Raw genomic sequence first — 288358 nt, forward strand, 5'->3', positions numbered from 1 at the left:
ACCTTAGAAGCAGGGTTAGTGACTGTGTTTCACATACTTTGGATGTGTTGTCAGGAGGGATCAGTCCCTGGAGAAGGACATCAGGCTTGGTAAAGTACAGGGTCAGAGAAGAAGAGGAAGACCCTCAAGGAGATGGATTGACACGGTGGCTGCAACAATGGGCTCAAGCATAGCAACAATTGTGAGGATGGCGCAGGACCAGGCTGTGTTTTGTTCTCTTGTACATAGATTTGCTATGAATCAGAACCAACTTGATGACACCTAACAACAACAATTAAAAAAAATAATTAATTAACATTTTCTATCACCTAGAGTTTTTTATCACCTAAGAGGAAGATCTGGTGGCATGGGGTTAAGAGCTTGAGTGTTAACCAAAATGTTGGCAGTTCAAAGCCACCGGTCACTATGAGTAGGGATTGACTCAATGGCAAAGGGTTTTTTTTTTTTATTATTATTATCATTTTTTTTTTTTTTAAATCGCCTAAGACACATGACTGCTACAAGTTTTAACCCTGACTTTAGAAATGTAATCCATATGAATTCTGAGAAGCTAATGGGCCTACTAGTTAGCTACTAGTTGATAAATGGAAAGAGCTAGAAGTTAAATCTAAGCCAGCAATTGTTGGACAAATGGAACTCATGATTGATGTCTGTACTGTTCACGTAACGCTCCAATGTCTGCGAGTACACACTGAAGTATTGAAGTACTTAGCTGGTGTAGTAAATGAGAATAAAGGCACTAGGGTCAGATATGGACTGATGGTTGAGGTAAACTTTTCTTTAAAATATATGTTGTTGTTGCTCTCAGGTACTGTTGAGGCAGTTCCGACTCACACGAATCCTATGTACAACAGAAAGAAAACCTGCCTAGTTCTGTGCCATCCTCACAACTGTTGATACAGTGGAGTGTGTTGTTGCAGCCACTGTGTCAGCCCATCTCGTTGAGGATATTCTTTCTCATTGACCCTCTACTTTACCAAGCATGATGTCCTTCTCCAAAAACTGGCCCCCTGGATAACATGTCCAAAGTACATGAGATGAAGTCTTACCATTCTCCCTTGTAATGAACATTCTGGCTGTACTTCCAAGACAGATTTGTTTGTCCTTCCGGCAGTTCATGGCATATTCAATATCCTTCACCAACACCGTAACTCAAAGACATCAATTTCTCTTCAGCCTTCCTGATTTACCATGGAGCTTTTGCATGCATATGAGGAGACTGGAAATACCATGGCTTGGGTCAGACACACCTTAGTCCTCAAAAGTAACATTTTTGCTTTTGGACACTTTAAAGAGGTCTTTTGCAGCAGATTTGTCCAATGCAATGTGTTGTTTGATTTCTTGACTGCTGTTTCCATTGGCATTGATTGTAAATTCAAATAAAATGAAATTCTTGACAACTTCAGTATCTTCTCTGTTTACTGTGTTGTTGCTTATTGGTCCACTTGTGAACTTTTGTTTTCTTTATGTTGATGTGTAATCCTAACAAAGGCTGTGGCCTTTGTTCTTCATCAGTAGGTGCTTCAAGTCCTCTTCTTTTTCAGCAAGCATGGTTGTGTCATCTTTGTAAGGCGCGTGTTGTTAATGAGTGTTCCTCCAATCCTGATGCCGTGTGTTTCTGTTTTTCTTTATGAAGTCCAGTTTCTTGGATTAGTTGCTTGGCATATAGATTGAATAAGTATGTAAAAGGATATAACCCTGACTCACATATTTCTTGACCTTAATCTATGCAGTATCCCCTTGTCCTGTTCAAACAACTGCCTCTTGGTCTAACGGATTCCTCATAAGCACAATTAAAAAAAAAAAAAAACAATTAAGAGTTCTGTAATTCCCATTCTTTGCAATGTTATCCATAATTTCTTATGATCCAGACAGTCAAATGCCTTGGCTTAATTAGGGAAACGCAGGTAAATATCTTTCTGGTATTCTCTGCTTTTATCTATGATCCATTTCACATCAGCAATCTGTATGATTATATGATTTTTCTTCCTTAGCTGATTGACAAGATGAATTATAATAATTTATTTGGCGGTGCTCAACTTGTCTGGCATATCTGAAATAAATCCCAGTCAGTCATGATATATAATCTTTTTTATACATTGATGGATTCAAATTGTTAAAATATTTTTAAGAGTTTTACTTCTAAGTTCACAAGAAGTATTGGTCTATGGCTTTCTTTTCTGTACTAGCCTTGCCTGGTTTTGGTATGAAGGTAAAACTGTCACATTAAAATAGTTGGAAAATGACTCCTCATACCTTTTTTTCTGGAAGAGAGAGGTAAGAAATTGTATTATTGAGTTGACACCCTTACTCTTTTGTAATGTAAACACATAATACTAAATATTTCTCTCTCAGAGCTTCTTGATCTGCACTCCAGAAATTTTGATATATTTTCATTTCCATTCAGTTCTGTGTGTTTTTTAAATTTAGTTTCCTTTGAGACATCCTTTTTAAACTTTGAGTTTTTTAAAAGTGTGTTATTTAATTTTTAAGTGTTTGAAAATTTTCCTGTTGTCATTATGTTCTTGATTTTTTTGTTTGATTCTGTGTAGTCAGAGAACGTACTCTGTATTATTTAAATTATTTTAGATCTTTTTCAATTAGTTTTATTACTGAGGATATGGTCTCGCTTGGTAAATGCCGAGTATGCACAAGAACAAAAAGGTACACGCTACTATTATTTGTTGGAGGTTTCTATGTACATCAGTTAGATCCTGTTAGTTGACTGTGCTCTTTAGCATTTCATATTCTTGCTGATGTTATTTCTAGTAGTTCTAGAAGTTGTTGAGTATATGATTAGAAGACTACAACTGTAATTATTTGTTTATACCTCCTTTCAGCTCAGTCAGTTTGGATTTATATAGTTTGAAGCTGTTATTTGGTGAATATACATTTAGAATTTTATGTTTTCCTGGTAGATTAATAATTTTGTCATTATGCAATTCCCCTCTCTGTATCTAGTAATTTTCTTTTCTCTGAACTCTATATTATCTGGTATTAATATAGCCAGTCTTGTTTTTATTTAAAAACATATTGTTTACATGATATAACTTGTCTATTATTTTATTGCCAATTACATGTGTCATTGAATATGAAGTGAATTTGGTTTTTTGTATCATCGACTCATTTTTTATACATTCTGCTGATCTTTGTCTTTTAATTGACTCATTCAGATAATTTGCATTTTAGATCATTATTGATATCTTTGTGCTTAAATCTGTCATTTTATTATTTGTTTTTGTTGTTTCTTCTCTTTCCAGTTCTCTTTTTGTCTTTTCTAATGTTCTGTGGGGCACTTGAATATTTTATTTAGGATTCCATTTTGGTGCATTTATTGCATTTTTGAGTATATCTTTTTTATAGTTTTCACAGTGGTTTCTTTGACTATTACTATATCTGTATGTAAGTTATCACAACCAACTGTTATGAACACTTAACACTTTGAGTAAAGGGCTGAAAATTTTCTTCCATTTAGGCTCCTTTATCCTCACATTTTTAAACATAATGGCTTTAAGTTTCAAATGGCATGATAAGTTTTGTTGCAATCATCAAATATGAATGATAAAATTCATGAAGAGAATGATAGCCTCTTGTATGTACATGTTACTCTTTACATTTTTTTTTCATTACTTATGCTCCAAGATTTCTTCTTTTAACATTTCTGAATATCTTATTTTATCCATTCATTAAAGGTAAGTGTAGTAGCAACATATTCATTTAGTTTTTCTTCATCTGATATTTATAAAGGATAATTTTTCTAAATAAAGACTTGAGTTTGCATTTGATGGTTCTTTTTGCAATTGAAAAATGCTGTGTCACTTCCTTCTGCTTACATGTTTTCAGATTAGAAATCTTCTGTCATTTGAGTTAGTGTTCTCCTAAGGAAATACATCATTTCTCTCTGGCCATTTTCAAGATTTTTTTCTTTGTCTTTATTTTTCATGAGTGTTTTTGTTTGAACAAAGATTTATTTAGATAAATAAATTCTCTATTTGGGGTTTCCTCAGCTTCTTGAATCTGTAGGTTGATGTCTTCTGCCAGATTTGGGAAGGTTTCAAGAAAAATTTCTAGAATAGAAATAAGAATAGAAAGATTGATCATAAAGAGTCTGAGGGAAAACTTGGTAGATGTTGATAACATTCATCAACTTCTAAAATATGTTCAATAGTACAGTTTGTGTGTGTGTGTGTGTGTGTGTGTGTGTATGTAGTGGCATGAAAAGGCCAAATTCAGTTTGAGAACCGTGTGGAATATTTAGAGGAATATGTTCAGTAAGTAAATGATCTGGAAATGGAAGGAAAGGCTGCTGCTAGAGAAAAGAAAGCTGATGATTTTTCATGTGGTAGTTGAAGTTTATAGTATGAATGTGATGTCTCAGACACACTCATATAGTGAGAAAAACAGAAGGGAAGAGGACTAAGTTATATCACATACCAACAACATATACAGAATGGAAAAATGATGGGTTGCCTGTACTGAAATCTCAGGAAGGAGTAAGAAATACAGGTAGAAACAGGGAACAAAAAAAGAAAAAAAAAATATCAAGAATAAAAAAATTTTGATCAACAATACAGGAAGATGAAGAGAAGTTAGGCAAGATAATGTCTGAAGGGCTCCTTTTGCATTTAGCACGAAAAAAGGCATTGGTTACTTTATCTAAAATAGCATTGGTGGAGAAGTAAGGGCTGCTCCTAGGTTTCAAGTAGTTGAGGCATCAATGTACAGTGAGGAAGTAATGACAGTGGCTACTCTATTTTCAAAGGAGCTTGAAATACATTTTTCACTTCAAAATACAACATATGTGAAGAAAAATTTTGTGTTATTTTTCCTGTTGTCGTAAGCTGAGAGAAATTTTAAAAGATGTCATTAGAGAGAGAACAAGAGAAACAGGAGAAAGAGAGAGCAAGAAAGATTAAAGACAGAGGGAAGAAAGGAGATGTGATATTAAAGAAAATAGAAGCAGATGAAGTCATCATAGGTGGTAGTGAGGATCAAGGTGAGTCTAGTTTAAGTATTACAATGGACTTTTCATCCTATGAAAAAGGAGGGAAGGATATAAGGATACTTATGGGCATATACAATTAGATATCTATGAGCTTAGAGAATTTCCATGTCTAGGTCTTGATTTTCACTATGAAATAAGGATAAAAACAATTTATTAAACACTAGGAAGCCAACAATTATCCACTTTAGAAGAATGGTATAATTTTGAAATAGACAAATGGGAAATACACCTGACAAGTGTGATACAATAAGATTTTTGGAACAAAACAAAAACTGAATATCATAAAGTTAAAGTGGCAACAATCCACAAAGTTAGAAAATTTTCTCCATCTTTCAGAAGATGAGCATAGTGAGAAACAGAGATCATAATGTAATCCAAAATTGGGTTTTGTATAACAGGGACATCAGAAGGACAAAGGGCTTAGGAGGTGAGGGGGCATGAAAACAGTAGTTGAAGGAAAGCACCACAAATTCTGAGTGGTTTGGAAATAGAAATAAAGTTATTAGACGTAAATAAAAGCTAATAGACGTTAACAGTAAGAAGCCAAGGAATTATTGATCAGAGTAGGAATGAACGTATGGGTGGTGGGCAAGTCCTCCGAATATTTACGGGACCCAAGGCAAGAATACAAACAGAAGTTCTCATAAAATGCATCCAGCTATTTAGAAGTATAAGATTATGAAAACATGTTTTTAAATGAAATATGATTGATCAACCTACTTTGACATACTCTTATAAAATCCTGAAGTATTGGATATCTATAGAAGAATGAGTTTGAACGGATTTAGATGTGAAATTTCTGCATGAGGATATGAGGAGTGAGAGAGAGAAGCTGAAACCATTTTCTAGGCCTTTTATGAGTAGGAAATAGGAAGGTAAGCATCCATTTTTCCAGGGAGAAAAGGTAGGTTTATTGGGGAAAGAAGGTAGAAATGAGAAAGCAGAAATTGCTTCTTTCAACCTGAGAAGTCTGACTGCATCTGTCACCAAGAGGAGACACTGTGAACAAACGGGGTCTACCACATCCAAGAAAGGTTCTTCTATTTGTGCATGACATTTATTTATTTATTTACTTTAGAAAATAACATATAAAAAACATATATATATAAGCATATGTAAAAGACTAGAAGAAGTAAGATGTTTGTGGAAAGTTAGAGGTTAAACTTACAGAAAGGGAATAATTATTTTTCCCCTGAAAATATGAGAAGCAAGGAATGGAGCACACAGATGAAGAAATGGGCGTTCTGCAGCTCAAGGCAAAATGACCCTTTCTAACAAGAAAGAAGGAAGAAAGATAAAGTGAAGGTGCATATACAGTTATGAAGCTGAGGACGGAAGGCTGAATTAGGTATCTTCTTATGGTTTCTATCTTCCCCTTCTTCCCGCCTGCTGCCCCCGCCAGGAGATGGGAGATAGGCTTATCTGAGAAGAATAAGGTGGGAGAGCAAAGAATCCAAAATTTAGAGAAAATGCAGAAAGTCCGAAATAGCAATGTAGAGATTGGGAGAGACAGTCAAATAAAGGAAAAAAAAAAAAAAACAAAAACCTGTTGCCATGGAGTGGATTTCGACTTATAGTGACCATATGGGACATTGTAGAACTGCCCTATAGGGTTTCCAAGGAGCACCTGGTGGATTCGAACTGCCATCCTTTTAGTGAACTGCGTTAGCTCTTAACCACTGTGCCACTAGGGTTTCCCAAATACAGAAAGATGTCCAAAAATGGCAGGAGAGACATTCAAAATGTGTAATAAATATATTTTGAATTTTATTGCAAGATTTTTCTGCCTCTTAAATGTTAAAAATAAGTGTACTAGAACAAATGGTTTCAAATGAAGCAGCATATAAGTTTCTTATGATAACTCTGCAGAAGAGATGACATGTTCCTACAGTAATGGGGAGTGGATAATGAAGAAATATATAGGACAAAGCTTTTACTCAGGATAAGCCATAAAAACTGACAAAATATTTAACCGTTCTTACCAAAAGGAAGAAGTTAAAAACTGTTTTGAAAATGCACATCTTCTATCTATGCTTAAAATTGTTTAATTACATGGGTTGATTCTTTTATCCATTTGTACCTGTCAGGGTGAGTTGTTTTCTTGGCACATTTTTAAATGAATGGAAAACAGATATCCAAATCAAATTTGCCTTTGGAGCAGCTGATGGATCTGAACTGCCGAGCTTTTGGTTAGCAGCTGAGCTCTTAACCACTGTGCCACCAGGGTTTCCAAATTATAGTAGGTTTGATGAATTTTACAAAAAGCTAACTGAAAGCTTGCACTATCTTTGCAAAATTCTTACACTTTAACATGAAATTTAATACCACTCTCCTCATTCTCTAAGTAAGCAGTCCTATTTGAGTAATACTGGGAACATTGAAGAATTGGTTCTCCTGTTCTCACCCCTAATTTTTTCTTTTGTCTGATGTTCATGCTGAGGGAGGAACTTCAAGCCCAGCGCTCCAAATAAGAGCATTATTACAGGGCTTTTGAAATAACATTGGGCTCTTTCAGCAACCACTTCTCTTGAAGAAGCCAAACCAAACAAACAAACCAACAACAACAACTACAAAAAAAAAAAAAAAAAAATGTTGCCTTAGTTTCAATTCGAACTCATGGCAAACCATGTATGTCCCAGAGTCAAACTGTGCTCCATAGGGATTTCATGACTGTGAACTTTCAGAAACAGATCTCCAGGCCTTTCTTCCAAGGTGTCTCTGGTTGAGTTCACACTACCAACCTTTCAGTTAGTAGCCGAGTGTCAACTGTTTGTGCCACCCTGGGAATCTTTTAAGAAGTCAGTAAAATATAAGCCCTCACTCTGTCCCAGGAGAGCTTAGGAATTTGAAGCTGTTGCAATTGAATTCAACAAATATCAAGACAACTTCTCAGTACCGTTGGAATACTAAGCTGGTAAACCACAAAGGAGCTGATTATCAAGTCCTGGAGATGAGACAATATATATAACACACAGTGACTATCACACTTAGGTCTTATAAAGCGACTAAAAATATGGCCTTCAAAGTTGGATATGTCTATAAACTCTGTGACTTGGGGTAGGTTACTTAATCTTCCTAAATTTTAGGTTTTCTTTTCTATAAAATGAGCAGGATAACACCTATGTCACAAGGCAGTATGCAGGTAAATAAAATAAGTGTCTACTATGGTGCCTATAGAGCCCTGGTGGTGAAGTGGTTAAAAGCTCTGCTACTAACAAAAAGATTGCCAGTTTGAATCCATCAGCCGCTGCTTGAAAACTCTACAGGGCAGTTATACTCTGTCCTACAGGTTTGCTATGAGTCGGAATCAGCTCAACAGCAATGAGTTTGTTGCCCAATTAGGGTCCATGCCCTGGAGCAATGGAGCCAATGAAACATACCCCAAGTCAGAAAGAGGGAGAAAGTTTATTTAGGGGATGTACACCTACGGAAACCAGATAGTAACGCAGACTGTGTGTGTGGAATCCCAAAAACCAATTTTATCTTAGGCCTCATATAGAATTTTTACAAGGGTTAGCAGTGTCTTTGTAGCCCGCACATGGAATAGCTGGAGAAGTTATTCATTACAAGATAGTGACAAGAGGCTCTTTATCAGACTAAAGAGATACACGTCAGACACCTGGTCTCTAATCTCCACGCAGTAGTGGAGAAGGGGTCGTAAGTGACACGTGACTGGACAGAACAACAAAGTTATTAGCATCAAATCAAAACAAAGAACAAAGTTATTTGTATCAGATAAAAACAAAGTCATTAACAAAGGTATGTGGAAAGGAGAAGGCAGGCAGAGGAAGGAGAAAAACTTACAGGTTCATCATGACATTGTGCTAGTTCGATCAAGCTCTCGGTCGCCCATTTTGAAAAGCAGAAAACATGGTGGGGAGTACTAGGCCCACGGGTTTAGTGTTTTTTTTTTTTTTTGGATGGTATCACATATTAACCATTACAAACCAATAACTTCTGTAAATTCAGACCAAAGTTAGTGTGCACAGAAGGAAATGAAGTATTTTTCCCCAAATTCCATGCCTAGCTTAGGCTACATGCAATATCTAAGTCATCTCCAAACAAAACACTTTCAGAAAGAAAAAAAAAAAAATCAGTTTTAAAGTTGGTGTCAGCATCACCACATTGAAAAATAAATTCTTTGATGCAGGTCCTCGCTCCGAGAGAGGCTTCCCACTTTGGGAGCTACATGTATTAGATTTTGCTATCAGAAAATCCCTCATCTCCAAACATCTAAATTACATCAACTATAATCTGATTTCTTTGAATTTACTTCAGCAGCAACAAAAACCATGTTCCAGTCTTCAGCGCTTATATCACTGCCATGACAAATACCAACAGGAAAAAAAAAGACAAATAGTTTCCTGGATTTAACCTCAAACTTGTGACACATGTTTTTGGGTTCATGACCTAATATGAAACTCCTGAATATAAATTCACTCACAAATACATGGATCACCTCAGCCAAGCATCCTTTTCAAATGAGTCTGCCTTAGTTCAAAGCACAAAATAAAGAGGCATATTAAGCTGCAACTATCCCCTTTCTAAGCTCCCTGAAATATATCTCGAACAATAACATGCACTGAGTTAACACAGAAAAACTGAACAAAAATACATAATAACCCAAAGGTGTCTCATTAATATTGCCGTGGATTCTCAGTCAGATTTTAAAACCCTTTCGTTACTAATATATATATATTTTTTATTTTTTATGGCAAGCGTTTTCAACTTTAGAATGTATGCTTACTAGCTGAGTGTGTTTAAATTTTTGGTTGGTAACATGGGTTTTGAGAAGTATGACCTGGTAATACAAGCCACCAATGAGGCGAATAGCACTGTGGCATCACTGATCTGTGGTATGACAATATAGAAATAAGAGCTGTATAGATAATTTATTGAGGGTAACTTTTCATTAGATTACATGTTCTGTTGCTGTCAAGTTGATTCCAACTCATAGAGGCCCTATGGGACAGAGTAGAACTGTCCAATAGGGTTTCCAAATAGCGGCTGGTGGATTCCAACTACTGACTTTTTGGTTAGCAGCTGAGCACTTAACCACTGAGCATCCAAGGCTCCAACTATCACCCGAGAAAGCTATAAGAATGCTTGCAAGCCTTATCTCACAGAAATAAAAGAAAAAAAGGAAAGTGTTTACAAAACCGACCCATCCAGGAAGCATCACCTAGCAGAATGCCCAATTTACCCAAACATGAGGTTCCAGCTCTGATCTGCTGAGCTTCATGTATTTCAAAAGGAACCCATCTTGACATTAAATGCATTACAACTGGAATAGACCTTACCTCTGAGGTCCAGAGGCATAAAAAGTGGCTGGTATGCCACTGATCAAATAGTGACAAAACAGTTAAGGAAGTGTTGAAGGTCTGTCACTTGGTTGACGTTGCAACTACAGTACTATTACAATAGTTACTTCATATGGAAGCCTATGTGTGTGTATATATATATATATAAAACATACATATATTTAGCAAGTAGCACAAGAATGTATGGTGAAAATCTTATTCAAAATATCGTATCTTTGTAAAGACATAGGAAAGATTTGAAAGGGAGATACCAAATGTTAACTGTAATTAATATAAGCAATGAAATTTGGACTTTTCTCTAGTCATACTGTTCAGTTATATTTAACTTACTTTACTCTAGAGGTATTTAATTGAGCCCTGGTGGTGCAGTGATTGAGAGCTCGGCTGCTAACCAAAAGGTTGGCAGTTTGAATCCACCAGCTGCTTCTTGGAAATCCTGTGGGGCAGTTCTACTCTGTCCTATAGAGTCACAGTGAGTTGAAATCGACTTGACGGCATTGGTTTTTTTTTTTTTTACGGTAATTAAAAAAAATGTTTCTAGACTGTATAATATGCTAATAATTTTATTATCTCCATTTCGCAGTTGAGGAAATGAAAACACAAAAAAATTAAGTAACTTGCCCAAATGCACAAAATTTTAACCCAGTCATAAGCTTCCGTGCTTTCCACTGTCTTCATTTGCTGCAAGGAGAATGAAACAAATTCCTTCATCAAAGTTTCTTGTTGCGTTGAATTCAATGTTACCCTTTGGTTAAGTATAGGTAGTATACTATTTCTTTGAAATTCTCATACATATTTATTTAATAAAGCAACATGTAGATTTACCATTTAAAAATCAGGTATATATTATATACATTAAAATTATACATTGTAATTTTATACATTACAATTAACCCTTTTTAGCTTTACAGTTCTTTGACTATTGACAGACACAAGCTATTTCATTGTTGCTTTAATTTGCATTTCCCTGTTGTCCAATTATTTTTCCGTATGTCACTCATATATACCTCTTCTTTGGTAAAGTATTTCTTTAAATACTTTGCCCATTTTTATTGGGTTCTTTGTTTTCTCGTTATTGAGTTCGGAAAGTTCATTATGTCATTTAGAGGCCAATCTTTTTATCAGATTTGAGTTTTGCAATTACTTTCTTCAAGACTAGGACTTGTCTTGTCATTCACTTAACTAGATTCAAAAACAAAACGTACATCAATTCATACAATTTCTCCATGTATAATTCAGTGACATTGATTATATTCCTCAACTTTTAAAACCATTTGCACTCTCCTTTTTGAGGAAAGCCTGGTAGCATAATGGTTAAGAATTTGGCGATTAACCAAAAGGTAGGCAGTTTGAATCCACCATGTGCTCCTTGGAAACCATATGGGGCAGTTCTACTCTGTCCTAAAGGGTCACTATGAGTCTGACTCAACGGCAATTTTTTTTTCTCCTTTTCTAAATTGTATCACCTCCATTAACATAAACTCAATGCCGCTCAAGCAAAAAATTCTCCTTCTTCCCACTCATGGCAACCACTAAAGATTGTTGGTCACTACATATTTGCTAATACGATCTAAGTCAAATCATGCAATATTTGTCCTTTGCAACTATCTTACTTTGCTAGCATGTTTTCGAGGTTCATCCACATTGTAGCATGGATCAGGAACTCATTTCTCTTTATGGCTGAGTAGTATTCTATTGCATATATATATATATATATATGACACATTTTTTTTTATCATTTATCTGTTGAGGAGCATCTTGGTTGTTTCCACAGTTTGGCTATCATAAAAAGTGCTGGAGTAAACATTGGTGTATAGGTTTCTATTTGCATCCCTGCTTTCACTCCTGAGTATGTACTTAGTATTGGGATTGCCGGGTCATATGGTGGTTCTATGCGCCACTTTTTGAGGGACTGCCAAACTGTTTTTGCGCAGTGACTGTATGATTTTACATTCCCACTAGCAATGGATGAAGATTTGGGTTTCTCCACAACCTCATCAATGCCTATGGTTTTCCCTTTTTTTGATCATTGCCATTCTAAAAGGGGTGAGGTCGTATTTCACTGTAGTTTTGATTTTCACCTCCATGGTGAAGCAGTAGTTAGAGCACTTGGCTGCTAACTAGAAGGTGGGTGGTTTGAACCCGCCAGCCACTCCACTGGAGAAAGATGGGTCCATCTGCTCCTGTAAAGATTTTCAGCCTTGGAAACCATATAGGGCAGTTCTACTGTGTCCTACAAGGTCATTAAGAGTTAGAATCAACTTGAGGGCAATGGGTTTGGTTTTTTGGCATTTAGAATAGCTAATGACATTGAGCCTCTTTTGATAGCTTGTTGGCCATTTGAATATTTTCTTTAGCGAAATACCAGCTTAAGTCTTTTGCCCATTTCTTGATTGGGTTGTTGTCTTTTTGTTGTTGAGTTGTAGAAGTATTTTTTTTTTTTTTTTAGATATTAGATCCTTACCACATGTATGATTCCTCATAAATTTTTCCAATCTGTAGATTGTCTTTTCATTTTTTTGACAAAGTCATTAGAAGAAAAAAAATAATTCATTTTTGTGTGGTCTCATTTATCTATTTTGTGTTTTGCTGCTCATACTTTTATCATAATATCTGATAGTCCATTTTTAAAAAATAGGTCCCACAGCCTTACCTCTATATTTTATTCTAGGGATTTTATGGTTTTCGTTTTCACAGTTATATTGTTGGTCCATTTTTGTTTTGTTTTGTTTTGCTTTTTGTGCCACATGAGGCATATATCCTGATTAAAATTCAATTTTCTCAGCACCATTTGTTGAAGAAACTCTTCCTTCCCCATCGAATGACTTAGCACCCTTGTAGAAAATCAGTTGATCATAGATATCGATTTGTTTCTGGAATCTCGATTCTACTACATTGGTCTTTATGTCTTTTATTATACCAGTACCAGGTTACATACATGGCTTTATAGTATGTTTTGAAATCAGGAAGTGTTTGAGTCCTACTTTATTATTCTTCTTCCACATTGCTTTAGCTATTTGGAGTCCTTCACCCTTCCATATAAATTTGAGGATTGGCTTCTCTATTTTTGCAAAGGAGACTTTTGGAATTGTTAGGTAGTATACTTTTGATTTGCACAAACAAGCTAATTGCACAAACACTGGCTTGAAATATAATTAATGTGTGAAGTTTCTCTATTAGGATGGTTAGGGATGTATTAAATAAAAAGAGTAGAAATAGCTCCTAATGCCAAATTTCCAGGGAAGAGGGAAGTCACACTACTGAATCCAAGTTAAAATGGACATTGTGGTCCTTTTGAACATGACTTTTGATTGTTGCAGGACATGTGTTCTTTAAAAGTTGGAGTCATAGAGGACCATAGGAGAGACAGTCCTTAAAAACAATGGTAATCAACCTTTTTCAAAATGGTGGGGAAAATATGAATTATTCATTACATGGTGTTAGAAAAATTGGAAAAACAATCTGGAAAATATTCACATTGTATTTCAATTTCATAGCCAAACAACTTCATATTGAAAAAATAATTATTTTAATACATATTAAAAAAATAATTTTCCACAAAGAAAATATTCAGTAGAGTTAATGTTATAGGCACATTCTTCTGAATATTTAAGAAGGAAAAAATAAGTTCAATCTTATAAATTTTGTATGTAGGCTATCAAAAAAAAAAGGAATACTACATAGCTAGTTTTATGATACTACCATACTAGCATCCTCTTGGTACTAACACCTGATGAAAATTTTTCTAAAAAAGAAAAATCAGAGACAAATTTCACCAAAAATCTTTCACCAAAAATATTAACAAACTGAATTCAGCAGTATGCATAAAACAAATGAATCACAACTAAATTTGTTTTTTTTCATTAATACAGGAAATATTTCACTCTTGAGAATCAAATCAATTTACCAAATTAAAATAAATGAAAGAAAAATGTAATATTCAGTTTAATGGATGCAGAAAAAAATTACAGAATTGAACACCTATCCATGATGATGATAAACAGAAAAAATACAAATTTAATGAAACATCCTTGATTTAGTAAAAGATATTTTAAGAAACCTACTTAAGGTTAAAATGATAACATTTTCCTTTCAAAAACAAGTGAAATTAGAATGCCTGTTTTGATCACTTCAAAATAAAAAAATAGATAGGACAGAAAAATAAGTAATAAATATATCTTACTTAGAAAATATAGAAGAACATTTAAATAATTCTGAACACATTATTAGAATTAATAAGTTTAATAAGCAAGTATGATGATTTTGCTGGAAAAAATAATTCATGTGCAGGCTTAATTGAACTTATATGAATCAACACTCATGGTTATGAAATAAAATTAAAAAATACACGTTACAATAGATTCAGAAACATATAAATCTAACATTATTATTGAAGATTACTAAATAGAAAACTATAAATTATTATTACTGAAAAATATTGAAGAATAACTAAATAAATAAACCTAGCTTTATATAGTTAGTGCTTTACAGTTAAAAAAAAAAAAAAAGCCTTACAAATCACCTAGGAGCTAAAGATTCTCAGTAGAGTGTGGAACTTAGCACCAGCGCTATCCTCCACCCCCTATAGACAAATGCATACACATAGGACCTGAGGGTTTTTGAAAACGCACCCAAAACAATGCTTCTTAGACTCTAATTTGCATGTGAAACATCCAGGGCATTTATTAAAATAAATGTTTCCGATTTAGCAGGTCTTGGGTGGAGCCTGAGATTTGCACTTCTGGGTAGTTCTCTGATGATGAGGGTGCCTCAAGTTTGAGTGACACACACTGAGGAGCAAGATAGGAGGGTTTATATTATCATAGCTCCTGGGACACTTCTGGTATTTGGTGGACAGGTGTCAAGGGAGGTTATCTTTGTACAATGAAGGTTATCTTCACACAATGAAGACTTGTTCCATTGGAAATGCTAATAGTACACCTGTTGACACACGGCTATAGGCTGACATTCTCCACTGAGGGATGAAAAAAAAGACATCTAAAAATGTTAAATGATTTTCCAAGGTCACATGCTGATTCAATTGTATACTCTCTGAGTAGCTTCAGTGTTTTTATTATTTTAAAACCTTTGGGCTACCTACGCCTGAGGATTCGTGTAAATGAGTGTGGGGATGGACAGACCACAGAGATCACCTAGTAACCTATATCAGCTGATCTCAAACAGGGGAACATGAATCAATCAATTATACTGAGATTGCTGTGTGCCATGCAGTCAATTTGACTCACAGCAACACAATATGGCAGAGTAGAACTTCCCCATAGGGTTTCCTAGGCTGAAATCTTTACCGCAGCAAGTGGGCAGGCCTTTTCTCCCACTAAGCCTCTGGTGAATTCAAACCCCTGATCTTTCAGTCGACAGGAAAGCACTCAACTATTGTGCTACCAGGGCTCCTTGCTAAGACTGAAAACAAACAAACCTGTCACCATCCAGTCAATTCTGACTCATAGCAACCTTATAGGATAGAATTTTCCCTAGAGGGTTTCCAAGGTTGTAATCTTTACTGCCACATCTTTCCCCTAAGAGCGGTTGTTGGGTTCAAACCACCAACTTATTGGTTAGCAGCCAAGTGCTTTAACCGCTGCACCACCAGTGCTCTTTTTGCTAAGATAAAAAAAAAAAAAAAGATAAACCAATGGTTAATTGGCTTTCTGGCTCTTTCTTTCTTAAAAACTCATTGTAATTGACTTAAAAAGCGTCTTGCTTTTTTTTTTTTTTCTAACAGAAGGATCCCCTGTAAACATACAGATTGTTTGAATAAACGCTATATGCTTTAATTCTTGTTGTGCTTCAATTATTTTGACCCACCCTTCTTTCCTTCCTTCCTCCCTTCTTTCCTTCCTTCTTTTCTTCTTTCCTTCTTCCATCCTTCTTATTAGTCCCTTCTTCCTTTTGTCCCTTTTTTCTTCTTTCCTTGCTTCCTAGCTTGACTTTCAAATTCACGGACGCACACACACGCACACACAAGAGACACACACACATATTTCTTCCTTACAAAAGATAAGAAATGTCATCCATTTACTTAGAAAGAAAGGAGATTTCATTTAGTATCAGAAGAGAGGAATTGGTGTAGCAAGTGAAACTAAAGTAAGTGAACTGGAGGAAATCATTCTGAAATCTACATTACAGACCTACACTCACCTCTTTCAACCTTTTTCTTCTTCTTACAGGTTTCTCTCCTGCATTAAACTAACAAATTCAGTTACTTATTTCCCAGAATGCATAATACAACATCTGTGGTAACTTCCCTGAGATTTATTTAGCCAGATTTTCATTAAAATATCTACTGAATTGACTGCATAAAATGTTGCCTATCTTAATAAAGTTCTTTAGAGCTTTACAAATTTGCATTTAATGCTCTTTAGTGTCACTACAGCATTAATAATCTGTGCCTAAAGAGCAATTTAAAACAAAAACAAAAAAAACTTTATGCTATCTATTCAATAGAGTAGCTCCATAACCCTCAATTTTCATGCTATATGGGCTTTTAAAAGTACCTTACAGAAGCTAAAAGGAGAATATTCAGATGCACAATGTGGTCATGTCTCAGAGAAATGAACCAGAGGCTTCTCCAAAAGTATTGCCCACTCCCCATGTTACTTTAAAAAAAAAAAAAAAAAAAAAAGAACATTGGTGTCAAGTGGATTACCACTCACAATGGCTCTCTAGGACAGAGGGTTTCCAAGTAGTGCCTGGTGGATTTGAACTGCTGGCCTTTTGTTTTGCAGCCGTAGCTCTTAACCACTATGCCACCAGGTTTTCCCCCATGTTACTTAGTCCTGCAAAAAATCTGCAACCATTGGCTCAACCTATGATATCTGCCTTCAACATCTCCTTAAGAAGAAATTGCTTTTGCTGCTCTTGAAGTCTTCGTACTGCTAATAAGAATGAGACAGGAAGGGAGGAAAGAAAGGCGGAGATAGATGAGTAAGTAAATAAGAGGCTATAGAACAGATAGTGGCTGCTACTTTCAGGTAAGTCTTTCAGCTAAAACCTGAAAGCGCATGGGGAAGCTAGGCTAAGTGTTACAGACCCATGTGCCCAAGTGAATCAATAAAAGAAATAAGAAAACATGATGAATAATTTTGGGCGCTCGCTTTTCTCTCTCTTTTTTTTTTCTTTCTCCTGGTACCTATTTCCAAAATTAATTGTGCTGAAGGAATTGTGTCACTGTTGATTCAGATGTTCTGAGCAGACCAACATGAGAATTCAGATGCAGGAGGCCTTCTAGGTAATTAGTCTTTTAAAGATTTTCCATAATGTAGCTCAAAAAAAAAAAAAAAATTCAAGATTTCAAGAAGTATTTGTGACTCTTTGCCTTAATTGTGTAGTACTTCTATAACAGAAATACCACAAGTGGATGGTTTTAACAAACAGTTTATTCTCTCACAGCCTAGTAGGCTAGAAGTCCAAATTCAGGGCTCCAGCTCCAGGGGGAGGCTTTCTTTCCCTGTCGGCCCTGGAGGGGTGTCCTTGTCATCATCAATCTTCCCTTGGTCTTGGAACTTCTCCCTTCAGGGACCCCAGGTCCAAAGGATGTGTTCTGCTCTTAGTGCTGCATTCTTGCTCATATGAGGTCCTCAGCTTTCCGCTCACTTCCCTTTCCTTTTATCTCTTGTAAGATAAAAAGTAATGCAGGTCACACCCCAGAGAAACTCCCTTTATGTTGGATCAGGGATGTGACCTGAGTAAGGTGTCATATCCCACCCTAATCCTCTTTAGAAAACCCTGGTGGTGTAGTGGTTAAGTGCTACAGCTGCTAACCAAGAGGTCGGCAGTTCAAATCCACCAGGCACTCCTTGGAAAGTCTATGGGGCAGTTCTACTCTGTCCTACAGGGTTGCTATGAGTCAGAATCGACTGGATGACAGTGGGGTGGGGAATCCTCTTTCCATAACCTAATCTTACCTCATTAACCACAGGCAGAGATTAAGGTTTACAACACATAGGAAAATTACATCAATTATGAAATGAAGGGCAACCACACAATAATGGGTATCATGGCGTAACAAAGTTGAAACCTATTTTGGGAGGACACAATTCAACCCATGACAGTCTTCCTGCCTGCCAGAATACAATCTAGTGGGAAAGTTGTTTGTGTTTTGTATAGTTCAAGATCCATTCAGATGAAAACCAAGGTAAGCGTTTTTGGGGAGGATGGGGAGAGAAAGCAGAAAAGGCCGCACAGAACTTTGTGTATGTCAAGGGCTTGCATGCCGCAATGGTACTTCTTTCATGTTTTCCTGTGGCTGTACGTCAAAAGGAAACCCTGGTAGTATAGTGGTTATGTGCTACAGCTGCTAACCAAAGGATCGGCAGATCAAATCTGCCAGGCGCTCCTTGGAAACTCTATGGGGTAGCTCTACTCTGTCCTATAGAGTCGCTATGAGTCAGAATCAACTCGACGGCACTGGTCTGGTTTTGGGTTTTTTGATACATTAAAAAGCCAGCGCTTCACACCTCCTGTGAGATCAAGGCTGGCTTTTCCAATTCAAAGATGCCTAACGAAAACAGAAACACATCTTTTTGGCACATGTCTTCACACAGAATGCCATCTCTGGCCAATCAGTCAGGAGTGTCAATCAGTAGAACAGAAGAGAAATATTAAGCATGTGTGTGGTGGGGGTGGGGGGTGAGGGGTGGGGGGACAGAGTGTTCAAATAACAAAAATGAGAAGGGAAATACATCAAAAATAGCACCAGGACAGTAAAAGAATGCTTTTATATGTAAAAGAGAGTGCCAGTGGAGATGAGCACTGAAATGATAATTATGTGTGAGGCAAAAGATGAGTCTTCAAGGTAAGAAAGAATGCGGGTGAACTACACACATCTGTGGATTCACTTCCCTACAAAAGAGCAAAGGCTGAAATTGTTCCAAGCTCCCACTCAGGGGAAAGCTCCCTGACAGAAGGAAGGCAGTGTCTGGAGATCCCACAGAGGAGGGAAGAAAGGAAAGGAGTCATTTTGGCAGGGTAGAAGTAGCCAAGGTTGAAATTGAAGAAACAAGTAGCAAGGTTTTTTGTTTGTTTGTTTTTTGTGGTTTTTGAAAGCAACTTCTCTGAAAACAAAGGTATTGAAAGGACTTGAAGAAGACTTAACATTCCTGGTGGCACAGTGGATAAGAGTTCTGCTGCTGACCATTCCACCTGCTGCTCCTTGGAAACCCTGTGGGGCAGTTGTACTCTGTCCTAATACAGTTGCAATGAGTCACAATTGACTGGACAGCAGAGGGTTTGGTTTTGGTTTGTTTTTTGTTTTATTTTGTTTTGTTTTTGGTGGCATAGCGGCTAATGCACTGGGCCACTAACTGAAAGGTCAGCGATTCAAACTCACCAGCCCCTCTGTGGAAGAAAGATGTGGCAATCTGCTTCTGTAAAGATTACAGCCTTGGAAACTCTGTGGGGCAGTTCTACTCTGTCCTATAGGGTCACTTCTTGTCAGAATCAGCTTGATGGCAATGGGTTTGGTTTTGATTTAGATCAGTTTTACTTATACTGGTTAACTCAGATAGAAGTTCAGGGAAAATATGTTTCTTATTTTCTAATATTTATTTTGCACTAGAAGATGGCACAAGACTGGCAATATTTCTTTCTGTTATGCATAAGGTCTGAATGAGTCGGAGGTGACTTAATGGCAACTAACAACAACATTAATCTTTGTACTATTAAAAATGTCTTGTGTCGTAATCTCGACTTGGCAGTATTGATATATCTAGTGATAAGTTGAAGAATGGAGCCTCTAAGTATCTGCCTAGCAGGATTTCAGAAGTGTCATAGACTGTATACATTCCATATTTCCTTGTGTTTCATAGGAGTGTTTATGGTGATTACATTGTCCTTCTTACACGAGTATGTACTGGGTATATGAAGGTCCCTGGGGTGCAAAGGGAAGATGGATATGTGTAGGAAGCTGATAACTTAGTAATTTAATTTTTGAGTTCTATGGAACATAAAGAGTCATACCTGACCTACTTTGGAGACTATTCCAAGACCCAGGAGTTTCAGCTTAATGTTGTGACTAGATGGCATGTCTTTTGGCAGAGGGTGGGGAGAGGAGAGTAGTGTATTTTTCACATATGAAGGAGATTAAGTAGAACATTTGAGACTACAAAGGTAGACTCTGTTAGCCTGCATGGGTGAAATTTTGCTTTTTGAACATTACTTCTCATCTCTGAGGAATAACTCTACTTCCTCTCTTGCTGGCCTCAGGCTTAATAATATTACTTGTTCTATACGGTGAATTATGAATAAAAACGATGTGTACCATCTATATTCAGAAGTTGACTAGCCAATGTGTAACTTGTCATGCCTCTCTTTCGCTGGCTATAGGACATAGAAGCATTTATCAAGAGTAAACTTCCGGGTGGAGCCAAGATGGTGGAATACACAGACGCTTCTGGCGAGCCCTCTTTACAACAAAGATCAGAAAAAACAAGTGAAACAAATATATTTGTGACAAGCTGGGAGCCCTGAGCATCAAAGGCAAGCTCAGACAATGAACTGAGGGGCAGGGGAAGGAAGAGACCGTTCAGAAGCGGAGAGGAGTTACCAGACCTGAATCACAGGGAGCCCTCAGGCACCATTTCTGGAGCTGCGGCGGCAGCGGCGGAGGGCTGGTACTAAAGTTTGGCTGCAGTTTCCTCAGGGAAAAGCAGCCAGCCACACAGCCCACTCACACCTCCGGAACCTGAGTAGAACGGCGCTCTCAGCAAAAGCTAAGTACTTGCAGATATTTTACCTTGCTCCCCCCCCACCCCCAAGCCGGCCTCAGTGGCTGAATCCCTGGGCCTGAGATAGACCCTGGTGAGCACCTACAGCCATCCTCCCAGCCTTGGGGAAGGAAAAAATTTCCAACTCGGGGGAAAAGATAATTTGTTAGCTCCATTAATCGGGGGAGCTCCGGACAGAAGCGGCTCCTGTCCAGGCATAAACCATCCATGGACCTTGAGAACTTTCCCTTCTGCATGGACCTGTGTGGGCCTATTTCGGGAGAACAGGCCCTTGCTGGCAGACTCCAACCATTTCAGCTGTGTGGTGGAGAGGTGGGTGTTTGACATTTGACATTCCTTTGCCGATTAAACAAGGTCCTCACCTACCCACATCAGGGACCGAAGGACTGGAAGCTCCACTCAGGTCACCCAGCCACCTGGAGCAGGGGTCCAAAGATAACGAGAACCTCCTAGTCCTTACAACCAAAAATTTTCGGTGTTCATGGTCCCTCTGCAGAGCCCACCCTCCAGCATGCTCTAGGGAACAGAACGCATTTTCTTCAGAGACACTTGGGGGTCAGTTCTCAGTCTCTTGCCTTGTTCAGAGCATGACCCCCTGCTCCAATCAGATACCAGTATATACGCCAATCACCCCTGCCCCTCTAAGACTGTAGGACAGAGCCTGTACCACAAACTTGATGATCAGCTACCTGGAAACTTGAGCTGAACTCATACAAGAAAACTGAATGGACTCCTAGACTGATATACCTGATAACAGCTTTAGCCAGCTGCGGACAGGACACCAGAGCTCCAAAGGTGAAAACAATCAAGCTAGCTCCCTCAAGCAACCCATAGGGGTATACCAAAAACAGAACAAAGCAAGCAGCTATGACACAGTAAGCAAGCATAAACTAATACAATAACTTATAGATGGCTCAGAGACAACAGTTAATATCAAATCACATAAAGAAATAGGCCATGATCACCTCAACAGGCTTTCAAAACAAAGAACCCAGGGATCTTCTAGATGAAAGTGCATTCCTGGAATTACCAGATGCAGAATACAAAAGTTTAATATACAGAATCCTTCAAGACATCAGGAAGGAAATGAGGCAATATGCAGAACAAGCCAAGGAACACACAGATAAATCAACTGAAGAGATTAGAAAGACTATTCAGGAACAGATTCTTGCCAACAGATTTGAACAACATATCAAAAAAATAATTCAGCATAAGCAAGCAGGATTCATACCAGGTATGCAGGGATGGTTCAACATTAGAAAAACAATTAATGTAATCCATCACATAAATAAAACAAAAGACAAGAATCACATGATTTTATCATCAATTGATGCAGAAAAGGCATTTGACAAAGTTCAACATTCATTCATGATAAAAACTCTCAGCAAAATAGGAATAGAAGGAAAATTCCTCAACATAATAAAGGGCATTTATACAAAGCCAACAACTAACATCACCCTAAATGGACAGACCCTGAAAACATTTCCATTGCAGTCAGGAACCAGACAAGGACGCCCTTTATCACCACTCTTATTCAACATTGTACTGGAAGTCCTAGCCAGAGCAATTAGGCTAGATAAAGAACTAAAGGGCATCCAGATTGGCAAGGAAGGAGTAAAAGTATCTCTATTTGCAGATGACATGATCTTATACACAGAAAACCCTAAGGAATCCTCCAGAAAACTACTGAAACTAATAGAAGAGTTCAGCAGAGTATCGGGATACAAGATAAAGATACAAAAATCAGTTGGATTCCTCTACACCAACAAAAAGAACATCAAAGAGGAAATCACCAAATCAATGCCATTTACAGTAGCCCCCAAGAAGATAAAATACTTAGGAATAAATCTTACCAGAGATGTAAAAGACTTATACAACAAAAACTACAGTACACTTCTGCAAGAAACCAAAAGAGACTTACACAAGTGGAAGAACATACCTTGCTCATGCATAGGAAGACTTAACATTATAAAAATGTCTATTCTACCAAAAGTGATCTATACATTTAATGAAATTCCTATCCAAATCCCAAGGACATTCTTTAATGAGATGGAGAAACAAATCATCAACTTCATATGGAAGGGAAAGAGGTCCCAGATAAATAAGGCATTAATGAAAAAGAAGAACAAAGTGGGAGACCTTACTTTACCTGATTTTAGAACCTATTATACCACCACAGTAGTCAAAAGAGCCTGGTACTGGTACAACAACAAATACATGGACCAATGGAACAGAATTGAGATTCCAGACATAAATCCATCCACATATGAGCAGTTGATATTTGACGAAGGCCCCAAAACAGTTCAATGGGGAAAAGGCAGTCTTTTTAACAAATGGTGCTGCCATAATTGGACATCCATCTGCAAAAAAATGAAAGGAGACTCATACCTCACTCCATGCACAAAAACTAACTCAAAATGGATCAAAGACCTAAATATAAAATCTAAAACAATAAAGATCATGGAAGAAAAAATAAGGACAAGGTTAGGAGCACTAATACATGGCATAAACAGTATAGAAAACATTGTAAAGAATTAGAAGAAAAACTAGATAACTGGGCAGAGCTCCTAAAAATCAAACACTTATGCTCATCCAAAACTTCACCAAAAGATTAAAAAGAATACCTACAGACAGGGAAAATTTTTTAGCTATGACATTTCTGATCAGCACCTGATCTCTAAAATCTACATGATACTGCAAAAACTCAACTGCAAAGAGACAAATAACCCAATTAAAAAATGGGCAAAAGATATGAATAGACACTTCACTAAAGAAGACATTCAGGTAGCTAACACATAGATGAGGAAATGTTCACGATCATTAGCCATTAGTGAAATGCAGATCAGAACTACAATGAGCTTTCATCTCACTCCAACAAGGCTGGCATTAATCTAAAAAACACAAAATAATAAATGTTGGAGAGGCTGTGAAGATATTGGAACATTTATACACTGCTGATGGGAATGTAAAATGGTACAACCACTCTGGAAATCGATTCGGCGTTTCCTTAAAAAGCGAGAAATAGAACCGCCATACGATCCAGCAATCCCACTCCTTGGAACATATCCTAGAGAAATAAGAGCCTTTACACGAACAGATATATGCACATCCATGTTTATTGCAGCACTGTTTACAAGAGCAAAAAGATGGAGGCAACCAAGGTGCCCATCAATGGATGAGTGGATAAATAAATTATAGTATATTCACACAATGGAATACTATGCATCGATAAAGAACAGTGAGAAATCTGTGAAACATTTCATAACATGGAGGAACCTGGAAGGCATTATGCTGAGTGAAATTAGTCAGTTGCAAAAGGACAAATATTGCATAAGACCACTATTATAAGAACTTGAGAAATAGTTTAAACAGAAGAAAACATTCTTTTGTGGTTATGAGAGGGGGGAGGGAAGGTGGGTGGGAAAGGGGCATTCACTAATTAGATAGTAGATAAGAACTACTTGAGATGAAGGGAAACACAGCACACAATACAGGGGAGGTCAGCACAATTGGACTAAACCAAAAGCAAAGAATTTTCCTGAATAAACTAAATGCTTCGAAGGTCAGCATAGCAGGTGCAAGGATCTGGGGACCATGGTTTCAGGGGACATCTAAGTCAATTGGCATAATAAAATCTATTAAGAAAACATTCTGCATTCCACTTTGAAGAGTGGCGTCTGGGGTCTTAAATGCCAGCAAGTAGCCATCTAAGATGCATCAGTTGATCTCAACCCACCTGGATCAAAGGAGAATGAACACCAAGGACACAAGGCAATTACGAGCCCAAAAGACAGAAAGGGCCACATAAACCAGAGACTTACATCATCCTGAGACCAGAAGAATTAGATGGTGCCTGGCTACAACCGATGACTGCCCTGATAGGGAACACAACAGAGAACCCCTGAGGGAGTAGGAGAGCAGTGGGATCCAGACTCCAAATTCTCAGAAGACCAGATTTAATGGTCTAACTGAGTACTAGAAGGACCCCAGTGGTCATGGCCCTCGGGCCTTCTGTTGGCCCAGGACAGGAACCATTCCCAAAGTCGACTTTTCAGACATGGATTGGACTGGACAATGGGTTGGAGAGGGATGCTGGTGAGGAGTGAGCTTCCTGGATCAGGTGGACACTTGAGACTATGTTGGCATCTCCTGCCAGGAGGGGAGATGAGAGCATGGAGAGGGTTAGAAGCTGGCAAAATGGACACAAAAAGAGAGAGTGGAGGGAGACAGTGGGCTGCCTCATTAGAGGGAGAGTAATTGGGAGTGTGTAGCAAGGTGTATATGGGTTTTTTGTGTGAGAGACTGACTTGATTTGTAAGCTTTCATGTAAAGCACAATAAAAATTATTAAAAAAAGAAAAAGAGTGAACTTCCATCAGCAAAGACCTTTGAGTAACAAAAATGAGCAGAGTCCCCTTGCTGACCTTAGATAAACATGCATGCAGAAAAAAAAATAAACCTTGTCTTATAAGCAAGTGAGGTTTTTTGGTTGTTTTTGGGTATCACAGCAAAATTTCTTATATACTACATGATTCCAAAATATAATACAGATAATTTTGTATATACATGGGGCCACCTGGCATCAGAATTGACTTGATGGTAAACTGGTTTGATTTTTAGGATTACTTCAGAGGTTGGAGAAAAAAATAATCGGGGTAAAAATAAATTTAAAAATATGTATACATAGTTATATTCCTTACTCCTTCTACTCAGTCTCCCGATCCGTCCTGATAACATTGATGCTCTGAACAACTTCAATACGCACATCACCCCAGGTGCACAGCTTATCAAGATCATGCTATTGTTGTGTCAGGTCGGTTGCATCCTAGAGATCAAAAAAATAGTTGAAGCCATAGGGTACGATGAGTTTTCTCATTGAAATAGAGGGAAAGACAGTGAGCCAGAAGAAGGTAATGTAATTTAATCAATGTTATTAAAGTTTTAGTGTACAGATAGTCTAGAATAAAATGCCTGAGCTCAAACAAAACAAGGTAATGTATATGGCTTCGTTTACTTGGATCCACAATGTCCATGGAAACAGCAGTCAAGAAATCAAATGATGTATTGCACTGGATAAATTTACTGCAAAAGACCTCTTTAAAATATTAAAAAGGAAAGATGTCACTTCAAGGGCCACAGTGTGCCTGAACCAAGCCACACCTCATATGCATGTGATAGCCAAACAATGAATAAGGAAGTCCAAAAAAGAATTGACACCTTTGAATTATGCATACAAAAGCTGGACAATAAATAAGACCAAAGGAGAATTGATGCATTTGAATTATGGTATTGGTGAAGAATACTGAATGGACTGCCCAAAGAACCAACAAATCTGTCCTAGAAGAAATACAGCCAGATGCTCCTTAGAAGAATAATGGCAAGACTGTCTTGCTTACTTTGGACATGTTATCTGGAGAGATTAATCCCTGGAGTAGGACATCATCCTTGGTAAAGGAGAGTCTAAGCAAAAAAGAGGAAGATCATCAATGAGATGGATTGACACAGCAGCTGTAATGATGAACTCAAACATACGTACGAATGCGAGAATGGCACAGGACTAGGCTCTGTTTCCTTCTGTTATGAGTCAGAACTGACTAGTTGGCACTTAAGAACAACGACAACAGTGTACTCTATCAAAGGCCGTAGAGAATTCTTGCTGAAGTTTGTGCAAAAAGTCATCAGTCCTCAATCAGGAGTCTTTCAAATTGAGAAAATACCACAGTTACAATAAGGCAACACCCCAAATGTCCAGTGCAATGAGCTAAAGAAGTCTCAGTTCTACATAACTAGAAACTTTCACTGGCCTTGTCTAAGGGTGGTTCTCCTTGAGTCCTGTTTCAAAACTAAGAGAATGAAGGTAGGAAATCAGCATGAACAAGTCTAACTCTGCATGCAACATAGTGTAGTAAAAATAGCAAGTTTCGGTGTAAGAAAGACCAGGATTTGAATTCAACCTCCAAAGTTGTCAACTAATATGTTGATCTTTGGCAGAAAGATAGCTATTTAGGATCTTTGTTTGGAAATTTAAAAATATTGTGGGCCTTTTTTATAACTCCATAAACCATGCTTGTATATTATTTACTTATATTTTCTATCTCATGAAATTATTTTAAAAAATACACATTTTTGTGTAAGAGGCTTGTGTCCTTGATGGAGCAACAGATGTGGTGATGTATTTAATTTCAGATTTTCTACCAAAAAATTCCAGGATCTAACTGTCAATGTACCAGTTCTCGAGTATTTTGCTTTATTTATCCAACCTCCTAACATTAAGAAGTAGTTGCCTTTTAAGAAATGCTTCCAAGTTTGATGTGCAATTGTCTATTAAATACAGAATAATCTTAGCTTCCTAGAGAAGCAGGTAACATACAATCATTGAGATAAGTAGTTGTATAATAAATACTTAATTTGCTTCTACATGGCAATCCCATGAATATGCTTTAGCACAGGAAAAATTATTTTCTGTTGTAACAAAGTCTTTTCTCTTTTTTAGAATATGGTTTTCTGCAGAGCCAGGCATCTGCAGTTACTCAATTAGCTATAGACTGAAAATGGGACTGAAAGCAAGGCCTGTGTTCTGGCATTTTATTACAATCTCTTCACTAATTATATTTCTCTAACTGCCAAAACCTATTTCTACTCATATATTAAGAAAAGTGGATTATACCCTCCCCATGTGCTTTTCAGGAACGGGGGTGAGTATAGTAATACATATTGCATTATGAACACATATACAGCACTAAATATACACGTATTATGTATTTTTTTCCCAAAATCTATGCAAAAAGTTGAAATCTGCAAAAGAGCTTCATCTTTTTGGTTATCCTCACCTGTGATTGAGCTGAGGTAAATGTAAAATGTTCATGCAAAAATCCATCCTTAAAAATTTAGTTTTCCCAAAAGTTGCAACTTCTTCTGATTAAAGTAGTTTATCCACATATGTATTTCTCAAAGCATAGAAACATATCCACAAAGCTTATAATCTTGACAAGGAAAGCCTATGGATCCACACAGAAGCCAGGTAATTCTCAAAGAAAAAAAAAAAAAAAATAGAGCAGCAGAGAATGTTCCCAATAGGCCCAGCTGACAGTGCTCTCAATAATGAAATACAGAGGTAACTGATAACCATACAAAAAAATCTACTTAGAGCACTTTATAATAACATTTCTAGCAACCAAGAGGCTGCCTGGTTTTATTTCTATAAAAGATGTTTATTCTCTTTTCTCATCCTTTGCAGTAATATCCCTAAAAGCATAATTTCTGGGCAGCTAAACGAAGTGTAATATTTGTATTGATTTTGGTGTGGTTTATATCCAATACACGCATGATCATTTTAGAAAACTTTTCTTAAAGTTGAGTATTCAAATAAAGAAGACATTCCAGGATAGCTTGTTTAACATGTTGCACGATATAGAATATCACTTTGGTCATTAGCCATGGTGAATTGCAAAAATAGCCATAATCCTTCAGTACTTCCTGTGTTCACACCCTTTGCAGTTGCTCCTGTTAAGAGACAGAATCTGTTTTTCCTTACCCTTTCCACTAGGGCCGGCCTTGTGACTTGCCTTGACTGATAGAACACAGCAGAGATGAGAGTGTACCTGTTTCAGCCTAGGTATCAGGAGTCCTTGTGCAATTCTACTCTTTCTCTTAAAATTTGTCTACATCATAGCCTGGTGGATTATAAGAGGCTTGGAGCCCAGTCATTCTCTTTACCTTAGTCATCCACTAACAAACTGGCAGACATTTGAATTAAGCTATCATCTTATCCAATAAATGACCACAGATGTACGCGCAAGCCCAGCTAAGACCAGACAAGCCTGGCCCAGATCAGGAGAAGTGTCCAGCAGAGCTGTGGACTTGTCATCAATAATAAATTATCATTATTTAGCCACTAAATATTTTTAGTTGCTATTCATTTTTTTTTTTTTTTTTTATTCATAGCCAAGGAGGCTTGCTGGCACAGTGGTTAAGAACTAAGGCTGCTAACCAAAAGGTCATCAATTCAAATCCACCAGCCCCTCCTTGGAGGCCCCATGAGGCAGTTCTATGCTGTCCTATAGGGTTGCTATGAGTTGGAATCGACTGAACAGCAATGGGTTTATATTTAGCCAATGTTGGAGTCATTTACCCTTTTAATACAGGATTTGTCTTTTGCTCCATTCCATTTTCGGATAGATTTGTATTGTCACCTAATTAAGCCTTCTTCTTAAAGCTAATCATGGTATCTACTTATCTGAAGTTCTTTTTGTAACATTACTTAGAATATGTTACTTTATATGTGAGATAATTCCTTGCCTAGATGTAGGAGTTATACTTGGTCTCCAGATCTTTTCTATGTGGTGAATTTACTAATGTTAGCAGAAATTACACACATGCACACTCTCATGCATGCACATGTATACACATGCTCACACATCCAAGTGGAAGTAAAATGATTTATCAAAATCTGGCACAATTTAATAACAAATTAGTAAAGGATTTTAAATGGTAATGGCTTACAGTATAGATAAATATAAAATATATAAAACCAAACCAAACCCGTTGTTGTCAAATCTGCTCTGACTCATAATGACCCTATAGGAGAGAGTAGAACTGCTCCATAGGGTTTCCAAGGAACGGCGGGCGGCTACAATCTGCCGACCTTTTGGTTAGCAGCTCAGCTCTTAGCCACTTTGCCACCAGGGCACCATAAAATATATAGATATGTATAAATTATTTTATTTCACTGCCAACTTGTAACCAATAACCTCTTTAATCATGTTACCGTGCACTGTAGTTCGTATTGGTGTCCATTACACATGGTTGATGCTCAACCAGTCTTTGTTTCCTGGATAAGTTACACTGAAAGAAAATTTGAGAAGAGCTATGATTTGTCTTTTGTTTTTCATCCTCCACATAATCCTTCAGCCCTGTAAATGCAATAAGAATTCAATAATGCAGATTTATTGCATGTATAGTTACATAAAAGCTGATGACAAGGCTTATAAGAATAGTCATGCAAACAGGTAAAAACAATGGACACATTTCTAAATAACCTCACTGAAGTAGGAGATAGTTCAGGCATGCCTCTCCCACTCCAGATGTTTGGAGTTTGTATTTCTTTGCACTTATTTCATTTCTCATGTTGTAAACAACCAAGACCCCTGATTTTATTTAACATTTTGAACATGTTCAGTTTCCATCATATCATCATAGCTTGTAGCTAAAATCCTTTTGACTTGTTTTATTCCTGGCTAGTTTGGAGTATCATGGGGCATGAAGTTTAGCAATGGACCCCTAGTCAGGCACCCCAGACAGATATACAACCGCTGACCATTAGTAAGCTCTTTGGACACACAAGGCTGGTATGTATGGGTCTTGATTCTTCTTATTCATGGACTTTTTTTCTCAGTAGCTGTGGAATTGCAAGCCTGTTAAATCCTAATCCCCAACTTAACATCTATCTGTTTTCTCTGCCAAGCCTCCTCTTTTTCATGAATCCTGGAATCTTTCCCCAAATGCAACCTCCTTGGCTGGTCTTTGACACTCAGCCAAGCTCTTGAAATTTTCTTCACTAGGACAGCAAACATATTTTTTACAATGATTGTCCATTGGCTATAGCCCTAAATTCATGGTCTACATGGAACCATGACAATGAATTCTATGCTTATGTCCTAGAACTAATTCTGTGTCATGCTCACTTGACTTTCTTTCCTCATAGGACAATGTCTACAATTATCAGGATCAAATTCACTGTGCTTTTCTGAACATTGCACATTTGACATAGAATTGCCTCACTGAACATTCGCTTTAGAGTCAATCAAGTTTCCACTGGTCCTAGTGTTTTACGTCAAGGTCTTTGGTAAAAATATTCAGAGATGAATATCTGTGTGCATATGATTTACTCAGGAGTACTCTTGTGAAAAACACAGTAAGGGAGGGGTGGGAGCAGAATTTGTCAGGGGGAAAAGTTAAATTTCAGAGTAGTTGCATGAGAGGGCTTGTCAAATTCAATGGAGGGCTCTGAAGCTGGGACAATTGTATTAGTTTCCTATGTCCACTGAGATAAAACACCACAAATCAGGTAGCATATAAAAAAGAAATATCACAGTGTCACAGTTCTGGAGACTGAAGTAAAAAACAGGGTATCGACCATGTTGATTCCAACTGTGGGTTCTGAAAGAGAATCAGTCCCATGTCTCTCCTATCTTCTGGTGGCTCCTGTCAATCTTTGCTATTCCATGACTTGCGGCTGCATCTGCCTCTGTTGTCACATGGTCACTCTTCCACTGTCTCTCTGTATCTGTGTCTCTTTTCCTCTTATATAAGGACATTAGTCATATAGGATTAGGACCTATCCTACTTCAGAATGGCTTCATGTTACACTAGTTGGGAATATGTTCAAAGTCCTTAGTTCCAAACAGGGTCACGTTCACAGGTATGGGAGTTAGTGCTTCAGCATATTTTTTTGCTGGACACAATTCAATCCAAAAAAAAATTACATGCCCCAAATTGAGCACCCCCCCAGACACACACACACAAAATTGCCATCAAGTCAATCCTGACTCATAACATCCCTATACAATAGAGGAGAATGGCCCCACAGAGTTTCCGAGAAGTGGCAGGTGGATTCAAACTGCCAACCTTTTGGTTAAGCAGCTAAGCTTTTAACTACTGTACCACCAGGGCTCCTGAGGCCTCACAGGAGGGGGTCTATCCTTGGATGAGGCAATTTTCTTTTACACAAGAAAATTACTGGATGGGTCAGTTGTAAGCTATCAGCTGGGAGTACTCCAGACATCAAGATGAATAGGTGCCTTGGTTCTGATTGAGGATCTAGGTGTTCTACAGCATCCGCTGACCCAGCTTCTTCCTCTGGCCATCAGGCAAGGTCACCTCATTTACTTCAATCAGACACATTCTATCTAGCAGTGTGGACCTTGATGTCTTCATTTTTCTGTCATTGAGATTGAAACACAAAAATAAATGATACACAGAGATGAAACTGACTCAAAGGATTCTAACATGAAAAAAACATCAGTACCTCCCGTGCTAACTCTGCTCCGCCATGTTGGCACATGAGATATCTCTCTTATTTGTTTTTGTTTTATTTTTATGACTGGAATCTTGAGGTCAGGGGATTAAGAAGGCTAAAATAGAGCAAGAAGTTCTATAAGCAACATACCTAGCCTAAAAGAAATATTTCTTCACACTGGATTTGGCATACAGTCATTTTAGAATTACAGAACAGTTGCAAAAATAGTCCAGAGAGTTTCTTCACACCACTCACCTAGATTTCCCTATTGCTACTATCTTACATAAATTAGTATGGTATGTTTGTCCTGAAAAATAAAAAGTTTATCAAAATCAGTTGCCCTTGAGCTGATTCTGACTCATGACAGCCTCCTGTGTGTCAAAGTAAGACTGTGCTGCATAGGGTTTTTAATGACTAATTTTTCAGAAGTAGATTGCCAGGTCTTTCTTCAGAGGTATCTCTGGGTGTGTTCAAACTTCCAATCTTCCAGTTAATATCAGGTTGCGCTAACTCTATCACCCAGGGACTGTGATTAACTAAACTTTACACTTTAATTTGGGTTATTAGTTTTTTGCTAATGAGAACTTCTGTACAGTATCTCATTCAGAATACTACCACACACCAGGTTATCTTATCTTCTTATTCTCCTCTGGTCTGTAACTTGAACAGTTTTCATGAGTGCTTGTCAAGTATTTTGTAGAGTAGTACTCAATGTGGATTTGCCTCATGTTTTTCTCATGGTTAGATTTGGTGTTACAGGTTTTAAAGACAAATAACACGGAAGTGAAGTGTCTTTCTTACCATATAGATGAGGCGTGTATACTGTCAACATGACTTGTGACTTATAATGTTAACCTTGATTATCTGTCCAGAGTAGTGTTTGCCAAGTTTCTCCATGGTAGTTATTTTGTTCCTCTCTTTCTTACTCTACTCTTTGGAATTAAGTCACTAAGTGCTCCCTTCACCTCATTACTCAAGGAGTAAGAAGAGGGTCCAGCTGATTTTTAAAAGATTTTTTTTTCTTTTTCTCCAAAATGATTCTTTCTAGGCCATGATTAAACAGAATGAAAAGCTGGAATTTCTAGCTCTTCATTAATAAAGTATGCTCTGAAACATATAAATACAAGTGACTATTAGGGATATTGGGAAAAGAACATTTTGTACAGGGTCCAGAGTGAATATGCAGAAGTGTAGTAAATTCCTCCCCTTTTATGCCTTTTCCCTTGAATATAAGTCCTTTTATATAATTTACTAAGCAATCCATAGCTTTTTAAGTCTTAGGAGAAATCACCTCTGGGCTGAGCTGTACAAGTTGAACATCCTGAGCTGTTAACGACTTTTCTAAAAGACGGTGCTTCCCTGAAAGAATCAGAGTAATCAAGCAAGCACAGAGAGACCATGATTTAGTCTCAAATAGCAGAAAAAAAGCCTTTGTATTAATTTTCACTACACTTTAACCTACACCTAAATACACCTAAAATACGTCGATACATGATTTTCAATTAACTAAAGGCTTTTTTTTTTTTTGTCAAAGTAGAGAAGGTTTACCTTCCTTTGTATTAGTAATACAGGGTTATGGCTGAGCTTTTTTTTTTTTTCCCCCTTTGTACTTTTGTGGAAACACGATTAGGAATAAAACAAGGTATGAAAACACATGGGGGCTCAGAAAAATTACAGGAAAGTAACCTCGACACTTTAGAGGAATAGATTAATAACTGCAACTTTGGTCTTAAAATAGCTGCACATTGAGTCTCTGAACTTTTGTTTTTAAGTTCTCCTTTTAGATATTCCTGTTAGATATGTCAGAATAAAAGCCAATAGTATACAGCATTTAAGACACATAAAACAGTGAAAACTATAGCAATCTCCTCTAAATGGTAGATATGGGAATTAATCTTGCTAGTTGGTCACAAGGGTTTTATTATCTGTGTTCCCTAAAGTGCTGGTCTACTTCATTTTGCTCCAACGCAAATCTGTTTCTGAGTGGATATAATGACATGGTCTCTGCAAATATAGGAAGCACTGGTTAAAAAGATAAAATGAAGTAGAAATGAATATCCAAAGAAATTGAAGTCATACATCAAGCCTTAGTTGATCTAAATAATGGCGCATTTTGATTTGAAGATTAGCACACATGCAACATACATAAATATGTGTGGCCTTGTTGAAAACAGTAATAGCAATAGCTAAAAGTCACAGAAGAGAAAAATCTGAAATATGAGAATTGGTTTCTATTACAAATGTAAACCAAACTGTGTCAGAATCACCCAAACATTTGGGAACATAAAGCTTTATATTTAGCAGTATTAATAAATTCTTTGGATTATCAAAGGGCCAAGAATTAGAAATCCCCATATTGTTATATTAAACCAGTTTTGATGCTCCCTCCACTTAGACAAAAACTAACTAAATAAAAGAATTTAGAAACCCATCATGCTAAAGCCTTCAATCACAAGCTGTGTTTTTAAGCTCATGTTGACAAATGAGGTAATTATTGCATTATTAAATGTATTGTCCATCAACTTGTACCTGTCATGTACTCATTTCAATTGTCCTTTCAAAATCTTTAGTCAGAATTCTGCTTTCATCAGTGTATACTCATCCTTAATATTGCTTCATGGCTTTGAAAATATGAATTATCTCTGATTTATATTAATCCTAAAAAATAAATATGTGCTTAAGGAATTCCAGTTATTGAATGTAACCAAAAAAAAAAAAAAAAAAAACAGCACGGATCTACAGGATCTCAGCTCTGTCTTCATATTATACTCTCGATAGAGATCCTCAATATCTCTAGTGTCTTATGAGTGAAAAGAGGCTGGAGAAGATTCTGTCTTGTCTTGAAGGCTGTGACAGCCATAAAAATATGCTATTATCAGCTTCTATTTTAGGGAACATAACTTACCCTCAGCTCCAGGTGTTACTTCTCTGGATCCACCAACACATTGATCCCAAGACCACACTTCCTGTGGGTTGCTCATGGCTGATGATTATACATGGTGAGGACACTAACGCAGTCCTATCATTTTAAGACAGAAAATTCCTTCAGTGGAAAACTTTGGCTTGAGGAGTCTTAATTGACTTAATCAAGCCTTCCTTGGAACTCTGCTGCAGTCCAAGATACTTGCTAACAAACACTCCTGCTTTCTCCTCTCCTTCAGAGTTGCCAGACCTGCAACTCAGTCTGATTTTTTCCTCTTTCCTTCTATGCCTCCTTCACCATTTTATACTTCACAGGCGTGTCCCCTAGTAAATCTCTTGTACATCTAATTCAATTTTAGAGTCTGCTTCTAGACCCACTATACCCACTCCTCGTTTATCAACATGGTTAAGTTCTAAGGATAATGGTTGTTATGTGACAATAGGCATTATGTGAAAATGGAAGAAGACTGCATTAGATCACAAAAAGACGGATGACTACATCATTACATAATGGTCAAATTACATCATTACATAACTATAAGTTACATCATTACATAACTGCCAAATTACATCATTATATAACTTCCAAATTACATCATTACATAACTGCCAAACCAGTGAAAATCATGACCCAGCCAAGCTGACACATAACCATAGCCTTCACAGCTAGGGTTACTCTCACCTCACACCTCAGCATTCGCTGTAGCCAGATGTACATTGTTAGTGCACAAAATAGTCAGATATTAGATTTTTTACTATTGTCATAAATATGAAAAGTCAGATGAGATAGTCAATAAGAGAGGAGTAGTTCCACTCAAAAAGTCAGTGAAGATTTCTTCCGCTGGCCTGATTAATTTTAAATACGACTCCCAGAGGCCATGAACTGGTTGTTAAAACGTTTTATGCACAATTATGCATTGAGCCAACTCAGGATGGCAGAAACCTCATGTAACTGTGCAAAGAAAGAAGAACCCTAGTCAGAGGCTGAACTTCGTGTGGACTGCGGATCTGTAGTTTCTTTGCTGCGAATTAAATTTAGAATCTTGATATATAAAGTCACACTGACTGAAAACAGGCAGCAAGTGTGGCTGTAGGAATGAAACCTACTTTCCAAGTGGCCCTGATAAAATGGCTTTGGGGAAGTTCTCTATGCTTCATTTTAATCTTTAATAAATCATGAAGTTTATAGTAGATAATTATGGTCCCTTCCAGCTTTAACATTCAACAATTCTCTTTTTTTTTTTTTTTTTTTTTGCTTTATCAAAGGATAAAGAATTCAAGTGTCAGGTACATAAGATAAAATATCAATCTCAATTTACTAGATCCATTAATCATATTATTTCAATTTATTCATGAGAAAAATCTCTCTGGCTCTTTCATACACATACACACACACACACACAAAACACACATCAACTCTTAATTAAAAAACAAAACAAAATTCTCCCTCATCATGCTGGTGTCAGTATATATGTAAATGTGTTCCATTATCTTACGGTGAAAGAAAATGTAAGGCAGTGGAAAATCATCATTCATTGGAGATAGTAAAAAGAATTATGCTTTGGAAAATACGCTTGCCAGTTACAGGTTTCAACTGGAATGATCTACTATTCTTTCAATTATATTTAAATCAAAATAGAAAATGAACAGAAAGTTAACCAGAAAATATTCTAATTAATATCCTAATTCCAAAACATACCTACTCCAAGGCATTCTCGTATAGCAATTTATATACATATATATATGTCTTTGCATTTAAAATATTAATATTGATATACTTGCAATTTAAAAAGGAAATGAAAAAGAAAAGTAAATTTGTGTTCAGAAGATCAGAGATCTCAGAATTAAGAAACTGCAAGCATAAGAACAATTCCAGCCAAATCAATGAAAAGTGTTTTTTTCATTAATACTGAGGGTTCTTCTTGAGGGTTGTCACGACCAAGTTCCATTTTTCAAAGTTTAGCTAAGAATAGTTTTGAAAAACAACATTTAAAAAGCCCTGGTGTAGCACCCTAGAATAGTCGGTGAATTTTCACTACTTCTATGCAATCATGAATATATTTATTCTCAGATTTCCATGATCTTAAAAATATACATATTTTCAAAACATGGCGTGAGACTCCAAAGGAACGATTTAGTGAAAGCTAAATTCCAAATACAGTTTTGTGGATATCTGTTCTGTTTTACTGCTACCAAGTGCTCCTTAGATACTAAAAAGAAAGATTTACCTGAGTAATCATCAGTACTAGGTCCACACACAATTTCCAACCAGTGATTTTTCTTGAATAACTCTCTCCGGAAAGGCCATGATGCACAGCCACTTTGATAGATTCTGTTATGAAGATAGAGAACAGTTATTCCTTCAGGCAGAAGGTGCCAAAGGCAAATATGTAACTGTAGCAAACCCAGAGGAGGGAAAAACAAAATACAATGACTCAAGTTTGGCAGAAACGCTCAGGTCACACCTGAATAGAATATGAAATATAATTGAGTTTGATTTTATAGTCTGCTATCATACAATAAGGATACTAAAATGAGTATACTGCCATCATAAAACAAGTGTAATGAAGTAAGTCATATTCATTTAACACAAGAATACTGTAAACGTATTTTATCAGACAAATGACATACTTTTTTTCACTGCAGAAACCCAGTAAAATATCATTTGTTAGCCAAGGGATTGCTACAAGTTATGCATCATTCAGGATTAGATTTTTTAATTAATTAATCTGCCAGTTTTTTAAACCTAATAAACTCAGAATTTTCAGAAATGTACTTTCAGGTTTATGAGAAATAGGATGTCCTCAAAAAGAGTGAGTAAAGCTTTTTGATACCAGAGTTTTCTCTTAAAATTTTAAATAGTATTTTACCTACAGCACCTGGCTTAGGGCAAGGCCTAGAATGTAATTCTTCTCACCAATGTTTGTTGGTTAATCATTTGCTCGATGTCTCTAAAGAACATTTGAAAGTACTTTTATTTTTTTTCCTTTTTAAATGTTCAACCTACAAAAAGTTTATATTCCCTTCATTAAGTTCATCCATTCATAATTACTTCTCTCATAAAATCAGTTGCTACCTATAATCAATACTCCAAAATATAAATTATGCTAAAAAACAAAAAGGAAAATGCAGAAGTAAGAGACTTAGGCCAACATTATGGGTAATATATTTTTTAAAAGTAAAATACTATTAAAACAGACTATATATTGATTGAGCAGCTACTCCTCACAAGAATACATTCATACATATATATATACTTACAAGTATATGTGTCTGTGTCTGTATCTGTATCTGTATATGACCGCTAACCAAAAGGTCAGCAGTTCGAATCCACCAGCCACTCCTTGGAAACCCTATGGGGCAGTTCTACGCTGATCTATAGGGTTGCTAAGAGTCGGAATCAACTCGATGGCAATGGGTTATGGTGAGTATATGTATGTGTGTGTGTGTGCATATATATATATTTGTTTTTTTTATATACATATAAAGCATCCCCCCACGTCTGTCAGTTTGTCGTGCTGTGGGGGATGGGCGGTGTTGTGATGCTGGAAGCTATGCCATTGGTATTCAGATACCAACAGTGTCACCTATTGTTGTTGTTGTTGTTAGGTACTGTTGAGTTGGTTCTGACTCATAGCAACCCTATGCACAACAGAACGAAACACTGCCCGGTCCTGCACCATCCTTACAATCGTTGTTATGCTTGAGCTCATCGTTGCAGCCACTGTGTCAACCCACCTCATCGAGGGTCTTCCTCTTTTCCCCTGGCCCTGTACTCTGCCAAGCATGATGTCCTTCTCCAGGGACTGATCCCTCCTGACAACATGTCCAATGTATGTAAGACGCAGTCTTGCCATGCTTGCTTCTAAGGAGCATTCTGGCCACACTTCTTCCAAGACAGATTTGTTCGTTCTTCTGGCAGTCCATGTTCTTCACCAACACCACTATTCAAAGCTATCAACTCTTTTTCCGTCTTCCTTTTCATTGTCCAGCTTTCACATGCATATGATGTCATTGAAAATACCATGGCCTGGGTCAGGAGAACCTTAGTCTTCAATGTGACATCTTTGCTCTTTAACACTTTGAAGAGCTCCTTTGCAGCAGATTTGCCCAATGCAATGCGTCTTTTGATTTCTTGCCTGCTGCTTCCATGGGTGTTGATTGTGAGTCCAAGTAAAATGAAATCCTTGACAACATCAATCTTTTCTCCGTTTATCATGATGTTGCTCATTGGTCCAGTTGTGAGGATTTTTGTTTTCTTTATGTTGAGGTGTTATCCATACCGAAGGCTATGGTCTTTGATCTTCATTAGTAAGTGCTTCAAGTCTTCTTCACTTTGAGCAAGCAAGGTTGTGTCATCTGCATAATGCAGGTTGTTAATGAATCTTCCTCCAATCCTGATGCCCCATTCTTCATATAGTTCAGCTTCTTGTATTATTTACTCAGCATACAGATTAAATAGGTATGGTGAAAGAATATAACCCTGGCGCACACCTTTCCAGACTTTAAACCAATCAGTATCCCCTTGTTCTGTCCAAACAACTGTCTCTTTTTTTTTTTGATAATTTTTATTGAGCTTTAAGTAAATGTTTACAAATCAAGTCAGTCACATATAAGTTCATATACACCTTACTCCATACTCCCAATTACTCTCCCCCTAATGAGTCAGCCCTTTCAGTCTCTCCTTTCATGACAATTTTGCCAGTTTCTAACCCTCTCTACCCTCCCATCTCCCTCCAGACAGGAGATGCCAACACAGTCTCAAGCTTCCATCTGATACAAGTAGCTCACTCTTCCTCAGCATCTCTCTCCTACACATTGTCCAGTCCCTTCCATGTCTGATGAGTTGTCTTCAGGGATGGTTCTGTCCTGGGCCAACAGAAGCTTTGGCGACCATGACCGCTGGGATTCCTCTAGTCTCAGTCAGACCATTAAGTCTGGTCTTTTATGAGAATTTGGAGTCTGCATCCCACTGTTCTCCTGCTCCCTCAGGGGTTCTCCGTTGTGCTCCCTCTCAGGGCAGTCATCGGTTGTGGCCGGGCACCATCTAGTTCTTCTGGTCTCAGGATGATGTAAGTCTCTGGTTCATGTGGCCCTTTCTGTCTCTTGGGCTCATAGTTGTCATGTGACCTTGGTGTTCTTCATTCTCCTTTGATCCAGGTGGGTTGAGACCAATTGATGCATCTTAGATGGCCGCTTGTTAGCATTTAAGACCCCAGATGCCACATTTCAAAGTGGGATGCAAAATGTTTTCATAATAAAATTATTTTGCCAATTGACTTAGAAGTCCCCTTAAGCCATAGTCCCCAAACCCCTGCCCTTGCTCCGCTGACCTTTGAAGCATTCATTTTATCCCGGAAACTTCTTTGCTTTTGGTCCAGTCCAGTTGAGCTGACCTTCCATGTATTGAGTATTGTCCTTCCCTTCACCTAAGGCAGTTCTTATCTACTAACTAATCAGTAAATAACCCTCTCCCACCCTCGCTCCCTCCCCTCCTTGTAACCACAAAACTATGTGTTCTTCTCAGTTTATACTATTTCTCAAGATCTTATAATAGTGTTCTTATACAATATTTGTCCTTTTGCTCTGATTAATTTCCACAACTGCCTCTTGATCTATGTAAAGGTTCCTCATGAGCACAATTAAGTGTTCTGGAATTCCCATTCCTTGCAATGTTACCCATAATTTGTTATGATCCACACAGTCGAATGCCTTTGCATAGTCAATAAAACACAGGTAAACATCCTTCTGGTGTTCTCTGCTTTCAACCAGGATCCAGTTGACACCAGCAATGATATCTCTGGTTTCACGTCCTCTTCTGAAGCCGGCCTGAATTTCTGGCAGTTCCCTGTCGATATACTGCTGCAGCCGTTTTTGAATGATCTTCAGCAGAATTTTGCTTGTGTGTGATATTAATGATATTGTTCTATAATTTCCACATTCAGTTGGATCGCCTTACTTGGGAATAGGCATAAATATGGATCTCTTCCAGTCAGTTGGCCAGGAAGCTGTCTTCCACATTTCTTGGCATAGACTAGGGAACACCTCCAGTGCTGCATCTGTTTGTTGAAAGACCTCAGTTGATCTTCCATCAGTTCCTGGAGCCTTGTTTTTCACCAGTGTCTTCAGAGCAGCCTGGACTTCTTCCTTCAGTACCATCAGTTCCTGATCATATACCACCTCTTGAAATGGTTGAACATCGACTAATTGTTTTTGGTATAATGACTCTGTGTATTCCTTCCATCTTCTTTTGATGCTTCCTGCATCATTTAATATTTTCCCCATGGAATCCTTCACTATTACAACTCAAGGCTTGAATTTTTTCTTCAATTCTTTCAGCTTGAGAAACACCGAGCGTGTTTGTCCCTTTTGGTTTTCCATCTCCAGCTCTTTGCACATGTCATTATAATACTTTACTTTGTCTTCTTGAGAGGCCCCTTGAAATCTTCTGTTCAGTTCTTTTACTTCATGAATTCTTCCTTTTGCTTTAACTGCTCGATGCTCAAGAGCAAGTTTCAGAGTCTCCTCTGACATCCGTCTTGGTCTTTTCTTTCTTTCCTGTCTTTTCAGTGACCTCTTGTTTTCTTCATGGATGATGTCCTTGATGTCATTCCACAGCTCGTCTGGTCTGTGGTCAGTAGTGTTCAATGTGTCAAATCTTTTCCTGAGATGGTCTCTAAATTCAGGTAGGATATATTCAAGGTCATATTTTGGCTCTCGTGGACTTGCTCTGATTTTCTTCAGTTTCATCTTGAACTTGCATATGAACAATTGATGGTCTGTTCCACAGTTGGCCCCTGGCCTTGTTCTGACTGATGATATTGAGCGTTTCTATCATCTCTTTCCACAGATGTAGTTAATTTGATTTCTGTATGTTCCATCTGGCGAGGTCCATGTGTATAGTCACCGTTTATGTTGGTGAAAGAAGGTATTTGCAATGAAGAGGTTGTTGGTTTGCAAAATTCTATCATTCGATCTCCAGCATTGTTTCTATCACCAAGGCCATATTTTCCAACTGCTGATCCTCCTTCTTTGTTTCCAGCTTTTGCATTCCAATTGCCAGTAATTATCAATGCATCTTGATTGCATGTTTGGTCAATTTCAGACTGCAGCAGCCAATGAAAATCTTCTATTTCCTCATCTGTAGCCCTAGTGGTTGGTGTGTAAATTTGGATAATAGTTGTATTAGCTGATCTTCCTTATAGACATCTGGATATTATCCTATCACTGACAGCATTGTACTTCAGGATAGATCTTGAAACATTCTTTTTGACGATGAATGCAACACAACTCGTCTTCAAGTTGTCATTCCCAGCACAGTAGACTATGTGATTGTCCAATTCAAAATGGCCGATACCAGTCCATTTCAGCTCACTAATCCCTAGGATATCGATGTTTACGTGTTCCATTTCATTTTTGATGATTTCTAATTTTCCTAGATTCATACTTCATACATTCCAGGTTCTGATTATTAATGGATGTTTGCAGCTGTTTCGTCTCATTTTGAGTCATGCCACATCAGCAAATGAAGGTCCTGAAAGCTTTACTCCATCCACGTCATTAAGACCGACTCTACTTTGAGGAGGGAGCTCCTCCCCAGTCATCTTTTGAGTGCCTTCCAACCTGGTGAGCTCATCTTCCAGCACTATATCAGGCAATGTTCTGCTGCTATTCATAAGGTTTTCACTGGCTAATGCTTTTCAGCAGTAGACTGCCGGGTCCTTCTTACTAGTCTGTCTTAGTCTGGAAGCTCAGCTGATACTTGTCCTCCATTGGTGACCCTGCTGGTATCTGAATACCGGTGGCATAGCTTCCAACATCACAGCAACACACAAACCCCCACAGTACGACAAACTGACAAACACGTGGAGGGTGTTACCTATAATGGACAGTTTTCAGCTGAGATTCCAGACTAAGACGAAGAAGAAGAACCTGGTGGTCTACTTCTGAAAAAAATTAGCCAGAGAAAACTTTATGGATAGCAGCCAAACATTGTCTGATTAATGCTGGAAGATGAACCCCTCAGGTTGGAAGGCACTGAAAATGCAACTGTGGAAGAGCTGCCTCCACAAGGAGAATTAACCTTGCTGACATGGATGGAGTCAAGCTTTTGGTACATTCATTCACTGATGTGTCCTGACTCAAAATGAGAAAAAAGAACTGCAAACATCAGTTAATAATCCTAATGTGGAATGTATGAACTATGAATCTAGGAAAATTGGAAATAGTCAAAAATGAAATAGAATGCATAAACATTGATATTCTAGGCATCAGTGAGCCTAAATGACCTGGTATTGACCATTATGAATCAGATAATCATATGGTCTACTATTCCAGGAATACAAGATTGAACAAGAATGGCATGGCATTCATTGTCAAAAAAAAACTCTCAAGGTTTATCCCAGAGTACAATGCTGTCAGTGATAGGAAGGAAGAGCACTTAACATGAAAATTATTCAAATTTATGCAGCAACCTGTAAGGCCAAAGATAAAGAAATTGAAGATTTTTGCCAACTTCCTTAGTCTGAAATTGATCAAACATGCAATCAAAATGCACTGACAATTACTGATGATTGGAATGTGAAAGTTGGAAATGAAGAAGGATTGAGAGATGGAAAATAAAGCCTTGGTGACAGAAATAAGGCTAAAGATGACGTGATAGAAATTCGTAAGACCAAAGGCTTTTTCATTGCAAATACCTTTTTTTCAGCAATATAAACGGTGACTATACACCTGGACCTCACTGGATAGAATACACAGGAATTAGATAGACTACATCTGTGGAAAGAGACAATGGAACAGTTCAATGTCATCAGTTATAGCAAGGCCAGAGGCTGGCTGTGGAACAGGTCATCAATTGCTCATATACAAGTTCCAGTTGAAGCTGAAAAAAATTAGAACTAGTCCACAAGAGCCAAAGTAAGTAAGACCTTGAGTATATCGCACCTGAAGTTAGAGACCATCTCAAGTATTGATTTGAGGCATTGAACACTAATGACTGAGGACCAGACAAGATGTGGAACGACATCAAGGACTTCATACATAAAGAAAGGAAGAGGTCATTAAAAAGACAGGAAAGAAAGAAAAGACTAAAAGGACATCAGAGGAGATTCTGAAAGTTGCTCTTGAATGTTGAGTAGCTAAACTGAAAGGAAGAAATGATGAAATAAAAGAGCTGAAAAGAAGATTTCAAACTGCAGCTAAAAGAAGACAAAGTGTTATAAAGAAATGAGCAATGACCTGGGGATAGAAAACCTAAAGGGAAGAACATGCTCTGTATTTCTCAAGCTAAGTAACTGAAGAAAAAACTCAAGCCTAGAGCTGCAATACTGAAGGATTCTACAGGGAAAACACTAAAAGAAGCAGTAAGCATTAAGAGAAGACGGAAGAAATACACCGAATCACTGTACTGAAAAGAATTGGTCAAAATACAATCATTTCATGAGGTACCATACGATCAAGAGCCGATGGTACTGAAAGAACAGGTTCAAGCTACACTGAAAGCATTGGTGAAAAACAAGGCTCCAGGAATTATCAGAATGCCAACTGAGATGTTTCAAAAAATTGATAGAGAACTGGAAGTTCTCCCTTGTCTATGTGAGAAATCTGGAAGACAGCTATCTGGCCAACAGACTGAAAGAGATCCATATTTTTGCCCATTCCAAAGACAGGTGATCCAACAGAATGTGGAAATTATGGAACAATGTCATCAATATCACACGCCAGTAAAATTTTGCTGAAAATCATACAAAAGCAATTGCAGCAGTATGTTGACAGGGAGCTGCCTGAAATTCAAGCTGGACTCAGGAGAACACATGGAACAAGGGCTATCACTGCTGATGGCAGATAGATCATGGCTGAAAGCGGAGAATACCAGAAATTTGTTTATTTGTGTTTTCTTGATTATGCAAAATCATTCCACTGTGTGGATCATAGGAAATCACGGATAGCATTGCGAAGAATGGGAATTCCAGAACACTTAATTGTGCTCATGAGGAACCTGTACTTAGACAAAGAGGAAGTCATTCAAACAGAACAAGGGAATATTGCGTAGTTTAAGTCAGAAAAGGTGTGTGTCAGGGTTGTGTCCTTTCACCGTATTCAGTCAAACTGTACACTGAGCAAATAATCCAAGAATCCAGATTATATGAAGAAGAACAGGGCATTGGGACTTGGGGAAGACTCATTAACAACCTGCATTATGCAGGAGACACAAACCTTGCTTGCTGAAAGTGAAGAAGACTTGAAGCACTTACTGATGAAGATCAAATATCACAGCCTTAGTATGGATTACACCTCAACATAAGGAAAACAAAAGCCCTCACAACTGGACCAATAAGCAACATCAGGATAAGTGGAGAAAAGATTGAAGTTGTCAAGGATTTCATTTTACTTGGATCTACAATCAACTCCCATGGAAGCAGCAGTCAAGAAATCAAAAGACGTGCGGTATTGGGCAAATCTACAAAAGAAGTCTTAAAAGTGTTAAAAAGCAATGATGCCACTTTAAGGACTAAGGTACATCTGACCCAAGTCATGGTGTTTTCAATTGCCTCATATTCGTGTGAAAGCTGGACCATGAATAAGGAAGACAGAAGAAGAATCAATGCCTTTGAATCACGGTGTTGGCGAAGAATATTGACTACACTGTGGACTACCAGAAGAACGAACAAATCTGTCTTGGAAGAAGTACAACCAGAATTCTCCTTAGAAGTGAGGATGGCAAGACTTCATTTCACATACTTTGGACATGTTATCAAAAGGGACCAATTCCAAGGGAGAAGGACTTCAGGCTTGGTAAAGTAGAAGGTCAGCAATAAAGTGGAAGACCCTCAATGAAATGAATTGACACAGTGACAGTAACAATTGGGCTCAAGCATAACAACAATCGTAAGGATGGCATAGGACCTTGCAGTGTTTCCCTCTGTTGTTCTTAGGGTTGCTATGAATCAGAACTGACTAGACAGCACCTAACAAGAACTAAAACAAAGGCCAGTTATGTAACAGGGCCAAATTGTAACTTCAAAGTTATCAGCAATTTATTGCTAATTAGCCAAAAAAAGAAACCTGTTGCTGTCAAGTTAATTCTGACCCATAGGGACTCTATAGGACATAGCTGAACTGCCCCATAGGGTTTCCAAGGAGTGGCTGGTGGATTTGAACTGCTGACCTTTTGGTTAGCAGCTGAGCTCTTAACCACTGTGCCACCAAGTCTCCTTATTTCTATTATTAAAAGTAAATTCTAGACTTTACATTTTGCTGTTGTAAAATATATATATATAATATATATCTGTTTTTCTGTCTGGAAGCTGAAGTTTATCTCTGGACAAACAGATCCTCCCTTCATTAGGAACTAAACAACAACTTTGGTAAGCCAACAGAAGCAGTCAGTTATAATTCTTGGGGAACTCGTAACTGGTATCTGAGAAAGATGTGTCATGTATTGTGACTGACTAACTTGTCCCTGGGTCACATAAAATATTCGGAGTCAGCCTAGTGGTCTGCCCTGAAGGAAGTGGTGATTTCTGAAATCAGTGATTCAGGAGCAAAACCAAGAAAGCAGGCTTCCATCTATGGAGAGACTCTTCTCTCTCTGGGTTTGAGTGTTAGACCTTGCACCCCAGAGAAGGACAAAAATGTAGAAGTGAATGCATACGCTGACCCTTAAGAGATGGTGGGAGGCTAGAGGAAGGGGAGGGAGTAATGGAGCAAAGAACAGTAAGGAATACTGGTGGAGGAGAAACAGTGAAAGAGAGCAACCAGTTTTGGTTTTTGCCTTTATTTTTTTTATTAAAACTCCATTCTAATATTTCTATTTTTTTCAGTAAGATATTTTTGTTTATTTTATATTATTTATTTATTCTTCTATTACAGCCTCCCTTTGGCTTTGGGGAATGTGTGTTTGTGTGTGGAGGTGGGGAGGGTTAAGGAAGGAGGATTTAAGCTGTGACATTGCTTTTGATATAATAATATGTGCTCAAGGTCACTGCCTGGGGAGATGGTTTTGAAAGAGTGAAAAGTGATTACCAGAAAAGCTCTGAGTAGGAGTGTCAAGCCAGAGGTGAAAAGCAATTACTTAGGATGGATTTGTTGGAGATGTAAACATTCCTGGAACAAGTCAAAATTACCAAGGCCAAGACCCCATAAAAGTCAGGGACTTACAGCCATCAGAAGGGACGTGACCGAGGCCCTGTTTTACATTATCTAGTTTATAAAGGCAAGGGTGACTGACCTCTGAGGGCATGAGGAATGGGGCATTCAGTTTTGACTTGCAAGATGTTAGACAGAAGAGTAAGACACAGGCAGCCTTTTGCCCTATAGCTTTCCTACCAATTGCCAGTATTTTCCAGAAACTTAAGCAATATGGAGACCCTGAGATCAATCTGTGGGAGGAATTATGAAACCCATTGCAATATAGTTAATTCCAGCTTTGTTTATTCTATCACTAGTGTATTAATCTGAAATAGCTTTATTACTTAAATTAGGATTATAAGGGAAGGCATGGAGCTTGAAAAACTGCAATATTGTGTTTCGTTTTGCTTTGTTTTCTTTTACTGTGCGGCAGAATCAATGCTGGTGAATAAAACTTTTGACCTGGACTCACATTGAAAATGTGTCAGGTCAGCAAGCCTCATCAGCTACAGATAAGAGGTCTCCTTTGCTTTAGACAAAATTCTTCTAAGTGTGTTGCTGTCTATACGTTTTAATCTTTTTTTTTTTTTTTTTCCTAATCCCCTCCTATACTATATGTCTTAGGCAGGTAGCTTAGTTTCAAGCTCCTAAACCCATTTTCTTGTCATTCCCAGTGGGGCATGGATTCTTGTCACTGGCAAGGAACTCTGATATAAAATGAGAGAACAATAGAATCCTGGAAATAAATCTATTGATTTCAAATCAACTTCTAAGGTGATAATACCTTATATAACACCACAGTAATAAATAGGTATGATTCTGTGAATACAAGTTATTACTTCCATTTGGTCTCAAGGTATGTTGAATCATTGAAAAGAACAAATTAACTGTAATGTCTAGGGGTTGAAAAAATACACAATGTAGTCAGGGAAATTGCAGCAAGTGAAAATACTTTTTTGGGAAACTATAAATATGTCCCAAAAAAATCATTGATAAGATTGTAATAGTGCTTAAAAAACTTAAAAAAAATTTGTTAATTAAGACTACAATTATTGGGAATATGATACATATCATGTAAGAGTGTATCTTGAATATGACTTTTTACTTTGGGTCTTCTAATCATTAGAAACAAGTTATGCTGTACATGAGAAATTTTTTTTTAATTTTTTGAAGTTTTTATTTTAAAATAATTATACTCTTATAGGGAAATTAAAAGAATAATAAAGGAGGAGGAGTCAACATGGTGCTATAGACAGAAGCACCATGCCCTCCCTCCACAACAAAGACCTGAAAAACTGAGTAAAACAGAAACAAACATCAATCCTGGAGCCTTAAGTGTCAAATGAAGAGATAAAGAACTCAACCAAGCACTGAATGGAGTAAGAAAATAACAGAGACCAGAGAGCTAGGAGAAATATGGGGTGGAGGTCCCTTATCAGCTAACACAGCACGGATTTACCATCTTGGACTCCTGTTGGAGATCAGCAGCCAGGGAGTATGTGAAAGCAGCTTTGCAGAGCTCCCATCAGGAGACAGAACACCCAGTAACCAGCGATGCACACTTTCCCGCCCCCAGCCTTCCTCCCCCTGCTTGGCCTCTGCAGCTGCCCAGTGGGCCGCAGTTGCTCAGTGGGGAAATGCCGGCTCCCTGCTGCTTAGATTGCCCTGCCTGCACTGTCTGGCTGCTGTAGTCCCATTTCTTTGTTGCTGCTGTTACATTTTTCAGCTTCTTTTGGTTTCTTCCCTGTTTCTCACATCCTCCCCCTCCTTTTTCTCAAATACCTTTATTTCTTGGTTTCTCGTCTCTCTCTAATTACCTTCTTTTCCTGTCTCTTGAATACCTGGTGCTGTGAGCCATTTCCACCTCTTCTAGGTGGGTTATATCATGTGGCTTGGGAGCCATTTCTCCATTCTGTGCAGCCATGTTGGTGGGATCCCTGGGGGCATTTCTTTTTTTATATTTTTATTTTTTTAATTATTTTTCTTGTTTCCTTTTCATTTTTATTCATTTCTCAGTTTCTTGTTTCTCTCTACTTTCCTTCTTTCCCTGTCTCCTCAATACCTGGTACTGTGTACCGTTTCCACCAATTCTAGATGGGCTGTGCCCCAAGGCCTGGGAGCCACTTCCCTGGTCTCCAGTGAGATCCCTGGGGGCATTTCCTTTTCCTTTCTTTATTTTTTCTTTTCTCCTTTTTTTTCCTTCATATCTCAGCTTCTCATCAACCTGTACTTTCCTTCTTTTCCTGTCTCCTGAATACCTGGCACTGTGTGCCATTCCAGCCCTTCTAAGGGCTGTGTTCCAAGGCCTAGGAGCCACTTGCCCAGTTGCTGGTGGGATCACTGGGGGCATTTTTTAAAAAAAATTATGTATTTATTTTTTCTCTTTTCCTTTTTGTTTTTCTTCTTTTCTTGATTTCTTGTCTCTCCACTCCAACAGTAGGCTCCCTCAGTACTTTTTTTTTTTTTTTGGCTCCTGTTTCTCTCTCCTCTCTCTCTTCTTTCCCATATCCAACTTAGCTCCACACAGCACAACCTCCCCCCTCCCTCCTACCTATCCACACCATGTGCTGAACAGCACACCTCTGAGCAGCACAGGTACGGCCTACTGGAACTTGCCCTGCACTGATCTCCAGCCAACCCTCTTGGCCCCAGTACTTGCCACAAACAACTCATCCCAGCTCCTCCCTTCAGCTGGATCTGCCCTGCTACACCATAGCTGAACAATTGGCCCTGCCCATTGGACAAGGAGGTGAAAAGTATTGTGCCTACAGAAGAGCAAACAACAAAGAACTCAGCCCGCCTGCTCATACATAACCAAATAAAACAAAAAAATCAGGATAAAAAAAATCTACAATCAACAAATGAAGAAGATAACTACTGAATGTCCCAAAGACTGCAGACAATATCAAAACATATTAAAAAAAAAAAAGAACAGGATGGTTCCAGTAGGCGTCCAAAATAATACACCAGATAACTTTCCAGAAGAAGAAAAGGCACTGGAGCTACCTGATATGGAACTCAAATCTCTAATATTCAGAACTATCCAAGAGTTGAAGCATGAAGCAAACAAAAACAAGGAAAATATAGACAAATTCATTAAAAAGGCAGACAAAATCATGGAAAATACAAGCAAAACAATAGAAGAATTCAGGAAAATTATACAGGAAGGAAATGTCAAAATAAATTCACAACTAGAAATCATACAAAAACAAAAATTAGAAATCCAAGAAAAACAGCAAGATTTCAGAAATGGACAGTATTATAGAATGTCTGAGTAGCAGGGTTGAAACAATGGAAGACATGATTAGTGAAATTGAAGACAAATACTTGTATACCATTCCGTTTGAGGAAAAATCAGAAAAAAAGAATGAAGATAAATAAAGAAACCTTGAGAATTATGTGGGATACAATTGGAGTTCCAGAACAGGGGGAGAAAATGGAAAACACAGAGAGGATCATTGAAGAATTGCTGACAGAACACTTCCTTAATTTCATGAAAGATGAAAAACTGCCCATTCAAGAAGCTGAAGAACCCCGTATAGGATAGATCCTAAAAGAAAATCACAAATGTATATCATAATCACACTCACTAAAACCAAAGGCAAAGAAAGAATCCTGAGAGTAGCTCAAGGAAAATGAAAAGTCACATGTAGAGAGGAAAAAATAAGCCTAAGCTCTGATTACTCAGCAGAAACCATGCAGGCAAGAAGGCAATGGGATGACATATATAAAACCTTGAAAGAAAAAAATTGTCATTAAAAACAAATACCATTAAAATATTATTTAGGAATTACATGTTTGATCTAGAGTTGTCAAACATCTCATTATTTGTTTTTATTTTTTAGTAATTATTATTTAAAGTATTTTTTTTTTTATGTAACAAAATGACCATTTTCTTACTGAAATATACGCAGAACATATTTCTTTGCCTGGTGATATTCAAGTGCAGAGAAGAAAAATAAAACCAGTTCTAAAAAAAAAAAAATTTTTTTTCTAAAGCCACTTAAAAATACACTTTAAATATTTATTTAATTTTTTAAATCAGAGTTGTCAAATGTATTATATGTTTTATATTATATGTTTTAATATCTTATTATTGTTCTTTTCCTGGCAATAAAAAAATTAAGAGACAGAAAATGAAGTTGTTTTATACTGAAATGAAAACATCAAAGGTGTTATTGATCTGTTCGCGTCACATGAAAACAGCATTGATTGTGGACCAGACAAATATTTGGCAATCAAGAATAAGTTCAGAGTAATTTTAGAAGATGTGAGCTGGTCTAAGTCAGCAAACAGAAGGGAACAGTTTTTCTAAAGAGAACTTGCAGTTGATATTCCCTCTGAAATAGTAATTCCAGAAGCCATCAAACTTACAGATGCATCCTCACTCTAGTGTACATTTGGGGGTATCAGTTCAGAGGTTGTACCCCGGTTAGACCTCTGCTTTGTGAAGAGAGTTATGCATTCCCTTTACAGACTGATTCTGAAACTTCTCTAAGCACTCTTATGCCAGATAAAATCTTTGTTTCCTAGAAGTATTCATCCTCAACCTTCAAGTCTTTCAAACATAAACACTACCTTGCATTTATTTTTCTAAAATTAAAACTATTGTTTAATCCTGCCATGTTTTCTTAAATTTTTTGTACAGTTGTTTAATCCTGCCATGTTTTTTCTTAATTTTGTGCATAATAATTGAATATATATAAAGAGACAGAAAGGCAGAGAGAGAGAGGGAGTGAAGAGAGAAAATATTATAATCTAGAAACCCACCTCAGTCTTAAATGAATAAACCAAGCCTTTAAATATTCTCCACTTATTTTCTCTGCTGTCTCTTATTTGTGTGGCAAATAGCACGCAAGTATATACATATTTTAATAAGGCTTTACTTACCTAAACTTTTAACACATTTTTACATGTTTATACATGAATATATTTTAATCACCTAGAATTGACGTTTGTACACTGTATGACATAGATATAAATTTCTTTTATTTAAATGAATAACTATGAAAAAAATAAAATAAAATAATGAATGGTCCACTCTTGATAGCTGATTAGAAATGACCTTTTAATATTTAATTTTATACTGCATACACACTACTGATTATAAACTATTTTATTTCTTTAATTAATTTGCACCGATACCATACGTACTGAGTCATTTTTTTCTCACAGTACACTTCTTTAGTTATTAGCTTTCAGAGTGTTTTTACAACTGATCAAGTAAGTTCTCACTCTTTTCTTTTTCAAAACAGTTTTTTCTAGTGTATTTTTTCTGCCTTATGAATATCACCCCGTTTTTTTTTCTGGGTTTTTTATGAATATCAGCATCATAACAAGGTCTACAAGGTTTCTTTTAGAATTCTAAAAAACATTTAATTACACATTATATATTGTTGGAGAGAAGATTGATGTATTTACAAATTAAATTCTTTCTAGTCACTACCATGGTATATCTTATTTAATCAATGTGTTTTTTGTCTTTTACTATTTTTTTTCTGATCTTTTAATATGAATATTACACAATTTATGTTGTTTATTCCTAGAATAATTGTGGATTTTTATGTGCGTAAGATCTTTCTATGAAATACTGTAGTTAAAGACTTTTTATTGGAAGTTTTTTTTTTTTGTACATTGATTTTGTATCTGCTTGGCTAAACAAACTTATCAGTTCTAATATTGTGGCACGTTACTATTTTTTTAAATGATCGTGTTACATGAAAATAGTGAGAATTTAACCAAATGGCCAGAATAAGTAAAAAGGAATTTCAACAGGAAGCCAAATAGAACTGCAATTGGTTGTTAAGTCATTATTTGTGGAAATTTGATTAACTAGTTGAATAACCACTAATTACCATGGCATTTTGTCCCATAGTCATAATTAAAGAAGTTATACAGGAAATAAGAAGGCATGCTAAGTAAATGTTACTTAATAACACAAAGTGATACATTTATACACAGATCATTTAATCCCTCCTTTTTTTTTTTTTTTTACATCATTTACAAAAGTTTACCTCAGAGGTGCCTTAGTCTCCTCTCCGGTAAATGTTATTCTACATAAACCATTGCCAGGAAATTAAGTTTTTCTTCTGTGTGAGTGCTTATATGTCTACATACCCAGTGCCATCGAGTCGATTCTGACTCATAGCAACCCTATGGGACAGAGTAGAACTGCCTCATAGAGTTTCCAAGGAACGCCTGGTGGATTCGAACTTCCAACCCTTAGGTTAATGGCCGTAGCACTTAACCACTTCGCCACCAGGGTTTCCCCATGCACTATATATTGCAAATTTTTATTCTTATTTTGATAAAATGAAAAATAATAACTAGCAATATGAGGAAAGATGAAGAGATACAAGCCTGTGTGCAAAGTTCCTTGTGCCGTTTCCATCTTTATTAGCCAATGTCCTCAGTGAAAATGATTATCCTAAGAAGCTCTAAATGTGTTCCAATTGTGTAAAAAAGATCAAAAAATGAGACATTTATGACATCCCTGTAATTTGAAAAACATAGCCCCTCCAAATTTTGTAGCTCAGTTGAAAAAATAGATTGTTTTTCTAATAGTGTCTTGCATTTAATTTTGTGGAGAAAGCATGCTGACTTATTGGATGTTGCCCCATTTAGTACTGAAGATTATTTCCAATTTCAAGATCATTTATAGAACTAATTACAATCATTTAGAAGATTGCTGTGTTAGTTGTTATGGTAAGCTCATGTAACTAATTATTAGTCCGTATAAATTGAAAATATTTATAAGAAGGGTGATTTTCTAAGCTGCCTCTTTATAGCTGGGAGAAAGGACTACGTAATACGGAAAGATCCATTCTGCTCAGTGAGCTTTCCTCTGACCTAAAAATCATAAAATTATACAAAAAAAAAAAACCATGACAATGGATTTCCTACAAATTATCCTTTGCATAATTACCATCAAATACAGTAAGTCCCCGGGTTACAAATGTCAAAATTACAGACAACTCGTACCTACCTGCCCTTTAAAGTTATGTAAATTTTCCCTCACTGAGAAATGATTGAACCAACTCCTTCTTGTAACAAATTCTCCTTTGCCATCACTTTCACTTGTTGCACGTGCAGCTTTTAAATCACTGAAAAGACTTGGAGCCTTTTCTTGTGCTAAAGTAAGGTGAAATAAGAACTGTATGCACCTGTTCTGACGTACCTACAAGTTCAACTTAAAGGCATACTTAGAGATGGATTTCATTCATAACCCAGAGACTGCCTATAGGCACTTTCCTGGGTGTCTTAGCTCCTTAGTGGTGCTGTAACAGAAATTCCACAAGTAGGTAGCTTTAAAGAATAGAGACTTATTTTCTCACAGCTCTAGAGGCAAAAAGTCTAAGTCAGATTCTCAGCCACGTGGATTCCATCCTTGTAGGTGGTCCCAGAATCCCCTTAGCTGTTTGGCTTGCAGATGATCCTCACATGTTATCTGTCTCCCTCTCCCCGCAACCTCACTCTGCATGTGTATATCTCTGTGACTAAATTTCTCTTTTTATAACTCAGAAGTGATTCATTTTAGAACACACCATACACTGATGTGGCCTCATTAGCATTACAAAGAAAACCCTATTGCCAAACAGAATTACATTCACAGGTATAGAGGTTAGGATTCTAACATATATTTTAGAGGGGGCATAATTCAATTCATAAGACTGGAGAAGGAATATATCAAGAGTATGCTATTTAGCAGAAACCCTGTTAGTGTAATGGTTAAGAGCTACGGCTGCTAACCATAGGTTGGCAGTTCGAATCCACCCGGCGCTCCTTGGAAACTCTATGGGGCAGTTCTACTCTGTCCTATAGGGTCACTATCAGTCAGAATGGACTCGACGGCAATGGGTTTGGTTTATTTACTTTTTTCTTTTTTGGTTTAGGCTATTTACCAAAATATTTACACCTTCTCCTCACGTATGGACATGGTTAGTTTCCAAAGATAAGTTCATTATACAAAATCAGTGTTTTACAAAAATGGAGGATGACCACATGGATCACAAAATGAGGAATGACTATATCATCACATAATTGCTAAATTACATCATTACATAGGTGCCAAATTGCATCTTTATGTAACTGCTAAATCACAGAGAATCATGGCCCAGCCACGTTGGCCCAGAACCTTAACCATCACAGGCAGTGTTACTCTCATCTCACACCTCAGCATTCCTGACTGCCCAACCTCTATCATTAATGCACAAAATAACCTGATTATAGATTTCTTACTATTGTCGTAAATGTGAAATGTGAGATGATGAGATGGTCAATAAGTGAGAGAAGGTTTACTAAAATCAAGAAAACTCACATCTATTGTTTCAGCCCCCAGCAATAATAAATAGTGTTCATTTGAAGTCATCTGTTCTCCACAGGAGTACCTCTATTATTATCTAGTACCTGGCATCATCAGTATCACCTGGGAGCTTCTAGGAAATGCTGAATCTCAGACCTTCTGAATCAGAAACTCTGAAGTAGAGCCCAGCAATTTGTGCTTTGACAGTCCTTCCAGGCGATTCTGAGGAACAGTAAAGTTTGCGAACCACAGCAGTAGGTGATTATCCATTTCTTAAAGGGGTTAACATTCTAGAGGGAAAGATATAAATAAATGTAAATAAATGGGCAACTAACCTAGAATGGAGGTTAACGTATTACTTCTGAAAGAACATAATATGGAAGAAAAGAAAAATCTTCCTAGCCCATTGTGGGATGGACTTTCTTTGACAGGTTTATTACAGTGAATGTAATAATAGCTACCATTTAATCTAACCCTTTCCAATACCTAGCACCCAGAGACTGTTTTTGCTAGTTCTCAAAATAGCACAGTAGTTTTCAGTTGACTTATGTGATGAGGACGCAAAGGAGTTTAAAAATGTATTAATTGTCCAAGTCCTAACACCTATAAATACAAGTTAGTGTCCAACCCATAATTATTCCCCCACCCGCCACTCCCCAACCTACACTCTTTCTGCCAGACTCCAGTGCCTCCTATTTGGGGCAAACTTATTACAACCCACAAAGCAACTGAAGCAGACTGTTCAGATGAGACACTTGTTTATGTTTCTAGGTTTTTAAATTAGATTTCATGTTTAGTCCTTTTTTTGTTACTTTTGTTATTGTTGATGTTTTCAAGGTATATTTTCATTTTTCTTCTGACCATCATAAATCCTCAAAGTACCCATCTCAAAGATTTAAGCTGCCAGTTACAATCTTGGAAACTGGGGGTTGATCTGAAAATCAAGAGATGTGTATTTTGGCTCTTTCTCTCTTTCCATTGTGCTTTTCTATGATTCTCATCAAGACAGCCTATTAGACAACAACCCATACTCTGAGGAAGTCACATGTCTTAAGCTTTTAGGCACCCCTTCCTCCACTGATTTCAGGACTGGTCCCACTCTGTACTGGCTGGTTGCTTGCCACTCTCTTAACCTAAATCTTTTAGGAGTGTCACAGATACTTTTAAGTAAATGAAGAAAGTCCTGAGGTTCCCTCCCTCCTCAAAAATAATACATCAATACACATACATTATATATTCAATTAAGGAGCCCTGATGGCACAGTGGTTAAGCACTTGGCTGCTAACCAAAAGTTGGTGGTTTGAACCCACCAGCCACTCTGTGGGAGAAGGATGCAGCAGTCTGCTTCAGACTGTTTATAAATTGGCCTGTCTTGGGGGCACAGTGAATAAGAGCTACATAGAGCTATGGCTGCTAACTAAAATGTTGGCAGTTCCAATCCACCTGCTGCTTCTTGGAAACCCTATGGGGCAGTTCTACTCTGTTTTAACGAGGCAGCAATGGGTTTGCGTACAGCAATTCTATGAATACCTTGGGTCTCATTGTTGAGGGGTGAGTAGAGGACTTTGAACCTCTCTGCTCTTCTCTGAACATCGTTAAAATTTAGCTAGACAATGTTTCCTTGAATGATTGCCCACAGGGCCCATGAAACTTGAAAACAGGGTAGTATCCTTTCAAGTGGGATTTTTTATTGAGGGGTGAATAATACACTTATTCAGTTGGCCTGGCCTTCATATCACTCTCTAGTAATATCCCTGTTCGTAGATTTCATAATTTCTCGCATTCTTTCCCCAGACTAAATTATTAGGAAAAGGATTTTGTTGGTTTGTTATTTTTGAGTAACACAGTGACTTAACCATGCTAAATATAATAACTGTCTGTTGAGCGGCTATTTTGTAAAACAACTTTGTTCTTATTAGATAAATATAGTAAAAATATGAATCTTGTGGATTTCTATTGTTATATTGTCAGCATTCATCTCCTCTCCTAAGACTTAATGGATATGAAGCATCCCACTATTTATTATGTTCTGGTCATTTAATCACTCTTTTGACGCTTGCAACATCTATATGATTGAGGTACCTTGCCATTCCCATTCTAAAGATGGAAAGACTAAGACTAGAATGGTTTTCTAAAATGCCCAAGATCATTTGATTACGAACCAGTGGGCCAAGATTTAAACTCAGACGACTGGCTCTAGAATCTATGTAGACTTTAAGGTTCTGACAATCCAGAATCCTTCTTGTACTCTACGAAGTCAGAACTGAACACTTATGGGCTTTCTAGCTATTTACATGTTTTTTAATTTTCTGAAATTATTTACATGGTTGAGGAAGTGATTTAGAGATTGGTTATTAATTTTTCATTAATAAAACATGAATCGTTCTACTTAGTCACTTAATGTCTTTAAAAATATCAGTGTGCTCTCTCATAATCATAAATCTACCTTCCAATCTGATGTACAATAAATTTTCAAAATACTAAGCATAAAATATTATTCAAAGTGAAAAAGCTGAATCACGGCCTTAACATCCTCAGACCAAGTGATCTATATTCTATAAGCTGCATAAAAAGGACTAACAACAACAACAAAAAAGACTAACAGCTGAATCTATTCACAAAATGTCCAGCACGATGTTTCTGTTGCAGACAACTTCATAATCAATGAAAAGATGTCCATCCATCAATCAACAAGACAATTAATCAAAACACACACTGAAAAATCTATCAAAATAAGGATCTGAAAGGACTTGAAATTTGATTACTTGAATGCTAAAGGTACATGGGCTTTGAAAGCTGGGTTGCCTCTTTGTCAAATAAAAGATGGAGCTTTTTTTTTTAAAACTGGATTGCCCCAAGTAATTTATACTGGCGTTTGTATCAACCAATCAACTTTCTAAAAAGCAATTATTTCTTTGCAAAAGTTTACAAATGCTCAAGTACAAAAGGGAGTAAACAGTGTATTGTGTACCATGTTCTTTTAAAATTTCTGCAGAAACTAGTTATAAATAGAATGGTTGTTTCAAAGTCACTTCCAATTACCAAATGTCAATTATATATCAAGGTAGAAATGTACAAAATGTATAAGTAACATTGATTTCTGGCATGCTCATTTAGCACAAATTCAGGGAGTAAACTTTGTGCTTCCTTACCTGAGTTTCTAAAACAGCCTTCCAAGCTTTGTCACTGCTGACCAGTGGTAGAAACATCAACTATTTTGCCACCACATTCAAGCTAACTAAACAATAACTAAGCTTTTTTTTTTTTGTCCCCAGTTAAGAATTGCTTTATTTTCAATTAGCATTAGACCCCACATACATTTATAAACATTTCACTGAATAGCACTGAAAATTTAAATTTCATAGCTAATCAATTTAGTAAGGACAATTCACATTACCTAAAATCAATTTAATAATTTCCCTCCATTTTATGAGTGGCTAAAGTTTGAAGGTGTGTTTTATGCTTAAATTTTAAAACGTAGTATGGAAAATAAACTGGCTTCTATTGCTCAACTATTATGTCCAACATTTAAAATATATATATGAGCAGCATTATTTTCTAGATTAATTTTGTTTTCCTGTAATGTGGGGCAATATTACCTTGTTGTTAATGCTCTTAAAAACCAGCTACAAGAATGAAACAACAAAATGTAAATGAACCTCAGCTATACATTTCAGGAATAATATGAATTAAGTTACATTGCTGAGTATGGATCACTTGTTTAAGCCCAGTCTAACATCATCACAATTTCAGGGTGTTGTAACTACAGCACCTCATCGAAAAGGTATTATGACACTTTCCTTGCAGTAGAGACTTATAAAAGCACCTCTGTTATCCGGCCCAAATTTAGGTGAACAGAAATTGTTGACAAGTTCCTTTGCATGTAAGAATGGTTTATGCCTTTAGATAGGAAGGCTCTCTTCAGCCTAATATCACTTATTTTGGATTGTGTTTTGCTCCTTATATTCTGGGGATTGGGGTTTTTAGCATGACGTTTATTTTCAAAGCCTTATTCCCTGTATTATTTCTAGGGTGTTCCTGAACACGAAGATATTATCTTAGCACGGATGGCCAGTTTTTTTCAACTTTAGATGGTCAGCCAGGAATAATGGCTCTGCTAGAAATATATAAGTATGGAGGGAATTTTAGAATATTTGAAGACCTCCCACTACATCTAATCCTTTCTCCACTTATTTTGGCAGACACTTCCTCCACATATTCGCCAGTGGAGACCACTCTTCTTATCTACCCCAGGTCACGGGACAAGATACAAAAGTTGATAATAATAAAGGTGCCAGACAATTGTTCCTCTGTTACTACTCTGAAAACCAGCTAGTGAAGGGAGAGTCCTTGGCAAAGGTTTGGTAAATGCACGTTGTTGTTAGTTCCTTTCAAATTGACTCTTACTCTTGGTAACCTTATGCATAACAGAACAAAATGGTGTCCAGTCCTATGCCATCTTCATGATCGTTGATACGTTTGAGTCTATTGTTGTGGTGATTGTGTCAATCCGTCTTATCGAGGGTTACCCTCATTTTCATTGACCCTCTATTTTACCAAACATGATGACTGCATGTTGTTGTTGTAGTTAGATGCCTTCGAGTCAGTTCCGACTCATAACGTCCCTATGTACAGCAGAAAGAAACACTGCCCAGTCCTGCGCCATGCTCACAATTGTTTTTAAGCTTGAGCCCACTGTTGCAGCCACTACGTCAACCCATCTCATTGAAGGTCTTCCTCTTTTTTGCTCTTTACTTTACCAAGCATGATGACTGCATAAACATGAGTAATTCCTCAGAGTTCCCTAGTGATTCAATTTTCAGCCCAAAATGTGAGCTCTCGGAGAAGATTAGGAAGGTTTGATCATATAATTTTTAGTTTATAGATGCATTCTGTAGGGCTAAAAATTGTACAAGTTTAAGGAAACTATTTTTTCCAAGTTTCTCCAAGTCACCTGGGGAGTTGGGTACATCCACCCTTGAGGTGATTTTTTTTTTTTTATCTGTGTCTTTATCATCAGGTTTTGTTGGTGAAGTAAATTTCTGGGAGGTATTTTTGCATTCCTCAAAGGTCTAGAGACACCTGAGTCTGGAGTTAGTGCAGGCAGCTGATCAAATGTTCAGTAAAAGCTTTCTTAGTCCCAAGTAGTTCCTGATGAGCACCAGAGTCATGGCCTGGACTCAAAGCTGATGCTCTTATATTTTAATTTCTTTCCTGTTCTATAAAATGAAAAATAGAGTAGAAGAATCAATATGATATAAAAATCTAATAAAGTACACAGAATCCTCAAGGACAAACCCAGTGTCTCTGTCTAAAACCCTAGGAGATTGAAAAGGTTTTGCCAGTAACTTTGAGCTCCTGAGGGATGAAGTTGGATTTCAGCCTTGGGATGAAGTTCACTGAAGGGCTGGCTAGAAGCTTCTTGAGAGAAGTCTGAAGCAAAATAGCCTTCAGCTGCCATATACATTACCTCAAAGAGACTGTAATGGATTGGGTTGTGTGCCCCCAAAATATATATCAAGTTGGTTAGGCCATGATTTTCAGTATTGCATGGTTGTTCTCCATTTTGTGATTGTAATTTTATGTTGAGAGGATTAGGGTGGGATTGTTACAACACCATTACTCAGGTCACCTCCCTGATCCAAGGTAAAGAGAGTTTCTCTGGGGTGTGGCCTATACTACCTTTTCTCTCTCAAAGGATAAAAAGAAAGGGAAGCATGTAGAGAGTTGGGGAACTCACACAACCAAGAAAGCAGCACCAGGGGCAGAGTGCATCCTTTGGATCCTGGGTCCCTGCGCCTGAGAAGCTCCTCGACCAGGGGAATATTGAGGACAAGGACCTTCCTCCAGAGCGGACAGACAGAGAAAACCTTCCCCTGGAGCCGATGCCCTGAATTTGGACTTGTAACCTACTAGACTGTGAGAAAATAAATTTCTCTTTGTTAAAGCCATCCACTTGTGGTATTTCTGTTATGGCAGCACTAGATGACTGAGACAGAGACTAAAACCCAAACAAACAAACAAATAAACACAAACAAACTCAAGACCATTGAGTCCATTCCAACTCATAACAACTCTAACTGCCCCATAGGGTTTCTAAGGCTGTAAATCTTCACAGAAGCAGACTGCCACATCTTTTTCCCCCAGAGTGGCTGGTGGATTCAAACCACCTACCTTCTGGTTAGCAGCCAAGCGCTTTAATCCCTGCACCACCAGGAATCCTCCTCAAGGAGACTAAGAGTTTATAATCAAGCAAGGCTGGACTCAGGCTAGTGTAGACACCCAATCCACAGCCTCCTCAGGCTCTACCCTGTCACCTGCTGCCTTCACAGTAGCATCTTGTGGAGTTACACAGGTTTTATAGGACCTGCCCTGTCAGGGATAAGAACACCTCTCATTGGCTCCTCACTCTGTCACTCATAAGCTGTCTAACTTTGGTCAAGTTATCCACCCTCTCTGTGACTCAGGGCTCCTAATGGCAAAACGAGAGTAATAATAGTACTGACCTCATAGGTGATTTAATACATGTAAAGCATTTCATACAAGTCCATAGTAAGATTTCAATGAATATTAGGTGTTATTGGCTTAGTGTTTTACACTTTCTAAAGCTCCCTGCAAATATCATTAATCTGATTATCACAAAACTGTGGAAAATCTAGTCTCTCAGATATTGACCCCGCTGACTAAATTAAGTAAGTCACTATGATTTGCCTAAACAAGCAAAACTACTGAATGATGGAACCAAGATCAGAATCCAAGTTTTTTCACAAGTGATCAATTCTTTCTAGGATACCTTGTCTACTCAGTTTATTAAATATTTTTTTGTAGTTGCCCAGCAAGGGTAGTCTGTGAGATTCCCCAGTTTCACACTTTTGATCACTGGATGTCAGGGTGCCCATAAGAGAATGTGGGGGTACTCTAACACCTTGTTGTGCATTATCATTATTTTTAGTAATACTAATAACAATGGTAGTGGTAAAAAAAAAAAAAAAAAAAGCCTGCTGCCATAGAGTCGATTCCAACTCATTCTACCATTTATTGAGTCCCAGGCACTAGGCTCTTTACGTGCAGTTTCACCGTTGATGACAAAAGCAGCTCTCTTAGTTATCCAGTGCTGCTATAACAAAAATACCTCAGGTGGATGGCATTAACAAAGATAAATTTATTCTCTCACAATCTAAGAGGCTAGAAGTCCGAATTCAGGGTTCCAGCTCCAGGGGAAGGCTTTCTTTCCCTCTTTTGCTCTGGGGGAATGCCCTTGTCATCAATCTTTCCCAGTCTGGGAGCTTCTCGGTGCAGGGACCTCAGTCCTATGTTTCTCTGCTCACTTCTCTCTTTTATATCTCAAAAGAGATTGTCTTAAGATACAACCTAATCTTGTAGAATGAGTCCTGCCTCATTAATAAAACTACTTCAAAGCCTGCCTCATTAACATCATAGAAGTAGGATTTACAACATAGGGGAAAATCATATCAGATGACAACATAGTGGACAATCACACAATACTGGGAATCATGGCCTAGCCAAGTGGACACACATTTTTGGGGGACACAATTCAATCCATAACTACAGCCTTGTGAGATACACAGTACTCTTATCCATCATATAAGGGCCTAAAGTTTAGGGAGATTAAGTAAATTGCCCAAATTCAGATCTGTAAAGTGGAAGTATCTGAACACTGATGAAGTTTTGTATTTCACTGATGTAGAGATAAAAATCCCCTGAGGATGCAAAACACTATCCAAATTCAAGGATTTAGTTAACCATGACATTGTAAAATCCCTGTTTAAATCATAGAATTTAGATTTAGAAGAGACTTAGTGAATCATATTATTCTCATCTTTTTATTGGTAAAATGGAAAAGAGAGATTCAGAGAGGCAGAGCACCTTGTCCAGGTTTACCTACCGGATCAGTAGCAAAAGGTAAGTTGAAATACTTGGCCTACCTCCCTCTCTTAGGTCTTCCCTCATTATTATTATTTCTTTTCCCCTCTATGGAACACAAATTCCTATTTCTGTAGAATGCAGTCCTTTTCTCATCAGGGACCCAAAGAACATTTCTCAAGGTAGAATTAAAGTCTCCCCCAACCTGAGTAAATTTTCCACTTCTGGATTGGCTGAGTTTTTGTTTTCCCAAAGCTTCCCTCCCCTCACAAACATCCATATACAAGGAATACCCCCTCAAAGTCATTGACTAAAAACATCTTTATATGTCAGCCTTCAAAGATGAAGCCCCAATCTAAATCCAGAAACATCCTAGGATTTCCCAAGAATCCATAATTTGGGTGTGGATTGTAAGAGGGGATGCTTCCCAAAGGAATGATTGTATGAAACTTCTTTGTCTTTTGGCTTCTGTACAGCGAGATAAGGCTTGCAAGTATATTTACTATTTCCTTTGTGGTATTGGGAAGGTACAGTTACTGGAATTTGGAAAAATTCAAGTAAATTACTTATTTTTTGGGTGAAAACTGTGATGTAATTCCTGGGCCATGGGACCAATATGTACATCATGTATGATGTGCTTCATGGAGCATGGGACCTATATGGATCATCTGCATTAGTCACCTCCTTGATGACATCTTTTATAAAGTGTTATCCTATGTTTTCTAAAGTTTAACTCAGAAACAAAAGCATAACAATTATGTGTAGCAAGGGTAATGTTTATTTAGTATTTCGTGTGTATTTTTGGAAAGTTGAGCAAGATATTTTGTGGTTCAAGTGTAACCAGAAATTGTGATGCACTTCCTGGGCCATGGGATCCATATGTACCACCTTTGTGATAAACTTCATGGAACATGGGACCAATATGGCCTGCTTGCAATTGACACACCATTTTTTCTAATAATAAAAAACTACCAACAAACAATGATTTGCCTTACATTCCATTGGTGAAAAAACATGGCATTGCTGAAAAATTCCAAACAATTCACCGTTTAACTAATTAGAACTTCAGCTCTAGAGACAGTCCTGACGTTGCTGCAGCTAGCGCGTGCTTTGATTTCCTACTGCCTTTTTTTTTTTTTTTTTTTGCTATAACAAAATACTATAATGTAGGTGGCTTTAAAGAAGAGGAATTTATTTTCTCACTGTTTTGGAGGCTAGAAATCTGAATTCAGCCCATCTATCAGCCTCATGACCGTTGTTATGCTTGAGCCCAACATTACAGCTACTGTATCTATCCATCTCTTTGGGGGTCTTCCTTTTTTTTGCTGACTCTACTTTATCAAGCATGATGTCCTTCTCCAGTAACTGGCCCCCTTGATGACATGTCCACAGCACGTGAGATGAAGTCTCTTCATCCTTGCTTAAAAGGGACATTCTCACTGTACTTCTTCCAAAACAGATTTGTTCGTTTTTTTGGCAGTCCGTAGTATATTTATATCCTTCCCCAGCACTATAATCCAAAGGTATCAATTCTTCTTCAGTCTTCCTTATTCATTGTCCAGCTTTTCCATGCAAATGAACCAATTGAAAGCACCATGGCTTCAGTCAGGTTCACTTTAATCTTCAAAGTGACATCTTTGCTTTTTAACATTTTATAAAGGTCTTTTGCAGCAGATCTGCCCAATGTAATACATTGTTTGATTTCTTGACTGCTGCTTTCTGGGGCATTGATTGTGCATTTAAGCAAAATGAAATCCTTGACGACTTCAATCTTTTGTCCATTTCTCATGATGTTGCTTATTGGTCCAGTTGTGAGGATTTTTATTTTCTTTATGTTGAGGTATAATCTATACTGAAGGCTGTGGTCTTTGATCTTCATTAGTAAGTGCTTCATGTCCTCCCCACTTTCAGTAAGCAAGGTAGTACCATCTGCATATCCCAGGTTGTTAATGAATTTTCCTCTAATCCTGATGCCATGTTCTTGTTCATATAGTCCAGTTTCTCAGATTATTTGCTCAGCATACAAATTAAGTAAGTATGGCAAAAAGGTACAACCCTGGCTACTAACCAAAAAGCTGGCAGTTAGAATCCAGTAGCTGAGCAGAAGGAAGATGGTTCAATCTGCTCCAATGAAAATTTCAGCCTAGAAAATTCTATAAGGTAGTTTTACTCTGTCAGTTGAGGTCACCATGAGTTAAACATGACTCAAAGACACCTAATAATAACAAGTTATGGAATAGGTTCTTTTGTCATTTTGAAGAGGAATGAATGTGCTTCAGTTAGTCACTATGGTAGAGCATCAAAAAACTGATGCAAATGTTTGGTTCTTTTTAGGAGGTTGGATACTTCATGGTTAAGTCCAATAATTTTGACTTCATGGGCAAGTGTGTCATTAGCAGTAGCCCTGAAAGGACCTCAATGACACCAGTTTTTATTAGGTCTTGAGGATTGTAAGTCAAGTTGGGCTTCATCAGTCACTTTGAGTTTGAGTTTACCTAATTATTTGAAAATTACGACTGCCCATTAAAAAAAAAAAATGGTTACGAGCTCAGCTGCTAATCAAATGTTTGGTAGTTCGAACCCACCAGCCACTCCCCGGGAGAAAAATGTGGCAGTTGGCTTCCATAAAGACTACAACCAAGGAAACCTTATAGGGCAGTTCTACTCTATCCTGTAGGGTTGCTATGAGTTGGAATCAACTGGACAGTAAATGGTTTCGTTTGGCTTTTGGTTAACTGCTACAGGGTTTCCATTGAATAGGGATTCCAATGAGTTACAGCTAGAGAGAGAATTTCCATTAAAATAGCTACTGAATCTGGATTCTGGGAGAAGATCTTGGAAAGTTAAAAGATAGAACCTCTCATTAAAAAAATACATTTATATCTAAATAGATTGTAAATTGTTCTTCCAAACAGTGTTTGATAGTCAGCAGGAAATGGATTAGATTTCCTTTTCTTTGATGAAGTGGCTCAGAGTTTTTTATATATGCTGTGAATTACAAAACTCAGACAGTGCTTTAACTAAATCTTCCAGGAAAGAGTCTTTGTAAACAAGGAGATGTTATAATAAACAGTAGTACTGGCAATGATATTCTGCTTTTACAGATTTCTCTGTAAAATTATTTTCCTGGAAGTAGTATCTGTGTGACCTCATTTCTAGCATCCATCAATTTAAAGTAAATCCTGATTAGAATAGAAAACACAGCACAAGTTTTAGTTATTCTCAGTTGCACAATCTTGGCTGAGATTCTGTAAACGTTTTTTTTTTAATTGTGGCTGCTACTTAGAATACTTAATATACTCTTGATACATTACACTATTAAAGTTGTAATATTGGAAGATAAAAAATAAAATCCTTGAGATAAAACACTGAATTTTAGATAAAATCTCCTTTGACTGTAGCAATGTGGCATATTAAAGAATAGTAATCATAAAGCATTATTACTGAGAGAGGTTGTTCCCTGATGTTGTCATCTGCTTTGCTTTGGAAGGAAATTACGTCAATACAAACCATACAGTCCATCATTCAGATTGCTGGAAGATAACTTATTTAGATTAAGTATATGTACAACAACAATTAACAATTATCAATTTATTTAAATTAAATATATGTGCAGCAATTACCGATTAACATCATTAAAATAACAGTTAAATTTTGTAAACAGTAAAATAACTTATTAAAATTTGAATGACATATGGAAAGTTCACCTTTGAGTGTTTAGTGAAGTCAGAAAAAACGCAGAATGACATTTCAAAAATAACTTTCTCTGAGAACAAACGGGATTTCTCTTTTCTTCTTTATTCTTCTATATTCTCCAGTTCTTGTAGGACTTGTTTTTTAATATACTAATTGAATATACTTAATATGGATATATAATATTAAATTAATTAATTTAAACACAAGTTCCACAAGAGTTGGAAAATGTAGGGAAAAAAAGAATAATATTAAAGTGCTTATCTTCTGCTTTCTTTACTAGAAAGAAAAACCATAAATGTAATTTTTTAAAATGTATATCATGTATTTACAAATACAGGCTTATTCCACTTTGGTCTCACATATATTCACATATAAAACTGAAAAAATACCCAAACCCATTGCTGTTGAGTCGATTCTGACCCATCGTGGCCCTGTAGGACAGAGTAGAACTGCCCCGTAGGGTTTTCAAAGAGCAACTAGTGGATTTGAACTGCCAACCTTTTGGTTAGCAGCCAAACACTCAACCACAGTGCTACCAGGGCTCCATATTCACACACAAGTTTTAGAAATTGTGTCTACATCTTTTTAACTTAAAGGTATGATTTCTACGGGGTTGAACAAGCAGAGTGTCCTACACATTTTTTCACTTTACAGAGGTACCTTGCTCAGGGTCCCGCTGTGCAACCACAGCTCTGTCTCTACCCAGGTGACCAGGAGTGGTGAAGCAGCAGCTTTTGATAGTTTGTACAAAGGGTAGTACCTACGACAAGGGCCTTGTCAACAAAGGAGTTCTCTACATCAATATTTTTGTTTCGAGCAATTTATATAAGACCGTTTCTACATTTAAAAATCTCACTTTTACACATGAGTTTCTAATTTGCTTTGGGGGAGTTTGAAATCCACTGGATCTAAAATCAATAAGAGATAGATGGAGAAACAAAGAAGGAAGGAAGGGAGGAAGGAAGGGAGGAAGGGAGGGAGGGAGGAAGGAAGGAAGGAAGGGAGGGAGGGAGGGAGGGAGGGAGGGAGGGAGGAAGGAAGGAAGGAAGCTAAGAGGTGATTGGCAGACATGGGAAAGAAACGAGGTCACCTAAAATTTTAGTCTTAAGAGAAACAAGAGAAAAGAAGAAAGAAAAGCAAACAAACTCAAAAGGAAATATGGAATTCAATTAAGAAATCTAACATTAGAATTTTTGGAACCCCAGAGCACCCTGGCAATAATATTGGTATAGAAATGATTTTCCAAGAGATAATCACAGAGAAATTTCCTAGATCTGAGCAGAGAACCAAGTTTGCAAATACAGGAAGCTACACAACACCCAATTATAAGAGACACACAAAGGTTTAGAAATTAGTTTTCATTAACAAATGCTGTATTTAGACACATACAAGATTATACTTGGATGGTTACACTTGGTAGAAAGTTATATTTAGGTGGTTCTGCACTTAAAAGTCCCACTCTAAGGTGTTGAACGATGCCTTTGTGTTTTGGCTAGCTTGTCAGTAAATAACACATTTTTTATGACACTTTTCAGAGCTATACATTTTCCAGATAATGTCTGTAAACATTAAAAAGAAATAATCTTTTAGATATGAATTTAAGGTGTGGAAGAGGAGTTTCGGGAATAAATAAAGCTGAGTCCCCACCCCTACCCCACCCCCAGGCTTTATCTTCCCTATAAATCAATGGCTATACTTCTGAGCTCTGTTGGGGGTGTTGTTCAAATACATTTTTGAAAGATATATTTTTTAAGATGATTTTTAATGTCACATACAGAGCCTAAAGAAAAGTATTAGATCCATTATCATTTAATGGGAAAGGTTTGATGAGATTTATGCCTATAATGATAATTATATTAAAAATATATCAGTTATGTATATGTACTATTATTAAATTTCTAAATCATTTCCATATTTATTACAATCATCCTTTCTTAGTATTCAAATCAGCCTGGTTGCAATGCTGAGGAAGGTAAGCAGATGTCCACATGCTTAATTCCAATTTTTCTGGTTTATCCCATCTTTCTTTTCAGAATTTTCCAGAATTACAGGTATCACACAGAATGTAAGGTAGCTCCATACTGTATTGTACTGCTTGCTTGCTAACACACCATCTCTACAGAAGGTATAAATAAAAATTGATTAGAAAGTGTTCTACCTACCATCTGGAAGTCCAATGTCAGGCTTCAATGAATAGTCTTCAACTCATTGACCTCAATATCCTGACTCTTTATGATAATGTCTAGTTCATAGTTTTCTTTTTCCCTTTAACTGCATTAACCTATTACAGTTTTGATTTCAATTACCTTGTAATGCATATAAAAATAAATTACACAGAGAAAATATTACAGTGAGGTTTAACAAGTTAATGGTAAATTAAATGCACTCACTTCTTCATTATTCGAATTTGCAGTGCTGTGGAACGCTTAGCACTCTCTCCTGGATAGCACCCAACGTTTTATATGCAGATAAGTCAACAGCTTTAGTGAACTTTTGCCTTACCCCTGCATTAATACAGCTTTAGTGAACTTTTGCCTTACCCCTGCATTAATACAAGAAATAAGTGCTGATGTTTTTTTTCAGTTCCTTTACCAACCTATAGATAGGGACAAAGCCCATTCACTGCTTCACATACAGCATCCATGTCCAGTCATGTCACTCAGGGTGTTCCTTCTGACAAAACATCACTGTGCTCACCAGTGAGCAAAGAAATGCTCAACTGATTTAAAATTTAAAATGCATTGAGGAGGAGGCGGAGCAAGATGGCAACTAACCCACTGAACATCAAATAAAAACAAGCACAGACTAAATTGGCATGAAACGAGAGACTGAAAGGGCTGACTCAGTAGGGGGAGAGCAAGTGGGAGAAGGGAGTAAGATGTATGTAAACTTACATGTGACAGACTGATTGAAATGGTAAATGTTCACTTGAAGCTTAATAAAAATTAATTAAAAAAAAAAAAACAAGCACAGACTGAGATCTTAAGAACCCCAGGCAGCAGCTAGTGCTTTGAGGGGACCTGCAGAATTATTCAGATGGCTGCTATAGGAATTAGGAATGGTGATACTTGGGTCAACTATATTTGATGTCTAAGATGGAATAGGAAAAAATAAGATTTATTAACCTAAGATCAGGGGAAAATGAGATCTATTAATAGGGCAGGAACAGTATGTGGTGGTGGACTGAGCTTTAACGTCAAAATCAACACTAATACCAAATCCTGAATTGGTTTTGAGCAATGGTGGGTCAGAGCACAATTGGGAGCCCTGTGGGGACAGCCAACGTTGAACCATGGAGGCATATGATTCTTAGTTCCCCTCATGATTGGGAAAGGAATACTGGTTATATAAGATTTCTTTCCTCAAGTCCAGAATAGTCTGGGTGCTGAAATGAGGCTAAATGCACCATGTGAATGGGCACTTTTATTCGTAGATTTAAGTCATTTTTTTAAAGTAGAAATAAGTTAGCATTCAGGGATTAAAATTTGCATCATCTTTAAGCCAAGACCTGAGTTTATAATTCAATTTTTACTTCATGTTATCTAAGAGCTTTCTGAAGTTCTGGGGAGTCAGGATAATTCAGTGCCCTACATATCAACAACTACATGAATCAAAGACTTATTACAAAACAGTCACATAGTTTTATAAATGTGTTATTTTAATCTTCTGCCACTATGATTTCCAGATCCTACTGAAAAAATATGTAAGCCCTTATTTTATATTGGGAAAAGGGAACACTATTTTCTAAGATAAATGTGACAAGTCGTAATTGCGAGATTTATTAAGCTGTAGTGCCAGTAGGAATTCTTTTAGGATTAGCTTTTGTACATCTATAACATTACGATTTGACCTAGTTCTGCAACATTGTAACTATTGTTAGTATAACTATGATAACAATATGAAATAGCACCATGTGAAGAGAAACTCTAATCTCACTATACACAGAGGTAAATTCGTTTAGTTCCAGATGCCTGGAAACCCAACTGAAATGGGCTAGAACAAAAATAAATTGGATTGACTCACGTAACTGATGAATTCAGGGGTTTAAGATCTGGTTTTAGGTATGTCCGACTCTAAGAACAAAAATGATATAATCCGCATCCATTCCTTAGCCTTCTCCTACCTAGCTCCACTCTTCGTTGTGAGACAGATTTTTTTTTGTGGTTACGAAGGGGCTGCCCACTGATCTCCAACCAACCAACAAGCAAAAATCCTCTTTTAAAACACCCAGTGCCGTCGAGTCGATTCCGACTCTTAGCGACCCTATAGGACAGGTGGCTCCTGCATATGTCCTGTGATCCTTCCTTAGGTCATGTGCTCACCCCTGAAGCAAAAAGGCTTTTACCTGGATCTCCACTTTGGGAATGTTCTGGAGATGGGGATGAAGCTCAACACAAGCTCTTTCAACTGAGTATGGAGGATGGGGAATTGATGCCTGAATCAAATTCTTGGGCTGTTACTATAGATGTGGTGAACAATGTTTGAGTAATCAAAAGAAAATACAGCTACTTCACCGGCTTGTGATTTTTAAATAGCTCTTTTGAAGAAAAGGCAGGGGAAAATTAAAGCATTCAATTCTAATGAGAACCACTGATATTTTGGAGCCCTGGTGGCATAGCAGTTAAGAGCTTGGCAGCTAACCAAAAGGTCAGCAGTTCAAATCCACCAGCCACTCCTTGGAAACCTATGGTGCAGTTCTGCTCTGCCCTATAGGGTCGCTGTGAGTCGGAACCAACTCAACATCACCTAACAATGACAGCATCCAAATCTTTTTTATTATAATGATTCGAAGGATAAAATATGTTGCAGCTCATTTTGAAACAGGTTTGGAAACAGGTTTGAAAAGTGAGGTTGTAATTTAAGTACACAATATTTAATCATTTTAATTGTTTTATTATTTTTATATCGTATGATTAACTTATTGCATGCTTATTACAGCTGATTACAATGCTCCCTTCTTCGTAACCTGTATGACAACAGAGGTTAATGTCAGTGCTCTATGTTTAAATACGGTGAGAGAAACGAGAAAGAAAGAAACAAGTTTTCCATAGTTGTTGTTTGGCATCTAAAGCGCAACCTGGGATTGAGTTTAGGCACGCCCAAAGTACACCTGCATTTTTCCATTATAGTACAAGAGCCATTTGTGTAGGTGGAAACCGGCTGGGCCAAATGCTTCGACATGTGTACACTTAAGTGCAGCAAACCCTTTAACTGCCTGGCCCTCTTACACATGAGAAAAATGACGTCAGTTTAAGCCAGTTTTCAAGTTAGATATTCATATGTGTTTACATACTACTTTTCGTGAAAGAAACTAATGAATCCCGTGTCCTGTTTTCATTAGCCTACTTTGTTCCTATTTATACACTTGAATTAAAGAGCAGGTCGAAGGAAATTGCTGCTTGGGTGTACTCTGAAAAACAAACGGCTTGTATTTGATCTCAAGTGTTCTATTCTCTATAGAATGCAGACAGTAATGTAACCTGTTTCCTATTGAAGGAAAATAACTTGCCCCAAGGACATGAAGCGTTGAAGTGTATGATGAAACTCATGACTGGATGTGACTAAAAGTTCCTGTGTTCATTCCACTGCTTTATTTCAATGCTCTGTTATGAGCTTTGAAGTAGAAAAGAAAATGAGCTGGTTGAAAAATACCAGAAATTAAACATGAATTTGTTCCTTTTATGAAATAAACTTGATTTCTCTGTCTGTCTCTCTTTTTCCTTAATGGATCCATGAACTACATTGCAATGTGTCAAAATGGAGGCAGAGGAAGCATCAGAGGGGACTGAAAACAAACCTGGTGTCCTAGTCATCTAGTGCTGCTATAACAGAAATACCACAAGTGGATGGCTTTAACAAAGAGAAATTTGTTTTCTCACAGTCTAGTAGACTAGAAGTCCAAATTCAGGGTGCCAGCTCCAGGGGAAGGCTTATTTCTGTGTTGGCTCTGGAGGCAGGTCCTTGTCATCAGTCTTCTCTTGGCCTGGGAGCACCACAGTGCAGGAACTTCAAGCCCACAGGACGTGCTCTGCTCCCGGCACTGCTTTCTTGGTGGTATGAAGTCATGTCTCTCTGCTCACTTCTGTCTTTTATTTCGCAAAAGAGATTGGCTTAAGACATTATCCAATCTTGTAGATCTCATCAATATAACCACCACTAATCCATCTCATTAACATCGTAGTGATAGGATTTATAACACATAAGGAAACACATCAGATGACAAAAGAGTAGACAATCATACAATACTGGCAATCAGGACCTAGCCAAGTTGACAGATATTTTTGGGAGGTACATTTCAATCCATGACACCTGGTCTAAAATTATTTTCTGATGTGTACAGCAACATATGTGTGTTCAGGCTACACAGATGAACTGCACTGCTCATGTGGTTCATTGTTCTTCCTTTCTTTCTTCCTTCCTCCCTTCCTCCTTCCTTCCCTTTTTTCCTCTCTTCTTTTTAATCCAGTGAATATGCCGTCACACAAAATAAATTGCAAATTAAATGGTTCTTCATACTCACATAGACCCAGTTCTCCTTCATTATTTATTTCCTTCCCATTGAATCACTTTTTCTTTTTCTTCTTCACATAATTATATTAACTAATTATGCTTGTGTCTTATTTGAATTGTTTGTTGTTGTTATTGTTAGATGCCATCCAATTATGATCTGCTTAAAATTCTTCTCATGCCACACTAATGAAATCTACTTAGCTTCTTCCTTCTATCTCCCCTTTCTCCTTTCTGTCTTCCTTCCTTCCCTCCTCTGCTGCCTTCCTCTCTCCCTCCTTTTTTCTTTCTTTATTCTTTTTCAAATAAAGATAAAATACATGCTGAGGGCAGTAGGTCCAGCTGATGCCTGAGAAACATATATTTTGAGCCTATTATAAAATGCAAATTCATATGTGTTATTTCAATCTTCAAAGTAACTGTACTTAATTTGCCATTAACCCCTATTTCCTAAAGATAAGTAAAGTCCACCTCAGAGAGTTTGTGTAACTTGTCACACAGTTTGCGGCAGGTCCAGGATTTGATCGAACGTCATTCTAACACCATGTAAAGCACAGACCAAAAATGCTTTAGGGAGAAAAAGAAAAGATTGTTTCTACTTAAAGGATAATTTGAATTCACTATCTTCATTTCTGTATCATTCTTCCAGGAGCCAATATAAGCCTTCCCCTACACTCTAACTTCCCTTTGCTATACATTTACCTACTCTCAAATGAATAGTTCTGGTGAAGCTGCACAATATTTCTGTATGTTTAAATTGCTGTAGAAGCCTTTCTCACTAGCTACTTTCAATTTTTTTAGAAAAAGAATTAAAGGTAAATGATAAAAACCCAGTGCCGTCAAGTCGATTCTGACTCATTAAAAAAAAAAAAAAAAAGACTCATAGGAAAGGAAAAAAAAAATCAGAAGAAATAATGGTTTTCCTGGCATGTTCTTTAACAGTTTCAATGTCCCTTGGTTACAGGATACCATCAGCCTTAATTTTGACAATTATGCACTAATATAGCAAATGCCATATAGAAAAATGGTTATAACTTTTCCTTCTTCAGAGTTTCTGAGCATTATTTAAAAATTATATATATGTATGTATATGTAAACTATGCATATATATATAGAGAGAGAGAGAGAGACAGAGAGCAAGAAAGAGCACTAGTGGAGCAACTGCTAAATGGTACTTGGCTGCTAATCAAAAGGTTGATGGTTTGAACTCACTCAGTGGCTCCATGAGAGAGAGACTGGGTAATCTGCTCTCATAAATATTGAAGCCTAGAAAACCCTATGGGACAGCTCTATTCTGTTACTTGAGGTTGCTGTGAGTCCAAAGTGACTCAGTAGCACCCAACAACAATATATATATATATATATACACACACACACACAAATATACACACATGCACACACATACACCCACACATGGATATATATGTGTGTGTGTGTGTATATATATATATATGTATATATACACGCATATATATGCCTGGGTCATTAACCAGTTTATTGCCTTTAGATATAATGCTTCTATAAAGAAGATAGTGATACAAATCAATTAGGGAAATAGAATCTCCTCCTTATTAAAATGATAACATAAACTCAATAAGTTTATTTCCATATTATAATATAGAGAAATATATTATTTATCTAAAGAATGTGACAAAACATGTAATTTCAATGTAAAAATATTACATCAGTAAGTTTTTCAGTCTGGTAGGGTAAACGAAATCTTTTAAAAATAGCATTTTGGGAAAGGAGAATATTTGCAGTTTAGCACTGTCTGAAGGTAAATTATATTCCCTTCAAGCAAAAATTGCTACAAGAGAAAGTAAAGGCAATCAGTTTGTGCTCCCTTTTAGCTGTCAGCTCATTATGCTGTGTGCCAGTAATGAAATGGAGGGTTCAATACAGCAGATTTACTCCGCGTTTGACAGGGTCTCCCCTGCCAAGAGTTTTCTGAACAGAACCCTCATATGGTTAAGCTCCTTACCATTATTTTTAAATGAAATATGATATTTCACTATAACCAGCTATTACTGCAATGAGTGAGACTTGAGTACCTCAATGTCTGATAAAATTACAAATATGTCTCAGAATTTATCTCTTCACACTTTCAATTCTATTCAATAAGCTAGAGAACACCCTGTCTCACCTAAAACATGAGTGTCAAGAAACATGCCCTTTGATTTATATTTTTGAAATCACATTTTGTTCTATCTCTTAGACCAAGTACTGAGTTTCTTTCTTAACTTTACACTGCATTGAATATTTATTATATTCTCATAGAAAAAAATATAAATAGTCTTTTATGGTGACTTTTTTGTAGCAAAGTCTCACACATATTGACTATATTTAATCAATATTAAAGACATCTTCAGCAAATTAATGCAATTTCTAATTTATTTCCACCTAGATGTTATGAATCTTTTCTCTTTTCCTCATTTTTTTTGGCACCATTTGCTACACAACACTTTTAATGAGAAAAAAAAAAAAAGTTTATATTTTACCCATAAGGAAAACTAGTAGTTAGAGATGGTATGTGACATAGTCTCAAGTAATGGGATTTCATTCTGTTGAGAGGAAATGTCATAGCTGAGTGGAGGTACGGAGCACCTAATAGAATTCAGATTTATAATAAATGATAAATGTATTTGATTAATTTAACTGAAGCTAAAAAATAGCTATGGCAGTAAGTCCCACTGATAAAAAGTAGTATTTGGAATAGCAAACCTGGGGACCAATCTTTTCGTCTTTTATATGTAACTCCCCCAACCCAATTTAAAATCTCTTTGTAAAACTTACTGTGAAACATAACTACCAGTATTTTTGTTACTAGCTATTGACTCTCTGCTTCAAAATCCTTCTTTATTCAACTCAATGATACTGGTGCTGGGATTTTACCAAACACATTTCTCTTTTGCCAAAAATAACTTATATTGACATTTAAAATGCAATAATTTAGAAACGTAAAAAACATTCTTAGATTGCAGGCTGTACAGAAGGCAGTTTGCTATGCTTGTTCCATGTAGTAGGAAAAATAAATGGGATACAAATATCCTTTGTGTACAAGAGCCTAGTTAATGGTAAAACATGGACAATTTGACAGTGACAGCATTTATAATATTTTATTACACAAATATGTGTTCCTTGGGTTCAAAGGTTTTTACTTCGTTCATTTTAAAGTCTCCAGAGAACAGTAAAATTATTACTGCATAGAAAGTTTTCAATAAATACCAGGTGAGTAAATGAATGAATGAATTAATCAGTGATAAAGTTGGCACAAAGGTTAAGGGTGCAGCTGCTAAGCAAAAGGTTGGTGGTTCAAACTCACCCAGTGGCTCTGCAGGAGGAAGGCTGATGATCTGCCCCTGTAAAGATTATAGCCCAGAAAATCCTATGAGGCAGTTCTACTTTGCCACATGGGGTCGCTATGAGACAAAATCAACTCAATGGCAGAGAACAATAAAATCATTTTATCAGTGGTAAAGTAGGGCTCTCCTCTGGTTGCTTTGTGTGTAAGTTTAGCTTTTCTTTTTACAAAGGCACCACTACATCACAAATAACCCCAACTTTCTTGTAAAAACAGACAAAAAACCAAAAGAACTACTGTTCCAAAAACTTCATAAATTTGAAGTTCCACATCGTTAAAAACACAAAATAAAATGCATTTCATATGGGTGAGATTTCAACTCAGAACCTTGGGTAAAGAGTATACCTCAGTAAGATATGCATGGAAACAGGCTATATTGAATTTATAGTTAAATTTTGTTCCTTTTAGAGAATGAAGAACACCAAAGACACAAGGAAAATATGAGCCCAAGAGACAGAAAGGATCAGGTAAACCAGAGACTCCATCAGATTGAGACTTGAAGAACTAGATGGTGCCCAGCTACCATCTATGACTGCCCTGACAGAGAATACAACAGAGAATCCCTAACGGAGAAGGATAAAAGTGGGATGCAGACATCAGATTCTAGTAAAAAGACCAGAATTAATGGTCTGACTGAGACTGAAGAGACCCCAGAAGTCATGGCCAGCATACTCTCTGTTAGCCCAAAACGAAAACCATTCCTGGAGCTAACAGTTCAGACACAGTTTAGACTGGACTATAAGACATAAAATGATACTGAGGAGTGTCCTTCTTAGCTCAAGTAGACACACGAGACTATGTGGGCAGCTCCTGTCTGGAGGAGAAATGAGAAGGCAGAGAGGGACAGAAGCTGGTTGAATGGACACGGGAGATAGAGGGTGGAGAGAAGGAGTGTGCTGTCACGTTGTAGGGAGAACAGCTAGGGTCATATAACAATGTGTGTATAAGTTTTTGTATGAGAAACTGACCTGAATTGTAAATTTTCGATTAAAGCACAATAAAAAAAAATGACCCTTTTAGCTGTCTTTACTTAAATATTTTTAGTTTGTGGATATTTGTAAAACCTTTATTATAATTTGAATTTTTTTTTCCATGACAGTTTATCTCTAAATATAAAAGTCTTAAGTTCTAAAACAAAAGTCATGTAATGAAAAGAGTACTTTGAAGCAATATATTTAAAAGAAAAATATGAACAGTGTACATCATTCCACAGCAATAATGTAAATGGTAAAATATTATCATAATGCCAACCATATAACCTGCACAATTTACTTTTACTCTAGAGTTTTCCTTCCAGAAATCTTTCAAATAAAATTTTGTTTCTTGGAGCTCCTTCATTTTAAAAGCCCCTCGCACAACTATCTGCTAACCTAATCCATTGCCTCTATAATTGTATATACTCTCTTCATGAATAAAACCAAATATTATATTAATATTCTGGAAAGATTAGAATGAACTTGCCCCAGTTAGGTTTTAATTATTATACCAACTGCTCTTCATACAATTTCTGACCTTTTTATGAAAACCAAACTTCTCAGCTGTAGGCACAGAATATTCACGACTGCCGCGGAATTTAAGCCAAGAAGCTTTGCATAAGAAGGAAGGGCCCTAGAGATGAAGCTGGCAGAATGCTTCCAGTTATTTTAGAAGGCTTAAGTGCCACCAAAGGGAGGAAGTATGAATAAAAGATAATTCTTTAACAGTCCTCTAAGTCAGTTATTATAGTGCAAAGTAGGACTTCCCTTAATGCCTGGTACTGATTCTCTCTTCCACAGGGATTTTCCAAGAAAGGAGGAGGACAATTATTTTTGAGAAAAAGACTTTTCATTTTTAAAGTTTTCTATTCTTTGACAAACTCCATGAGCAAAGGAGGAAAGATAGCAGATGGAGAAGCATTTCTGTTGTGTCATTTTATCCTAAACTTTATTCGTGCACAGCTGTTTTGCTTTGCTTTGTTTTTCCCTTTTGTTTTTACTTCTCATAGGTGAAGATGTCCATTTAAACAAATAAAACAGGAGTTGGATTCTTACCAATTCTGTAAAAGGAAGGACCTCAATTCAATGACTCTTGATGTGCAAAAACAACAATAACAAGTGCTTGCTGTTGAAGAACTTGTATTCTGCAATAAACAAAAATATTTTCTTTGGAGAAAGTAAATTATGTGATGTGTTTGAAGTATGATGGTAAAATACAGAGTAGGAAAAGGCAACTGAAGATTACCACAGGAGGAGTGTGATGGGCATGGCAAGTCTTATGAAGAAGCAACATTTGGGCAAGAAAATTCAGTTTAGAATATTCCAGGAAATAATAACAATTAGTGCAAAGACCTTGAGAAAGAAACATACATGTTCTAGGCATAGCAAGGAAGCCAGTTCTAGCAAGGAAGCTAGAACTAAGGGAGCAAGGAGGAAAATAATAGCATATGGAGTCAAAGTCCAGGTTATGTATGGTTTTTGCAGATTGTCAAAAGTAATCTCATTAGTAACAATGAAAGCTAGAATACATCTTTAAAACGCTACAAGGAAATAACTACAAATTATTATGTTATGGAAGTCAGCAGCTGTGCAGTTAACTCTCAGCTGACAACCAAAATGTTGGAGGTTCAAGTTCACCCAAATGTGCCTTGGAAGAAAGACCTGATGATCTACTTCTGAAAAATCAACCTTTTAAAACTCTATGGAAGTGAAGAACACACAGGTGGTGCAGGATTTCTATTGTGTCACTATATCCTAACCTTTATCCCTGCACATCTGTTTTGTTTCCTTTTTCATTAGTCAACAAGGCAAATGATATCACCAACACATACACACACACCCCCATACACTCAAAAGGGCATTTTTGTTAAGTGCTAGAACATATATGCTAGGAAAGGACAAAGGGATACCATGTGACCTAAAGTCAAGAAAGGTGTGCCTCAGGGTTGTATCTTTCACCACACTCATTTAATGTATATATTGAGCAAATAATCTGAGAAGCCGTACTATATGAAGAAGAATGCGTCATCAGGATTGGAGGAAAACTTATTAACAACCCGCTATATGCAGATGACACAACCTTGCTTGCTGAAAGTGAAGAGGACTTGAAGCACTTACTGATGAAGATCAAAGACTACAGTCTTCAGTAGGCATTGCACCTCAACATAAAGAAAACAAAAATCCTCACAACTGGACAAACAGGCAATGTCATGATAAATGAAAAGATTGAAATTGTCAAGGACTTTACTTGAATCCACAATCAACACCCGTGGAAGAAGCAGCCAGGAAATCAAACTATGCATTGTGTTGGACAAATCTGCTGCAAGAGACCTCTTTAAAGCAAAGATATCACCTTGAAGACTAGTGTACCTGACCCAAGCCATGGTGTTTTCAATGGTCTCATATGCATGCTAAGGCTGGAAGATGAATAAGGAAGACCAAAGAAGAATTGATGCCTTTGAATTATGGTGTTGGCGAAGAATAGTGAATATACCCTAGATTGCCAAAAAATGAACAAATCTGTCTTAGATGAAGTACAGCCAGAGCTCTCCTTAGAAGCAAGGATGGGGAGAATCCATCATACGTACTTTGGACATGTTATCAGGAAGGGCCAGTCCCTGGACAAGGCCATCACGCTTGGCAAAGTAGAGGGACCAGTGAAAAAGAGGAAGACCCCGAACAATATGGATTGACACAGGTGGCCACGACAATGGGCTCAAGCATAACAAGGATTGTGAGGATGGCTTAGGACCTGGCAGTGTTTCGTTCTGTTGTGCATAGTGTCCCTGAGTCGGAACAGACTCAATGGCACCTAACAACATCAACAACAACAGGTCTTATATAATTTTCAGCAACAGCAACAACAACCAAAAATATGTGTGATTACGTATGTATGTGCCTACACATATATGTGTATAGGTATATATATATACACACACTTGGGTATATGTGCAATATATATATGTATCTATTTGTATCTTGGAGCCCGAATGGTGCAGTGGTTAAGAGTTATGGCTGCTAACCAAAATGTCAGCTGTTCGAATCCACCAACTGCTCCTTGGAAACACTATGGGGCAGATCTACTGTCTTGTAGGGTGCTATGAGTTGGAATTGACTCAACAGCAGAGTTTTGGTATATACATGTATGTATGTATCTATCTATAGATATCTAAATATATCTATCAAAAACCAAAACCTGTATATATATAATCTATGTTTTATATATATACATATAATATTCTGCAATAAAAATATTTATGTACATATATATGTGTATATATATACCAAAACCAAACTTCACAGTAGTCTAAGTCAGTTACTATGATGCAAAATAGAACTGTCTATCTCTTTCTCACATATAGAAGATAAGCAAAATAAAGCTAATGTCATTTTTTTTTTAGACATAATAGAGTCTCAGGCAAAAAATATAAATATATCAAAAGCATTATTAGAAATGAACAGAAGTATAAATTAATTGTAAAAAGAATTTACAAGAAAATTATAGCAATCATATATGTAATTAAAATAGACCATTCCTATGTATTTTGTTTTCTGCTATTTACTATCTTCTAAAACAGTATTTGGTACACAGAAGGCCTTCAGCAAATATTCATTGACTGAATAACAGAATGAATAATTGAATGAGTGACTTGGACAAAGATGTTTTTAAACAGCTAGATTTGTAAGGACACTATTTTCTTTCACACGTATTTACTGGTTAGAATTTTTGGACTTTTTACACGCCATGTTAAATTGTGATGCCAAGAAGAAAGGTAAGTACAAGTAAGAAATAGGACTTGTTGAAACTGCCAGGCTTTTACTTTAATTGTCAACTCCTGTTTGGTGCTCTTTCCTTTTTTTTTTTTTTCTGGTTTCCGCAGCTACTGCAAGGAACCAACGCTATTATTCTGATTCTCTTCCTCAATTTTCCCAGTTCCTCTGGATTCATGATTGAAGATATTCTATTCTGACTGAGAAACTGGTAGATCTATTTCTTTGGTATCTTTTCCAAAACTTGATTATGTCTTATTAGAGCGAGTTTGCATTTCTCATTTAAGATATTTTTAATTGTATTCATTCATAATTTTTAATATGTATTCATTCACTATAATAATAATAATTCCCCAAATGTGACCTCTGACCAATATAATCACAATCGAATTCCAAATATAATTTTTTAAACTTATTTGCTTTTATTTTTTCTTCATTCTCTACCTCCCAAGATTTCATAGGGAATTGAATTATTTCTGGGAATGGTAGTTTTTGTTTTTCTACCATCATTATTCTGTTTCTTGAGAAAAAAAAAAATCAGAGATAAATGCCATCTGGACATAGCATTTTTCATCAAATATTTAATTTTCTTGGTTATCTTTTCTGGCAAGATACAGTTTTTCTTCTGTGTTTATTTTTTCTGCCCTGAGGACTGTTTGATTGTTTTTGGCATTTGTTCTTCTGCCTTCTTCTGTTAACACAGAAAAAGCAAAGCTTTGGGGGTTTTGGCAGTGCCTCCATCTGCTACACAACCATTGTCTTTGCCATGTTTTATTGCTATCGTTCCTGCGAAACAGTGCAGAAAATGGCAATGGATTTGGGCATCCAGAAGGTAAGATTAATATTTTCTCATCAAACCAGAGAGCAGTGTTCTATGTCAGGGAAAAGGTACATTGTTTGACCTCTGGAGCCTGCTTTGACAGACTCCACCCTCAAAAAAAAAAGTTCAGCATTTAAAAGTTTTTTTGATGACATGTGCACATAATTTTTTCCTCAAGTACCTGAGATTTGATTGCCTAGGTTTATTCTACAGGCTCAGAGCTTATCATGCCCTAATGTTTCACTTCATTACACACCTACTTCATTTCACATATTATCCTTTCCACCACTTGCATACATGGGAAAATCCTCTTTTGTGGGCACTTATCCCAGCCAGTCTAGCATGTTTCTACCACTGCATAAAGAGTCGGCAAACATATCTTCACAATTTCTTTACTACCATTTCTTTTATCATGCTTTTCCTTTTCCCCCGTCTCTCGCCCACACATTATTTTGTTTTCTGTGTTGCTCACCAGAAGAAAGCAGGATTCTTTTTTATCACCTCCTTCTCAAAATGTGTTAGAACTGATTTGCCAGATATCTGAGAATGATTTAAAAGATGGTGCATTAATCCTGATCTACAAAGTTTCTTGATATGTGTGTGCACACATGTGCATATACACACCTGTAAATGTGCATGCATTTTATGTATATATATATATATATATATATATATATACGGTACTAATGTAATAGAATCGACTCGACGGCACTGGGTTATTGGGTTATATGTAATATATATATTATATGCAGTAATGAAGAAACCCTGGAGGCATAGTGATTAAGTGCTACAGCTGCTAACCAAAAGGTTGACAGTCAGAATCCACCAGGCGCGTCTTGGAAACTCTATGGGGCAGTTCTGCTCTGTCCTATGGGGTCACTATAAGTTGGAATTGACTTGATGGCAATGGGTTTGTTTTTTGGTTTTATGCAGTAATAAGACACCAAGGTAAAAACAAAGATCAAAGTTTTGTTTGTTTTTAGGAAAAGGATAATATGTATGAAAAATGATCTCTGAATGCAGAGCAAATGTGCATTATTACATGCACAGCGTTTTATGTCCCTCATTTCAGTAAAGTTCCCAAATACTATAGATAGGTGATGGGTGGGCAGGCGGGCGAGTGGGCAGGCGGGCAGGCAGGCAGATAGATCTAGATAGGCCTAGATATCAAGATACTGAGATATAGATATGTATATATATATATATATATCCTCAATTGTATGCTGTAGGTATATTCTAGATTTCAATACCAACTTTGCCCCTTCTTTGCTGAGCAAAGCCCACCTTTCAGCTCAATTTCTACCGTTGTTACAATACTGGTTGTTGAAGGAAAATTGTGTCTAACTCCATTGACTGCTGGCTCGCACCTCCCACCCCATTGCTTCAAACACACATGAAAATATCTTCCCAAGATTAAGCTTTTTTTTGGATTGATTTGTGAAAAGTTTTTTGTCTCCCTATATAATTCTGAATCAGACGATAAATCTTCTATATCATACTTATATTTATATAATTCCCACTTGAAAAACCTCTTTAACCCCTGCATTATATTCTTAATCAACTCTTATACTGGATCTGTACTTAATGCGATCATGTCATTATTTATTTCTGTTATAATTAAGTCTGTTTAATCAGATATTAACTTGCTGTTCAAATTGTTCCACGTCTGCATTTCATGCTCTTAAACGAGGCTGGGAAGACTCTCAAAAAACCTAGCAATGTAGATTTCATCTAAATTTGCCAGGAGTGTTACTAAGGGAATAAAGAATTGGCTAAGAAGTAATTCCAAAAGGGAAAGCAATTTTAAATCAAATACCCTAAGTATAAAAATATAGCTTCTTGGGAAGAAAAACTGAGCAAAGATAATGAAGCAGGAAAACCTTTCAAAACCGAAGGATACCTAGTTAGCAAGACTCTACATTTCCAAGTAGAGTGGTACTTTTTATCTTCCCTTGTGAAGAAAGGAAAGACAGAAATTTTAGAGCAAGAAAATTTAGAGAGGAATGGCAAGTCTCTTTTTCGTCCTCTTAATTAGTTCATGCTACCTGGAGGAGAAAAAGATGGGTAAAGAAAAGTCTTTTGTGAAGGAGAATACCTAGGGAGAGAATTTTAACATTAAGCACTAAATCTGAAAGTTAGGAAGACAGCTGAACTTAACATTTTCAACCTAAATATTGAGAAACTGAAACTAAATGACTAAGAGAGAAAATAGATTTTTAAAAAGAAAGCCCCTCAGTGTATCTGACTGAAGGTTAATTTTAAAGACATCTGTTTGGCTGAAGGCAAAATATAAACCTCAAAAGAGATTTTATATATTTAAGAAGTTATTATAGTTTATTAACTCAAGTAGAGAACCAACATCTTGAAGCCAATGGTAAAAAGGCTTTTGTTTTTTATACTGTGCAGCCATATCCAAAGAGGCACAGGGAAGAAGGAATACAGAATACCAGGAGCTGAAACTGCAGAATTTGAGCCTTACGTGGCAGTTTTGTCACTAAAACAGAGGCATGGGTAAATGATAACGAATAGTTGAAGGGAGTATAATATTATTAATTTCAATAAACTATATAAATCAATACTAATATTACTGCATTTAATTAATGATAATGAACTATTACATTATTGTCAGACACTGTGTAAGGTGTTTTTCACAGTCTGTACCTTACAGCAATATTATAGAGTACTTATTTTTATTTTGACATTTTACAGATGAAGTGATGGTGGACTGTTTGTTGTTGGTGATAGCTGCCATACCTGACTCATGGTGACCTTATGTGTAACAGAACAAAACATTACTCGGACCTGCACAATCTTCATGATCTTTGGTATGTTTGAGTCCATTGTTGCAACTATTGCGTCAATCCATCTCATGGAAGGTTTTCTTGGTTTTTGCTGACGCCCCACCAAACATGATGTCCTTTTCTAATGATTGGCCTTTCCTGATGACATATCCAAAGTCAGTCAGTCAAAGGCTCACCATCCTTGCTTCTAAGGAGCGTTATGGTTGTATCTCACCTGAGACTTATTTGTTTGTTTTTCTGGAAGTCTACTGTATATTCTATATTTTTTGCCAACACCCTAGTTCAAATGCATCAAGTCTTCTGCCTTCCTTTTTCACTATTCAGCTTTCACATGCATATGAGGCACTTGAAAAGACCATGCCTTGGGTCGGGCACACCTTAGTCATCTTTGCTTTTTAAAACTTTAAAGACAGCTTTTGCAGATTTGTCTAATGCAATATGTTGTTTGATTTCTTGACCAATGCTTCCATAAACAATGTAAGCTTAGGTAGTTCAAATAACTTGCTCAATGGCTTTCCCGTTTTCAAGACGGAATATAGGGTCCATGCACTTAACCATTATGCTATTCTATCTTTTGATTTGGAATGCGAACTTAAAGAAGGAGTAAGAATAACAACAATGTTGGCCCAGTGATCATTACATAGAAAAATTTATTTTGGGAGCAAAGGGAGCATATACAAGATGACAGTATTTTAAATTTGCACAGAAAGTATCTTTTATAGTTCACAAAGAAAATTGAAAAGAAATTCCTTGGATTCCCTCTTCACTTATGTATGTAACTGCATTTTTACCCACAAGTTCAGCTTTCCCTCCTCCTGCTGCTGAAAAAACTCTCCATACTCTGATATCAAATCACTTCCTTCATTATATATCAGATCCTATTCCTCTTCTCAAGGCTATTGCCCCAGTAATCTTCCATTCTCTCTTTTACATCATCATTATCATCATTTTATTCTCTATTTCCATCATCATAAAACATACTATTAACTTCTCCCACTATAAGGAGAAAAAAAAAATCTCAACCCAGTGTCCAGGTATTCCTCAACTTGCTCTCTCTTTTTGCAACATTATGCATTGAAAAAGTTGTCTATCATAGCTGACTCTTCTCCCTCTATTTACTTTCTCAATTACATACACAGTAACTAGACTTTTTCTTCTACCATTACCAACAAAGTTGCTCTCAAAATACCACCATGACTTCCCCAGAAATGAAAACCACAATGTGCAATTACATTGCATTGTAATTTGCAATACATAAAGACCTACTGAATCATGATGTGCAAGACAAACTAAGCTCAGAGCATTTTCCTGTGAACTCTCTCAAACCTGTATGTTCAAAGGTAAGCACAGGGTAAGTAATCTCACATAATATCCTCTATTTCAAACAGGACCTTCCACTATTTTGGCAACTTGGCTACTACACAAATTCTGAACAATCCCATAGCTTATAAATAGTTTTTTCTGCTTCTACCTGTATCGCCTTCTTCCTGCAGCCTATTTTCAATAGAAGAACCAGAACAATCTTTTGAATCCAAGTCATATCATCCCACTCCTCTGCTTAAAAGCCTGCAGTAGTTCTTCATTTTACTCAGGCATGGTCTAAACCCATAGCCCTTGAGTCAATTCTGACTCATAGTGACCCCATAGGACAGCACAGAATTGCCCCACAGGGTTTCCAAGGAGCGACTGGTGGATTTGAATTGTCAACTTTTTGGTTAGCAGCTGTAGCTCACCGTAGCTCTTAATCACCACATCACCAGGGCTCCAGGCATGGTATAGGATTAGCCAAATGCAGTAAGACATGCTAGGTTTGCTTCTACTCAGGGTTGCATCACACTGCCTCTATCTCAGCATCCTCACAGCTCCGTCCTTTCTGCATCTAAGTCTTTGTTCAGACATCACCACTGTATTTTGCACTCTATTTAAAATTGAAAATTTTCTTTCCTACTCTTCAAATTCTCCCATCCTGATTTTTCATCATATATTTTATCACATTTGATCTATAAAAAAAAATACATTATGTAATTATCATTATTAGTATACTTATTTGGCCTGTCTTCCCTGATGAGGGCAGGGATTTTTGTTTATTTTGTTCAATGATGTAGTCCCAGTGCATAGTACAGGGACTGGGACAAAGGAGGTCTACAACAAATTATTTAATATATGACTAAATGAATGAATGAATACATAAATAAATAAATGAGACAAAGAAGTTCAACCGATATTCTTTTTTTTTTTTTTAAGTTCACTAGGATATTTTTTGGGGTTAGAGAGTCTATGCCAAGCCACAAAATGATGTAAGTTATCATAACTCACTTAACCTCTGGTTATGTTCTACAGAGAGTCAATGTTGAAACAATGACTATTATTGAGGTCATAATTTGTGTTTCCTTAGGGAAGATGCCCAATAATAATTTTTATAATTTCTCTGTCTATCAGAGTTCAATGTTTGCCAAATGAATAAATTAGATTTCAATATTGCCATGAAAATGAACGTGCAAGTACACTAACTTCGGAGGTTTTTACTCCCACAACACATTTCTTTACCTGTGCAATGCCATTATATTTCAAAGCTCCAGGCATGTTGTTGTTAGGTGTTGTCAAGTCAGTTCCAACTAGTACCAGCTCTGTGTATAACAGAGCAAAGTGCTGCCTGATCCTGTGCCATTCTCACAAACGTTGCTAGGCTTGAGCCCATTGCTGCAGCCACTGTGTCAATCCATCTTGTTGAAGGTCTTCAACTTTTTTGATGACCTGCTTCTCCAGGTATTAAAACCCAAACTCTAGAATTTATCAACTGTGGAAATCTTCTCTCTAAGAGAGATGTAATACTACCCTGGGAAAATAAATCGAATCTTATCTATATGTGTAATCGAGAAGCAAAAGAGCAACTTTCCTCTTGGAGGAAAATGAAGTCTTGAGGGAATAATGCACTTAAATAGACTAAACACAGGAAGGAGCTCAAATCATACTACATGTGGATCACGTGGTAAAGAAGGATTGCTTATGGGATTTGGGCCAACTGTGATCAATTAAGTTAGGCTTCTTGGGAAGCAGATATCATAAGAAGCCCATGGGAAAGTGTAGTGGTTACACTGCCCCTGGAATTCACTGAAAAATAATGTGTTGGGTTTAACAAATAAGATAAGGCTCAAGCGTAGACCCAAGCATCAAATTGTATATTTGCAGACTAGGTATCGCGGATTTCAGTGTACCAGGCAGCATGTTGAAACACATTTTGAATGCTTAAGCATGGATGGTGGTGACCAAACTGGTTTAATACAGGAAACTAGATCTCTAGGTTCTGTGATCAACAGTGAACTCATCACCATAAGAAGTAAATTAACTTATCACCTATAAAGTACACTGTTTCTGATTTTATGTTCAATAATGAGAAAGTTGGGAATGCAAGTAAGTCAGTTGATTGACATGTTGATCTGAAAACAGTTGTTTCTGAATTTTAAAGACCTTTACCTTCTAGATGCTGTTCTGTTAGAGGGCTAAGCTTTTAACCCTTCATAAATAAAGGTGTGATTGTAATATTTTCCCTTGATTTTTTAATTTAGTTGAAATCTATCATTAAATCATGTACTTTAACCTCTTTTATCTTTTTAGCTTTTAAATGCTTATATTTTCTTTTTTACTGAAACCATGGGAGTTACGATCCACATATCCATACTCAGAAGGAGGTATGGAAAGTGAAACATACATTTAAACTTTTCATGCAAAAATGAGACAATGTAAATTAATTTTCAATAAGATTTGATTCATCATTCGTACTCTACAATGCTTATAGTAGACAGTCTAAAATGGATGAGGTTTGTTTCCCAGGTTAGATTTTTTTTTTTTTTTTCCCAAGAAAGATACTACACTATTATCAAACTACAACTTCGATTTTCAGCTTTGTCTACTGTAAGTAATAGGACTGGCTGAATTAAGTTTCATCTTTGCTCCAGGCACACAGTGAATTGAAAGTCTCTATAATTTCTCATTCTCCTCTTCAATTCAGAAATGGGCTTGAGGTATCACAAGAATTTCAAACCTAGATGAAAACTGTCTAGCCGAGTACCTGCAGTGTCTCCTTGACCTGTCAAGGATTTATCTGAAAATATCTCCCACGTAACTTTTACTGATCTGACATTTAAAATCACACTGTTTAAGAGTGTTGTTGTTAGGTGCTGTCGAGTCAGTTCTGACTCATAGTGAGCCTATGTACAACAGAATGAAACACTGCCTGGTCCTGCATCATCCTCACAATCGTTGCTATGTTTGAGCCATTGTTGCAGTCATTGTTTCCATCCATCTCTTTGAGAGTCTTCCTCTTTTTTGCTGACCCTTTCTACTTTACCAAGCATGATGCCTTTCTCCAGAGACTGGTCCCTTCTGATAACATGTCACAAGTAAGGAATAAATCTATTCTTTTCCCAGTTTCATCATAAAGAAACTGAATCTCATAAAGGTTCAGAGTCTTTTCCAGGAGACGAGAGGAGGTATGTGGAAGACCTTAGTTTCAAATCCAAGTCTGTCTGACCCTGAAGAAAGAGTTTTAATCATTATTCTCTGCTGTTGTTTAACTGCCATGGAGTCACCCTAACTCGTGGCGACCCCACGTACAAGAAACGAAGCACTGGCAGGAGTTGTGTCATCACCGTGATCAATTGTGGAGTGGTCTGTTGTGACTCATAAGATTTTTTTCATTGCCTGATTTTCACAAGTAGATCACCAGGCCTTTCTTCCTAGTCTTGCTTAGTCTGGAAGCTCCACTGAAACCTGTTCAGCATCACAGCAACATGCAAGCCTCCTCTGACAGACTGGTTGTGACTGTGCAAGAGGTGCACTGGCTGGGAATCAAACCTGGGTCTCCTATTTGGAAGGCAAGAATTCTACCAGTGAACCACCGCTGCTCTGATAGACGGTACTAAGCCTCCTTTTTCTCATTAGTTTGCCACAAACATTTCCTCGTCACTCATTGCCTTTTTATGGTGTACTCAATCCATCTTCTCATTCAATAACTGTCACATGTACAAACAAACCCAAAAAACCCATTGCCATTGAGTCTATTCTGACTTATTGTGACTCTACAGGACAGAGTTGAACTGTCCCATAAGGTTTCCAAGGAGCAAGTGGTGGATTAGAACTGCTGACCTTTTTGTTAGCAGCTGAGCTCTTAACCACTATGCCACCAGGGCTCCTCATATGTACAAAATGCCCTTAAAAAATCCTTTCCTTCCATCCTCCAAGAAACAGGCACTGTGTACCTGAATTCAATGCATAGGACTACAAACCTAATTCAAAACCAAAGTTTTTCTCTTCACCCAACTCAAGGTTGCTTCTGATTTGAAAGATTATATTACACAAGAAGTATGTGGTATGGGAATCAAGGCCACCCACTTGAGAATAAACTGAAGCTATTTATTCAGAACTTACACTGGGATCTGACACCATCACCTGCTTTCAACAGAAACTCAAAAGCTGTCAGGGGAAGCTCTATAGTAGAAAAATGATGAAGGCTACAAGTGTACTCTGATTGGAGGTTGTTGTCCTGGGGAAGATGGAGGATGGCTACTTAGCAGCAGGTTACCTTATGTGACTGATTTGGGGAGCAGATTTGGTTTTCTCTGGCTGGTCTTGAGTTGAAAGTGGGATCAAAAAAAGGGAAGCCAGCAGTCACTGACCGAGTCCTGACTGTCAGAGCAGATTGATTCAGTTTATGGTTTAGATTCCTGAACTGATTGCTGTAGAGTTTGTTGTTTGGTTTCCCGGTCTTATTGTATGAGCCAGAGTTCTATTGTTGTTTTTGGTCTGGCCGTTGTCTCTTTGTGTATTCATTTTCTCAGTGCTTTTCTCTAACCCTACCTTGTTTTTCTCCTCTTCCTTTGCTTATGGACTTGAATTTCTCATCCTTTAGGAATCTAGCACAAGATAAGGAAGGATAGTGGATAGGTAACATAGTCTTTTGCAGCTGGTGTTGGCAAGGTCTGGTGTGAGTGTCCTCTGTGTATGGTGGATGCTCAAAGCCAACTCTATCACTTTAAAGGCTTTCAACCAATAGTGTAGTCTTTAGACCAACAGCATCAGCATCACTTGGGAGTTTTCTAGAGCTTACTGAGTCAGATCCTGAATTTTAACAAGAACCTCAGTTGGTTTGTACATACAGTGACATTAGGAAGCACTGCTCTAGAATGCCTCTGTGAGCTTCACTTAGGGTTTCTCAATGGCAACCGCCAACTGCAAGTACTATGAGGCTTGTAGTGTCCCTTCCACTGACAGCTTTCTGTTTCAAGAAAGTTGCAAGCTGGATAAACATATGGAGTGTGCAGAAAACACAGATTTTCTACCTTACTTGTGCGAGTGAATCATAGACCCAGTGCACCTCTGTTACTCTCGGTCTGATTGGCTCTTTCAGACAGACTTGGCCTCATCTTCTCATGGTGGAGCATAACCAGCCCAAATCCAGATAACATAATGAAATTCTCCCAGTAGTCCCCTGAAGTCCTCTTTCTAAGATGCAGAGGAAGCTTCCTTTTCTTCTTCCCCAGGATAGGGACCTATAGGGAGGCAGTACTGGGGAGGGAGCTCAGAGCATTTCAACAACTTAGAAAAGAAAATCTATTCTTGTTCTTCGAGCCCCAGATTGTAAACACTGGAGGTCCGGAAACACCGCCGAAACTGGCAGAAACACACGTACAATCTCTTGGCGTACCTTGGGTATGAGTATATCCCTTCCTTTAGAACAAGGGCTGCTTGGCACCTATCACATTGTTCTTGCCTTTGTGGGACCGAACAACCCACCGAGGCAGAAGGACTCCCTTTTAAGGTCCCATTGGAGCAACTGTGGTCAAGGCATAATTTTAGCACAGGGTAGGAAATCAAAGTTTCAGGTCACAAATCAAGCAGAGAAGGAGTGAAATCCACCAATAAACAAGGTCCAGTGACCGTGAATGTGCAATGACAGCATTGCCTTTTTTTATTCTAAGACATTTTGCTTAATATGGTTTTCTTCTAAGTGCTTCAAGACCAAACAAATGTCATCAAAACAAGAATTGTATTTCTATAGTTTATCTGACCTAATCAGTAACACAGTCTAAAAAACAAATATTTTATTCAACAAAATCCCCCTGCAGTCCTACTCATGGAGACAAAAGGAGGTATGAAACATTTGTGAGGACTTTTCATGCCTAAAGATTTTGTTTCATACTAAAAGATTCTGATTCAGTTGAGCCAAGTGTCAATTTGCTTTCCAGACTGGAACAGTTATAGCTTGATAACTAACATTTAAAAAGGAGCTCTTTTTGAGCCAGGCATTGTTCTCATAAGTTTGAAGACGTTATCTCATTTAATCTTTAGATCAATCTTATGTATTACATATGATTATTAAGCATCAATGTTAAAAAACACTCTTGAATTTACATGTACTTTATCGGCAGTTCAAATTCTGCAGGCACCCCTTGGAAACTCTATGGGGCAGCTCTACTCTGTCCTATAGGGTCACTATGAGTCGAAATTGACTGGATGGCAGTGGGTTTTTGGTTTTATCTGGCTTAATCCTGCCATATTACATTGCCACCTTAATCATCATTTCTCTCCCTTACTTTAAAAACAAACAAAAAAAAAAACTGACAGATAAATGATATATGACACTTTATAACACCTAATTGTCCCTGACTACTATATTTTTACACAAATCATGCAAGCCTTATATGTCTGTTTGACAACAGCTCCCTCCCCCTGTGAGGTATTTTCGTGAAGTACCTGTCTTAGTTATTTAGTGCTGCCATAACAGAAATACCACAAGTGGATGGCTTTAATGAAGAGAAATTCATTTCCTCACAGTAAAAAAACTAAAAACCAGAGTAGGCAAAAGTCCAAATTCAAGACATCAGATCCAGGGGAAGTCTTCCTCACTCTGTCGTCTCCAGAAAAAGTTCCTTGTCCTCAGTCTTCACATGGTCAAGGAGCTTCTCAGGCACAGGGACCCCAGGCCCAAAGACTTTGCTCCTGGTGCTGCTTTTTTGGTGGTATGAGACCCCCAACTCTTTGCTTGCTTACCTTTCCTTTTATCTCTTGAGAGATAAAAGGTGGTGCAGGCCACACCCCAGGGAAACTCCCTTTACCTTGGATCAGGGAGGTGACCTGAGTTAAGGTGATGTTAAAATCCCACCCTAATCCTCTTAACATGAAATTAAAATAACAAAATGGAGGACAACCACACATGGCCTACCTGAGTTGATACACATTTTGGGGGGATCACAATTCAATCCATGACACACCCCAATCCTCTCAACATAAAATTACAATCACAAAATGGAGAACAACCACAGAATACTGGGAATCATGGCCCAACCAAGTTGATACACACATTTTGGGGGAGACATAATTCAGTCCCTGAGAGTACCCCATGCTAATACTTTTGCTGTTAAAAAGAAAAAAAAAAAAAAAAAGCACAGCTATATAAAGAATATACCTTAGGGAGCAGGGAGGGAGCAACTGACAAACAAACATAGAAGGCACACATTATTATTTGAGTAAAAATACAGTAGTTTCAAAAATGTGAAATCAAAAAAATACTGCATCCTGTCACAGGAACCAAAATATTTGTTTGTTCATGATCAGCTGGCTTTAGTAGGTCCCATCTTTTAGTGTTCATTGGTCAACTTAGAAAAACAGATTTTTATGTACGTCCTATAGATCAGCAATGGAATGGTACCATTATCAGCGCTAATCTCCTATAGAGGTTTTTCAGCAGATGTTGAATTATCATGTGTTAACAATATACACAAACAAGGGGCTCCCTAATTGACTGGGAAAGTAAAACAAATGACCTCTTATTTAATATCTAATCAACTTATATCTGCCTATAGAGAAATAGGAGTCCTAGCGCCACAGTGGTTAAGAACTATGGCTGCTAACCAAAGGGTCAGCAGTTCAAATCTACCAGCTGCTCCTTGGAAACCCTATGGGCAGTTCTACTCTCTCATGTGTCAGAATCAACCTGACGGCAACATGGGTGTGTAGAGAAATAGATATTTCCAATGGCCAGCTGCACCTCTTTGAGAAATGAAGGAATTAATAAACGGATAAATATATAATTATAAAAATAAATATATCATAATCCTCAAATTTTTAGCATATTATAGAACTTTTTATTTTTCCGTTAAGATTTATATTTTAAACAACTGTTGAAACAGAAGAGCTTTTATGCTTAATTTTTACCCTATCACAAAATTCCCATACACAGAACGTTCAATAGGCTTTATACTTTAATTAAGTTTACTTGATTTTACTACTTTGTATCTTTAATAACTTAGATGAAGTAATTTCAGTTCCAACTCAATCACTTTGAAATGCTAGAGATCATCAAAATCTTCAAAGAAAATATTGAAAATTTAAGAAGCAAAGAGTTACAAATAATACCTTAAACATCAAACCAAAAACCAAACCCGCTGCCATCAATTCAATTCTGACCGATAGTGACCCTATAGGACAGAGTAGAACTCCCCATAGGGTTTCCAAGGAGCAGCTGATGGATTCAAACTGCCGACCTTTTGGTTAGCAACAAAGCTTTTCACTGCTGCACCACCAGGGCTTCACATTAAACACAGTGCTTTATGATTTGCAAGGTGCCTTCACATGTACTTTTATATTTGTTGCTAAAAGCCTTCTTGCAATGTAGAATAGGAGTCTGTCAGATAAGTGTTGGGGGCAAGGCTCTTACGTATTGATAGAAAGAGCCTGGGTGGCACAAGTGGTTTTCCCTTGACTGCTAAACAAAGGGTTGGTGGTTGGAATCCACCCAGTGGCACTACAGAAGAAAAGGCTTGACAATCTCTTTCTGTAAAGATTACAGCCACAAAAACCCTACGAAGCAGTTCTGCTGTAGCACGTGGTGTCACCATGAAGCAGGGACTGACTTGACAGCAGTGAACAATAGTAGACTGTGCAGTGGATTTTTTTTTCTTATCTGTTTAATAAGCTTAAAGAATATCACATTTAAAGCCCAACTCAGCTAAGTCTTCCCTTGTGCTGCCTTCTCTAATTTCCACAAAACACATTTCGCCTACCATGCCACCTGTACGTACCTCCATCAGAGCATTCACCTCACCTCTGAGTTTCTTTTACGGTCTGTTCTTGACTGGGACGCGATTATCTAAAAATCAAGGACAAGGTACTGCTGTTCTTTTTTATATCCTCAGTGTCTATCAAAATTCTTGGCATAGATCAGGTTCTTAATAAACATTTTTTAAACAATGAAGAACTTACTTAAGAAAATTAATTGTACAGTATCATATAGCTAGGACAGGTAGTAAATGGTAGAAACAAAATGTGAACTCATATTTTCTGCAATAAATTTCTGCTTTCAGATAATCCACAGGCATTTCAGTAACACATTTTAAAAACAGAGAAACTATTACAGATACAGCTTGTTTTTTTTCAAGAGATCTTTGAAAATCAAGATAACGAGTTAGCTAAACTTACATGTAGAATTTTTTTTATTGTTCTATTTTTCCTTTGTGGTTATTTTACTCTACAAATCAAAGTCACATCCTAAATTTGCTAACACTTTTATCCCTTCCAGGCACCCCTCCGCCCCCACACACACACCTATGCACACTCTTCTTATCTAAGGCAGCATCTCTGATGTGGCTAATAGACTTCGACATAACGTAAGCGTCGATGTAACATTTGAGTCTCCTGAGTTAATTTTCTGGTTCTTGTGATCTTTGTTACTTCACTTTTATCTAGTTGTTTAGAATTTTAAACACAGGGTTTGCAGCAAACGTTTATTTGTGTGTAGTATACAGTGGTAATTATTTGATTTGTCCTGTCAAAGCTAGATTCCTGCTGAGAGTTTCCAACCATTAATGATCACCTGTAATTTACAATTCAAACTAATTGCCAGCTGTCAATTAAATGAATGTTTTTCCTTGGCTATTTGGAATTGTTCCATGACTGAAAAGCAATTGATAGAGTAGCATTACATCTGTCTGTCATCCCTCTGAATCGGCCTTATCAAGACCATTTATCAAAACTAGTGCCAAATGGCTTGAAAAACTTTTCAAAATAGTAATGACTGGTGCTCAACGTTCAATGTACAGGGATTTTACAGCAGTCTCTGTCATAAAAGATCAGCACCTTGAACACCTATTGCAAATTATTATTTGTAGAAGGCAGAACTGAGTGTTAAGTATTTGAATTCTAAAAATGCATGTTTTCTTGGGCCAAACAGTTAAGGAAAAATTTAGATTGCATTTATAGAGGTAAAAGTTCTAAAATTGTTCCTTCTTAAGACTAAGGTCAAATTGTCATCATTGCTTCTTCTTCTTCTTCACCTTAATATTATTACTATTAACAATTTTCACTAAGCAATATCTAACAATTACCTAAACTCAGAAATTTTATTATTTCCATGGCAAACAATTGATAAATACATATTAAGTAAAAAAATCATATTAAATATAATAATATTAAAAAATTACCCAATGTTCTATAATGGCAGCTTCCAGTGGAAAGCTCAGAAATTATCAATACATACTTTATTTCAAGTCAAGTCACCTGGTAAGAGCTAATTATACATGAATCAATGATTGTGGAAGTAGTAAATGTGGTGACGTTTGTAAAGGAGTAATAAAGCCTGCATGTTATCCTCCTTCCCCTTGACAAGCAACATCATTTAGGTTTTTCCCATCAATGTTTTAACCTTTTATCTAACTTCAGATTCATATTTAAGAATGGCACCTTTATTAGGAGGTCTATGCTTCCTTCCTCACTTTTCAAATGATTTTTCCATTTCTGGAGAAGGAAATCCCAGGTGTCCTATCATAATGGAAATAGAGCATTAAAGAAATGAGGCAAAATGTAAACACTGTTGAATTGATAAAGGGTATATGGCGGCATTCTTGCACATTCTTGTAAATTTTCTATATATTTTCATACATAAAAAGTTACTAAATAACATAAACACCTATTCAACTAGCATGTGGATTACAAAAAGAAAACAAAGAAAAGAAAAATTGAAATGACAAACGAGCTTAGAAATGAAAAGAAAACATTCTTTCAATCAGTGCTTTGTAGTGTTATCGAAGCCATATTTGAATATAAGTTCAGTAACAAATGCTTTTAAACCATTGTTAACAAATTTAACTTAAGAACCTAGAAGCAGAACTATATCAAATAATTAATGAAAAGTATGCTGAAATGGAGAAATACCAAGGATAAAAGTAAATTTAATAAATAGAAAACAAAATTATATGCCAACAGTGATTATTCAAAATATTTTAAGAAACTATATAAATACATGTAAACCATATAACCATGTAAGATTAAGAGAGAAAAACTAAAATATATTAGAAATGAAAAAGGAGTTAAGCCACAGGCATAGAAGATAGCCAGGAAATTTTTATAGGATCATATGCAAATTTGTCCCTTTTTCCTAAGTAGATAACTGCAAAATAAGATGATTTCAGAGTTAGAAATTAGATGGGCCTGAGATTCTTGGTGGTGTAGTGGTTAAGTGCTACAGCTGGTAACCTAAATGTTGGCAGTTCAAATCCGCCAGGCACTCCTTGGAAACTCTGTGGGGACAGTTCTACTCTGTCCTATAGGGTCACTATGAGTCGGAATCGACCCCACGGCAACGAGTTTGGTTTTGGCTTTTGAGATTCTCAGAGATTCTTCATCTCTCAGGGTAATTAAGAAAAACCAAAACTTTTCCGAAGCTTGTGAGAGGATTATGGAACCGGTAGAGGCCTGATACAATGCCTTAGCTTTTTCTTTAGTCCAGTGTGGTGGGAAGGCAGCAGCGGAATAATGTCTAAATACCCTCAAATAATGCAGGACGGGGCAGTGTTTCGTCCTCTTGTACATAGGGTTCCTATGAGTCTGAACTGGCTTAACAGAACCTAACAACGATAACAGCAACAACACAGGAAGACCTTCCTGGTAGAAAAGAAGAACACAGCAGTGACCTGCATGAACCAATGACTAAGACCTGTTTGAGTAGCAGATACCCCAAACTGTTCCAATAAGGACAGATAACAGAAGACTAGGTAGGACACCCCTTGCCAGTTCTTGCTGCTCCCCTCACTCATCACTGTTGGACATGAGATACAAAAAAAAGAAAATAACAATCTTAGGGAAAAAGTAGGAGATTTTAATTAGCTGGAATTATATTTCCACCAGCAGGGAAAATAAGTACTAGAAATAATGTGTCCAGTTAAATAAAAAATACGTTACATTATTTTTTTACAGGAAATTAATGGACTGAGATTTGTAGACACTTCAGTTAGACACAGTATGTTCACTCTCTCCTACTCACATTCAGAAATGTCCCGGGAAGCAGTTTGAAAGGAAAGTTAGAACAAGATATTTAAGTGAGACCAGAGTATATCTCAGCCATATTTAAATGTATTATCAAGATGTTGTGTTCCCTCCCTTTCTTTTACCTAGAAAAGAAAAATATGATTTAGGCATGTTTACTATGTTCTATATTCTGTTGTTTGCGTTATCTTTATTATTTTCCCATTGACTTCAAACCAACCTCAACCACATGATGAAGCAAGAACAACTGTGCCCTTTAGAGAAAACAAACATGGAGAATTTAAATAAACCTGCACCAAATTTTCTATAATCAAATATTTTATATAATAAAGAAAAAGTTCTGTTTGTTTATTACCACCATGTGGTTAACAGCGGAGAGCTAGCAAGCAGCAGCTTATTCTTTGACATGTTCTTTGACAGGTTCAAGATCAAGAGAGAAAAAAAACGGGGCGGGGGGGAGTTCCATATCTCTTCTCATTCCGTGATTGGAAAATATTAGATCCAACAGATCTCATGTTTTACACACATTGTATATTTCAATGCAAAAAAATTCTTCCAAGAAGATTAAGAGTTTCAGCTCTTTTTGCTACACTAAGAGGTAGCCGGACAGTGGCACCAAAAGTCATCCAACAGGAAATAAAGAAGTGAATTAAAGTAATGCTTTTATGTATGACCTAAATCTTGCCTCCATAATAAGTGTCATATTCAATAAGACACAATCCTTAAGGTTTATTTTCATTTAAAAAGTTACTTGTGTACTTTATGCAAAATTTGAAGGGAAAATTCCATAATATAACACTATCATTTTCTTAAGGTAGACAAGAAAAGGGCCGTTTTACCTAACAGGAAAAATAATTATATGTGATTTGAAACAGCTATTATTAGAACTCATTGCTATCACAACCCGATGGGACACTTCTACTCTGTCTTATAGGGTCACTATGAGTTGGACGATAATCAGTTTAGGTTTTTAGACTCAGTCCAATATTATCACCTATTTCTTAGCTTTTCTATGTTTCTAAATCATGACATGACAAAAACCAAAACCAAATCCAGTGCCGTTGAGTCGATTCCAACTCATAGCGACCCTATAGGACAGAGTAGAATTGCCCCACAGAGTTTCCAAGGAGCGCCTGGCAGATTCAAACTGCTGACCCTTTGGTTAGCAGCCTAGCACTTAACCACTATGCCACCAGGGTTTCCATCATGACATGAGTCTTCATTAATTCTCACTCATAATAGAAGCTAACTGAGTGGAGAACTTGAAATATTTATTAAAAAAAGCAAGGGTTCCATTTGTCTTAAGGTCATGCTTATTTTCTCAAAATTACATGACTCAATAAAATCATTTTTTGTCATTCTGCTTTAAGCGTGGTAAGTTCCCATCCTAATACTTAGGGAAATCATAGCAGTCTTGTGTTTGTGTTGTATTTTCACTTTCAATAGATACAGATACTGTACCTTCAACTCCTAGAGACACTGACTGAGACGCATTCCCGATAACAATGTGTTTAGGTAAGAGATCTCCCACATTTTTGCTTATGTACTGTCTATGGTAATTTCAAAAAACAATCTACACATATATTTTAAATTTGACATTGGATTCTTAAATTTCTTAGTTGAAATAGGTGAAAATGTTCTAATTTCTAGAGTATTATAAATGTAAAATAAAATTACAAGTTTTCGTTTATGAAAACAGAGTTCTCTTACCCACAACACTAAAGTTCATCTTGTTAAAATTTAAAAACCAATGTACTGTCTAATGACAAGAAAACAGTCTTTAATAGCTATCGCTACGATGTGAACTCTAACATTTAGAAGTAGCTTGTTTTACATAATTATATGTACGTGATCAGACTTAATGACACCAAAGAGGAGCTCGTTCCATTATTCATTAACTTTCACTTAAAACTTACTCTTTCAGAAAATAATCAAAGATTAATGAACATATCCTGTTTTCAAGACTACAGAGATCGTATAACCACGGTTCACTGATCTTGTGATTGTCTTATCGTTGTTTAGCAAGGTTTCTAATTAAACTTTGGTAATATTTGAAAACATACTCTGCTTTTAGAAGATTTAAATGTTCTAACATAATTGTCAGCCAATCAAAACTTTAGTTCAAAGTTCCTGATAAAATTGTATATAAGCACCCTGAAATTTCTAATTAATTGGAGCTTAATTTGCAAAGTGTCTATTAAACCTAGTTAGTGGTATTCTGAGTTATTTTGACATAAATATTGAAAGGCTTAAAACTATGACATTGCTCTTTTAAAAAATGTCCAATAGAACCTAAATACAATATTTTCTCCAATTACATTGAAAAAAACTGGAAATCACTTGAGTTGTAACAGGTTTGTTACTGAGTCTGCAAAGTCATTTCTCTTCCCAAAACAAAAGTAATATTTTATATCCCCCTCTGTTTAGGACCCTGGAGGTTTTTTTACTCAAGGAAATATTCCCTAGTAAGGTTAGGAATGAGTGGGAGATAAGTCCTTTTTTGTAACATGGGAAAAAGGTTACTGAGAATGGAGACCTATAAAGAAAATTTGCCGCCCACAGAGGCATTCAGAAGAGATAAGTGCTAGGAAATAGTGTGTATGGAAGTTGGGGATATGGACAATTCTTAAAATAATCCTCAAGCAAAGGAGATTATGTCACTGCTCTGATTGACACCTCCCAGTGGAGTCTCATTATATTCAGAATAAGTTACTACTTAGCCAATTGACAAAACCCTGAGCCAGTGCTTCTCCAACTCTACCAGGTGAAGGATTATTTATTTATTTTGCCCTATGCGAACGGAGAGAGTTCTCTTGCCATGGCACTAAAAGTCATCTTGTTAAATGTTAGAAACTTACATGCTGTCTACTCATATATATATATACACACACACGTATATATAATTTTTAAAGCTCACTTGTCATGTCTTACTAAACCGTAACTGACCTTTAGAAGCAGCTTGTCTAGTTTCACATACTTGTATTTAGGTGACCAGGCTCACTGAAACACTTAAAACTTGTTCTTTCAGAAAACAATTGAAGATAGTGAACATGTCCTGTTTGGAAGACTCCAGAGGTCTTCGGATCATGGCTCACTAATCTTGTGGTCATCTCAGCAAAGTTTCTGTTTTTCTGTTCTTTAGAATGTTTGAGCACATGCTGCTCTTTTAGAAGATTTACGTACCCTGACAGAATCATCAGCCAATCAAATTTTTTTGTTCAAAGTTTCTGATGAAAAGGTATATAACCCGTTGCGGCGGCGTCCATTCCTACTCATAGCGGAGTCCATTCCTATTCATAGCGACCCTTTAGGCAGAGTAGAACTGCATCGTAGGGTTTCCAAGGAGCAGCTGGTGGATTTGAGCTTTTTGGTTAGCAGCCTGAGCTCTTAACCACTGTGCCACCAGGACACTGAAATTATATATATATATATATCCAGACAAATATATATATATACATATATATGCTGTCCAGTGGATTCTGACTTGTAGTGGCCCTATGGGACAGGGTAGGACTGCCCCATAGAGTTTCCAAGGAGCTCCTAATGGATTCAAACTGCCAACCTTTTGGTTAGCAGCCGTAGCGCTTAGCCTCTGTACTACCAGGGCACTGAAATCAGTATGTAAGTACACTGAAAACCTTAATCGGAGCACTGATGTACTCAGTAATGATGTGCTGACCAAGGTTAAAGTTTTTTTGATAAACCTGCACAACAATCTATCAATGGTGTTCTTTGCTTATTTTTGATAGGTGATAAATGTGAATTATTTCTACTCTTCAGAAAACAAAACAAACAAACCAAAAAACCTAAAAAGAACAAGAGTGTCCACCTGAAAGAGACTGCAGTCCTCTAGATCCTTCAGGCCACTATTTCAATCCTTTTCCTTGCACAGCCCGGATTCTCTGCAGTTTCATTTTGTCTCGGTTTCTAAATAGATTCTAGTCCTTTTGAGCTCATTGCACATTTCTTGCTCTGCGCTCAGCACTGGGGCTTCGGGCGGAAGTTGATATTCTTGATTCCTGTTGTTTCTTATCCATGCCTGTCCTCATCCTCTGGTACTTTCCTCTCCGGCTGTTTTATGGTAACCATTTTAAATTCTACTTAAATCCCCTGGAGCTCATCTCAGGTCACATTGAATGAAAATGTTACATGTAAGAGAAACAATGTAACCTGGTATTTTTATTATTATATTTTCATACGATAGTATCTTTGGTAGTTACCGAATAAAACACATCAGTGAAATATAAAGCAATTAATTATATTATGCAAGAGGGTTGTAATAAAATGTTGATTTTCCATACATGCATATGTACATTCATATATATATAAAGCAAGTTCATGGAAGGTAAACTGTAAAGTTAGAGTATTTCAGATGTTTGTTAATAGAAACTTGGTTGTTTCTTTCTTATCTCAACACCCCCACATTAATTGGCACTGTGCCTTGTACATTATTCTATTACAATAAATAATTATTTTATGGCAATATAAGGCAAATTAACACAAATTACAATGGAATTTTAACTTCTATTTCATATTTTGATATACACACAAAATACATGGATACATAAAATATGTATCTGTTCCTCTTCCCATTTTCAATGGTAGACATCAAAATTTTTAATTGAAAATTTAACTGTAAGTGGTAATTGCAAGGAAACCCTGGGGGCACACTGGTTAAGAGCTACAGCTGCTAACCGAAAGGTTGGTAGTTCGAATCTACCAGGTGCTCCTTGGAAGCTCTTTGAGGCAGTTCTGCTCTGTCCTACAGGGTTGCTATGAGTTGGAATAGACTCCACAGCACTGGGCTGTTTTTGGTTTTGGTAATTGCAAATGTTTACTCAAATATTCCCTTAACTCAAATACTTTCACTCTTGCAGAGGTCATTATGCTCATCTAGTGTATGAAAATTTTATTTTTATTACTTAATAGAAAATTGGAAATATTTTGACAATAATTTAAATATTTCTTTAACACTAAACTTTATCTTGTTTACTTAGTAACAAGCTTTTTAAGAACTGATATAAAAGTAATGTAATTTATCTATTATAAAAGTCTTTCACATCATTATATTCATTAAATAATTAATTTTTACTCTGCTGTCAGAGGCATTATATTGTTTAGTTCTTTATTATCAAAATTATATAAATGAGCTATTATGGTTAATGGCAAAAATATAATATTAACCTTCACTAAAGCATTATTTAAAACTTTAGAAAAGAGGTATTTCATTGTTTCATGGGAAAATTGGTATCTAAAAAGGTCTGAAAGTCTATCTTGACAAATATAAGAAATTAGTTATAATAAAGAGAAATATAAATGTTAATTTGAATACTTAGCATTTGCTTTCTAAAATCTCATTTAATACTGATTTGAAGAATGGATGATTTAATACGTTCAAATGGGCTATTTTAAAATGCATACTTGTTCTTTATAATATCAAACTAAAATAAACCTGAAAAAAGTTCCAAAATAATTCTGTGCCCCCTTAGTTCCCAAGTATATGGAACACTGATTTATAATTCCTAACATTCATTTCTCTAATGTTGAAGTAAACAGTATTGTAAAATACATTTATAGTAATTTATCATTTCTGAAGATTTAATCTTAAATTCAATGCATTTTTCAACACTAAGAAATATTCTAGTAAACTAAACTAAAAAAAAAAACTAAACTAGTTAATATTTATTTCTTTAATCTCCACAAATAAATTTAGTTTTTGCCTTAAAAATTTTTTCTATAACAATTTTTAACCAGGAATATATGATAAAGGAAAGCTATAAATGTAAAACACCTAAGCTTTATAAACAGATTTTTTTTTTAGAAAGTAAGTATAAGTTGCACTTCTTTTAAATGTCTATTAGCTAATCATAACTGGATGAATTTCTCTGTAATACTAGTACAAATTGCCATTTAAGTCTTTTAAAATATGGCATTTAACATATACATCAACTTTTTACATACCGAAAATATGTGTATAGTCTATGGAGACTCACTTTAAACTATTCTTGTTGTGAGGTATCATTGAGTTGGTTCTGACTCATAGCAACCCTATGAACAAAACAAAACACTGCCAGGTCCTGCACCATCCTTACAATTGTTATGCTTGAGCCCATTGTTGCAGCCACTGTGTCAGTCCATCTTGTTGAGGATTTTCCTCTTTTTTTTTTACTTTCTACTTTACCAAGCACAATGTCCTTCTCCAGGAACTGGTATCTCCTGATAACATGTGCAAAGTACATGAGACAAAATATCCCCATCCTCACTTCCAACGAGCACTCTGGCTGTATTTCTTCCAAGACAGCCTTGTTCATACTCCTGGTATCTACGGTATATTCAACATTCTTCACAAACACCACAATTCGAAGGCATCAATTCTTCCCCAGTTTTCCTTATTCATTGCCTGGCTTTCTCATGCATATGAGGCAATTGAAAATATTATGGCTTGGGTCAAGTGCACCTTAGTCCTCAAAGTGACATCTTTGCATTTTAACACTTTAAAGAGGCCTTTTGCAGCAAATTTGACAAACACAATATGTCATTTGATTTCCTGACTGTTGTTTTCATGGGCGTTGATTGTGGAGTAAGATGAAATCCTTCACATCAGTCTTTTCTCCATTTATCATGGTGTTGCTTATTGGTCCAGTTGTGAGGATTTTTGTTTTCTTTATGTTAAAGTGTAATCTATACTGAAGTCTTTGTCTTTGTCGGTAAGGGCTTCAACACCTCTTCACTTTCAGCAAGCAAGGTTGTGTTATCTGCATATCACAAGTTGTTAATGAGTCTTCCAGCAATTCTGATGCCATGTTCTTGTTCATATAGTCCAGCTCTCAGGTTATTTTGCTCAGCATACGGACTGAGTAAGTTTAGTAAAAGTAGGCAACCCTGACTTTAAACCATGCAGTATCCCCTTGTTCTTTTCAAACGACTGTCTCTTGGTCTATGTACAAGTTCTTCATGAGCACAATTAAGTCTTCTGAAATTCGCATTTTTTGCAATGTTACCCATAATTTGTTAGGATCCACACAGTCGAATGCTTTTGCATAGTCAATAAAACACAAGTAAACATCTTTCTGGTATTCTCTGCTTTCAGCTGAGATCCATTAGACGTTAGCAATGATACCCCTCATTCCACGTCCTGTTCTGAATCTGACTTGAATTTCTAGTAGTTCCCTGTCAATGCACAGCTGAAACGGCTTTTGAATGATCTTCAGCAAAATTATACATCTCTGTGATACTAATGATATTGTTTGATAATTTCTGCATTCTGTTGGATCACCTTTCTTTGGAATGGGCACAAATATGGATCTCTTCCAGTCAGGTGGACACGTAGCTGTCTTCCAAATATCTTGGTATGGTCTAGTGAGCACCTCCAGCCATGCATCCCATTGTTGAAACATCTCAGTTGGTATTCTGTCAGTTCCTGGAGCCCTGTTTTTCGCCAATGCCTTCAGTGAAACTTGGACTCTACGGCAAGAGGTTTGGTTTGGTTTTTTGGTGATTTACCAAGCATGATGACTTCTGCATATATATATATTTAATACTATGTTGTTGTTAGGTGCTGTTAGAAATGAGGATGGCGAGACTTCATCTCATATACTTTGGACATGTTATTCAGGAGGGACCAGTCTCTGGAGAAGGACATCATGCTTGGTAAATTAGAGGATCAGTGAAAAAGAGAGAGACCCTCAACAACATGGATTGATACTGTGGCTGCAACAGTGGACTTAACTGTAGCAATGATTGTAAGGATGGTGCTGGACTGGGCAGTGTTTCATTCTCTTGTACATAGGGTCGCTATGATTTGGAACTGACTTGATGGTACCTAACAACAACAACAAAATACCTACACTAAATTACATTGTTGTTGTTAGGTGCCATTGTGTCAGTTCTGACACATAGCGACCCCATGCACAACAAAATGAAACACTGACTTGTCCTCCGCCATCCTCACAATTGTTGCCATCTTTGAGCCCATTGTTGTAGCCACTGTGTCACTCCATCTAGTTGAGGGTCTTCCTCTTTTTTGCTGACCTCTACTTTACCAAACATGATGCCCTTCTCCAGGGACTGATCCCTTCTGACAACATGTCCAAAGTATGTGAGACATAGCCTCCCCATCTTTGCTTCTAAGCAGCATTCTGGTTGTACCTCTTGCAAGACAGATTTGTTCATTCTTTTGGCAGTCCATGGTATATTCAATATTCTTTACCAACATCACAATTCAAAGGCATCAGTTCTTCTTTGGTCTTCCTTATTCATTGTCCAACTTTCGCATGCATATGATGTGACTAAAAACACCATGGCTTGGGTCAGGTGCACTTTAGTCCTCAAGGTGACATCTTTGGTTTTCAACACTTTATAGAGGTTTTTTTGCAGGAGATTTGACCAATGTAATGAGTCTTTTGATTTAATACTATAATTACACATGCATGGAACTGCTGCATTATATAATCAAGTATATATACAATATCTGCATATGTATATTTAATACTAAGTATAACCCAAACCCATTGCCATGGAGTTGATTCTGATTCATAATGACCCTTAATACAGGGTAGAATGGCCCCACAGAGTTTCCACAGGTGCCTGGTGGATTCGAGCTGCCGACCTTTTTGTTAGCAGCTGTAGCACTTAACCACTACACCACCAGGGTTTCCACACTAAGTATAGTTATACAGAGAGAGAGAATTGCTGCATTATGTAATTAACTTTGTATACACCCATGCACACAGACACACACATAGAGAGAGAGAGAGAGAGAGAAATAATGTGTGTGTAGTCTTTGTGCAAGGCCAGTTTCTCCACATTATCAAATATTGTGTGACTTCCTTTTTCTAATGCCTAATAGAGTGTAGTACCACTGGTTTTCTAGAGCTAAAGTAACGTGTTCAGCCTAGGTAGTAATTCAGTCTGTTAGCTTGGCAATTTGAGATAAGTGCACCTGCCAACGCAACTGTATATGTCACTCATTCTGTCACTATGTTATTATTGTCAGTCCCAAGACATACTGACATTTTTCTCCAATCCATGCCTCTTCTTTTTTATTATTATTTCTTAAAAAGAACTTCAATTGTATTATTCATGCATTAAAAATATAACCTTTAATTTTTGACTGTATAATTATACAAGAAGACTTAATTTATATTTTCAGTTTGGAAGTGTTTCAAAATATCACAGAAAAATAAAGTGAGCCTAGTAATGATCTAATATGTGGTATGTAGATGAAAAATAAAAGACATATACTGTGTTATCATTTCTGTTGACAATTTTTTGAATAAAGTATTGTTATGAATTTTGTCTTATTTACTATTTTAAATTACCTGTTTTTACTTCCATGTTTTGGCAAGAAGCCATTGTGCATTGGTCCTATAAAGACGCTGTAGGAAGTTAGTTCAAGTTAATTCACTGTGAAAGAACTGAGTTGGCATTGCTATTTGCTAGAGGCAGGGCTCCATTATCAGTGAGGCTGAGGTTGCCAGCAGTGTTTGCTTTCCTCCCTATAGAGGACCCAACCTCATTTACCAACATGATTGGTTTCCTTCTTTTTGTTTTCTAATTTCATTCTCTAGATTTTATAACGCATTTTATTTCATCATATTTATTGTTACTGTTGTTTGCTGTCAAGTAAATTCTAACTAACAGCCACCATATATAACACCGTAGGACTGTCCCATAGAGTTTTCTTGGCTGTAATATTTATGGAAAGAAATCAACAAGCATTTTCCCCCTGGAGAGACTGGTGGGATTGAACTTTGGACCTTCTGGTCAGCAACTGAGTGCTTAAATATTGTACCACCAGGGCCCCTTATTTATTAGCTATGTCTTTCTTGAAGATTTTTTATTAGTTAGACTTAAGGACAGGAGCTTTGACAATGTAACCATGGGTTCAAATTTTAGTTCTACCACTTATTTATTGGTTTGCTAACTTGTCTAAGTAGCTCTTTTCAACTTCCTCATCTGTAAAATGGGAATAATAGAAACTCTCTCATAGGAGTTCGTGAGAATTAAGTTAGAAAGATACAAATACATAACCCACTGCCTGCCACATGGTGAATATCCAATATAATAAATTATATCTCCATGGTTATTAATCATTAATACCATACATCACTGGTTATAATATAGAAATGCAGAATCTGTAACTAAGTGTACAAAATGTTTCATTCAAACTGGAAATATAAATATTATTTTCCAATTTAAAAAATTAAAGCATTAAAACAGAACAAAAACCCTGAAAATTAAATTTCACATTTGTGAAATCCATTATTTTTCAAAAATGGAGGCTATATATGTTTGTCTCAATGAAATGAATTAATACAGACACAAATAAGCTTCTGAGTCATGTACCTCTTTAAATGTTTTGCTAAAAGACAATGTTGCTCTACAGAAGATGTAATCTCTATTCAATACACCCTGTAGTGTGGTCTCTTCCATGCTGCGAATGGATTATAATGAGGGAGCACATGAAAATAGTAGAATAATTAAATAGTAGAAGAAGTTTTCAGGACATGACTCCTTTTCATCTCTGCTATATAAAACTATAATTTTAAAAAATATTTTACTTTTTGGTTGTTGATTTTGAGAATATACACAGCAAACTAACACACAAATTTAAGTTCCTACATGTATGATTCAAAGACATTGATTACATTCTTTGAGTTGTGTAACCCTTCTCATCCTTCTCTTCTCAGTTGTTCCTTTCCCATTAACGTAAATCACTACCACCAAAAGTTCCTACCTAATCTTTTGAGTTGCTCTTTTCAATTTGTTCCTATGTGGATAGATCATAAAAAAGCATAATGTTCAAGGTAGACATATTTTAATCAATTTGCTTAATCAACATACCTGAGTATTTCCGCCCTCGTAATTAAGGTGCTCATAAATCACACTGTACAAACTTGACCTGTTGGGTACTGTGCATTGAACTATAAATTTTCAATCCCAAGAATATGTGATGTATTGTGAATTATTTATTGTGTTCCTATATTTGGATTAGCACTATCTGTTTAAAAAAGATTTTTTCTTGCTCATAGTTGAGTTATCTTCATGTAAATGCTGAATCAGAATATAACAAACAAACAACAAACAATCCATTGCCATCTAGTTGATTCCGACTCATAATGACCATATAGAACAGAGTAGAACTGCCCCATGGGTTTCCATGGAGTGACTGGTGGATTTGAACTTCTGACCTTTTGGTTAGCAGACTAGCTCACCGTAGCTCTTAACCACTGATATCTTATATAAATGGGACAAAGATGATCTCTGTGTATTAGACCTAGGTTGTTTACTTCTTCATAGCAAGCTGAGGCCTATTAGCCCCAAAAAGCCAACTGGTGTCATACTCAAATTTGTACATATGCAATTGTCTTAAAAATACCCAAATAACTAGATTTTTAGTCACTGAGAGCCTGTTTGCTTTGTGTACTCCTTGAAACTGCCATACACACACACACACACACAAAAAAAAAAAAAACCAGTTTCGATCAAGTCAGTTCTGGCTTATAGTGACTCCATGCGTGTCAGAGTAGAACAGTTCTCTGTAGGGTTTTTTTCTTTCTTTTTTTTTTTTTAAGTCAGTTGCCAGACCTTTCTTATAGAGTGCCTCTGAGTAAACAAATTGCTAACCTTTTTGGATAGCAGTCAAATGTTTAACTGTTTGTGTCACCCAGGTATGCCTTTTGATAGCCATGGTTAAGATAAAACATTGTAGTTATAAGGACCCCCAAAGTTTCTGCTGTCCTTGAAAGCTCTCTGACCCAGAAACTCTCCATCTGCTTGCAGAAGGACATTGTGAAGGTACATGTAAGCGCCCCCATCCTTTCCCTCTTCCCAATGGTCTCCTTGCTCTCATCCCCTCCTGATGGTTCCCTGAGATGCCTGCCTTGGAAGATTTCCTGTTGTGGGGGACTGCACCTCCTGTATTTGGCTGTCCATGTCCCTACCTCAGTAAATAGCTTGGTATTCAATGTTATCTCATGGTTGTATCTTTATCCTCCCTCAGAACTCCCTCAAACTCACTACACGATATTATGCAACTATTTCATCAGTGTGAGGATAAACACTAAAAACATTCAAACTCTAGTTCTCAAAAGACTTTTCAATTGCAGTCTATGATTGTGAGTCTAATCTTGTTTGGCCAGGAATATTTGTAATTGAAACATACATTTAAATTAAGTGAATATCTGAGGTTTTGAGAGAGACTCTGTATCAAAATTAAATAAAAGAGTTTAAATTACTTTCCAAAGAGGCAATAATAACAAATTCCTCCTTGCAATGGCTTACTTAAATATAAAAACTTCTACTGTTTATTAAAATCTACATGAAAAATAGTTTCAAGGATATGCTTTAGAAACCTCAAAATTTTATTGGATCTACAATCGTCTGAGAATATTATACACTGACTATAAACTGGTAAACCAATGAGAATTTTAAGTCAATTTAATTAATAAAATGAGTATTAAGGCTTTTAGGTCTTGATCCATGCATCAGTAAGCAATTTAGAATCTGCAGTAATATGAAGTGTTCAAAAAAGAAGTTAGTTCAGAGTGGTTGTATTTTGGTTTTGTGCTTGTGAATATTTGTCAGAATATTAGAAAACTGACAGGATTTCCCATTTTGCTTCCACTTTCCTTGCTTTCTGGTTCAACTGGTTGATTAAATGCATCACCTTACAAATCAATGCAAAACACATGCCTGAATTAATCTCTACAAATTCTCTTTCTACAGGAATTGTATACCCTAATTGACCTGAAGAAGTTGAGGGTATGTGATAGCAGGGTTAGGGGTTGGAAGGGAATTAAAGTTTGATAAATATACCAATGTTTCATTTTATTATACGATTCTTGTCTGAGAGAAGTCTTCTGCAAGCAATAGAATACACATCATTTTGGAAGGTGACATCAGACGTTTCGGATATGTTTAAGAGACTTCTAAAGCTGCTGAGTTTGACATCGTAACCTAAATTCTTACTTTATTGAAAATGCTGTAGATTGTATCTAGAAGGTGTGTAGAAGTACATGTTAAAGACTTCTCCTAAATTAAGTGATCTGAGTAGAGATTAATACCTACAGAGTAAAATGTACATTATTATATATTTAAATTACGTTTATGGAACCTACCTTACTTGGTACCTTGCCATATGGCTCCTTAAAATTAATCACTTCTGCTATCAACTGTCAAAACTCACTACTTAAACATATGAAGAATATATTTATAAAATGTTGGAGAAGCCAACAAATTTTAGTTATGCCCTCAAGGGCTCAGAAACCCTATTTTTGAATCTTCTCTTACATTAAGTAGGGTCGTTCTCACTGTGATTTAAGTTTTTCCTTTTTCCTCCCCATTAGCTTAAGCTTAGCTAATTTGCTAGATATCACTTTGTTGTTTCTGGACTATTTATCATAGCTTTTTGTTATTTATAATCATGCTCCTGCCTGAATATAGTGTCTAAATGAAAGAACCCTTTAAAGGCTCAACAATGATAATGTTGTATTATTTGCTCCTTTACTTAACTCACTTATTTTTATATTTGCTGTACAGATTTAAATTGGGTTGCAGATATAAAACAAAATTGTATGGAATCAATAGAAGAAGGAATAAATTCTTAAGCAGGAAAGAAAATAAATTCTATTCTCCTAAACTTGAAGGACTGTGAATCAGACCACTAGGAACTGCTATTTATCTTGTTAGAGTAGTCTAATGTTCAAAAACTGGGATGGTCAAACTAGTACTTAGCAGCTTTTTACAGTAGCTAAAAGTTTTACACAATTTTAAGCCGAGGGACAGAGTTTGGGATTTGATATTAATACGTTAGGCAATATAGTCCAATATCCAACATGTATTCAGTCAAATTTAACCCTTTTGACATACATACATAGATACTAAGAAAATCAGACAAGAAAAGTGGATAAATTACATGTTTTCTATAAAAGTGAGAAATATTCAGAGGTGAATAATCAACTGCGTGGGACAATGGATAAGGATGGATCCAGGTGAGGCTCATGTTCTGAGTTTGAATGACTGAAAAACACTGATATTTCCTTCATATTTCTTATACCAAGGCAATGGAAAGACATTTGCAGAGTAATTTGATAAAGATGTATTACCTCTTTAAGCTGTAATATAGCCAACCCAAAGGTCAAAAACAGAAGTAGGTAGAGCCGTTGGCCTGTGCTCTGTGTTAATAAAATGAGCACCTTTCTGTTCAGCCAACAAAAGCTTGGAGGTTGAACCACGGATTAGATAGTGTTGTAAGTCAAAATAACATTTTTTTTTTCTTTCCTCAAAAGTGAGAAAATGTGATAAAGGAAGGCTGATAAATTTGAACCAAAGAACCTTTTTCATACTAAATTTTCCATGAATACCAAGTATTTTAATGAACACAGAAGTAAAATACATGTATTGTATCAGGCAAGATGCATGATCCAGAAAAGACAGATGGGCTAGAACGATATCAGTCACTTGGTTATTAAAAATATATATTTCTACATAAATTATCACTGGCTCAAAACTTAGCCATTATTTCTCACAATTTCATCTGGGGATTTTCAGAATTTGCCTAAAAGGTGCCCTTGCAAATAGGCTTCTATATACATATTTGTCACCGCTAAGAAACCAATAGTACATAAACCAAACTTTATACAGTATTTGGATTTGGCTGTTTTTTTGCACTGGTCCATTTTCTATCTCAGGACTCAGTTAATGATACCATCTTGCATTTATTCACCATATTCCCTAGTATCCTCTGGCTGGTGATGGTTTCTTAGGTTTTCTTGTTTTTAATGACCTTGAGAGTTTTGAACCATGGGTTAGGCAAAGTGTTGCCTAATTTGTGATTGACTGATATTTTTGTCATTATTAGACACTATAGATCTTTTCTGAAAGCATAGCATAGAGATGAAGTGCCCTTTTCATCACATCGTATCAGCTGTATGTGACATCAACATGACATCACTGATGCTGTCAACCTTGATCACTTGGTGAAGGTAGCATTTATCAGGTTTCTGCACTGTAAATTACTATTTTTTTTTCTTTCCATATTCTATTCTTTGGAATTGAGTCACTAAGTCCTGCTCACACTCAAGGGGGCAAATTAAGCTCTATTTCCTGTAAGAGGTGTATATCTCTCTGTCTATCTATCTTTTAATCGATCTATCTACCTATCTACCATTTATCATCTCTCTCATCTACCATCTATCATTTGGAATTTTTCTGTATAGAAAATTTATCCCATCTTTGTTTATTCAATCATATTTATATTACTATGAACTCATTAGCATTGACATTATATTTTGGGTTATAATTCAATACTACATTATTTTTTTTTCCTCAAAATTTTCCAGGTTTAATCATTGGAAGTACTTTCAGACTGACTCCATGAAAGGAGCAAACTTTTCTGTCTTGATCTCCCCTCAAACTCTAGGGGTCATAAGAGTGTCTTGAAATTAGCACCCAGTAAATATTGTCAGGCAAATGAATTAATTATTTAGAAGTTTCCTCAGGTTCAATCTGGTTGCATTACTTCTATCATGCTTTCAAATTATTGCATAGGTCAGGATAAGCTAGGCAAGCTGCACTAGCAAATAACCCCAGGATTTTAGTAACTTCAAACAGCAGAATCTTTTTTAATTTTTTTTTAACCTTGATCCAGGCTGAATCAATCACCTGACAACTTCATATCAACTTGTGCTCACAATCACTGAATGAAGAAAGAAGAAATGTATGTGTCACCTCTGCTCAGATTTCACTGACCAAGACAAGTCACACACCTTCAAGGGAGCAGAGAAGGCTGAGAAGCTACGCATGAGACTAAAGTAAAGGAAACATGACCATTTGCAGACAGCAGCAATAACCATTGAAAAAAAAAAAAAAAGAACTGTTTTCTTTTGTTTGTTTTTTAATAATTGAAACTTCTGGGGGTATGATTTGTTTTCTCCAAACTGCTTTACACATAATAATCACACAATTATTTTTTCTTTTGGTAAAATTTGTTAACTTTAATCACCTTTACCAGTTTTTGAGACAAGTGTTTGCAACTAAGACAAGAATCATCATCAGCCCTTTTAGATAATCTCCTTAAGCATGTGTGTCTTGGGTATCTAATAAAATTTGACAGATACACAGTAAAGATCATGCATAGTAATGTGTATAGCATAATCAAAAATATGATGAAGGATGAATCTTTTTTTTTTTTAATCCCTCAGTATATAGGACACTGAAATGGTCAGAAAACGAGAGCATCACAGTGTTCTTGCAAGGCATGTGTTCTCAGTGTTTGAATGCCAATAAGTATGATGTATATTTTAACAGGGTCCACATATTTTAAATGCCAGAATATTAGTTATTAAATAGATGTATATCTGTGTATATGTATATAAGTGTGTATACATGTGTGTACACACACACACTTATTTTTTTCTTACAAATAATCACATTTCTTATATAAAACTTTTAATACGATCTTCTGTTTTCTCATTGGAAATACATTCATGGAGTTTAATTGGAGTAATAGTATTTTCATGGGCTTAACATCCTTTTTTTTTAACATCTGCGACTCAGCTAAAAGCAAGACTAAAAAATATCATTTAACAATACAAACGTTCTCAAGTTATTATACATAATGATAAATATCCATGGAGCAATCAGCATTTCAGGAAGTCGGCTTCAAAAAAATAAAGACAGAAACTACAAACAGGAAAAAAAAAATTAGAAATGAGAGAGAGTGAAAGGCTAAAGTAGTGGCTTCTAATATTCTGAAACATCGAGGATTTCTTTTTTGTGTGTTTTTACGACCTTTATAAATGGACTTCACTTTGTAGACATTAAAGCCTGTAGTCTAAAAAGAGAATAGCCATGATGATGTAGCTCATGCCATTGATTAAAAATGTATTTCCTTGTTTTCAAATGATCTTTCTTCAGACTACCCAACAGAAATATTGTTTTCAAAATGGTTTTGGCATTGAATTTGGTTTACAGTTTGTGGAAAATAGCATGCAAACATCATGAATTGATTACGTGACCTTGAAAGAACTATATGTGTTCTTCCCTCATCTCTCTGTGTATAACAATGGGCATTTTATTTATATGGAACTGTAGAAATTTCAGATGAAGAGTATTATGTGAGATAAAGACGCTTTTCTCTTAAATGCCTGAAGGATGCTAGCTGAAATGTTTTCTTGTGCAGGCAGTAACAGTATTTTTTAAAAGCAAGTATGATTCTTTGTCTATGCTCTCTGTCCATGAGCTTTAGCCAAGAGCCATTCATTTAAGTTTAACCTCAGCATCAAATAAGTGTCTTACTTTGATCTAAGAACAAATACAACCTTTGCTCTAAGGCTCATTTTAGTATTAGCATATTCCATATTCATACTGTATTGACCAAGGCAAATCACATACCTTCAAGGAAGCATGGAAGGCTAAAAGCCATCCATGAGACCAAAGTAAAGGAAATATGGTTACTTGCAGACAGCAGTAATAACCATTTAAAAAAAAAAAAAAAAAAGGTACCAGAAAGATGTTTGCCTGTGTTTTACTGACTATGCAAAGGCATTCAAATAGTGTGGATCATAACAAAATATGGATAAAATTGTGAAGAATGGGAATTCCAGAACACTTCATTGTGCTCATGTGGAACCTGCACATAGACCAAGAGGCAGTCATTCAAACAGAACAAATAGATACCATGTGTTTTATAATCAGGAAGGAGTGCATCAGGGTTGTATCTTTTCACCATACATATTCAATCTGTATGCTAAGCAAATAATCCGAGAAGCTGGACTATATGATGAAGAATGCAACATCAAGGTTGGAAGAACACTCATTAGCAACCACTATTTTAAATACCAGTAGGGTCATCCATAGTGGACAAGTTCTAGTGGAGCTTCTAGACTGAGACAGACTAAGAAGAAAGGCTTGGAGATGTACTTGCAAAAATTGGTTGTTAAAACCCTATGAATCACAACTGAATATTGTCTGATACAGTGCTAGAAGATGAGCCCTCTAGGCTGGAAGTCACTCAAAATAGGCAATCGTCACAAGAATGGACTCGAGCAACCAACAATTGTAAAGATGGCGTAAAACTGACAAGGTTCCATTCAGTTTTACATACAGTCACCAGAGAATGACTGAAAGCAGCTAACAAGGGCAATAGGTTTTACTTACCACTTTCTTTGACATCTCTTAACATGATGAAATCATTTTCTGGTTTAATTTATCAGTGTAATTATATTGATATTGTAAATACTGAAACACCTTTACGTTGTTGGAAAAAAAAAACTGTACTTTCTGTATTGCTCGTTAAAATGTTGCTGGATTGACTTTGTTAAATTTTAGTAGGACTTTAGTATCTATATTCATAAAAGAGGAGTCTCTGAGTGGTGAAAATGGTTAAGTGCTCAACTACTAGCCAAAATGTGGGCAGTTCAAACCACCCAGAGGCACCTCAGAAGACAGGCCTGGTGATCAGCCTCCTAAATGTCACAGCTTTGTAAACCCTGTGGAGCAGCCCTACTCTGCACACATGGGTTTGCTATGAGTCAGAACTGACTGGATGACAACCATCAACAATGCACAAATGAGATTGTTCTATAGTTTTAATTGTTGTGCTGCATTTATTAGTTATTGTGTGTTTGTTTTATACAGATCTCCTTTGTCCACTTCTGGAATTTAATGGCAACATCACCAGACCCTGCTTTGCTGCACCAAATTTCAGGTGCAACACGGCAAAACTGTAATGTACTCTCAACTCATCTTTGATTGCTAGATTGCCAGGAGACCATTAGAAAAAGGGAACTAATATCTAATATGGATTGCTCCATAAATGTCCTGTTCTTCCAGTCAGAGCCTGAACATGCATTAACATGTGGAGAGCAGCTTTCATTACTTACAATAAGAAGCGGACAGTCTACAACAGATGAGTAGTCTTGGCAGAAATGATGACTTCCATGCATTTCCCACCTTGTGTCATGGGTGAGGCTTAAATAAGACAGTCACGTGATATGGCATTCCCAGGGATTCTGGAAACTGTCCTGGTGGATATAAAGAACTCTTCCATGCAAGCCCTTTTCCTGGCATCGTGGCTGATGGACACAATGGGAACCTACCTTCTGCTAGTCTCCCCCTGGACAGGTAGGTCCACTTAGGTGAGCTGTAAGCTTAGTATTATGTGTGCCTCACTAGCACCATAGCTGAGGAGACAAAGAAAAGGTCTTCTCCCAACTCTTTTATACCCCTAGCCAATCTAATTGTATCTTTTCAGCCTTGCTAACAAATGTCTTACTGCCTCATGCCCTCTGACTTCCTGAGAAAGGGGTAGTTAGACCAGAAATGTATCTTTTTAACACTGCTATCAACAAAACATATAGGGTCGCTGTGAGTCAGAACCAACTCGACGGCAGCGGGTTTTGGAACAAAACATTAGACCTCAGGAGTTTGGGAGGAAGAGTAGTTGTTTGTTCTGAGGCCTAAAGATGACAGCAGAAAAAGCAAAGAAGAAAAACACGGCTGCCTGACTTGCCCAAAGGACTACCTCCTCTTGGGGATGCATAGGTAAGTGAGTTTATATTAAATGAATTCACTGAATGGTGTTCTGGTAAATGATATCTTTCACAACATTCATTCTGAATATTTTTGATATGGCAGGTATCAGAAAAATTCAGAGATAAATATGATCATTGGCTATATTCAATATGAGTGTATTTTAATTAAAAATAACACATATGAGAACCTACTCTGTGATCAATACTAAGCAGAATACTTAGTTTTAGATACAACTAAAATGTAGACTATCACGCCAAGGAGCTCATAGCCTTGTAGAGTATTAAGTTAAACATAAACTATGTAGAGACCCTGGTGGTGTAGTGGTTAAATGCTACAGCTGCTAACCAAAGGGTCGGCAGTTCAAATCCACCAAGTGCTCCTTGGAAACTCCATGGAGCAGTTCTACCCTGTCCTATAGGGTCTCTATGAGTCGGAATCAACTCAATGGCAGTGGGTTTTTTTTTTTTTTTCTATGTAGAGAAGAAGAGCCGACATTACACAAATCTAATAGCGATCACTCAATCTTTTAGACAAGTTACCTCTCTAAAATGAAAAATTGTCATTTTAAAACTTATTTCATTATCACATCTACCAACTCATATCTTTTTCTTTAATCCCATTTCAGAGACATATCAAACGTGCAAACCACACATTCTATTTTCAGGGAAGTATCTACCCTAAAAAAAAAAAAAAATTACCCTAAAGAATAGTAATTTTTTTCTTAGTTAAACTAATGTATTACATATAAAATTTATTAGGAAAATAATAACTACTTAATGTAATGTAATTATTTCTGTCTTTTTAAGTTATTCAAATAATTTCATCAATTTGTCAGATCAATTGTCCTGATCTGGGACTCAAAAAATTCTGTCCCTGTCACATAAATGACATAAGGAAGTAAACCAACCAACCAACTCATTGGCATCAAGTTAATTCCGACTTGTAGTGATCCTATAGGACACAGTAAAACTGCCCCCATATGGTTTCCAAGGAGCAGCTGGTGGATTCAAACTGCTGACCTTTTGTTTAGCGGCCTGAGCTATTAAGCGCTACACCATTAGTGTAAAAGGAGTTCAATTTCTAAGCCCCCAGGATTTTTGTGAACACAGAGATCTGTTGTTAGAGCTGAGAAGAATTAAATTTTATGTATTTGAGTACAAATCAGTAGTTTTCTGCTAAAACATTCATATGATTTAAGGATTGTTTTTATATTATGGCAACCCCCACTTTTACCAATGAATGCAACAAATTCACTATTTAAAAAATACTACAAAGCTGAATGCTTAAAACAACTTCTTGGGTTAAATAAGAAACAGTCATTCTGCTTTATGCTTAGAGCTGAAATATCACTAGACCAAAAGGATGCAAGAAATGAGACATGTTGACAGCTCTGGAACATTGCATTTCATGGAGCTCAGTGCACAGCTAGGCAGCACAGGTGTTCCTGTAATTGCGGTACAATGTGTAAATCCTGTAGTCAATGGCCTTCAAATTCTACGCTTGCCTGTGTGATATGATGTGAAGGTCATATGTCAGTACTGCCTCCTTTCTCTGTGATGGGAGGTTGTTATGTGAAATGCAACTGAGAATATTTTGGAGTTTTGACTCTCCCAAGCTAGATGAAGGTTTTTCATTTGGCTTCTTTCTCATAGTCATGGCTCCTGGAGGTCTGCATCTGTGATTTCACATTTACAGAAAAAAAATATATTTTAGAAGCCTTTGTTGACAAACCCATTGTGAGCTTACATTTTCTCTCACTGAATCACTGCACCCAAACTCTGAGACTTCACTAACCAGCCTGCAATAATTATCCTTAACCAGATGCTGTATAATGTGGAAAAATGTGTGGCCATTTTTGCCATTTCACTTTCCAGAGTTTTGCACATTTCAGGTTTGAATTCCTAAACATTCTCTGAGTAAACAAGGAAATTAGAAACTGAAAATAAGGGATAAAAAATAGGATTGATCCCTTATCACTTTAAAGTGATTCCATGTTCAAATTTTTGAAAATGAAGCTTTGATGTACAGAAATCTTTTATTGAAGAAAAGATCCAGGGGTTTAATTTGTGAAAGAACATTGAAATTAACTAAGTGAAAACCTGAACCCAGAGCCATGGGCATCTAACTGAATCTTTCATTAACAAATCTTTATGTCATTCAAACATTGCCTTTAATAATGGAGTATGACCATATTTTACCTTTTAACTATAAAGTGTGAATTATCTTGGATTATTAATTACCTTATCAAAACTGGGAATTTAGAAGTTCTTTTTGAGGCAGGAACACAAATTGAAGAAAAAATAGAAGAAAAATCTAAAATGAGAAGATACAGAGGGGCTGAATGCACAAATCTGCAAATGAACTATGGCCAAATCCTTGGCAAACGGCTAAGCCATGTATGTGTGTAGTGGATACCCCAAACAGCTCTGTATATAATAGCAGGAAGAAGTTGAAAATACCAAGCACTGATTTTAGCTGCTGCCTATAGAAGAGAAGACAGCTTCTGGAGTTTTGAGTCTAGCCAAATTAACTGCCTGCTAGAACAAAAGTCATCACTCTTTAGAGGTCAAAGCAGAATGCAGAATTTCTATGACTTGTTTTAATTACTTCCAGTCAAAAGACATTAGAAGCGTGAAGAAACAGGAAAAAGTGGCCCATTTTCTAGAGAAAATCAGTTAGGAGAAATTGCCTCTTGTTTGAGATTGTGTAATTAGCAGAAAGGACTTTGAAGCAGGTATTATAAATATGTTTAGGAATATAAATGAATGTAAAATTCTAATGAATGAAGATTTGGGGAAATTCACCAAACTGATTAAAAAAAAATAGCTGTTGAGCAGATTCCAACATAGCATGATCTTATAGGAAAGAGTAGAGCTGCCCATATGGTTTCCAAGAACGTAATATTTACTGAAGCTGACTGACACATTTTTCTCCCTCAGCCAATGACTTTTTGGTAACAATGGTGCAATTAACCAATCTCCCAACAGGGATTCTTACCAAAGCAATAAAAACCAAAAAACCCATTGCCTTCAAATTGATTCCAACTCACAGCGACCCTATACGAGAGAGTAGAACTGCCCCATAGGGTTTCCAAGGAGCAGCTGGTGGATTCAAACTGTTGAACCTCTGGTTAGCAGTCTTAGCTCTTAACCACTATGACACCAGGGCTCCACCAAAGCGATAACTCAAAAAAAACAAACCCATTGTGGTCGAGTTGATTCTGACTCGTAGGAACCCTATAGGAACTGCCCCATAAAGCTTCCCAGAAGCACTTGGTGGATTCAAACTGCTGACCTTTTGGTAAGCAACCGTAGCTCTTAACCGATACACCTTCAGGGTGTCCATAAACCAAAGCTGTTACCATCAAGTCAATTCTGACTCATAGCAACCCTACAGGACAGAGCAGAACTGCCTCATAGGGTGTCCAAGGAGCGCCTGGTGGATTCGAACTGCCAGCCTTTTGGTTAGCAGCCATAACACTTAAACACTACACCACCAGGGTTTCCATAAGACTAAAGCAATAGTAACTATTAAAAATAAATAAATGAAATTCTAGAGTTAAAATATAGAGTAGCTGAAAGAAATAACCCACTAGATGAACTTCCGAGTCCCCAGGTGATGTAAATGGTTAACCATTCTGCTGATGACACAAAGGTTGGAGGTTTGAATCCACCAAGATGTGCCTTGGAAGAAAGGCGTGGTGATCTACTTCTGAAAAACCAGCCATTGAAAACCTTGTGGATCATAGTTCTACCCTCACTCACATAGGGTCGCCATGAGTTAGAGTTGACTGGACAGCAACTAAGTCTTTATGTGGGCTCACAGCAGACTGGAGATGGTACGAAGCAGAACAAGGAAACTTAACTTGTGTGTGTGTATGTATGAAATATTAATAAATATTGGAGAAAACGAGCAGAACCTCAGAAACTTGTGAGACGGTATAAATTTATACAACATACTTCTCACTGGAGTTACAGAAGAAAAGGAGAGAGAAAATTGGGCAGGTGGATATTTGAGAACAATTATAACCAAAAGTTCCCCAAAGTGATAGTATAACTGTGTAAATTTAAAAAGCTCAACATACCCAAAGGAAGGTAAATACAAAGAAACTTACACGTTAGCATATTGCATTAAAAAAGTGCTCAAAGTGAAATATGAAGAGAGAATCTTAAAAGCAACCAGAGAAAAAGACACACGATAAACAAATGAGGACAAAAAGGAACAATTAAGTTCAGAAGACAAATAAAATCTTTAATTTATTGAAATGTAAAACAAGTAATAAAATGGTCAATACAGAATTCTGTATCTATTGAAACTGTCTTTCAAAAATAGACACAAAATAACTGAGCAGAGACTTCAGCTACTACACATTGAAGGGTAGACTGCTTAGATTTGACAGAAATTAATGAAAAATGTCAGAACTGGAGTTTCTCCTGGATGGATAAATGATTTTGGAAAGACCCTCAAGAGCTTTCTAGGGTGATGAAAATTATCTATATATTGATATGGCTATGTGTTCCATGAGTGCATCCACTTGTAAAAATTGAAAGTTAAAATCCATGAATTTTGGAACCTGTATATTTTACTAAAAAATAATTGCCTAGGGGTGGAAAATGAGTGGAGGTGTAGGTGAAACAAGAATGGCAGAATGTTGACAGCTTTTGAAGCTGGGCTTAGTTATATGGGAAGTCAATATACTATGGGGGTGTACTCTGCCCTATAGGGTCGCTGTGAGTAGGAATTGACTCTGACTCTTGGCAATGGTTTTTTTTTTTTTACTTCTCACTTATCCAGGGTCTTGTTATCCAATATTTTGCATTCATGACAACTTTGAAAAAATTCTCAGGAGACGCCTCCAACAGTTCAGGCCCCTCGTGAAGCCATGGCCTGGCCCAGGGCGCCCTCCGTGGGCCACCCTAATGGTATAGTGGAGACCCCGACAATGACCGGTCGCCACAGGCATGGCACCCAGCCGGCCGCAGAACTCCTTCTCTGGTTCGTCCATGATACCGCCGTCCAGCCTCGGAGGGTGTGGGGCAACAGTGGACGATACAAGGTTGCAGGTGGCAGGGAGAGGCTGAGCAAAGGCCCAAATGTGCCCGGGGAAGTCGGTAGGGGGAGGTGGGGATAGGGAAGGAAAAACCAGGGCCATGTGGGGTTTTGGGGCTTTGAGGCCGTGGCAGGGGGCAGTGGGCAGCAGACGTCAGGCAACCCCCAATCACCACTGTCACCCTCTGTGGAAGGCACGGTGGGGAAAGGGGGTCCACCATACACCGCTCATTCTGAGATGAACCGGGGTGCCTGACGGGCTGTGAGCAGCATAGGGCCGTCACCCATGCTGAAGACAAGGTGAGGCCCAGGCTCTCGCATAACGCAATTTTTGCATAACTACCTGATCTTTGAAACTTAACCATGTCTATAAGTAATGAGTGGGGTATTTGGTTTGCTTTGTATATATTTGGAATTTACCATGATAAAAAATAAAAACAAAAACCTTAAAATAATGTATACGAAATGTTAAAACTAATTTCCATTGCTGATTGCATTATAACCGATAATTGCTCTGCTTCTGATACTTTTCCAGAAAATATTCTGTTTATAATAAGAAAGATTTAAATAAAGAAATAACATTAATGAAATGAAAGAAATACTTGGTGAATGACTAGATGGGAAAGAAAGGATTGCATTTTATTTATTTTTTTGTAATATTTGTATTTCATTAACTATGGGCTAAACCTTACCAGTTTTAATAATTTTATTTCTTTATTTCTTTAGCTTTTAGCACCTACTATTTGTTCAAATTATGTTGGGCTTTGCAGAGCTCCTGCATCATAATCAATAAAACTATTTATGGTAACATACCAGGCATTTAACAATGTGATTTTCTTGGACTTCACCACTAGAAATTGACAATCTAATGTGTGTAGATCCTTCATAAAATGAAAGCTTAATGGATGTTCATTGAATAACTGAATGAATGGCCTGGAATAGTGTATTAGAAAATGAGCTAGTAAATGTGTCCACATTTAAGTCTCTACTTACTTTCCATCTTGCCTAGCCTCTCATTTCAGGAAGTATTCATTGTCTCAGCACTGGTGAATGCCTTATCATCTGTCATTGGTCCCCAAACAGAAGCCAAAACTCAGTTCCTTAATAAAAGAGGCGATCAGTGATATTGCCTGGTGATGAGTATAGCCAAGGTTCATTTTCCTAACCTTTCTGGCACACACTCCAGAATGCGTGAAAATTCTCTCCCTTTGCATCTCTGAACAAACTGATAGCTTATTTGCCTTCTATATGCACAAGCCTTTTCTCCAGCACAGAGGGCAGAACTGTGTGCTTGTGTGTGTGCGTTTTCTTGAAAGGATTCATGTACATTTAAAGTATAAGTAAATATATAAGGATTCATATATATTTAGCGGAAAAAAAAACACTCTCAAAATAGTCAGTTTTCAGGTGCTGCCAAATAAACATGTAATGAGAATCTAAATGTAAGTTTTGAACTATTCAAAAAGAGAAACAATTTGATACTAATTACTTATGTAGTCTTGACACGTTATGCCTTATTTTATAGATGTCAGTATTAGGATAGTTTATACTTCTGTACATATGGTAGTTAACATTAGCTGCTGCTCCCATGTAAAAAGAACCAGGCCATGTAAACATATTCAGAATAATAAATTAAACAATTCCTTTTTCCAACCTGATGCCAAAATTATCATGGAGTCCTTTATTCACCACCCAGTATTTTATCTTATTTGAAATTTGCTGTCGTTACTCTACCTCCTCTTGAAAATTTAACAAATATGAGAAAATCAAAGTGGGACATTGATGAATATAATATAAACCATCAGGCTGAAGAAGGGATTGGAAAAAAAAAAAATTTTCTCATAAGAAAGTGGCATTTCTTGGATTTTTTTTTTTCCTATAATGGCTTCCTTGATTTTTTTTTTTTTTTTTTTGAGCTTGACAATTTTTTTCTTTTTTTTAATTAATCAAACTGGAGTAATTGAAATCTGACTAGTCTTTTATAAGGACCAGCACAAAACTGGTTCCTGTGAGGTAGAGGTTAAAACCAAAAAACCAAACTCACTGCCATCAAGTCAATTTCGACTCATAGCAACCCTACAGGACAGAGTAGAACTGCCTCATAGAGTTTCCAAGGAGTGCCTGGTGGATTCGAACTGACGACCTCTTGAGTAGCAGCCATAGCATTAACCATTATGGCACAAGTGTTTCCGTAGAGGTTAAAGACATCCCAAATGTCCACATTTTCCAAACTGCTGTTACCACTCCATCATCCCTAACGTCAACTACTCCCTCTCCCCTCAGTGTATTCCTTCCCATCTTTGGGTTCCATAATTTGCTGTAACATCTCACATCTCACTCGGTTGTGGAAGCTGCCAGGTTCCAAATCCGCGGATCAGGTGTAGGCTTTTCCAGCCCACTTGGCTGCAGAAGCTGACGAACCCAAACTGGCAGTTCAGACCACAGGTTCCTGGGTCACATGGCTTCAGAAGCTGCAGAATCAGATCCGATGATAGGCTGCTGGCCCCCAGGGCTATGAAGGCTGGAGAATCCCAGAATCGTCAGGTCAGACAGTAGTCTTCTGGCTCAAGTCCCAAGAACCAGAGGTCAGTTGATCATGAACCAGATGCAGGATCCAGATGCAAAGAGAGAGACAGCCCCACTAGGTCATCCAGGCATGTACCTTAGATGTAGGCCACATCACCCAAAAAAGCTTAACTTGAGTAAGGGTAGAACTTGAGTCATGCCCTCCTGTAAGGATGCAACCCAAGATACAACCTACATTAAATCTGCCTCATCAACATGTAGAGATCAGGATCCACAACACAGAAAATGGGGGACAGCCATACAATATTGGGAATTGTGGCCTAGCCAAGTTGCCACATAGCCCCAACCATCACAGGTTCTATGTACCTTATTTGTGTAGTCCAACTCAATCATTTTGTGTGAGTTACAAAGACCATGGTAGAAGGGCCGTATTAAGTAATTAACGAATTACCCCACTGGCCAACTGAAAGACTGAGGAAATAGAATTATTCCAGAAATAAAGTCTTTCCCTAAAATCTGAGCAAGATCCATGTTCTCACATCACCATATTAGAACAGAATTTTTATTTTTTTCTTGAACACTTTATGTGCTTTAATATGTCACCTACAAGATACCTCATATATTCTTCCTTCACCTGTAGTAGTCAGTAGGATCTGCTTACTGCCCTCTATTGGTTTATTTGAGCTTTACTTTTAACTTGGTATTTGCACGTACTGCTCTGTAGAACGACAGTGTTTATTACCCCAAGGAACATTTTCCAGTCAAATCACACTTCCTGAAAGTTCAAAAAATTTGGCTGAAGTTAGAATTATATATATTTGTATACATATATATGATGTATATATTCAGGATTTTATAGAATCTTAGACATCTTGGATAATTCCTAAATTCCTACTGCTGAATTACAAGAAAATTCAAAATAAAGAGTCTTTCTCAAAAGCTTATTCAATGAATTACAGGTTAATATACCAGGACTCCTTTAACATCTGAGGCCATAGGTTTTTCAAGATTGATAATTCTGTCAAGTACAGTAAAAATGTGATATATGGGCTATATATTTTAGACACTGTCTTAGTCATCTAGTGCTGTTATAACAAAAATACCATAAGTGGATGGTTTTAGTACAGAGAAATTTATTTTCTCACAGTCTAGTAGGTTATAAGTCTAAATTCAGGGTTTCAGCTCCAGGGGAAGGCTTTCTCTCTCTGTCAGCTCTGGAGAAAGTTCCTGTCCTCAATCTTCCCCCAGTCGAGGACATTCTCAGGCACAGGGACCCGTGTCCAAGGGACGTGCTCTGCTCCTGGTGCTGCTTTCTTGGTGGTATGAGGTCCTCAACTCTCTGCTTGCTTCCCTTTCCTTTCATCTCTTGAGAGATAAGAGGTGGTGCAGGCCACACCCCAGGGAAACTCCCTTTACACTGGATCAGGATGGTGAATTGAGTAAGGGTGGTGTTATAATCCCACCCTAATCCTTTTTAACATAAAATTACAATCACAAAATGGAGGATAACCACACAATACTGGGGATTATGGCCCAACCAAGTGAACCATATTTTCTGGGGGACACAATTCAATCCATGACAGATTTATTCTAAGCTTTATATAAATCTTATTACTACTTTCATGATGTCTTTTGCATATTTTTACCCTGGCGAAATGGAACACATGGAAGAATTTTCGGTGGACTTTAAAACCAATAACTACTACACCTAGAACATCCTTGTTAAATGTGCATTGGCCTTGCTGTCTGCGAATACCTAGTGGGCTGAGACACGAAAGTCACCTTGAAAACACATCTTGCTCAGGCCAGGCTTGAAAATTGACATTATCCTGATGTGGTCACAAGTGTTTGCTCTTTAGTTAACAGGCTGATCCTGTGACTTCTATGGCAGATGGAAGCGGATTGGTCCTAACCACATCTGCAGGAAAATGATCTATGAGCCAAAATGTAATTTGTTAATTTACACTGAGAAACACACTACTAAGGGAATGACATACTCATGTCTACTGATTGTTTTCTACTATTAGAACTATCTACTCAGAAAATCAAATTATTATGAGAAGAATCCTGGATAAGCATGCACACAGAAGATAGATAGATAGATAGATAGATAGATAGATAGATAGATAGATAGATAGATAGATAGATAGATAGATAGATAGATAGGTAGGTAGGTAGGTAGGTAGGTAGGTAGGTAGATAGATATCGATATACACGACCTTAATAGATATATTGATATACATGCCATTAATATTAAGCCAGTCTAGACATCCCTTAAATGTGGCTATGACTTGTTGTCCTGAAAGTACTTTCTTTCTTTCTTCCTTAGTAATAAAATTCCCAATATCCAGCTTAGTCCATGCACACTCAGGAACAATCATATACTTTCCAAGAACTAGCTATGCGCACCTGACTAATTCTGGCAATGGAATGTAGGCAGAAATTTTCTTTGTGTGTTTCAGAAAGTACTTAATGGGAGTTGCATATACTTTCTTCACGGTCCACCTTCCACCTGGTTGGAATACAGATATAATGGCTTAAGTTGAAACAATTTTGACCATGAGGTGTCAGGTTAAACAGGATGTAGACACAAGATAGAAGAAGCCTTTATCTCTGATAATTAGACAACCCCCATCAGCCATGTATTGCTTGTACTAAGCTTGCTTTATGTGAAACAGAAACATATCTCCATCCTATTTTTTTCCGCTTTATTTTTGGATAACATTTTTCCAAACATTTACAAGTTAATATGTTCATTAAAGAAAACTGAAAAATACAATAAACACAAAATTATCAATAATCAAAAGTGGTTTACAGTTTGATACGTCTTCTCACTCCTTGTTTGTATATATGCACAACTGGACGTATTTTTCTGTGGCTGATATTATGCAGTCTGTGTAGTGCTTTTTCATACATCATGAATATTTACCAATTCATAGTCCCATAGCTCTGAGGATTTTGATAAGCTAGAATACACTATACTTACTCAAACAGGGAAAAAAAAGTGATCCTCTCTCTCCTTGAGGGAAAAGCTTAATAAAAGACAAAAAAAAAAAAGCCAACAGGCCTCTGAATAAGATGTTGGCAGTGTCACAATTAAAATACCACATTCCCTTATTGCTCAACTTAAAATGGGATGTAAAGCAAGAGTGCAATAAATACAATGCTTCTTAAACCCAGTGCAGACTCCTTTATTAGATCTATACTATTACAATATTAACAAGAAGGTGTGTTCCCAAAGAATTATTTAACTGTGTATTCATGTATAAGAACACTCTGCGTATATCCTTCCCTTAGAGTTCCTTGCGCCCCTCCGCTATGAATACAATGCACAAGTCCAGATATATAATTCACAATGGTGCTGTAACAATACTGTGTCCAGAATTTATTGTTGCTATCAGTTACAACAAAAGGATATTTACAAATTGGTTAGTTCACTAGCTCTACTTTTTATCATACATTGTCACCTCAGAACATCTAAAAAGCTTGGATGCTGCAAAATAAAGAATGACCTTTGTCCACAATTAGCATAATATTTTGCAAAGAAATGTGCATATAGAATGATAGCTATAATCCAGAACCATCTTCTAGATAGAGAGATAGTAGTAAAGAACCTCATCCTTGTCTTCCCCCACCACCATCCCAATGACTAAATATAGAAATTCATCTGCTCTGAGAGGTGGATCGACAAAATTCACTCCCAGGTGAGAGTCCTTCCTATAAATTAACAAAAAGACATTTGTAAAGGGGTTGTGTTACTGCCTCTACTTTTAACATAATCTGGACACTTACAACTTCCTTGTATTTCAAACAACCAGAATATTAAGTAAAATGCACATGTATAAAAATGGTTAGGTGTTCTGAACTTTGTCGATTTTACATACTACATGCACAGTAAAACAAAATGTGTCCATGATTTATCTTTAACTGTCCAATTATGAATGCACTACCAAATTACCTTTGTAATGTATTCCCTCCCACCTCCTCCAAACCATTAAACATACACTCATTGCCGTCAAGTTGGTTCCAACTCGACAACCCTGTAAGACAGAGTGGAACCACCCCATAGGGTTTCCCAGGAGCTGCTGGTATATTCAAACTGCTGACCTTTGGGTCAGCAGCCAAATGCTTAGCCACTGCACCACTAAGACCCCACTAAATATAGACAGTATATTGCTTACAGAGATAATTTAACAATTCCTTTTCCAAAAGACAGCATTTCACATGAATTTTAGTGGTAAAAATATTAAGAGTGTTATTTGACTACCTCTGCTTTTAACATATGCTGGCATTTGTAATAACTAAAAAGACTAGCTATTTCAAATAAGGATCTAGTTTGTCTCTTATATTTACAGGGGGCTTGAATAAGCTGCATACATGTTACAATGGTTGTAATCTGGAAGTGTATCCTAAATAAAGTTAAAAAGACTATCTTTTCCCCAATTAACGGACACTGGGCCTTTGTCAAATATCAGCTGCTCATATGTGGATGGATTTATATCTGGGTTCTCAATTCTGTTCCATTGGTCTATGTGCCTGTTGTTGTACCAGTACCAGGCTGTTTTGACTACTGTGGCTGTATAATAGCTTCTGAAATCAGATAGAGTGAGGCCTCCCACTTTCTTCTTCTTTTTCAGTAATGCTTTGCTTATCCGAGGCTTCTTTCCCTTCCATATGAAATTGGTGATTTGTTTCTCTATTACCTTAAAAAATGACATTGGAATTTGGATCAGAAGTGCATTGTATGTATAGATGGCTTTTGGTAGAATAGACATTTTTACTATGTTAAGTCTTCCTATCCATGAGCAAGGTATGTTTTTCCACTTAAGTATGTCCTTTTGAATTTCTTGTAGTAGAGCTTTGTAGTTTCCTTTGTATAGGTCTTTTACATCCTTGGTAAGATTTATTCCTAAGTATTTTATCTTCTTGGGGGCTACTGTGAATGGTATTGATTTGGTTATTTCCTCTTCGATGTTCTTTTTGTTGATGTAGAGGAATTCAAGTGATTTTTGTATGGTTATTTTATAACCTGAGACTCTGCCAAACTCTTCTATTAGTTTCAGTAGTTTTCTGGAGGATTCCTTAGGGTTTTCTGTGTATAAGATCATGTCATCTGCAAACAGAGATAATTTTACTTCCTCCTTGCCAATCCGGATGCCTTTTATTTCTTTGTCTAGCCTAATTGTCCTGGCTAGGACTTCTAGCACGATGTAGAGCGGTGGTAAAGGGCGTCCTTGTCTGGTTCCCGTTCTCAAGGGAAATGCTTTCAGGTTCTCTCCATTTAGAGTGATGTTGGCTGCTTGCATAAAAAAATGCCCTTTATTATGTTGAGGAATTTTCCTTCAATTCCTATTTTGGTGAGAGTTTTTATCATAAATGGGTTTTGGACTTTGTCAAATGCCTTTTTTGCATCAATTGATAAGATCATGTGGTTTTTGTCTTTTGTTTTATTTATGTGGTGGATTACATTAATGGTTTTTCTGATATTAAACCAGCCTTGCATACCTGGTATAAATCCCACTAGGTCATGGTGAATTATTTTTTTGATATGTTGTTGAATCCTATTGGCTAGAATTTTGTTGAGAATTTTTGCATCTATGTTCATGAGGGATACAGGTCTGTAATTTTCTTTTTTTTTTTTTTTTTGCCTGGTTTGGGTATCAGGGAGATGGTGGCTTCATAGAATGAGTTGGGTAGTATTCCGTCATTTTCTATGCTTTGAAATACCTTTAGTAGTAGTGGTGTTAACTCTTCTCTGAAAGTTTGGTAGAACTCTGCTGTGAAGCCATCTGGGCCAGGGCTTTTTTTTGTTGGGAGTTTTTTGATTACCGTTTCAATCTCTTTTTTTGTTACGGGTCTATTTAGTTGTTCTACTTCTGATTGTGTTAGTTTAGGTAGGTAGTGTTTTTCCAGGAACTCATCCGTTTCTTCTAGGTTTGCAAATTTGTTAGAGTACAATTTTTCGTAATAATCTGATATGATTCTTTTAATTTCAGTTGGGTCTGTTGTGATGTGGCCCTTCTTGTTTCTTATTCGGGTTATTTGTTTCCTTTCCTTTCCTGTATTTCTTTAGTCAGTCTAGCCAATGGTTTATCAATTTTGTTAATTTTTTCAAAGAACCAGCTTTTGGCTTTGTTAATTCTTTCAATTGTTTTTCTGTTCTCTAATTCATTTAGTTCAGCTCTAATTTTTATTATTTGTTTTCTTCTGGTGCTTGATGGATTCTTTTGTTGCTCACTTTCTATTTGTTCAAGTTGTGGGGACAGTTCTCTGATTTTGGCTCTTCTTTTTGTATGTGTGCATTTATCGATATAAATTGGCCTCTGAGCACTGCTTTTGCTGTGTCCCAGAGGTTTTGATAGGAAGTATTTTCATTCTCATTGCAATTCTATGAATTTCCTTATTCCCTCCTTGATGTCTTCTATAACCCAGTCTTTTTTCAGGAGGGTATTGTTCAGTTTCCAAGTATTTGATTTCTTTTCCCTAGTTTTTCTGTTATTGATTTCTACTTTTATTGCCTTGTGGTCTGAGAAGATGTTTTGTAATATTTCAATGTTTTGGATTCTGCAAAGGTTTGTTTTATGACCTAATATGTGGTCTATTCTAGAGAATGTTCCATGTACTCTAGAAAAAAAGTATACTTTGCAGCAGTTGGGTGCAGAGTTCTGTATAAGTCAATGAGGTCAAGTTGGTCGATTGTTGTAATTAGGTCTTCCGTGTCTCTATTGAGCTTCTTACTGGATGTCCTGTCCTTCTCCGAAAGTGGTGTGTTGAAGTCTCCTACTATAATTCTGGAGGTGTCTATCGCACTTTTCAGTTCTGTTAAAATTTGATTTATGTATCTTGCAGCCCTGTCATTGGGTGCATAAATATTTAATATGGTTATGTCTTCCTGATCAATTGTCCCTTTTATCATTATGTAGTGTCCTTCTTTATCCTTTGTGGTGGATTTAACTTTAAAGTCTATTTTGTCAGAAATTAATATTGCTACTCCTCTTCTTTTTTGCTTATTGTTTGCTTGATATATTTTTTTCCATCCTTTGAGTTTTAGTTTGTTTGTGTCTCTAAGTCTAAGTTGTGTCTCTTGTAGGCAGCATATAGATGGATCGTGTTTCTTTATCCAGTCCGAGACTGTCTCTTTATTGGTGCATTTAGTCCATATGCATTCAGCGTAATTATAGATAAATAAGTGTTTAGTGTTGTCATTTTGATGCCTTTTTATGTGTGTTGTTGACAATTTCATTTTTCCACATATTTTTTTTGTGCTGAGACGTCTTTCTTAGTAAATTGTGAGATCCTCATTTTCGTAGTGTTTGACTTTATGTTTGTTGAGTCGTTATGTTTTTCTTGGCTTTTATCTTGAGTTACTGAGTTGTTATACCTCTTTGTGGTCACCTTATTTTTTACCCCTATTTTTCTAAGTAAAAACCTAACTTGTATTGTTCTATATCGCCCTGTTTCACTCTCCATATGGCAGTTCTATGCCTCCTGTATTTAGTCCCTCTTTTTGATTATTGTGATCTTTTACATATTGACTTCAGTGATTCCCTGTTATGAACATTTTTTTTTAATTAATCTTAATTTGTTTTTGTGATTTCCCTATTTGAGTTGCTATCAGGATGTTCGGTTTTGTGACCTTGTGTTGTGCTGGTATCTGATGTTATTGGTTTTCTGATCAAACAATATCCTTTAGTATTTCTTGTAGCTTTGGTTTGGTTTTTGCAAATTCTCTAAACTTGTGTTTATCTGTAAATATCTTAATTTTGCCTTCCTATTTCAGAGAGAGTTTTGCTGGATATATGATCCTTGGCTGGCAGTTTTTCTCCTTCAGTGTTCTGTATATGTCGTCCCATTCCCTTCTTGCCTGCATGGTTTCTGCTGAGTAGTCTGAACTGATTCTTATTGATTCTCCCTTGAAGGAAACCTTTCTTTTCTCCCTGGCTGCTTTTAAAATTTTCTCTTTATCTTTGGTTTTGGCGAGTTTGATGATAATACGTCTTGGTGTTTTTCTTTTTGGATCAATCTTAAACGGGGTTCGATGAGCATCTTGGATAGCTATCCTTTCGTCTTTCATGATGTCAGGGACGTTTTCTGTCAGGAGATCTTCAACTATTTTCTCTGTGTTTTCTGACCTCCCTCCCTGTTCTGGGACTCCAATCACACGCAAGTTATCCTTCTTGATAGAGTCCCACATGATTCTTAGTGTTTCTTCATTTTTTTAATTCTTTTATCTGATTTTTTTTTCAGCTATGTTGGTGTTAATTCCCTGGTCCTCCAGATGTCCCAGTCTGCATTCTAATTGCTCGAGTCTGTTCCTCTGACTTCCTATTGCGTTGTCAAATTCTGTAATTTTATTGTTAATCTTTTGGATTTCTACATGCTGTCTCTCTATGGATTCTTGCAACTTATTAATTTTTCCACTATGTTCTTGAATAATCTTTTTGAGTTCTTCAACAGTTTTATCAGTGTGTTTCTTGGCTTTTTCTGCAGTTTGCCTTATTTCGTTTGTGATGTCTTGCAGCATTCTGTAAATTAGTTTTTTATATTCTCTGTCTGATAATTCCAGGATTGTATCTTCATTTGGGAAAGATTTTGATTCTTTTGTTTGGGGGGTTGTAGAAGCTGTCATGGTCTGCTTCTTTATGTGGTTTGATATAGACTGCTGTCTCCGAGCCATCACTGGGAAACTAGTTTTTCCAGAAAATCCGCTAAAAAAAAATGTAGTCAGATCCCTATCAGAACTGCCTTTGGATTATAACCGCCACCTTGTTCCCTGTAAGGATGAAAGTCTGAGATTTGGATCATATATGCTTGGCTGTAGGTGGTTCTGTGTTTTTAGTCCAATTAGGGGTGGACTTTTGGTCTCTGGGTTTTTTGTGTTTCCTTTTCTCAGGCTGGAAGAGTGGTTAGGAAAAGACCAAAAGAAAAAAAAAGGGGGGGGGAAGCAAAGCCGCCGCTGAGCCGGAGCCGTTCTCCCTTTGGCTCAGGAAATTCCAATGTTAATGAAGCCGACTGGGGAGGGTGGGGGAGGGATCAGAGAGATAGGAGAGTAGCACCTCAGAATATAGCCAGAGTTGCTTGTCTTGCTTGGAATGACTATTTTATCTGATATTCCCGAGGGGCGTGTTGCCTATGTGTGCTGGCTATGTGGAGATTGCCCCCGGGGATCTGGCCCACTGAAGCCGTGGTCAGATCCTCTGCTGCCAGTTCCACGCCCAGCGTCAAGATTCCCCTGCTGGGACGGTGCACTCCCGATTCCAAAATCAGTCCCTGTCTTCCGGGGACTGCTCTTCCCACCATCCGCGTAGCCGCGCCGCCTACGCAAACCGGCTGGGCCCCCTCCCGGGGTTAGTTCAAGGGAATGGAGGAGCTCTCCGTGCTTGTGCCGTGACAGCGCCCAGTCAAAAGCCCGGCGGCAAGATTCCCCGGCTGGGACGCTGCTCTCCCAGCTCCAAGACCAGTCACTGCCTCCCGGTGACTTCTCCTACTGGCTGCGTCGCCACTCCGCCCGCTCATACCGGCTGGACCCCCTCCCGGGGTGAGTTCAGGGGGGTAGGGCTGCACCACTTTTTTGCGCCGTCAGCTCCCCTGGGCCCTGCCCTAAATAGGGCGGCAAGGTTACCTGACTGAGACGCTGGCTCCAGGCTCCGAAAACAATCGCTGCTTCCCCGTATTTGTTCATTTTCCGTCTCTAAATCTGTGTTTGTTGTTCAGGGTTCGTAGATTGTTATGTATGTGATTGATTCACTTGTTTTTCCGAGTCTTTGTTGCAAGAGGGATCCGAGGTAGCCTCTACCTAGTCAGCCATCTCGGCTCGCCTTCCCCAACCACGTATAATGTTTTGAGGGACTACAAAACTGGTTTCTGTAGCAGCTGCACCCTTTTACATTTTGTGAGTATTCCTATTTCTCTACATCCTTATCAACACTTGTTGTCCATCATTTTGTTTATATCTATCTTAGCAGCTATGAAGCAGTATTCATTGTGGTTTGATTTGCATTTTCTTCTGACTAATAATCTTAAACACATTTTCATGAGCTTATTGTACATTTGTGTATCTTCTTTGGAGAAGTGTCTACTCAAATCCTTTACACACTTTTTAAGTGATTTTTTGTTGTTGACACTTGTTGAGCTGTAAAAGTTTATATATATATATATATATATTTTTATGTATACTAGATCCTTTGAATATAATTCATTTACAAATATTTTCTCGCATTCTGTAGGTTGTCTTAACTATCCCGATAGTGTCATTTTAGGCACATTTTTAATTTTAATGAAGGACAAATTTATTTATTTTATTTTTTGCTTTTGTTGTTGTTGTTTTAGTGTTACATCTAAGAAAGAATTGCCTACCCTCAGGTCACAAAAAATTTAAACCTAGGAGGAAGCCCCAAAACATGGCCCCTGGACACTCTGCTGACTCAGAACTGAAACCACTCCTGAAGCCCACTTTTCAGACAATGATTAGACAGGCCTGTAGAACAAACAATAATACATGTAAGGGATGCACTTCTTAGTTCAATCAAGTATATGAGACTAGATGGGCAACTCCTGGCCAAAAGCAAGATGAGAAGGCAGAAAGGGACAGGAATTAGAGGAATGGATGCAGGGAATCAGAGTGGAAAGGGGGAAAGTGCTGTCACATTGTGGGAATTGCAACAAATGTGACACACACACACAAAGAAAAAATGTGTCAATTTTCAAATGAGAAACTAACTTGAGCTGTAAACTTCACCTAAAACACAATAAAATTAAAAAAAAAAATTAAACGTATGTTTTCATCAAAGAGTTTACCATTTAAGCTCTTATATTTATATATTTGATACATTCTTGACTTAATGTTTGTATTTGATATAAGGTTGAGGCCAGCTTCATTCTTGTGTGTGGATATTCAGCTGTTCCAGTACCATTTGTTGAAAAGACTATAATTTCCCTATTGAATTGTCTTGGCACACTTGTCAAAAATTAATTGATAAAATATGTATGGATTAATTTTGGGACATTCAATTATATTCAATTAATGCAATATTTCTATCCTGTGATAGTAATACACTGTCTGGAGTACTGTGTCTTATTATAGGCCTATTCAGATTTTCCATTCTTGAGTCATTTTTGTAGTTTGTGTCTTTCTAGGAATTTTCTTTTTCATCTAGGTTATTTTATTTTTGCATACAATTGTTCATAGTGTTCACTTATAAACATATACTTAATTTTTTTAAGGTCAGTAGTAATGCCCTCGGACGCCCTTTTTTTTTTTTTTTAGTAATGCCCTCACTTTCATTCCCGATGAGAGTTGTTTGAGCCACCTCTCTTTATTTCTGTATTAATCTAGCTTAGGTTTTGCCAACTTGCTAAGCTTTTTAAAGAACTGGTTTTTCATGTCATTCATTTTCTGTAGTGGTTTTCTATTCTGTCTTTCATTTAGTTCCTATTTAACCATTATTATTTCCTTTGTTTTTCTTAATTTGAATTTAGTTTTCACTGTTTCTTTTTTTTTTTAAGGTTAAAGTTAGATTACTAATTTGAGATCTTCAGTCTTTTTTATACAGGTATTTACAGCTATAAATTTCCCTCTAAATACTGCTGTACCTGCATTCCATAAGCTTTTGTTTGTATGTTTTTGTTCTCTTCCATCTCAAAACATTTTCTAAAATTACTTGTGATTATTTCTTTGAATCACTGGTTATTTAGGAGGATTTTTTGTAATATTCTAAATTTTATTTTGTTACTGAATTATAATTTTATTCCCATGTCATCAGAGAACATACTTGGTATGATTTCAATTCTGGTAAGTTTATTATGGTCTACTGTATGGCCTATCCTGGAGAATATTTCATGTGCATCTGAGAATGTATATGTATGCAGTCTGACATTTATCAAACTTACAATCAAGATGCATCGGTAATTACCAGTGATGTATATATAACCTGCAGTGGGTTGTAAAAATCAATTTCTTCATTTTTGTTTTTGTGTTTGGGGCATAGTTTTGAATAATAGTCATATTAGCCTCTTTGTGTATTTGTATATAAATACATACATATTTTTCCTTTAAACTATTCAGAAGGAGTTGCAGATAGATTCGACTTTAGTTCCAAATATTTTTTTTTTGATATGCTCTCTAAGCAAGTATATTCTTTTATATAACAAAATGTGATGAACAAAATCAGAAAATTACATGCCAGTATATTTTTCTGTTCATAATCCTATATGGCATCATACATTGCATTTAGTTGCTACCCATATTACATATGGAGCAATTCCTCAGTCTTTCTTTCTCTTTCATGACCTTAACATTTATGAAGAATCCAGAAGTTATTTTGTAGAGTGTCCCTAAATTTGGGTTTGTGTGATGTTTCTTCATACTTAGGTCTAGGTTATTCATTTTTGTCAAGAGTACCAAAGATATGATGCTGTGTCCTTTTCAGTGCTTTATGTCAGGAGACAGTAAATGTTGGTTTGTCCCATTACTGGCCATGTTAACTTTGTTTTGGATCAAGTGATTTCTGGCAGGTTCTACAATGTAGAGTTAATGTTTTCCACTTGTAATTAATAATTGCCTGAAGAAGAGATACTTTGAGACCATAGAAATATTTCATTTTCCTCACGAATTTTATTGTTCACTGTTGATTTTTGCTCAAAGCAATGATTACCATGATGACTGCCAAATGGTATTCCATTATGTTTAAAATGGAAAATAATCAATCTTTTTCATTCACAGTATAACCAAACAAAATGCTAGTCTTGAGAAAAGACAGGACAGATAGATTTATTTATTAGACTTTACTGTTGCTTCACACATTCTGATTAGATTTAGATTTTCAGTTTGTGGGCTAGTTTTTATCTTCATAATGAAGATTTAGGAAAATTTTAATTCAAAAGTTTAATTAATTTAAAGAGATAAACAAAAGCATTCTCTAATTTCATTCTGACCTAGATTTTTATTTTTTAATTTAAAACTTCATTGATTGCTTTCACTAATGCAACATTATAATGTGTATATGTGGCTGTAGTAAAACAATTATCATTGCCATAACTGATTTTTACTTAGAACAGGCAAAACATTTATCACAATTTTTAAGTGCTGTCCATAGCGTATCAGAACGGAAGGAAAGCAGTGATTAACAATGTTTATGTGACAGATAAATTCAACATATAAATACACATCTGATGAACTTGAAAATTAGCTTGCTCTGTAGAGTAGAAGTGCGTGTCTTTAGAACTCAACTTTCACTTCTCATTTCAGCTGAAAGGAGGCTAAACCCAAAAAGCTCATAACTAAAGCAAAATGATTTTATTTAACCATTTCAAACAACTCACGGCAAGAGATGCAGTGGCCGACCTTACAAATTCCAACAACATGCAATGAGTGAAACATTTTTTTGAAAGTATGGTATTGCATGATTATGATATTCACTGATAACCTTTTAATGAAATTTATTTTCATCTTCTTAGACTTCAGAAAAAAAAGATGCTTGTACATTGAATAGCTGAGCTTTGCTTCTGTTTCTCTAGGACCTTAGTTCACAGTCCTGGGTTCTCTGACTGCCTCCCCTCCAATTCTGCTTCCCAGAGACTGGTTTTACTCTCTCTTGACATTTTCTCAGTGTTATCTTTGATGCCTTGCTGCTGAACTCTCGGCGATGCCAAGAAAGTTTACAATACAAATTTCTTCTAACCTTGTTCAGCTGTGCCACAAGCCTAACCCACTAAATCCACTACCCGTCTGCCAATATGTCATACTGTGATGACTTACGTATTGTGATGCTGGAAGTTATGCCACTTGTATTTCAAATACCAGCAGAGTCACCCATGGTGAGTAGGTTTCAGTGGAGCTTCGAGACTAAGACTAGGAAGAAAAATGCGGTATTCCACTTCTAAAAATTAGACAAGGAAAACTATGGATCACAGCAGAACATTGTTCAATGCACTTGTTTCGGGCATGTCATCAGGAAGAATCAATTGCTAGAGGATGATATCATGTTTGGTGAAGTAGAGGGCCAGCAAAGCCAAGGGAGATCCTCAGTGAGATGGGCTGGCACACTAGCTGCAAGGATTGACTCAAACATGCTGGCATTCATGATGATGATGAAGGACCAAACATTTTGTTCCGTTGTATGCAAAGTTACCATGAATCAGACAGAGTAGACTTGAAGGCGACTGTCTATCTTGTCTGCCTGCCTGCATGCCTGCCTACCTATCTGTCTACTTAACTGCCTAACCACCCACCCACCCACCCACCTACCTACCTACCTACCTATCCCACTAAATGGTCTTCTACTAACTCACATCAGATAGTGAGCAGAGTCAGAAACCAAAGAAGGAGTGAGCCTAAATGACGATAGTGTGTGAGGAGTCCACACATTTCTTTTCACAGAGCTTTCTGATAGGTTGGGGATTCTGAGGTTCATCATTTAAACTATCCTAGGTAGGGTAGGTAAAAGTAAAATAACCAGGCCCTGTTTAGATTCTCAAACTCTCCCCTCAGGCTGTGTAAAATAGCACACCTTCTCCAAAACATTTTCTTGGAAAATAGATCCAACTATGTTTTATCCACAGAAATAGGAGACTAAATTTGCAACCCTGTCTCAAAAGAAAGAATAGGAGGGGAAAAAGAAGGAAAGAAGTACTAATTAATATGTATATATGTGTCATGGATTGAATTATGAACCCCCAGAAATGTGTGTATCAACTTGGTTTGGCCATGATCCCCAGTATTGTGTGGTTGTCCTCCATTTTGTGATTGTAATTTTATGTTAAGAAGATTAGGGTGGGATTGTAACACTCTTACCCAGGTCAACTCACTGATCCAATGTAAAGGGAGTTTCCCTAGGGTGTGGCCTCTACCACCTGTTATCTCTCAAGAGATTAAAGGAAAGGACAGCAAGGAGAGAGCAGGGGACATCATACCACCAAGAAAGCAGTGCTGGGAGCAGAGTGCATCCTTTGGACCTGAGGTTCCTGTGCTGAGATGTTCCCAGGCCAGGGGAAGACTGATGCATTACAAGGATCTTCCTCCAGAGCTGACAGAGAGAGAAAGCTTTCCCCTGGAGCTGACGACCTGAATGTGGATTTGTAGCCTACTAGACTGTGAGAAAATAAACTTCTCTTTGTTAAAGCCATCTACTTGTGGTATTTCTGTTATAGCAGCACTAGATGACTAAGACGATATGTATGTACTGCTTTTATTAGTATCAGTGGCAGTTAAGGACTATACCTATATCACAGGACAACAATTGGCTGGCAACTCAATTCAAAAAAAAAATTAACACCATTTAAGTGTATATCAAATGAGGGAGAAACAAGTCCTTTTTCCTTTTTAAAAATTTGCTGTGCTTCTCCAATGCCAAAAGGCAAAATAAATAAATAAATAAATAAATAAATAAAATAGATCCTTGTTTTATGAGGTTGGAAGGCATCCTGTGTTCTTTGATAAAAAATCTTACATGATTGTGTAGCTGGAGTCACATGTATTATACTGCAACATTCTATCATAAGGTGAGAGGTACTTAAATCCTCCATTATATAATATTCTTTCACTCATTTCAAATAATTCAATGTTACATTGTTTACCTTCTTAACAAAGCTGGTTGATGCGGTGCCAACATTTTACCAATGGGTAGGGTAAATGCAACCCTGGAAATATTGTAGTTTAGGGCTTGAGTCATCAGGGTGGTCGCCCTTAAGAGAAAAATTGATTTGGAACTGGTACTAAAGGGTCAAGGATTTTTAATTCTATCAGGAATTTAATCTTGTAATGAAGCCTGAAAATTCCATTTTTGTTAATAGTAAGAGAACCAGCATGAAATGCAAAGAACAGAACATTTCCATTGGCAGCTAACGCAGCCACGCTGAGTCATCACAGACTCAGCATATAAAATTAATTATATTGAAGAGAAGGAGCGGGGGAGGGACAAAACCAGCACAGACAGCCGAATGCAAAAAAGGTGCAAAATTATGTTACCAGTGGAGAGATATAGTGCTTTAGAGGTAGAGCTGAGATTTTCATCTTTGACTGCGCCATCCTAAGGTGTCCTAACTAGTGGCAATAGCAGTTCTATTTTTAAAAAGGCATTCCTTGGTGGAGTCCCTGGGTTATGCAAACAGTTGGCTGCCAACTCAAAGTTTGGAGGTTTGGAACACAGAGGTGCCTTGGAGGAAATGACTGGCAATCTATTTGCAAAAAATCAACCACTGAAAACTCTGTGGAGTGCAGTTCTACTCTAACACATGTGGGGTGAGGATGAGTCAGTGTCTATTCTAAGGCAACTAGTCATTAGTTCCTTGCTGGATATCTTGACTCATTTCTGATATGGCTTCTCTGGAAAAGAACTTCAATTATATTCACAGGGGAAAGAAATAAAATAATCCAACAAGTGGCATGCTCATTATCTGTAGTCATCACTTAACGGTCCTAGAAATCCATTTTTCCTTATCAATCGGTAGTGTCTTCACTCTCTAAGTACAATGCAAATTTCCCAAATACAGGTAAGATCAAAACTCACTTGCTTTCCTTAGGGCCCAGGTTGTTCTCTGAATTGTTACTAAAGCAATCTATTATGCTGTGAGCTAATCAATTATGCTTCTAACAGAAAGACAGCACAGCACGGAGAAATAACTCTAGATTGTAGTCAGGAGACCTGGAACTTACTGAGAGTTGTGCTACTATGGTGAACAATTTGTTTCAATTTATAAAGCTTTTTGTATGACCTTTCTGTCCTTACAGATTTCTCAGCTGTATAATAAAGGGTTGGTTGGAAGAATTGACAGAGTTCTTTGCAGCACTACAATTCTATGATCTTATGCTCCTTTATTAGTTGTATAAATAAACAAAATCACCTTAAACTCAGGTCATTCATCAGGAATCCACAAATCAACTAAAGCAGTGGCTAGCAGGACAAAAACTAAAGTCTGTATTTTAAGTTCTGTTTTTTATTATTTTATGTACATTTGTAGAGGCCAAAAAATGGGTGGCCAGTTCCAAAATATGACATTCCATACCGTAGAGCACTTTTTTTTTTATTACATCCTCACTAAAGTATGCTTCGAAAATATTCTACTAGATGTTTATAATTTTTCTAAACATGTGAAGTATCAAAATAAAAGAACCTATAAAATTCATTAATATTCTTTTCATTCCTTTATAGTTTACATCTGTTGATTCTTTTTTTTTTTCTTACTTGCAGGGTGCTGGCTTTTTTACTTTAACTATGAGATTAAATAAATTGTACAGTGTGGTGAAATGAGTGTCTTTATGTGGCCTTTCTGCCACTTGTCTGTCATTTTGTTGTACTGTGGTGGCTTGTGTGTTGCTGGGATGTTGGAAGCTATGCAACCATTATTTCCAATACCAGCAGGGTAGTCCATGGTGGACAGGTTTCAGCAGAGCTTCCAGACTAAGACAGACTAGAAAGAAAGACTTGGAGGTCTATTTCTGAAAAATATTGGCCAAAGAAAATCTTATGGATAGTAGCTGAACACAGTTCATGTAGTGCAGAAAGATGAGCGACTCAGATTGGAAGGCATTCCAAATACAACTGGGGAAGACCTGCCTCCTCAAAGTAGATTTGACCTTATGACATGCATGGAGTAAAACTTTCAGGAACTACATTTCCTGATGTGGCACAATGCAAAATGAGAAGAAACAGCTATAAACATCCATTAGTAATCAGAACATGGAATGTATGAAGTATGAATGTATGAAAGTATGAATGTATGAATGTATGAATCAAGGAAAATTAGAAGTTGTCAACAATGAAATGGAATGCTTGAAGCTTAATATCCTAGGCATTGGTGGGCAGAAATGGATTGGTATTGGCCATTTTGAATCAGACAATCATATAGTCTACTATACCAGGAATAACAAATTGAAGAGGAATGGCATCACATTCATTGTCAAAAAGGACATTTCAAGGTCTATCCTGATGTAAAATGCTATCAGTGACAGGATAACTACAAGGAAGATCAGTTAATACCACTATTATTCAAATTTATATACCAACCACTAATGGCAAAAATGATGAAATTGAAGATTTCTACCGATTGAAGGAACACAGAAGTGTCTATGAAGTGTCTATGACCTACCAGGAGGGAATTGGTCAGTTTATTGGTCTGCTGGGAAGAACCATACCTGGAAATTGACAAAGAGTTGCAGACAGACATAAGCAGCCAACACCACAGAGGTTTTTCAGAAGAGAGAGAAAGAATCAGGAAGAAAAGCAGAAGGAAGAAAGAAGAGAGAAAAGCAGAGAAAGAGAGAGGAGGCAAGGAACCTCCTTAAACAGCTGTAACATGGGTCAAGGGCTATAACAATGAAGGTGGCCACAGGTCTGGAAGTGTCCCTGAGGCAGAGTCGTTGGTGACAGACAGCAGGGCCAAGAAGGGCCTGTCCTGAGGAGGCCAACAAAAACCTGTTCTCAGGGGCCAAAGAGGCCTGCAGGTCCAGGAATAGCTGAGAGAGCTGTCCAGCACTGAAAAAAAAAAAACTAGCACTGAAGAGGGAAGAATTTGCCTGCATGCTTCCTGATCCTGATCCTCAGTTGTACCTTTTTGATCCCGACCCCAAATTTACCCTGTTCCTTAATAAACCACTTAACTCTAAGTATGGTTTGTGAGTTTTGTATGGCCATTGCACTGGATTAAGGAAGCCAGCAGAGAAAGCAGAGAGTGCCGTGGGAGGAACAGCTAGTGTCAGAATTGGTAAACAGTTGGAGGGTGGAGGTATGTCTGACCTCCACCTGAAAGGAATCAGCTTTGGGCTGATCTTGGTCATTATCCTCCCTAAACTTAGACAGGCTCTATTACTACTGCACTACGTTTTTTACACACAATAGCCAATCAAAACTGATGTTTATATATTTAGTTTCTTGTGATATTTATAAACATTCTTGTGTGATTCTGCTTCTCTAGTAGTGCTTTCACTATTTTTGGAGTGTGTGGGGAGGTTGGTTATGTGAAACTTGTATGCTTTCCCTGTACTTTCTTTCCTGACCACTGCTTTACTGTCAAAAACTTTTTGCTTTATTTTAATAGCGCTTATTGCAGAAGGTCACTCATTAGGCAATCGTTCATCTGTGGAAAATTATAATTACTCTATTTTTGACAGAGCAAGGAAAGTAGCATTCCAACTGAATGTTTAATAGTAGGCAAACCAGACTGCAGATGCAGAAATGGGGGAAAAAATAAATTCCTATTTAAAGAAAATAGGTAAATGCATCTACCCGTTGAGTCTTAAAAGGAAAAGTTACTCTACCAGCTATGCTAAAGATAAAAAAGCACAGAGTTCATGATGTTTTCACATAAAGTAAGAACGAATAATTTGTGACTGCTACAGGGCTATTATTTTTATTCCAGTGGAAATTTAGTGCCCCCTACTGATATTCAAAAAGTGTTTTATATTAATAGTTGCTTTTTTTTTTTAGAGAAACATTTTCCTATTAAGCTAATTCATTTTGAAGTTAATACAGAAATATTCCTTTGTGACACTCCATTCCTTTTAGAAGAATCACATGCCAGTATCTGTAGCATCCTATGGAAAAAAGTGAATAAATACTTAAAATTTCATACTCACAAGTTTTACAAAGTATAAGATCAAAGTCTTTGAAAATACTGTTGGGCATCATAATGATGCCATTTAAATTGTTTGCTAAAAGTAAGCCCATTTTTATTATACGAAAGCATAAAGACCCTCATAAAAATTAAGAGAAACACACACCGTTAAAATATCAATGACCAAAATATAGTAATATCTCTCAGTTGTGTGACTATCCACCAAAACCAACCCATTGCTGTCGAGTTGATTCCAACTCATAGTGATCCTAGAGGACAGAGTAGGATATCCCCATTGGGTTTCCAAGGCTGTAATCTTCAAGGAAGCAGACTACCATATTTTTCTTCTGTGGAGCAGCTGGTGGGTTTGAACACCAACTTTTGCTTAGCAGCCTAGAGCTTAACATGGTGAACCAGGTCTCCTTGTCTCCTTTCTTTTTTTGTGTGTGTGCGTGTGCGTGTGCATGTGTGTTTGCTTTTTTTTTTTTTATTGTACTTTAAATGAAGGTTTACAGTACAAACTAGTTTCTCATTGAACAGTTAGTACACTGTTTTTTAAGACATTCATTAACAACCTTGCAACATGTCAACACTCTCGCTTCTCAACCTTGGGTTCCCTGTTACCAGCTTTCCTGTTTCCTCCTGCCTTCTCGTCCTTGCCCCAGGGCTGGTGTGCCCCTTTAGTCTCTTTTTGTTTTATGGCCCTGTCCACTCTTGGGCTGAAGGGTGAACCTCAGAAGTGACTTCATTACTGAGCTGAAAAGGTGTCCAGGAGCCATACTCTCAGGGTTTCTTCAGACCCTGTCAGGTCAGCAAGTTTGAACAAGGTCTCCTTTCATTGGCCATTGGGGAAAAAAAAAAAAAAAATCCATTGCCATTGAGTGGATTCTGACTCATAGAGGCCCTACAGGGCAGAGTAGAACTGCCCCCTAGGGCTTCTAATGAGTGCCTGGTGGATTTGACCTTTTGGTTATAAGCCAAACTCTTAACCACTGTGCCACCGGGGCTCTAATTGTGTGACTAGATGAGATCGGTTGAACGTATTTACACCTGTATAAAGGGATGCAGGCAGACACCATGTTTTAAGTCTTATCACTTTCCTAGAGACAACCAATTAGAATTAATGTTAGTTTCTTCCACATTTGTAGTCATTTCTCATACATGATTTGTAAAGGCATTATTTACTATTCCATTTATAAGATGAGTAAACTGAGACTCAAAAAGCTTAAGTAAGGCAACTAAAGATCATAAAACTATTTGATGGTAGAGAACCACCTTCAATCATTTTTAGAACAAATGAGGTATACTTTCGCCCTGCGCACTTCACTGGTCCACATCTGTTTATTTTAAGGCAATTTGTTGTTGTTGTTGTTATTTGCCTTGGAGTTGATTCTGACTCATGGTGTGCAAAGTAGAATTGCTCCATAGGGTTTTCCAGGCTGTGAACTTTTGGAAGCAGATTGCCAGGCCTGTCTTCCGAGGATCCTCTGGGTAGGCCCCAACTGTGAACTTTTCAACTGTGAACCACTAGCCCTTACCAATTTGTCTCACTCAAAGACCCCTTCAAAGCAATTTACAGGCATAAAATTTCACTGATAAATAATTTAGCAACTGTCTTTAAAAGAAAGATTTTGTTTTCATTTGTGGTTGTTTTGTGTATCTAATCTATCAAAATCAAGATTTTAACAGTTTGCCAAACTAAGTCCATATTCTTTCTACTTAAATAATCTATAATGTGATTTCTAATGTTGTGCTTGTCATTCCCTGTTCTTCTTTCTTTGAATTGCATTCGCCACCATCAAATAATCCAGAGCATCCTTATTTTCAAACGTTTCTATTTGAGACTGTAATAGACATATTTCAGGCACTACAGTGTTTCTGAGCCCTTCTCCTAGTGACTTTATCTTTCTGGAGATTTCTGTTTTCCAGTACACATTTCTTTAGCCTATGTTGTTTCCTCTGAGAACTATTTATTATTTAAGAAAAGCATAATTTATTTGTCAGGATCCAGGTTGCTGTTGCGGGGATTGCATCTCAGTTTTTTTTTATAGGTCTTTTTACTTTGAAAACCAGCAACTTGTTTCAATGAGGGTAAAATCTTCTAAACAGAGAAGAAAACTGACAAACACAGCCCACACAAAGTGTTAAAGGGGTTCTCACATGACGGGATTTTGGCATTTTTGTGACATCCATCTTCATATATGTTTATGGAATAATAAATATCATATTGTTCTATTTGCTAAAATGTCACCTTTTTTAAGTTATGCCTTTGAAAATACCATTGATATTGGTAGTGACATATTTCTTGACTTAGGTATAATATTACATGGGATCTTGCATGCAAGAACCGCTATTATTGAAGCAATTACAATCAAAATCTCATTTTCCTGAGCCAATCATATAATTGAAGTATCTGATTACAGACTCCAAAAATTAATTGAACCAAAAAAGATCCCGAAGCACAGTATGGGAAAGAAACAGTTTCAAACATTCTTAGGTGTTTTGTTCATTTGTTTGGTTTTACTTTGTTTTTTATGTTTGATTTAAAATCCTCATCCAGGAAGATTGTGGTTTGATATCCTTCCATAGAAAAGACCCAGAAGAAAATAATAAACACAGTATTAGAAATGCATTTTCTGTGAAAATAAAACAACGGAATAAGAAGAACATACACTGGAGAAGAGACCTAAGTCAATTCTTTCACATGGTTGTGACTGCAATTGTTAGTTTGGAAATCATGGCTCATTACTGGAAAGGTAAAAGCATGAGATAGAAAGAAGAATTGGAAGGTATTTTTTAGATTCAAACACCATAGCAAGAAAGAGGTAGATTTAGGGAATAACTGTTAAACAATAAGTAGGCAAAAATGAATGATTTAGAGAAATCTCATTCCCTCTAGAGAATAAATGATGCTAAAAAAAAAAAAAAGACTTCTAATCAAAGATCAAATTCTGAGCAAGTCCAGAAAAACTTGGCCTAAAGATGAAGCCTAGGGTGTAAATTTAAAATGTTTTGTTGTGACTTTGGAAAGAATAAGTGTGGTGTATCACAGTACAATTTAATCATACAAATCATGCCCTTTAATGTGTTAATCATGTTCTTAACAGATGCTGTCAAACAATAAAGTCTCTAAGAATCTGCAGGGCATAATTCCTTAAACATCTAAGGAGATACCTAATGTAGAGAAGGTCTTATCACTAAGATATTTGTGGATGTGACTTTTTTTCTAATGGAGTTTTGAAATAATTATATTAGCAAAATACTTCCACTTTGTAATAAAAAGAACAGAGTCAACAGAAAATGAAAAGAGGACAGTAATCAACCAAAGTTCTACTGGTAGGAAGCAGGTTGAGAATAGCAGTGTTATGGTTAGTTGCCATCAAGTTGAACTCAGGTGCAAACTCATTCTACTTTTAATGAAATAGAAAATGTGACTCAGAAAGTAAAGCCAAGAGCCTAGCCATTCAAATGGAGGGCCATGGAATTCATCCTCAGGCCTTGACACGCAATAAGTTTTCAATATTTCCCTGGCTGGTTTTCAGAATTACTATGGGCTACTTTCTCCCTTGGAAACCCTGGTGGCGTAGTGGTTAAGAACTACATCTGCTAACCAAAAGGTTGGCAGTTTGAATCCTCCAGGTCCTCCTTGGAAACTCTTATGGGGCAGTTCTACTCTGTCCTATAGGATTGCTTTGAGTCAAAATTGACTGGATGGCAAAGGGTCTAGTTTCTCTCATGCCTCACATTAGTTGCCTTTTTGAACAAGGTTGTATAGACCGACTACACTGTGCCTGTGCTGCCATAGGATATTAGATTTATGGGGGCTAATAACTTGCTTCTTTAGTTGCAGAGATCTACATGTCAAGATGAGCTGTACTTGAGGATTTGTACCTAGAGAACTATGCAAGGAGCCTCATGCACATAAGAACTTAGTTTAGATGATGAGACGCTAGACAGTGAAGCATACTATAATACAATGAGAACTATGAGGGCCCTGGGAGAGAGGTGAGTGCATTTTACCAGGTGGAGTAATGTGAATATTTGGGAGAAATATGGAAGATTGCAATAGACAACCTCTAAAATGGTTTCCAATGATCCCTGTCCCCTAGCATCCATGCTCTTTTGTTATGGTCAACCCTTGAGTGTAGGGTGAAGTTATTGACCAGCTTCTAATGAATAGAATATGACAGAAGCAATGAGATGCCATTTCTAGATTTAGGTTACAAAAAGACTGTGGCTTCCATCATGAGTGTCTTACCCTTGCTCTTTTTCTTTCTCTTCCTTGGAGTTCTCATTTTGGGGAAAGCAAGTTTTAATATTGTGATCAGCCCTTTAGAGAGCCCCAAATGATAAGAAACTGATTTCTCGAGAAAATGTTAAGTACAGATCTAAGACTTTCTAATGGCTGTTTTGTTTTTGTTGTTGGTTGCTGTTATGAATTGAATTGTGTCCCCCAAGAATGTTTGCCAACTTGGCTAGGCTATGATTCCCAGTATTGTTTGTCTGTCCTCCATTTTGTGATCTGACAATCCTATGTGTTGTAAATCCTAACTTCTGTGATGTTAATGAGACTGAATTAAAGGCAGTTATTTTAATGAGGCAAGACGTAATCTACAGGATTAGGTTGTATTTTGAGTAAACCTCTTTTGAGAGAGATACAAGAGCGAAAAGTGAGCAGAGAGGAGAGGAGGGACCTGACTACTACCAAAAAAGAGCCAGGAGTGGAGTGCATCCCTTAGACCTAGAGTCTCTGCTCCGAGAAGCTTCTACAATAGAGGAAGGTTGATGACAGGGACTTTCCACAAGAGTCAACAGCCAGAAAGCCTTTCCCTGGAGCTGGCACCCTGAATTCAGACTTCTAGCCTCCTAAACTGTCAGAGAATAAATTTCTGCTTGTTAAAGTCATCCATTTGTGGTATTTGTTTTACAGCAGCACTAGATTATCAAGACCAAAATTGATTTCTTACCATTCGTGCCATCTTCGGTGTTACAGTTCTCCTCACTTCCTTATGAGCCCTCACCAGAATTGATTTCTGTCTTAGTTATCTAGTTGAGTCCAACTCAAGTGACCCTGTGTGTGCAGAGTAGAGCTGCTCTATAGGGTTTTCAAGGCTGTGATCTTTTGGAAGCAGATTGCTAGCTCTGTCTTCCGAAGTTTCCCTGGGTGGGTGCAGACTGCCAATGCTTATGGCTAGTAGTTGAGCACTCAAGGGCTTCTGAGGCTTCCCAGCAAACATGTGAGTGAGCTTGGTAGCCAGTCCTTCTTCAATTGTGCCTTAATAGTACTGCTCCCTGGGTGACACCTTGAATCTAGCCTTTTGTGAGACCCTGAGTCGGAAGAACCTAGTTAATCCACATAAAAGTTCCCGCAGAAACTGTAAGATGATAAATGTTTATTGTGTTAAGTAGCTAAATTTGGGGGTAATTGATCACACAGCAATAGGTAATTTATTATGTGCCTGTTAATTTATTGCACACCAATGTAGCAATCGATAGTATACTTAAGCAAATAAAGTTTTATAGTAGTTGGAGAGGAATGAGTTAAAGCATCTGGTAGAGAAGCCATTTCTTCCTTGTTTATCAGGAAAAGGATATTGGGGAACTAAAGAAGGCAAGGGATCTATTCCAATATCTTTGTAAACATGATAACTGAAACTCTGGTCAAATGACCAGTATTTGTTAGGAGGAGAGTTGATATGTATGGAATGCATTGAGCAGAATAGTTTTGGCTTAGAATTGTTTATAGCAAACAAAGCTATAATCTATAACATGACTTCCTGAGAAATGCCATAGAAACCATACAACTCTATAGTGTAAAATGGAGATGTTTCATGACTTAAACATTTCTAACTGCGTAAACTGACTGAAAAATATGATTAAGGACTTTGTCTTTTATTCCAGACCAGAGACTGCATAGCCTATGTGAAAAGGAAAAAAAAAAATAAAGGAAACGTATGGAGTCCCAGTCTTATATTTATTAGTAAAGCTTGATACTAAATAAGATCTCTGATATGTGTACCTGAGTTGACAATGTGAACTTTTACATCAGCTGAGTACTTTCATGGGAGAATGGAATCCTCAAATGGCTTTCAGCCATGTATTCAAGATTAAGTCAAAAGTACCTTTGCTAGAGAGGTTAATATAATATTTTCATTGCAAGTGCATGTACTTTGCTGATGCTGTCCTGGTTGATATCATTTGCAAACTGAGCTTTCACAGTAAGTGCAATGGAACTATGCAATGATAGTCTGCATTCCTGTTCATGATTTCAAAGAGAGTTAGATTACTCTTTACTACAGATCGCACAGCTCCAAGTAAAAACCATGCTGTACTTTGAACATGTTGCTTATAAATCTCTTTGACTAAATATCCAAGTTCATCACTTACGAAATCCACTTTCTGCAAAACATGTGAACATAATTCAGACAAGTTCTTTGCCAGCGTTTACCAAGGGCCACCTTTCTGCCAATGTACACACACTTCTTCATTATTATCTTTTAAAGTCTCACCAGAAGCACATTTAATGTGCACATCTCCAGCAACATTCTGTTCATGATGATAGAAGCTTTCTCTATAGCTCTCCTCACTCCGTTCTGAGCCCTTGCCAGAATTGCCCCTAGTATCCATAATTCTACCAATGGTCTCTTCAAGACAATCCAGGATTTTACTATTAAGCACCTGAAAATGGTTCCACCTTCTACCCTTTACCCAATTCCAAAGACCATTCTACATTTTTAGGTAAGTGTTAGAGCTGTAGCCCCACTTTCTGGTGCCACATTCTGTCTTAGTTTCCCAGTGATGTCATAATCAAAATAAAGCAAAGCAGGTGGTTTTAAAGAATAGATTTTTTTTTTTTTCTCTCACAGTTTTGAATTCAAGCCATTGACATTCCTTGGCTTGTAGGTGGATCCTTGTATGCTATCTCCCTCCAATGAGTGCAACTCTGTTTCAAGTCTATCCTTCTCTTTTATAAAATGCAATTTAGAAGAGATTAAGATTAAGATCCACCTTACTCAGCCATGACCTTGTTAACTTAATAACAATAATTACAAAAAAAAGAACAAAAACAAACAAACACACAAGGAACAAAAATCTCTAAACGAGTTTACACTCACAGATACAGGGGTTAGGACTCGAACATATCTTTTGAAGGACACAATTAAATCTGTAACTATTAACAATCACTGATTTCCATTCTTAATGAGCTGCCTGTTCACAACATCTTGAAGCTTATTTTTTACTCTAGATACATGTAGCATGATCACATTCATGGGTTAGAACTTCAACATACATATGGGGGACACAATTCCATCCATAGTACTCTACCCTTAAAAAAAAAACTACCCTTAAGCTCACTCAAATGCATGTCCTTCCCTTGTGCAAAATACATTCTCCCTGTCCCAGCATCCCCAAAAGTCTTAGTCCATTCCAGTACCTACTCTAACTTCAATATCTCATGTTTTCAATAATCTAAATTATGTAAGTGTGAGGCTGTCATTATGGTTCATTTTGGAGCAAAATTCCTCTCCATCTGTGAACCTATGCAATCTGGAATACATATTAAATACTTCCAAAATGAAATGATGGAGCAGGCCTAAGGTAGACTTTCCCTTTCAAAATTGGAGGGGAAGGACAGTTCACATGTACTAGGCAACTCTGAAATCAGGGTAAATTCCATTATATCCCAAGGCTTGAAAATAATCCTTTGTTCTCCCAGCACATGTGGACTTTGGACTCACCCTCTGGCTTCTGGATGGAGACCCCTTGGCCCATGCATCAGCCGCACTTTCCAGGCTCACTATTTTGGTGACCCCAAACCCTTGGCCCTTTTTGGCCTCATTCTCCTAGTAAACCTGTTCACTGACCATGCCCCCTCAGTTTTGAGTGGCAGGCCTATTCTCCCAGCCAACCAGAATGATAGCTGCAGCCTTGGGACACAAGGTGGCAACTCCAGTCTGAAATAGGTGGTAGCCTCACACTTTGAAGAAGTGGCAGCCCTGTCCCCTGTGCTCCTTGCAACAGTCCCGTTAGTATCTGAACTGCTCCTGGGGTCATCCTTTCCTTTGCTTGGAGGACAAGAGATGCTCACAACCAAGAAGGCCCATTGGCCCATTTCCTCCCTATATAATTCCAGGAATAGAAAGTCTTTTCTTCATTTCATTCCATCTCTGTCCCCTTAAGCCGACAGTGTTTCTGCTGAGATAGTTGATTGAATCCACAGGTCGCATGCCTGATCTTTATCTTTTTACACACTCGGAGGATTCTAGGACAGGATACAGAAGAAATCACCAGTAGTGTTCCCTATAGAAGTCAGTTCACTATATGTAAATATCATTTTTCAAATCAATGAAGACCATTCTAATCATAGGTTCTTCATAGGTCCATCAGAAAAGATAGAAGAAAACTGAGTAATCATTAATATGTTGCATTTAAACTCCATATGATATCCACTTATTAAGAAATCCCCCAAAACTATTAAGTACTTAACTTTTTATCTAAAAATTAAATTATTATGATGCTAACAGATTGTAAGTCCATAACTATCAAAATGTTTGTAAATTACATATAAAGCATTTCTGATTAATAGTGTTACTTTCTTTTTATAAAAGTATAACTTAATGTAATTACTCTTCAAAATCTGCCAAAAAAAAAAAGCTATATAAATTAAACCATTTGACACAAAATCTGACTGTAAATCTTGCTATACCAAGGAAGTATACTTAAGAAACACCTTCTTAATGACCTCAAAAACAAACAGAAAAAATTCTGATGCTTTTTGTAACACAGTTGGGATTGGTAGAATACAGTCTGTTTTCAACAATTTGCCTTGGCAGCACTCTATCAGAAAGCACTGTGTCGAGTCAGTAACACTTCTTTCTGTAGTTTATCAGGAAAGACCACGAAATAAAGAACTTTTTTTTTTTTAATTCAACAGACCTGGTTCCAAGACCATGTTCATAAATCATCGCTTTTGACCTCTGCAACCTCATTACACTACACCAGAGGCGAAAAAGGCCTATACTATTTCCTCAAGAAATCAAGAAAATCAAAGTCAATTTCCTTTTGAACTCTCCTTCGAAGTTATCAAGGAGAAGTAATCATCTTCTTACAAACGCTCTCACCACCTTCGTTTTAATGCTGACTAGGGACTGGAACAAACTCCCATTTGACGCCAAAAATGCTTCTCCTCATACAGAATTCAGTGACATTGTGACCTTCAGAAATGGTCCGGATTCAACTGATCTAATTTGTGCCCTTCCCAAGAAAAAGTGGTAACAAAGAGTTTCTCTAATTTCTTTAAGTTTTTTTTTTTTCTCATGAAGAAATAGAAAGCAATTCTTCTTTTATTTATTAATTCATTCAACAAAGATACATCGAATTGCTATCATATGTCAGACACTGTGTTAGCCATAAAGATGCAGTGATCGGCAAGAGAGATAACGGCTAAAAATAGTTCTTGACTTATTTGGTCATCCTTATTCATTGTCCAGCTTTTGCATGCATATGATGCAATTGAAAATACCATGGCTTGGGTCAGGTTCCCCTTAGTCTTCAAGATGACATCTTTGCTTTTCAACTCCTTAAAGAGGTCTACCCATTGCCTTTCAGTTGGTTCCTACTCATAGTGACCTTATAAGACAAAGTAGAACTGGTCCATATGGTTTCCAAGGAGTGCCTGGTGGATTCCAACTGTGGACCTTTTGATTAGTAGCCGTAGTTCTTAACCACTTATGCTACTAGGGTTTCCTTAAACAGGTCTATACAAGGTTAAAGCTTTAGGAAGTACAGTTAGTACAGCAATGTTTTTTGCTATGAAGCTGAGTGTACCAAACTGAAGGACCCTTGAATTGGGAATGCAATCACTTTGGAAGAGTTTTAATTTTATTAAATATATATATGTATATATAGTTTCACTCAATACTCCCAAATGGTTTTTATTTCCTTTCCCAGGTTACTTGATTTATTTTGACCCTTGGAGTTTTCTGTCCAGAAAATGTTCATTTTTTTCTTCTAGATACTTTCTGATTTGACTTGTCTTTTGGGTTCTTGGCCTTTCTGGGGAAGAAACTTCACAAATGTATACATAGCTAAGAAGCGGGCCTAAAAAAGACTATAATATTAAGGTACTTGCTTCTGGATAGCACTGAATTTTGAAGAGAATTTATTTTGTGGGTCAGAACTTCTGTTCAAATGTGGCCTTATCTTTGAACGCTTTACCAGAAGTCTTCATATTTTTACCAGATTTTGTAAAACTGGCCAACATAAAATGAGGGCTGCTCAAAGTTACGATTCTATACATAGTCATTCCCGTTTATATCAATCAGAACAGTCCTCTAAATGACGTAATTTTTAAAGATAGTTTACCTTCTTAGTAGGTTATTTTTATGATGTACTTTCTCCCCCCAAAAGTATTAACTTCTGCTTTCAAAAAAAAAGTAAATCTGAAAATGTTTTATCTGCGAAGACCCTTAAATTTCCTTTAGAAACATCTGAAAGTGTCAAAATATATGAACAATATGTTCCTCATTTTAAAGAAACTGATTTTGGAGTAAGTACACCCAGGTGTGTTTGTTGTTCTGGCAGTCCATGGTATATTCAATATTCTTAGGCCACATCACAATTCAGGTGTTACAATTCTTCTTCTTGTCCAGCGTTGTCATGCATTGAGGTGATAATGCATGTGGCTTGAGTCAGGCACACCTCAGGCATCAAAGTGAAATCTTTGCTTTTTAACATTTTAAAGAGGTCTTTTGCAGCAGATTTTCCTAACGCAACATGTCTTTGATTTCTTGAATACTGCTTCCATGGGCCTTGGCTAATTCATTGTCTTTGGCATTCATCATGACATTGTTGACTGATCCAGTTGTAAAGATTTTCATTTTCTATATATTCAAGCATAATCTATACTGAAGGCTGTAGTCTTTGATCTCCATCAGTACCTGCTTCAAGTCAACTTCACTTTTGGCAAGTAAGGTTGTGCATATCTCAGATTGTTAATGGCTCTCTAATCTTGATACTGTGTTCTTCTTCTTGCTGCTCAGCGTCTCAAATTATTTGTTCAGCATGTAGATTGAATAATTATGATGAAAGAATACAACACTGCCACACATATTTTCCAGTTTCAAACCATGCAGTATCCTCTTGTTCTATTCAAACCACTTCCTTTTGGTATATGTACAGGTTCCACAGGAGCACAATTAAGTGTTCTGGAATTCCCATTCTTTGCAATATTATCCATAATTTGTTAAGGTCCACAAGTCAAAAGCCTTTTCATAGTCAATAAAAATCTTTCTGGCATTCCCTGCTTTCAGTCAAGATCCATTTGACGTCAGCAATGATATCCCTCATCAGGTTGAAAGGCTCTTAAAATATGACTGAGGAAAAGCTGCCGCCTCAGAGTAGAGTCAATCTTAATGATGTGAGTGAGCTAAAGCCTTGTGGACTTTCATTTCCTGATGTGGCAAGGCTCAAAATGAGAAGCAACAGCTTCAAACATTCATTAATAATCAGAACATGGAACATACAAAGTATGAATGACGGAAAATTGGAAGTTGTCAAAAATGATATGTAACACTTGAAGATCAATATCCTAGGTATTAGTGTGAAATGGATTGCTATCGGACATTTTGAATCTGAAAATCATATGGACTACTGTACTGGGAATGACAAACTGAAGAGGAAGAGCATGACATTCACCATCAGGAAGAGCATTCCAAGATATATCCTGAAGTTTACAACACTGTCAGTGATGGTTAAGATCTCTACAACTACGAAGAAGACCAAATTAATACGGCTATTATTCAAATTTATTCCCCAATCTGGAATGCCAAATATAAAGAAATGGAAAATGTTTTTTGAACTGCTGCAGTCTGAAATTGATCAAACAAGCAACCAAAATACATTAATAATTACTGGTGATTGGAATTTGAAAGCTGGAAGCAAAAAAGAAGGATCAATATTTGGAAAATATGGCTGTGGTGATAGAAATGATGCTGGAGATTGCGTGACAGAATTCTGCAAGACCATGATTTATTCATCAGAAATAGTTTGTTTCAACAATACAAAGCACGACTATGTACGTGGACTTTGCAGAATGGCCTATGCAGTAATCCAGTTGTCTACATGTGTGGGATGAGATCATGAAGAAACTCAATATCCTCCATCAAAACAAAGCCAGGGGCCAACTGTGGAACGGACTGACAATTGTTTGTGTGCAAGTTCAAGTTGAAGCTGAAGAAAATCAAACAAGTCCAAGAGAACCAAGCTGCAACCCTGAATACATCCTGACTGAATTTAGAAACCACCTCAAGAATAGATTTGATGCACTGAACTTTTACCCTAGGACTCAGCAAATCCAACCCTAGAGATATTTACCCAAGATAAATGAAAACCTATCTCCACAAATGAAAACATACGTCCACAAAAAAAAAAAAAAAACTATTGTACGAGATTGTTTATAGCAATTTTATTCATAGTCTCCCAAAATTCGTCAACAGAAGAATGAACGTTCATCAACAGAAGTATAAATAAAAAAAGAAACAGATGACAGTGTATGCATACAATGAAATAATACAGAACAATGAGAAAAAACAATAAACTACTAATGAACGCAACAGCATGGATTCATCTCAACAGCCTTTTTTAAATGAAAGAAGCTGGACATATAGAATGACATGCTATATGAAGATCAAACAAGCATAACTAATGTACAGTGAGAGAAATTAGAACTGGTCGCAGGCAACTTGAAGGAGGTAACTTACAGTTGTACAGAAATGTTCTCTGTCTTGTATGGACTGGTGGCTGTATAAATATAGTATAACTATCAACAGTATTTTACATTGTGCACTTAAGGCTTGGAGTTGCACCTTCAGAAAAGTTTATCTTAAAAAATAAGCGTGCATAAGTAAAACACAATCCAATATAGTATTCACTGGGCCATATTCCAGGCAGTGACATTGCACTGAGTCTCTAATCAGGGGTCTCAGGGTCACAGTCAAACAGTCCAGCAGCCACTGATTTCATAGACTTACAAAGCATTGTGAGGCCAACCAGAAGCTGGGATGGTACTTGATTGGTCTATTCAGCCTGTGCACCTCCCCCGCCTGACTAATGTCAGGTGTATTCAGTTTCTATTGCTATGTAGCAATTTACCACAATCTTGTTGTTGTTGTAAGGTTCACTAGAGTTGGCCCCCAACCCATGCATAACGGAACAGACTGTTGTGACCTACAGGGTTTTCACTGGCTGATATTTGGAAGTAGGTTGCCAGGCCTTTCTTATTAGCTCACCTTAGTCTGGAAGCTCCGATGAAACCTGTAGAGCAACATAGCAACATACAAACCTCAAATGATAACCAGGTGGTGGCTGCACTTGAGGTGAACAGGTAGCAATCAGACCCGGGTCTCGTACATGAAAGGCAAGAATTCTACCACTGAAACATCATAGCCCCCACACCATAGTCTTTAAAACAAACAAACAAACAAGCCCAAACCCCTTGCCATCTAGTCTATTCTGACTCATACCGACCCTATAGGACAGAGTAGAAGTGCCCCACAGAGTTTCCAAGGAGGGCCTGGTGGATTCAAACTGCCCACCTTTTGATTAGCAGCCATAGCTCTTTACCACTGTGCCACCAGGGTTTCCACCATAATCTTAGCAGCTTGAAATACCTCCCACTTATTAGCTCATGTTTCTTTAAGTCAGAAGTTCAGGTGAGCTTACTGGGTCCCCTGCTCTGGATCTCATGAGATTGAAATTAAGGTATCAGCAGTGCCACATTCTAATGCGGAGACTCTAGGAAAGAGTCAGCTTCCAAGCTCATTCACGTTTTTGCCTGAATTCAGTTTCTTGTTTTTGTAGGTCTCTCTGGTCCTCGTTTCTGTTTCTGGTCCTCGTTTCTGTTTCTGGTCCTCGTTTCTGTGATAGCTGTGAGGCAGGAGTTTCTCTCAGCTTCCTGAGGCCTCCTGCATTCCCCGTTGTGTGGCATCCTCCATCTGTGAGTCAACAATGTCCGGCTGAATCCTTATCATATTTCAAATCTTTCTGCTACCCAAAGGAGAAAATATTCCTTTTAATAAATTACTTTTTTTTTTTAATTAAAGGAGTATTAAAAATAATCTTAAAAAAAATAAAACAAACTTTGCTTTTAAAGGGCTCAGCTGATTGAGTCAGGCTGTCCGTAACTTAAAGTCAATTATTTGGGACTTTGATTACCTGTGAAAAAATCTCTTGAAATTAGTACCTATGAGTGTTTGACTGAATAACCAGGTTAGGAGAATTTGGAGCATGTCATCTTATCAATCAGATGGAAGTATTTCAAGTGCTACAGCAGTAAAATATATCTAACAAACAATTTCAAAAATGAATGTATATGATCGGTGTACAAATATCAAACTATCTCACATATTTAAAAATTTAACTTCTGTTAAGGGTGATGGAAAAATCTGGAAACAGTAGTGATGGTTGACAAGATGATGAACATAGTTAATGTGACTGAATTTTATATTTCAAAAATATTGAGATGGCAAATGTTTTATGATATATATAATTGCCTCAGTTAAAAAAAAAAAAAAAAAAGACTTCCTTTGAATAATTCAGAGAAGATCCATTCCAGTAAAGGATGACTTGGCATCATAACGACAATTCCTTGCATTTGTGTAATGCTTCATACATTTTATATCCCATTTCAGTAGGTCTCACTTGAAATCATATGTTCATAATTCGACTTTCATTAAATTTCACAAATTTGTAATTCTTCTAATTAATTAATTCTCCCCTAACTTTTAAATTAGAGAAACAGCAAGAAACAACAGAGGAAATACCTCACAACCAGAAAAAGAAATAAACCACTCATTATCAGCTCAATTCAAGTTAGTTAAAGCTAGCCAAATATTTAAGGCAAGATTGGCAATAATTTGCTTCATGACAGACATCTCAAATAATAATTAAAAACAAAGACTACTAAGTTTCCTTCACCGTTTTAAGCTGTTTTATTTTTTATGTGATCAACACATATAAAATGGATTAACCTTTGGAAGATTGTAAATGCGGCTGTCACTTTAGAAGAAGTTAATGGTTACTATGGAGCCCTGGTTAAGACTGGAAGTTAAGACATCGGCTGCTAACCAAAAGGTTGGCAGTTCGAATCCACCAACTGCTCCTTGGAAATCCTCTGGGGCAGTTCTACTCTGTCCTACAGGGTTGCTATGAGTTGGAATCGACTCAATGGCAACGGGTTTGTTTTTAGTTTAAAGTAGTGCAGGAGGCTCTTTTATTCCATTCTAATGGCGAATGTTTTAAATAGTTGTGCTTTGACACATAGTTTATTTCAGTCTACTGTATATTTTGTTTCACATTTTCAACAATGCTGCATTGTTTGAAGACAATAGTCATTATTTCAACCATATTTGTTTAATAACAATTCAGAAAAACAAATACATGAATACTGAGTTCCCATCTGGTATCATAGTTGGATCACAAAAACATGAGTAGTTGATCATGGGGAAGTGTGGAGTTTTCTCAGGCTGCATTTAAGAGCTTTCAACATAATGAGTCATCAGGTTAGAATTATGGATCTCTTGATGTGTTCGTCTTTACCAGTGGGTAAGAAAATATCCCCTGGTGCCTGGCTTCTTGTTTTTATTGTTGTTTGCTATGGAATCAAATCCAACTCTTAAAGGCCTAACCTGTTGCCATGGAGTTGATTCTGATTCATAGCGACCCCATAGGACACAGTGGTCTGCTGCATAGGTTTCTAAGGATTGGCTGGTGGATTTGAACTGCTGATCTTCTGGTTAGCAGCCAAACACTTAACTACTGCACCACCAGGGAAAATATACAAGACTGGTAAGCAGAATAGATTTGAAAGTTTAAAAAACAAAATGGAATAATCATGGAGAAAATAATGCTTCATTTCTACTGCCAAAAAAGACAAAATTCATAAAATGAATGAAATGAAAAAATGTGAGAAATTTTGACAGAATAGTAAGTAATTAAAATGGTGCTTATCTTCCTCTCTGTGCAAAGTTTTTTTTTTTTGTGTGTGTGTGTGTGTGTGAAATCAGAGGCAGCAAGTGCGAGAGGAAACTGTGTACAGCAAGGGAAGAAAGAACACCCAGTAGAAAGGTTGCTCCCAGCAGAACTAGACTCAGAAAGAAATGGTGAAAATAGCATCATTGTGAATGCTTAAAAACACTTGGCTATTTGGCTTTCCCATTCTCCTTTTCCTATTTCTACTGCCACCCATTTACACTTCTCATAGCAACATCTTTATTAGCTTTGTTTTCAGTATGTGCAATGAAAGCTAGAAAGAATAGTGGAAATGACTCTGTGAATGGAAAAAAAAAGTCTATATGTTGCCAAGGGTGACATAACTCTCCATATCCCAACTGTGTATGATTCAGATGGCAGAAGAAGAAAGATGAAACTTGATTGAAATATAAAATCAATAGAGGATATGAATTGTGGAATTTCTGTGCCAGTAGAAGGTTGGATTATTAAACAAAGGGGAGGGTGTATGTTATGAATTGAATTGTCTCCCCCCAAGATGTGTGTCAGCTTGGCTAGCCCAAGATTCCCAGTATTGTGTGATTGTCCACCATTTTGTCCTCTGATGTGATTTCCCTGTGTGATAAATCCTACCTCTATGATATTAATGAGGTGGGATTAGCAGCAGTTATATTAATGAGGCAAGACTCAATCTACAAGATTACGTTGTGTTTCAAGTCAATCTTTTTCAAGATACAAAAGAAAGGACCAAATAGAGAGACTTGGGGACCTCATACCACCAAGAAACAAGAGCCAGGAGAATAGAGTGTTCTTTGAACCTGGGAGTCTCTGTGTTGACAAGGTCCTTGTCATCAGTCTTCTCAACCAGGGAAGATTGCTGACAAGGACCTCCTTCCAGACAACAGAAGGTGAAAGCCTTCCCTGGAGCTGGTGCCTTGAATTCAGACTTCTAGACTCCTAATCTGTGAGAGAATACATTTTCTTTGTTAAAGCCATCCACTTGTGGTATTCCTGTTTAGAAGCACTAGATGACTAAGACAGGGTCATTTCAGCAAACAAGCCCATTTTTGTTTTTGCCAACCATTGTGAATAGAAATAAAGAGCAAAAGTTTCTTTTTGAATACGATATGTTTGTGGTGCACAAATTAAGAGCTCACATGCTAACCGAAAGATCAGCAGTTTGAATTCAACAGCCACTCCTTAGAAACCTTATGTAGCAGTTCTACTCTGTCCTATAGGGTTGCTATGAGTCAGAATAGACTCAATAGCAACTGTTACTTATTTTTATTTTTTGGTTTTATGGAAAAAAAAAAATGCTCACCATGCTCTGAGGGAAGATACATAAACCAAAATGTTTAGATATCTTAAAATACTGGATTCTTAAAATACCTAGAAACTGAGACTCAGAGTGCGGAAGAGAGGCCATGTGAGAAGGTGTATAGGAAATCATCTCTCTTTTAATATGTACAGACACAAAAGTTTCCACCTGGTTTAAGGAAGGCAACTCCATGAACCTAATGTTATAGCCCTTTAAAACACATTTTGACTACGTGAGCTAGATTGTATATGTATATATAAACTAGTGAATTTTTTCTGTGCAGAAAAGGTTCTACAACACTAAACATGCTTTGATGCACAAGACAATGTCTTAATATTATAAACCTATAAACCTAAATTCTGTTAAATGAATATGGCAACACGTATTTTAAATGAACAATGCAATTTTATGGTGAGTTATGTGCTATGAGGGAAATAAACAGGATTCTTTGTTAAGGGTGACTAAGATGAAGGGAGCATTTTCAATCAGTGGTTACAGAAGGCCTGCATTAGGAGGTGACAACTGTAATATACCCAAATGGTTAGGAGTCGGCCAGCTTAGGAGCTGAAGAAGACCTTTCCTGGTAGATGGAACACAAGGTACACAGGCCCCAGGTCACACAGTCGCTGGACAGATATAAAGGAAAAGAAGGTGGTGGCCATTAGAGCAAAGTAAATTATGGCACAAGTGGTAAGAGAAAAGGGCCTAGGGAGACGTGGGCCAGATCATGCAGGAGCTTGTAGACTGTGTGAAGATCTTCTGTTTATCCCTCAATATGCACTTTCTACCTTCTCTTACCTGCTCTGTGCACCCAGAAGATAGAACTTTATCATTCACTACAGTGCTTTCACTTATTCTGTTTAACAGCAGGGTGTGGCTAATGGGTGGCACTAGAAGGAGATCAACAGGACTAGATGAGAAAGGGGGAAAAAATGCACTGAATTAATTTTAGCCTTATAAGTATTCCTCTGAAAAGTTGGGAAAAGGGGCATTGATTATTTGGAAAACTGGAAGGCATTTGCAAAATGCTTGAATTTATTACATCTAAAGTGTTTCATGCTGCAATGCATTGTTTTCCCTTTTTCTTCTCCTAAATAAAGGAAATACTGAATTTTTTTAAGACATAACATTGGGTGTAAGTATATGCCTTTCATTTGAGAAATACGTAATGTTTCTCTTGAGAAAGTACAGTCCTGCTAGGTTCTTTAGCAAAAGATATAAACAGGAAGACACTCAATCTAAGGTTAGATTTTGTGCAAATATAGATAGAATCCTCCAGCTATTCTCTAAAAAATTCCTCCTCATAAAGCTGCATCCATGGGGATGCAGTCTGTGTTTACACAGGCAAACAGAAACAGAGGCTGGAGCAAGGATCCAGTGATTTTGCTCACTATAAACAGACAGTAAGTGCACTATCTAACAGCAAAATCTCATTCTTCGTTTAACATGAGATTTTAGGAGAAATTGCTTATATTTAAACATTTTGCTGATGATTTGGGATACAGGGTGTAGGGACATAGAGGACTGGTAACTTTTCTTTGAAATTAATTTATGTTGAGCAGGCATATAAGGACAAGGATTTACTAACTATTCAACAAATTTGAACAGTTAGTCCTGACATTAAGAAAAGTAAGTCAAATTTAGATAGATAGATAGATGATAGATAGATAGATGTTAGATAGATAGATGATAGATAGACAGACAGACAGATAGATAGATGGATAGATGATGGATGGATGGATGGATAGATAGATGATAGATATGCAGGTAGGTAGGTAGGTAGGTAGATAGATAGAGATAGATAGGTAGGTAGGTAGACAGACAGATAGAGATAGATAGGTAGATAGATGGTAGATAGGTAGATAGATAGAAGATAGATAGATAGGTAGGTAGATAGGTAGGTAGAGATAGGTAGATAGATGGTAGATAGATAGGTAGATAGATAGGTAGGTAGGTAGGTAGACAGACAGATAGATGCCATCCAGCCAACTCAGACTCATGGAGAACTTCATATGCAACAAAACCAAATGTTGCCTGGCCCTGCATCATACTATGGTCAATGGCATGTTCATCACTGCAGCTATTGTGCCAGTGTATCTCATAAAGAGTCTTCCTCACCCTTGTTGGTCCTTTACTTCACCAAACATGTTGTCTTCCTGTAGTGATTGATCCCTCCGGATGACATGCCCAAGGCAAGCAAGTTGGAAAACGTTTTGTTGTGATCCGTAAGCTTTCTATTGACTAATTTTCAGAAGTAAATCACCAGGTCTTCTTTTCTAGTCTGTCTTAGTCTGGAAGCTCCACTGAAACCTTTCTACCATGCTTTTAGCATCATGACAATATGAAAACCACCACAGTATAATAAACTTTCAGATGACTGTTGACAGATTTACATAATATTCAGGAAAAACAAGTATATAAGAATATTAAACTGTGCACCATTTTCATCAAGTTCAAAATATCCAAGCCCTGTCATTTTTCCTGCTTGATACTGTTTCCTTTTATAAAACAAAACAAAACAAGTATTTGCAATGAATTCGGGAAAGCCATAAGCAAGGCCAAAAGAAGCATTTATTGAAGCATTTATCAGTGGCTGAGTTTATGTCCGGTAACACTTTAGAGTTGCTCATTTAAATAGTTGGGAAACGGGAAGGTTTAAGTTAACTTTTCCATTCAGAGGTTTAAGGGTACTTAGAAACAAATATTAGAATCAATTTTTTTTTTACAGTCATTGTAATGAATGCTGATTGAAGTTATAGAGAAAAAACAAACAATAATGACAACAACAAAATATCTCTTTCACATTTCTAACAGGCTCTGTTTGAATCTTTCAGAATTTCAACTTCCATAAACCTTCCCTTTTTGGGATAGATAACAAGCAGTGGAATCTTCACTCTTGGATTTAACATTTATTCATTCTTTATTCAGTCATTGATTTACTGATTGATTCAACAAATATATTTATGGAATGTCTACTAAATGTTAGGATGATGCTAAGTAATGAAGAGACACACATTTGTAACCTAGACAAGATTTCTGTTATCAAGAGCGTTAGTACTCTATAATTATAAACTACGAACATAATAGTAAGAAGCAAAATAAAAATCAGCTGCTACTTTGCAGTTACATCAGGTTTTTGAATCATTCTTCACTAGGAATGAAAGAGAAATAATAGCATTTAAAGGGAAACTATTTAGTATTTTCCTAGTATCTACTAGTGTGTACTTGTATTTACTAGTATAGTTTTGTCATATATATATAGAATATATATGTCTATCTATCAATCTATCATCTAGCTATCTATCTAAAACTGAAAATAAAGAGGACCATTCTAAAGAGAAGACACCAAACTTCAAGAATGCCATGATGTGATTAACATATTTCACTTATTGTAAAATGCATCTTACCTGGGAGGTTAAATCAGTTGCAGTCACAGAGGGAAAGTGTATTTATACAAAAGGAATTTGACAAGGGTATTTTTTCCTGAGCGAGGGCGGTGGTATACATATATTGCTTATAGCAGTTAGGTTTATATCAGGTCTCTTATAGAATAAACATAACTTGAAACTTTTCCTTGCTTCTCGACCCTCTCTAAAATGTGTCTATACATTAATTATTAACAACTGACTTCTTGTTCTTTCAAAATACTAATAGCAGTTATGATTAACTTTTTAGCAATTGAGACAATATTTAAGATTTTTAACAGAATGTTAAAAAAAAAAAACCTTAAAGAACAAAATAAATGACACTTCTAAAGTATAAGCTCCCCTTCAGCTCCAGGGTATGCGTACTACTTGCTGATTTCATCTTGGTATGGATTTAACAACTGTACTTTAAGCTGCTTAAGTCTGGTTCTCCTATCTTACCCTGTTCCCTTTGATAACAAGTTAAATAAGCTCTAGGTAATAGCCCTGTCCCTGAGAGAGTAAATTCATTCGTTACTAATCAAAAGAGTAAGAATAAAGAGATGTGTCATTAGCATTGATTTTAAACTGGTAATTCTGGGCCACTGTAAGTCTTGGAAAGAGATTTGCACACTCCATTACAGGAACAGAGAGGAGGTAGTAGGATCCTGGAGGAAACGAATAAGGACTCTATTCTTCTGTCTAGGCTAACTCCCAACTATAGAAGCCCACTGAACAGCAGTCTCCATCCTGCTCTATTCTGAGGCTTGCTTTCACTCCCTAACCTACATGCCCCAAACAATAGAACATAAGTGCTTCATCTTTGATTACTTCCTCTTTAATTCTCATGGTGTTCACATTCAGATTAACGTCTGATGTACGAATATTTCTTATAGTACTAGAAATATTGACTCAAGTAAAAATTTTAAAATAATTTAATGGTTAATAGAAGTTGCAAAAATATATGTTCTTTATTTAAAATTTCATATAAAATATGATAAAATAGTTAATTTTTAAACCCTCTATGCTATAACCACAAATCAAAAACTTTAGTTTGAAGAATTGGAAGACACCATTTTTTTCAAGTTAATAATGCTTCAAAATGTGTTTATCAAAAGTTCTAATATTTTTGCAGATCACTTCAGAGAAAAAATAAATACTATCAGAAATTACTAAACCTAGTAATTCCTTGTAATACAAAAGGATGTTTGTGGCATCTGATATAAATTTAAACAGGAAAGATTATAGACAGTTAAGAAAAAAAAGCAAAAGAATCTAAAGCCTTCCCTGGAGAAGCATTGTACTATTAACAGAAAGACCCAGTTCATGAAAATTAGGGCTCTGACAAATTCACGTGCCAGATTCTTTGTGAGAATGACTAGTCTGTTTTGACAAATAGCATAAGTCATTGGAATGAAGCTCATTCTGCTTCAACCAATGCAGAATTTTGTTTTGCTTTTTTTTTTTCCTTTTGTTTTGATTTTCATTTTGAGTTGCTGTCGGGGGAAAAACGTGGCTCCAAATAAACTTATCAGGTAGAGTATTTGGGCTTGGACATATTCTGTTATTTTTCCATTTCTTCTTTGTATGAATGATCCAGATATTGATGGATAAAGCGGTCCTTATTTACCACCTTTCTGTCTACCCATCCTTTCCATCAAGAAGTGAGAGTTTCCTTTCACCAATCCTTGAATCAGAGCTGGTCTTGTGACCTGATTTGGCATTCTGAGCCTAGGCCACTTCTGCGCTGCCCCTGTCTTGGGATGCTGACCATCTACTTTGAGAACAAGTCTGTACTAGCTGGCTGGAGAATGAGGACAAGCTGTGAGGAGCATAGCTAATCTGTCCCAGTTAAGGACATCCTAGATCAGTCAGCTTCCAACTGACCCACCACCAAGATGGGCTTTGCATGACCCAGAGCATAACATTGAGTAAAAGAAACCAAACCCAAAAGGAACATACTGTGGGATTCTGTTTATATGAAATTCAAAAACAGGGAAAAGTGATCTACACTGTTAGAAATCAAGACAGTGGTTAACTCCCTCCCCAAAATCTTTATGTTACTGTTATTTGAATGTTAAGTATGATGTCATATATTGATTATTTTTGCATTGAGAACAACAGTTCTCAGCATCAAGAGAATGCTGAGAGGATAAGACTTTTTTTTTTTTTTTTTTTAAGGAAATGACTTTCACACAACCAGACTTACTAGTGACACCCTCCTCCCAAACACCCAAGACTCCCAGCTAAATCACCTAAATGGAAAGAGCCACACTGCAAGACTCTGGATCATTTTTCAACAATCCTGAGAGAATTGGAGAATTCTCAAACACTCTGAAGCCAAAAAAGCATTATTAGCCTCACAAAAGCCCTGAACACTCCAACTAGAGATTATCCCTGATAGAAAACCTTCCCGCTTTATATCGTTACCTTTAACTGGTGAGCAGTAAGTGAAGAGAACAAAATAACGTTAGGAAGAAAAGACAAAGATGTGCATATGGTGTAGAGGGTAGGCTCTGGGCCAGGAATAAAAGATACTGAATTTCCCCCACCTCTTCTTTTTGAGAGACTTCAGTGTGCCCTGTTTTATGTGATTTTTATAAGAATTACAGGCAAATAAAATGTACAGGTTTCTTAATATTCATAACTAGTGGAGACTATAGGATCGATGATGGAGCCCCAGTAGCACAGTGGTTAAGAGATCAGCTGCTAACCAAAAGGTTGGCAGTTCAAATCCACCGGCAAACCCTAAGGGGCAGTTCTACTCTCCTGTGGGGTTATTATGAGTTGAAACTGACTCAATGGCAATGGGTTGGAGACCCTGGTGGCATAGTGGTTAAGAGCTATGGCTGCTAACCAAAAGGTCTGCAGTTCAAATCCACCAGGCACTCCTTGAAAACTCTATGGGGCAGTTCTACTCTGTCTTATAGTGTTGCTATGAGTCCGAATCAACTCGATGGCAGTGGGTTTGGTTTGGTGGTAGTTTATAGGATCAATGAGCTTCTTTTAAGCAATTTCTTGTATTTCCACGCCACTCATCTCCCCAAATCACGAAATGTGACAACACGTAGAGTTTAAACTAATACAACGTAATTCAGTTCCAAGGGGCATTTTTTTGCTCTTGGTTTAATTTAAAGTTGAAAATCACGTGTGCATTCTCTACAAAACAACAACAACAAATTACCATTCGTCACCAAACAGGTATAGATGCTGGTTCCAAAGGCTTAAAGTTAACTTCCCCTTTAAGTTTTTGTTTCTTATCATATGTGTATTTTTTTTTTTTTTTAACAATTCAACCAACTATTCTCACTGACTTCTTTATGCATTAAAACAGTCCAGGTCACCCTTATTTGCATCTTTATTACTTTCTCATTAATCATATTGTCAATGTAATTAGTGCGACAGCCAGCAATGCTGAAGTTTTCAGTGTAATGGATGAAAGAAGCAAGTAGGAAGTGTGGTCAGAAGCAGGTAAGCATGCACAATTTTGAATTCATCTTTGGAAAGGCTTGTACATCTTTGGGATGTAAAACGTCTTTTTATTCCTTAATCACAGTAGAGTATTGTAGATATTTAAACATCTGCAAGGTGTGTTTTCCCTTGCCTTTATTTGGAACATATTTTCCCAACTTCCTTTGTCCCTAGATTTGTATTAAATGCCATAATAATTTATTATGAGTGTGTTGGTCATCTAGTGCTACTATAACAGAAATACCACAAGCAGATGGTCTTAACAAAGAGAAGTTTACTTCCTCACAGTAAAGAAGGCTAAAAGTCCAAATTCAGGGTTTCAGCTCCAGGGGAAAGAAGGCTTTCTCTCTCTGACAGCCTTGTCGTCAATGTTCCCTGAACTAGGAACTTCTCTGCACAGGGACCTTGGGTCCAAAGGACACGCTGTTCTCCTGGCACTGCTTTCTTGGTGGTACGAGGTCCCCCTGTCTCTCCACTCACTTCTCTCTTTTATATCTCAAGAGATTGACTCAAGACACAATCCAACCTTGTAGGTTGAGTCCTGCCTCACTAACACAACTGCTGCCCATCTTCCCTCATTAATATCATAGAGGCAGAATTTACAACGTATAGGAAAATCACACAATACCAGGAATCATGGCCCACCCCAACCGATACACACATTTTTGAGGGGGACATAATTCAATACACAACAATGAGGTTCAAGCAGTGTTAGTTAAGTGAAGAATATGTACGTGAGCAGAAACCTGGTCATACAGAGTATATTTGAACCATTGACGTGTGTTATTTGCAATTCCCAAAGAAAGATGATTTGCAAAGGAATTGTTGGAAATTTAAATTTATCCTATGAGACTTTGGTCTATGTAAAAGCAAGAACTAACATCAGGAAGTCATGCAAGGATTTTTCCAACATAATACTCTGGGATTTATGGAGTAAAAGTCTATGAACCCTGGAAATGAACTCTAGGTTATATCCCTGAGAGCTGAGGAAGTCAGCAGTACATTACATGTCCTGGACTGAACCATTGCTTTATAGTTTCCAACTATTATAGTCACTCTCAAGGCCCCATAATAACAGAGGCTGTAAAACAGTGTAAAAAATAGTTATGAATGTAGTCAAATATACGTTACTATTTTCTCAAATGACTTACGTACAACATGTAATTTCTTTCAGGCAGAGCACCAAGTGTATTATGTGTGGTACCTTGGAAGAGAAATTTTTATGAATGCTATTTGCATTCTGCCATTTTTGAGATGTTAACAAAGAGACTTTACAGTGCAGGGATGTGGAGAATTGACAGATTCTATGCATTTTCGTGCTTTTTCATAATGTTTCCTCTGTTCACGAGAATTTAATCTTCCAGATTTAAAATATGAGTTAAAGCTCATCTCACTGCGCAAATTAGAACATTAAACACTCCTAACAGAAACATCTGACAGGTGCACATAAAATTTTCAAGAGGCTTTCCTATCAAAGGTAATGAAAAATAGATTTAAATATTGATCTGATTTGAAGGTCAGAGTCGAAAGTCAAGAAGTACTGAAAATGCCCTGTAAAAGATCGATACATTTGCACAATAGGTTGTTAAATGAGAAGGAACTCATTTAAAATACTTGAAAACATATTGGGCTCAAACCTACTGTACTGTTAGTGTAGCATAAAATGATGCAACAAAATGGCTCATGAAGTGTTTATAATTCTCTCTTCCTTAATAGTCCAGGCAGGTGTTCCTGGCTGGTGGGCAGTTTTCCTTCATGCTAGAATCCAGGGCTTCAGACTACCTCCTTCTAGCTGCCATCTTCAAAGGCCTTGTAATTGTCCACATTATATAGGTTGGTCTGCCATGTCTGGGATTAGTAGCAGAAGGGAGAAAGAACATAGAAGGTACCCTCACTCTTTTTAAAAGCTCAAGCATGAAAGCAGCACACATTCCATTCTCATTCCGTTGAAAATAACTTGTCAAATAACCTTACTGGCTCAAGCAAGGGTAGCAAATGTAGTCTTATGTGTGTCCATGAAGAAGAAGAAAAAGGATTTTTGTCAACAGTCAGTCTTCTCTGCAACACACACTAACAAGTTAATATTGCTGCTACCTTGATAAAATAAAAAGTTCCCCAAAAAAGTCAGTCCATTTAAAAGGGTGAAAAAAAAAAAAAAATTATGATTCCTAAGTAACAAAAGTTTAAAAATGATTAATGTCAGTCATTTGGCTGCCATCAGCTGAATCATATGGTTACCAAGAGAAGCAGCAGTGACTGCTAGTATACCGACTTCATAAATCTGGAGAATATTTATGAATGTGGCATCCAGCCAAATTAGAAGAGCTCAGAAACTTAATGGAGAAATAGTGGGGGGATTCATGCCTTCAAGTGCCTTTATTGTGTTTGAGTGACTACCTCCCTGAACCTCAGATTTCTCTTTTGTAAAATGGGACAAAACACATTCCCTCTAAGTAACCTAAGAATTGTTTCAATTATCAAATTTAAAATCTGATAACATGTGTGAAAGCACACTATAATGGAAAAGGACTTTATATACTCATGTAATGCATTTTATTGAATACCGAATTTTTAAAAATGTTTCAGCCTTTAAAATTCTGAAGAAAAGGTGAATTGCATATTCTGTTATTAATTATTTAATTGTCTAAAGTTTTTACCATAATTCTTTCAACAAATAATTACCTCATAATCAATGTCACCTTCCTTTATCTTTGTAAAGATTAGTCAAAGGAAACAAAAATAATATTATTTGCCTTATTAATTTTGTTATTCACGTGCCCTTTGAAAGAAACAAACATACTGACATTTTACTCCTAGTTTGAAGCGAGATTTCCCAAATATTTTTAATAGGACATCTCTATCAGTGAAATATTTTTAAGTTTTCAGTGTGAAAATTTTGTTAAATAACTTTATTTTTTAGGAATAGAAAACCCATTTTTCTTGCACTGACGTATCATTATCACATCTCAATAGACGATCTTTTTCTTTTTTATCATAACTCCGTTACCGTCAAATTGATTCCAACTCATAGTGACCCCACAGGATAAAGTAGAACCACCCTATACAGTTGTCAAGGAGTGGCTCGTGGATTTGAACTGCCAACATTTTGGTTAGCAGCCTGAGCTCTTAACTAGTTCTGCCATTCTCTTATAACACTTCTACTTACATTTTAGTATTATCTTTGAGCTACAGCTTCTATGGGTGGTCTTGCAAGCCTGTTGTTCACTCTGGAAAGAACATTTCAATTAAAATTAGGTATTTTAGCTTAAATAATAGGAAAGAGAAACTAGTTTGTGGCACTACATCGAAAGCTAATGAAAAAGTGAAAGCACATTTGTGGAATCTTCTGTGATACCTAACTAGACCATAGTTACATAAACTCAGGATATGCTAAGTATCCCAATCAGCACTTCACCACTGCACATGGGACCAGGTGAGTCCATGTATTTCATATTCATAACTATAATCCCTTTCTCCCTTTCCCAAATAAAAAAAAAAAAATAGAAATGTTTATTTTTTTTCTCAAGCCACAATGAGTTACCTTGCACTTACCTGAGTGGGCCACCTTCTATCAAGTTTCCAATAATTTCAACTCCCTGAAAAGAACTCTGATATTTTCACCTTGTGTAAATTTGGATCATACAGAGTAATGAAGAAGGGAAACTGCTATTAACTCTGAACTACTGCATGGAATAGAAAATCCATAAATTCAAAGTAAGTCTGTTTTTATATGCCCCATAAAAGTACATACCTACTTAAACCCTGGATTTATTATGTTTGCTGAAAAATAGCTAACCTATTCAGGAAAACTTTTAACGTTTTCGAAAGGATTTTAGAAAAAGATGGAAACTACTAAAAAAGCAATTTTATTTTGAAGTTGACTGCTTACCTGGGGAAAGGAGAGAAATTAATGGAAAGTGTGTGCCTTCTGAAATCTCTGAATTGCATGAAAACTTTTCAGCTCTTCTTTGCCAAAAAAATCAAAATCCAAGGATTGCGTTCTGTAACAATGCCTGGAATATACACACCCACCCATTTGACTGTATTCTCATAACTCTGCAACCACAAATTTCTGAAAAGTTTTTCATATTATATTTGTATAAACACCCAGGACAGTTTGCCCTATACCATGAGAGAAAAATAGAATTAAACAAAACAAAACAAAAAAACTAAAAGAGTTTTGCTAAAAGATCTAAATATGTTTGCCATTTTGAAAGAAATTCTTGGTAGAATATTCATTCCTGAGGTTTGTGTAAACGCACGGAACTTAAATATGCATAGATACATGTCTTTCTTTTCTTCTAGAAAAGTTTTTTTTTTTTTTTTGAAAAACAAAGCTTTTATAGAAAGTTTCCTTTCCAAATTTACTGAAAGAAATATGGAGCTTTAACTCCTGGCCAACTGATACAGTTTACAGGGTTTCCCATGGTTAGATGATGAGAAAAAGTTCTAAAATAATTCCCACTTAAGCAACTCATGGAAACCCTGGTGGTGTAGCGGTTAAGTGCAACGTGTCAGGAGTTCCAATCCGCCAGGCTCTCCTTGGAAACTCTATGGGGCAGTTCTACTGTGTCCTATGGGGTGGCTATGAGTCAAAATCAACTTGACGGCAATTGGTTTGGTTTGGTAAGCAACTCATGAAAAGCACAGAGAATAAAAGAAAATATATCATCAGATTATGTTTAGTAATCATTTTTATTACTGCATTGATTAAAATTTATAGATATTTACTCTTCCTACTGAAGTATTAAAAAGTAATATTTTTGGAATTCCTAAAATTTATTATAGCATTATGGGAAATGAAGGAAGTACCGCAGAGCATCTGTCGGAAACTCTGATAATCATTAAAAACGTGTACCTCATTTAATCATTTCGGCAACCTAATCATCAAGGTAGTGTTATCCCTGTTTCATGAGAAGAAAGGTTATGCTCAAAAAGATTAATTCATTGTGCTAATATCAGGAAGCTTGGAACTTGCAGGTAAAAGATTAAGAACTTAAGAGATACCTCAAGATCAAGTCGTTGTTCGTTGCACTAATAAAGCAAGTGTGCATTTATTTGTTGCTTGTACACAAAGCATTGAGATGGCTCCCTGTTTATCTAGGCCAGGGTTTTGCAGACTCAGCACTATTGGCATTTTTGGCTTGATAAATCTTACTTGTGAGCCACTGTCTTGTGTACTGTAGGATGCACAGCAGCATTCTCCTAGATGCCGGTGGTAGCCCCCACTCTAATTGTAAGGAAGAAAAATGCTTCCTGATATTGCTAAGTGTCTCCAAACCAAACCAAACCCGTTACCGTCTAGTGGATTCCGATTCATAGCGACCCTATAGGACAGAGTACCACTGCCCCATAGAGTTTCCAAGGAGCTCCTGGTGGATTCGAACTGCTGATCTTTTGGTTAGCCACCATAGCACCTAACTACTACTATGCCACCAGGGTTTCCAAGTGTCTCCAGTTTGGATAAACTGCCCTTGGTTGAAAATCACTGAATTAGGCAGTAGAACATCAAGGAGTCAGGGCACATCGCTCCACCCGTGTTCTACTCTTTTTTACACCACACTTGAGCATGTACGTACCTGCACACAGAAACACAAATGGCCAACACTTTCACGATGAAAAGAATGAAAATCAGAAGGAACAACAATATAATGACCTGCAACATGATTTAAAAAAAAGAAACTCAAACCAAACCTGTTGTGGATGAACCCATTCGGACTCATAGCGACTCTGTGGAACAGAGTAGAAATGCCTCATACGGTTTTCAAGGAGCGGCTAATGGATTGCAAATGCTGACCTTTTGATTAGCATCAGAGCTCTTTAACCACTGCACCACCAGGGCTCCACAACATGATAAAAGAAAACAAAAAATATATAGTAAATGAATCCCCTTATGTACATTATGAAACAATAGTCACGATACAGTTTGTTCTAGGATACCAAAACCCAAAAATCAAACCCACTGCCGTCGAGTCAATTCTGACTCATAGCGACCCTGTAGGACAGAGTAGAACTGCCCCATAGAGTTTCCAAGGAGTGCCTGGCAGATTCCAACTGCCGACCTCTTGGTTAGCAGCTGTAGCACTTAACCACTACTCCACCACTCCACCAGGGTTTCCTGCTCTAGGACAGTGAACAGAAATTTCACCAGGAGAGGAACTAACACAGAAATAAACATCAAGCATTAGCTCCTTGCCAGAGCTACCACTACCATACCAAATTTAGCTTTCAAATCTAAAAATCTCCCCTAATGATCAAGCAGGAAATTATCGTATGGGACAGAATGTGACAGGGGGCTGATGTCCTTCTCTAATATGATGCTGCTGAAGGTAACATGAACTAAATATTATTAATCAAACTAAATTATTCATCCAAGGTGAATCTAAATATTAATTTGCATAGTAAGGGCAAACTAATGAATAGTAAATACAATACTCAGATTTTCTCAAAATACTTATTAATCTGATTGACTGACTAATTTTGAACCCCATTTGGCTGCCTCCTCAGGAAAGCACAATATTTTGCACATCCAGTTACTTCTCAGCCAGAAGAGTCACCTTCTTCTCACCTTTGTTGTTGCTGTTTACTGCTTCCAACTCAGGTCGGCTCTGTGAACAATGGAACAAAATGCTGCCCAGTCCTGCACCATCTCCATGGTTAGTTGTGGATCAGACCACTGTGACCCAGAGAGCTTTCACTGGCTGATTTTCAGAAGGAGACCTCCAGGCCTTTTTTATACTAGTATATCTTAGTCTGGAATCTCCAGTGAAACCTGTCCAGCATCATAGCAACATAAAAAAATTAAAAAAAACTTGCTGCTGTTGAGTGGATTCCGACTCATAGCAACCCTATAAGACAGAGTAGAGCTGCCCCATAGAGTTCCCAAAGAGCTCCTGGTGGATTCGAACTGCCGACCTGTTCGTTAGCAGCCTCAGCACTTAACCACTATGCCACCAGGGTTTCCTCATAGTAACATAGGAACTGTAAAAATTCTCAAAAATATATAAAACATAAGCCAGCAATTTGTTAATATTAATTTCAAAATTCATAAAAACTATAAATTTGCAATACAATTTTGCAAATACTAACTCAATTTCTGTACTTTTTTTTTTTTTTTTTGGTCATGGACTCTTAGCAAACTGCTTGTCAATCAATACCAGTTTGTGGAATATAGTTTGAATTGTTGTTGTTGCTTGTTGTCATCAAGTCAATTCCAACTCATGTTGACCCTGTGTGTGCAGAGTTTACTGCTCCACAGAGTCTTTAAGGCTTTGACCTTTAGGTAGCAGATCACCAGGCCTATCTCCCAAGGCATCTTTGGGTAGATTTGAACTTCCAAACTTGCTAGTAGTAGCTGAGTGCTTAACTCTTTGCACCACCCAAGGACTCCCACAATTGACTAGAACTGCATTAACTTCTCTTCCATCTGTATCTTTTCATTGCACTTATCTGACAAACCCTAGTCACAGATGGTCTGTCTTTCCCTGTGCTTCCAAAGAACATTGGGAGGCATCCCTCCTGTTGTCAAAGACCAATCTCTGCACCAGTGTGTTTGGATCCCATCTGTTTCTATTTATTAAATGTTGTACAGTTCTTTTTTTGGTTATGTTTCAGCTTTTCCCAATCAACTGTACCCTTCTCATTGGCTGTTCAACATGCTCACATATTTCTTATCTTTTAAAATACAGTTTCCCTAAACCACTGATTTCTCACATACTAGTCTCTCTCTCTCCTCTTCTTCATGGCCAAGCTTTTTGAAAGTTTGTCCTCTCTCTCTGATCCCATGTTCTCGCCTGCTACATATTCTTCAACGCATTCTGATGTGCTTCTATTCCCAAAACTCAAGCAAAATAGTTCTTTCTCAGGTCACCAAAGATTTCTAAGGTGAAAACTCCATGAACATTTTTAGTGGTATGTAGTATAGCTATCTTCATTTTTCTTAGAACTGTTTTACTCTTTCTGGGATTCTGTGACACCCTACTGATTTAACTGTTTACTTTTTTCTTTGTCTTTGGTGTATCATCATCCATTATCTAGATAGTTAAATGCTTGATTTCCTTCAGTTCTTTTCAAGACAATTTTTCTTCTTTTTCTAAACTTTCTTCCTAAAAATCTCATCCATTAATATAGGTAAAATTACCCACAAATGGCTATGAATTCTAAATTTATTTCATATTTAATAAACCCAGGAGTTTATTCATATTTAAACATATTTTATCAAATGATCTACATTACAATAAATAGGATTTCATAGTTTATTTATTTTTTTCTTTCTCAATGATGTGAATAATACTCATCTTAAAATTTATGGCTTCTTAAATTCACTGAAATACAATTGTGTCCAATTCTAATCTCTTTTATGAAATCTAGAGCCATATATCTTCTCATCACTGCCACGGAATGTCTGCAGTAGTGTTCTCAAATGGAAACCTCACTGTTGAAACTCATTTGGTTCTGTGTGAATGGCGAATCTGGAGTTACACAAACTGGTGATGTCGGCAGTCATATTCAAACTCAACCTGCCCAAAATTAACTCATAATCTCTCCCTTCTTATTTACTCACCATTCCTTTGGTGCCTTTAAAAATCTGGTCCTTACCCGGTGTTCACCATTTCAGTGAATTCCCACTTCATCCATCCATTTACAAAAACAAGAAGTCTAAATGTCAATCTTGATATTTCCAACTCCTCAAACAAGGTATAAACCTTTTGATTTTATCAACTGTATACCCCTCTGATCTATCCCTCTTTCTCCATTTTCACCAATATTCTCTCTGGTCCCAGTGAACATTATCTCCCCTGGAACTCTGTGACAGCCTCCAAATGCTTTGATCACATTATTCTTGTTCTTGTTCCATCTATTCTCCGTCCTGTGGTCAGAATGATAGAATAATATCATACTAAACCTTGCACTTGAGTCAAATCTGACTCACAGTGGCCCTATAGAACAGAGTAGAACTGCCCCCATAGGGTTTTCAAGGAGTGGCTAATGCATTCAAACTGCCGACCTTTTGGTTAGCAGTAAATCTCTTAACCAATGCACCACCAGGGCTCTAATAACATATCATGTTGTTGTTGTTGTTAGGTGCCGTCAAGTTGGTTCCAACTTATAGCAACCCCATGCACAACAGAATGAAACACTTCCCAGTTCTGTGCCATCCTTACAATCCTTGTTATGCTTGAACTCATTGTTGCACCCACTGTGTAAATCCACCTCATCGAGGGTCTTCCTCTTTTCTGCTGACGTTGTACTCTGCCAAGCATGATGTCCTTCTCCAGGGACTGATCCCTCCTGACAACATGTCCAAAGTATGTTAGACTCAGCCTCGCCATCCCTGCTTCTAAGGAGCATTCTGGTTGTACTTCTTCTAAGACAGATTTGTTCGTTCTCTTGGCAGTCCATGGTATATTCAATATTCTTCCCCAACACCACAATTGAAAGGTGTCAATTCTTCTTCGGTCTTCCTTATTCATTGTCCAGCTTTCACATGCATATGATGCTATTGAAAATACCATGGCTTGGGTCAGGCACACCTTAGTCTTCAAGGTGACATCTTTGCTCTTCAATACTTTGAAGAGGTCCTTTGCAGCAGATTTGCCCAATGCAATGCGTCTTTTGATTTCTTGACTGCTGCTTCCATGGGGTGTTGATTGCAGATCCAAGTAAAATGAAATCCTTGACAACTTCAATCTTTCCTCCGTTTATCATGATGTTGCTCATTGGTCCAGTTGTGAGGATTTTTGTTTTCTTTATGTTGAGGTGCAATCCACTCAGGGAACTGCCAGAAATTCAGGACAGTTTCAGAAGAGGATGTGGAACCAGGGATATCATTGCTGATGTCAGATGGATCCTGGCTGAAAGCAGAGAATACCAGAAGACGTTTACCTGTGTTTTATTGGCTATGTAAAGGCATTGGACCGTGTGGATCATAACAAATTATGGATAACATTGCAAAGAATGGAGATTCCAGAACACTTAATTGTGCTCATGAAGAAACTGTACATAGATCAAGAGCCCGTTGTTCGGACAGAACAAGGGAATACTGATTGGTTTAAAGTCAGGAAAGGTGTGCCTCAGGGTTGGTTTCTTTCACCATACCTATTCAATCTGTGTGCTGAGCAGGTAATCTGAGAAGCTGGACTATATGAAGAAGAACAGGGCATCAGGATTGGAGGAAGACTCATTAAGAACCTGCGTTATGCAGATGACACAACCTTGCTTGCTGAAAGTGAAGAGGACTTGGAGCACTTACTAATGAGGATCAAAGACCACAGACTTCAGTATGGATTGCACATCAACACGGTATACTGACTCCAGTTCACTTAATTGTTAAACACACTGACCAACTTTTAACAGAAACTAAGACTGATTATTTTTAGTTACTACCTGTGTTCTAGTCCCAAGCCTAATATCTCAGACGGGTGAGCTTCAAGAAGTCATTTATGTGCCCTGATCTCTTGCTTTAACATCTATTAACGTTGGCGTAATAATACTCCCCTTTCTATTTTACTTGGAAACCCTGGTGACTTAATGGTTAAGCACTACAGCTGCTAACCAAAACATTGGCAGCTCAAATCCACCAGGTGCTCCTTGGAAACCCTTTTGGGCCAGTTTTACTCCGTCCTAGAGGGTCAGTATGAGTCGGAATTGACTTGACGGTAACAGGTTTCTTTTTTTTCTTTCTATTTTACTTTGTTATTTTTAATAATAATAGTGATGATGAAATGGAAGCATCTTATCCTTTTCTGACCTATAAAGCAATATTTTATCTTTGTTTTAGTCATTTCCATTCTCCTTCCACACTTCATTTGGGGCCCTCGTTAGAAATATTCTTGAAAATACAAAGGGTCTTCTCACTTTTTAACTAATTATAACCTGTTTGTCATATGGTTAGCCTTCTCAAAGAAACATTTTACACTATTCAACAAGTCTAAAGCTTTCAATAATTAATCTTCACCTCAGAAAAGATTTAAAAAATTACTCAACCTAACAATTCAGTTCTACTACATTAGAACCTTAACCTATTTCCTTATAAATGCCCTTATATTCTAGACACAGCACATTCTTTTTTTTTTTTTTTTTCCCCTCCTAGGTATAAAAAATACAAGGTTCTTATTATTGGAATATAATTTGTACAAGAGAAAGATCACTTATAATCTGCTTAAAATAGCAACTTAAATTTCATAGTATATAGTAAAGAAAAAAGGTTGGATTAGGGACACTGAAATGAAAATAAATTCAGGTAATTTCATTTTTAACAAATGTTAGCTTATAATGACAATAGACGCACTAGATCAAAGAAAGAAGAAACCATCTCAAGTGTGGTGGGGTTGTAATTTTTTTTTTTTTTTAATTGTGCTTTAGGTGGATGTTTACAGCTCAAGTTAATTCCTCATTCAAAAATTTATACACATCTTGTTTTGTGACATTCTTTGCAATCCCTACAATGTGACAGCACACTCTCCTTTTTCACCCTGGGTTCCCTGTGTCCATTTGACCAGTTCCTGTCCCTTCCTGCCTTCTCATCCTGCTTTTGGACAGGAGCTGCTCATTTGGTCTCACGTATGTGATTGAACTAAGAAGCATGTTCTTCATGTGTATTATTTTTTTGTTTTACAGTCTTATCTAATCTTTGTCTGAAAAGTGGGCTTTGGGAATGGTTTCAATTCTGGGTTAACACTGCATCTGGGGGCCATAGTTTCAGGGTTTCCTTCTGTCTCTGTCAGTCCATTAGGTCTGGTCTTCTTTATGTGAATTTGAGTTCTGTTCTACATTTTTCTTCTGCACTGTCTGGGACTCTGTTGTGTTCCCTGTCAGAGTGGTCATTGGTGGTAGCCAGGCACCGTCTAGTTCTTCCGGTCTCAGGCTGGTGGAGTCTTTCATTCATTTGGTCCTTTAGTCATCTGGGCTAGATTTTCTTTGTGTCTTTGGTTTTCTTCATTCTCCTTTGCTCCAAGTGGGACCAGTTGATGTATCTTAAATGGCTGCTCACAAGATTTTAAGACCCCAGATGCCACTTAGCAAAGTGGAATGTAGAACATTTTCTTTATAAACTATGTTATGGCATTTGACCTAAATGTCCCCCAAAACTATGGTCTCCAGGCTGGGTTGTAATTTTTTTAGTCAACTGAGTGATAATAAAATATGATGTTCTTAACATCATATTTGAACAATCATAGAAAGGTTCTAGAGACTTGAGAAAATCTCTGTATATACATCAGGATGTCTCCCCTATGACTGGAGAAATATCAAATGATTTCTGTCTCTGTGTGAACTCTTGAACATGGTCACCTTACAGATTCTCAGCTATTGTCCTTTTCTTTGGAGTTGCTCTTGCCTAGGTAATGGTATTGGCACTATTCATGCACTAATCAGTATTTGCTTAAAATTATAAGGGTGATTTCCTGCAGATCTTTGGTGCTTTCTGTACAGCTCCTTGTGCTCCAGTATTCTGCCACGAACACTCTAGGTAGCTAGCCATCCCAAAACTCCAGCCTCTGTTTTCTCAAATTAATACACCATGGGGTTCTGTTGAGGCTTCCCTTCCCTAAATTGTAGCCTAGAAACTCCCTTTAGAGAATTATTGAGACAGTCATAGGAATCACCTAATTCACTTCACTTCTCTCATTGATCACAGTTCTGCACTGCTTATTGTCCAATATCTGAAATTAGTTTTTTTTTTTTTTTGTATTTTGTGTTATTTAGTAAATATCTATCATGAGCCAGTAAATTTGGACCCTTTTACTCTCTTACGGCCAAAAGAAGTCCAAAGTGTAAATCTATTAGCCGGGTTTCCCTCTCAATAGCCATTTACTTCAAATGTTTCACTTATGTAATTATACATTATAAGTAACCTTCCTAAAAATAAAAGCCTGTTCCCCCACTCATTCATTTATCTATTCATCAATATTTATTAACATCACACTATATGTCAAATACTTTGCTGGTTTTGTATTTTTTAAGAAGTATTCAAAATGGGTGAAATCAAGTTATATATATGTGTATATATATGTCTATGTTTGTTGTTGTTGTTCTAAGGTGCTGTCGAGTCAGTTCCAACTCATAGCGACTCTACGCACAACAGAACGACACTTGGGCAGTGCCCTATCCTTACAATCATTGTTATGCTTCAGCTCATTGTTGCAGCCATTGTGTCAATCCACCTCATTGAGGGTCTTCCTCTTTCCACTGACCCTGTACTTTGCCAAGCATGATGTCTTTCTCCACGGACTGATTCCTCCTGACAAAGTACATGTTCAAAGTATGCAAGACGCAGTCTTGCCATCCTTGCTTCTAAGGAGAATTCTGGTTGTACTTCCTCCAATTCAGATTTGTCTGTTCTTTTGGCAGTCCATGGCATATTCAATACTCTTTGCCAATATCACAATTCAAAGGCGTCAATTCTTCCTTATTCATTGTCCAGCTTTCACATGCATATGATGCGATTGAAAATACCATGGTTTGGGTCAGGTGCACTTTAGTCTTCAAGGTGACATCTTTGCTTTTCAACACTTTAAAGAGGTCCTTTGCAGCAGATTTACCCGATGCAATGTGTCATTTGATTTCTTGGCTGCTGGTTCCATGGCTGTTGATTGTGGATCCAAGTAAAATGAAATCCTTGACAACTTCAAACTTTCCTCCATTTATCATGATGTTGCTCATTGGTCCAGTTGTGAGGATTTTTGTTTTCTTTATGTTGAGGTGCAATCCATACTGAAGGCTGTAGTCTTTGATCTTCATCAGTAAGTGCTTCAAGCCCTCTTCACATTCAGCAAGTAAGGTTGTGTCATCTGTTTAACGCAGGTCATTAATAAGTCTTCCTCCAGTTCTGATGTCCCTTTTTCTTCTTCATATAGTCCAGCTTCTCGGATTATTTGCTCTGCAAACAGATTAAGTAGGTATGGTGAAAGGATACAACCCTGGCACACACTTTTTCTGACTTTAAATCAGTAAGTATCCTCTTGTTCTCTCTGAACAACTGCCTCTTAATCTATGTAAAGGTTCCTCATGAGCACAATTAAGTGTTCTGGAACTCCTATTCTCCACAATGTTATCCATAATTTGTTATGATCCACACAGTTGAATGCCTTTGCATAGTCAATAAAACACAGGTAAACATCCCTCTGGTATATATGACTTGTTATAAATTATGTTGTTGTTTTTAGGTGCTGTAGAGTTGATTTCAACTTATAGAGACCCCATACATAACAGAACGAGATATTGCCTGTTTCTGTGTCATCCTCACGATAGTAGATATACTTGAGTCCATTGTTGCAGCAACTGTGTCAGTTCATCTTGTTTAGGGGTTCCCTCTCTTTCGTTGACAGTCTGCTGAGGATGATGTCCTTCTCCAGGGTCTGGTCCCTCCTGATAACATGTCTGAAGTACGTGATACAAGAGTCACCAGCCTTATCTTAAGGAGCATTCTGGTTGTGCTTCTTCCATGATAGACTTGTTCATTCTTCTGGCAGTCCATGATATATTCAATATTATTTGCCAGCACCATCATTCAAAGGCATCAATTCTTTAGTCTTCCTTATTCATTGTTCGGCTTTTGCCTGCATATGAGGTGATTGAAAATACCATGACATGGGTGAGGTGCACCTTAGTCATTAAAGTGGCATCTTTGTCAGATTAAGGCAGACTAGGAAGAGTAGGAGGAAGGAACTGGTGATCTACTTTTGAAAAAAAAAAAAAAAAAGCCAGTGAAAACCCTATGAATAGCAGCAGAATATTATCACATATATTGTAGGAAGATGAGCCCCCCCAGGTTGGAAGGCACTCAAAATATGACTGAGGAAGAGCAGTCTTCTCAAAGTGGAGCTGATCTTAATGACAAGGACGGAGTAAAGCTTTTAGGATCTTCATTTGCTAATGTGACACAACTCAAAATGAGAAAGAAAAAAAATTTGCAAACATCCATTAATAATTGAAACATGGAATGTATGAAGTATGAATCAAGGAAAATTGGAAGTCTTAGGAAATGAAATGGAACACAAAAATATATAAATTATAATTATTACTATGTAGTTTTTTGTAAAAAAACCAAAATATAGAAACATCACAGTTATCAGAAAGTATAAGCAAGTTGTTTTCCTTTTTTAATCTTTATTTTTTTTTATTACTTTGAATTAGAATTACTCTTTGTAGTGAAATCACCCCCCAAAAATTAAGCCAGGGGCAAGAAAATAGAAAAATGGGCAAAAAGATATTTCCATCAAATCCTCATTAAAAAAAAAGATTTAATCCAAATTTTGATACAATCTGGAGCAGAAGTGAAATATAAAATGTTAGATACATGAGAAACTGGGGTTGATGTTTAGAAAGAAACCCCGATATAGGTAGCCTCTTCCATCACCAAAAAAAAAAAAAATGACCAGTTGTCGTGGAGTCAATTCCTACTCATGGCAACTCCTTGCGTGTCCAAGTAGAATTGCGCTCCATAGGGTTTTCAACGGCTAACTTTTAGGAAGTACGTAACCAGGCCTTTCTCTGAGGTGCATCTGGGTGGACCTGAACCTCCATCACCAAGTATCTACTTAAAATGGTCATGATTTTAACTGCTATTGCTTGTTTCATAGCCTCATCTTACAGAAAAGGAGAAATAACTCCTTAAATTTTTTGAAGGTTTTTTTGTTAAAAGATCAATAAAAGTAGTACCACTTAAAATATTCAAATTAAATCAAAGGAATTTAAGATACCTGAGAGTTTTTTTTTTCATAATAACAGACTAAATGGTTTTATGAGCCTTTCTTTTTGCTAATGTCTGCTATTATATTATTTTTCTTGAGAAGAAATTATCTGTATAATGAAATTGGCTAGGCCTCCTGTGTATAGGATAATGCGAAGTACTTCTATACTTTTCAAATGCATTATGCTCGTAAAGAACATTAACACTTAATTTTATCAAACTTTTCAGTGTGTACCTTTCTAAAACATTAAAATAGTCGCTCAAAATTGTTTTGTCCCCATAACATCAAATTATATAAAACTATAGACTTCAGAATATGGAATTATAAATTTTAGTTTTAGTTTTTAATAGAGCTAGACATTCTGATTCCTTTTAAATAGTATTCATCAAGATCATGTAGGAACTCTAATTATGTCTGTGCCATTGAGTCAGTTCCAACCTATAGCAACCCTGTGTACAACAGAAGGAAACACTGACCAATCCAACAACATCCTCACTATCTTTTTTATGCTTGAACCCATTGTTGCAGCCACTCTGTCAATCCATCTCATTGAGGGTCTTCCTCTTTTTTGCTGACCCTTCGCCAGGGACCAATCCCTCCTGATAACATATCTAAAGTAGGTGCCATGGATTGAATTGTGTCTTCCAAAAATAAGTGTAGCCTTGTCTAGGCCATGATTCTCAGTGTTATGTAATTGTCCTTCATTTTGTAGTATTGTGTAATTTTGTGTTGTAAATGTTAAACATCTATATGTTAATGAGGTAGGATTAGTGGCAGCCTTACTAAAGTGAGTGACTCAAGTCACATCCTTACTCAAGTCACCACGTTACTCAAGTTATCACTTTCAAGTCACAGCCTTCAAGTTACCACATTTCGCCAGTCGTTGTCTTATTCAAGTTACACCCTTGCTTGAGTCACACCTTTTATCTTACAAGAGATAAAGGGAGAGAGAAGCAAGCAGAAAGGGGAGGGACCCCATTACTGCCAAAAAAGGAGAGCCAAGTGTGTAGCATGCCCTTCGGACCCAGGGTCCCTGGGCTGAGAGCCTCCTAGACCCTGGGAAAGCTTGATGCCAAGACACATGGAGATCTCCAAGGAATACTGGGACCACAGATATTGAAAAGATACAAGGACTTTCTCCCAGAGCCAAAATAGAGAGAAAGCTTTCCCCTAGAGCTGGCACCCTGAATTAGGACTTCCAGCCTCCTAAAGTGTGAGAGAATAAGTTTGTTCATTAAAACCATCCACTCGTGGTATTTTTGTTAAACCAGCACTAGATAGCTAAGACAGTAAAAAGTAGGTAAGATGAAATACCGTGATCCTCACTTCTAAGGTGCATTCAGGCTGTACTTCTTCCAAGAAAGATTTCTTCATTCTTCTGGCAGTCCATGGTGTATTCAGTATTCCTCGCCAATGCCATCATTCAAATGCATCAATTTTTCTTCAAGCTCCCTTAAACGTATTACATTTTTGAATAACCTAATCAACTAATTTCTCAAGTATTTTCTTTCCACACAATATACAGGAAAATAATAGTTTTTATTTTAATATATTATTTTAATATAATCATGTGACAGTTTCTATACTATAATTTGTAAAGCAGAAGTAGATTAATAATCAGGACCTGCTCTATTAATCTATTTCCGTAAGTCCCAAATTTCCATATACTAGAACTCTAATAACTTCTCTGGAAACCCTGGCGGCATAGTGGTGAAGAGCTACGGCTGCTAACCAAAAGGTCAACAGTTCCAATCCACCAGGGGTTCCCTGGAAACTCTATGGGACAGTTCTACTCCGCTCTATAGGGTCGCTATGAGTCAGAAACGACTCGATAGCACCGTTTTTTTTTTTTTTTTCTTTAAATAACTTCTATAAGAGGATTTTAAACTGAAGCAGCTGAAGGAATACAGTCAACTTTCTGCTATTATATGGCTTGAGGTGGAGGCGAAGGCGTTGAAAGTCTCACTTTGGCTTCAGGACATTTTCTCTGACATTAACACACGAGGGCCTTTATGTTGATGTAATGAAGCTGTTACTGCTACATGTGACTCCTAGGTCTCTTTCCCTTGTTAAGTAGAATCCAAAAGAAATAAGTTCAGCTATAAGTGCTACAGCTGCTAACCAAAGGGTCGGCAGTTCGAATCCGCCAGGCTCTCCTTGGAAACTTTATGGGGCAGTTCTACTCTGTCCTATAGCATCGCTATGAGTCGGAATCTACTAGGGGGCACTGGGTTTGGGTTTTTTTTTTTTTTTTATAGTATATAGGACAGTATTGTATATTGCATTTTAGAATACAATTATATTATCTCAAAAAGTATAATTAGTAAATGAAAGGGGTTTTCACTACAAGAAATATAAAATATATCATTATCCCAAATCTCAACATCAGCCTGAATGGATATATGGATATAACAGTGCATGAATGTAAATTTGACAATATCAATAAGTACAATAAGAAACTTTCCAAGCACTTTTTTAAGCTTTCGATTGGTGATGCAAGGGTTAAGCCGTAAGCTGTTGAGAGCTTGGTGGTTCAAACCCACCCAGTGGCTCTGTGGGCAAAATTTGGTGATCTGCCTCCATGAAGATTACATCCAAGAAAACCCTATGAAGCAATTCTACTCTGTCACATGGAGTTGGCATGAGTCGAAATCAACTCGATGGCAACTAAAAACGACAATATTATACTGTATCTATATCTACATATCTACCTACCTATACAAAATCCTGAAAGTATATGTATTTGATTTCTTATTTTACCCAAGATGACAAGGTAATGAAATGTGTATGTGAAAGTGTGCATGAATTTGTGTGTGTGGTTGTAATCTTTGCATTGTGTGTATTAAATTTACGATGATATTTTTTCCCTCTGGAAAATTAATAATGCTGTATTTAAAATTTATCTTGAATTTATCTGTTTTATATATGTATTAGAAATATGTGTATTTAATAAAATATATATTTAATAAAAGATCAGAATCTAATTTAAAAAACCTAGAAAGGTTAGATACTATAAATGTTCATCAGAAAATGGAAATCAAATTTTATTTAAATAATTTTATTTTTATCAATCTACCTTTTGTTTTTAATTTTATAATTATTTTTAGAAAACATGTTCTGATTGAGAATTTATAAACAAAAGGAACAAGGATTCTGTGTATCATCCCAACAAATGTGGGAAAATCTATTTGATGCAGTTCTTGGTTTATATTTCTCGAGAGAGTGAAAGTGCTAATATGACAAACTCTGAAAAGTGACCAAGTATTTTCTAATTACAGCTTTTATGATCCTTCTGCTCTGAAAGAATCAAATTTTCACTATCTGAGCCAGTGAGTATCGCTACCACAAATAGACATACATTGGAGGCTCCTGAACAGATGACCTGAGGAAAAGAAAACCAATAACCCTGGTGAGCCCACTCCCATTGAGAGTCACTCTTACAGGCCAAGACAGGCTTGATCTCTGCCCCCTCTGTCTTACCACATCAAAGGCCAATGTTCAACCTGAGCTGGTTCTCCCTGGCAGAGATTATGAGTAGAGGCAGCTTTCACTCCATGTTAGATGTAGCATATGGCAGGCATTTCATTTCTAGACATTCTAACTCAATGGGGGGAGGGGGGGTGTTAGAATGACCATAGCTGGCCCACATCAATGGGTGCTCATTTCCCCTACTTTCCTGATGGAAATAAAGTACATCTTGTGTTGATGGGTTGTAATGAGTTCTCATGAAGCCTGTGGCTCATCCTGTTAATAATCACGCATCATGAGCTGTCTGACTTGAAGCAGGGCCATGCATCTCTTCCTTCTGCTCTACCACTGTCTTAACAGGCTCTTCCTTCTGCTCTACCTCTGCCTTAGCAGACTCTGCCAGCATTGAATATATAGAAATTGAGCACTACAAAATTCTTAATTAACTTACACATTTTGAAAAGTATCTTTTTAATATAACTTTTGTGTTGTCATTGTGATACACTCTTACCCTCTGATAAGTACTCTTTGCAAATCATGTTAGCATCCTTTATTATCCTGGTTATCTACACCATTTTCTAAAATACTTCATTGACTCATGATATCTAAATTATGACTGAATAAAAATTATAAATCCAGGAACCTCCGCTGGCTGGGAAAACTCAAACCCCTCCAGAATGCTCTCATAGTCAGCCCTGACCCTGAACACTGCCCTGGATGAAGCAACATGTCCTGCAGTTAACTGTATTATCTCCATTTTCTACATACTTTGTAGATTTAGAGAGAAATATTCCATACACACACACACATACATATATATATACATCTTATATAAACAATCACCTCCTTAACTACTAATCTGAGTGAATTTCAGAATAAGATTGATAGATGCATTGACATATAACTACTGTTTTTATAAAATGCACTGTCTATAGTAAAATAGACCACTGTTCTTCATTTATACTGATGGGGCTAGATTGTCCATGTAGGTGACAAGGACCTCAGAAACTATAAGCTTGCCTGCCTACTGTTCCTCCTTCTTGCACACAGTAAATATTCAGACTGCATAAGTCAGTTAGTCCCTATACATACAGGATATGACCCAGGGTGAAGTAAGGAAGGAGCAGCACCCAGAAAGGGAGCACACCTCATTTGCAGAGTGACAGGTTTGCTCTGAAAGTGGCTTAGAGGCTTCCAGTCAAACATCTGCCTATCTCAATGTGTCAGAGGCCATATCATCTCTTATAAGGTGTCTTCAGTTGAGAATGTAGTAAAGATGAAGGCTGTAAATCCTCAAGTGGCATTGTTCATCTCACAGCATTTCAAAAAGTGATGTGAAGCTCAGAGAAATGCCAGGTAGAATTGGCTGATGAAAGTGGAGGTGGGAGCAGAGGAAGGTAGAGGGGTCGGGAGCAACTTTCTATATCAAGAACAGGGGAAAGAAGCAAGTTAGTACTTATTGAACCCCTACTATGTGACAGAAGCTTTACAAATATTACCTCCATCAGTCCTTGGAACCAGAGATTTTGATCAGACATTACTATCCATGTTTTACAGAGGTGTTCAGCCATATATCAATATATTGATATATCTATCTATATCTATATAGATAGATAGGTAGATAGATGATAGATAGATAGATAGATAGATAGATAGATAGATAGATAGATAGATAGATAGATAGATAGATAGATAGATAGATATAAGAACTTAGCGTATGTTTCACACTGTTATCCAATTGTAATGTAAGAAAGGAAAAGGGAAGTTGCCCTCAGTATGTTCATAGAAAAGGGAGGGAGGGAGAGAGACATCTAAGAAGGTAATTACGGTTCAGTACAATGAGTTGAGGAAGGGCAGGAAAGAAGGGGCTCCTAGTCCAGTGTATTCCTCAGAAAAAGCATATTCTCTAGACCAGTGCCAGTCGAGAAAATGTGAACTCCTCCATAAATTAAGTGTAGATATTGAAATTAGGCACTTGAAATCTTTTCTAGCAATGCGACATTGCAATGATATCCAAAGCACAATCACTTTTCTGGTTATTCTAATAATTGTGTTTATTTACTTTTATAGCATTTTTCAAAAATTTTGATTCATGTTGGACTGGGGTTTAAACAAAGAAAAGAACTAGTTCTTCCCCACATTTTTTTGAGGAGCATTAACCTAATGTGTGGGTAGAAGGAGGGTATCCAGGAGGACAGAACAGCATAACTGACTCTTGGCATGTAAGATGCTTTGATGACTCAGGTTCCTTTCAATGTGGCAGGTTCCTTCCAACGGGCCAAGTGAAAAAGGGAGACAAGAACAATTCAAACTGAGAAATATCATGTAGAAATGAGGAGACAATCTCATAACTTAAATCTCTTTTAGAAATTAACCCAGTTTGTAAACTTCTGAGTCAAGATTCCAACTCAATTTTAGTTATAAAGTTTATACTTGTTCCACTCTTACCACAGTATTGTAGTAAAATCGATGATAGATGGATAGAAGGTAGTTTCTCATCCTTCATAACTGAGCCTAGGGTAGGGATAGCCTAACTACTTTGATCCTCCAGGACATATTTTACTGGCCATGCTCTTTTTGTTGAGAACAAAATACAGATGGCGGGGGGTGGGGTGGGGGGGGAGTGAGCAACAAGCCCTCAACCACAGGATGAGAAAAGAAAAGAGGGAGTGGGGCACATTTTAACTCCTGAACTTGCCCTGAGAACTACTTAGCAGTAGAAGTAGCTTCTGAGACACTGAAGATCTCAAGACGGTACTTTTTTTGTTCAGAAATGTTAATTTTAATAATGTTTTAAATTAAATCTCATTAAATAGTAGACTTTTTTTTTAAGTTTTATTATCTCCTGTTTAGCTAGTTCAAATCATGTCTTTAGGTTTACCCCATGTATTTCAGTGAAGTAGCCAAAGTTTTTTGTTTTTGTTTCTTTTTAATAGAATGTCAGTACACACTTGCAATACAAAATTCGGAAACATCCAGGAAACAAAATTCAGTTAAATCATTGATTTCATTTATTTATACTTTCTATTAGCAAAGTCATTATGTTAACCATATCTATATCCAAGTGGTGCTTGATTAGTCCTGAGTCCTACAAGACACTAAGTCACGGTCCAAACAGCAAAAACCCTCACCTGCTAAGTAAAAGATGGTAGTTTGAATCCATCCAGAGGTGTCCCAGAAGAAAGCCTTGGTGATCTACTGAAAAATCAGCCATCGAAAACCCTGTGATACTCAGTTCCACTCTGACACACATAGAGTTGCCATGAGTTAAAAAGAATTGACTTGACAGCAACAGCTTTTCCAGTTAATCTCAATTACTTTCAATTAATTTCTGTTAATCAAGATAGATAATTTTATTCATAATTGGGTGAAAGATTTCTTGTTGAGAAAGGAAAGTATGAGACCAACCAGGGAGCAATGCAGACCTGGGATCAGATCACAGCACAGGACCGGATTTTGAAGGCAAAGGACAGAGACCGCAGCCCTGGCTCAGTTATGACAAGAGGTATTCTAGAGCTCCCTGTGCACCGAGGCTGGGATTCAGAACCCAGAGCGGAACCTGGGTAGAAGAGTAGTCATCATGGTACGAGAATGGGTAGGATGGGCTCTGATGCAATACAACTTCATATGATGTGGTATCGGTGGAAGGGTTTGGTGCAGGGCTGGGCTCAGACATGGAGTTGAGGTGGTATTAGCTGAATCAGAATCTGAGAGGGTCTGCTGCACTGTTAGCAACCAGTGTGGATGGGCTGCATGTAAAGGATCACACAAAGATTATCAAACTGGAGCATGTGTCAGAATGAACTGGAATGTTTGTTAAAAAATGCACCTTCCCTGACACAATTGCAGAGATTCCAATTCACTGAGTCCGGAGTGAGCAAAGGGATCTTTACCTTAACAAGCTTCCAAGGTAATTCTGAAGGAGATTTCTGATGAGAAAAGCTGGGTTAGGAGGTAAATGTGAGCTAAAATAAGTCACAGAGGTTACCTCCAGCCAGGCAGGGGGAGCCATAATAATCATATCATCTAATAAAATATTTCTTGAGGGCACCAATGGGAAGGCAGAATTTACCCTCCTAAGGTTCCCTCATCCAGGCTATAAAACACGGATATGTATAATCATTACATTATGATGCCTCAAATTTCCATAGGCTACTAAGAAATTGCTAAGAACTTTCACAATTCTCAATTCAAATATTTAAATTCATGTTAACAAACAAATGAAGTGCATGACAGGAAGTCAAGAAAGGGAACCCGTTTTTCAAGGAAAAAGGGGAGGAGATTCAAATTCTAGTTCTGTCCTTTACTTAATGTATCACTATTTATACACTGTTTAGCTGCTCCACACCATCAGGCTCCTTCTAAGTAAAATAAGAATAATGTATATCTTTTGCAAATAATTAATATGGGAATTAAATTAGTAGCATATACACAAGTAAAATACACATATTTTACCATGCATGACACATAGCGGAACCGCCAATTTTTTTTTTTTTATTGTACTTTAGATGAAGGTTTACAGAACAAACTAGCTTCTCATTAACGTTAATACATATATTGTTTTATGACTTTGGTTAACAACCCCATGACATGTCAGTACTCTCCCTTTTCTAGGTTCTCTATTATCAGCTTTCCTGTCTCTTTCTGCCTTTTAGTCCTTGCCCCTGGGCTGGTGTGCCCCTTTAGTCTCATTTTGTCATATGGATCTGTTTCATCTTTGGCTAAAAGGTGAACCTCCAGAGTGACTTCATTACTGAGGTAAAAGGGTGTCCGTGGACCATACTCTCAGGGTTTTTCCAGTCTCTGTCTGGCTAGGAAGTCTGGTTTTTTTTTTTTTTTTGAGTTAGAATTTTGTTCTACATTTTTCTCCAGCCTTATCTGGGACCTTTTTTTGTGATCCCTGTCAGAGCAGTCATGGTGATAGCCAGGTACCATCCAGTTATACTACACTCAGTCTGGTGGAGGCTGTGGTAGATGTGGTCCATTAGTCCTTTGGACTAATCTTTCCCTTGTATCTTTATTTTTCTTCAGAATCTCCAAATTTTTAATGGATTGATAAATGAATGAAAAAAAAAATATTCAGAAGGAAGAGATGCCTTTTATGAAAATAAACCAAAGGCTTACTAATTTGATGTGTTAGCTTCTAAGTTAATGGCAAAAGTGAAGACAACTTTTTCCTTATTATTTTTGATTACCAATTTCTTTCTTTTTCTTTTTTTTCTCATTTGTCTTTTTAACCAGTAAAATCACTGGAGTGATAATTTTGTATTTCATACTGCTTTTATACCCTTGGTGTAAATCATTTAAAATATAATTTAAACATCAGAAGAGCCTACAAGACTTTGTATTTAACACTCTGTAACCACTGAGAAAAAGGAATGCTGTCAAGTGTTTTGCATTTTGAATATTCTATCTATCTTCGTCAGCACTTCCGTGAATCTCCAGAGTTTGGACTACAAGTAGTCCCACTGAAGCTCCCATTTACTGGAGCTTTCTTCCATGTTAACCCTTCAATTGGCCTCATATACAGATATCACAGTCTCATCTTGATTTCACTGGGTTAAGGCAGAACTAGCATTTTCCTTGTCACATTCCATTTATTTCCCAGCACATGTTGCGGCATACGTTAAGCCCATTTTCTGTGGAGCTGCTATTGAAGCGTAGAACCATGAACATTTGGATGGCATCATGCCCTCCAAATGGGTTGAAGAAAAATAAGGCAGACAGAAGGACTGTCACAGAAGACATGCTGTTTCCAATCTGTAACATCTACTTCATGCTACACAGATCTCCAAGTTTCCCCCAGTAATAGAAGAAATGGTGCGAGTTAGAGGTAGACTGTACTTTTCTATTTGTAAATGCTTTCATCTACACAGTTTAATAATCATGACAACATTGAGGCATAAGTAATATTCTAATGCTTATTTTAGAGCTCTAGGAACTTAGGCACAAAAAAGATTACATACATTTTCCAATATCACATGTAAAACTACATGGCAGGTCCTTATGTCAAATCCTAGACACCTCTCAAAATGACAGTGTGCCTCCTAACAAAAAACCAGAAACCAAACCCACTGCCATCAAGTCGATTCTGACTCACAGCGACCCTATAGGACAGAGTAGAACTGCGCGATAGAGTTTCCAAGGAGTGCCTGGCGGATTCGAACTACCGACCTCTTGGTTAGCAACCATGGCACTTAACCACTATGCCACCAGGGTTTCTGCCTCCTAACAGGAAGGCCCTAAAATGAATAAGTTACCAAACAAGTCAACAGAAGATATGCACAGGGCAAGATAAGTTTTCCAGTGCGAAACATCTGCTTTTACCTTTTTTTGCATAATTTGATTCAATAAACCTTCTCCTATCACACTTTCCTCTACTCAAAGGAATTCTTATTTATTACCATTCTGGGACACAGGAGCTTGATTTCCAGACCATAACCACTGCCTGCCTACTGTAGTTGAATTCCACAGCTCTGACAGCTGTGATAAAGGATCAATACTGAGGGCTTGACCCCTGATCAGGATATTTCTTAGTGCTGGGTGGTTTAATTCACTAGGTTCTAAACATTCTGAACATTTTTCAGTGCTATCCATGAATAAGATCATAGGTTGTGATGCGAAGGCTTTGCAACCAGTTCCACTTGACTTGGTTCATAACAGCATTTGTTCCAATTACACTTTGCATACTCCAGTTAACCAATTCTATAGATAAAGTAACTTCAAGTATATCATCTATTTTCAGAAGCCTTTTTCTGTTGTACATTATGCAAACTCTAAGTCTTTTACTAAAGCAGGACATAATCACTGTCATAAATTCCTAGAGCTGTTGTAGCAAAATGCCACTAAATAGGTGGCTTGCAAGAACAGAACCTTAGCACCTTGCAGTTCTGAGGCTTAGCAAAATGCCACTAAATAGGTGGCTTATAAGAACAGAACTTTAACACCTTGTAGTTCTGGGGCTTAGGAGTCCAAAATCGGGGAATCGACCATGTTGATTTCTTCTGATGGCTCTGAGGGAACCTCCTTTATGCCTCTCCTCCAGCTTCTGGTAATGGGCAGCAATCCTTGGAATACCCTGGCTTGTAGAAACATCTCCACATGTCCATCATCTCTCTGTCTCTGTTTATCTTCTCATCTTTTATAAGGACTTCAGTCATACAGAATTAGGACACACCCTACTCCAGCAGACCTCATGGTATCCAAACTGATAACATCTTCAAAGACTCTATGCCCATACAGGGCCACGTTCACAGTTATAGGTGGTAGGTTTTCACCATATCTTTTTGGAGAACACAATTCAATTTGTAACAACTACATAAAGGATTATGTGTTTTGCACTCTTGGGACTTTAAAACTAAAATCTGGGAGGATTTTAGTTGTTTATTATTTTCTAGCAAGGTTTTTATATAATGATCTAATCAAGTACCTTACTAAAATCAGCTAGGAATCCTGTAACTCCATCATTAGAAATTTGATTAACTGCCTCAGATACATTTTTTTCAGCTTGAGGATATGGCTGGCCATTCCAAGTCAGATGAATCCAAGCATGGGACCATGTGGTTTTAGGTCAAGCTAAACTTCCCCATCCACATAAGAAAATGCTGCATAAATGGTATTATAAGTTTCTGTCAAGTCAGCTCTTACTCATAGCAATAGTACATATAACAGAATGCGACATTGTCTGGTTTTGCAGCATCTTTATGATTGTTGGTATGTTTGAGACCATTGTTGTAATGACTTTTAACCTGGGGGCACCGGGGCTCATCTTCCAGCACAAAATCAGTCAACATTCTGTCGTGACCCGTAAGGTTTTAACTGACTCATTTTCAGAAGTAGATAGCCATATCTTTCTTCCTAGTCTGTCGTAGCCTGAAAGCTCTGTTGAAATCAGTTTACCATGGGTGACACTGATAGTATTTGAAATACTGTTGGCATGTCTTCTAGCATCATAAAAAAAATAGCAACATGCAAACCACCACAGTACAAAGCACTGACAGAGAAGTGCTGTATTTTACACAAATAACATGGATTTTCTATGTTTGTTTGCCCACCACATCCTTCCCCAACAAGGTATTTTCATAAGTGCCACTATGCCAGTCCTTTTTACATGTTGCCATAAAAAGTAGCATAGAACACTCACAAAACTACCTCACAGGAGGATGGCTAGGTTGGCATTAAAACATACAAGGTGCATGTTATTTGCGTGAAAATAACAGTAGTGGTATAAACACAGCTAAAGCTAATATTTTAAGGAAAGAAATATCCCCTCCTGCTCTCCTCACATTGCTCCTAATCCCAGAATGAAGGATGTGTTTCCCTTCCTTCTCCTTAACACTTCAATTCTGTCTTGCCACTCTCTGCTTCTCTACCTATCCTACTCAGAAAAAGGATTGCTAACCCTACTGGTCACAGGTAAGGACCTTATTTGGCACACTTTTCTAGGTTATAAGGTTAATGTGTATTAAAGAATAAAGTGTCTTTAATAAGAACTTGAAGAGTTTGCCCTTTTCTACCACTTTTTTGCCCCCTCCCCCTTTTTATTTCCTTTTCTGGACATGCAAATGGATAACTCTTAGATTTAGGGGGAGAGAAGGAGACATTGTTTGGTCCTGCAGATACATACTTTATGTCACCCACATTTGGTTGAAGAAAATCAATAAGTAGAGAATTCGGTACTAATAAAGTGGTAGTTTTCCTTCCCTTTTGGCTTTTGATCCTTAAGTTGGGAGCAGGGCTTTGAATCACTGCTGAGAATTTGCATTTCTAACAAGTCCCCAGGCCATGCTAATGATGCTGGCTAGGGACCAATTCTGTGAATCACTAGTAGAGCAGAGGTCCTCAAAATTTACTGTAAGTAAGAGTCACCTGGGAATTTTGTTAAACTATGGATTCTAATTCAGTATATCTATAGGGTCTCTATGAGTCAGAATTGACTTGACAGCAAAGAGGATTTTTGGGGGGAGGGTAAAAATGCAAATTCTCAGCAGGGGTTCGAACTCCAATGAACTGATTTGAAGAACCAGTTTGGAGGTACCCTAAACAAACTGTAGGCATTCTCTGGGCTCCAAGTTAAAAAAAAAAAAAAAATTGGCACCGAGTTGATTCTGACCCATTGCAACCCTACAGGATGGAGTAGAACAGCCCACATAGGGTTTCCAAGGCTGTAATCTTTTTTAATCTTTATAGGAGCAGACTGCCACATCTTTCTCCCCCAGAGCTGATTGTAGGTTCGAACCACTGACCTTTCAGTTAGCAGTAGAGTACTGAACCACTTTGCCACCAGGGCTCCTTGGCCTCTAAATTAATACCATTAAAGTATTATAATACCAAATCTCTAATTTTAATGACTCAATGGGAATCTCAGGTCTCACACTTACTTGTTCATGTCCAGGTACTCAGTCTTTACTAAGTCTTGTTGTATACTAGAAGCCACTTTTTAAACACTGAATAGTTTACACTGTAGAAGGCATAACACTGCTCCAGAATTCTAGAGGTCTTTGGCTTGACTCTTCTAATTGGACTTGGCAGAGACTCCACACAGCATCTTTATGCATTGAATCTGATGTTTCAAATGGCCTAATCAGCACAGTAACTTACACCACAGCCTGAAGTCTAAATTGGTAGCCATCTAAGTCACAATAAAGGGATAAAAACAATATTATCAAATATTCCCCGATGGAAGAGGAGAAAAGTGGGGTGCAGAACTCAAATTCACGTAAAAAGACCAGACTTAATGGCCTGACTGAGACTAGTGGAACCCCAGAAGACATGGCCCCTAGACTCTCTGCTAACCCAGAACTAAAACCATTCCCAAAGCCAACTCTTTAGACAAAGATTAGAGTGGACCGTAAGACATAAAATGATACTCGTGAAGAGTGTGCTTCTTAGTAGATACATAGTAGATACACGAGACTAAATGGGCGTCTTCTGTCCAGAGGAAAGATGAGAAAGCAGAAAGGGATAGAAGGTGGTTGAATGGACACGGGAAACCTGGGCTGGAAAGGCGGAGTGTGCTGTCACATTATACTGATAGCAACTAGGGTCACGTAACAATGTGTGCATAAATTTTTGTATGAGAAACTAACCTGAGTTGTAAACTTTCACTTAAAGCACAATAAAAAAAAAAAAAAGAATAAAATGGGGAAATACAATAAAAAAAGAGCAGTATTACCAAATATAGAATGTGTGTCTCCAAAATCCAAGTGCTGTGTTTCTTTCATAACAACAGAAAGTAAAGAACAACAATAAATTCTTTCTCTTAAGATGGCTTGGCCTGCCTCAAAATCACCTAAGCCTCTAAACCTCACTCTGAAACTTCCTCAGTATTTATCTCCTGTTCTCTGGTATGTATGTGTCTTATTAGGCATTTAGATTACTCATCACTTTCTGCTCACTGTGTCCAGTTAGCAAGACGCCATCAACAGAGTTGATCATTCTGATATTTTACATCATCTCAAGATGGTAAATTTCCTTTTGGATTATGTTTTAACAAAGAGCAGGGAAATTATAATTCTGGCTGAAGACAGAAAAGGAAACTACTGTATCCCCATGTCATGCCAAACTGCTTTTGATTTCCTTTCTCATGTGGATGGAGAAGAATGTTTTCACCAAAGCAATGACCAAGTGCCAGAAGTTATATTGATGTGTTCCAGTAAAGATCTCACATTCAGAATAGCCTCTGTGCTTAGGGCTACCCCTTCTTTAAGGAACGGATCCATCTGCACATCCAAACTTCTATGGCACTGTATGTCCAATTCTGCCAACAATATGGGACTATAAATCTGAGCTACCAGTTATTCACCAGGGCATTTCAACATAAGAGCAATGGTTCTCAAGAGCACTGTATCTTTGGAAGAGTCCCATAAAAACAATTTCATCTAGAAAACTGATATATGAAACAGTAAGGATGGAACTACTCTGCTTAAGTTAGGAGTGGAGGTAGCACTACCTTGGCAGCTTCTTGGTGGAAATCTAAGGCTCTGAGGAACACAATCACAAACCACTGTCCTGAAGGAACAGATAATCTAAGACCACTAATATAAGATGGTGCATGTTTATCCTAGATAGCCAACTACCCAGTGTATGAGTGTCTTCTACAACATTCTTCATGGATAGTTATCTAAGCCCTCGTATAAATGCTTTCAGAGAACTAATTCTTCTAAAGATTCCATTTCACTCCTGAGCAACTCTTAATAGTGTTTCATTTTACTGAGCCAGCATTTATACCTCAACAATTTGCAATCTTAATCAAACTTTTAGTGAAGTTACAACATGTTTCACGCTATTTGCCTTTTGCTGTACTTTGAAGTAATAGAGGTAGATGTATTTTGGTGTGGTTTAAAGTTTTGTAAAGTTATAGTATTTCGTTCTTGTTATCTATTAGGACAAATTGAGGAATCATAGCAAAAGTATTGGGACAGAGTTGGAGAGAGAGATGTGGGATGAATCCGGAGCCCTTGTACTGCTCATGCATATAGTTATCAAGCATCTGTGTTGCATACTTGCACCCAACCTTGTCCAGAGCACAGATGCCATTAAGCTTCCATCTTAAAGGCAACTTTGTTCTTCATGGTGTACTAACAAGGGATCTGTACATAATCTCACCAAATTTCTCACTTGGCCTGCGCTGACTTTGTCAGCTCTTTAGTAAATTACATGCAAGGGTAAAGAAGACAAACTTGCCTGCTGATAAACCACATCCTTTATTTTCTTTTTTTCCTGTGATGCATCAGATGACACCATCAGGCATAAAGCATCATATGCCTCATATAACAAATGTATAATTAAACACTTAAGGCGAAAATAAATGAGCTCCCAAAAAAATGATCTTTTGTATCAGAAAGGGGAGAGATGTTTCGGAAGAGTGAACAAAGCTTTTCATCCTGCTGGGAAACACAACAGACAACTGCATCAGAAAAAATATGATTAGCAGGAGGATGTTAAGTTCTCAGCTGCTAACAGAAAGGTCAGCACTTAGAACCCACCAGCTGCTGCACAGGAGAAAGAAATGGCAGTTGGCGTCCATAAAAATTACAGCCTTGGAAACCCTATGGTGGAGTTCTGCTGTGTCCTATAGCGTTGCTATGAGTATTATACATGAGGAGTCCCTAACTGGTGCAAGGAGTTAATGCTCTTGGTGGTTAACCAAAAGTTTGGAGGTTCGAGTACACTCAGAGGCATCTTGGAAGAAAGGCCTGGCAATCTACTTCTGAAAATCGGCCCTGGGAAACACTATGAAGCACAATTCTGACACACATGGGATCACCAGGAATTGGAATTGGCTCAATGGCAACTGGTTTATTATATTTGAGGTGCTTTTCTTATGACACCGCTTACGGCATGTATGATTATTTCCATTTTACAGTCAATGCTTAGCCCTGGGAAGTAACCAAAAAAGTCAGATGTCTGTTAATATCCAGTCTATTAAAATCCAGTTGTTTTTCTCTCTTTAAACTCAAGCACACAGCTACTCCTAGAATTTTTCTATATAAAATTACCATTAGAATTTTTATCTTTTCCAAAGCAAACGAAAGTTTTACATAGTGATTAACATACATTATTATTATTATGTTTTAGAAACCTTTGTCTTATAAATGTAACTTTTAGAAACCTTGCTTATTATAAACGAAACAGCATTTGTCTTATTTTCCTGATGTATTGATATTTAGTCTTATTTTGTAAATTCACTTTTCCTCAATCTAAAACAAGGTATATTTGATTGTAATAATTTTGAAGAGTTTACTAGTATTACTCTCTAGGTATAAATCTTTGCTATATTTTTTTTTTCTTAAATATGTTTATCTATTTCTGCTATCACCTCCTTTTTAAGTATCTTGAGTTATATATATTACAAACTAACAAAAAGTTGAAACTACAGGAACATCAGATAAGGAAATGGGGGAGGTGAAAAGAAGGAAAGGAACCCAAAAACTAACATACATGTGGCACTCCTGCCATCTTGTGGGTTTTAGGTGTCATCCAAGGAGCTAATGTAACCTTTTTTTTTTTTTTTTACCCCCCTCAGGGCTTTTTTTAAAGGAGTATTTTGGTACATTTTAGGATTGAAAGGGTCAACTACTCAAACGTATCGTACTCATTAAAAACAAAGTTAAAATTACAAAATGGAACTTATTCTTAAATGAGAAAAAAATATGTAACTATAGTTATAATCTATATCTACACTTTATCTACACTTATGCCTGTAAGTATGGTATAGCTTAGGGTTGCTATGAGCCAGAATCAACTCCATGGCAATTTTTTTTTTTAATACCTATAATACCATAGCTCTAAGCATTATATATTGTATAATGATAAATGGAGCCCTGGATGTGCAGTGGTTAAGAGCTCAGCTGCTAACCAAAAGGTCAGCAGTTTCAATCCACCAGCTGCTCCTTGGAAACCCTATGGGGATGTTCTACTCCGTCCTCCAGGATCCCTCTAAATCAGAATGAACTCGACAGCAAAGTCATTGCTGTTGTTGTTTTTTAAATAATTTTTATTGTGCTTTAAGTGAAAGTTTACAAATCAAGTCAGTCTGTCACATATAAGCTTATATACATCTTATTACATACTCTCATTTACTCTCCCCCTAATGAGTCCCACTCCCTCCTTCCAGTCTCTCCTTTCCTAACCATTTTGCCAGTTTCTAACCCTCTCTACCCTCCCATCTCCCCTCCAGACAGGAGATGCCAACACAGTCTCAAGTGTCCACCTGATACAAGTAGCTCACTCTTCATCAGCATCTCTCTCCAACCCATTGTCCAGTCCCTTCCATGTCTGATGAGTTGTCTTTGGGAATGGTTCCTGTCCTGGGCCAACAGAAGGTTTGCAGACCATGGCTGCCGGGATTCTTCTAATCTCGGTCAGACCATTAAGTCTGGTCTTTTTGTGAGAATTTGGGGTCTGCATCCCACTAATCTCCTGCTCCCTCAGGGGTTCTCTGTCGTGCTCCCTGTCAGGGCAGTCATCGGTTGTGCCCAGGCACCATCTAGTTCTTCTGGTCTCAGGATGATGTAAGTCTCTAGTTCATGTGGCCCTTTCTGTCTCTTGGGCTCATAGTTATCGTGTGACCTTGGTGTTCTTCATTCTCCTTTGATCCAGGTGGGTTGAGACCAATTGATGCATCTTAGATTGCCGCTTGTTAGCATTTAAGACCCCAGATGCCACACTTCAAAGTGGGGTGCAGAATGTTTTCTTAATAGAATTTATTTTGCCAATTGACTTAGAAGTCCCCTTAAGCCATAGTCCCCAAACCCCTGCCCTTGCTCCGCTGACTTTCGAAGCACTCAGTTTATCCCGGAAACTTCTTTGCTTTTGGTCCAGTCCAGTTGAGCTGACCTTCCCTGTATTGAGTATTGTCCGTCCCTTCACTGGAAGTAGTTCTTATCTACTAACTAATCAGTAAATAACCCTCTCCCACGCTCCCTCCCTCCCCCTCTCATAACCACAAAAGAATGTGTTCTTCTCAGTTTATACTATTTCTGAACATCTTATAATAGTGGTTTTATACAATATTTGTCCTTTTATGTCTGACTAATTTCACTCAGCATAATGTCTTTCAGGTTCCTCCATGTTACGAAATGTTTCACAGATTCGTCACTGTTCTTTATCGATGCGTAGTATTGCATTGTGTGAATATACCATAATTTATTTAACCATTCGTCCGTTGATGGACACCTTGGTTGCTTCCAGCTTTTTGCTATTGTAAACAGAGCTGCAATAAACATGGGTGTGCATAGATCTGTTCCTGTAAAGGCTCTTATTTCTCTAGGGTATATTCCCAGGAGTGGGATTTCTGGGTTGTATGGTAGTTCTATTTCTAACTGTTTAAGATAACGCCAGATAGATTTCCAAAGTGGTTGTACCATTTTACATTCCCACCAGCAGTGTGTAAGAGTTCCAATCTCTCCACAGCCTCTCCAACATTTATTATTTTGTGTTTTTTGGATTAATGCCAGCCTTGTTGGAGTGAGATGGAATCTCATCGTAGTTTTAATTTGCATTTCTCTAATGGCTAATGATCGAGAGCATTTTCTCATGTATCTGTCAGCTGCCTGAATATCTTCTTTAGTGAAATGTGTGTTCATATCCTTTGCCCACTTTTTGATTGGGTTCTTTGTCTTTATAACAGAATCATATAGATTTTAGAGATAAGGCGCTGGTCAGAGATGTCATAGCTGAAAATTCTTTCCCAGGCTGTAGGTGGTCTTTTTACTCTTTTGGAGAAGTCTTTAGATGAGCATAGGTGTTTGATTTTTAGGAGCTCCCAGTTATCTGGTTTCTCTTCGTCATTTTTGGTAATGTTTTGTATTCTGTTTATGCCTTGTATTAGGGCTCCTAGGGTTGTCCCTATGTTTTCTTCCATGATCTTTATCGTTTTAGTCTTTATGTTTAGGTCTTTGATCCACTTGGAGTTAGTTTTTGTGCATGGTGTGAGGTATGGGTCCTGTTTCATTCTTTTGCAAATGGATATCCAGTTATGCCAGCACCATTTGTTAAAAAGACTATCTTTTCCCCAATTAACTGACACTGGGCCTTTGTCAAATATCAGCTGCTCATATGTGGATGGATTTATACCTGGGTTCTCAATTCTGTTCCATTGGTCTATGTGCCTGTTGTTGTACCAGTACCAGGCTCTTTTGACTACTGTAGCTGTATAATAGGTTCTAAAATCAGGTGGAGAGAGGTCTCCCACTTTCTTCTTCTTTTTCAGTATTGCTTTACTTATCTGGGGCTTCTTTCCCTCCCATATGAAGTTGGTGATTTGTTTCTCCATCACATTAAAAAATGTCATTGGAATTTGGGTTGGAAGTGCATCGTATGTATAGATGGCTTTTGGTAAAATAGACATTTTTACTATGTTAAGTCTTCCTATCCATGAGCAAGGTATGTTTTTCCACTTAAGTAGGTCCTTTTTGGTTTCTTGTAGTAGTACTTTGTAGTTTTCTTTGTATAGGTCTTTTACATCTTTGGTAAGGTTTATTCCTAAGTATTTTATCTTCTTGGGGGCTACTGTGAATGGTATTGATTTGGTGATTTCCTCTTCAATGTTCTTTTTGTTGATGTAGAGGAATCCAAGCGATTTTTGTATGTTTACCTTGTAACCTGAGACTGCCAAACTCTTCTATTAGTTTCAGTAGTTTTCTGGAGGATTCTTTAGGGTTTTCTGTGTATAAGATCATGTCATCTGCAAATAGAGATAATTTTACTTCTTCCTTTCCAATCCAGATGCCCTTTATTTCTTTGTCTAGCCTAATTGCTCTGGCTAGGACCTCTAGCACAATATTGAATAAGAGCGGTGATAAAGGGCATCCTTGTCTGGTTCCCATTCTCAAGGGAAATGCTTTCAGGCTCTCTCCATTTAGAATGATATTGACTGTTGCCTTTGTATAGATGCCCTTTATTATGTTGAGGAATTTTCCTTCAATTTGTATTTTGCAGAGAGTTTTTATCATAAATGGGTGTTGGACTTTGTCAAATGCCTTTTCTGCATCAATTGATAAGATCATGTGGTTTTTGTCTTTTGTTTTATTTATATGGTGGATGACATTAATGGTTTTTTCTAATATTAAACCAGCCTTGCATAGCTGGTATAAATCCCACTTGGTCGTGGTGGATTATTTTTTTTGATATGTTGTTGAATTCTATTGGCTAGAATTTTGTTGAGGATTTTTGCATCTATGTTCATGAGGGATACAGGTCTGTAATTTTCTTTTTTTTTGTGGTGTCTTTTTTGGGGGGGTTTTGGTATCAGGGATATACTGGCTTCATAGAATGAGTTAGTGGTATTCCATCCTTTTCTATGCTTTTAAAGACCTTTAGTAGTAGTGGTGTTAATTCTTCTCTGAAAGTTTGGAAGAACTCTGCAGTGAAGCCATCCGGGCCAGGGCTTTTTTTTTTGTTGGGAGTTTTTTGATTACCTTTTCAATCTCTTTTTTTGTTATGGGTCTATTTAGTTGTTCTACTTCTGATTGTGTTAATTTAGGTAGTGTTTTTCTAGGAATTCATCCATTTCTTTTAGGTTTGCAAATTTGTTAGAGTACAATTTTTCGTAATAATCTGATATGATTCTTTTAATTTCAGTTGGGTCTGTTGTGATGTGGCCCATCTTGTTTCTTATTCAGGTTATTTGTTTCCTTTCCTGTATTTCTTTAGTCAGTCTGGCCAATGGTTTATCAATTTTGTTAATTTTTTCAAAGAACCAGCTTTTGGCTTTGTTAATTCTTTCAATTGTTTTTCTGTTCTCTATTTCATTTAGTTCAGCTCTAATTTTTACTCTTTGTTTTCTTCTGGGGCCTGATGGATTCTTTTGTTGCTCACTTTCTATTTGGTCAAGTTGTAGGGACAGTTCTCTGATTTTGGCTCTTTCTTCTTTATGTATGTGTGCAATTTATTGATGTAAATTGACCTCTGCGCACTGCTTTTGCTGTGTCCCAGAGGTTTTGATAGGAAGTGTTTTCATTTTCTTTGCATTCTATGAATTTCTTTATTCCTTCTTTAATGTCTTCTATAACCCAGTGTTTTTTGAGCAGGGTATTGTTCAGTTTCCCAGTATTTAATTTCATTTCCCTGATTTTTCTGTTATTGATTTCCACTTTTATGGCCTTGTGTCTGAGAAGATGCTTTGTAATATTTCGATGTTTTGAATTCTGCAAAGGTTTGTTTTATGACCTAGTGTGTGATCTATTCTAGAGAATGTTCCATGTGAACTAGAAAAAAAAGTATACTTTGCAGCTGTTGGCTGGAGTGTTCTGTATAAGTCTATGAGGTCAACTTGGTTGATTGTAGCAATTAGGTCTTCCGTGTCTCTACTGAGCTTCTTACTGGATGTCCTGTCCTTCTCCGAAAGTGGTGTGTTGAAGTCTCCTACTATAATTGTGGAGGTATCTATCTCACTTTTGAGTTCTGTTAAGGTTTGTTTTATGTATCTTGCAGCCCTGTCATTGGGTGCATAAATATTTAATATGGTTATGTCTTCCTGGTCAATTGTCCCTTTTATCATTATATAGTGTCCTTCTTTATCCTTTTTCGTGGATTTAACTTTAAAGTCTATTTTGTTGGAAATTGATATTGCTACTCCTGCTCTTTTTTGATTGTTGTTTGCTTGATATATTTTTTTCCATCCTTTGAGTTTTAATTTGTTTGTGTCTCTAAGTCTAAGGTGTGTCTCTTGTAGGCAGCGTATAGACAGATCATGTTTCTTTATCCAGCCTGAGACTGTCTGTCTCTTTTTTAGTGGATTTAGTCCATTTACACTCAGCGTAATTATAGAGAAGTATGTGTTTAGTGCTGTCATTTTGATGCCTTCTGTGTGTGTTGTTGACAATTTCATTTTTTCACTTACTTTTTTGTGCTGAGACATTTTTCTTTGTAAATTGTGTGTTCCTCATTTTCATAGTAGTTGAATTTATGTTTGCTGGGTCGTTATGTTTTTCTTGGTTTTTATTTTGAGTTATGGAATTGTTAGATCTCTTTGTGGTTACCTTAATATTTACCCCTATTTTTCTAAGGAAAAACCTAACTTGTATCGTCCTATATTGCCTTGTTTTCCTCTCCATATGGCAGTTCTATGCCTCCTGTATTTAGCCCCTCTTTTTGATTATTTTTATCTTTTCCATAATGACTTCAATGATTCCCTGTTTTGAACATTTTTTCTTTTTAAAATTAATCTTAATTTGTTTTGTGATTTCCCTATTTGAGTTGATATCAGGATGTTCTGTTCTGTGACCTTGTGTTGTGTTCTGATGCTATTGATTTTCTAACCAACTTCCTTTAGTATTTCTTGTAGCTTTGATTTGGTTTTAGCAAATTCTCTAAGCTTGTGTTTATCTGTAATGTTTTAATTTCACCTTCATATTTGAGAGAGAGTTTTGCTGGATATATGATCCTTGGCTGGCAGTTTTTCTCCTTCAGTGCTCTGTATATGTCATCCCATTGCCTTCTTGCCTGCATGGTTTCTGCTGAGTAGTCTGAACTTATTCTTATTGATCTCCTTTGTAGGAGACCTTTCTTTTCTCCCTGGCTGCTTTTAAAATTTTCTCTTTATCTTTGGTTTTGGCAAGTTTAATGATAATATGTCTTGGTGATTTTCTTTTTAGATCAATTTTATATGCGGTTCAATGAGCATCTTGGGTAGATATCCTTTTGTCTTTCATGATGTCAGGGAAGTTTTCTGCCAACAGATCTTCAACTATTCTCTCTGTATTTTCTGTTATCCCTCCCTGTTCTGGAACTCCAATCACAAGCAAGTTATTCTTCTTGATAGAGTCCCACATGATTCTTAGGGTTTCTTCATTTTTTTTAATTCTTTTATCTGATTTTTTTTCAGTTATATGGGTGTCAGTTCCCTTTTCCTCCAGATCCCCCACTCTGCATTCCAATTGCTCGATTCTGCTCCTCTGACTTACTATTGAGTTGTCTAATTCTGTAATTTTACTGTTAATCTTTTGGATTTCTGAATGCTGTCTCTCTATGGATTCTTGCAGCTTATTAATTTTTCCACTATGTTCTTGAATAATTTTTTTGATTTCTTCAGCTGCTTTATCAGTGTGTTCCTTGGCTTTTTCCGCAGATTGCCTTATTTCATTTTGAGGTCATCCCTGATGTCTTGAAGCATTCTGCAAATTAGTTTTTTATATTCTGCATCTGGCAATTTCAGGATTTTTCCTTCATTTGGGAAAGATTTTGATTCTTTAATTTGGGGAGTTGTAGAAGCAATCATGGTCTGCTTCTTTATGTGGTTTGATATCAACTGTTGTCTCCAAGCCATCTATAAGATATTGTAATGATTTATTTTATATTTGCTCCCCTGTGCCCAGTCCAAAGCCTGCCACCAAGGTTTTCTGACTGGGATGCTGGCTCCAGGCTCCGAAAACAGTCTCTGCTTCCCCATAGTTGCAAGTTCTCTCTTTAGCTCCCTCAGTGTGCAGCCTGCTTGCACTGGCTGAGTCTGTGTCACTCAGATCAACTCTTTAGATCTGTGTTTGATGGTCAGGGTTCGTAGATTGTCATGTATGTGATCATTTCACTTGTTTTTCTGAGTCTTTGTTGCAAGAGGGATCTGAGGTAGCTTCTACCTGGTCAGCCATCTTGGCCCCGTGTTGTTGTTTTTAATAATAATAAATGCACAGGATCAAATGATAGCAATAGATGAAACATGGTAATATCTTCATTTTTGAAGCTTTAAATTATTTCTAAATAGTTAAACACACACACACACACATACACACACACACACACACATTCTCTCATCTTTTGAAAGACCCTGATTCAACAATGCCTTCCTCTCCCTTCTGCATCAGTCTTTCTCACTCCATAGAATCAGTTTAATAAGCCTCTCAGGACCCTGCCTCTCCCTCCAGCTATTGCCTAATTCTCCTTGCCCTTTGACATCAAAATTCCTCTAAAAAAGACTCTAAAATTCCTCTAAAAAAGACTCAGCCTCCATTTATTTCCATTCATTCTATCTGAAATACTCAGTTTGTACATAAAAAGATTAGTAATTAAAGCTAAACTCCTAATCTTCCCTTCTAAATCTATTCTGCCAGCAGTCTTGCCATTTTATCAATGGGAACTCCATTATCCTATTCAGCCAGAACCCTTTGTATATATATTACACCTGTCTTTTTGGAATGTCCAATCCATCATCAAATCCTATTGGTTCTAAGATGAAAATATACCCAGGATTTGGATTTCTTGTCAACTTCTCCAAGTCAACCTTTCAGGTGAAACTACCAGTATCTTTCAGTTGGGTTATTTTAATAGTCCTCTAACTGGTCTTCCAATCTCTACTCTGAGTTCTGCAAAGTTTATTCCCAACACAGTATGCATAGGTACTACTTTAAATAGAAAGATTGGATTGCTGCTGTATTAAAAACCTTTTAATGACATCATTTTAGAAGTCCCAAAGTCCTTACAAAAGTCTGCAGAGCCCTTTACGATCTGACTGTCTCCCAGCACTCTTCTCCCATATACCCCCCCACCATTACAGATCCTATGACTTAAACCATTGCCCCCTCTAGACTCCTCCAGCTTCACGGGCTGCCTCGTTGTTCTTCAAACATGCTAGGCATGCCCTCCTCAGAGCCTTTAGACTTAGTTTATCCTTCCTTAAATTCTATTTCCTTAAATATTTGCATTAATGCACTTTATTAAAGTCTGTATTCAAATGTCACCTGGGTATTGATCAATGCATTTAAATTCATAACCATTGTACCTTCCGCTCCAAAGACTCCCTATACTGCTTGTTTTACTTTATTTTGTCTTGCTAATTTTCCATGGAAGGCTGCATATTTATTTATGTTTACTTATTTACTCTCTAGAATGTAAGACGCCTGTGGGCAAGGACTGTCTTTTTCTGTTAGGCTAGAACAGTGACTGGTTGCCTTTTCTGATGATTGAAATTGAAATAAGTAACTGTAGGTTTGTGACACAGATGAATAAAAGGAGCTCTAGATGCTAAAAAAAAAACCTCGTATTATGACAAAGACACTTTTCTCACAATAAAATTAAAGAATCCAACCCACAAGTTTGCGTTGGGAAACTTAAGCAATTTTAAACTGTTTTACAAAATACTGTAACTCTATATATCTAATGGGAGCCCTGGTGATTAAGTGATATGGCTGCTAACCAAAAGGTTGGTAGTTGAAATCACCAACAGCAATTTGAAACCCTACAGGGTAGTTCTATTCTGTCCTCCAGGGTCGCTATGGGTCGGAATCTACTGGACAGCAATGGGTTTGGTATTTCGGTTTATATATCTAGTAATCTTCCTTTACATTTCCCGTGGTCCTAAATAACCAACTTTGTACAGCATCTGCTCATTCATTCAGGATATATTTATTCAGAGAATACTTTGTGCTCATGAGGTAATTGTATATAAGCTTTACGATTATGGCTGAAAATACACTAGAATATAAAATAATTTAAATCGGTCAACTTTTTCACACACAAAAAAATATTTATCTTGAAGAGTTAATTTGCTGATGCCAAGTATTTCAAGGAAAATATACCAACCAATTATTCAATGGGCAGTAAAACAAAAGCTGTATCTCTGTGACATATCATACAAAGCCTGATTTACTGGTATTTTATAGTTAAATACAAAATTTTAATTTTTTTATTTGGAATCTGCATTAATGTATCTACAACATATCAGAAAGTAAAATAATAAATGTAAGTGGAGAATGTGTTAGTACACTATTTGAATGATATTTGGGTAGATTTAGAGCCATTTGATTAACTGCTGAGAGATTACAAATGAATTTATGTGATGTATATATTATATATGTGGGTGGGTATATAAGTGTATATATATGCATATATATACATATATATATATGCCCACCAAAACCAAACCCACTGCTTTCGAGTCAATTCTGACTCATAGTGGCCCTATAGGACAGAGTAGAACTACCTTGTAGAGTTTCCAAGGAGTGCCTGGTAGATTCGAACTGCCAACCTTTTGGTTAGCAGCCGTAACACTTAACCACTATGCCACCAGAGTTTATATATATAATCTTTTTTCCACTTCCCTAGGTATCTAATTTTGCAGACTATAAAAATACATCCATAAATGTTTGCATCAGTACTGTAAGTATTTATTTAAGTAGCGGAATTAAATAAAAACATTTTCAGGTACCATGCTACATGTACATATTATTCTTGACAAATAAAACAATGTTTTTAAATGATTATATCTTAGTTAAGCCTAAATTGGCAATTACAATAGTGAATTCTAGGTGAAAAATGTGTTTTCAGGAAGTTATTCTCTATTTGACTATTTGTTATTCACTGAAGATAATTTAATAAAGATGATTTTTAAATTTTTCTAAAATTAATACAGATGATCTTTATTCATAGACATGAAATGAAATCATCTATCCCATGTTCTTTAATCTCTGTATTGAAATCTAACCCAAACCCAATGCTAGGAACTGTTGAATTATATGTAGCTATGTTGAAGTCCCAAAGTTTTTTTTTGTCAAGTCCCTTCACCTTTTAAACTTTTCTCCATTATTGAGTGTAGTAAATTTTTCAAACCTATTTTTGTGAATTTGTTGGTGATTGCTTGGCAAAAAGCATAAAGTTACATGGAGTATGTAATGAAATTCCATTGAGAACTGGCAAATTGAGCAAGTTCAGACACTGTTTTACTTAAATTCAATATAAACTACATTGCAATTTTTTTTTAATTTTCATTTATATGTTTCTCCATGAACCTAACCTTCTAGCTTTATAATCTTCTCTTCCCTTTATATTGCATCCATTATCATTCGACTATTTGATTTCCATGGTCAAATACTCTGAAGTGAACGCTTTCTTCATATTTCATAATGTGGTATTGTACCAGTTCATTCACAACCCGAAATTAGATTTTCCATTTTGATTCTATAACATTGTAAATGCCTAGATAATTTCCCATCTATTATTATTTCTTATTCCCTTAAGGTATTAATCATTTCCAAATACCCACTCATCCCAGCTTTCTCAGTTGAATTTTTATTGTGATTTATTTTATTAGCTTGCTACTGGCCTTAAATTAATGTTATATTGCTTTCACAGAAGGGAAAAGGAGGAACAATGGTACAGCTCCTGCAATAAGTAAAGTTAGTTTGTTACTGATGTCGACAGAGAAGAAACACACAAGAAAAAAAAAGCTATTTATTTTTACGGTATCATATTTAGACCCTAACGTGAGACCATTCACTAACATAACTTACCACCTTGGAGGTCTGACTTCTGAAGTTTTCTCTATTTTTGTCACTTGCAAATATGAAGTAGAGGGAAAAACTGTGCAAGGCTTTTAAATGAACAAAATAAATAACAAAAAGATGAATTGTTATTCTCTTTACTTCACACATGTAAGTTATTTGTCTTTCATGTCTTAGAGTGACTTTAAAGCTCTGTAAGTTGTCGAACACTGAGAACATGGAAGGAGTTTTGATCACAGAGATGCTAAGTAGTTGTGTCCAGTGGAATGCAATTGATTGCTGTCTTGTGTATAGATCAGTTTTTACATCTATTTATAAATTCATTTCAGCATTCCCCTTAGTTACCTAGTGCTGCTATAACAGAAATATTACAAGTGGATGGCTCCAAAAATGAGACTTCTATTCTCTCACAGTCCAGGAGGCCAGAAGTCCAAACCCAGAGCATCAGCTCCAAGGAAAGACCCTCTCTCTCCTTCAGCTCTGGTGGAAGGTCCCTATCATCAATCTCCCCAGGAACAGAAGCTTCGCAGTGCAGAGACCCTTGGTCCAAATGATGCACTATTCTCCTGGCTCTTGTTTCTTAGTGGTATGAGGCTCCCATGTCTCTCAGGTCGATTCTCTTTTTTATATCTCAAAAGAGATTGGCTTGAAACACAATCTAATCTTGTAGGTTGAATCCTGACTCATTAACATAACTGCCACTAATCCCACCTCATTAACCTCATAGAGCTAGGATTTACAACACACAGGAAAATCACATCAGATCACAAAATGGTAGACAATCACACAATACTGGGAATCATGGCCCAGCAAAGTTGACACACATTTTCGGGGGACAAAGTTAAATTCGTGACATCCTCATTGCATGCAAACATGTGAATATTTGAATTTTTTCATTGAACCAGGAACATCTTGTTTCTTCATTAACTCATAAGATAAATAACATCACTGCTGTGTGTTCATTTTATATTTGTAAATTATCATTTAGAAGTCTGTAACACTGTCTTATGTTAAACTAAGTTATTTTTACCTAAGAAAACATATTATCAAGGGAGCATTCACAATCTTCTTCATAACTCGGATATTAGAGTTATCCTTCTCCTTGTGGGCTCTGACCTGTGCCAAAAGGTAAGATCTCAAACCTATCACCATTGCAGAAAAAAACTACAATCATTTTCAGTCTTGCGTGTTTGTGTGTGCCTCGATGTTATTGAAAAATTATTAGGAGAAATGAAAGAGTATTTTATAACAATATCCTAATTATACTATCTCATCAAATCCAAGTTGATCTTTCTGTCCTCTCAAAAATCCCTATTGAAATCCTGCCAACAAGGCGTCATCTTTCCTTTTGGACTCCCAGCACAAGGCAATTAGCCTGCCCAAGATTTTCCTCATCCAATTCACCTCTATGTACCAGCTTTTATGATGTAACTCCCTTGTTCAGCCAGAAACTTTGGAGCCATTCCAGTCTCCTGACTCTGGAGACTTTCCAGCCATTGATAGTCTATGTTAACATCTTCCAGAGAAGATGCTATTTTCCTCATAGTGTTAGAAACCACTAGAATTATGTTTGCAGTAATTAGCTTTAGGCAGATTCCTCCTTAGTTTTCATGCCATTTGCTCCTTTATTTCCATTATTAGTATTTATTGCAGAAGCTACACAAATACATGTTATTCAACCAGGATTGAGGAAATGACTTCTCAGTGCAACGGAATGGTGATCAGACCTGATATTTAACATTATTATTTGTCATAAGGATATTTACAGAGACTCTTTTTAAAGAGCTCAATAAAATATTTAAAAAATGTAATCAAGAAACCATCGTGTTCTCTCTCCTTTGCTCTACTGTTGCCCCAACTTGATTAAATTTCAGAGACTTATCAATTCTGGCTTTCAAACATCTCAGAAAGGCTACTACTTCTCTCCATCCTTTTGCCACTAAACTAAACCAGACTACCTGGATTTTGCCCCTTGGTCTCCTGTAACTACTTTTCTCTTTAGTTTTCAGCTCCTCTTATAGACGGTTTTCCAAGATTCACTCTTCAAAGACGTCTAATTCAAACTCTTATATGTGACATTTAAGGCCTTTTTTTTTCCCCCCTGAACACTAAATAATAAATCCACCTTTGCTCTCTTCACCAATCCCTTCTTTATGTTGTGGCCAAAATAATCTTCTGTTAATTATTTCAATGTACCAAGCACTCTGGTCCCTCAGCTTTCCAATGTGCTCTTTACTCCACTTGAAAGACTCTTTGTTTCCTTCTTGCTTGTCTTACCTTATGTTTGCCTTCAAGACTCAGCTCAAATGTTACTTCTTCAGGGAATACATCCCCCAGCTACCACCATAGTCCTTTAAGGAATTTTTTCTGAATACTTTCTGTAGCACTTTTCACTATAAATCATCAATTTAATTCTCTATCTTGTTTGCTCCAATGCAACTTCTGAGAGAAGGAAACATGCCTACTTTTCCCATGATTGCATCCATGACAACTAGTACAGTGTCTGCCATAGCATAGCATTAAAAAAGATGCTGTATCAATCAATAGATATAATCCTAGGTTATGAATAAAATTTCACAAAAGTGAACATACTGCGTGTAAAGAAACATAAGGAAAAACATTCTGCCTCACAAGTATTCAAACATGCAAATTAACACAAATTACCATTTTTCCAGTTTCAGTATTAGAACTGAATGGAAATATAGCTGCTGTCAAACTCACTCAAGACAGGTAAATTAATACAATCATTTTCTAAATTTATTTTTATATAGACATAACTTTTTATAAAGTTTGACCTAGTAAACCCACTTTTGAAAGTGCAATCCAACAATCGAAACGGAATTTTCTTTATGTAGCCAGGTGCAGCAGTGTTACGTATAACGATGAAGAATTTGAAGCAACCTAGAGGTTTAACAATAAGAGTATGTTGAAATAATGTTACATGTTTAACTCTGCAATGGACTATCCTACATTCTCAATAATGAAAATCATGAGGATTATGCACCATCACAGAAAATTGTCCTAAAGCGTGTTCTGTGGATGTTGACATATAGAACAGCACGATTAAAACTCCATGAACATTATTACATGGGTATAAGAAAAGGTTTCTAACAGTATGCACAAAAGTCAAGAGTAATTGTTTGATATGGGTGCTAGGATCATTGATAGCTTCTGTCTCCATTTCCAAAATGTCCTGATTTATTCCTATCTTGTTTTTACATTCCTTCAATTCTTGACCAAAATGATTGTTTTATTTGAAAACCAAGATCTACCTAACACTCTATGAATTTATTCTAAATTTTTAAAAGTTATTTTTATTTATATGAATTTTATTCATCGAGAACAATTTTCATCTTTATGGAAATAGCTTTATTTCAAATCTTTAAAGCATACTTACTTGGTTGATATGGAAAGCAAATCTGAGCTTTTTTAAACACCTGTCTCCTATCCAATTGTCTTATTTCCTTTATAACTGATTAGGTTGTATGGGTATGATGTGGTCCATCACTGCTGCCAATGTGCCCGCCAGTTTTTTGAGCACTCCTGAGTCAGCTCACCCTGGGCCACTTTCAGATCAACCTGGTGAGGGCACAAAGCCTACTATAAAGTTGTGTTCACACACTAACTAAAGTATGCGATGCCAATTTCAGTGTGTGATTCATTCATCTCCACCTTCTGTATTTTCTTATCTTATTGCTTTGCTTATTTCTCTCTTACCTGCTGTGTGAGTTGGATACTCCAATAAGCAGATGCTGAAATAAAGTTAGAGATAACTCCTGTGTAGCTAAAAGGATCATAAAGCACTACTGGCCAGAGAAAGGCATCAGTACACAGTGAAGATCAGAAATCTGTGAAAGGAAAGGGAAATGAAGTACACTTATACAGAGAGAGGCTCAGACTATGATGCAGACGTGAGAAAGTATCAGCCAACTAAGTGAAGAGTTACAGAACAAAGATCGCCCATCAAATGAGTCCTGTACTGAGTAAAAATGGCAAGAACCTAGTACATACCCAGCTCTTGGTTTGGGCTGCTGAGATGAAGTGTGATCTTGTCTTGAAAGCTGAAGCAGATCTCAATGTTGCTAATCATTGGAGGTTTCTAACAGCCATTCTGAAATTGAAGAGCATGAGGTAGGAATAAATCTTTGTTTTTGCAAACCAATTAATTACTTTGGAGTTGTTTGCTAAAAATGAATAACCTAGCCTAAGATGACTAATACACTTTGCTTTTCCTGTTCAACTTTGAGGTGTGAGGGGGAAGAGCAGAATGATGTTGTCTGGGTGGGTGTCCATGGGCTAATTACTTACATCAATGTGCCTCAGCTATATAATCAAACAAAAATAAAAACAACAACAACAAAAAAAAAACCATTACCCCTAATTCTGACTCATAACGACCCTATATGACAGAGTAAAACTGCCCCATAGGGTTTCCAGGGAGCACCTGGTGGATTTGAACTGCTGACCTTTTGGTTAGCAGCCAAACTCTTTACCACCACACTACCAAACCCATTGCCTTCAAGTTGATTCTGACTCATAGAGACCCTATAGGATAGGGTAGAACAGCACTATAGAGTTTCCAAGGAGGGCCTGGTAGATTCAAACTGCTGACCTTTTGGTTAGCAGCTGTAGCACTTAACCACTGCACCACCAGGGTTTTGTTTTATACGGCTATAGTTTTATATAAAACTATGTAAAGCACTGAAAAGAGTATCTGGAAATAATGAAAGCCTAATTAGCTGCCGTTTCTGCTACTACTACTACTGGCCTATTAGGTATATTGGTTCAGTACCAATTCTACCACTTATTCGATTTGACATAATGAACTTGGCTTGGCTCTTTGACTCTGGTTTCTGAAAATAACCCAAGCAATGGAGATGCCTTTGTTTCCCAAAATAGCTGAGCAAGTAGAGGCTACACAGGCCCTATGCCTGGTGAATTAATCTCAAGATGGGAGGGGCCCATGATGCAGTCATGCATAATCATTGATTTGATTGTCATAACTGCACATGCATGCCCAAGTCTTGCCTATTCATTGAGGTTCCAATGACTAGGGACCCAGGGCCTGGGAGTCCTCCCTTTTGGGGCTTCCTGGATCATGAGAACAACCATGCACAGGAGAAGGATCAGCAAGTCCACAGCAATAGAAGCCCCTGCCTGGAAATTTCCCAGACTTGGCCTCATGTGTCTCTATGCTTGTATCCTTTCTGTTTATAATAAATGGGTAGCTGTAAGTACACATATAATAGTCTTTAGGAATTTTTGTGAGCCATTTTAGAGAACTAACAAACCCACAGGGGCAATGTCAAGAGAGGCTGGCAGTACAGTCAATTTGTTAAACCCAGCTCTTGGTGGCTGGATGATAGAGAAAGGCTGCACAAGCAGTCAATGTAGAAGGATAGAGTCCTTCTAGCTTGTGACCTAGTCCCCTAAACAGACTAGAGAGAGAGAGAGACCCATTGGTCTGGTGTACAGGGAGTGGTGCTGACTTCTGAGCCTATGGCTCTTCCCTGATGACCCGGCCACAGGTGGCTAGGGATGTTTTGATCCAACTCAGGTTAGCCAGGGATGAGATTTGATCTATCTTTGGGTGGTTAGGGTCACAGAGAGAAACTGCCAAGGAAGTGGCTGTCAATGAGGATGAGAAATGTGGGAAGGTGAGGCCTGGATCTACTTTCAGCTGAGAAATGGATTCATGCTAGTCCTTGCCACACAGTTACTGATAAAAGTACGGTCTGCCCATCTTTCCCTTTTTATAACATAACAGTAAATTTATGATATGGAAGGGTTTCTTTAAACAATATTAGCCACAGTTTTTTCACATAAATTGCTTTAAACAAGCACTTATTTTTCACATTTGTAAAGTGTTGATCAGGGTATCAAACTCCTACAATGCCCATCTAGGATAACTTCCCAAATATCTTTGATGGGTTAGTGATTTCCTTTTCAGAATGACCACTAATAGTTCATGTCTAGTAATTCCTTTACCCTTTTTTTTTTTTTCCTTGCCCTTTTGCACAAGCAAAGGTGATGAAAATAAAATCAAAACTTTCCATCCATCTCTTTGGGTATTCCAAAATTATACTTTCATATATTTTAAAGTATTCTTCTTTTTAAATAGAACCATAAATAAATAATTTTAAGTTTTGTCAGAGAAATATAATTAAAAACAAATTCTGCCTACCCAGAAAATCTCCCCACGAAAGGAAAAGAGAAAAAAAAAGCTTTATTATTGAATAAACATTAAACAAGAATGTGATGTGCATCACAGGAAATCTGCTAAAGATATTGTAAAAACAGAGAGAAATATGACCCTTTTATACACCCAAGTAGATAAAACCCAGTTGCCATCAAGCTGATTGATTCAGACCCATGGAGACTCTATGTGTGTCAGAGGAGAACGGTGTTCCATAGGGTTTTCAGGGACTGATTTTTCTGACGTAGATTGCTAGGCCTTTCTTCTGAGGTGCCTCTGGGTGGGCTTGAACCCCTAACCTTTCAGTCAGCAGTCCTGTGCATTAACAATTTGCATCAACCATGGACTTCTGTCAAATAGGTACAACAACATGTTCTCAAGATAAAAGGTAATTAGTTTTGGTGGTAATCTAAGATACATCTCTTGGTTCCATCCCATCTGGATGTTGGGGACTGACAAACACATTTATGACCATATCTAGGATGAATCTCCTTTTCAGGTATTTAGCTTGTCTAGTTTACTATGATTTTCATTGTTTCCTAACTATATACTTGAATTCTTATCTCAAATGCTAATTTATTTGTTACAGTTACTCTTCCTGTTTTAAAAATGTATAATTGAACCACCTCTATGGATTGAATTGTGTCCCCCCAAAATGTGTATGAGGTAGGATTAGTGGCAGTTATGTTAATGAGATAGAACTCAATCTACAAGATTAGCCCAAAGGGCAAAAGGATCACATGAACCAGAGATTCTACCAGCCTGAGCCCAGACGAACTAGATGGTGCCCAGCTACCACCAATAACCACTCTGACAGGAATCACAACACAGAGTTCCAGACAGAGCAGAAGAAAAACGTAGAACAGAATTCAAATTAATTTTAAAAAGGCCAGATTTACTAGTCTGACAGAGGCTGGAGGATCTTTTGAGACTGTGTCCCCCAGACACTCTGCTAACCCAAAAGAGAAACCATTCCTGAAGCCCACTTTTCAGACAAAGATTAGACAGGTTTTTTTTTTTTTTTTAATTAAAAAAAAAAAACTTGAGGAATGTGCTTGTTAGTTCAATCAAATATACGAGAACAAATGGGAAATTCCTGTTTTGAATGAATGAGAAATAAACTTGAAATGTAAACTTTCACCTAAAGCACAATTAAAAAAAAAAAAAAAGACTAGTCCTCAAGTAAGAGGACTTGACAGAACCATTTGTCACAGATAATCAAAAAACCAAACCCACTGCCGTCGAGTCGATTCTGACTCATAGCGACCCTATAGGACAGAGTATAACTGCCCCATAGTGTTTCTAAGGAGCGCCTGGCAGATTCAAACTGCTGACCTCTTGGTTAGCAGCCATAGTACTTAACCACTATGCCACCAGGGTTTCCCTTGTCACAGATAGTAATCTCAAATTCACCTGGTAATCAAGGTAGACATCTGTCATGCATTGAGTCGTGTCCCCTAAATAGGTGTCAACATAGCTAGTCCATGATTCCCAGCATTATATGATTGTCCACCATTTTGTCATCTGATATGATTTTCCTATGTGTTGTAAATCCTACCTCTATGATGTTAATAAGGCAAGATTAGTGGCAGTTATGTTAATGAGGCAGGGCTCAATCTACAAGATTAGGTTGTTTTAAGTCAATCTCTTTTGAGATATAAAAGACAGAAGCAAGCAGAGAGACATGGGGACCTAATACCATCAAGAAAGCTACTACATTTCAAAGAGATGGCTTCTGGGCCTTGAGAAAAACATCTTGAGTTGTAAAACTGGCAATAAACTTACTTAGTTTTTAATAAATTTTACAAACATCTCAAAGGAGCAGAAAAAGAGCACTTACTAAAGTAAATGCTCTAAGAAAAGGAAAAGAGACGGTCTGGGCTCAGTGGAGGTCCCTGGGTGCCACAAATGGTATGAGCTAGACTGTTAACCTAAAGATTGGTGGTGTGAACCCACTCAAAGGTACTGCATAAGACAGACCTAGAGATCTGCTCTTGTTAAGATTAACCCACAAAAAATCCTATAGGGCAGTAACATATGGGGTTACAATGAGTTAGAACTGACTTGATGGCAACCAACAACAAAGTGGTGGTGAGTGTCTCTGTCTCATTTTTGCACCAGTGAAATTTTTTTTTTAATTTCTATTCGCATTTACAGCGTCAACATTTGTGCTGTAAAGAACATACATTCAAGTGTTGTGAATGTGAATTGGTCATAAGTTATGGAGCCTCAAGGAAAACTTTTTGGAAGCTATTCTTCCTACTGTCATGTTATCAAGGATGGAGAATAACGTTCTTTCTCTTTTTACTACCAAGGATAATTAAACAAAAAGGCAGCCCTTTTTTTCCCTTAGAAATTCTATGACTTTTGTTTCTTTAATTTCTCCATGTCTCTCTATTCTTCCCACGCAGAACATCTTTTATCATTTTTGTATTACCTTGACTTTTATTGCAACCCACTTTCCTGAATTCTGTAAGCAGATTATACATGGTTTAAGTTTCCAGAAACAAATAAATCAAAACAAAGCCATATTTTTTCACAAATGCCACATTTGTCACTAAAAAAAGGGAGAACGTCTTTCTAAAAACAGAGACTGTTTTTAAGTTAGATTTTATAGTGGGTTTTTTATATACTACATATTTTTCCATTATTTCTTCACTTTCTGGCTTCCCATGACACCAATTTCTCTCTCCCAATTCAGTCCATCCTTTATGTAATGCCAAAGTTTACTAAATAAAAATTAAATTTGATTATTTCATTTTTCAGAGTGCAAACTCCATAGACCCTTCAGTATCAATACAATAAAAGTGAAATTGCTTAGCATGGTCTATTACTCAGAATCTTCCTTCTTGAGTTCTACTTTCCCACCGTTTCTTCACAGTTTCCTCCTAGATACATAAATATGAAACGGGCATTCTCCAAAATTCTGATGCCTCTGTCTACATTTTTTGCAGGCCCTGGGCCGTGCAAATGGTTAACTTGTTCAACTGCCAAACAAATGGTTGGACGTTTGAGTCCAATCAGAGGTCCTTTGCAATGTGTCTTTTGATTTCTTGACTCCTACTTCTATCGCTGTTGATTGTGGATCCAAGTAAAATGAAATCCTTGACAACTTCAATCTTTTCTCCGTTTATCATGATGTTGCTCACTGGTCCAGTTGTAAGGATTTTTGTTTTCTTCATGTTGAGGTGCAATCCATATTGAAGGCTGTGGGCTTTGGTCTTCATTACTAAGTGCTTCAAGTCCTCTTTATTTTCAGCAAGCAAGGTTGTGTCATCTGCATAACGCAGGCTGTCAATTTTTTTTTTTTTTTAGCACAAACTTAGTGTTTTAAATAACGCTAATTTATTATTTTATAATTTTGGGGGTCAGAAGTCCTAAAATAAATATGGGCAGAGTTTAATTTTTTCAGAATGTTCTGGAGGAGAATTTATTTCCTTGCCGTTTCCAGCTTCTACAGGTTGCCTACATTCTTTGGCTAATGACCCCTTCCTCCATCTTCAAAGTCAACAGAGTGACATTTTAAAGTCTGCCTCTCTTTCTCTTTCTTTGACCTCTGTTTCTGTCCTCAAATATCCTTCTGACCCTGGCCCTCCCATCTTCCATTTATAAGGATGCTTATAGTTACACTGGACCCATCCAGATAATCCAGAATACTCTTACAATGTCAAAATCCTCAACGTAATAATATCTGCAAAGTTCCTTTTACCATGCAAGGTAACATATTCACATGTTCTGGAGATTAGGATATCTTTGTGGAGGGTGGGGAGCATGAGCATTATTTTGTCTATCATACTGATAAGAACAGAGCTGTAGCTTAATTATAAGTAAGCTATTTTTTCCAGGGAAACCCCAGTGGCAAAGTGGTTAAGAACTACGGCTGCTAACCAAAAGGCGCACAGCTCAAGTCCACCAGGCACTCCTTGGAAACCATATGGGGCAGTTCTTCTCTGTCCTATAGGGTCACTATGAGTTGGAATCAACTAGACAGCAATGGGTTTTTTCAGTTAGGCTGAGGTGGTTGGAAACAGCAATCAAGCCAGGGTTGATAAGAAGTTGTACTGTGAACAAATGCTGTGATCTGAACTAATGCAGAATCGGGAGGCTATGTCGGAGAGGGCACCAGGGTTCACTAACAGTGGTGAACCAAGAAGGGTCAGGTTAAGGTCACTCTTCCGGCATATCTTGGAATGTTTCTGCTACAAATCCCTTAAACAGACTCCAGCTATGCCCCAGTCTACTAAAAGAGATGCCATAGCTGTGTGTAAAGATTTGTTACCATTTTTTCCAGGTATTTCTGGATATTCTCTTGTCAGAGTGGCAATGGGATTTAAGACCTTTTCCTTCAAGCCTTGGAGCCCTGGTGGCCCGGTGGTTAAGAGCTCAGCTACTAACCAAAAGGTTGGGAGTTTGATTTCACCAGTCACTCCTTAGAAGCCCTATGGGGCAGTACTACTCTGTCTTATAGGGTTGCTGTGACTTAAAATCGACTCAATGGCAATGGGTTTGTTTGGTTTTGACCTCCAAGCCTCAAGTAGAGAATAAGTACATCAAATGTTTAGGGTGTGTTTGTTTATTTATTTATTTAATATTATTCTCCTCAGTCTCAACCCTTGCTCGTATCTGGGAACAGAATTCTGAAAGCTTGATTTTGGCAAAACCTGGACAACTGATAGGACTCATAACTGACCTGCCTGTCACTGGTATATCCATTACATCATATGTACATCTAACTGTTTAAACTTCCTAGATAAAGTATTTAATATCGCTTCTCTTAATAATCTTCTAGGATCCCTACAGCCAGCAAATAAAATCTAAATTTCCTGTCATTGGCTTCCACACTGGGATATGCCCTCAAAACTGACTTCCTATTTCCCTCTCCTTAAGGCATATATCAGGGCATTTAAACGTTCTGCTATTCATTTAGTTCATATTTTCAAAGCACAGTTTGAAAACTGTATAAAATCAATAGTATGATACAAGAGACAGTACCTTGAACTCCAGTCTCCTCATAAAGCATATGCTATTTTTTTTTTATTTTAATGAAGGTTGAAAGACAATCATATATTACATAACTGAAAATGTGACAGTGGCCATATCGTGCCCAGGCTGTGGGAATCGGGAACACACCTTGATAAGCCCGTGTATACAAAGCTCCATCATTGACTCCCTCATTCCAGGCAAAACTGTGTTTCTTGGCATAGTAAACTGAAAAATGCCTTCTGATTCCCAAATAAGGGCTAATTTGCTCCTTGCATGCATTTCAAATATGTTGAAAATGTGTATATTCATATCTTACATCTTCTTATACAAAATGTGTATATTCATATTCTACATCTTCTTATTCCTACAAATAATCAAACTTCCTGATTATTTCCAGCGTTTCAAAAGGTGAAGAGATGCTGGGACCTTCTCATATAAATCTCCCGAGTGATAGCTACCATCTCTGAGATCAAATCCTTTGCCTTTCCACTGTAAACCCTCCACATACTCAATAGATAAATAAATAAATAATGGGTTTATTTTTCCCCTCACACTGCTCGCAGCTTATTGCACAAATTACCAACACGTCATTTATGTCCTTATCTCTACTCCCTGGTATAACAAGAATTGAACCTGAAAGAATACCGTAGATGTTTAGTTGCTCAGGCTATTCATCAAAATGCCTGCCTGGAAAAAGAAGAAACTCACCACCGTGAGAAATAGTACTTCAGTTTTTCAGACCTCTATCAGGAGAAAATACCCAGGGTTCACAAAATTCAAGTAATGTAAATTAGCAATTTCTCCAGCACCTCTTGTTCTACTATAGTAAGTACTCAAGGGAGTTCATAAGTGTCCTTGGAAAATAAATGGGAGGCTGGTGGCTTGCACACAAAATCTCCTGTGACTTAGGAAATGGCATTTAGTTAAAAAATAGCATTCAGTGGCTGGACTCAGGGAGGCATTTATTCTCAACTAATTTAAAATACTTATTTAAATCTGGGGTAAATATATTATGCAGGTAGTTAAAAATGTTTAAGCTCCTCTCTTTAATGTGGTAAGTCACTTATAGATACATTAAAACATTTAAAGTAGCACGCCCTCTTTAAGTCTATAAAACAGAGCAAAGAAGAAGGGAAGAAGTGAAAGATGGATTGACACGTTGAAGACATCTTAAAAGATGTGCTAATTGTAAATGGCTTGCTTTGTTAATCATACAGCAAGTAAATTAAGTATCAGTTATATGGGTCTTTTTTTTTCCTGTGAAATCTGTATAATAAATGATTTTATGTGTATTGATCACATTCAAGAAGAAGCTGCTAAAATCATTCTTTCTGTTTGTTATTTCCCATATGTCTAGGAAAATTGAGAGTTGATCAGAGGTTAAATAAAAACTTTCCAGTTCAAAGACCTTGGCTTTAAAATCCATTATAAATATTCTCTTGTTGCAGAGAGACAGAAATAGTTGGTAAATTAATACTGGTCTAGATAATTTCAGTAATAGGTCCCTCGTAATCTGCCTAAAGGCAATATCTTCATGACTTTCCCAAAATTCTCACAATGGGAAAGAAAAAAGATACTTTATTGATAAAACTTTTCTATCGAAGAATCCCAAGCTCCGCTGCCTTTATAGGAAGGGTATTGTAAATATGATACAGGGTACATTGCTTATTTGAAAACTGACTTGAGAAAACAAATATTTTCTTAATAACAGACATACACAATCCACACTACTTTAAATATTTGTAAATTGTGTTAGCCAGGAAAGAACAAAAAAATGTACTACATTTTAAAACTCAAAAAAATGAACTAGAAAAAGTACAGGTAGTCCGTGGCTTACAAAGCATTGGAGTTAACACAGAAACACAATTATGATTGTCTTTTTTTATTTTTTGTACATCTTATCGTTAGTGTGGCTGTTAAGGCTTTGTGTCAGCTTGGCTGGGCCATGATGCTCAGTGGTTTGGCAGTTCTGATGCAGTTTTACAGGTAAATAAAGATGTAATCATCTCCCTAATGAGGTCTGATATAATGTAATCACCTCCATGATGAGATCTGCTCTGAGCAGCCAATCAGGAAAGGGAGCTTCCTTGGCTGTGTGGACTGCATTCAACACATGTGAACTTCTCGGCAAAGCTTGCTGGCTTTTGCATTCTCTGGATGCTGCATCTGACTTTGGTTCTTGGGACATGAGTTAGCAGCTTACCAGCCGATATTGGGATTCTTTGGCCTCCATTACCTGTGAGACAGTGGCTTGCTGTCCGACCCACCGATTTTGGGTTCACCAGCCACCCCTTGTAACTACATGAGTCAGGAGATGCCTCCAGCCTGATCCACAGACTTGAGGCTTTCCAGCTTCTTCAACAACATGAGCCATTTCCTTGTTCTAAATCTCTCTCTTTCTGAGTATATATATATATGTATGTGTCTAAATCTATATACTTCACTGCTTTTGCTTCTTTAGACAACCCAGCCTAAGACAATTTGTAGTATGTACTATTTTTTTTTACTACATAAAATGTAGCTTGCAATTTGCTCATGTCATCACACCTGTAAGTTTAGATGTAATGTTTCCAACACCCCAAAACAAAGATCATATTTATAAAGATACTGATAAAAAAAAGTCAGTAATAAAACTAAAAAAAGAAAAATAAGGTATTTAACTTATGTCACAACCAACTTACTATGACATCAGAATGGAACCCCGTCCTAAATCGAAGACTATCTGTGCTTAATAATGGAGGGAATTTTAAGTATTTCACATAAAACAGATGTCATTCGATAAAGTTTTCTCAGATAATTGGGTGACTTCCAAGGTGAATACGTTGCTACTTCTCACTTCTGTAAATAATAAATCAAATTATAAAAAGTAAGAAAGAAAGAAGCATATGTATGTTTCTTAACCAGGACAATAGTATCTTTATGTATCTCACACATTCTGTTTTTTTTTTTTTATGTTTTATCATTAAGTTGTTTACATTTTATATTTTTAGACTTGATACTTTGAATCCAAAATGCATTTCATCATATATATATGTATTTTACTTCTTCTGTTGAAGAAAAAAAAAAAGAAGAAGAAGAAGTCCAAGACTGCCAGTGATTCTCTGTTTAAAATGCAGAGAGGTTTCCAAACAGGAGCCAGGAAGACATACTACCCTATGATACTAACTAGAATATTTTTTTCTGAAGCTGCAACAATGTTGAGAAAGCAAGAAAATTAGGATTAGTTTTATGATGATACTAAAAAAAAAAGAAGTTCCCCTAATTTTATGCCTTTGGCCAAGTGTTGTTGGATGGTCTGATTAAAGAAACTCCAACTACTTCGAGTCCTTAGGTGTCCCCCCCCCCCGCCATAGGACAGAGTAGAACTGCCCCATAGGGTTTCCTAGGAGTGGCTGGTGAATTTGAACTGCCAACCTTTTGATTAGCAGCTGAATGCTTACCACTGTGCCACCAGGGCTGCAGGATAAAGTGAGGGACGCTATCATTGATCTGTTATCTCAGATTCCCCAAACAAGATCGAATGATGGGAAAATATTTAAAATAACTCAGAAGAGAGAACACAATAATATTTAAAGAATGAATCAAAGAAAGAACGAAAGAACTCAGTGGAAGTGTTCATACAGTTCACTTAAAATGGAATAAAGGAGAAAGAGAGATGGAGTATGGTCTTAGTTATCCTGTGCTGCTATAACAAAATTACCACTAGTGAGTGGCTTTAACAAACAGAAACTTACTTTCTCACAATTTAGGTGATTAGTTGTCTGAATTCGGAGTGCCTGCGCTAGGGGAAGGTTTTCTATTTGTTGGCTCTGGGGGAAGGTCCTTACCTCTTCTGAGCTTCCGTTCCTGGTCAGTCTTCATGCGGCTTGGCATCTCTCTTCCCCCATCTGTCTTCTGCTCACTTATTTAATCTCTTTTATATCTCAAAAGAGATTGATTCAAGATACACCCTATACTAACCTTGCCTCATTAACATAACAAAGGCAACCTATTCCCAAGTGAAGTTATAACCACAGACCTAAAGGTTAGGATTTACAACCCATATTTTTTGGAGACATAATTCTACCCATAACAAGTACCTATGAAAATGTTAATGGATAACAATAAAAAATTAAGTGGTCTGACTGGTCCATCAACGCTTTGCTGTTGTTGTTGTTAGGTGCAGGCAGTTCTGATTTATAGCTACCATACAACAGAACAAAACACCTTGGCATCCTCACAAATTTGTTATACTGAAGCCCATTGTTGCAGCTACTGTATCAATCCATCTTGTTGAGGGTGTTCCTCTTTTTTGCTGACCATCTACGTTACAAAGGATGATGTCCTTCTCCAGGGACTGGTCCCTCCTGTTAGCATGTCCAAAGTATGTGAGATGAAGTTTTGCCATCCTTTCTTCTAGGAGAATTCTGGGTGTACTTCTTTCAAGGCAATCTTCTTTGTTCTTCTGGCGGTCTGCGGTATACTCAGCATTCTTCAGCCATGCCATGATTTGAAAGCCTCAGTTTCTCTTCAGTCTTCTTTAGTCACTGTCCAGCTTTCCCATGTATATGAAGGGATTGAAACATCACAGCTTGGGTCAGGTGCACCTTAGTCCTCAAAGTTATATATTTGCTTTTTAAAACTTTAAAGAGGTTTTTTGCAGCAGATTTGCCCTTTGCAATACATTCTTTGATTTCTTGACTGTTGCTTCCATGAGCATTGATTGTGGGTCCAAGTAAAACGAAATCTTTGACAACTTCACTCTTTTCTCTGTTTATCATGATGTTGCTTATTGGCCCAGGTGTGAAGAGGTTTTTTTTTTTTTATGTTAAGGTATAATCGACACTGAAGGCTGTGCTCTTGGATCGTCATCAATAAGTGCTTCAAGTCTTCTTTGCTTTCAGTAAGCAAGGTTATGTAATCTGCATACCACAGGCTGTTAATGAGTCTTCCTCTGATCCTGATGCACCGTTCTTCTTCATATAGTCCAGCTTCTGGGGTTATTTGCTCAGCATACAGATTGAATAAGTATGGTGAAATGGTACAACCCTGACATGCATCTTTCCTGACATTAAAACATGCAGTATCCCCTTGCTCTACTCAAATGACTCTCTCTTAGTCTACTCACAGGTTCCTTATGAACGTGATTAAGTGTTCTGGAATTCCCATTCTTTGCAATATTCATAATTTATTATGGTTCCCATAGATGAATGTCTCTGCATGGTCGATAAAACACAGGCAAACATATTTCTGATGTTCTCTGCTTCTAGCCAAGATCTATCCGACATCAGTGAAGATATGCTTTGTTCCACATCCTCTGCTGACTCTGGCTTGAATTTCTTGCAGTTCCCTGTGGATGTACTACTGCAACCACTTTCAAATAATTTTCAGCAAAATTTTACTTGTGTGTGATATTAATGATAAAACCCTGTTGCCACTGAGTCGAACTGTGCCCATAGAGTTTCCCAGGAGTGCCTGGTGTATTCAAACTGCCATCCTTTTGGTTAGCAGCTGTAGCTCTTAACCACTATGCTTCCAAGGATATTAATGATCTTGTTCAGTAATTTCTGCATCATTTTGGATTACCTTTTTTGGAATGGCCACAAATGTAGATCTCTTCCAGTTGGTGGGCCAGGTAGCTGTCTTCCAAATTTCTTGGCAGAGATAAGTAAGTGCTTCCAGTGTTACATCCATTTGTTGAAACATCTCAGTTGGTATTCGGTCAATCCTTGGAGCCCGTTTTCACCAATGCTGTCTGTGCAGCTTGGACCTCTTCTTTCATTACCATTGGTTCCTGATCATATACTGCCTCCTGTGATGGTTGGACATCGACCAATTCTTTTTGGTATAGTGACGCTGCATACCTTCCCTATTCCTTCGTTATTTCCTGGGCCATTTAACATTTTCCGGAAGAATTTCTCAGTATTTCCACCTGAGGCTTGATTTTTTTTCTTCATTTCTTTCAGCTTGAGAAATGGCAAGCATGTTCTTCCCTTTTGATTTTCTAACTCCAGGTCTTTGCACATTTCTTTATTATACTTTACTTTGTCTTCTCCAGCCGCTCTTTGAAATTTTCTGTTTAGCTCCTTAGGTTATAAAAAAAAAAAATCAGAATAAATTCATTCTATTTTTCCTGTCTTAGATGAACTTTAAAAATCCTATGCTGACACAAATTTGGCAACTATGGTCCCTTCAGATTAAGTGCTAATTAAAACGGTGTGTGAATTAAAGGAGAGAACTGTGATCCTAAGTGATGGGGTTGGTCAGGTTCTCTTGGTACATGACAACAGGGGCCCAAGAACATTTACTCTGTTATGGACTAAATGGCTTTAGGATGATAAAGGAACTGTATTGCATACTAGTGCACAGCGTACTCCCATACTTCGTCTTCTAATGAACCTAGTTAATTGCAAACTAAAAGGCAATGCAACTAAGTTAGGGAGATAGAATAACGTAACTTTGGAAGGCTTAAAAGTTAAAATACAACTAAAAGTAGGAATTTATCAATTGCATTATTCCTACCAGAGATGATTATAATAAAATATGTGATGCCTTAATGTTCCCTCCCTCCCCTTAGGTATATCACTGGAGAAAAGAATGTCATGGCAGTCTTCTCTTCATCTTGATTTAATGAGGCATGCTAGATGAAATTATTTAGAATTACCTGAAACCACCCAGTTAATTTAAAATAATATATGATATTTGGGATTCATCTATAAATTTTGGTTTTATTTCAGGATATTTTATTTTCAGCTCTATTAGTATCCCAAAAGTCATTATTTACTATTCTGGTAAGGTCTGTGGAAATCTGATGAATCCTGGAGGTTAACTGTAGGCTACAGAGGGCCGTATAAGTGGTGTCTCTGGTAGTGTGTCATACCAACATGTTCTTAACATTTCAAGCAGTGCAACACGCTAATACATATCAGTAATCTCTGATCAATTTGAACATATTTTTTTCCTCTAATTCCTATTTCAAAAGAAAACCAAAGCTAGTTTACGTTCATGTGAAACAAACAAACAAACAAAAACCTTGTCATGGAGCCAATTTCAACTCAGTGACCTCGTAGGATAGAGTGGAAGTGTCCATAGGGTTATCAAGGAGTGGCTGGTGGATCCAAACTGCTAACCTTTTGGTTAGCAGTCAAGCTCTTAACCACTGGGCCACCAGGACTTCTTCATGTGCAAATGTTTATTGTACTCATACACAGATATTTAGATCATGCTCTTTATCGCCACAATCTGATAAAAAGAAGCATAGACTTAATTCAATGAAAGAGTACTGTTCCTCATAGTGATAATATTATTTTACTGTCTCAATGTGATGATCAAACAGAGACTGAACTACAAATGCTGGTTAATCACATGACCACTAGGGTGGCTGATCAACTCAGCTAAAATATAGGATCATAAGCAAATGACAAAATTCTTAAAATTATGTTTTTTTACCAGCTGCAAAATGAAAATAAGAAGCACAAAGATTTTTTGGATTTTTGGTTTTTGGAGATATTATATACCACATCTAAGAATTTTTCTAGTCAATATTCACCAAAGTACCAGGGGAATGACAAATTAAGAGCTATAGCTGCAAACCAAACAGTTGGCAGCTTGAATCCACCAGCTGTTCCTTGGAAACCTTATAGAGCAGTTCTACTCTGTCCTATAGGGTTACTATGAGTCAAAATCAACTCGATGGCAAAGGGTATGAACAACAAGAGTTTCTCCTGGAACTTCAAAGAGCCATTGCCCAGTCTATCCCTTTCGGGAGGTAGAATCTCTGTGTGCAAATGGTAATAGGAGTGCCAACCATTTGCATGTATGCAGTTGGAAGCCTTTGACAAAAGTCTTGTCTGCTATCCAGCAATAACCACCAGGATTTTGTAGTAGAAAGTTGCCATAAGCTGCTGTCACCTACTCTTTGAAGGACAATTGTTGGTTTATTGTTGGCTTTAGTTGAAACTGTTACAAAAGTATATACAATTATTTTGAGAGTTCAAATACTCACCATGTCATGGATTATGTCAGAGCAACATTCCAGTAGAGAAGGAAAATGCACAGAGGAGTTGGAAATGATACATGAAACAATATGCTATCTCATATGAATCGGTGGTTGTCCTACTAGTGAGGCTTATGTTAGACCGACTTGAGGAATTACCTAACCCCATAGCCGAATGGGCCTATCCTTCAGACCAGTTAACAGAGAATGCTGAACAAGCAGTGTATATACTGATGGCACTTCACAGATGATGTTCAACGTTCATTCTGAAATGCAACTGTATTGTGTCTGGTCATTGGCTGCATTCTGATTGAAGAGATGAAAAATAAATCCACTAAATAAGCTGAATATGAAGCAGTGTTCCTTGGGGTATCAGAGGAACTAGATAACAACAATAAAACAGCAGAGTTTTATATCAATTCCTGGGCAGAAGCCACTGATTGGCCTTATGTTCAGAACACCAGAATTGGATAACTAGAAGATAAACTCGGTAGGGGTGTTATGTTATGAAAAAAAATAACTTCAGAATGAAAACCAAAGTGGGGTATAATTATGTGCGTATGTGTTGTTGTTGTTGTTATTGTTTTCAGATGCTGTCAAGTCAGCTACCAGTCATACTGACCCAGCCTAAAACATGAAACTGTACGCTACTTACTGACCTAGGGAGTGCAACAGTAACTCTAAAAGTAGTATTAGGTCAATTGATCGGCCAGTCCCATGAAGCCATGACCGAGAACCTTCCAAACAACAGAACTGATCCTGTGAGGTGTTTGGATGTACTTAAGCAGTATCAACAACTTTAACCTTTTATTTTTTTGTTACTGTTGCTGTTGAATCAGAATCTACTTGATGACAATGGGTTTGTTTTTTATTTTTTGTTATTGTTATGCAATTATATATAATACAATATTTGCCATTTTGCCCTTTTTCTGATGTACAACTTTGTAATATCAGTTACTCTTGTCAAGTTGTTCAACCATTATCCTTAATCAATGCCAATTTTCCCATCACCATAAACATAAACTCATTACTTCTGAGAGAATGATCCTATCTCCTTCCTCCCTCCCACCCCAGGTGACTATTAATAGCCATTGGCCTCTATATATTTATGTGTTCTTGTCTTTTCATGCAAGTGAGATCATACAATATTTGTCCTTTTGTGATTAGCATTTCAAACAACAAAACGTCATCAAGGTCACTCCATGTCATAGTCTGTATCAGGACTTCACTTTTCTTTATGGCTGAGTAGTATTCCATTTTATGTATATACCATCTTTTGTTTATCCTTTTCAGGGCTGAGAATTTGCATTTCCATCCTAGATATATTGAATCAGAATCTACATTTTAATAAGATAACCAAGTGATTCTTATGTGTATCCAATTCTATCTATTTCCTTCCAGGAGTCCATTCAATATTAATTTACTAAGATACCGGGTTATAAAATCTTTTGTAGCTCTAAATCTGTACCTTAAAACAGTATAAAAATAAAAAGTAAGTCGAACCAAAATTAAGAAAACAATAATTCATAAGACTGTAAATGATTTTCTCTGTTTTATATATATATATATATATTTAGTGCAACCTTTAATTGAAATAAGGACTTGTCCTGAAATTAGAACTTGAGTAGGATTTTTAAAGTATAAGCAATAATGGAGCTTGTGTATGACTTTAATCATAGTGTTTATAAACTAAACACAATAGTGTAAAAACTATCATCTGTAGACTAAAGTGTATACACTTCAATTACGTGCTGTGAGGCCACGTTACAGTTTTTGCGGAACAATGGGAATGAAAAAATGCAAGATCCCAACGAGACTGCTGTTTCTAAACTGTAGTTAGTCTTTACGTCTTTTGATTAGTAGGATTGGAAGGTATTAGAATAATTTTACTTTATAAAACATGTTTCATTTATTATGTGCTATTGTTTTCAAAATGATGCTTTTCTTTCTTATTTTCATAATTAAAGAACACTTCTATTTTAAGTTTAGTTCCTGATAAAATAAAGCACAAAATAATTCAGGTTGTTATTTAATGAGAAACAACTCTTTATGTATGAATTCTAAGTGATCAAATAATTCCAATTTAAATGAAAAATACATTTGGCCTTCTTTGAACAAAGAATTTTATGCTCTGTAAAAGAAAATCTCCATGCAGAAAATTTTTAATTTTCATTTTCACTTTAATGTTTATATAATAGCTGTTTTGTAATATTAGTTTTTCTTTCACCATTGAAAGCCTGGTTTAGTGCACATTTTTAAAATGTAAAATGACAGGATGAAAAATATGTCACGTAGGCTGCAACCTAGAAAACATGTTGCAACTCTGATAGTATTTCCAAAAAATGTCACAGTGTCTAACTTTTTAAACTTAAATGAGGTTGTTGGTTTCTGAATTGCTCACAATTTATCGTATTTTGAAAATTAGTTTTTATATCATATCAATTGTCATGACAAATTTTGGGACTTCAACCGAGCTTTAAAAATTTACACTTATACCAAGGACCTAGGCAAAGTAGGCAGACGAAAGTTGTAAGAAATTAATTAACAGGTATTTGAGAAATAGAATCTTCTAGTAATTTAATTTAATTTTTATGCTAGAATGTATCCTAAGTGTCATTTAAATTAAATGAAAGCTGATATATATACCAAAACCCAAACCAAACCCACTGCCGTCGAGTCGATTCCGACTCATAGCGACCCTATAGGACAGAGTAGAACCGCCCCATAGGGTTTCTAAGGATCACCTGGTGGATTTGAACTGCCAGCCTCTTGGTTAGTAGCTGTAGCACTTAACCACTACACCACCAGGGTTTCCGCTGAGATATATATATATATATATATATATATATATATATATATATATATATATTCATATATGTATTTATATATAGGGAGGCTGTCTGTTAACTCCAGCTTTTAGAAGTAGCTATATGAATATTTAATGAATCGTATATAGATCTATATATATTACATGTATACATATTTGTAAAAAAGGGAGTTTCTGGCTATAAAATAAAGGTAGGTTGTGTATAAATTGTATTTAATATTTCAACATTATTTATGCACATATATGTGTGTATAATTTTATAAATAAGACAAATAGATGTAGTGCAGATATACTAATTTAAATATTTCATTTGTTGATAAAATAAAAATGAATATTTCATGATAGTGTTATGGAAATTTAATATATGGAAGTATTAAAATATTCATAGACCAGTTTCAAAGATAAATAAGAAATAAATTGGGAAATTAAAAAATAATAATAATACAACCAATCTCACTGCCAAAGCCTACAAATACCTGGACATTTCAAATTTCACTGTAAATGGAATCTTCTGTACTCTAATAGCCTATGGAAAGTACTAAATTGCTGTGAGGAATTTCTGTAGGCTGAATTTCAGAAGATATATTTAAAGGTTTATTCACCAAAATAATTCAAAATTATGGTCAATGTGTTTCACTTAAGTCAATACTAAACACAATTGGACTTGTTCTGGATCATTAAAACTCTCGTTGTGAACATTATTTATTTTCTCTTTTACAATAGAGAGAGTCTCAAAGCAAAGGAGTGAAAGGCCTTTACCCCATCTCACTCAAAGTCTTCAGATGGCTGTATGTGGGAGGTTTGAATATTTCTTTTAATAGTGTTACACTAAAGGCTGGAAATCCCTGTGGGCTGCTTGATCAGTAACAGTTTCACACTCTCTCCATCCTGGATCTCTTCCTTGTACTTTATGTATTGCCTATGACAATGGCCTTTACACTTTACACTCACTGTCTCCATCCCATTTGTTTCCTTTGTTTCTGTATTCTTAGACAATTAACCTTCTCAAAAACTGCCTTAATTTTTTTTACTGCTTTATTTTAAAAGCACTAGCCTCTGTCCTGCCTACATTACTGCATAGAGAAATGATCTCTTGTAATAAGAAGGACAACCCACAGGATATATATATGACCATCCATTGGAGGGATACAACAAGAACAAAAATACATTTTTAATTGATTTTATTGAAAAAATAATTAAAATTTATGAATTTTTAATATATAATTGCCACCACATTTGTTTAATATTTAGATAATATATCAATATATGTATATGTGTGCATATATACATTATATATATATGGAAACCCTGGTGGCATAGTGGTTAAGTGCTACGGCTGCTAACCAAAAGGTTGGCAGCTCAAATCCACCAGGTCCTCCTTGGAAACTCTATGGATAAGGCAGTTCTATCCTGTCCTATAGGGCCACTGTGAGTCAGGATATAAAAACCAAAAACCAAACCCATTGCCGTTGAGTCAATTCCGACTCAATGGCAATGGGTTTGGTATATAAAAATAAAACATTGAGTCAATGTTTTATTTTTATATATATAAATAAAACATTGGCAGTCTGAACCCACCCAGAGGCACTGTGGAAGAAAGGCCTGTCAACCTGCTTCTGTAAAGATTGCAGTCAAGTAAGCCCTATGGAGCTCAGTTCTACTCTGTAACATGTGGGGCCTCCCCATGAGGGGAATCAACATGAGAGAAAAGGGTTTTGATTTTTTTAAAGCCTTGAACAATGATTCTCATTTAATCATGGAGATAATTTCCTCTATGCTATCAATTTATAAACGGTGTTAGCGAATAACCCTTTGATTTTATTTTAAAATAAGCAGAGAAATATTCAAGTTTGTCATGCATACACTCATTTAGTTTATTGGACAGTAGTCATGGTACAGTACACAGGCAAGGCCCCAGGACTTTAGAGATCAGAGACTCAGAATAAAATATTAGTACAATATTTGAAGTCCCAACCTTAAGCCTTCAGGCATTTACTTTTAACAAGATGGGTGCGAACTTAGCCAGCATCACGTTCTCTGTGGAAGACCATCGGCTCTAGAGTTCTTGGTCTGTGACATCAAGGCAAGGCAGAGTCTCAGGCATCACAGCATCTTTCGAGAACTTGAAAGACAGACTACATGGAGACTAGCTGCCTCTGACTTGCCCATAATGAAAGAGAGAAACCCTGGGTTTTTTTCTGTGATTTAGTCACTGCTGTCTTGCCTGATAAGGGTCTGTTGGGGTGGTGCCTGAGTCGCGTTGCATTTGGGTACCCTATATCATAGGTCCATAATCAGGGTACATTTTTGGGGTGTCTTAACCTAAATGAACAAAAGGCTGTGTTACACTTTATGACAACAAAACAGTTGTCTTACAGTGAATTACCTGGATATAGTATTAGAACTTGTAAAAATAACAGAGGCATTTACTTTTTGGTTTTAAAACTTAACCTAAATGTCTAAGTCACACATTACATGTTTCACACATGTGATTTGAGATTATTGCATTATAAGCATGCACAACACTGACTAATACAAATTACTTACTATTTGACAATCTTTATTCATATATTTCATGCCATTCATTACTTCAACAAATAATTTTAGAGTAGTTCTGTGAGGTGCTATTTAAGGGCTGAGGACTTGCCAGGGAATAAGTTAGTTAAACTTGAACTCATGCAGTTTACATTCTAACGGAAGAGGTTTCTGCATGTGTGCACTTGTGTGTATGTGTATGTGCCTGCATGTGTGTGGGTTTTTGTTAGGTAGTTAAGAAAATCGAATATAAAGTAAAACAACTACATGGAGTGTGAGGAGCCATATTAGAAAGGATGATCAAAGGACTCTCTAAGGAGGTGGCATTTGAGCAGAGCCAGCCTCCCTAGAGTTGAATGAGCAGAAACAAAGGAAAAGAAGGCAAGACTGGAGAAATAGCTAAGGTTTTTATCACAGAGAAACTTGTAGACCATAGAAAAGATGTTGAATTTTTACAAAATACAATGGAAAACCAATGGAGCCTCGTACGTAAAATTACTATAGCAGCATTGGATTTAATTTAAATGTTCTGGTTTCTTAAAGGAGGCCTTGTGGCAAAGGAAAAGTCACCAAACTCTTCTTTATCCCATTAAACACAAGATTAACTGCAAATACATTTTTTTGACAACACAAAGGACAACTATACACATGGGCCTCCCATGATGGAATACATCTGTGGAATGAAATGATGGAAAAGCTCAATATCATCAGTAAGAACAAGGCTAGGGCCTGACTGTAGAACAGGCTATCATCTGCTCATATGAAAGTTCAAACTGGAGCCAAAGAAAATTAAAAATTTGAGATATTTATAAGAAAATAAAAGTATAGATTTATTTATTGCCAATTTGGTTTTAGTTAATAAAACAATGTATTTCCAAAGCAATTCCTGTTTTTTTTTTTTTTTTTTTAAAAAACTTATTAATGTTCAGGGTAGTAATTTAAGATGAAAATGTCTCATCTTTCTCTAGAAAGCTATTAAAAAAAAAAAAAAAACAGGTATCTTTTGCTTGTCACAATTTCTGGGCCTGTGAAAATCTTGGAGCTGGTTTATGTTCATCCAATAAGTTATACTATTCAACTTAAAGATTACTGAGAAACAGCATACATTGTTATTAATCAGGAAAACAATCAAAAAATAGAAAAGAGCAAATATCCCCAAATGCGTTGAAAGAGGAATTTTGTCTTTTCCAATATTTTATTGAAAACAAAAAGCAACTGTTTAGAATGAACGGACGCAGTTTTGCTTAGCTATAGAAAATTTGAATTTTCTAAGGAAACCCTTCATATACATTCTAAGATTTCAAACGATTTATTGGCATCATAAACCAAAACAAACCCGTTCCCGAGTCGATTCTGACTCAACGCGACCCTGTAGGACAGAGTAGAACTGCCCCATAGGGTTTCCAAGGAGCAGATGATGGATTGGGACGGTTGACCTTTTGGTTAGCAGCCGAGCTCTTAATCGCCGTGCCACCAGGGCTCATATCTCCTGATAACAGAAAGATGTCGCACTCAGAACATGAAACAGGAATCCGGTGTACACGTTAACCACTTCTGCCCGGGCTCTGTGTGGTTTGGGTGTTGTACAGTAGAGCACATGTGTGAAAGGACACGGCTTGTTTTTTTTCCCATAGTTTGGAAATGCAATTGGAAGTCTTGAATGGAGTGCATGAAATAAACTCTTTCATTCCTTTTTTTTTTTTTTTTCCTTTTTAAGTGACAAATTAGTTTGACTAGAATGAAACAGATGTGAATCTGTGCTCCTCTTCCATAATGGGAGAGGTAGAAGCCTAAATCACTGTCAGTCAGATAATCTGATCTACATTTGTTTTGACTCTCTGAGTTCTTGTTTTGGCTATCACGTTTCTGTACGCCTGAAACTTTAAATAAGAAAACCCTTGAATACTAATCATATTCAGTGTCAGGAATCTAAAAAGCTCATTTATTTCGTGATATGTAGTGTGCAACCTGGTGGCATAGTGGTTAAGAGCTTGGCCGCTAACCAAAAGGGAAGTGGTTAGAGTCCACTAACCACTCCTTAGAAACCTTACAGGGCAGTTCTACTCTGTCCTATAGGGTCTCTATGCCTCGGAATCAACTCCAAGCCAAAGGGTTTGGTCTTCGTTTTTAGTGCACAACCAGAAGCAGGGTATTAAGTAAAATATTCCAGAAGGGCTCTGTGTCCATTCATAGAAGAAAATAGTGTTCTTATTTCTAATCAATGTTCTTTAGTATATAATTAATATCTTGTATAACTTATTTTCTTATTTTATATAGCCACTGAAAAAGAACATATGTATTCAGTTCATCTGATTTTGCATGTCACCTTTTTTTACATCAGATTTTCTGTACTTTGGTTTTATTGACAGGCATGGTGTTGTGATTGACAGAGTTTGTTAAGAAAGAATCATGTCCAAACACAAGATCTGACCCACAGTGATTTTTTTTTTTTTTTTTTTTAATATTACTGATCCTTAATACCCTTGTCTGTAAAGTAGAAAATATAATATCTCAGAGTTAGGCTAAGGATTAAATGAAAAGTTTTCTACATGTTTGAACAATGATTTTTTTTTTTTGCCCTGAAAATAAAAACGTTCTATTACAGAACTGAAACCAAAGTAAAACCCATTGCCTTGGAGTCAATTCTGACTCAGTGATGCTGTAGGACAGGCTAGAACTGCCTCATACCTTTACTGAAGAACGGCTGGTGGATTTGAATTGCCAATCTTCTGGTTAGAAATCTACTTTAAATATTGATATGCAAAACAGGAAGTCAATTGAATAATAAAGGACAGGAATTGGATATTTATCGCCTTTCTACTATAAAGCCATGTTTGTTAACGATAAGATTCTGTTTGGCTTATTTTAAAAATAGTAATTCAATAGCTTTTTAGTGGACAATGATATTTGCTCAGTGTTGACCAAGTCCTGGTATAGGAAGGGAATAATATATACATTTTCTGCTAGAAAGACCCTGATGATCAGATGGGACATTGATGATCAGATTAGGTACACAATTTTCACGCATACAGCAATTAAAAAAAAATTTAGAGGGCCTAAAAAAGAAAACCACACACACACACAACAGAACCGATAAGCAACATTATGATAAATGGGGAAAAGATTAAAGTTGTCAAGGATTTCATTTTACTTGGATCTGTAGTCAACACCCATGGAAGCAGCAGTCAAGAAATCAAACAACGCATTGCAATGGTAAATCTGCAAAAAAGCAAAGATGTCACATTGAAGACTAAGGTGTGGCTGATCCAAACCATGGCATTTTCAATCACCTCATATGCACGTGAAAGCTGGACTGTGAAGAAAGAAGACTGAAGAAGAATTGACACCTTTGAATCACGGTTTTGGCAAAGAATATTGAATATACCATGGACTCCCAAAAGAACGAACAAATTTGTCTTGGAAGAAATACTGCCATATTGTTCCTTAGAAGCAAGGATGGCAAGATACTTTGGACACATACTTTGGACATGTTATAAGGATGGATCAGTGCCTGGAGAAGGACATCATGCCTGGTAAAGTAGATGGTCAGTGAAGGAGAGGAAGATCCTCAATGGGATGCGTTGACATAACAGCTGCAACAATGGGTTCAAGCATGACAACGATTGTGAGGATGGCACAGGACCTGGCAGTGTTTTATTCTATTGTACATTTGGTCTCAAAGAGGCAGAAGCACCTCGATGGCACCTAACAACTATAAAATGTTTAAAATGTGAGATTATATTCTTAAGAAATTCATATAAGTTTGGAACACAATAAAATTTGGAGAAAAATAAAAGTTTTAATTTTGAAAAAGGAAGAGTATAATTGAATTATGTACATATACGTCTTAAAATATTTGAAAGTCACATCAGTATTAGTATTTGAACTAGCCATGAAGTCATTCTTATGTATGTGTAAAGTAAGCAAAGTGTAACGTGTGCATTACGAGAAACTTAGAAACGGAAACAATGCCTCATATTATTATTCTTGCTTGTTGAAAACTCCTCTAGAAAGGAGTCGCGGAATTTTCTCAGCAAACACACCAGAAAGGAGTCAGAATTTTCTCAGCAAACACAACAAAATTTCTGAATTATTATTGTTTTTTTAGAGATCAAAGACTAAGCTTTAGGTGAGAAACTTCTGGGACTTCCAATCTACCTGACAAGATTAAGAGCAAGTATAAGTTTGAATGATCGTTTTTTTTAATTTAGTCAGGCTTTGTGAATCCTTACAGCTCTCTGGCATGTTTCACAGTTCTTGGTGGGTAATACAGTAGCTCTATATCAAGAGACTACTTACCTGCTTACACTGAATGGCAGGAAAACCCAATAGAGCGACCTGCGGTTCAAGGTCAGGGAGAAAACATAGCTAAATTTAATCTCACTTTTGCTCAGTCTAATTATTTAACAAATACGTAATTTCTTTTACTTATAGGTTTGTAGATATTCTCTATCCTCTAGTTTCTCTTATCTTCAAAAGGGAAGGGATTTACAACATTTATGTGAAGGAAAAAGGGAGAGAAAAGATTTTCATCACAATTTCCATTTAATTACATCTAATTCCCTTCTTAAAAGGAGGCTACAATTTCATTTACAAAACATTGTCTAAAATGTTTCTTATGATTTGTCATTAAAAAAGTTTGGCAGTTCAAACCCACCCAGCGGTGCCAAGGAAGAAGGGCCTGGAGATCTGCTTTTTAAAGATTACAGCCAAAAAAATTTATGAAGCAACTCTACTAGGAAACATTTGGGTTTGCCATGAGCTGGAATTGACTAGGCAGCAAAGGGTTGCATATGTTATTTGCTCCTTTCCTCCACAAACTGCTGTGGTGTGAATTTTTTTATTTGGGAAGGTCTTGAACATGAGGACAAAAAAAAAAAAAGACAAAGATTCCATTATTCCTAATGGATTAGAATGTAACAAAGGAAGTAATTTCCTCCCTGAAGGAGAGGGAGAGAAACTTAGTAGCTAGTAGCTAGTCTTTGAAAGCTTGGATTAAGTTTAAGTTAATAGGAAGAAAAATAATGGTTTTACCTGAAGTAATCAGATTCTTCAGGTAAAGTGTGTGTGTGTGTGTGTGTGTGTGTGTTTCTATTTTGGGGGGAGATTAAAATGTGTTAATATGGTAACAATATTTTATTCTCTATTATGCCTCTAATAGTTGTTTCTATAGCTGAAGATGTAGAGCTATTTTTTAAACTAAAAATATTGAGAGAGTGTAATTAAACTGTGATCTATCTCCACTTTGTGAAGAATTTTATTCTTTCTTATATTTCTAATATATTTGAAATGTATATGCTTTAAATTTTATTTTTCATCTTGAATGTCATCAAAGAAAACAAGTAGATAAAAATAATACTAACCACCCACACTTCACATGTTTACATAGTTGAAATAAGGATAAAAAAAGAGACATCGTGGTAATAGGACTCCATCTCAGGCGTTTAGAATGGTAGAAACTATATACAATGCATATGTCAGCGTAAGTAGCTTATAGTAATATAAGTAGATATTGCAAACTCCATGCTTGTGTAGCATATTCACTGCGTGGATTGTCTGTGCACCTTTTAAATCATTAACTGTACTTTGTGATCATGTTGGAATGATGTGACATAGTCATTAATTCCAGGTCTAAAACTTGGTCTGGGCTGCCTGACAAAGCTACCGAGTTATCAGCCTGTCGGAAATCCCTGGGTTTAAGCCTTGGCTTTCCCATCCATCCTTAGCAGCTTTTAATCATTCTGCTTTCTCTGCCGATCAATCTTTCCCCAGTTGGTTTCTCTTAGCTGAGGGTTTGACGTGGCAATACCTTCTTAAAATAAAGCTTAGGTTTCATAAAATCTAAAGGATAAAAATGAGAAATCTTGATAGGAATTTCACCAATAGGAAATGTATTCTTTTTGCTTTTAAAGAACTTCTGCTGAATTAATTACAGTCAGGAAGTTATGGAAATGATATCTAAATTTTAGACCTTATATATTGACATTAATATTTATGTAGTTTTAAATGTCTAGCTGTTTTGAATCCTGCATCCTAAAGAAAATTACTTTATAGTCTATTCAGCAGATTTTTTAGAGATTATATAATTATATTAAGGACTTAATAATTTTAATATCATAAGCTAAATAAATGTCACAGATATAAATATTGGGGAAATAGAAGAAAAAGAACAAATAAAAATGAATTCAGTAATAAATCCATATGTATAAACAAATGTACTGCCCTCTGAATACATATTATAAAGTGATTCATTATCAGAAATGAATTACTTTAAAATATTGAATATATTTATTTGTTGATTATTCTAAGTTGTAGCCCTACAAATATAATTGAATTTAACCTGTTATTTAATCATGTAAATCATTGATGATTATATCTTTGGACTTCTAATATGAATGTATTCTTTTAAATGTGTTATTTAATAAAAACCAGGCCATTTCCTGAGATTGGCTCATACAGGCATTGTCATTGCCACTAGAAAAGTTTTACCCTGCTTAGGAAAAGCAGAAAAGACAGATGAAACAACAGGACTGAGATGGCTGCAAGAAAAACTAGTGAAAATGAAACATTTTGAAAGCTGGATTTCACTAGAATTACTAGAAATACACTGCAATTCCACTATTCAAAATGGTAGCCGCTAGTCAAAATGAACATTTGAGATAGGGTTAGTACAAACTGAGAATTGCTGTAAGTTTAAAATAAATACCAAATTTCAAGGACATAGTATGAATAAAAGAATGTAAATTATCTCTTTGATATTTTATATTGATGTATGCGGAAAAATATTCATTTTATATATACGTATATATCCTGTATACAGTAGCTCCCTGCCTATTCCAAAATCCATCTGTGACCCCCACCTGGACTGCACTTACAATTTCATTCCTCTGACTCCAGGCACCCATATAGTCTTGTGAACTACTCCACATAGGACATCTTAGTGAATGTATAAGGTATCCGTGTGTAGCCTGCAAAGTAGCTGTGTGTGCTGGGACCGTGGGTTGTTTCTGGATACCTGATGGATACTTGGATACCTGATTCATGAAAAACCTACCTACCAAATCCAGCCTAATTGATTCTCTCTGTCATTCCCACCTAACCATAATCATCCCAAAAAGCCTGTCTCTTTTCTGGACTTCTAAAGCTCACTATTCTTTGAGAAACATGAATGCATAGATACCATACTGTCTAGACACTACAGGGGAGTCATGATAACAGAGATACGTTTCCCCATGGAGCTTGTTTGCTAGTGGAGGAGTGAGACAATAAACAAAAAAAATATTAATTGCAACAAAATTTAAAATGCATAAAATGCAGTTTTGTATGTAAATTGAAGTTAATTGGCTAGGATTATTAGTAAATCATGCCTCAGAGAATTACATTAATAAGCTAAACAGATTGCTTTATCCTTAACAGTAAAGGGAGAACAACGTATTGAAAATGCATTCACGCACCGCTTAACATCCAATATACATTCCGTGAATAGCACGTTGTGCAATTGGATGTTGCGTAAACACCATGTTATACACAGGCAGCCCCCAGCCCCATCTGCTGTTCTGCCCCCTGGAGGAACAGGAGTAGCTTGTGTCCCCACAGCGCCTGTTGCCACCTGTCTGCCCTACAAAGCCTAAGAGCTGTATTCAGTGGATACCTTATATCCAGTGGATACAGCAGGTCAGCCTTGCTGGGTGTATGGCTGTGGGCTGGGCAGCAGCTGTGCTAGCAGCTGTGCTGGCAGCCAAAATGGGACCTTGTGCCTGTCTGGGCGCAGGGTGAGGGACCCCACAGGGGTGGCAGGGGGACAGGGCAGGGAGTGGGTGTGCAGATGCCAGGAGTTCAGCTGTGGTGGTGGCCCTAGGTGCCACTGTCCTGTTGGTGTAGCTGCTTCCTGCTCACATGCGCCACTGCTGCTCCCAGGAGCCAGGAGCCCACAGTCACCCCATGCTCGGCTGATGCCCTGCCAGGGCCCATTGCAGGAGCTGAGGAGCCAAGGCAGGCAATGTCCTAGACAGGAGGGAAGGGCTGCACCCCTGTGGGGTGAAGGAAGCCAAGAAGAGAAGCACAGGAGGCACTGTGGGAATTGGGATGCTCCCTGGAGCCCTGCTGCTCATTCACTCTGGGGGGTTGGAGTCTTTAAAGCCATGAGGGGAAAATAATAAACAAAAGGAGAGTTGCTTTAAAAAAAAAAAAACTTTTCGGACCACAGACGTACATGCAGTTGGACATTGCCTGAAGGAACATCACGGAGCAGATGACTACACAGTGAAAACTGTGATAGCCAGTACTCTATGGGACTTAGAGCCTGTTATTCTGGGTCTTGCAAGTTTTCCACCTTTGATAGGGTACAGTCTTACCACTTTTGTGTTACTTGTTTTAATGAAAAATATTTGCATTTTCCTTCTTTGACAAGTTTCCACCTAATACAGGTTCTGGCTTTCATAGGCTTTCCTGTATAAGACTCTTCGCTGGGCTCCAGGAAGAAAAAACACTATTATTTGAGCTTAAGCGGCACTAACAAGAAAGAGCAGCAACACGAAGGGGTTTTAGACAGCCATAGAGCAGGTTTGAGTGTCAGAGAGAGCTCTTGAGCCTTTGATACCGTGGGCCGTTGAAGGAAGCCGGCTGACTGCAGAGCGATTTAGCAAGTGATATGATGGTTTTTGTGACTTCATTTTGAGCCATAAGTGATGCCACGTATCACCGAAAATGACTTCTAACAACTTAGATACAAGTAACACTGAGAACTAGCTAATATAAAATCCATTAAAAATAAAGTACACTTTATACAGAAGTTATGTAAGATTTATTTCCTTATGTTCAAAAGCATCTCTGTAATGCCATCAGTTTTATATGTACAGTGATTGAATTTTAAAAATTCTATTCAAGCTAATTTTTTTAAGCAGAAGGATTCTCAAACAATTACTGTTAGATGGTGTATAGAATGATACTTATTTTGGTTTCCACTATTTTCTAAATTCTGTTTTAAGGCCCCCTATTTCAATATCTGGCTTAGTGGTTAATAGCTATGGCTGCTAACCAAAAGATTGGCAGTTTGAATCCACCAGCTACTCCTTGGAAACTCTGGGGCCATTCTACTCTGTCCTATGGGATCACTGTGAGTCGGAATCAACTTGAAGGCAGCGGGTATTCCAATATTTGAGGAGCCCTGATGGCACAGTGGTTAAAGTAGTCGGCTGCAAAACTAAAGGTCTGCAGTTAAAGGAGAATGAAGAACACCAAGGTCACACGATAATTATGAGCCCAAGAAACAGAAAGGGCCACATGAACCAGAGACTTACATCATCCTGAGACCAGAAGAACTAGCTGGTGCCCGGCCACAATCGATGACTGCCCTGACAGGGAGCACAACAGAGAACCCCTGAGGGAGCAGGAGATCAGTGGGATGCAGACCCCCAAATTCTCATAAAAAGACCATACTTAATGGTCTGACTGAGACTAGAGGAATCCCGGCGGTCATGGTCCTCAAACCTTCTGTTGGCCCAGGACAGGAACCATTCCCGAAGACAACTCAACAGACATGAAAGGGACTGGACAGTGGGTAGGAGAGAGATGCTGATGAAGAGTGAGCTAATTATACCAGGTGGTCACTTGAGACTGTGTTGGCATCTCCTGTCTGGAGGGGGGATGGGAGGATAGAAAGAGTTGGAAGTTGGCAAAATTGTCATGAAAGGAGAGACTGGAAGGGCTGACTCATTAGGGGGAGAGCAAGTGGGAGTACAGAGTAAGGTGTATATAAACTTATATGTGACAGTCTGACTTGATTTGTAAATGTTCACTTGAAGCTCAATAAAAGTTAATAATAAAAAAAAAAATAAAGTCTGCAGTTGGTTTGAACCCACCAGCCACTCTGTGGAAGAAAGATGTAGCAGCCTGCTTTTTGTAAAGATTTCAGCCTTGGAAACCCTGTGAGGCAGTTCTACTCTGTCCTATGTGTCAAAATCAACTTGATGGCAACCGGTTTGGTGTTTGGTTTTGATTATTCAAATACCTAACTTTTAGAAGCAGGAAATAACTTTAAAAAATGGTTTTGAACACTAGATTTCAACAATTATATTTAGATATCAAATCCTCATTTTGCATTTATGGTTACATTCCTTAGATACAGCATCATTTTCCAAAGTCACATGGATGATGTTTAGTAGCCGGGTGTGTTCTCTGGAGATAAAAAGGCACATTGAAAGACCCCTGAGTTTTTTCGGTTAACTTGATAGTTACATGCTTTTCAAGATGAATTTCTTAGAAGCTCTAAGCTGCTCATCTGGATAACCTGTAAGAAAGACAGGAGCGGTATAAATACAGAACTCTAATCTGGTGCTTAGGATTTCTGAGTCGTGAAAACCCTGTTCTAAAGAAATGATCCCATGAGAACAAATCCTCCAAAGATATTGAAGTATAGAAAACATGACCACAGTGGCTTAATCATATAGACATTTATTTTTCAGTCCTTAAAATGAAAGTTTGGAGAATTGGAGGCACTTCAGGGCAATAAAAGCAGTTCGGCAACAAATCTTTTTGTATCTTCTGCTGCTCCTTCCATTTTTTCCTCCTCATGTCTATCATTTCAGTCTTCTAAAATGGATGCCACATAGCCACATTCAGGACATGAAGACGGTGGAATGGATAAAAGAGTCAATAATCTGTGCTTCACTCATTTGTCTCCTGTTTAAAAAAAAAAAAGTTAAACATTCTCAGAAGCCCTCCAAGCAGACTTCCAATTGTGTCTCATTAGACCAGTGTGCCATATGACTTCTCTTAAATGCAATGGGAAAGAGAGGTTGTTGAAGAAGACTGTAACAGAGAAAAAATGGTGTCTGCCCCAGTCTAATTATTCGTATTAATTTAAGGGTTATCTGTCCCAAATCCACAAGCCCCTGGGTGGCGTGATGGTTAATGCATTTAGCTGCTAATCAAAAGTTCGGCACTTCGAGAGGTGGAGCCAAGATGGCGGACTAGGCAGACGCTACCTCGGATCCCTCTTACAACAAAGACACGGAAAAACAAGTGAATCGATCACATACATAACAATCTACGAACCCTGAACAACAAACACAGATTTAGAGACAGAGAACGAACTAATACAGGGAAGCAGCGATTGTTTTCAGAGCCTGGAGCCAGCGTACCAGTCAGGTACAGCACAAGCACAGAGAGCTGCTCCACCCCCCTGAACTAACCCCGGGAGGGGGACCAGCTGGTTCCGTGGGCGGGGAGGGACACAGTTGGTAGGAGAAGTCCCCGGGAGGCAGTGACTGGTCTTGGAACCGAGAGAGCAGTGTCCCAGCCGGGGAACCATCCCGCCGGGATTTAGACTGGACGCAGGTACGGCATAAACACAGAGAGCTGCTCCACCCCCCTGAACTAACCCCGGGAGGGGGCCCAACCGGTTGACTGAGGCGGCACGGCAACGCGGCTGGAGGGACGAGAAGTCCCCGGGAGGCAGCGACTGATTTTGGAGTCGAGAGTGCACCGTCCCAGTAGGGGAGCCTTGACGCTGGGCATGGGGCTGGAAGCGGAGGATCTGACCGTGACTCCAGCGGGCCAGACCCCCCGGGGGCAATCTCCACACAGCCAGCACACATAGGCGATGCGCCTGCGGGAATCTCAGATATAATAGTCATTCCAAGCAAGACAAGCAACTCTGGCTATATTCTGAGGTGCTACTCTCCTATCTCTCTGTTCCCTCCCCCACCCTCCCCAGGTGGCTTCATTAACATCCGAATAGCCTGAGCCAGAGGGAGAACTCTGATAGGGATCTGACTGCATTTGTTTTTAGCAGATTTTCTGGAAAAACTAGTTTCCCAGTGATGGCTCAGAGACAACAATCCATATCAAACCACTTAAAGAAGCAGACCATGACAGCTTCTCCAACCCCCCAAACAAAAGAATCAAAATCTTTCCCAAATGAAGATATAATCCTGGAATTATCAGATACAGAATATAAAAAACTAATTTACAGAATGCTTCAAGACATCACAAATGAAATAAGGCAAACTGCAGAAAAAGCCAAGGAACACACTGATAAAACTGTTGAAGAACTCAAAAAGATTATTCAAGAACATAGTGGAAAAATTAATAAGTTGCAAGAATCCATAGAAAGACAGCATGTAGAAATCCAAAAGATTAACAATAAAATTACAGAATTAGACAACGCAATAGGAAGTCAGAGGAGCAGACTCGAGCAATTAGAATGCAGACTGGGACATCTGGAGGACCAGGGAATCAACACCAACATAGCTGAAAAAAAATCAGATAAAAGAATTTAAAAAAATGAAGAAACCCTAAGAATCATGTGGGACTCTATCAAGAAGGATAACCTGAGGGTGATTGGAGTCCCAGAACAGGGAGGGGGGATAGAAAACACAGAGAAAATAGTTGAAGAACTCCTGACACAAAACTTCCCTGACATCATGAAAGACGAAAGGATATCTATCCAAGATGCTCATCGAACCCCATTTAAGATTGATCCAAAAAGAAAAACACCAAGACATATTATCATCAAACTCACCAAAACCAAAGATAAACAGAAAATTTTAAAAGCAGCCAAGGAGAAAAGAAAGGTTTCCTCCAAGGGAGAATCAATAAGAATAAGTTCAGACTACTCAGCAGAAACCATGCAGGCAAGAAGGGAATTGGACGACATATACAGAACACTGAAGGAGAAAAACTGCCAGCCAAGGATCATATATCCAGCAAAACTCTCTCTGAAATATGAAAGCGAAATTAAGATATTTACAGATAAACACAAGTTTAGAGAATTTGCAAAAACCAAACCAAAGCTGCAAGAAATACTAAAGGATATTGTTTAGTCAGAGAACTAATAATATCAGATATCAGCACAACACAAGGTCACAAAACAGAACGTCCTGATATCAACTCAAATAGGGAAATCACAAAAACAAACAAATTAAGATTAATTAAAAAAAAATACACATAACAGGGAATCATGGAAGTCAATAGGTAAAAGATCTCAATAATCAAAAAGAGGGACTAAATACAGGCGGCATTGAACTGCCATATGGAAAGGGATACAAGGCGATATAGAACAATACAAGTTAGGTTTTTACTTAGAAAAATAGGGGTAAATAATAAGGTAACCACAAAAAGGTATAACAACTCTATAACTCAAGATAAAAGCCAAGAAAAACGTAACGACTCAACTAACATAAAGTCAAACACTATGAAAATGAGGATCTCACAATTTACTAAGAAAAACGCCTCAGCACAAAAAAGTATGTGGAAAAATGAAATTGTCAACAACACACATAAAAAGGCATCAAAATGACAGCACTAAACACTTATTTATCTATAATTACGCTGAATGTAAATGGACTAAATGCACCAATAAAGAGACAGAGAGCCACAGACTGGATAAAGAAACACGATCCATCTATATGCTGCCTACAAGAGACACACCTTAGACTTACAGACACAAACAAACTAAAACTCAAAGGATGGAAAAAAATATATCAAGCAAACAATAAGCAAAAAAGAAGAGGAGTAGCAATATTAATTTCTGACAAAATAGACTTTAGACTTAAATCCACCACAAAGGATAAAGAAGGACACTATATAATGATAAAAGGGACAATTGATCAGGAAGATATAACCATATTAAATATTTATGCACCCAATGACAGGGCTGCAAGATACATAAAGCAAATTTTAACAGAACTGAAAAGTGAGATAGACACCTCCACAATTATAGTAGGAGACTTCAACACACCACTTTCGGAGAAGGACAGGACATCCAGTAAGAAGCTCAACAGAGACACAGAAGACCTACTTACAACAATCAACCAACTTGACCTCATTGACTTATACAGAACTCTCCACCCAACTGCTGCAAAATATACTTTTTTTTCTAGCGCACATGGAACATTCTCTAGAATAGACCACATATGAGGTCATAAAACAAACCTTTGCAGAGTCCAAAACATCGAAATATTACAAAGCATCTTCTCAGACCACAAGGCAATAAAACTAGAAATCAATAACAGAAAAACTAGGGAAAAGAAATCAAATACTTGGAAAATGAACAATACCCTCCTGAAAAAAGACTGGGTTATAGAAGACATCAAGGAGGTAATAAGGAAATTCATAGAAAGCAACGAGAATGAAAATACTTCCTATCAAAACCTCTGGGACACAGCAAAAGCAGTGCTCAGAGGCCAATTTATATCGATAAATCCACACATACAAGAAGAAGAAAGAGCCAAAATCAGAGAACTGTCCCTACAACTTGAACAAATAGAAACTGAGCAACAAAAGAATCCATCAGGCAGCAGAAGAAAAGAAATAATAAAAATTAGAGCTGAACTAAATGAATTAGAGAACAGAAAAACAATTGAAAGAATTAACAAAGCCAAAAGCTGGTTCTTTGAAAAAATTAACAAAATTGATAAACCATTGGCTAGACTGACTAAAGAAAAGTTCGGCACTTCGAGTTCACTAGGAGAGCCTCTTACTAAAGGCCTGATGATCTATTTCTCAAATATTAGCCATTCAAAACCCTGTGAAGTATAGTTCTACTCTGACAGGCATGGGGTTGCGGTGGGTTAGAATCCTCTCACCCTAGGCCAGCTGGTTGTTTGGTCCCAAATCCAGTGTAACTCAGTAGGAGAAATATTGGCATTTTGAGTGGGACTACATTTGTGTTTTAAAAAATTCTGTCACCCACTGATGGTTGTTTAGCATCTTTGATTCTCACCTATTCTATTCACTCATTATAGTAATAAAAAATGCTTTCATACCTTTGGAAGTGCCCTTTGATGTGGTATAATCTCCATTGAAAACCACTTAAATATTCTCATATAATGAAACTGACAATGTTTTGGTCAATACACTAACTATATGTAGCAAAAAGCAGATTTTATTTTAGAACTTCTCACAAAATAACATTTTTTTTAACACACAAAGTTGTCATAATTGTTTTTTTAAGTAGTTCAGAATTATTTAATAATTTATTTAGAAAGGAAATATTATAATATGCATGATTAAGGGTTTCCAAGTTCAAATACAGTCACTAAATTTTACCTAAGTACATAACAGTTATGGAATAATTTGAAACATAAGCTGAATCTTAACTAAAATATTGGACTAGACTGCGTTTTATCTAAATAAAAATAAATTATCTTTCTAGCGCCCTTCTCTCCACCCTGCGACTAAATATTGACAGTGATTTAGTGTTGCCTTCTGTTTACCAATGCCTGAATCTACTATCAGAATACAAGGACTAATTAGTTTTTCCTGAATTCCCTCTTTTCTTTTTCCCAATTTCCTCACCATCCTCATTTCTCATAATCCCTACTATGTTTCTAGGAAATTTTCTCTTAATGGTGTCACAATGGAAATAATTTATCAGTTCATAACACATATTATTCACTAAATTTTAGTGAATATATTCCTTCTGCATGGTGTATTCACATTTTGACATGGTACTTTGTATATCCAAAAAAAGAAATTATAATTGTGCAATTTTAGACATGAGAAACAAGTCTACCATGTTCACTCTTTAAGTTATAAGGACCAAAGAAAAGTAAGTACTGTTGTTGTTTGGTGCCATTGAGTCAGTTGCGACTTGTAGCAAACTTATGTACAACAGAATGAAATACTGCCAGGTCCTGTGCCATCCTCATAATCATTGCTATGTTTGGGCCCATAGTTGCAGCCACTGTGTCAATCCATCTAGATGAGTGTCTCCTTTTTTTTCTCTGACCAAGCATGAAGCCCTTCTCCAGGGACTGGTCCCTCTTGGTAACATGACCAAAGTACTTGAGATGAAGTTTTGCCATCCTTGGTTATAAGGAGCATTCTGGGTGTACTTCTTCTAAGACGGATTTGTTTGTTCTCTTGGCAGTTCGTGGTATAGTCAATATTCTTTGCCAACACTATAAAAAAACATCAATTCTTCTTTGGTCTTCCTTATTCATTGTCCAACTTTCACATGGATATGGGGAGATTGAAAATACCCTGGCTTGGGACAGATGCACCTTAGTCCTCAAAGTAAGTTCTTTGGTTTTTAACACTTTAAAGAGGTCTTTGCAAATATTGTTGTTGTTAAGTGCCATCAAGTAAGTTGCCAGTCATAGTGACCCTATGCACAGCAGAATGAAACACTGCCTGGTCCTGCGACATTCTTAAAATAGTTGTTAAGCTTGAGCCCATTGTTGCAGCCACTGTGTCACTTTATCTCATTGAGGATCTTCCTCTTTTTTGATGATCTTCTACTTTACCAAGCTTGAGGTCCACCGGGGACTGCTCCATCATGATAACATGTCCAAAGAATGTGAGAAAAAGTCTCTCCATCCTTGCTTCTAAGGAGCATTCTGACCGTACTTCTTCAAAGACAGATTTGTTTGTTCTTCTTGCAGTCATTGGTATGTTCAAAACCATAGCTTAAAGGCATCGATCTTCCTTATTCACTGTCCATCTTCCACATGCATAAGAGGAGATTGCAAGTACAGTTAGCCACGTAATAATTGTTAGCTACTAGCATAAAAAAAAAGAAAAAGAACAACAAAGGACACTTTCTCACATTGTCATGGGACGCAGAAAACAAGATTTTGGTCTAAATACTGTTTTTCTGTGGCAGTGACTGAAAAGGAATCTCTTTGTGGCCATTGTATCTATGTCTCAACCTATCTCCCATCTAACCTGGAATGCTTCGCTCTTGTGCTCTCAATAAAATCATCCCTGCTTTCTTTTTCTTTTCAGCAATACATGACATTTTGCCCTTTCCTTAAACCCATCGTGACTCTACTTACTCGTTAGTTTTTCTCCACTTCCTGCTCCTCAATTTCTCTTTTTATCTGAAGAAAGTTCCCCAGAACATGAGTAGTTTGGCACTGGAAAGTCTGGATCTCCTTTTAATTGTTATAACTCACTTCACCAGCTTTTCTGTCTATCCTGATTCCCAGCAGGTCTAATGGAGATCTCCATGATATGGTAAAGTCATATTGATGGGGTTACATGGTATCCCATTCTAGAGTAGAATATTTCTCTTCACATTTCTTTCTCAAAAGTTTAATTATTCACATTCACAAACTTCCATGTTCAACTGATTTGTTACTAAATATTTATGATAGCATTTGTCTTGATGTTTAAATTTGGTGGATTAAGCACGATTTCAAAAAATGTTCTTGAACACATGTTATTGTTATATGATATCATGTTTCATATTTTGAGTGAGTTCACAGGTGTTATACATGGGAGTAAGAAGGTAAAGTAGTAGAGAGGTAGTAAGAGGATTTTTTGTTTATAATTGGTTCTTGTTCTTAAATTACATCCTTCATCTCTCCATGTGTACATGAATTCCTGATATAGTAGGACCACATGATGCATATACTAGAGATATAAAATTGAGTTAATACATACCCCATGCTGGAGTTGGTTCATGGCACACTTGAAAGTAATAATTTAGAGCCAGATATCACTGTGAGTGTTTGGTTAATATGGGGTCCATGAGATGTATTGACACAAGAGCTGCGACAATGGACTCGTGCATACCAACAACTGTGAGGATGGTGCAGGACCAGGCAATGTTTTATTCTGTCATACTTAAGGTTGCCATGAGTCACAGCCAACTTTACAACAGCTAATGAGAACAACGGTCACTGGGAATTAGCCTAAGATTCGCTATATACTAAGAGAAAAAAGAGCTTATTCCACAAGTGATGTACATGGAAGTATAGTTTGTCCATTATCTTATAATTTTGCCACATAAATATATTCATCTGTAAAGTCAGAAAAAAATATTTATGAGGAAGTACAGGCATTTCTTTTTTCTATATACCTTAACGCTAATTAAGGTAAAAAAAAAATCTATTAAAGCATCTACTTGTAGAGTAAAAATGAGTATAATAATGTCGCATTGTACATGGGAAATACATGAAGTTATTTTAAGTGCACACTATTTCACATCTACTTTGGATTTGTAGTGTCAACATAGCCACATAGATTTTAATAAATGGTTTTGGACATGTTTTCCTCAGTTATTCACTAGTTTCTATTTAATTTGATGATAGCTATGATATTATATTAGTCTTGACACATTAAATAAGCTTCCTGAGCTGAAGAGAACTAAAGAAAATTGGTAGCTGAAAATTAGTTGAGAGGGAATTACCTTAGGGACTAGCAATAGGGCTTGGAGCATAGTTTCTAAAGTTTAATTGACCTTCTTAGGTTACTTGTGATAGGTTAGTTAGTATGGTGTCTCAATAGTTATTAAATAAAAACAATTTTAAATAAGGCCTTAAGATAATAAATATAATTAAGTATAAAAATGTTGAGATAAATTATTTCCTAGTGTGTGTGTGCGTGTTTGTACTTGCTTAATGACATATTTGCTTAATGTCATCAACCTAGGCTTTGAAATATATTTAAACAAGACACTATTAAAATCATTACATATTACTAAGCATGTAAATGATTCTACTCAATCATGATGAAAAAGGTGGAAGTTTTACTCATATTTGTAATAACAGCAAAGGCTTTAACAAAAAGTAGCCTTTTGAGGAGTATTAGTTGAATTTATAAATAAATGTATCAATAGTCAAATAAATGAGTCAATTCTACACAATTGTGGAGTCATATAGATTAATTAATTTAATAATTAATTTGAAAATCAATTTCCTTTACATTATCTATTTAAAGTGTGAAAAAAACAGGAGGTGAAGTAATAATAAATGATTATTCTTTATTCTAAAAGAGGCTTTCTCAACCTTGGTACTATTGACATTTGGGGACAGATCCGGTATGGGGAGCTATTTTGTGCACTGTAGGATGTTTAGCAGCATCCCTGGCCTGTACCTACTAGAAGTTGATGGCACTGCAGTCCATGCCTCCCAAATGTGATAATCAAACACATCTCCAGACATTTTTAAACATCTCCTGGGGACCAAATTCCCTCTCTGGTGAAAACTTTCCTCAGTTTTGCCATGTGTTTTCCACTAAACCTCATGACACCCTCAATTTTGCTAGATCAACATGCCAGTATAATATAAACATATAAGTTCAAAAATCAAAGTGAATGTCTTGTGTTTATCTTAAGATTGTATTTCTTCAAAGATCATGCCTTCGACAAGTGTGTTACCCACTCCTGTTTTAGTTGAGATAAAAAAAGAAAAAAAATCAAAGTTCATTAAGATTCTGTTTACGTACTTTGTTAGAAAAGATTCCTGTCACAGAAAATGTAATCAAATAGGGGCAGAGAAAATTATGGTATTACATCCATGATATCTCCTTGCTTCTTTCGTTTGTCCTAAATTATTATTTGAGGGAAATTTCACGTTTGTGCTACCATCAATGCAAAGTGAACATATAAATATGTTCTACAAACTGATGCCAGAGATCAAACCCTCAGTTGCTGCCAAAACCTCAGAAATCATTGTTATTAATTACAGTAACCATAAGGTTGTAAAATTATGGCTCAACATAAATTAATACCGCATTGAGCTTTGGGACACAATCTAATGTGTTTTTTTATGTGGAAAGACCACAATTTATGTATACCTCTATCACTGGAAAAGAAATGAGGTGCCCTATCTGCATGATAGATTGTTAGGTACAACATACCAGAGATAACACTGTTTCCTGTCCACAGATTTCTTATGGAAATATTTATCTCATAATAACAGCTGCCATGTAACATTTAGCTATTATGTGTCAAGTCTTGCAATACACATTCTACCTAGATTTGCATGTTCAATTTTTACAAAAGCTAACAAAGTAGGTCCTATCATGATTCCCATTTGAAAGACTAGGAAAATAAGGTAGACAACATAATTTACATAAATTTATGTGATTAGCATATTCCTGACCTGGAATAATAACCTCGATTTAGTTAATTCTTGCTGTTGTTGTTAGGTGTCTTCGAATTGGTTCCAGATCACAGCAACCCGGTGTACAACAGAACAAAACACTGCCTGGTTTGCTCCCGTTTTTGCAGCCACTGTGTTGATCCATCTCGTTGAGGATCTTCCTCTTTTTTGCTGACCCTCTACTTTACCAAGTACAATGTCCCTCTCCAAGGACTGATCCCTCCTGATAACATGTCCAAAGTATGTGAGATGTAGCCTTGCCATCTTTGATTCTAAGGAGCATTCTGGTTATACTTCCTCCAGGACAGATTTGTTTGTTCTTTTGGCAGTCCATGGTATATCCACTATTCTTCACTAACAGCACAATTCAAAGGCTTTCTTATTCATCGTCCAGCTTCAGCTTGCCTATGAAGCGATTGAAAATACCATGGCTTGGGTCAGGCGTACTTAGCTGATTAATAATTCCCAATATAATTCGGTCTTTTAAACTGATCAAGGAATCAGTGTTTGCTTTTGGGGAACTAATTATAGTACATTTTTATATGGGCAGTAATTGAAAGATGTAGTTCTAGCCATTATTATACAAAACAATCAAATAGGATTAAGAATAGACTGTTATAAGACCTAGTTAAAAGTCTTATATTGTACGTAATGAGCTTCACTTGAGTGTTGCTGGAGTACGAATGAATAGCTGAATGCAAAAAAGTCAATGTAGGGTAAATATGGAATTAACATTAGCCTATGAGTTTTTTTTTGTTTTTTTTTTTTTTATGAGTAGGAATCGACTCAACTGCAATGGGTTTGATTTTTTGGTTTGGTAATGCATTTTTAAACTTTTTCATTGTAATCATAAAACAAATAGAATTAAGAGTTTAAAACTATAAATAATACCCAGGTTTCCTTTAGAAGTCACTTTATTTTTTTTGTTGTTGTTGTTGTTAATCAACAAACTTTAACAACAGGTTTCTTATAATTGTTTCCTTAGCATATTTGATTTTCATATGTATCATGCTATCATTTTTCTTATTGATCAAAAAAGTGGGTTAAGTAGCAAACTGAGATAAAAAATAATATAAAGATGTTTTGTCATCCTCTGAATTATCAAAAATAAATTACACTACCATTCATTCTTTGACCAGTATGAGAAGCATCACATTTTTTTAATATAAATTTATTTTAAAAAAGGAGTAAAAAAAAAAATCCCTTTATGACATTTTTCAGCCTTGTGCGTAAAATTGTGAATGGAGAAGTTTCAAAATGGGGGCACTCATGTCCAATATAAGTGCGACGGGGCCAATATGCATTCCCATGTAGCAAAGACTCAGGAGGTAAACCATTAATTTATGGGAAGAAAGTTTTCCCGGCTGCGATCATGTATAACTGAACCACCTGGTGCCACTTGCATGGGCGGTAACTCCTTCTCAGGCAAGTGGCTGATCTTTACATTTCAAAGGACTTAAAGCTGAAGCTGACCTTACGTATAATCATTTACCCCTATTTTTCCTTTGTTCTCTATGTGTATAGACCTCTCCCTCGTGAACAGGGGAGTGCTTGTATTTCTTCCTTAAAGCTGCCTAGCTCAAGCTGCATTATTCCTCAATAAAACTCCTTTCATTGCATCCCTAACAGTGTGCAGGATTTTCTTCTTTGTCACGATAATGGTTAAATTTCACATTCCGTAAAACTGTTAAATCTTTTTGAAATATTTGAAAAAAATGCAAACACAATATTAGCGGGTGAATATCTAAAACAGTATTTTGCATCATCTTATAGAAAGGTATGTTAGACTGATGGCTTGATAAAAAACATGCAGAGTACTTAAAACCACAAATTGGCATAAGAATTTGTTGGTGCAGGGGTAAGACCAAAAGAAACCATTTGCATAAGAAGATGATAGATATAGTTACAGGTAGTGAAATAGATATAGATACTTTAAAAAAAAAAAAAAGGTGCTATGTGGTCCATTCCAACTCCTAGTGACCTCATGTGTGTCAGAGTAAAACCATGCTCCATAGGGCAGTCAGTGGCTGATTTTTCAAAGGTAAATCTCCTTGCCTTTCTTCCGAGGTGCCTCTGGGTTTACTCCAACCTACAACCTTGCCAACCTTTCACTCAGCAGCTGAATGCATTTACCATTTGACCACCCAGGATTTCAGATATAGATATCAGAGTAGATATAGATATTTTGGAAGGTATGTTTTGATTTTTGAAAATTAGCTTTTGTGAGCAAGGCACTGCAACAAAATGTAATTTGTATTTCCAACTCTCCAACTTAGCAGTTAGCATTTTTTTTTGGTAGTCATTTTCTGATTTGTAAATCAGTTGTTTTTTTGTTTAGTTCTGTAATATTATTATTTGTAATTTCATTCATTTATTCATTCATTATAGAGTTCTGAAAGTAGTTACTGCACACTCATATATTATTACATTTCCATTTTCTAAGTACAAAAATATTATCAACTTTCATCAGTTTAACCTACCATTCATTTTAACATACACCATTATTTTATCAACCACTAAGAAGTGCTACCAATCAAATTACAACATGATGTCTGTGTTTTATACATGTCAAAATGTATCTTTTATAACTATATTTTTGTGAATTTTTTTATAGTATATTATAAACTTTTTTAAAATAATTTTTATTGTACTTCAAGTGAAAGTTTACAAATCAAGTCCGTCTGTCACATATAAGCTTATATACACCTTACTCCATACTCCCACTTACTCTCCCCCTAATGAGTCAGCCCGCTCCCTCCTTCCAGTCTCTTCTTTCATGACAGTTTTGCCAGTTTCTCTCTCTACCCTCCTATCTCCCCTCCAGACAGGAGATGCCAACACAGTTTCAAGTGTCCACCTGACACAAGTAGCTCACTCTTCATCAGCATCTCACTCCAACCCATTGTTCAGTCTCTTCCATGTCTGACGAGTTGTCTTCGGGAATGGTTCCTGTCCTGGGCCAGCAGAAGGTTTGAGGACCATGACCGCCGGGATTCTTCTAGTCTCAGTCAGACCATTAAGTATGGTCTTTTTATGAGAATTTGGGGTCTGCATCGCACTGTTCTCCTGCTCCCTCAGGGGTTCTCTGTTGTGCTCCCTGTCAGGGCAGTCATTGGTTGTGGCCGGGCACCATCTAGTTCTTCTGGTCTCAGGATGATGTCAGTCTCTGGTTCATGTGGTCCTTTCTGTCTCTTGGGCTCATAGTTATCGTGTGGCCTTGGCATTCTTCATTCTCCTTTGATCCACATGGGGTGAGACCAAATGATGCATCTTAGATGGCCGCTTGTTAGCATTTAAGACCCCAGAGCCACACTTCAAAGTGGGATGCAGAATGTGTATAAACATTTTTAAGACATTAAAAATATGTTGGCTAATATCTTTTCAAATTCCAAGACCAAATCTTCAAAATCAATTTTCTTTTCAGACACATTGTTATATGTGTCTTTAAAAAACATCATCTCTGTGTCACCAAGAGACTTGGTGAAGTAGCTTTTCTTAAAAGAAATGCACATATATTTTTGAGAAAGTATTAGCAAGATAATAATCCATGGTACCTTGTAAGCTTGTGACTTCATTTTCAATGTATGCCATAAAATGAAGGCCTAAAATCTATATTCTACTGAAATGTATGTAGCACATAACTCTTGATCAGTGTCAGATAAAATCCACTGTTTAAACATTTATTTTGAATCTTATTTGAAAATGTCAGAGGCAAAATATGTGTTTGAGTTGAATTCTTAACACTAATCTTGAGTCTTTTGAAAATGGCACTCTAAAAATGCAATTGACTTACTAAAATAAATATTAGATCAGGAAGGCAATGATAAATATTAATGCAAATACATGGTGTAGAATACAAATATGAATTCTGAAACATGCCCAGGACTGTTTTTTTTAAAAAAGATAGATGGTTTGTAAGTGTGTAAAGACATTCTTCTGCTGTCTATGTCTTTCAGGTCTATTTTTAGTAAATGTTGTAGAATATTTATTCATGTTCTCAAATTCAAAGCAGTAGCGCCACAAAAAAATATTAATCTATCTTTATGTATATTGTATCTTATAAGATTTTCCACATTTTGCCTTTGTCTTCATTGACAGAAAATACAACCAAGTATCTCCAATTTAGTTTTGCACTCCGAGATACCAAGGTCACATTTTCCACTTACTTTATTAATCAATTCCATGAAATCATCAAAGTTGAAGGACATGTGCCAAGGTTCTAGTTTCTATAACAAAATTGCTGTTTTAATTGATTCACATCAAAAATTTCAGTAGGAAGAACTTCTGTTGAGTATGTCTGCATCTAACAAAACAATGGGGATATCATGTGTTTTGCAACTTCTTCTCAGCCCAAAGACTTCTCATTTTTACTTTGCATCAGATTAAATAGCATTTATTCTTCAGCAACTAACATGCCCTTGCAAAATAAATCCCTGAATTTCCAGGTTTCTTACCCTAAATCAAAAGCTCAGTGCTTTATAAGCCGAAAAAACAAAACAAAACGAAAAGTATATCAGACATCCCCCTTTTGACTACTCTCCAAGATTTAAAATATTAAGTATTTAGATAAATACAAAGGAATCCTGTGCATATTAAAAATTCCACATGCATTTTTTTTTATTGTGGTAATTACATAGGTAACAGAATATTTGCCATTTCTATAATCTTTACATGTATATTTCTGTGACATTAATTACATTCACCATGTTGTTAAACATCATCAATGTTCATTTTAAAGTATTTTTTAAATTCTTAAAATTATCAGGTTACAGTAAGTTTGAAATTATTTATTAAATATAGTCACATTCATAAGCGATGCTCTGTTTTCTCCATTTCCAAAATAACTATTTTCTCAAATTAATAAATGACAATTTCTCATCTCTTAAATAACATGTATGGTTTGTATATGCATGTTTATCAGACTAAAAACAAAATAGTTGCTGCGCGGTCAACTCCACCTCATAGCAACTCCATGCATGTTGAAGTAGAACTGTGCTCCGCAGGGTTTTCAATAGCTGATTTTTCTGGAAGGATTGAAGTAAGATCCTCAGGCCTTTTTTCTGAGGCACCTCTTGGTGGACTGAACCTCCAACCTTTCACTTAGCAGTCCAGGTTTTAATCAATTGCACCACCCAGGGATTCCATACATGTGTTTAGAAACTAATAAAATTCTTTAGGTATAGTTGGTTGCCAAAACTCTATTTAAAAAGGAAAAAAAAATTGGTAAACATTCTCAATCATATTAAAGAAAACTTCAGTGTATGAAATGATTAGAAAACACTAATGCTTTTAAATAATTTACATATGCATCAATAGTGAAATATTTTTAGAAGATACACCAGGCAAGGATCATGTAAAAAATATTTCTTGGTTAAAGCCATAGGCTTTCTTTTTTTTTTTTTTAAGTGCATTGGACATCATACTAACAGCCTAACTAAAACTAATTTTTTTTTGTACATTTCAACGTTATAATTTACTCATTGGATTTATAATCTCAAGTTTTCAAATACGTTATACTTGGGAATGGAGAAATTCCAGTATTGTGTTGTAAATACTCCATAAGAGACATGGGTGAGCTTGCTGTGATAGATACATCCCTAGTAGCTGTGGTAAATGCATTGCCCCAGCAACAGAACTTACTATCTTTCTGTTGGAATGTCTAATTTTCATGTTAGTGTTAGAACACCCAGAGAGTTCAGTGGCTTATCCTTCACATTTTAAAGCATAAAAGAAAGCTGCAAATAGATTTCTGAAGTATAGGCAGACTAATATGCTCTTAATAAAATCATGGGGTTGCAGTCACTTAAAGGGATTTGTAATTATAGATGTAATTTTATTTTCAACGTAGAAAGAAGGAGGTGCTCTGTGCGTTGAATTAACTTTCCCCAAAGGACACGGGCAGCTCAAATTAGTGGTGAAATATAGACTATGAAAAAGCTGAGAAGTTTGATTCCTTGACATCGCCAGTTAGAATTTTCAAAGCTGTGATGTTATTAAGGGAGAAAAGTCCTTAAGGATTTGTACATTAAAAATTGGAGACAACTGTCTAGGGAATAGGAACAGATATATAGACTTGTATATATTAAATCCATTGGCTAATTACTTTTCAGCCAGAGACAGAATTTCTGAAGCAAATTTTAAATGAAGGAAAACATTCAATATATTAATATAATATGAAATTCAATTAAATTTAAAATTGCTCTTACTTTTTCCCAATCAAGTGAGCTACGGAGGTAGGTGTTTTCAATATTTAGAAACTTCCAATACCTAGATTAGGAAAATCAACCTTGATGTTACAAGTCAAAACCTAGTCCTGCCCTCCATACCCTACTTGAGCATTCACCATTCATCTCTTTATTTCAAGTGAGTCACGGTTCTGATTCATATCTGGAATTGACCTGGGAAGGATGGAATTAATAGAAGAATAAAAGATTACAAGAGCCAGTCCAAAACATTGTACTAACAAGAGATCCAGATCCAGGCATTCACAGCTTCTCCAGGAAGAGTTAATTTGTGATTGGAGGGGTTTGAAGAGAAGTTTCAGTTTGCCTTGCACTTAGAGGTACTGGCTGGCAAGAAGATATCAGTCTTCTTGTTCATCAACCAGACACTAATTCTGATAGCTTGGAGGTGGGGAACACAGCCACATTCTGTGCTTGAGTATGGCTGAAGGGTCACTACCAAGCCTGGCTATGTGAGTCCTCCTTGTCAATTCTACTGGAAACACCCAAAGGAAGTTTTGGGAGTCATTTGCACTGATTAGACAGTCAGAGATCTACAGATTTCCTCCCTGGAAAATAAATGAGAAAAAAGAATTTCCCACAAAGTGGTAATGCGGTAGACTGGGAATCTTTGAAGTCAGTTTTGGGAAAAACCCCCAAACCAAACCCTTTGACCTTGAGTCATTTCTGACTCATAGTTTTGGGAAAGGGATGTGTTAAACAACCACTTTGAAAATATTAAATGTATAGGGTTTCTTTGATTTCAGAAAAGATTCATGAACTGGCAGCACAGTCTCAGAGAGTCATACTCCACCACATAGGCAAAAGCCGGGACTCTTTATAAGAAATAAAAGGCAGCAAGAGAGAGAGGAAGGGACACAGAAAGACTCAGAGAGGGAGAGGGTGAGAGAGAGAGAGTAAAAGAAGTAGAAATGCAAAACACAGCATCTTTCATACATTTTGACATACCATTGTTTTTGTGTTTTTGGTCCAGCTCATAGCGGCACTATAGGGCAGAGTAGAGCTGCCTCATAGGGTTTCCAAGGCTGTAATCTTTATGGAAGCAGACTGTCATATCTTCCTTCTGCCAAGAGACTGGTGGGTTTGAACCACTGACCTTTTGGTTAGCAGCCCAGATCTTCACTACTGCACCCACAGAGCTTCTTTTGATGCTTTTTAGTCTTGCAGGAGGAGGTTGTACAGAACACCCAAATAAACATTTATACTTATCTATTCAGAAGGGTTTGTTTCATGTCTTAAAAAGAAAGCAAATCAAAATATGCATGCAGGCAAAAATATTTGTGCCTTTCAGTAGGTTCTGACTCATATCGAACCTGTGTACAACAGAATAAAACACTACCTGGTCTTCACAATCACTGTTTTTGTTGCAACCACTGTGCAAATCCCTCTCATTGAGGGACCTCCTCTTTTCAGCTAACCCTCTACCAAGCATGATGCCCTTCTCCAGGGACTGGTCCCTCCTGATAACATGTCCAAAATATGTGAGATGAAGTCTCACCAACCACGTTTCTAAGGAGCATTCTGGCTGTACTTCTTCCGAGATAGATTTGTTCACACTTCTGGCAGTACATGTTGTATTCAATATTCTTCACCAACACCATAATTCAAAGGCATCAACTCTTCAGTATTCCCTATTCGTTGTCCAGTTTTCCCATGCATATGAGGCGATTGAAAACACCATGGCTTGGGTCAGGCGCACCTTAGTCTTCAAGGTGACATTTTGGTTTTTTACAGTTTAAAGAAGACTTTTGCAGCAGATTTGCCCCATGCACTGAGTCACTTGATTTCTTGACTGCTTCTCCCATGGCTGTTGATTGTGGATCCAAGTAAAACGAAATCCTTGACAACTTCAATCTTTTCTCCATTTATCATAACGTTGCTTATTGGTCCAATTGTGAGGATTTTTGTTTTTCTTATGTTAAGACTTAATCCGTAATGAAGGCTGTAGTCTTTGATCTTCATCAGTAAGTGCTTCAAGTCCTCCACATTTTCAGCAAGCAAGGTTGTGTCATCTGCATATCGCAGGTTGTTAATGAGTCTTCCTCCAATCCTGATGCCCCATTCTTCTTTATTTAGTCGAACTTCTTGGATTATTTGCTCAAGATACAGGCTGAATAAGTATGGTGAAAGGATACAACCCTGATGTACACCGTTCCTGACTTTAAATCATGCAGTATCCCCTTGTTCTCTTAGAATGACTGCCTCTTGATCTATGTACAGGTTCCTCAGGAACACAATTAAGTGTTTTGGAATTCCCATTTTTTGCAACGTTGTCTATAATTTATTATGATCCACAGAGTTGAATGTCTTTGCATAGTTAATAAAATACAGGTGAACAACTTTCTGGTATTCTCCGCTTTCAGACAGGGTCCCATCGACATCAGCAATGATGTCCCTTGTTCCATGCCCTCTCTTGAATCCTGCTTGAACTCCTGGAAGTTCCCTGTTGATATACTGCTGCAACCACTTTTGAATGACCTTCAGCAAAAGATCATTGCATGTGATATTTATGATACCATTAGATAATTTCTGCATTCAGTTGGAGCACCTTTCTTTGAAACAGGCATAAATATGAATCCTCTTCCAGTCGGTTTGCCAGGTAGCTGTCTTCCAAATTTCTTTGCATAGCGAGTGAGCACTTCCAGCACTGCATTCATTTGTTGAAACATCTCAGTTGTTATTCCGTCAGTTCCTAGAACCTTGTAGGTTATATAAAATGTAACCCGAAATTTATTGTTCATCAAATGGTGACAATTGCAAAAATAATGATAATAATAATAATAATTGCTATCTCTAAGAGCTGATCAGTTGATTAATTAAGATCATGTTTATAAAGCCTCCTTGCAGAGCCCAGAGCACCAAAAATACTAGCAAACAGTGCTCTGTATCTGCCATATTTCATCTTGGTTTCTAATTATAGAATGTTTAGAAGACAGGCTACCTCTTTGCCTTTAGCATTCGGAGCTTGTTTGGCTGCCAGCCATTGAAGAGGTAGCACCCACATTGGGCAGCAAAAGTGGCAGAGCGAAGCTCCTTCCCTGGAAACGACACTCAGCATCTCAGCATCAAGCCTCCACAGCTTTGAACTGTGTTATTTTAGGTTGTCAAATGTGTCCCTGTAACTTCTATATTGTTTCTCTTCTCTTTGACATCTTTTCATATACAGGTTCCCCCACTATTCGGCAATAGAGTATTTCTATGAAAACTTTCATAAGCTGAAGTGGCGTAAAGCAAAGTTATGAAATATACATACACAATATTTAAAATTAATGTACAGTACAAAATCAGATCAATGCCATGGGCCAGAGCATTAGGCTTACATGGATCAGCACTGCTGGAGACTTTTCATGCTACCCATGTGCACCATTAGGCAGAAGAACCTGGGATACCCTGGCCACAATGAAAAAGAAAATTCTGCTAAAAAAAATTATGTTCAAAAAAAGAAAGAATGGAAAAAATAAAAGCAAGATATAAAATAATGTAACATCAACTAAAACATTCAAGGGCTTGTCTCCTATGCTGGAGCCAACGGCTCTTGAACTGAGCCAGATGAACACTTGGCATAAAGGTGGCACAGAATGACCGCAGGTATGAAACTGGCAGTATAGAATGACCACAGTGATGGCAATTGGATCCTTGAAAAGCTGGAAGAACTTTGTGAAAGCATTTCCTGGTGTATAGAACTGTGATATGACCTAGTTGCCACAGACACAAAGTAGACATAAATTCTGACCCCTTCTATTTTAAGCATAAATAAATCGGAGTTTATCACATATCACTGTTTTCATCATTAAGCACATTTTAAAGTGTCTGCGACAGGGTTGCTATGAGCCCTAATCGACTTGATGGCAAAGGGCTTTGTTTGTTTTTTTAATTATTTTGTTCATAATATCATAGAAGAGTCTTTAAAAAGAAAACCTTGAATTAGCAATGCCTCCCCTTTAATGATAAGAGATCAGTGTCAGCCAGGGTAATATTAAATAACATATGTTAGAATAATTCCGAATCTTAAGAAAATTATGTCGTACTAAAAAAAAAAAAACTGTAAAAAGACAGGACTGTGAAAATGCATAAAAGTAGAACTAAAAATCACTTCTAAATTTTAAAGGTTTTACTGCATTTATTTAACTAGATTTATCATTTTTATTTAACCAGTCTCAATTTAATAAGACATCTGAGTCCCTCCATTTCAAGTACTATTTATATTAAAGGGTACATTAGTGCAATACAACTTATTTCATTACTTTTTCTTTAAAGGGAAAATCGGGGCAGAATGATAGTTATATCTATTAAGCTACTATTATTTGCCACACACTGAGCAAGAAGGATTACGTTGAGGTGGAATTTGAGACTCCTTATAATGGTTGTGTGCAACTTAAAGTCACACAAATCTAATAAACAGCAAACCAGGAATAAGAATCCTGGTCAGTCAGACTTCAAATCTCTGGATTTTTCTAGTACATTATATTTTTTTAAGGGATATAACTGTCTCCTAAGTACCACAGGCAAAGCTTAGAAAGAAACACAGCTTAGTCTGCAAAGGTATTATTTTTCTCCAAGAAGCCAAAGACATAGGAATGAACCCTGTAAAATCATAAGGTCTTCCCATTTAGCAAAGTACGTTAAACAATATCTAAACTCTTAAACAATGTATTTAAATTTATTCATGGTACTGTATTTGTTCTGTTTAGGTTGGTTAGGTTGAGGTACTGATGTCGTGAAACCACTCATATTGCTTCGTTGTTCAGATATCCCTCACTTTTTGAAAGTTTGCTTTATGTTACTTTGCTTATTAAAGACCTACATTGGTACCTGCTTTCCCTAACCAAAAGAAATCTGAAGACGATGTTTACTTTTACCAAAAAAAGGCAAAAAGTGGAAAGAGCATTCAGAGTTTGTTTGGCTGCCAGCCATTGAAGAGGTAGCACCCACATTGGGCAGCAAAAGTGGCATAGCGAAGCTCCTTCTGTGGAAAGGACACTCAGCATCTCAGCATCAAGCCTCCACAGCTTTGAACTGTGTTATCTTAGGTTTTATGTGTTATTTGATATGATTTCGTAGGTCATTTTTGGGACCTGGAAACATTTAAAAAATTTTCCCATATAAATTAATGGTAACTGCTGCTTTGCTTTACGCCATTTCGGCTTGTGAAAGGTTTCATAGGAATACTCTGTTGCCGAATAGCAGGGGAAACCTGTACATGAAAACATGTCGAAGACAAGAGAAACAATATAGAAGTTACAGGGCCACATTTGACAACCTGGCATTGCAAAGGAATCATATGTTTCTTCTGAATAAAGGACACATAAATTAGCCTTTTTAATATGTTATGAAATATACACATATAATATTTAAATTTAATATACGATATAAAATTAGATTAATGCCATGGATTGTCTACTCAATATCTTCTTCAGTATCCCTACCCTTCAGAGCATCATTTCTGTTCAATTCTCTATTCTATTTCCAAGTTTAGAAGGCAGTTGTGATTAATGTAAGCCTACCACGTCACTGCCTTGGCCACTCTGATCATGGCACAGCGTTTGGGGTAATTGTGTTGAGCATGGATGTGATAAGGGACCCATGTTATGCCAGTCTGTCCAAAGAAAGGTGATTCTATTTTATCTTTGGAAAAGGGTATGGGTGTCTAGATGTGATATTGAAAACTAATCTATGTACTTGTTACTAGCCTTATGATGAAGCCAGCATGGAAAGTGAATAGGCCTGAATCACTACACTATCGCTGGGCCATAGTCAGAGCTCTAGAGCTCTGGAAGCTTGGGAGGTACTAACATTTCCTATTGTTGAAGTTTGAGTCAGATTTTGTAGAATGCATATATTTTAGCAGCACCAAAAATAATCTTAAAGAAAACCACACACTCTTATGTGCCTTATCAGATATTAGCAAAACTGTAGTTCTATGAGAATACATGAAAATTAAAACATATCCACAAAAGAAGAAAGATTTTCCTCAGACAATATTAGAATTCCTCTTCCTTTTTATTTGAAAAATTTAAAAAGGTATAAAAACAGTAAAAAACTTCAAGAACTATTGTATAAGTCTTTTAATACTTAGCTTATTATAAAAACATAATTTTATAGATGAAATAATTCCCTTATGCCAAAATTAATTTTATTCAAATGCCAAATAAATCAAATTATAGGTTATAATATTTCAACTAACATGTTCATTGAATAGAAAATTTATATTAGCCATAAGCAGCGAGAAACAAAATTTAATAAAATTTTTGAAACCATTTAAAATTTAATGTTCAATGCTCATGCTTTAACCATGGCAAAGTTTTATAACTAAACTGTTAAGTGAAATTCAAAAAAAAAAAAAAACACAAAAAAGTATGTGTAATGTTAAACTAAATTTATTTTGATTATTTTTATATGAAATAAAATAAACTTCTTTTCCAACTCAAAATCTGTCTGAATGTGGACCAGAAGTAAATTCTAAATTAGCCAAAAACATCATTTTAATACTTACATTATGATAACCTGTATAATCTTTGTTATCTGAGAAATATTGAAATTTGAGCACAATGTATTTCTAATCAATGGAAGTGAGATATCGGATTTTCTTTTTGGAGGCATTTTAATACACCACTGTTCAAAAATAAAAACTAATTTTCAATATATCAAAAAAATGTGGAGATCAGTATTTCTGAAGGGATGATTGTGAAAGTTGGTGCCATAATTTAAATCTTGTAAAATGGTAACAACAATAAATTGAAAATTTTATTCACTTCAGATTTTGCTTCAATTCTCAAAAGTAACATTAAATGGATTCTTAGCAAGACATTCAATATTAACTCAATACATAAATAAAAATGGCAGCCTGATTCACAAACTGACAGAATCCAGAAGTCACAGTCCACAACTATTACATTTTAACATCGTGTAGATTCCTAGGATTGTTCTTATGCTATAGATTAAATTGTGTTTTTCAAAGTTGACGTTTAAAATAGTAGTGAATGAAAGGTGGTAGTCATTTGGGAAATGATTACTATTACCTCAACTCCTATCTCCAGCAGATTAAAAATGCCTGGGCTGAAATGAAAGGTGTTGTCTAGCTCTATCAATTATTTTATGGATGTTGTTTTTACTATGGCGGTAAATATGTAGGTAACAAAAACATTTGCCATTTCAACAATCTTCACATGGACAGTTCAGTGACATTAATTATGTTCATCATGTTGCTCAGCCATCACCCTCAACCATTCCCAAATTTCTCCATCACCCTTAACAGAGCCTTGGTGTCCCCTAACATTGTGTCTTTCCCCCTCCCTCCTGCCCACCCCAGTAGCCACTAGTAAACTTTGATTTCTGTATATTTGCATATTCTGGATATTTCATGTGAGATCATACAGTATTTGTCCTTTTGTGACTGACTTATCTCACTCAGCGTGTTTTCAAGTTTCGTCCATGTTGTAGATTTTCAAGTTTCGTCCGTGTTGTAGGCTATATTAGAACGTCATTTCTCATTATGGTTGAGTAATATTCCATTGAGAGTCTTGGTAGCACAGTGGTGCAATGCTCAGCTGCTGAGTGAAAGGTTGGTGATTTGAACCCACCAGCTGCTCTGAAGGAGAAAGATGTGGCAGTCTGCTTCTCTAAAGATTATAGCTTTGGAAACTCTATGAGGCAGTTCTACTTTGTCCTACAGGGCCGCAGTCATGAATTGAATTCTGTTCCCCCCAAAAATTTGTCAACTTGGCTAGGTCATGATTCTCAGTATTGTATGATTGCCTACCATTTTGCCATCTAATCTGATTTCCCTGTGTGTTGTAAATTCTATCACTGTGACACTAATGAGATAGATTATTGGCAGTTATACTGATGAGGTCTATAATGTGTGTATAAAATTAGGTAGTGTCTTAAGCCAATCTCTTTAGAGATATAAAAGAGAAGTGAGCAGAGAGACATGGGGAGCTCATTCCATCAAGAAAACAGCACCAGAAACAAAGCGTGTCCTTTGGACCTGTGGTCCCTGCACTGAGAAGCTCCTCCATCAGGGGAAGATGGATGACAAGGACTTCCTCCAGAGCCAACAGAGAGAGGAAGCCTTTCCCTGGAGCTGACACCATGAATTTGGATTTGTAGTCTACTAGTCTGTGAGAGAATAGATTCATCTTTGTTAAAGCCATCCACTTGTGGTATTTCTGTTATGCAGTACTAGATAACCAAGACAGTTGCTATGTGTCAGAACCAATGGGTTTGGTTTGGTTTTGTAATACTTTATTGTATGCATGCACCACGTTTTGCTTATCCACTCATCTATTGATGGACATTTAGGCTATTTCTACCTTTTGACTATTGTAAATATTCCTACAGCGAACACTGAAGTGCAAGTATCTATTTGTGTTCCTACTTTTAATTCTTTTGGATGCGTACCAGAGTGGAATTTCTGGATCATATGGTAATTCAATGCGAAGCCAAAAACCAAACCAATTGCCGTCGAGTCGATTCTGACTCATAGCGACCCTGTAGGACAGAGTAGAACTGCCCCATAAAATATCCCAGGAGAGCCTGATGGATTCGAACTGCAGACTTTTTGGTTAGCTGTAGCACTTAACCACCACACCACCAGGGTTTCCTAATTCAATGCAAGGCTCTAAAAAATGTTCTGTAGAACCAGTAAGGGAAAGAGACTGAACTGTCAAAATCAAGAGGATATACGCTCAGATTGTTTTGTAAGTATATTTAAGTTTTCACTGCACTTAAAAAAAAGATGATGAAGAACCCTATGCTTAATGGAAATCACTTGGTCCAATATCAAAAGATCTTGGGAAAAAAAAATCACTTATCTATACTCTATTTTTTTAAAAAGTATTGATCATAAGAATTTATCATTTTAATGATTAGATTTAGTTGATTTTTCTGATTAATGACCAATTGTTTATTTTAGTCACATCAGATAAGGAGTTATGCAATATATTTTATCATCAGTGTTGACATTTGTGAGTTTAGCAAATTAGCTAAAATGCCACATTTTCACCATTTTGTTTTATATATCCTGAGTGAGCCAGGAATGAAGTATGTGGCCTGAATGGAAAACCACCAGTTTTCACTCTTCCCTGAAGACAGTGATTCATTTAGGGATGGGCACGAAATTCAATGAGAATCAAAGAGATGCAACTTTTTTTTTTGTAAATATTGGGGCAAAGACTCTTTCCTGTTTAAGATGGATGTACTCCTAGGAGCTGTTGAAAGCCTATTGCAACCGCATGGGATTAGGGTGGCAGAAGATGGAGTAAATGCAAAGATGCAGAGAGTGGAGATCAAGGAAAATGAAGCAAGTTTGATAACATTGCTTGAGGCTCTGAGACATCTATGCCTGAAACCATCCCTATTCTGGACTTTCTGATTACATGAGCTAACACATTTTCTTGCTTTTGATTAGGATTTTCTGACTTGCAACCAAGGAGTTTTAAACAAAACAATCATTCGCAACCTGTTTTATGTTTATTTAGCTTTACCACACACATAGAGTCAAATGATATTTGAAAAAGGTGAAAAGTAATTCAGTGGACAAAGGATAATCTTTCAGAAAATGGTGTTGGGACTACTGGACGTTCTTAGGCAAAATAAAACCCTAAACACAGACTTCACACATTACACAAAAAAAAGTAACTCAAGATTATCTCCTAAAATTTATCTACTTGTTTTTATATACACATATAAACTCATAAAATTACATATGTATAAATATATAATACACACAATTTTTTATTTTTTAAATACAGCTTTCTCTCATACTCAGCTCTCTGGTTTGAGGCCTCTTTGAGTTGAATCTTGGAGTGGGTATGACCACTGCTTCAGGACCAAAACACTTCCCACCCCTAGCTTTTAGGAGTATTGCCTGCTGGCTATTGATAGCTGAATCAGTCTTTGGGGGATGCCTTTGGCCAAAGTGGGCTGTCTGACCTAAGGCTATGTTCCTTCTCTGGACTGCAACCAACATCCAATGATATGTCAATGTGAGAACACAAAGGCCTAACTAACTTTCTTCAATTTGTAAGAAAAAATGAGCCTAGTTCTGCCAAAAAGACAGCTGCTGAAATTTCTTCAAGTATAAAACTGCTATAGAAAAAGGTCATATTTGATTTCCTCCATAGAATAATCCAGAGACCTGTCCTGAGGTGGTTCATGTGGTCAACGAGGCATATTATATGTAATATCAGTGATGTGACTGTATGGTAACATAAAAGTGGTCTCTCAGGTCAGCTTTCAGGTTTTTTTTTTTTTTTTTTAATCGTTTTACCCCCACCGGCATATGATCGGATTGGGATTCCTGAAATGGTTTTCATACTAGTTAATGGTGGGATCGGGGCAGAAAAGCACAACCAGAACACTGGACATTTGTAGAGTGTTAAAAGCATCTTTCCAAAAGGGTTGTTAAGGGAAATGGAAAATTGGTGAAAAATATTACTTGAGTCTTTGAGATGATTGGCTTCTCAGGGTGGAAAATTGTTACATCTCTATCTGTTTTAGTCAGCTTTCCTTTGAGCACATGGCAGGTGTTCTTTCCAGAGCTACTAGGTGCTTTCAATTATTTTGGGTATATATTGCCTTTCGTTTTACATGAGGGAAGAAAGAAAAGAAAACTAAAGCAACACACATACATTTAGGAGTTTGTGCATACACACACATGTATTTGCATGTGTGTATGTATGTGTGTTTATAACATTTTGATTATGTCCTATAATCAAAATGACTATTTCTGGAAATGTTTTATAATGAGCTCCAGTGAACAAAGCAGCATAGTGTGTGTGTGTTTGTGTGTGTATATGTGGGTAAGAATGTGTGTGTATACACATATATGAACTCAGGGGAAAAAAAAACAGATTATATTTTATGTAAGTTTTGCTGCTTGGTGTTTTTCTTTTACTACTTGGTGTTGTTTTTGTTGTTAGGTGCTGTCAAGTTAATTTTTGAGTCATAGTGACCCTAAATAACAGAGTAAAACTGTCCCATAGGGTTCTCTTGACTGTAATCTTTACGGGAGCTGATCGCCAGGTCTTTCTCCCGTGGAGACACTGGGTAGATTCCAACTGCCAACTATTCAGTTAAAAGCTGAGCACTTAACCATTGTCCTACCAGGGCTGCTTTACTACTTGGCAATCTCTCTATATTCTACTTTTCATGTAGGGATATTCAAATGTTGAACATACAAATTTTCACAAAGCAAAACAAATTACTAAAGAGACAAGCTGGGGCTCTGCCTTTCTAATATATTTTATTCGAAACAATTTTTATTCTCAGAGAAAATACGTTCTTTTTTTCACAGATGTCTCAGACTCCAAAGAGCTTCAAAAGGCAATGTTCACTTAATACTATATTTACTGCCAATGTGTCTAATCCAAAGTGAAGGGAAAATCAGACCCACTTAAAATGACTCACTCTACACGATGCTCATTTAAAACATACATCTCTTGCTATTTTTTAGACAAGAAAATGTTCTCCAGCACCCTCCCCTATTTTATATATTATTTGAGATAGGCTAGACTAACAGTGTTACAAGTATACCCTGAAATCTTGGTTGCATAACCCCGCCAAAATCAAAACAAAACAGAATCTAGTGTCAGCGGCAGAGAAAGAGAGTGCACAGAGTTTCCACTTGTTTCTAACTCCCTCCCACTGTCAGTGACATATCCTGCTTCTCCTCAAAGTCAATTAAGCAGAGTTGTCACAGGGCCCCAGTCTTAACTTCCTGGAAAGTTAGGAAGTGTTCCCAAATCCCAGGACGGTGCGGACAGCTCAATATGTTGAGCACAAGTAGTTGATACTACCCTGTGTGTTAGCTGTGTGATCATGAACACATCTGCCAACTTTTCATGGTTCTAGTTTCCTTATCTTCAAAGTCAGGATAAGAAAGCTGGCCTCACAGAGTTACTGTGAGTGTTAAATAGTATCACTTATGTAAATCACAAACACAGAGTCTGGAAACTAGGAAATTCCCAATAAATGTTAGTACATTTTTCTCAAAAAGTGTTCACAATTATCTTCTCCCGATAATGAGTTATCTCCTTTAGCTGTATGTTTAAAGGTATGCATTAGAAATTGTCAAGTTTTCCTTTCACTTGGTCACTGTGTTTGCAGTTTTCAGAATGGGAAGGAGAGGTCATTTAGGAAAAAAAGCAAAGGATTCTAAAGTTTGAGTCTTTCTGGAATATATGATTATCAGCATAGACCATTTTTTTTTTATAACTATCTAGTTATGGTACACAAACTTGGTAACTGAATTAGTAAAGAAACATATAGAAATTTTTAAAAAATGCAAAAGTTCTTTCCATTGTCTTGTAGAATAAATATCTCCCTTTATTATTATTATTTTTTAGTATTAAACAATTCTATAACCTTGAAACAAGTTCCATGTGTATAATTCGGTGACATTGATTACATTCTTCAACTTATGCAACCCTTCTCACTATCCTGTTCCAAATTATTCCACCATCATAGTTAGGGATCCCTAAATAAATAACAAATCTATGCACAGAAAAAAATAGAGCACCTTTATAGTCAGAAATGTCAAATTAAAACAAGCATTAACCTCAATGTTCAATCTATGTGGAAAAGAATCATTTTAACTCTCATTTTAGTGAGAAATATGGGAAACATAGTTGAGAAAAGATATAAGATTTAAATATAAATATTTCAGGAATACATAGAAGTAAGGAATGATGGTCAATTTATAATGTTGATATCAATCTCTATGTATCTATCTATAGGATATTGTCAATTGTTAAATAGAAACAAAATGCGTTATAGTTTAGACATCAGACTGAACCCAAATTCTAGCTCCTCTCAATTCCAAAGTCTCACTAAATGGCAGAACTTCTAAAGCCCCTTGGGAATTATACATGGCTGTGTAATGTGTTTTGCTCTACTGCCTTCCTTTCTTTATTTTCTGTTAAACCTTTACCTTTTCTTCCTGAGACGATGGAGTAATCTCCTTCTGGTTCTTTTCCTCCCATCCATTTGTGTCATTGCTACCAAAACGACCTATCTAAAAATCAAATCTATACATGCCTTTTTTTTTTTTTTTTATCGTGCTTTAGATGAAGGTTTACGGAGCAAATTAGTTTCTCATTAAACAATTAATACACATATTGCTTTGTAACATTGGTTGCCAACTCCACAACCTGTCTAAACATGCCTTTTCTATTCTTTGACTCTTTCTCTGACTCCACACCTTAGAATATGTAGTCTATGAACCATACTATAAATGCACACTGTCTAATCCTTAACACCACATTTATCATCAGACACGTCCTCCTTTTTTAGTCACTCACTACCTTATGTGTTATGCTTCACTAAGTCCAAATGCTTTGCAGTTTCTTGACTATATCCAAACAATGTATGCTTCGCTTTTCCATGTCTTCCTTAATGTGATCTCCCGTCTGCTTTGATGATGTTCTCCTTGCAACATTCTTTTGGCTTCTTAGTTGATTCTTTCTTTAATATTTAATTCAGGGGTTACCTCTTCCAGGTAGTTTTGCTTCCTCGAGGTAACTTTTACTAGTTACCGATTGCCATTGATTTGATTCTAACTCATGGAGGACCCCACGTGTGTCTGAGTTGAACTATGCTTTGCTGGGTTTTCAATGTCTGATTTTTTGGAAGTAGAGCATCAGGCCTTTCTTTTAAGGAGGATAGACTTGAATTTCAACCTTTTCAGTTAGAAGCCAATTGCATTAGCCTTTTCACCACCCGGGGTCTACCTTTCTAAATACAACTATATTACCCTATACACTTATTATTACCTACTTCAGTGGTCATTTGTCGTAGAATTATCTTTCTGTGATCTGCTTTACAAGATTGACAGATCCTTGAAGGAAACCACTGTGTCTTAATTATCTCTTCTTTACCAACGCATCCAGGTATCAATAGCTTTAACTAAAACAAACATCCTTGATAACCCGATACCAACGTCTTACATGTGAAAAGAGAAATTATTAACCTTTGGGCATCACTATTCACTTAAATTGTTACTTTTTTTTTTTTTTTAAATCACAGTTAAGTATATTCTTAAAATGTGGTTTCCTAAATACTGGAAACATTCACTGGCATATTTAATAAAAAAGAAGGTGACCCAGTATGGGGATCTAGCCATAAGAAAATTATTTGAGCAGGTGCCTCCAGGTGTCAGCTCTAAGGAAGTTGTTTAAAATTGGGGCACAACAAGGTATTTTTCCTGGAAGCACAAATGGACTACCAGGAACCTTATGTGGTTTAAGGACCATCAGGAACACATGTGGTACAGCCTCCATCAGAGACACAGTTGAGGCAAATTGCTATGATAAAAAAAAAAAAAGAGTGGAAATAAGAGCAGTTAACAGTCATGTACTGTTCTACGGTAAATATTCCTTGGTAAAGTGTTTTATATTAGTATTTGGAATAAATAGCCACAATCTAAATATTTTTTTTCCAAATCATATATCCTACTTTTAAAACAATTGTATAAACCTTTGTTATTTTGGATGGAAAAATATTAAGCATTTTATCCAGACATCTCACCTCCTAGGTTGTTATACTTGTATTAGTACATCTTCTCAGGATAGATAGATTGTAATGAATTGAAAAAAAGAGTGTCCACTTGACCTGGTGACTTGTTCTTCTCCATTGTTCCTGTTAAGGATGGAGGGATTAAAGTCTTAAGAGGAAAAGGATTTGAGTGAATCTCCATCGGTATCATCTCAGCTTAGGCTTGGAAATAATAAAGGCAACTTGTGGGGTATGCTTACCATAGGCTCTTCTATCTGCTTTTCTTTTTTCTCACCATCCTCTGGAATTGTCTGATGGTTCAACCCTTTTTGAATTTCTATAGAACGAACAATTGATATTGTTTAAGAAGCTGTTTGACTCTCTAGCCAAACTTTGCTGTCATCTTTTTAACAATTGACTGTCTTAGAAGTACGATATAAGGATCAAGAACTTGAAAAGTAACACCACCCTAGTACTTCTGGCTTGTACTGGAGAAAATACTAGATAAATCAAAATGCAGAACATCTTATTAAAATAAAAGTAACTACATTCTTCAAAAATGTCAATGTTATAAATGACAAAGAAAAGCTTAGGAATTGTTCCAACTTAAAGGACACTTAAAACACATGACAACTAAATGCAGTATGTGATAATAAATTGAATCCTGTATTAGAAGATGAAAGAAATGATATAAATGCCTTTATAAGGTCAGCTGAAAAATTTGAATATTTTAATACAAAGAGTAAATTAATAAAAGCCTGTATCAAGGTTAAAGATGCTCAGGTTATTTGTATTTCTGTGGCTATTAACATTAGCCTTATTATTGAAAAAAATATGCCCTGATATATTTAGGGCTAAATGATGTAGGCAAATAACTTTCAAAAGATTCAGGGGGGAAAAAAAAAAAAGAAAACACGGAGAAAAAGAGAGCATGAGGGCGAGAGCCAAGATAAAAAAATAGGGCTAAATATTAATAACAGTTGAATCTAAGTAAAGGACATAAGAAATTTTTTTTTTTTCCATAGGGATGATTTTTTACTGTTCTTACAACATTTTGTGAGTTTGAAGTCTTTTCCAAGTGAATGTTAAAAAAGAAAACTAGATTGTACAAACATGAATGTCCCAATTTTGATGAATTAATTATAGGTACGTAAGGTCCAGAAATTTCTGGACTGAATAGCTAACTTTTACTTAAATATAAAATTTGATCAAAGTTAAAAAAAAAACAGTTAAAAAATAGACAATCCTTTCCCCACTGCAGAACAAAAGACTATATTGCAAATATTAATTGAATTTAGGCCTTTAATATACTTACATTTAAAATCCATATTTCTCTCTCTGTCCATTGAAATGGTCCAGAAGCAGTCTGACCTCAATCATACATCCTAACAGCCAGATCCTGGTTGCTAATATTATTTTTACCATAAGAAGGAACCACAGCTCCTTGGAGAGATGCCTGATTGAATTTCTTAAGTGAGTAGTACAAGATGAGCCCGAGACACTTCAGTAGTCAGCTTCCAGGCTGATCCCTAATGCTCCTTCTGGTGTTCCTGCTCTCCTCCTTGGACTATGGCCGATACATTTGGCCAATGGGATATAGCAGAAGTGACACTGTGTTAAATCAGATGCTCGGTCATAAAAGACATTGAAGACCCTGCCTTGTTCTTTTGAAACACTCACTCTGTGGGAAGCCAGCAGCCTTGAAGCAAGTTCATTATGATATAGAACTGGCTCGATGGCATCTACCAACAACAAGAAAATAGTCATTTTAGACACTGACCTTACTCTGGAAGTTGGGCCCCTTAGAAGACATTGATAGTACTCACGTAAAGACCTAATTCCTAAGCATGCAGTCAGGATTAATGACAAAGCTAATCCCCTAATAATTGAGCTATTAAAATTGTACTTTTAAATTTTATTCCAAAATTTGTCTTTGATTTTTTATACCATGTTATATTTTTATCATATCTTAGTTTCTATCAAAATAATTCTAAATTTTATAAACATGATATCATTTTTAAAAAGACATCTAGGTTCGTGTAAGAATTGGACAAAAAACTTCTTCAAGGATCATGTTTCGCTTTCTTATTTGACACCACTTCATTCTATTATTTAATTATTTCTGCCCAAGAAAGCCATTTTAGAGTGTGAATTTGTCTCAGTTGTGATAACTTCTGAATTACCTTTAGTTAAATAATTTACTATTGATACATGCGTGTCACATTGACCTGTACCTATTTAATATTACTCTTCCCCATTACTGTCTCTGACATTATCTTAGTTTTTATATGAGGATATATATTTCAGAATACCTGTCCTTATTTGAAAGAGTGAAATGCTATTTCCAACTAGAATACAAAATCCCTGTGACTTGTTTACTTCTAATGTTTCACCAGTGCCAATTCTTGCCCTGGCACAGAGTAGATGCTCCATAAACATACATTTGATAAAGCATAGGGTATTGACTAACCGGAAAAGCTAGTGGTGTAGTAGTTAAGAGTTCATCTGCTAACCAAAAGGTCAGCAGTTTGAATCCATCAGGTGCTCCTTGGAAACCCTATGGGGCAGTTCTACTCTATCCTACAGCATCACTATGAATTGGAATCAGCTGAAGAGTAATATTTTGTTGTTTTTGTTGTTTACTGACTGCATTTTCCAATGATAGTTTTGTATTCTTTTACTTAGCCTAGAAAAGAATATCATTAAAGTATTCCTCTTTCAACTAAAACTTACTTCACTGTCTTAAAAAAGGATCCCTATAATTAATTATTCTGATTTGTAATCACTTTTTTTTTTTTAAACCTCAAAGAAGTCTATTTCTGGAAAAGATAAACTGAAAACTCTATACCGCGCCATGCATCTTTCATTAGAGAATGCTAGCTAAGTTTTTAGAGCCAATTTTGTGTTTGGAAGCAATTTGGAATTCACTCTGACATGGGATTCATATAGCAGCCAGACACATACTTAGTAAGACTCCTGGTGATTCTGAGCATGTTTTTAATCAGTCTGTGACATAAAATTCAATCTTTGTCTTAACATTTTGAAGCAATATTCAACCAAAACAATCGTGACTGTTTAGGTTGGGCAAAAGGCTTGTGTTCAATTACTAACTTAAAAGTTGTCAGTTGAAACCCACCCAGTGGTGCTGTGAAAGATAGGCCTGGCGATCTGTTTCTGATAAAATTACAGCCAAGAAAAGCCTATGGAGCAGCTGTATTCTATAAACACTTAAGATTTCCACTCTTTTCATTTCAGGCCTGGACCTCATCCAGACTGTAGCCAACAATTTGTCACACACACACAAAAAAGATTGGTGTGGCTCTCTATTACTGATTTTTTTGTTTGTTTTAACTAATGCATTTAATAGATTCTGATTCACTGTCAGATAACATATCTGTTTAGGTCAGGATTTCCTTTCCAATATGTTGTAGGTTTAAATATTTTATTTTCAGAATTTAAGAATTATAGGCCAGAGATGGAGGACCTATAGCTCTGAACATGGCACAATTTCTAGACTATGATAACCTTTGTGGAAATATTTTAACAACTCTATTTTTTTTTTATAGGATTAACTGTGGGGAGGGATCAAAATAAAACATAGCAATTGCTATATCTAATCAAAATTCTAAGATACATAAAACTTAGTAAAGAAAATATGTCCTTTCCTAACAATAGCTTCTGTTCTATAGGTAGATGGATGGTGTCTTGCCCTAAGAATTTCTGTCCCTCCTCTTTTTTATTTAATTAGATGGAAAAGAGAACGTATTTCCCTCACTGGGCACATAATAGGATAGGCCTGTGGAGCCAAAGCATTGTGTAACTGAGCAGGAAGACAGTGTGAAGGACCAGCTGTGTGATTTCACTCAAAACTCAATTTCATGATTGTGGTCCTCAAGTGGTTTTCAGTGTGTGTTTTAAAATATCTTAGTTTAAGAAAGTCAAAAATATCATTACCTCCAGAAGGCAACTAGAACTGGCAGAGAACAAAAAATTCTGCATAGTTGGGAAGCTCAATTTTTTTTTTTTCCCCCCAGCCAAATTCACACATATCTAATAAGGTAACAGCATGGTATGGGCTTAGTTCCCATCTTCTCTGATGAATTTCATGTTAATGACACTGGTAATACTGAACACATAAATCGACTTCAATTCCAGAGCTTCTAAAATCATATTTCATGATCTTCACATTCTACAGCCAATATTGTTGTTTAAAATCTATAGTAGATAAGATAAATAGGTGCATACATACAATTCAGTTTATTGGCATTCTCAAATGAAAACAAAAAAATCCTTTAAATGTTCTTTGAGGGTGATATTTAGTAGGATAACATACCTTATAATATGGTTTCAATGCTATGAATTATTACTGTTCTTCAGATAAAATCAACGTATGTGAAAAAGGATGAGTCTCTTCCTATTGATATTCACTTATTTGTTTCATAAACAAATAAAAAACAACTTCTTCATTGCAAATACCTTTTTTCACCAACATTAACAGCTACTATGCATCTAGATCTCACCAGATGGAATACTCAGGAATCAAATTGGCTACATCTGTGGGAGAAGATGATAGAAAAGCTTAGTATCATCAGTCGAAACAAGGCCAGGGGCCGACTGCAGAACAGACCATCAATTGCTCATATGAAAGTTCAAACTGAAACCAAAGAAAATTAGAAGAAGTCGATGAAAACCAAAGCATGGCCTTGAATATAGCCCACCTGAATTTAGAGACCATCTCAAGAACAGATTTGACACATCGAACACTTATGACCTAGGACCAGATGAGTTATGGAATGACATCAAAGACATCTTACATGAAGAAACAAGACGTCAATAAAATGACAGGAAAGAAAGAAAAGACCAAAATGATGTCAGAAGAGACTCTGCAACTTGATCTTGAACACAGAGTAGCTAAAGCAAAAGGAAAAAAATGATGAAGTGAAAGAGTTGAACAGAAGATTTCAAAGGGCAGCTCAAGAAGACAAAGTAAAGTATTATAATGCCATGTGCAAAGACCTAGAGATAGAAAACCAAAAGGGAAGAACGCATTCTGCATATCTCAAGCTAAAAGAACTGAAGAAAAAATTCAAGCCTCAAGTGAAAACATTCGAGGATTCTGTGGGGAAAATATTAACAGACTCAGGAAACAACGAAAGAAAATGGAAGGAATACATACAGTCACTATGCCAAAAATAATTGGTTGATGTTCAACCATTTCAGGAGGTACTATATGGGCAGGAACCAATGGTACTTAAGGCATTAGTGAAAAACAAGACTCCAGGAATTGACGGAATAACAATTAAGATATTCCAAAAAACAGATGCAGCACTGGAAGTACTCGTCTATGCCAAGAAATTCGGGAGACAGCCACCTGGCCAACTGACTGGAAGAGATCCATATTTATGCCTATTCCCAAGAAAGGTGATCTCATCAAATGGGGAAATTATTGAATAATATCGTTAATATCACATACAAGTAAAAGTTTGCTGAAGAACATTCAAAAGTGGCTGCAGCAGTATATCAACAGAAAACTCCCAGAAATTCAGGCCAGATTTAGAAGAGGATGAAGAACCAGGGCTATCATTGCTGTTGTAGGATGGATCCTGGCTGAAAGCAGAGAATACCAGAAAGACGTTTACCTGTGTTTTAATGACTATGCAAAGGCATTCAACTCTATGGATCATAACAAATTACGGATAACATTATGAAGAATGGGAATTCCAGAACACTTAATTGTGTTCAGGAGGAACCTGTGCGTAGATCAAGAGGCAGTTGTTCGAACAGAACAAGGGGATACTGAGTGGTTTAAAGTCAGGAAAGATGTGCGTCAGAGTTGTATCCATCACCATTCCTATTTAATCTGTATACTGTGCAAATAATCCGAGAATTTGGATTATATGAAGAGGAACAGGACATCAGGATTGGAGGAAGACTCACTAACAATCTGCATAATGCGGGTGACACAACCTTGCTTGCTGAAAGTGAAGAGGACTTGAAGCACTTATTAATGAAGATAAAAGACCACAGCCTTCAGCATTTTTTTTTTTTTTTTTTTAGCATAGATTACACCTCAACATAAAGAAAACAAAACACGCAGAACTGGACCAATAAGCAACATCAGGATAAACAGGAAAAAGATTGAAGTTGTCAAAGATTTCATTTTACTTGGAACCACAATCAACACCCATGGAAGCAACAGTCAAGAAATCAAAAGATGCACTGCATTGGGCAAATCTGCTCCAAAAGATCTCTTTAAAGTGTTGAAATGCAAAGATGTCACCTTGAAGACTAGGGTGTGCCTGACCCAAGCCAAGGTGTTTTTGATTGCCTCCTATACATGTGAAAGCTGGATGATAAATAAGGACAACCAAAGAAGAGCTGAAGCCTTTGAACTGTGGTGTTGGTGAAGAACATTGAATATACCACAGAGTGCCAAAAGAGCAAACAAACCTGTTCTGCAAGAAGTACAGCCAGAGTGCTCCTTAGAATAAAAAATGTCGAGACTACCTCTCACATAATTTGGACATGTTGTCAGGAGGGATCAGTCCCTGGAGAAGGACATCATGCTTGGTAAAGGGTCAGCAAAAAAGAGGAAGACCCTTAATGAGATGGATTAACACAGTGGCTGCAACAATTGGCTTAAGCATAACTACGATTGTGTAGATGGGACAGGACCAGTGTTTCCCCCTTCTGTTGTACAAAGGGTTGTTATGAGTTGGAACCGACTCAATTGCACCTAGCAATAACAACAACAGCATGTTCTTGGGTTGCACAAAAAGTTAAGTGTTCAACTACTAGTGAAAAGGTTGTTGGTTCAAACACACAGAGAGATGCCTTGGAAGACAGACCGGGGGATCTGCTTCCCAAAGGTCACAGCCTTGAAAACCTGTGGCAAAGGTCTACTCTGCACACATTGAGTCCATATGAGTAGGAATTGACTCCATGATAACTAACAACAACTAATATTACCTGTTTAAAACAATGCATGCTGTTTCTGTATTATTATTTAAATTGTGTATACACATATTTCTATGTTCTTAGCTTTTAGTTTTGTACTTAATTTTACTGGTTAAACTAAAATTTGTCCAAAATTAATGCAGTAGTATAATCCCTAGGGAATCTAAAACAAATTTTAGTCCGTAGATACTCTTTGATAACCCTGGTGGCATAGTGGTTAAATGCTAGAGCTGCTAACCAAGAGGTTAGCAGTTCGAATCCACCAGGCACCCCTTGAAAACTCTATGGGGCAGTTCTACTGTGTCCTATAGGGTCGCTATGAGTTGGAATTGATTCGATGGCAATGGGTTTGGTTTTTATTCTTCAATAGTTTGGGTCAGGAGAGAAATGGACACATAAAATTAAATCTTCCTTCCTTGATTTTTTTTTGTTTAATATAATTATATCAATCAATTGCTTTTTGCATTTAATGTAAATACAACATTTCTATTCCAAGTTTTGCACATTTGATCACATTAGCTTCCAATTTGAAAAATGAAGTCAAATATAATGTTCATAAGGAACCCTGGTGGCCCAGTGGTTAAGCACTTGGCTGCTAAATGGAACGTCAGTGGTTCAAACTCACCAGCTGCTATGTAGGAGAAAGATGTGTCATTCTGCTTCTGTAAAGATTTACCCCCTTGGAAATCTTACGGGGCAGTTCTACTCTGTCCTATGGAGTTGTTATCAGTCGGGATCAACTTGACAGCAATGGTTTTGAAAAATGCCCATTTGTTAAAACACCATAAGACAATTTTAATATAACAATGTGAACATTGCATATTTCTTGCATTAAGAGCATGCTTATCTTCTACATTACCATTTTACCCAAAAATATTAATAAATGGAAAAGTTAGATTTTTATTAGGTTAAAGCTTTAGAACTTCCTTTTGAGTTCTTCAAAATGTAAAATCTATAACCAGTTAAGAGATAGTGATAATAAAATGAATTTCATTTTATCCATAAAAATGACTGTTTTTCTAGTAGTTTTTTTTAAAATAGACCTAGTACAAAGGAACACAGCATATAAAAATTTCTGCTTTTTATTCTGTTGTAAAAGAATTACATGAGATTAAATGATGATGAAAATCTAATTATATTCAAAATAAATCAAGTATCAAGAAGTATGAAAAGTATTCTAATTTTTAAAAATCAAAGATAGGCTCTCAGAAAAGATAGAAGCTAGTAAAGTTTTAGCCATAGTATTTCTCCAAGAGGGGAAATGAGGAATATAAAATATATTAATAATTGATACCACTATCCAATAACTATTTAAAACTAAAGTTTCTATTATCTTAAAAAATCAATTAAAAACTGAATAATTTTAGACATCGTGATCTTAGAACTAATATAACATGAGTAATAGAACATAAGTAAACATAATTTCAGTTCCTAAATGTTAAAAAAAAAAATTGCTGTCATTTGGATTCTGACTCATAGCAACTCTATAGGACAGAGTAGAACTGCCCCACACAGTTTCCAAGAAGCCGCTGGTGGATTCGAACTGCTGCCCTTTTTTTAGCATCTGTAATTCACTGTCGGTATTAACCACTGCACCAATATGTGAAAACAATTCCAAACACAATGACGTTATGTTTAACCCAATTAAGCACTATAGCTACCAAGTGGATTTTATGGATTCTAATCAGATACGAAGTCATGGTGTAAAGAAATCTGATGTAAAATCAAAACATTCACACCTGAGAATTTCAGCTCCCTCGCCACATCCTCCAAGTTGTGGAATCCAATACATGGGAGTGGTCATATAAAGGGATGCAGCCAAGAAGTCAAAGTCAACAGGTGAATAGTCCCAAACATCTGCAGTTCCAGATATATTGGTTTCTTAGTGGGTAAGCATATTTCAAACTATGGAATATTTAAATTAAGTGTGAAAATATTAAGATTAAATTATTGATAGTAAATATCATTGTCCTTGCGCCAATAATAATCAATGACCTTTTAGTATTTTAAGGATTATTAATGAACACAAACCATTAGCATCATAGGGTCATCTTTTGATTCTAACACAAATATTATGTTAACTGAAAAATTAAGACTCATAATGCTTATGTTGAAATCGGACTAAGTTTATGACAGTTTTGCAATGTTTAACTTAAGAATCATCGTATTTATACACTTATTAGATTTGTTTACATGTCGATCATGGAATAGAAGTATGTGTTTCAGAAGGAAATAAAATCAAGTTATAAATGCCATTTAAAATCTTTAAAAGAATTTTATTAGTTAAGTCTATAAAGGGAACAAAACAATTTAAAAATGGAACTTTTAAAATGACGGCTAAAATTTGCCAGATTTCTGAATAATATAGTAAGTTGGATAGATTCGGCGGAGCCCTGCTGGTGAAGTGGTTAAGAACTCAAGCCGTTAACCAAAAGGTCAACAGATTGAATCCACCAGCCTCTCCTTGAAAATTCTATGGGACAGTTCTACCCTGTCCAGTAGGTTCACTATGAATCAGAATCCACTCAACATAACACACAGCATAAATTGAATAAGTGGACGGTACCAGTATTACTGTCATTTTCTTGTCGGTTGCCAATGAGTTGATTTCAACTCAGGGCTACCCCATGTGTGCAGAGTAGAACCACTCCATAAAGTTTTCAAGGCTGTGACATTTTGAAAGGTGATTGCCAGGCCTGTCTTCCAAGGTGCTTCTTGATGGGTTTGAACTGCCAACCCTTCTGCTGGTAGTCTGGTACTTAGCCATTTGTGCCATCCAGATAAGAAAATTTGGGCTTAGAGAAAAATGATTTACAAAAGCAAACTGAGAATTTGAACACTTTCTGTTGGGTTTGGTCCTTTCAAATCGGTTTGCTTTTTTAAGCAGTTAACTAGGAGATTTTTCTCTGTCTGAATTTATACACTCAAATGCTTTAGTCAAACCTTTCTTCACAATTCTCAGATTGCAGTAATAGGAATGTATTCAAGGGTCATAGCTGCTTTGTTGTTTGCTTCTATGTGTCATGTAGAAACCCTGGTGATGTAGTGGTTAAGAGCTACGGCTGCTAACCAAAAGGGCAGCAGTTCAAATCTACCAGGAGCTCCTTGGAAACTGTATGGGACAGTTCTATTCTATTCTATAGGGTTGCTGTGAGTCTGAATCAACTCAGTGACAATGGGTTTTGGTTTTATGTGTCATGTATACATGTTTACGTGCAAGCTCGTGTGCGTGTTTGAGGTGATCAATTGCAAGTTCCATGTGCCTTTTAGCTCTTAATTTGTTATGCAGGCAAGAATATTGGACCAGGGTATTGGAAGTTAAAATTTCTGGATGTTTAAGTATACTCATAGTTAAATGCTATAAATTCAAACTATCACTTGATTCTATCTCTCAGGTGTAGATCAGTCTCTAGACTAATAACAGGCTGTTTGATAGGTTTGGAGAGGAGGCTAGATGATGAAGAAGGAGAAAAAAGACACCTCAATTGAACAGGTAATTATGTAGCATATCTGTTTTTCATCACTAATTAGTACCTTAGCAGAAAATAACCTAGTTTCTTTTTCCCGGCAAACTAAGGCTGAGATCATAAATCTCGTAATGGCCTAAGTCATGGCCTCTTTTATCCTTAATTTATATGTCTACTCTAAATTAATTTTGAAACATTTTTCTTTTTGGAGGGGGGCGCTTCTGAAAAAGCCCTTTACATTGATCCCCTTTCTTCCTTTCTGCCTGCTTATTCTCTGGCTTCCTTTCTAACTTGAATATTGATCAATGACCCTTTAGTATTTTAAGTATTAGAGCCCCTGTCTGTTGCTGTTTTACAAGTCATCCTCCATTATTTCTTTTATCTTTCATGATCTAGCTTGGGTGATCTCATCTCGGAGTTTCAAGCTAATCTCTAAGTGTACAATTTGAAAGTTTTTTTTTGACATCTGATGCAATAGTAACTAATTCATTTATTCATTAGATAATATTAAGTTAGCAAATAACCACCAAATATCTC

This window comes from Loxodonta africana, chromosome 20 (assembly GCF_030014295.1).
Source record: "Loxodonta africana isolate mLoxAfr1 chromosome 20, mLoxAfr1.hap2, whole genome shotgun sequence".
Classification (NCBI taxonomy): Eukaryota; Metazoa; Chordata; class Mammalia; order Proboscidea; family Elephantidae; genus Loxodonta; species Loxodonta africana.